This window comes from Cheilinus undulatus, linkage group 7 (genome assembly GCF_018320785.1).
Source record: "Cheilinus undulatus linkage group 7, ASM1832078v1, whole genome shotgun sequence".
NCBI classification, from domain to species: domain Eukaryota; kingdom Metazoa; phylum Chordata; class Actinopteri; order Labriformes; family Labridae; genus Cheilinus; species Cheilinus undulatus.
This window is the reverse complement of record NC_054871.1, coordinates 46,057,459-46,345,816: the sequence shown is the minus strand read 5'-3', so window position 1 is coordinate 46,345,816 and position 288,358 is coordinate 46,057,459. Positions and strand designations below refer to the sequence as shown.

Genomic DNA, 288,358 nt, shown 5'->3' with positions numbered 1-288,358 from the left:
TGGGGACCAAATTGAACATATTGACAGAAATGTGCCAGTCTCTGTGGAAGTGTACTTTCTGGATCAAATTCACCTTTCAGTCTTTCACTCTGAGACTCAGCAGTTAAAGGTTGTTGAAAAAATAACACTTGTGTCAACTTAAAAATCTAAATTGGCTATTTCGGCTTTTTTGTAATTTATTAAACACATTTTAATTCTTAAGCATTTTTTGTCATTTTACAATCATCCCTTAATCTGCAGTGTTTTCCCAGAATGCCCTAAGGCATTAGACACTTTTGCACCATGAATGAAGTTACACACTCAGTCAGAGAAGTCTCACCTGTGGGAAACACACCTGCATACAATAGATGGTGTACTCAACCTGATTTACTTGAGTTTGTGAGTATGGCTAAGTCTCTGCTACATGTCCTGGATTTTACGTGATATTTCCAAATAGCATAAAACTGTTTATATGTCATATTGTTCTTCATTAAATTTATCAGGTGTTAATTACAAAGAATCCTGTTACTTAAACAAGTACAAGTGCACACTAAAAAATGCTTTTGTAAATACAACACACTGAGTTTACTAAGGTCAAAAAGTTATTTTACATCTGTTTTTTTTTTTCAATGCCATCAGTTTGCATTAATTTTTAAAGTAAGGTTTACTGGATGGGCTTTACAATGTAACTTTTCCACCACTGGGTAATCTGAGAAGAGACTACGATATTGTACAAGGTCACTGCAACCTGACAATGTGTAAACTCGCAGTGACATCTGACCTTCAAAATCTGATCAATTCATCCACAAATCCACAAGCAAGTTTCTGCAAATTTTCTCAGAAATTCCTCTACATCAGTGATATTCAACATGAGGCTCTTTTGTGATAATTTATGGCTCTGTTATATCTTAATCTTAAATATTATTCCCCCAGAAAACCTTAATTAAGGGGAACTTTTTTCCCTTTTTACCATTTTTTTTTTTGCCACTTTTCACCCATTTAAGCTATCTTTTTGTCCTTAAATACCACGTTTCCTTTTTGTCCCCATTTTTGCCTCTTCTTTTTGCCACTTTTTCACCATTTGTTGCCACTTTTCACCCATTTAAGCTACCTTTTTGTCCTTAAATACCACGTTTCCCCATTTTGCCTCTTCTTTTTGCCACTTTTTCACCATTTGTTGCCACTTTTCACCCATTTAAACTACCTATTGCTTTTCAATACCCCTTCTTTTCAGTTTTTTGCCCAGTTTTGAAACTTTTTGCCACTTTTATCCCATTTTTGCCCCTTTTCACAATTTTTGCCACTTTTAGCCTATTGAAGATACATTTTGCCATTAAATACCACTTCTTTCCCTTCTCCCCCACCTTTACCTCCTCTTTTTGCCACTTTTATCCCACTTTTGCCCTTTTTCACATTTTTTTTTTGCCACTTTTTGCCCATTTAAGCTACCTATTTCCATTAAATATTACTTGTTTCCTATTTTTTGCCACTCTTGAGTGCCTTTGGTCCATTTTAGTCACTTTTCATTCTTTTTTTTGCCTTGTTTTTGCCACTTTTGGACCATTCTTTGCCACCTGTAACTAATTTTTTGTAACTTCTCACTCATTTTTGCTATTTTATGATTCTTTTCCACTTTTCTCCCCATTTTCGCCCATTTCCATCCATTTTTGCTGCTTTTTGCCATCTTCAACTTATTTTTATTGCTACTTCAATCCTTTTTTGCCACTTTTCACCGCTTAGATTGTGGCTCTTGCCAAGGTATTTTTCAACACTTTGGCTCTTTGGTAAAGCAGGATGAACACTGCTCTATACATTCAATCATTGCAGGGAAGATTAAAGATCACAGTGACCTTGACTTTAACCTCCAAAATCTACAAAGCTCCTGTTTAACTGAGGACAGACAAAAGTGCAAAGATTTAAGAAATTCTTTCAGAGCATTTGTAAGATATCCTGCTCATGAGAACCGCTCTTGCTTTTGCTGCCACTGAGGCATAAAAATAAACACTTCTGGAGGCTTTGTTTGGCTTTTAAGGTGAAATTATGAACAACACAATAATCTTTTTTGTAGGTTTATAAAAACAAAAAAGGAAATACACAACATCATAAACACATACTGTTTATCTGATGTGACATAATGGACAAGTGACGCTTTGCAACACATATTTTCAAGTACTTAAAGATGCAAGAAGAAGAAGAGGAGAGGGAAAACAACAGCACTTGGATCCTGTGTTGAGTATCATATGGCACAGAGTCTTTAAAATCAATGAAGGAATAACAAGAAAAGTTCTGATAAGTACATTATAAACAGTTTGCTACAAAAGCTTGTACTAACAAAGACCACAGAAACCTGAGAGATGTCGTAGGTAGAGCAAGGCAGAGTCTATTACTGGGAGTATTCAACTAAAAAGCGCTGCTGTGTTTAAGTATTAAAAAGCAGAATGAATCCACGTCCCCGTCCACCATTATCTTCACATTTCTAGCTTAATGTATATGATTTCCTTAAAATATTAAAGTTTCTACAAAATGTACATTCTGTTGCTGATTTTCATGGTTAAACCCATAAAACTGTACAAATCTGTTTTCATTCCTAACAGTGATCTGAACGGTCAGAAGAGACAACACTGAGGCGGTCGTGGGCAGGCGGGCTGGCAGACCGGCAAGCTTTGAGGCCGTGTCCACAGAGTGCTTTTATCAGCTGAGAGCTTCTTACAATTCTAGTCAATGAAGAGATGGTAAACGTTGCAGCATGCATCCCCAAGAGTCTGTTCAAGGCTCTTTTTTAGAGCTCTTTACCTTTTTGTGCAGAGGTTTTCTATACTTCTGGTTCAAAGTTTCTGAAGTTTTACAGACATACAGTAGCATCTGTAGCTTCTTTTAAAACCACAAAGCAAAGTGCAACAGAGCAAGATGACTGCCCTGGCTCTGATCATCTATGCTTAGTAGTGTCTGAAGTCTTACCTTTCACACACTGTCTAGCTTGCAAAACTAGTTGTTTTTGTGTGCAAAAGCTCAGTACAATAAAATGAAGTTCTAGTCCCAAATTGTTGACCATTAATATTTTTTTGCAGGTTTCACAGTTGGCAGGAGTTTGCTTCCAATTTTGGAAAGACACATGACTCTCCTGCCTGCTTGTCTTAAAAATAGATGCATTTTTCGACAATGCAAATTCAAACAAGTGTGATTATCATGGTTCAATTTCAAAAACATCTACATTTGTTTCAGCCAAATTCACCTGATTTATCATACATATAAAACTAAGGCTTGCTTTGCCTATGAGAAGCAGAAATGTTTTTACAAGGTTAGCTCATCTTTCCATCCATCCATTATCCATATTGATGATCTCGACAGAGGGGAATGGAGTCAATACCAGTTGTAATTGGGTGAGAGGCTGAGTACTCCCTGGACTAATCTATAGAGACCAACAGTCAGGCTCACACACACCTACAGGCAATTTAGAGTCCCCAATCAGCCAAATGAGCATGTCTTTGGTGTGTGGGAGGAAGCCTGAGTACTTAGAAAACCAAGACACGGATTAGGAGGACATGAAACTCCACAGAGTTGTGACCAGGGTTCAAACCAGGAACCTTCCTCCTGTGAGGCAACAGTTTGAAGCACTGAATCAGCCTGCTCTATAAACTGGTTATTATGTTTGATTTAATCAAACTTAAGATTTTTTTACCCCAATGACAGATATTTTTGCTAATTAGAGAAAGAAATAAGATATGAAGCATTTCCCACCAAATGACTGTACTTGGACATGGCCATTCCCTCGTACCTATTTTCTGTAAGTTAAAATGTTTAATTCTGCTATTTCAACTGTATTCATCAACAGTAGATTGTATAAAGATGCTCTAGTAACATCACTTGCATTTTGAAATGTTCGACTTGGAATAACTGCAGAAAAAAAACTCTTATGATGCTAAATATTTTCATGAGGCATGAGAAGCATTTGCAGGAGGGACTGGAAGTCTCTCTTGTGTGCTGATAGTGACTTTATTTTCTTTTCAGTGTTAAAAAAAAAAAAAAAAAAGATCAGCAAATACACTTTGGTGGCTCACCCAATTATAGTAATTGTGTGGGAAACACTGATGTTTACCTGGACTTTTTCAGCCAAGTGTGATGAGATGTTTTTGACTTGAAATGTGAGAAATACACTTTACTCGATCTAAATTTAATCAAATATTTTAATTTTTCTGAAAAAATACTTTCCACCTTAAATGAAAGAAAGACGGTAAAATGGAGTAGGGGACTGACAGACGGACTGGAGTGCTGGAATGTCGTGGGGAAGAGGGAGCTCAGCCAAAAAGCAAAGCTTTCAGTTTACTAGTCAATCTACATTCCTCACTGATGGTCATGACCTTTAGGTAATGGCCATGGATAATGGTCGAAGTAAGTTTCCTCTCAAGGGTATCTGGGTTCAGCCCAAGAGATAGGGGGAGGTGTTTGGACATCCAGAGGGAGATGGCATGAGAGCACTTCCCCAGGGAGAGGGATGTCTGGGACTTGCCTAGTCTGCTGCCATTGTTAAATGGTTCCTGATGAAGCTGCAGAAAGTAGATGCATGATTAAAGTTTTCTTAGTAAAAAAGATATGAGCATGAATGGAGCTATGGGATGAATTGGCAATATTCTTGAACTTTTCATGGACACCTTCTCTAGCTCTACAGCTGTGAATGCTTTTAGTCATCAGGAAACCTGAAAAGCACAACAGGCTGCATCTTTGTGTTCATGCTCACAGGGAAAACAGCCTCTGACAAAAAGATACTACAACAAATCTGCTGTACAACTGAAAGCATACCGCAGCCAAACCCTATCTTAGAAACAAACCAAATTACTCTTACTGCAGATGCTCTGCATACCTGAAAAAAAGCGCTCTGTGGATACAGGCCCTTACATGATTAAAAATATTACGTGAAACCCAAACAAAGAAAGCCCTTAGAAATGTCTGTTTGCATGTCTTTAACAATCTGTCTGTTGAAATGGACGAGCCTGGAACTTGGGAGTATGATGAGAGCCGTGTGTGGGCTGGTGGGAGGCAACGGAGCGTCCACTAAGACACAGTACTAAAACAACGTGCCACACAGCAGAGCATGATCCTGCAGGACACTGGTGGAGAATGTGAGCTTCAGTTAAAATGTCATGATTCAAGCGAATGAAAGCGTCTGTCGGATGCACCCACACTTGAGGCGTGCTTGAAGAGTGAAAACAGCTAAACAGAGAGAGCATCCAGATTCTCTTGGGGAAGAACATCTGACGGATTTGTCTTTTTCAGTATACCAACCATTCCTTGATAAGTGGAAATTGGACAATAATAAAAACATTATATAAGAAGAAACATTCTCCATCTTTGGGGGATCCAAAACCAGGATCAAGATTTCATCTCCGTAAAAAAAAAAGCGTGTCCACGTGTGCTATGCAATGTAAACACTGCAGGGATTCTTTCCTTTGGGATTTCAGAGAGTGTTTCACTGATGAGGGGATGAGGTAATGTGTCAGCACTGCACGGCACACTTTCTCCGCTCTGGAAGTCAGGAGGAAGTTGTAACATCAGTCAGAGTTAACATGTGGCCCCTGTGGCCCCATGAGTCCGGCTCTGTCGAGGTTTATTGCTCATGGGTCTGAACGGGACAGGAACACACGGGCTGCTCTTACAGTTTGCCTTGTTTAAGTCGATCTATGTGATGGCAGAGCTTCAGTGCTGGCCCCAGTTTCAGACCCATGTACTTCATGATCATGTCGCTCCGCAGCAGCATCAGAGCTTTCCCATCGATCTCCTGCAGGGACGACAAATCAACATGTACAGTGTGTAAATTTTACCCCTCTTAATCAAAATGACAACAAAAGATGGCATAGATAGCAGCAGTGAGTGATTACCTACAACTCCACTACAAAACCCTCAATGAAAACCAGCTCCAAATGGACCACTGTCTAGATAACCACACAGCTGAGGGCAGAGAATGATCACGGCCCACCATCAGTAAGCAGCATAAACATAATAATGTGTTTAAATTATCATGCAGATGATATTTTTTCTTTGATTTTCCTAGTCAATGCAAATGACAGTCAGTACAATTTTCAAGTCATCAGCCGTTAGAGCATTATCCAATTTTTATTGCACAAATCTCACAATAACTTTTTTTTTTTCAAAAAAAAACCCCCAAAAAACTCAAAATGCACTGCTCTACATTATTATGCACAGCAGAGTTACAAAACATTTTAAAGGTTGTAAAGAACTGAAAATAACTATTTGTTGAATTTGCAGCATTAGGAGGTCATATTTACTGAAATCAAGGCTATTTCAATTAAAAACATCTTAACAGGCCAAGTTCCATGTTAACATAGGAGCCCTTCTTTGATATCACCTTCACAATTCTTGCATCCATTGAACTTGTGGGTTTTTGGCGAGTTTCAGCTTTAACTTCTTTTTTGATGTGAACTGTCTCCCACCCTCATAGATCTTTAGCTTGAAGATGCTCCAAAGGTTCTCAACAGGGTTGAGGTCAGGAGAGGATGGGGGCCACACCATGAGTTTCTCTCCTTTTATCCCCATAGCAGCCAATGACACCGAGGTATTCTTAACAGCATGAGATGGTGCATTGTCATGCATGAAAATAATTTTTCTACAGAAGGCACAGTTCTTCTTTTTGTACCATGGAAGAAAGTGGTCAGTCAGAAACTCTATATACTTTGCCTTTGCCTATACTTTCTCACACCTTTGGGGATCCTAAAAGGGCCTACCAGCTCTCTCCCCATGATTCTGGCCCAAAACATGACTTCGCCCCCTCCTTGCTGACATCACAGCCTTGTTGAGACATGGTGGCCATCCACCAACCATCCATTACTCCTCCATCTGGACCATCCAGGGTTGCACAGCACTCACCAGTAAACAAGACTGTTTGAAAATGAGTCTTCATGTATTTCTGGGCCCACTGCAACCGTTTCTGCTTGTGAGCATTGGTTAGGGGTGGCTGAATAGCAGGTTTATGAACAACTGCAAGCCTCTGGAGGATCCTACATCTTGAGATTGTGAGACTCCAGAGGCACCAGCATCTGTTTGCTGCTTTGTAATGGCATTTAGCGGCTACTCTCTTAATCTGATGAATTTGTCTGGCAGAAACCTTCCTCATTATGCCTTTATCTGCACAAACCCATCTGTGCTCTGAATCAGCCACAAATTTCTTCACAGTACGATGAGCACACTTAAGTTTTAATGAAATATCTAATGTTTTCATACCTTGTCCAAGGCATTGCATTATTTGATGCTTTTCAGCAGCAGAGATCCTTTTTCCCATATTGCTGAAACCTGTGGCCTGCTTAATAATGTGGAACATCCTTCCGGAGTAGTTTTCCTTTAATTGGGCTCACCTGGCTAACTAATGATCACAGGTGTCTGAGATTGATTTCAGTGATCCAAAGAGCCCTGAGACACAATACCATCCATGAGTTTAACTGAAGAACAAAAAATCGAATGTGTATAACACTAAAATCCAATTTGCATAATAATTTGGAACATGGTGTAGTGTCTACATTTAATAACCAAAGTTCATTGTTGAAACTTTACTGAAGCTGGGTAGCTTTGTTACAACGTAGCTCCTATAAAATGCTTTAATTGTATGACACAACAAACACTCCTCATCTGGATGAAACAGGAAAAAGAATTCTGTGTAACGAGTACAGATGATGTTAAGAAGAGTGCACGACAGGGCGTCTGTAACAGATTGAAAGCTATTTAGCTCATGATGTTGGATGCGGGCCTGCAAATTTCCCTCCAAACACCATAAATTTCACTTTGACTTATCCCCACAATGTTCCCAAGTCTAAAGTGAAAACAGTCTCACACATTGACTGTGGTCTTACAGAGAAAAGGCAGAGCGTAGGGCTGAAGAATTTATAAGACTGTGTCTGTGGGCACAGATGGTAAAACAATGGTATGTTAATGCCTTTAAAACTGACAAATATTCTAAAAGAATGTAAAATATGCCAACTATCTGTGCTAGAGAATTCTCCAAACAGGTGGATCTGCACTTTTAAACTTTACTCAAAGTGAGACGCAATGATTTAATTGAAGGATGGTTTAGATTATTTTCCTGCTGTGTTCAGCTTTGGTTGAAATAATGAACATTCAGACTGACAGACCTTGTGTATTCTGGCTGTTTAACACAATCTGTCTGGTACTGGTTCCATAAACGTCAGTCCTCCATACTTGGTTTCTAAAATGCACTCACATGTTTTCTGAACAGTTCAGCGTGTGGAGCTAATGCTGTTGGGTCAGCATCCCTCACAAACTGCATCACCTCCTCGATGGACCAGGACGACGGGTTCTTACTGGGTAGCTGCAGACTCTCCCGCTCAGACCCCAAAGCCTCAGGACCGGTGGTGGAGCTGGCTGCTGACAGAGCCGAAAAATGTTAGAGGTGATTACTGTCTCAAAAAGAACTTCCTTGAAGAGAGACTTATGGATCTTTACATTTGATGCCCTGGCTTATCCAGGCCTCAATGAGGAGACTGATTTCAAACTATTTCTACAGATTAACTTATAGACTTATAACTTATAAAGCAAGATAAAATAGATGTAATTAGATCATTTATATATTATTTTTGTAAGACATGCCCTGAGCTAATAAAGGCTTTTTAACTTAATCATTGACTCGAGTGTGTGTGCCTAAAGACAGCCCTGGTGGCTTTTCCTTTTATTTCTAAGTAAGCACTTCACTCTTCTGGAGCACCTGCAGTTTACCACACAGTAACATCTCTCCTTTTTCAGAGCTGAAAACACGTAACATGTGACACAGAGTGTATAGAAACATCTACGGAGTTACTGCACCTTCTGCTCGTCTGAGAGGCGGTGTGGAGCTCAGCTCTCCGGGGTTGGAGGAGAGGCGGCGCATGGATGTGGCGTTGCCAGTGTGGTAGAGGCTGCTGGCCTGAGAGTGGTACTCTGAGGAGCTGCGAGCTGTTTGTGGCCGGGGGGTCATGGAGTTGGAGGCGGAGTCCATGTAACGCTGCTCTTTTATGTGACCATTCTCTTCATGAGGCAGAGTCTCTGCTGGAGAGGCAAAAACACAACTCACATCATAAATAAGTAAAGGAGGATAAAGCCATTTTAACACATAAGATGAAATTAACTAGAAAAGAAGAACTATTTATAACAAAGTCAAACTTTGTTAACAATGTCCTATGCGACCTATGTTATAATTTTGATGAGAAAAAGGGGCACGAAAAGCCGCACAGACTGTTAAAAAAGGGTAATTACGACCCTTAATTACAGAGATGCTGATCTGTATGGGATTAGAATTACCTGTGGACCTCTGTGTGTGCAGAAGTATGGTCGGTAATATTCTTTGGAACTTTTAATCTGCAAATTACAGGCATTGTCGATTCATACATGATTAAAAACACAGATGTACTGTGCGATCATTACCAGAGGTCCGTAGGTAATCCTAGTCCCATGCAAATAGTGTTTAAGACTATACAAAAATAAAATCATTGATGATAAAACCTCTGATGAGAATTACGTTAAATTTTTTTTCATGGAGACAAAAACAAGAATAAAATATTAGTGCTTCATAGTTGAACGTTCAAAACCATGGTATTTCCCCAATTTTCAAAAAAAGGCAGTTTTTTCATCAGTATATTTTAAATCAGTTCAGGTACTTTTGGTGCATTAATACGAGCATTTTACATTTATATTAATTTTACAATATGGGTGATTTAATTCATTCAGTGAGAATAAACATTGTAACTGAAAGTAAAGACCAAAAAGAAGGACTTTTATTTTACAAAAACTAGAAGGACTTTTATTTGAAATGTTTGATTTTTTTTTGTCGACTAAAACTAGACTAAAACTACAGAACTACTACTTACTCCAGTGTGACTAAAACTCAAGGATATTTTATTCCAAATACTAAAGACCAATACTAAATATACAAATATAATATACAATACAAATACTAAATACTAAAGACCAAAATTTAAAATAGCTACCAGAATTACCAGTGATAAAAACATCTCCAGCGTATGTATGCGTACCTTCTGAAGGATGAGCTTCAGTACGTAGATGTTTAGGTGACAGAGGGGCTGCGTAAGGTGGGGAGACACCAGACAGACTCCGTTTACTTCCACGAGCCAGAGACGGAGCATCCAACGCCTCTTCTTTCACTAAAACACACAAATTTAAAAAAAAGTTTAGAAATACTGCATGTACACACACTATGGAATACCATAAGAACAAGGATTAATTAGAGAACCTCTTTAGCTCCAGAGCTGCAAGGATACCCCCACCCCCCCCATATTCTCTCTGCAAACATGCTAAAAATAGTTGTCTGAATTTAATGGAATTATTTTATCTGCTTTTCTTGGAGGAGGGGAGGATTACTTGAAGTTGGATTGGTGATTCTATAAATCTAAAAAAAAATTGTTTTTTCTTTCTCTATTTAAACTGACATTTAAATGTGACTTATTTTAAGGGGATATCTACTGAAGCCCCTCGCTTGTGTAAATCCTAAATGATAAAGGCTTCATGGTGTCTTTTTTTTCCCAACAGAGCAGTGATGTGTCCTGAATTCATGCTGCAGACTTTACCAGACTTGGTCCTGTCGTACGCGGTGTAGTGGCTGAACGGCTGGCTGCTGAACAAGTTGTCACACTGCAGATGACGACACATCGTCTCCAAGAACCGCAGCACGAAGGAAGCACTGGAGGCTGATGGGAGTTTGACCATGCGGACTCCACCATCTGTCCTCACTGAGGAAAGATGTATGTCTTACTGGTCAGCCATCAAGCAAGGATAGTCAGACAAAACCTGCTCCACATCTGAGCTATAAGGATGGTATTTAGTGTGAGTGTACCTCTGACCACCTCTCCTCCTCCTGAGTGGGTCTGCAGAGCGCTGAGAAGGACTTTTGGCTGGTATGCGCAGTCTATACACGACTGCACCACCTGCTGGAGCACGGCATTCACTGGACCTGGGCCAAAGTGGTCTGGCAGACGCTGCATCTGCTTCCGGTCCAGGTGGGGACCGCAGTTCCCATGCTTGTTCACATACACACAAACTGATGCAACACAAACAAGAGGCATAGTGAAACCATGAGACTATCTAATGATGGCTTAAAGTCAACTAAAAACATATAAATGGAATTTTTTGCAAGTCGTTCTCATAAAACATTACTGATGCTGTACTGGTGACGTTTTGCAGCATAATGTTAGACTCCTGGATTATTGAGCAGGTAGGCATAGGTGGAGCCAGTCTGCAGTTTGGTGATATTTTAACAACTGTAAACTGTGTGGTTTTTTTTTTAGTTTCCTAAAGGGAAAACTGCATAAACCATCCTTCTGTCTGTCAATTTCCATTTGCTCAGCAAAGTCCACAATGTGCAGTTTCAGTGCAGTGGTGTCACTCTTTTAGTACCAGCTGTTTCTACCATAGGAAGCTTATACATCTAAACTCAGCCCTTAAGATTTATTGCTAAGACTTATACAGTAGACACTAGGGCTTTAATAAATCACAGTTCAGTCATTATCAAGGTATGAGCATTCACCATAAATGCAGAGCGAAAGTTGGATGTCATCTAAATGAACATGAAAAGTTATTTTGTAAGCAAAGGTTCATCATTCCATGCACATTATAGTGTATAATGACAATGTCTTCACTCAATTTAGGAACATTTAAAAAACCTAAATATGACTTATCAGCTACTCCATAGACTAATCTGTGCCAGTCTAGTGGTGAAAAAAATGGACTTGGAGTCAAACAGCAGATAGACATAAAAACTGAGTTCTGGTGTATGCATTCTTTCATTTTTGTTCATCAGACTTTCTATCTTTATTTTACATTTGAACCATACTGTCTCATATCATGCAGGCCTAGTGAACGTTTATAATTGCAGTTTGAGAATTTAAACCCAAGATGGCTTTGGATTAAAAATACCAGAACTGAACTTAAACACAGTATATAGTCCTCACCTGTTGAAACCACAGAGTTGTGGCTGGAGGGGCTTTCTTGAGGGACCTGGATGCTGGTCAGCTGCGCTGGGCCCGGGAGGATCTTGGGCTTTCTCTGGAACATTCAAATCAATTTGATGGTTAACAAAAACTTTTAAAAAATCATCTGTAGTCTATTGAACCAGCTATGTAAGTTCTGCCTCAAACTAAAGTGTAATGTTAACACTCAGCCTTTGGTTAAACTAGCTAGATTGTTACTTAAGTTGTGTCATGGTTTGGTGACTACAGAGAAGTAAGGTTCATCTTAACTAGATGAGCAGGTAGCCTGGTGGTTATGTCCAAACACCCTTTATGCACCAAGGGTGTTGTGGCTGAACTGACTGAACAAGCTTCAAATGTGGCTGTGGCTCCTTTCCCTCATTACTAACCACTCTGTATCTCCTGTTTCTGACTCTATCCACTGTCCAATCTCAATAAAGACAAAAAACAAAAAAAATTCCCACCAGGTTGCACATGCACTCTAGTGTCGCTTCAAGCACATGTGCACATTCTGGGATCACTTCCAGCACAACCATGAAGAGGTTTTTCAGCGCATTTATCCCTCATTATGAGAAATTTATGAATGAAAACAAACTGTTGGTTTTCTGTTAAGTAAGTACGCTTGTTGAGGTCATCGGGTTTAAATACACCATATGAGGTTATGTTTTTTATATTCCTCAATTCTAAACAAGAAGCAAACAGTGGGGATGGGTGGAGCTGGCCAGCACTGCTCTGAACTCATCGTGCTGTGTTTTGTTTTGGTTGAGAGCCCCCTGGTGGTGAGGTTTGACACATTATGCATTTTAGTTGTAACTTCTGCCTATGTTGGAACTAACTGCGCTGTTGAAACACCTTCAATGCTAGTCGTGTGCCACCATCATCCTAATTTTGTAGCTAGGTTATAGCTCGGCTAAGTTTTCACTTACACAAAGCTGGAGAAACCCAGTGCTGAAGCATAAAAACTTACAGGCTGGAGATTTTGCTCACCTTGCTCCCAGGTTTGGGCCCTCTCTTCTTGTGGGTCCGGGGGACCAACTGTGTGTTTTCAGGAACAGTCCCATTCTGGGCAGCAGCGGCCTCGGCCACAGCTTTGAGCAGAGCGATGGTCTCACTCTTTGGCCGACGGCCTCTCACCCCCTTTCTGACAGGCAGGGGCGGCAGAGGGTTGGGGAGTCTGTAGGGGGACTGCATGGAGCGCCTGTTGGGCTTGGAGGGGGATGCTGGGAGGATCTGTAGATTCTTTGGCAGCGTAACTGTAATAAGAGCAGAAAACAGGGCCAATATTAAAAAAACTGAGCTACCATGAGGGGAATCCTATTAAGAAGAAACTTGACTGTATAGCTGGAACAAATGGATTCAGCTGCTACTAAAAATGACTTAGAGAGATGCAGAAACCTACAACAGAATAAAGCTGAAATAATCTCAGGTTTTATTGCTTCTTATACATTTAAAAATGATGGAAATTTGCCATTACCTGTTTTCATACCATAGCAAAGAAAAAGAAGTCCTTGATCCCAGATTTTGTTTCTAACTTTTAATATCAAAAACTTCAAGCAAACTCCTACATGCTAAGTTGCTCACAAATATGGCTTGGAATGGTTTACATATTCCCCTCTGCTTCTGGCAGCTTTTGGTTAAAAATATAACTGAAGGTCAAAAGTACAGCAGCACCTTTAAATACCACAGATCAATAAAGTCATGTAGATTAGACCGATTACAAGAACGGGTTCCTTATAGAATTTGCATATATTAGATAGGGCATGAAAATTAGGGAAAAATATTAGGGACGGGAAGGCAGGCAGGTGATAAGGTACTAGGTTGATCCTGAAGGAACTGAAGTGTATTAGTTAAACATTTATACTTTGACTTATTTAGCTGCATTGCTTTAAATGCAGTAAGAGCAAAAGGGACGACCGACCATAATCTTCTTTAACTGAAACACTGACTGAGGTGTTGATGTAACATAAAAAAATTTAACAGCCATTAAAGAGTTTTTGGTGCCTTTTCAGAGACTCTGTGATTATCTTCTGCTCCAGTGACCTCTGCAGTACGCTGTGCTGTTGTAAGAACCTGGGATTAAATTCAAAGTAAAGAGATGTTCTCTGCCAACCTGGGATTGGTAGGGTGAATCTCATTACTGGAAACAACAAGGGACATGCTCCAGTTTATTTGTAGTGTTCTAATTAATATTTTCTGACTTAATATCTGGTTAAGTAAAGTGATTATACACACTGTACAGTAATCCAATTTGCACTTTAGCAATTTAAATTTCTTCTGCATAGATGTTTGAAACAGCTGAGCACACACATTCAACAACATGCCATCAAATGGCTTCATTACTTAGTGTGTGTTATATACACTGCCTGGCCAAAAAAAAAGTCCCCACCTGGATTTAACTAAGCAAATAGGTATGAGCCTCCTATTGGATAATTACTGCATGGGCGATTATCTTTCAGCTGGCAAAAAGTTATTTAACCCCAGCTAGTGCAATGAGTAACTTATCATTTCTTAAAAAAATGATTTTTACTTCCCTAATAGCATGAGCATATTCCAAGATGACAATGTCAGGATTCATCGGGCTCAAATTGTGAAAGAGTGGTTCAGGGAGCATAAGACATCATTTTCACACATGGATTGGCCACCACAGAGTCCAGACCTTAACCCCACTGAGAATCTTTGGGATGTGCTGGAGAAGGCTTTGCGCAGTGGTCAGACTCTCCCATCATCAATATTAAAATTAATGCAACACTGGATGGAAATAAATCTTGTGACACTGCAGAAGCTTATCGAAACAATGCCACAGCGAATGCGTGCTGTAATCAAAGCTAAAAGCAGTCCAATGAAATTTTAGAGTGTGTGACCTTTTTTTGGTGGCGACTTTTTTTTGGACCAGGCAGTGTATGTGTGAGTGTCAGAAAGGTAGTTACAGTGTTTACAGAGTTGAATCTGCTCATACAACAACGCTCAGCTTCAGCCATCCAAATAAAGCAAAAACAAATGTCATAAAAAATGATAAATGATTCACTAAGGGCAGCAAATTCTTGCACAACTGGGATTCACAAATTTCCTCAGACTGAATTAAGATCACGAGTATCCTGCACAATTAAGTATTTCTAAAACATATATATACTATTTTAATACACTCAACATGAATAAATCAAATGCTGAAGAAAGTCTAAAGTGAAGTTTAGAATAACAAATATAATAAAATCTAAACCTAGGACCTCTCCTTTAATGACTCCCAGACAGCTAATGTACTCAGAGGGTTTTAGCCAAGAACACTAACTTATCCAACATTTTGAGCTTTCACTAAGGAGTGCAGGCTTGTTATGACATATGATACATGTATAATGCGTTAATACTGTGCCTTGGGTGGCCTGGTGGCTGGAGTTTTTATGATGTGGTTCCCTTGTCCTTCTTATAACTCATACTGGGTTTTGTGGTGGTTATAGAGATTTGTGGTGTTGCAACAATGCCAAAGCATTGCTTGAAAAATATGACTCACTGGGCATCGTCATCAGGGTTGATCCTGAAAAACCTCCACAAACTAAAATGTGCCATTTTTCTAATAACAGTTTCACAGAGTCAAAGTGAGACATCATCTTTACCACTGTATTTGTTGTCAGTTTCACTTTTTTTTTCTTTCCTGTGAAAATCAATGTTATTTTTGGTAGTATCTTTAAATTTTGTCAATTTTTTTGGTCGTTCATGACAACACCATGTCAGACTATGCAAAAAAGGGAGCGCAGATGCTCGAGTGGTTTAAGGTGCTACCCATGTATGCGGGCAGCCTGGGTTCGAATCCGGCCTGTGTCTCTCCCCACTCTCTTCCCTGTTTCCAAGTCTATCCACTGTCCTTCCTCTATCAAATAAAGGCATGAAAAAGCCTCAAAATAAATCTTAAAAAAATAAAAAAAATAAATAAAAAAAAGACTATGCAAAAAAAAAATCTTGTCCCCTCTTGGCTGACAACCTGGCCACACGACAAGAGTGATCCTGCCGGTCGTATGCTGATGTCACCACCGTTATGAATGCTTTATGAATGCTTTAAGAATACACCCATACTGGAATACAACTCTGACACTCCAGCCTGAATTAAACATGTTTGAAATAAATATTTCAGAATCACAAATAAATCTTGAATAAAAAACAGATGAAAAAAAAGTGTGAGGAGTGAACTTTGTTTTATACGTTGTATTAAAACGATCTTGTTCAATGTTTACTAATTACATAGTTTCACTCATAAAACAACAGCAGAAGTTGATATTTAACTGAACAGATCCAAAAACAACCCGTGAGTTTACAAGAGGGACAGAATCAATATACTCCACAGCACAGTGTGTGCGTCTGTCTGTCAAAGTGTGTGTGTCACAGCAAGCGGAGAGTGCAGAGTGTGCGTTCATTAATTGTTCACAGATCGCGTTATTCTCCAATAATTCATCAATTAATCGAGTGTGCATAGCCTTCTTGGGAGTGACGCTTCAAAAAAAAAAAACAGAGACATCTGACTCTCTGGAAAGGTCAGAGCTATGACAGTATGAGCATGTCAGCACCATGGAGAGTATGTGTGTGCGTCTGTCATTGTGTGTGTGTCAAAGGGAGAAAGGGGCCTAAAAGTAAACAAACATGAATCCTAAAGTAACATTTATGCGTTTGAAATGATTCATGTCCATTACCTTTGTAACATTTCTCACAGATACAGCAGTCCGATGAGAGGAAAAAAAAAACTGCCTCTCGATTTTTCTTGAAGCTTCTTCAGGTCTGTTTGTGGGTTTCAATAAATACAGTATTTCTGTGGCTACGGTAGTCTAGGTTGGTTTGTGTTCTCACCACAAAAAACCACACCTGAGTGTGACGGTGGACCGAGACCCACCTTTTCAGGCGGTCTCAGTCCGGTTATTTGGTCCGCACCAGAGTTTGGTGGTCAGCTTTCATACCAGCACAAATGAAGCAAACTAAAGTTACAAATAAACTGAGTTTGTTTCAATTAAACCAAACAGGTTTGGTGTGAATGCACCTGAAAGTCTGTTGATGAATATAAAATCTGTTTTAGCTATTTTTATTGCACATGTACTCTTGATATTTTAAATTCTGGTTTTCTTTACAAATAACAAAGCTGCCTATAGCCAAAACCTCTTTTCTGTGGCTCCTCTACAAAGAGGAGCAAAGAAGTAGCCGACTGTTGCTTGTGTGGGTGTAGGTCTAAATGTTTTTTTTCTCTCAGCACAAACAGCCCACTGACTCAGCGAGTAAAACTCTCTGCTTCTTTTTGAACTCAATGATTCCCACGCATACAGTCAAACAATAAATTGTCCTCCACAACTAAACACCCCCTCAAAACAATGCCCACACAGACAGAGGAGGCTTAGGAGGCTGATCGACTTTAGATCGAGTGGAAAGAGAGAGAAAGGATTTACTCCAAATGTGTGTGAGTTCTTTGTGTCTCCTTTAAATAATGTATTACAGCTCATAACTCATCAGGTCAGAGTTATTTAAGGAAGTATGTGTGTAGCTAGTTGTAAATTTTAAAATGCTTTGTCAATGATAAGCCTCTCTTGTATACAGAGACTGTTCTGAGCTGCTTTTGTGTAAATACGTTGATGTAAAGAACATAAATCCTCCTTCAGTCCTAAAACAATGATACAAAAAACAAGGACAGGACTCCACGGTGCATCTGCAGAGTCTCACTCACAATTTACAGCATGTCCTCTACAACTGTGTGACTTTAGCCCCTGTTTATTCAGTAGTGCATTGCTGAAAATCCTGTGTTGATTCTTTCACTTAGCAACCTTCAAAGTAGAGCCACTGCTGTGACTCAGGAGCATTGTTAGGAAGAAACCTCGTCTAACCAAAACACAGAACATGAAAGTCTAGAAAAGATACACATTACCAAGATAATGCCAATGAAGTTTCACATACTGTTTACTGACTTCATACTGATACAAAATAAATAAATAAATAAAACCTAGTAAATCTAGCTTAGTTAACTGACTTCATAATGGCAGTAAAATTTTTGTGAAGATGACAATGTTCTAACCCTCATTTTATGTACTGACACTGTTAAACCTTTTAAATTTACCAGAGAAATGACATATCCTAGAGTAACTCCAATTATTTTATATCCCTACTATATGAAAAATTAAAAACAAAATGTTATTGAAATTGATAAACCAGAGTAACTGATGAAACTATTGATGTTTCAGGTCAAAGTCCACTGTATCATCATGTTGGTCTATTTTGATTAAACTACCTCCTGTGTGGCCAATATTTAAGGCTAACATGTAATTGATCCTGCTGAGGCATACGGCAGCATATGTTAGCTGTAGATATCAGCAGAAGTTTTCCTAACTCCAGATACTTGCATGATACTTTGAACAAGAGGATTTATCAGGAAAACAATATATTTTTGTTTTCTTTGTTTATATCTCGAATGAACTTATACAAGAAAGAAAACATTCTCCAGTCCGGTTTGTGTTCCTTTTTTTTTACCACAAACCCCTGTCCTATTTTTAAACTAAAACCCTCACTATATAAATGTACAATTATATCATCAATTTCAAGTTTTATACCCTTATGGGGATTTTTCATTACATGGTGCGGCTTGGTTCTCTACTTTGGCTGGCTTGGCATGGCATCCCAGCACGGCAGGGGATTTGCTTTTCCTCCACAACCGAGTGTTATTTTAGTCGCCTAAAAATGTTCATTGACAGCCTTTTCTCATGACAAAAACTAGACTAAGACTAACAAAATTAGATCTGTGATGACTGACACTGACAAAAAGTAAGATTAGTTTTCGTCAAGATGACTAAAACTAGACTAAAAATGTAATGTACTTTTGTCAGACATTTGAAATCCGTGATATTTCTCCATTGTGGGTAAATCTGTCAAAAACGATGCATCTGTAGCTCTTCTGCCACTATGCTGTAGAAAGCAGGGACCCCAGGTTTAGCAGGGTTAGCAGAGTTGTAGTCAGTCCGAAACACACTACCATGATTTAGTACCAGATTCAGGCAAGAGAATAAATGCTTGGACTAAAAGTAAGGACTAAAATGTGAGGACTTTATATGGACCAAGACGAGACTAAAATGTTTTGGAGGTTTTGTCGACTAAAACTAGACTAAAACTAAAAAGGGTAGCAATGACTAAAATTAAAAGACGTTTCATCTAAAGACCAAGACTAAGACCAAAATTAAAAATAGCTGACAAAATTAACACTGCAACCGAGCTACCCATTTGAGAGCAAGTCTAAAGCTGATGACGCTGCATTTTGAGCCCTCCTTGATCTCATTCAGTCTGATCTGATTAACTTGACATCAGTTAAATGCAAAAATCAAACTGTAGACTGACAGCGCCACACGCCGCTCTTTTTCCCTTCTCTCTCACTCTCTCTGCAATCAACAAACAATAATTCATGTATATCATCAAAAAGAGAGACTTTTCCTGCATAGAGGATAAAGAACAGTCCTCTGATCACTGATTTATGGGTCTCTAGATAGCAGAAAATGAACATAATCATATTTTTTGGATTAGGCAATAAGAATGGCATGCTTTACTAGCGCCAGATAATAAATTAAAGACTGTCTCTATCATGGGCTAAATGTTTTAAACATTTTCAGCATTTTATCTTTAAAAAGTCTTCAGTGTATGTGTCTATAAGAATGGGAAAGGGTGAAACTTTTGTTATTAGTAGGTACATAAAAAGTTGTAATCCTCTGCACCTCCTCAGTATGAGAACTCAGGCCGTGCGCGACTATCAGACCATAGAATGAGCACATTAATCTCGATTTTGGTATCGTTTTATAAAAGTTTCAGTTGCACAGCTAATGTTGACATTAGCCCACCACTGTTACAGAGTTGTAGTCAGTCCGAGCAGAGGCAGAGATAACACACATCTCCCCATGGGCTGAAAATGAATCATCACAGGGTGGGATATCAGTAGCAGAAGGGATAAACCCTACGAACCGCTCTGACGTCAGCGGAGCACGCTTGGAGATTGAGCTGGCCTGCTTTGGCCCTGCTCTAACGCAGGACCATTCTGGGATGGCCTGGCGCAGCCAAACTGTTGATGGAAAAGTAAATCAGCACGGCTTGGTTTGGTTCGGTGTGGCCAAAAATCAAAGCCCCATACCTAACACAAGAACATATCTATTCAGACCAGTAACAAGATCACAAGTGGATAGAGATAAAAATTCCTTTCTTTCTCTTGTAGTTTGTTTGGCCTTTGTTAGAGATCAGCTTGTCTTAAAAGGTTGGAAGCAAACTCCCACACACCCTGCAACTCGCAGAAATCCAATGAATGGCAGTGTTTTGGTAGCTAAACTTTAGATGAACCTGGACAGTTTGCAGGAGTTGCTTTCACATCTTTGATGGCCTTATTCCTCTCCATGCACTTGTCTTTGGTGAACATGTGCAAAGTATTTTTTGATAAGAACCCTGTCAGTCTTATAAACTCGGATAAATAATGTTTAAAAATTAAAGTGTTTGTGTTTTTCCCACTGTGGGTGCAGGTTCCTGGATAATGAAGTACCAGGGACGAATGACACAGTAGGGGTTGATGCTCCTACTGTACACACAGACCTGTGCTGCCCCCTACAGGTCAACACTCACCACTGTTGCCAGGAGGCTGCAGGCTGTGTTTGGTGAGGGAGCACCAGCCCACAGGGAAGATGTCCCTGGAGTCGTACTTGCACCAGTAATCAAAGGCCCCCCGCCATCCATCAAACATGATAAAGACCTCGTCGCCCTTCACTTCTCCAATGGTGGCCGGACAGATCAGGTACGGGTTCTTCTTGTCCACAGCCTCCAGCTTCATGCCTGGCTTGAAAAAGTTCTGTGTGGGCCTCAGAGGTTCCTGAAAACAAGAGAAACATAACCTATTTGAGGCACAAATTGCATTTGTACATTTTTAAACTTGAGAAGCAATTCATACCTTTTTAAAGGCGGTCCCTGGTGCCATCTCTGCTCCATTTAATGTTCTCAACAGAAACATGGGCCATGAGGAGGCATTCATCCGAAATCCTGAAGGAACGAAGATGAACTTTCTGTAAAATGTTGACTCAACCATGCTGAAGTACAGTGTCAGATTTCAATCAGTGGATATTTATGCTCACACACAAACTTTCTGTAATGAACAGGACATTAATCCTAACAACTAGTCATGGTCTTTATCTCAAAAATGTAAACTAATTTACACCAACTGCTTCAACTTTATCTGCTTAATCTTCTTTATTGTCAAATATGTTTTGTCAGGGTTCAGCAAACGGACACAAAGAGAGAATGGAGTTATTCAATTTCTATGAATAGAAATCTATACAGAAATCAGTGGAGGAGCAGGAGCAATTTCTCTGAAGTTTTCTGTTTGTTGTTATATTTACCAGACATGTTTGAAGGGGCTGTGGTTGTTTGTCAGGACGCAGCAAAAATCATCTGACAGTCATTCAACTTCTTAAATAACTTTATGCTTGAATTCTGCACACATAAGTACAAGACATAAAACTTAGGATTCTTTTCTTAACTCCATCTCTGTTCCTGCATCTCTGAACCAGAGCCAATACCGGGTTGCACCTGTCTTGTGAAAGTTGAAACATAGCCTAGTTTGAAAGAAACTCTTACTTACAATCAAATGTATGCTCTACTAACATGTGAGATGTCTCACCTGCAGACTGGGCCTTTATGCACAGGTTTTTTCTTTATGCAACACTGCTTTAATGCAGCTCAGCCTGCAGGGACACTTTCAACATAGGTAGAAGTTACAAATTCAATCTTATTGTGATTGTCTCTATGATAGTTTTAAAAGGTTGGATGACTGAGGATGAGGAGGTGCAGGAGGTTTTACAGGCTGTTTGCTGTCAGCAGCCTATTTATGTGATAGATCACATCTCTAAGATATATAGATGACTTTTTTTTAATTCCTTCTTCAGCTTGCCTTTATTCAACAATCTCACCACTTGATGTCTCTTCTGCGATGGAACATTGGCTGCACATTAAGGCTGTATGCTTTAGTTACCACCTTATCAGTATGCTTTGTCATATTTTGAATACACTTCTTGGCTGTTTGAGCATTACCATCAGTTAATAGAGACCATTTTCATCAGTTAGCCCCTTCAGAAACAATTAGACATGAGAGGCAGAACTGTAACAAACACCAGATTTACAGTGTGTTGCAAGCATCAGCGACAAAATCCTCTTTATTCTTATTGCAGTATCCTGACAGACTGTGTACAGTGCGAAGCAGCACAATGTTTTAGCACCATCACATGTCCCTTTTTTTCTTTTGGTCACTCACACTGATGAGATGGGCGAGGGTCGGGAAAGAGGGGAATGAAAAGGCATCAGGTCAGTGTCAGAGTTAGATGTAATGGTATCATAATTTTATATCACAATAATGACATTAAATATCACTTCATCAGTATTATCATCATACCTATGGTATTTGCTGAAATCTAAAAAGGTACCAATCATATCATTTCAAATCATTTCATCAAGTTTGATATTTAAAATACTCTATATATCAAATTAGCAGCACAGGGACAAGACTGTACACTTTAGTTTGTTTGAATATTAAAAGTAAACAAGGCAACTTTATTAAATGGGCATTAACAGAAGTACTTAGTTGATAAGACTGTCAAAGTGTTTGATACTTTTTTACACCTTTTTGATACACTGTGTTTTAACAACAAATCATTCACCATTTTTTATGTTCGATTGGACAGAAAAGAGCCAAAGTTACCAAAGAAAAACAGATATATAAATCACATTTCAATCCAAAGCTCATCATCATTCTGAGTCCTTATTAATACCACCATTGATACTTTTCTGTTGTTTGAATGAAATACAAATGGTATTCTGTCTCAACAGAAGTTCTATGAGTAGATTTTGACTATAAAAAATGTAAAGTCATAATTCCATCTATTGGATCTATTCTGATTGCAGGAAAAGCAAACATTTGTTGTCCTTGAGACTGTGATTGTTTAATTTTGCTGATCAAAAACTGAATTTACATTTTATTGATGATACATATGAACATATCACAACATTTTTGCGCAGTCCTACTGTCCTAAAAACACATCATATCATAAACATTGGTAGGCTTGCTAAGTGAGCTAACTGACTTCTATTCTGTCGATTTCAACATTAGATCAATATTTTAACTCACCGGAGCTGCTCCAAAGTTTGGGAGTGCTCTTCATGGACTTTCTGAACAGATGAGGAGCAGCTAAAGTCAGTGAGTGAATACTACTCCAGCAGTCTGTTATTTTTTTTGTCAAGCCAGCAGTCTAAGAAAGGCTACTACATTTTGGTTTCATTTGATTCATAATGCAGATGTGTTTTGAACTGATTAGCCTAAGGCTAATGTGCTCTTCAGGCCTTCTTATTTTATCAGTGTCTCTGCACTCTGACAGTCTCAGATGCAGGCAAGAGAGCAGAGGAGAGACAGGGATGCCTCCTCCTCTCTGATGTAGAGCTGGGCAATTAATCGGAAAATAATCGAAACCAACATTTAGAGCCTCTAACAACATCAACCTGCCGTGTCAATTATTTCCCCTTGTAACTCTTTATTAATGTACCACAACAAAACAAACTACTGGCTGTATGGTCATGTGATAGGAAGCCAGGTGTCGCAGGGCACATATTCTGCTGGAAACCCAAGAGAAGAAGTACTAGTCATGTGACACCGTCCCATCCGGTCCGCCAAAACTCAAACACGGGCACGATTGTGCAGCAATGTTATTTTCTACATTTATAGAATAGTATAAAAATAATTTATGTTGTTAGTAAGAAATACAAGTTGTTTATTTTGTACTTTTCTTGGAAGACTTTATGAAAAGAAAAATAATTTCAGCTGATGTGTGTTTTGATGTCAAATATTCTGATAAATAACCATAAACTGTTTATCTGTGCATGTTCCTTTCAATTATTTGTTAAAAAATAAAAAAATATTTACAGAACAGAGTCGGAAGTTGGCAGTGGAATAATTGTTCATTAATCCTAATCCAGGTTAAAAAGTTAAATCAATCGTAATTTTAGGTTTTGCTATAAGGCCCTACTCTGATGTGTTTTACATCTCTTCCTTATCTACATGTCATGCTGTCTGGACATTAATTACCGTGATATTAAAGCCCTGTTATCACTAACGATTATCATGATAATTAAAATGTGAACAGTATAATATCAGTGGGGAAATTTCATTACAGATCATTAATAACAAAAACATTTAATCTCTGGTCAGATTATGATTTTCTCAATTTCCTCACTAAACAGAGCTTTATAGTTTATTTTACGAAGTGCAGAAAGTTGTGCATTAATTATATCAATATCCATGTTTAAAATATTGTGGTCTGACCATGTTAGGCAAACATTAGGCTTACAGATATCAAAGGTTTGTCAATACAGAGCATGACACTTCTGTTTTGTTGGTTTCAAAATCAAAGTGCTTGATTTCATACTATTTACAAGGGGAACCTGAAATCTGCACTGCTGCGTGATGCCTTTTAGTTGGGACAGTGTTAGGAAAAGCTTTTCATTGATTCATTGGCACAGTATTTTGGTTACTTGGACTTTAAACTCTACCAGTTAAGACGAACTTTCATCTTGTAAATGTCAGCAAAAATCCAATATCATGCATCCCTAAAAAATGTTCACAGTATGCCTGCTATCAAGAAACGTATCCAAACAAATTCAAACACAAAAGTCTCTCTGAGTTTTTAAGAATATAAAAGAGTAATTAAAGGTTAACATTGACTTTGCAGGAGTAGCTGGTTGTAGCCAGTGCACTTAAGAGGACATCTTAGCCCTCAGATCTGTACATTGACTGAGTAAAGCTGAATGCCATCAATATTATCCATCACTAAAAACAATAAAAAGAAAATGAAAAATAAAAATTCCATAGGAATCTCAGCTAGTAAATAAAGATAAGACAAAAGATTTTTCTCTACTGTCAGTGTCCTCCCTCCCTCCTCCTCTGACGTTCTTACCCAGCGGCGGCTGCAGCATGTCTCCGTTCTTCTCACAGGTGCCAATGGGCTGGATATCAGACGAGTCAACCAGCCTCCAGAAGTCATTGCTGTTATCACTTCCATCCAGACGGAGACGCAGACGCACTCCGGTTAAACCCATCACTGTGGCAATGCAGACGGAGGTGGAATTTCGCGGGTCATGAGCTTCAAGCTTCATTCCCACCTTGAAGTCATTGGAGGGAGGAACTCTGGCCTGCAGATGTTAGGAAGATACCATGAATAGAGATACTTTGAGCACTGCTCCATATGCTGCATACCCTTTAAATCATGATGTACCTTCAAAAGGGTTTAATAATAACATCCAACTGTGCTTCACAACTACCAGATTTTTCTAAGATGCAAAAATAACCTCAGAGTGATGATCCAATTTGTATTGCTATTCATGAGAATGTGATTTTCAAAGTGCTGTCAGTAATTTCAGGATGCACTCAAAGGCAAAACTTAAAGCAAGATGTCATCTTAACTGTTTTGATTTATGAATTGTAAAAAGAGACAAAAAGGGCTGTTTGATTTAGGACTTTAACTACTTGCAAAACAGACTTAGAGGAGAATCAGGAAAATAAACACAGTATTTAGCATTATAAATTAATCTATAAATCCATCTACTTCATAGCTCAGTGTCAGACTGTGTCTGTCTTAAAGAAAATGGCCTTAGAGAAATAAAAAAAAGTATAAAATCTAGGAGGACATACCTGACGGAAACAGCTTGGTGGAGCCGGTATGGCTGACGTTTCTTTCAGATATTCCTCCCAGCTGAAAGCATCTAAAGAAGAATAGTACAACAGTTAATGTTTGATTACAAAAGCTGCAGTAAAATGCAAAAAGGTCGATATTTTGCCTAAAGAAAGGTACATGAAACGCAGGTGTTGAGTCAAGGTGTATGCTACAACTACACGCTTAATGTAGCTGAAGTTTAAAAGTTGGAACAAAAAAAAGAGAGACAATTACACATGTCCATACTCTTCACAAGGGTTGAAAATATATGATCTGGAAACGTGGAAAATAGCTTTCCAGTGTCTTTCAATAGCAATATAGTAGAGTGACTGTTATTAGCTCTGTATTGCTCTCCCTCCACTGGCTTCCTTTTCACAACATATTAAATACACAGTGCCTATATAAAGTATTCACCATCTTGGATGTTTAACCCCTTTCTTGATTTTATATATTAATCATGGTCAGTATAATTTGGCTTTTTTTCACCTAAAAAAATACAAAAAAATTATTAATGTCAAAGTGAAAACAGATTTCTACAAAGTAATGTAAATTAAACAGAAGTACATGACTTAAAATAACTGACTGCATAAATATTCAGCCCCTTTAAAGTGACTGACCTAATTTAACAGTGGTCTTCCTGGCTACCATTATACCATGAAGACAAGAGAACACCCCAGGCAACTCAAAGAAAAGGTTGTTGAAAGGTATACATCAGGGGATGGATACAAAAAAGAGTCCAAGGCTCTGAACATTCCCCAGAGTTCAGTTAAATCCATCCTCAAGAAATGGAAGGAATATGACACATGTGTATATCTACCTAGATCAGGCTGTCCTCTCAAACTGAGTGGCCGTGCAAGGACACTAATGAGAGAGGCCACCAAGACACCTATGACTATGAAGGAGTTACAAGCTTCAGCAGCTGAGATGGGAGAGACTCTGCATACCACAGCTGTTGCTGGGGTTCTTCATCAGTCAAAGCTTTAGGGCAAAGAGAAAGCCACTGTTGAAGAAAGCTCAGATTAAATCTGGACCAGAGTTCAACAAAAGGCATGTTAAAACTTCATGGTCAAGTGGAAGAAAGTTCTTTGGTCTGATGAGACCAAAATAGGGCTTTAAGGCCATCAGAAAAAAACGCCACTAACACACCATCCCCACTGGGAAGCACAGTGGTGGCAGCATTATGCGATGGGGATGCTTCTCAGCAACCAGCCCTGGAAGGCTTGTAAAGGAAGAGGGTCAAAGGAATGTGTCCAAATCTGGGAAGTCCAAAAGGACAATCTTGTTCAGTCTGCAAGAGTACTGCAGATTAGGAGAAGATTTATTTTCCAGTAAAACAATGACCCAAAGCATACAGTGAGAGCTCCACAGAAATGGTTTAAAGACAACAAGGTGAATGTTCTGGAGCGGCCGAGTCAAAGTCCAGACCTTAATCCAACAGAGAATTTGGGGATGGACTTGAAAAGGGCTTTTCACGTCTGATCACAGAGCTTGAGCAGTTTTGCAGACTGAGACCTATCCACACAGACTCAGTGCTATGATTGCAGCCAAAGGTGACTCTACTACTAATACTGACTTAAAGGGGGTGAATATTTATGTAGTCACTTGTCTTACATTACATATTTTTATTTAAATGGAACTCTGTTTCCACCTTAATGTTAAACAGTTTTTTTTTGTTATCAAAAAAGCCAAATCATATTGACTATGTCTGATTTATTTATTTTCGTTGTTTTAGTAAAATGCTTTATGTTTACACTCCTACCAGAGCACTAAAGTCTACCAACCAGCTGCTCCTGGATATGTGCGAAAAAAGCATGAATCTAACTTTTGTGTTCCAATCCTGTGAAAATGATTATCTCTCCATATAGGTTCTGTCCACACTTCTGACCATTTTGAATAATTGCTGGAAACACAACTCTTCTTTTTGGCCTTTGTTTCAAGACAAGGCTGTTTTATCCCAAGAGATTTTACTTTCACCATTATGTTATCTTAATAGTGGTTTCTACTTATCTATTCTCAGGACCAACCTCCACCTCTTTAATAAAAAATGAGCCCCAATTTTCAAAGAACTTAGGAAAAAAACATGTACAGAGTTTTTAGTAACTCATTCTTGATCCACTGAAAACACCTCCTGATCCACTCTTAGATTCCAACCCACAAGTCAAGAACCACCACTCAACCTCAGATGCTTAAAATGTGTTAAATAAATTAAATTTACTGGACTGGAATGGTCATGTAAAATAACTAAGTGCTGAAGAAGATCTGCTAACCTAAACTACAAAGCCCATCTTGTATTTAACCCAGGTTATCTAAGTAAACAAAATCAATGCAAACTACACCACAGTTACTGGAATTTAAAGGTCACCTTTTGTTGCTGCAGGAGTTGTACCTGTTGGTGGAACTGTCCTTCCCAGTTTCTCTTTTTTACCATCTTTCTGATCTGTTAAAACATAAAGGAGGCAGGAAAAATGAATAAGAAATGTATGAACTCACCCTGTCAGAAAGGTCAAATCTATCAAAAGAAAGTTAATTGCCTAATTTAACATGAGTCAGATATGTGCAAATGTAAAAGAAAATACAAGAATGAATGCATCTAATGTAGCTTTGAAGCCTTGAATATCATGATGAAATCAGATGAGATCTAAAGAAAATCATGAGAAACTTTGAACTGAAGCTGCATGGAGTCAAAGCTGAAAATATGAGGGTCCCACTGTGTATCCACCAAGGTGTTTTCATTTCAGATACCTGATGAGAGCTCATTCTTAAGACTACCAAATCCTTAAATATAGTATATCTACTGGAAGATACATATACAGTATATCCTTAAACTGAAATGAATGCTTTTTTTTTTTTGGTTTCAACAAACAACAGACTTTTTATGACAAGAACATCTTACAACTTACTTAAAGATGGATATTAAAAAAAAAATGTGTGGAGATGTAGAATGGTACACATCCACTTCCATGTAGGGATGCACAATATTGGATTTTTGGTGATATCCGATATGTATGAAAATATTTAGCCCATACCGATATAGATACTGATATTTAAATGTAGTTCAGGTCTAAAAACTTCTGTCCTTAAAACACACAATTTAAAGCTTATGGATGAACAAATTAACAAATTTCAGGCAACTAAACAAACTTCACAGTCTAAGGAATGACAATGAAACAAGAAAAGTCTTCAGCTGAAGTAGTAGTAGTACAGCTGTTTTAGGTAGACTTTTCTAGCTAAAATATCAGTTGAAAATATCAGCAGAAATTTTCATATCTGCAGATACCCGTAACTCACTTTTGAGCTAACATCTGTTGATAGTGCGATCATACAGATAATACCATGCATCCCTACTTTAATGCTACGTTTTTTATGTCTATAACTTAAAGTTACACTTCCAAATCACTGCCAGTTCAGTTTTAAAGAAAACCCCTGGTCTTTCTTTTTTACACTGCTTCTAAATTTTCAGATTATTTACAATTTAGCAAACAACTACAGAGTGAGGGATATGTCCAGTGTATGTGAAAAAGTCCAGTTAATGCACTGGCTTCAAAACTTTTTGTCCTGGGCCCCTTGGTAGCTGAAAATTTTTACCTCAAACAAAGTAGAGAACAGCAACTGTAACACTTAACTTCCAACTTGAGAAAGACACTATAAGCTCATTTTTATGCCCAGCTCTATCTAAATTTTGTCACAATCGAGGTAACAAAAGAAAAAACCTCCCTCAAGCTAGAAAAAGGCAAAAGAAAGGAACTGGTTGTCCTTTTAATCCAGTGTTGTACAGGTGAAGTGGAAGGCAAGATACAACTCATCACATCTTCCTGTCTTTGTTTAAGTAATCGTGAAATCACATACAATACTTTAATGAATCATATCGAAACACGCCTTCTCACCCTTTATCGGAGTCTTTCCCATCGTGCCTGATGACCAATGGTGACACTACTATGACGACGACCACTGGTGACCGTTTCCTCGATGTCCGGGTTCCTTTTATCTGAAATTTAAAAGATGAGAATAAGCAATAGGAAATTCAGAAAACACACATAAACTTACTCCAAAGAGATTTATCACAGTAATTGGAAAACAAGAAGATTTGATCTCTCAAAATAGCCTGTTAAAAACAATGGTCCTGTTGACATGTGTTCCAAATAAATATATCACTTACGCAAAAAAGGATTTGTAGGCCAAGTTACCCGTGCACTGCTAGATACTTCATCTTATACTATCATGTAAAGTAGTGATGCCCCTCAATGAGCACTACACTGTACAGGTTGCTTGATCAACATCATTTGTATATCATTTATTTATATCATTATCATATCATATTACATTTTGACTAATTGTGCAGTGTGAAATTAATTGTTGTGTTAAACAAGAAACATCAATACCTCCTCCTAATTGGTTTGGCTTTTCTGAACAACATTAAAGGTTTTGTGTTTTTATCTTCACATAAAAAAGCATTCCAGCACTTCTACACATCAAAAGGTGGACAACAAACATCTTCAATGCAATTTTTCAAGTAACAAATAAGGCTGGCCAAATTTCCAATACTTCTTTTACTACATGTTTTTACATGTTAAAACGTACAGGTCTATTTTCCATCATTTTAATAATCTCCAGTTTCACTAAGCACCAAAGCTTTTGGAAAACAGCTTCTATTTAATTTTAAAAAAAAAAGTGCACTGGAAAGAATAAATACATCCTTCATCAAAAGGTTAAAGGCAACCTTCTAAATTTCACAATATAAATTAGGGCTGAACAATTTGGTAAAAATAATCTAGCTAACTGTGATTCTTTTACCCAATATTGCAATTTGAAATGCGATTATTTCTTAAGTTCCTAATCTTGTGTATTTTCCAACAAACACAAGCAATAAATGATTCTATGTTACAACCAACCCAACATTAGACTAAACAAGGGCTGAACAATCTTGAAAAAATACCTATTTGTCATGATTTTGACTCGTATTGCAAACTTGATATGAATTAAGTATTGCCATTCTCATATTTAATAAGAAAAAAGTATAAATGAAGAAAGTAGGATTTTTTTGTAGACTATTCTAAAAAAAAGGCACTTGAATGATTACATAATTATGTAATGAATAACATCTCTGCTGTAAAAAAACAAACAAACAAAAAAAAAAACGTTTTAAAGTGGTATTTTGATATAAATTTCAGGTTAAAGAAATACTGCACCTTTTGCAATTTGAAAATTGCAGCAGGCTGTATTGCGATTTAATCTAATTTTCAATTAATTGCCCAGCCCTAATTATAATATCAATCTTTACTGAAACTTAACCATTTTCCTGGTTTCCCTACATTTCTGGATAACTGAAAATAAGAAATAAGCCATTATTGGGCACCTAGTCCTTCTAGTATTTATGTGGCTGTAATTTTGAAACAGATATCCAAATTGGTATTACAAAAAAGTTGGGCTGCTTGGTGGTGCATTGTTGCCAGTTCTCCCCTGCCTGGGTTCTTTCCACGTACTCTGGTGTCTTCCTCCACTTAAGTTAAATGGTGACTTTAAATGGCCCATTGTGAATGTGTGCTTGACTAATTGTTTGTCTTTGTATGTCAGCCCTGTGCCTGCCTGGCAACCAGTCCAGGATGCACCAACCAATCAGGGTAACTGCTGACTTTTAAATCAAGACCTTTGAAGACCAGACAGATCAAGGTAAAATAAAACAATTTTGGATAGCATTGGTCTTTCTTTGATTTCATGCGGGACAAAGCAGCTTTAGTTCCCTTTGCCCTAGGTTTATATTTGTTTTGTGTATCTTGCAAGTTGACAGAAAATTGTTGTTTTCCCTTACCATGCATCTCCTGTATCTTGAAGCCAAATTTGCCTAAACTTGTATTTCCCCAACTTCCTTTCTTTCAAAGTAATACCCAGGGATAAATGCTGTTTACTGTCACATGAAGTAAATCCTCAAAATAGAATGATATAACCTCATGAGATGAAGTATTCACAAACCAAGTCAAATTTAAGAACTTTCAAAAGTAAAAGTCAGACAATTGAAAAAAATGTATAATATTCAAGTTCAAAACACTGGTATTATGACTGCCTAAGTAACAATAAAGTTACTGTTACAGTTGCAATTGACAGTTCTGTAGTTGTAATTGACTGATTGTACTAAAAATTGCCTTCTGATGTTATTTATATGCTGCTGATTCCAGCAAAAGGAAAACAGAGAGCATTATCTGTTTATACCTCTTTGATGTACAGTAATGTGGTTTTCCTGTAATGGACATTTCTACAGAGACATGCAGCATGTAACATGACTGAAACAACAAGCCTTTGGTGCACTAGTGGGACAGCACATGTGACTGTGTCAGACTTACTGTACATTCACCCTACATTTATAAAATTCACTGAAATGCTTTAATGTTACATTATGCAGAACTACTTTTCCTCTACAATCTGATTCTGCTTTTGGTACTATCTTGCTTACTTTAATATACCTTTTATAAATATCTAAATAAACTCAGATGCGTAGTGTGAAATAGAAGTTCTATGCTGCCAGTATTAGGTAATTGTTTGTTTTAATTTTTAAAAAACGCCAGCAGACTTCTCGTATACCTTCAAATTTGCACAAAAATGTTCAAACATTTGGAAAAGTGGGTTAAACTGGCAAGAAGTGCACTCCTCAATTATGTTACCAACAGCGCGATTTAAACAGAGCTCTCTTTGTCTCTTTTGATCAAAAATATTACTGAAGACTAGAGATGCACTGATTGTGAAAATTAAGGCAGACTTGCTGAGCAGGGTGATCTTGATTGGACCAAAGCTTTTCGACCAAACAACCAACAAATCGAATGGAAGCTGTCAGCCCCACTTCTTTTAGAGCAGCGTTACTCAACCCTGCTCAGCCAAAAAGCCAAATTGTTGAAAAATACCTTTGCAAGAGCCACAATCTAAGTGGTGAAAAGTGGCAATAAAAATAAGTTAAAAATGGCAAAATAGGTGAAAAAGCTGCAAAAAAGTGGTGAAAAATGGGTGAGCAGGGGTAAAATAGGCAGAAAATGGCAGAAACTGGGTGAAAATTGACAAAGAAAATGTGGAGGAAAAGTGGCAGAAATAGAGGTGAGACGTGACAAAAGAAGGGCTTACAGGTGGCAATCGTATAAAAGCATCAAAAGTACGGTAAAAAAAGAGTGAATAGTGACTAAAATTGGCAAAAAGCAGCAAAAAGGTGGAGGGAAATGAGTGAAAAATAACTAAAATTGTTAAAATGCAGCAAAAAGGTGGAGGAAAATGAGTGAAAAATAACTAAAATTGGCAAAAAGCAGCAAAAAGGTGTAGGAAAATGGGAAAAGTGACATGTAATGGCAAGAAGCACCTTAAATGGGCAAAAAGTGGCAAAAAAAGGTAAAAGATGGGCAAAAAATTGCAAATAAGGGCAATGAAAATATACAGACAAAAAATATAAAGGTTGACAATTGAATTTGACAGCCTGCTGTTTAAGTGTGGGAAACAAATTGCAATGGATACTTCTGAGGTCAAAGTTTCCCTTTATAATGGTTTTCTGGGGTAATCATATTTCAGTTTTAGACATAAAAGAGCCACAAATCTTCACAAAAGAGCCACATTTGGCTCTGGAGCCACGCGTTGAGTATCACTGTTTTAGAGTTACACTCCTGATATGTCAAAATTTTCTCTCACATTTGCCCATGAAATTACATCAGAGTTTGTCCAACAGGTTAATTTTCTGCCCTGTAAAAAAATATTGCATCTGATTCAGCAGCTGCCATACCAGATGCCAGCATAAAATCAATTGGACATAAGAAATAAACTCTCATATCTGTTACTGCCAACTAATTCACCCAATGACTGATGCCTGTAAACAGTGGGATGGAGATGGAAACACGGGTCTGTAAAGGCCTGGTTTTATATTTTTCAAAATCCAAACATCAAAATTGTTTTATCTTACTGATTGTGCTTTCAAGTCTAAAAGGCTCTGATCGAACAACATTTTATAAAGTGACCGGTGTAAAATCATACATCAGTTCCTGTAAGGGGAACATAAACTCAAAACACATCATCAAATTAGACCAAAATGTGGTATTTTTAAATGTCAGCTTGAAGAAAAAAAAAAAAAATACTCTGGCTGCACCTGGAGTAGCATGCAATCACGTCTCTGGCTTCAGCTGCTACAGGACTATTTTCTTCTTCATCTGCTCTGATCAGCACTGGAAAGTGCTCCCAAATTTTGTAGCAAGTCACGTTAATTAAAAATATTAATCCAGTGCAGAAATCCGTGCTGGGATCAGCAGAATAAAAGTTAAAGGATTTAATGCTGAAAAACAGCTATATTATCATGTTTTCAGGGGCTAAGTATTTTAGATGACTATAGCTGTATAAACTGAAACTTCATTACAGTTGTGAAGATGAGAAATGTGTTCGTATCAGCGATTATGTCCCTTCTGTTCTATATTTGTTGTCATCGTTTTGTCTTTCCAACAAACAATAGAAAGGGATCAAGAGTAGTGTTGATAAGAACTTCGATCAATAAGAAGTATCCATAAGGGTGTCAATATCAATAAAATTAACAATCTCCATCCCCAGTAAACACGGCCAATATCAGCAGATACCTATGTTATGTTGATGCATCAGTGTATCCCAACTAAATAATTTACTGATTTTGTACATTTTGATACGATGGATCAATAACATAATGGAAATTTATTGTCAGAAGTACTTAGCAGTGTTAATTTTGGCAGCTATTTTTAGTTTTAGTTTTGGTCTTTAAATGAAATGCATTTTAGTTTTAGTCCCATTTTAGTCATTGCTACCCTTTTTAGTTTTAGTCTAGTTTTAGTCAACGAAAACTCAAAACATTTTAACCTAGTTTTAGTCCATATAAAGTCCTCACATTTTGGTCTGAAGTTTTAGTCCAAGCATTATTTTCTTGCCTAAATTTGGTACCAAATCATGGTATTGTGTTCTCTGCACTCTGCTAAACCTGGGGTCCCTGGTTTCTACAGCTGAGAGGCTACAGATGCATTGTATTTTGACAGATTTACCCACAGTGGAGAAATATCAGATTTTGAATGTCCCACAAAAACTTAATTACATTTAGGTCCAGTTTTAGTCATTTTGACAAAAACTAAATTTAGTTTTTGTTAGTTTTAGTCATCACAGATCTATTTTTTTGGTTTTAGTCTAGTTTTTTAATGGAAAAAAAAGGCTGTCAACAAATAGTTTTAGTCATAGTTATAGTCGACAAAATTAACACTAGTACTTGAGAGTATGGAGAAAAATAAAATCCTCAGTATTCAATACTAGCAATGTTTTTTTGTACATCTTTGATAGTGTTTCACCCTGTGTCTGCAGTTTTGGTTGGTAAAACAAAGCAACTGGACAATACTGGGTGCTTTAAGGACTTCTATTTTCATTGCCATGGTATCAAACAGGTTTCAGTATTATTTATTAGAATCATAATCAAAGTTTAAATTTTGGTTTAGTGGCGATCATTCCTTATTTCTTTACAATGTGATGTAACGGACCCATTTTCTGTATCACAACTCAGCTATAAAGCTGAATATGATGTTTGGTCCTTAACGCACAGCTCTAGTCAGAAGCTGCTATTCCAGTCCACTTTCCCCTTGGGGATTAATAAAGTACCCCACTCTATTATACTCATGTCGTAAAGCAACTTTACCAACCCACTGACATTTATGCTAATGAAACAGCACTACAGCGATCACTTACAATGAACATAATAAAAACAGAAAGAGCTAGGAGTAGTAGGGGCTTCGTGTTTTCGACGTCACTCGACCGTTTACAGTAAAAACATGAGCTAACTCATTAATGGGAAATTAGCCGTTATGGTAAACTGCAGTAATAAAGCTATCATAACCGCTTTATGAGCCACTTTACCGTTATATTTACGACGCAGTAGTTAGCTACTAACCACGCCTTTCATTACAACTTAATAAAAATTTTAGGAGGCGGCATTTGCTCACTTTCCATTATTATTCTCCCTCCTGTGAACGTTAACTGTTAGCTGACTGGTTATGTCATCTCCCATTAGCCTTCTAATGTAAACTTAGCTGGTAACCGCTAGCTAAATACCGATGGAGGTGTAACGGAAATTACTTTCAAGCAGTTTTCCGTGAGATATCGTGTTTTGCATAGCCAAGATGAACCATAAAAGCCATAGGCTTCCAGGTAATAGTCTGTACCCAGTGTTGACAACTGGGACTGCTTCATTTGCTAGCTTCCACTGCTGGCTAATAACTAGGTTGGCTAACCTTAGCGTTAACCCTCTGAGAACAGTTTCTTCCTTATTACCGAGAAAAATCTCTCATAATCCAGGTGATGTAGCTTCATCTGACATTCTCCTGAAACTCTGTTTTATTTAGGTGAAGGAAAAACTTACAAGTACCGTCTTTTTTCGAGTGAAGATCCACACACTTTTCTCTAATCGTCAGCTGCCATTTTTTCACGAATGTAGTGTATGCTTACACGCATGTAATTTATGCCGAAGATGGTATCGTAAGAAGAGGGCGCACAAGTGAAACAGAAGCGCAGGGCTGGGGGTGCGGAGCAATAGGCCAATTAATGCGCATGATACTCAAAGACGTAGCCAATCAGAGAAACGCTCACTTATTTTGTCCAATCAGCGGCTTGATTTCGCTGTCAGCAACTCTGGCTTCAGAAAGCAAACCTAGTGATTCATCTTCACTTTCACTCATCTTTGCAAGGGCTTTCTCATTGCGTCTCTTGCTGGGGTTCAAAAATGATCAGAAATTCACATTAAATGTCAGGAATTAAACATGTAATTCATTATTCCATCAAGACTAAACGGATAAGCCAAATATATCAGTATATTTGATGGAAAATAATTACTAAAGTAACAAAAGAATATAAAGGAAAACAGTTTTTGGGGGCAAACGCCACTTGGGACAAACGATTAGATTGATTTGATTTGTTTTGGAGGGAAAAATAAACTAATTTAGAACAATACTACACAAATCTATAGGTGAAACCTATCTTACTGAACCAAAATTCTTTTGAAAGAACAATTAAAAATATTATGTAAAGGGTTATACTAAAACAAGTGTGAACAAATATTGTATGATGACTTGATCAACATATAAAATTTATACAATGTTACAAGTAGAACTGTATCATAAATAGTTAGGATAATATACAGAATAAAGGGCAAAAATGAAAAACAAAATAGTATTATTGTTGTCAGGATTTAGATTTCCTGATTTCAAAATTGGTATTAATATATGAAAATATAGCCTCAGATGGTCCAAAATCATACTGGAAGGTAAAAATAAATACCAAAGCCTAGTACACAATACATTTCAAGAAAGGTTGATGACTTCACTTTCATGTTTGTCTGTTAAATTTTGTCATCATCACTTTATGATAATTAGCAGAAGGTGACTCAGAGCAATTTTCCCATGACGCTGTGAACCTCCTGTACTTTCCCCCACCCACAGATTTCCTATCAAGTATGTCAACCATGGCAGGAGAGGTGTTAAATATAAAGTAGATTTTATTTACACTGAGGAAATACTACAAGGTGCTTCCAAAATGCATTCAGTAATCATTAGATATTGATCTTAAGCTCTATCAATGCTTGGTTCACAAATAGCAAGAATTGTGGATAATAAAGAAATATTTTCAACCATCTGTTTTCAGGAAAAAAGGCCAAAGAACAACAGGACATACCCCCGAAATACTTCCCAAAAAAAGCATCATAATTCAAAATCACAAAATCCAGATATTTTTACATGTCTGTAGGTCAGGTCCTTGCATAAAAATAAAAAAAATTGTAACGTAACACAGAATCATTCAATATGTGTTCAGTAGGGGTGTAGTGTCTGTTCTTCTGCGACATATCCTGTTTTTAATAACCGCTGTAAACCATTTTACCACACAGCAATCCGCTATTCTATATTTTCATATTTCTGTGAATGATATGATGACATAGTGGGGATTTTTATGGGTCTTGAACTCAGTAGGGGGAACAGGCATCCTCCCTAGGGAATTTCTGGTTGATCAAATTCTATCTTGATGCTATTTAATGCACTCTTTGCACTTTTTTATTCATTCACAATACTCAGCTTGATTATTAAAGTATTATTTGGTGTATACCTCATGTTTGGCACATTTTCCTGTGCCTCAAGACCCCTTGGAGCATAAGACCTCTGGCTATTTATCTTTTCCTAATTGTAAATTTTAAAAAGTGAGTATGTTTTACCAGTATTTGCCCTCTGGGGATCAATAAAATATGATCTTATCTTACATATCTTCCTCATAGGGGGCATGTTCATACATGTATCACCCCAACTTCAGATGTGTTAATTTCATTTTGCTGATTCCTTCTGTAACCATGATAAAATGATTGTTATTTCATTTGTAAGGTGTCATTAGAAGAGTGAAATAATTCCAAAAATAAGATTAAAACCTCTGTTTGCATTTCTGTGACAGTCTCTAAGCTAATTTTCTTGTTCCACTGATGCATTGACTTTTTCTTTTTAAACGTGTTCATCATTAAGATGTTTTTATTTATACAGCATCGACTTTTGTTACTTCTTCATTTTGTTTAGTTAATTTTTGTACTTCTCTCTTTTTAACATTTAAACTCTATGTACCTTTTAACTCAATTTTCTCTATTGGGTCTCTTTAAATGTTGAACAGAGTAAACAGAACTGTGTATACGTGGGTGGAGGGGTTTTCTCTACCTGGCTCAGGTTGTGGCTGTCAGTACCTTCACTTTGTCCAGCTTTTGTGTAGCTTCTGTGTCTGTTTTTACAGCTGGACTCACACAATGTTAATGTGTGTGTGTGTGTGTGTGTGTGTGTGTGTGTGTTTGTGTGTAAAGATACCACTGACCTGTTCGTTTTTGAAGAGAGGTTGCTATGTCAGTTGTATTTTCATGCAAATCAGCTAGTGGGGGGGGGGGGGGGGGGACATTTTTGCTCCTAATATATAAAAAATATTATTTTACAAACTTGGTAACCAGACCAATGAAACCGTGTTTTATCTAAGACAGACTGGGGGAAGTGGTTTGAAAAGCAACTCTCTACAGGAGCTAAGTATACCTAAGTATTTACCCCCCTGGATGTTTCACTCTTTTATTGACTTTATAAACTAATCAAGGTCATATCATTTTACTTTATTGACAAAAAAGTACAAAAAAACTTTAATGCCAAAGTGAAAACAGACTTCTACAAAGTACTGTCAGACAAAAATATGTCATGTAAAATAGGTGACTGTATGAATATTCACCTTTAAAGTGACTGACCTAATTCAACAGAGGTCCAGCCAGTTAGCAGTCTCACAATTAGTGAATCTGGGATCACCAGATAGCAGTGAATGTGTCACAAGTGATGTAGTATAAAAATGCCTGTGTTTGGAAGGTCCATTCACTGGTTATTCAGAATTCCTGGCCACCATCACACTGTGAAGACAAAAGAACTCCCCAAGCAACTCAAAGGAAATGTTACTGAAAAGTCAGGGGATGAATACAAAACATTTCTAAGACACTGAACATCCCCCAGAGTTCAGTTAAATCCAACATCAAGCTATGGATGGAATATGGCACATGTGTAAATCTGCCTAGATCAGGCCATCCTCACAAACTGAGTGACCATGCAAGAAGAAGACTAGTGAAAGCTTTATGGGAGAGTGGCAAAAAGAAAGCCACTGTTGAAGAAAACTCAGATTAAATCTCCACTACAGTTTACCAAAATGCATGTGGGAGTCTCTATGGACAAGTTAATGAAAGTCCTTTGGTCCAATGAGACCAAAATGGTGCTTTTTGGCAATCAGACTAGACACTATGTTTGTCAGACACCAAACATTGCACATCACCACAAACACACCATCCCCACTGTGAAGCATGGTGGTGGCAGCATCATGCTGTGGGGATGCTTGTCAGCAGCCAGCCCTGGAAGGCTTGGAAAGTTAGAGGGTAAAATGATTGCCGCAAAATGAAGGAATTTCTTTGAGGACAATCTTATTCAGTCTAAAGGAGAACTACGGCTTTGGAGAAGATTTAATTTCCAGTACGACAATGACCAGAAGCATACAGGGAAAGCTACACAGAAATGGTTTACAGACAACAAGGTGAATGTTCTGGAGTAGCCGAGTCAAAGCCCAGACCTCAGTCCAGTAGGGAATTTGTGGCTGGACTTGAAAAGAGCTGTTTGCACTAGACTGCCATGCAACCTGACAGAGCTTGAGCAGTTTTGTATAGAAGAATGGAGTAAAATTGCAGTGTCCAGATGTGCAAGCCTCCATACAAATTCAGTGCTGTGATTCCATCAAAGGTGCAACTACTAACTATTGACTTGAAGGGGGTGAATATACATGCAGTCACTTATTTGCCTAAGATATTTTCATTTAATTTACACTAATTTGTAGAAATCTGTTTTAACTTTGACATTAAACTTTTTTTGTCAAAAAAGCCAAAGTATTTTGACCATGAGTGATTTATAACATCAATCAAAGGGTAAAACATCCAAGGGGGTGAATACTTTTTGATAGACACTGTATGTCCCATTGACAACAGCACTGTGCAAAGATGGTCTAAGGCAGGGGTGTCAAACTCAATCATAGCAGGGGCCGGATTCTGGATTTAGGTCTAACCTGAAGGCCTAACAGGGTCAACATTTAACCATAACTGTCAACCTCATTTTCACCAGCAATAAAATATGGAAAAAAAGCACTGATGATAAATCATTTGAAAATTCAAAAAGCAAAAATTATAACTTTAAAGGCTCAAATCTGAGATAAAAATTCCAATTTACTAGTTCAAAAGATCAGAACATGATATTAAAAATTGAAAAATAATGTTTTTATAGAGCAAATACAGTTGAAAATATGATTTAAATTCAAATTGGGAGTGTAAAAGGTGAAAATATGATACAAAAAGTAACATTTATTATTTTAAAATGTCAAAATATGAGAAAAAAATTTGAAATCATGTGTTTAAAAGTCAACATATGCGAATAAAAAGCAAAAGTAAGGAGTTGAAAAGGTTAAAATATGACTTAAAATTTAAAATTAGGAATCTTAAAGATAAAAATGTAACATAAAGTCCAAATTTTGAGTTGAAAAGATCAAAGCATGAAATGAAAAGTCAAAATCATAAGTTTGAGTCGTATCAAATTTTTCTTACTCTTTACTTTTTCAGATTTTGATGGCTTAACAAGGATATTTTAAATAATCAAGCTGAAGTTTAAATTATTATATCGGAGGAAATCTGCAGACCTCATACTGGTGGGCCAGTTATAACACAAATATCATGATCTCGCAGGCCAGATATAATCCTTCCATGGGCCGGATTTTGCCCCGGGCCTTGAGTTTGACACCTGTGGTCTAAGGCTTGTAGTATATTATATGCTGCAGGTTTCAGTCACTGTGCTAAAGAAACTTCTGATGTTTCATGAGTGTCCACTAGAGGCTGCCTGCAAAAGCAGCTGAAGTCACAGACAAGCCCCTGATTAAAGTCTATTTTTAAAGTAGAAACAAACATGTTTACAGCCGGGTTCAAAAACAGTTTGGCCTGCATAGTTTAACGTTTTATGGGTACATTGTAGGGGAGGGAATTTTTACCTCCGCTGAGGAGGTTGTGTGATCGGCAGGGTTTGTTAGTTAGTTTGTTTGTTTGTTAGCAACATAGCTCAAAAAGTCATGAATGGATTTTAAGGAAATTTTCAGGAAATGTCAGAAATGGCATGAGGAAGAACTGATTAAATTTTGGGACTGATCCTGATCACCATCTGGATCCAGGAATTTTTTAAAGGCTTCTGTACTATTGGGAGATAGGGCTAATGGCGGAGGTCTGCGCTCTCCGAGTACTTTTCTAGCTCTGATATTGTATGTTTTGGTTCCAGGAATGATATGAGTTATCCATAATAAGGGGCATGGCTGATATGACAGCAAGCCGGCACTATGTCACTGTTCATCACAAGCGTTATGCTCCACGCCAGCTCCACCTCCTTGTTTTTCTCTGTGCTGTGGACTGGCCTTAAAATATGACATCAAAAACAAAATAAGTGATGTCACTCAGACTTAGTCTGATACTTCTATTGTCTATAGTTGGGATGGGTTCATGTATATGCTTTTGTGCTGTTATAATTGTTTTCTCCATTCATCTATTTCTTATTCTGCTTGACCCATTCTGGAGCTGGAGCTGATCCCTGTTGTCTTTGGACAAGCAACAATGTATTGTACTGATTTTATTTAAAAGAAAAGACAGCATTATGATTATATTTCATAAAGGTTACAGGTTTATTGTGGCTGTGATCAGAATAACTGTTTATAGCTCCTGACTGCTGAGAAGTGCAGAGTTATATTCAGCTCCTTCTGCAAGAAAGGGCAGAGCTGCTCCTTTGACTGTGGAGGCCGAGGAAACAATACTGAGGATGTTTTACGAGTCTGCGCTGGACAGAGTTGTCCTTTTCTGTGGTCGTGGTTTGTTGGTTTGAAAGAAGCTGGCGCCAACAGACAAACCTGACCCACAAAGGTTGTAGGGGTCAAGCTGGACTCTGGTGGAGGGGTTAGGGAGGATGATGCTTTCAAAGCTGTATGTGAGTGGGAACAGTTTCTCTTACTGACATGTCGGTCGAGTAGAGAAGAACATTCAGCTAACAGCTGCTGCCATTTTTAAGCTGATGATCAGTGATGGTCATGTCTTATATATGCATGCATCTTCTTAGTACCATTAATCTCTGGATGTTGTATGTCAGGGAGTATTGAGGTTCAACAACGTAGGACCCTGACTCATTGTCGTATTTTTGTATGTTACACTGGTTTAAAAATTAAAACAATCTTTTACATGGGAAGTAATTTTCGTCCGTGGTCATCAGACTTCACCATCAGAGGGCCAGAAACTTTGAGTCATTATATCACCAGCAGCTACCACAAATAAATAATTTATAGCTAATGATTTGTGCATACTGAATTATCAGTAGATAAGCCTGTGAAAATCTAAATTATGCTTATGCTTATTAACATTTCAATTTCTATTGGCATTAGCACTGCTTACATACTATTGAATAATGTTTGTAATGGAACATGTTTATATTTCTATGTCATTTTTTTCTATGTAACGATATGTGTGGAATATTACAGTGATGCACATACAGTGTCTATAAGAATTATTCACCCCCTTGGATGTTTTACCCTTTGATCGATTTTATAAATAAAAAATCATGGTCAATATAACTTGTCCTTTTTTTTGACAATAAAATTATAAAAATACGTCTTCAATATCAACGTAAAAAACAGATTCCTACAAAGTAATGTCATTCAAATAACAATAAATGTAACGTATGCATGAATTTTTTACCCTGTACCTTTACAAGACCAGGGCTGGTTGCCAAGAAGCATCCCCACAGCATGATGCTGCCACTACCATGCTCCACAGTGGAGATGGTGTGTTTGTTGTGATGTGCAGAATTTAGGTGGTGTCTGCCAACCGTAGCGTCTGGTCTGATGGCCAAAAAAGCACCACTGAAAAGAGAAGAAATCTGCATCAACCTTTCTTTGGAAAAGGCTTCAGTAAATTTTCTTATTTATAGGGGCATGCAGATGGTTGAGTGGTTTAAGGTGCGCCCCATATACGTGGGTGGCCTGGGTTTGAATCTGGTCTGTGGCCCTTTGCCGCATGTCTCTTCCCACTCTCGTCCCTGTTTCCAAATCTATCCACTTCCCTCCTCTATCAAATAAAGGCACTCACAACAGTCAATCACTACAGACCTCCAAACTTCATGTAACCTTCAGCTTAAATCAAGAACAGTGTGTAGAGAGCTTCATGGAATGGGTTTCCATGGCCGAGCAGCTGCATCCAAGCCATACATCACCAAGTGCAGTGCAAAGCGTCAAATGCAGTGGTGTAAAGCACGCCACCACTGGACTCTGGAGCAGTGGAGACACGTTCTCTGAAGTGATGAATCACGCTTCTCCATCTGGCAATCTGATGGTCGAGTCTGGGTTTGGTGGTTGCCAGGAGAACAGTACTTGTCTGACTGCATTGTGCCAAGTGTAAAGTTTGGTGGAGGGGGGATTATGGTGTGGGCTTGTTTTTCAGGAGCTGGGCTTGGCCCCTTAGTTCTAGTGAAAGGAACTCTGAATGCTTCAGCACACCAAGAGATTTTGGACAATTCAATGCTCTCAAGTTTGTGGGAACAGTTTGGGGATGGCCCCTTCCTGTTCCAACATGACTGTGCACGAGTGCACAAAGCAAGGTCCATAAAGACATGGATGAGAGAGTTTGGTGTGGATGAACTTGACTGGCCTGCACAGAGTCCTGACCTCAATCTCAACCTGATAGAACACCTTTGGGATGAATTAGAGAGGAGACTGAGAGCCAGGCCTTCTCGTCCAACATCAGTGTGTGACCTCACAAATACACTTCTGGAAGAATGGTCAAAAATTCCCATAAACACACTCTTAAACCTTGTGGAAAGCCTTCCCAGAAGAGTTGAAGCTGTTATAGGCTGCAAAGGGTGGACCGATGTCACATTAAACCCTATGGATTAAGAATGGGCTGTCACTTAAGATCATATGTGAGTCAGGGCAGGTGAGCGAATACTTTTGGCAATATAGAGTATATGAAAAGTGCATGTCTGATCATATTTAAGGAGACAATCCCAATCAATGATGGCGGAAACTATTTGAACTGGAGAGTAGGTGAACAAGTAAAAATGTTTCAACTGGGAGGATTTAATGAGTTAACAACAATTTATTTTACAAATTTTGATAAAAGAACATGGCCAATGTCTTTGGCACTAAAACTCCATTGGGATGTATTCATGTGCTCTAAGGGGTAGTGAGGCTGGTGGTTGGGCTAAGCTTCTTAGAGTTTAGACACTTGTGGTGGTGGTTATGAGGGATGCAGGATCAGATGAGTAGACTTCTAAAGAGCTGAACCGGGACACCACTGAGATGGTTTGGTGGTGGAGACAAAGGTTTGCAGGATGATATAACCAGAAGAGCTGTGAGGGTCTGGACCAAATACTGATGAGATGGAATGCAGATGGCAAGGGCAGAGGAAAGTCACCCTGCATTCACCCTGAAACAGATTTTTAATAAATATGACTGCTGCTTGATGATTAGTGAAACAAGGTTGTGGCAGAATCTGATTAGTTTGGTACTTAAGAGACCATCTCTCTGTCATCAGCTCAGAGAGCAGAGAAAGACATAGAATAGAAGGAAGGAGAAACATGGATCAGAGATGACTTAAATGAATAAGTACAGTCTTCCTACTCAAACTACCACTGAGCGTTATTGGAGAAATTACGTTGAGTTTCTTTTCTGTTGTTACTTTTGGACTGGGCAACCTTAATGCACAGCCAGAGGAACGGGCCAAGTGTCCCACAAAACACAAGGTGTTTAAATTCCATGACCAAGGTTAGCTATATTCAGATGCAATATTAGAGCTTTCAACAATTTAATCAGCTGGTTTCATGGACATATTTTTCACTTTTTCCACAATAAATTACATTTTATTCATACTTACTTGTCATCTTTTCTAATCCAGTATTAGCTGATGAGCATCAGCCATTCAACAGTACATTCAGCTTCATTCATAGATCATAGAATTAAATGATTTTCAGATGCAGCATTAGGAGCAGGGCACCTGCCATCCTTCATCTATTCAGCATCTTTCAGAGAGAAATATTCAGTGTTTTTAAACCCAGCATTAGCTGTTCAGCATCAGCCATTCAATGAAGCATTCAGCTACTTTCAAATATTAGTTATAAAAAAATGTAAAGCAGAACTGAACGTTCAGTGTCAGCAGTTCTACAGTATATTCTGCATCTTTCATAGGTATGATTGAATTTTTTCAGTTGCAGAACACACTGTTCCTTCAGAAATTGCATTTTCTAGCTTTATTTTGCTACTTTATTTTTCTGCAACAATCTATTTACGTTTAGCACCTTTATTTGTTTTTTGCCTCTTAATATTCTCTTTTTATTCTTTTTCTTTATTATTTGTTTTGCGTCAAACACAAAGTCAGATTCCTTGTATGTGAAAATGTACTTGGCAATAAAATCCAATTCTGATTCTGATTCAGGACGTCCCAGATGGACATTCTGAAACATGAGACATCTTCCTTGGTTATTGTTGGCATGAAGTCACTGAAGCAGCACAATGGCAACAGCAGAACATTAGAAACAGGAACACTGATTCTGAACATCACTGTCGATATGAAAACAAAAATAATAGTTGTAGAATACTTAAATAAACTCACTCATTCAAATTCAAAACTTTATTACAGACTCTAGGTCCAGAGAATATATTTAAAAAAAAAACAATACATAAAAAGGACAGAACAATATATACATGTTTCCATAACAGCACAATAAAAGTAACAAATCAGATTCAGTATAAAGCACAAAAAATAAAATGACACTAAAAACAGGCATCTGTACCAGTGTTTCCATAGTGGTGACAAGTATTTAACAGCACTATATTTGATGTTAGTCAAGGCTAAAATGATTTCATTCCTAGTGGTACCAAGTCGACACATAGATTTATACACAAGATTCCTTAATACAGCATAACATCTCACTTGCACTGCACCACCTTGGTCTTTTCAGTAGTAATCGCAGAGCATCATTATAGGCTACTTGTAGCCTCTGCATACTTGATTTCTTATAGTTTGTCCACAAGTGTGCAGTATACAAAGGTGTACAATATGCTTTAGATAAAGACAACTTAACAGTATCTGAACAAAAACCAAACCTGTGACCAAGAATGTTTGATTGTGCATAAATCTTTCAGCATTGTCTGTAGACATCATCATCATCCATCATTTTATCTGTGATAAAATGTCCAAGATATCTAACTCTACTACAGACCTCAAGATCACTGTTAGACAGTTTAAAGACAGGAAAGTTCAACACCTGATCCTCTTTTGTGCGGAAGATCATCATTGAACTCTTCTTAGCGTTATATTTAATATCATGTTCAACACCATATACAGAGCAAACAGACAGCAACTGCTGAAGACCAGCACTACTGGGACTACAATGCTAGGACTAAATCATTATGCTGTATCAAGCTGGAATAAATCTACTGGGTAAAGATGCACAGACTTGATAGAAAATCCAGCTGCTCTTGCTTTACTGATTCATTATCAAATAAAACTGCAGAGTGTCTTTGGTCAGAACATCAGACCACAACAGAATCTGCAACAAAACATTGAAATAACTTGTATGTTGATTTGTCCAATTCTCAGTTTATCCTGTGGGTGGCAGCATCATTTCATTTGCTGGTAAAAAATAGAGGGAGTTGTTAAGATCTGTCAGTTATTTAAATATCAGACATAGTTTTGACTTTTTATGCTTATGACCATTGAAAGCATTAACCACAGGGGGCTTGGCTCCTCTTCACTTTTCATTCTGTAATAAATGAAAATATTTGTCAGTAAAGCTCAGTGAAATTGTAAAAACTTCTCATCATAGTTTGAAACTATGAATCTGGACAGCTGATTGACTGGGGAATAAAATAAAATAAAATTAATTAAGCTGAGGAAAAATATGCAAAATAATGAAATAGTTTGAATTTTAGTGCTGTATTGATCGTATTTTCTTTATTTATACTTAAATAAGTTTTTATGATATGATGGTCTTTATTCTTCTTTTACTAGTATTTTCATTGTGTCTGTTCTTTTTGAGGCACTTTGAACATCAGTTTAAAGCATGAAAACTTCTATACTCATAAAGCTGAGTTGAGTTGGGTGGAGTATATTTTGTATGTATAACAGTGCATTTTAAAAATCTAAGATGGACATGACGACAGCACGTAAAACTATTGCCCTCCTCACAGAGCACAATATTTGGGCCTCTTATCATGGGATGTTACCAGAAAGTGGTTCAGCTAAATCTAGTCAGCCATTCATACAGAAAGAATTTCAAAATGTTTGAGAAAGTTAAAAACAGAACATTTATAAGATTATACGCATTAATGGACAACAAAAATACATTACACTTAAATACTCAAAATATAACATAAAAAAATCACATTAAGCCACAAAAAAAATTGAAAGTGCAATAGATATTAGAATATCCTCATATTGTCTGCTCTGCAGCAGTGTTAAAAATGTGTTATAGTGCTTTTAATTCTTTTTTATTTTAATTCACCCAATTTCAGAGGATTTGGTGGGCACAGCCCTAAGCTGCCCCGAAAACCCTGTGCTGTGTGTGTACATGAGGACATTACATCATGGCATTATTACCACATAGTAATGTCTTCAGCTTCTATAATTTTTGAGATAATTGGAAATTTTCACCAACTTTCATAGAAATTCCCAAATCCGATACGATATGATATGATATGATATGATACAATACGATACGGCACGATACGATATGGTACGATATGATACAATAAGATGCGATAGGATACGGTGTGGTACGATCGATACGGCACGATACGATATGGTACGATATGATACAATAAGATGCGATAGGATACGGTGTGGTACGATCGATACAGCATGATACGATATGGTACGATACAATATGATATGATATGGTATGATATGATATGATGCAGTACGATACGATGCAATAGGATACGATGCAATAGGATACGGTACGGTACAGTATGGTACAGTACGGTACAGTACGATATGATACGGTATGATACGATGCGATACGACACGACACGACACAATACGATACGATACGATATGATGCACTGTATTGTTCCCTTAGGGAATCATGACTCCAAGTGCTGCACACATTAAGCTGCCAGATGATAACATGTAAGTAATAAATTAGAGTGATAACAACAATGACCTGATGAAAAGACTTGCACACATCATTAAAAAATGCAACCACATAACCCATGGCCTATTGTATGGCTTCATACTGCAAGCTGAAAAGATGGAAATTTAAGAGAATTTGCTTGAAAATTTTCAAGTATTTTCATTGACATTTTGGGGTTATGTTTGTATATTTTGGAGAATTTCATTGTAAGGTTTTTTTTTGGAAATACTTTCTATTTTTTCAGCATTTTATATGGAATTTGGGAAATGTATTTGTAATTTTTATGAATTTTAATTTTTGCTTTGATATTGCTTGCAAATTTAATTGTATTTTTGGGGAAATGCTCTATTAATTTGGTTCATACTTGGCCACAACTATTTCATGTGGTCAACCTTCAAAATAACAGAAAAACGACTCCTCCATAGCTCTCTCAGTGACCTACATGATTTCATACACACTGAAGACCCCCAACAACTGCAGACACAGCCTAAACATCTGCTCTAAAACTGGTCCAGGGCTGTATTCTCTGCAGAAACATTTAAGAGATTTGCAGACATCATTTTCGGTTAAAAATAACAACAACAACAAACTAATCTTTGTTCAAAGACAAGGCTGACCTTTTAAATTTCTAAGGTCTGACTAATCCAAAATAATGGGAGGAACTAAAAATACTTTCTAAACAAAACTTCAGGTCTCAGGATGTTAAACCTTGTTTGTATTTTGAATTAAGATCCATTTTGAACATTTAGATACCAGGATGACTGAGGTGATGTGTCCACACTAATACACCACTTCCATTGTGCCTGATATTGCTGAATGCTGTGTGCAGTGAAGCTGTTATTGTACATAATACATGAAAGGAGGGAATAAGCCACAAGCTAAGAGACTAGCAGGGCCTCTTTAACAGCCTTTCTCCATCATTTGTTGTTTTTAATCTCTGTTTTCATGCACAAGCTGCTCTGAACCTATTGCCTCTTGAGGAATTGATAAAGTTGTTGAATTAAAGTGAATTTTTTTCTGACACTCTGACTGTTGAGTGGTCATTGGAGTAACCTTGAGCTATATTTGATTCAGTTGTAATAGAATAAATTCACTAAATATATCATCAAATACATCCTCCTTATCTTTTCTCTTGTATCTTGCTCTGGCTTTCTCTAATAATATGACCTGCTTGGACCTTTAGGAGCATAACATACATTCTTTCAATCCATATATTTTACTCAGGGAGACAGAGAGAGACAGAGTACCACACTATTAAAAAAAGTTTACTCTAATGAAGGTTTATAAATGTTATAAAACTCCCCCTACACACAGCAACCACAGAATAGGGAGCTGTGAATGGCTGCAGGGCAGTTTCACTTTATTCTCAACATGCTCCATCCATCGCTTCTAACACAAAGTTTCTGCTGCTGTTTACACTTTGATATGCCCTTAGATAAATAATGCTATATACAGAATACAGGGTGTGTGAGCTCGTGAATTATGTAATTGAGAAATTAGAACAATAATATCCCACCTCGTACGAAACACCCTCAGACCGCAGCACAGTTTTTGCCGCAGTTCCGCTCTCTGATTGGTCCAAAAGAAGGAGGCGTTGGAATAAACAACGTTCCAAGCGATCTGATTGGTCGTCGACACGCCGCTCAAACTGTTGCCTGGTGATCTGCTCGCAGCTTGTCAACCGCACGATCCAGTTACTGTAGCTGCCTGCTGCAATGAAAATATCTCCGTTTGTGGGTGGATTTATGGGCCGAGGTCCATCATTTTTTACCAAACACTGACTGAGTGAGTACTTTATTTTATCTTTACACATTAAACCTCTGTCTGTGGCGTGACTTTCCTCTGCTGGGGCTAACGAGAGAGGCAACGTTATCAAGCTTCAGGTTTGTTTTAAGCTAATTTGCGGTTTTGTGTGTTTTTTGGTGAAACAGGAGAGCGGCACGAGAGAAACTAGCATAATTTAATAATAACTATCAACGCTTCAGGCTTCAAAAACGCTGTTTACGTTACGCAGTTTTACACCAAGTTGTCCTGAGTGTTGCCATTTGTTTGACTTGTTGGATTTATTGCTGCTCCGCATTGAAAATGTGGGAGCTAGTTTCATTAAATCTGTGGGCAGTGGTAGCTAACACATACACAGTTATGATACAGTATAGGGCTGGGCGATACCGACCCAAAATGATACCGAGATATTTCTAAGCTTAGTGACCATACAAGGTATAACCTGATACATAGCTGTAAAAATAACCAACGGTCATCACTGTATTAGATTTGTAAACTTGAATATGATTCTAGTAAATGGTACTGTACCTTTTTGACACCACAGCAACAAAAATAGGACCCCTAGACATCTAATGTTGAGCAATTTTTCATTTTAAATGAGCAAAAATTGCAGACAGATACCTTAATACTGTCTAAACTGTACAAAAAGATTGGCAGCATTCCCATAAATAAAGGTGCCAAAATCTTCTATACTATTATGTGATTCAAAATGATAAAAGTTCCATTATTATTATTAGGAGTGCACTGTGTTGGATATTTGCTGTTAATTAAAGATTCATTCCAGCTGACACTAAAACTAATACCAATGTTTAAATGTTTTTCAGACCTAAATTTCAGTCCTTTGAATACACTTTAAGGTTTTAGGATGGAAAAAGAAACAAACCTTAGTCCTCAAACAGTACTTTAAAGTTAAAAAAGGAGGACAAATACAGAAAAAGATCTAAACTGAAGTGGGTCTGTTGGTCCAGCTTTAAACTCCAATAAATTATTTGTGTATATGGCCATTTTACAGTCGATACGTGCTGTTATTCACAGTTAAAATATCGGATGTAAATATCTGCAGAAATTTTTATATCTGCCAATACCAGAATTTGCCCTTTTAAGCTAATATCTGAAATCAAATTGCATCTCTAATTATTTTAACATTTAGCGGTATTTAAAGTACAGAAGATTAATGGTATTTGGTCATGATTTTGAGCTAGATCTATATAAAGTTGGCAACATGTGGAATGCCACCCACTTTGGAATTTCCCCTTGTGGGACTGATAATGAAACATCTTTTTAAATGTTACCAGTGTTTAGCAACATTTGGCAACAAATACATCAGCAACATTTGGAAAAGTGGATAAGATTCATACCACTTCTCCAAATGTTGCCAAAGTATTCGAGCAGTTTGGACACTGCAGGAGTTTGCTTGTGACTTTTGATGAATTTACCCCAAACTGGGTATTTAGGACTTTTATTTTGATCTGCAGTATCGACCAATGAGTATCTATTTGTGCCAATAAAGGCCCAAAAATCACACACATTTAATGAAATAATTATTACCCATTTAGATGTAACATTTTAAAGCTTGTGGCCAATAATAGGGCTAGGAAATTAATTGAAATTTTATATTACAAATCAATAGGGATGCACGATATTGGATTTTTGCTGATATCCAATATGCCGATATTTACAGATTCATTTTAGCCAATAATGATATCAGTATTTAAGCTTAAATATGTTTTACATAACTAAAGATTCAGTCCTTTGAACACAATTTTAGGTTTGAGGATGAAAAAAGAAACAAATCTTTTATTAAAACGCACTTTAAAGTTTAAAGAATGAGAATGAATAAAGAAAAAGATCTCAACCTACATAGTTCTGTTGGTCCAGCCTAAAACTCCACTATTTTATTAGTATATAGTCAAATCTTACAGTTGATATATGCTGATATGCACGGCCAAAATATCGGAGGTAAATAAAGGGAAAAAATTTGATACCTGCCGATACTGATAATTGGCTTTTTTTGCTAATATCTGGCCAATGATATTGTGCATCCCTACAAATCAATAAAGCCCAATACAATTTTCAAAGTGTAAAAGGCTCAGCATTTCTTTGAGCTAAAATTTACATTAAAATACCAGGTTAAAACTTGTATTTCAGCAGAGATGTTGTGCCCCACACATCATGCATTCATCCAAGTGTCATGGTTTTTAGAATAGTGTACTAAAGATCCTACTTTCCTCAATTGTGAATTTTTTTTTCAGTCAAAATGAGAATGCCATATAAATAACTCTCATCAATTTAACACTTCATATCAAATTAGCTGTATGAGTCAAAATAATCACAATTATATTTTTTAAAAATGTACAGCCCTAGTTTAATCTAGAATGTTTTATTGCCTGTGTGTTGAAAAAAAAAAGCACTGGCAATGCGCAACTTAAAAAAAATTATTGCATATTAAATTGCAATTGCAATAGAAAAAAAATCACAATTAGAATATTTTCCCAAACCACAGCCCTAGTTCCAACCACTTCTCCAAATGTTGCCAATGTATTTAAGCAATGTAGACACTGTGCAGGAGTTTGCTTGCAAATTTGATAACTGAAAACAAAAAATAATTACCCCAAAGTGGGTATTTAGGACTTTAATTTTTGATGCAGTATCAACCAGCTCTCAGCATCAAGTGATTTTTACCAATAAGGGCTGATTATTAGGTGAGGCATCTGTTTTTAAATCAACATCTACTGTATCAATAAAGATATTGTCCCACCCTATATTTCACGTTAAATTTTATTGATAATATATTTAAAACTCAGTATATTACCCATTATTTTTACATGTATTTCTAATATGGTACAATTTAACAATAAATGCAAATGTGTGCTATTTCTTGCTGCTGTAATTAAATTTTCTGTGCAGAAAAAAGTGTTGCTAAGTTACCTCAAATTGCTGCCACTTAAGCTGTAGCTGCTGCTTTTTGCAGAATCTTAACCAGCATGTAAAAATGAAATGATTGTATATGGATTCCAGGCATAGATTATGTGTTAATAGTGCATCGACAATGTGAGGTTTAAATGTCCTGCATTTTGAATTCCACAGATTCACTCCATTACCACGCATGAGTCATTCTTCTGTTGATAGAGCAGAAATATATGATCCACATAGCAATGCCCAGTGCATTCCTGATCATATTAGCCTTCTAGGTCTGGGCCTGGGAGAGCAGTTGGCTAAAATCTGCTCTGAAAAACAATAGGCTGCATGCCACTGCATGGAGGAAGCACACTGACGCACTCGTGTTTGAAAAGCACAGATGACCAAAGGCATTTTCTCTGCAGCCTTCAGCGTTTTAACTCCAGGCTTGTATCATCCTCCTCCAGTTTACCTGTGTTGATGGTGTGCGGCTGAGTAAGATAAGGGAGTAATAGACCACACAGCGATGTTTAGTGTTCAGGGAGACAGAGTTTATTTTGGTGCCGAGGTTTTGCATACTGATGAGCAGCTCCTGTGCCCACAGCACCGTAGGAGACTGGGAGAGTGAGTAGGCTACACGAGTCCTTGAGCTTTTCCCAGAAAGGAGAGGATGAAATGGAGAAAGTGGTATCTGGAGTCTTATCTGATTCAATAAAAGTAAAGAGTGCACGGATACTAGAGAAGGTGCTTTAATCGCATTAACACATGCTGGGTACTGTTTCATTCTGCTGAATATGGAGGGACATCCACGAAATTAATTAATGGCATCTTTTCATTTTCTTTTCTTGAGTCCAATTTTAAACACCTCAAGACATTTCCATAACAGGTGTTTTAAAATGGTTCCAATCACTGTTTTTAATGATTGATCATAACAAAAGCACTGAAGCCTTTAAAGAAGCGTTGCATTTTCAGTTTTTAAATAAAGCTGCCATGATAGAAAAATAGAGATGGAGCACTATCTAAACTGCACAAATACTTAGCCAGTGTTATTGTGTAATTCAGATTGCCTTCACAGTGCAGCAGGAGGTGTGATGGTTTTGGGTTGGCATCCACCTGTAGGTCTGCCTGGCCTGACTTTTGAACATCATATCCCAGGTATACTTTGTGTGATTTAATTCAAACTTTTGGCTGTGTTCATGCTGCAGTTAAAGGTGACCCAAAGCAGATTTTTGTGCTCATGTGTGACTCGTATCTTTTTTTTTTTTTTCCCAGACAGTGTAACATTGAATGTCACATCAAATGAGAGAAACATTTTTGTATCAGATTCAGGTCACATTTTGTACTAAATAGGGGCAGTTAATCGCAATTTAGATTAAATCGCAGTATGGCCTGCTGCAATTTTCAAATTGCAGAAGTTGCAATATTTCTTTAATTTGAAATTTGTCAAAATACCAGTTTAATATATATATATATATATATATATATATATATATATTTTTTTTTGCAGCAGAGATTTTATGCACATTATGCAAACGTGCAAGTGTCACCTTTTATAATGGTTTACAAAAATCCCTCTTTTTGTGTTTGATGTATGTTTTCCTTGTTCAAAATGAGTGACATAAAAATATAATGTCCTTAAATGAAGCAAATGACAACACATTTGCAATACGAGCAAAAATAGTTAGCTCATTCTGTCTAAAACTGATGAAGCCCAGCGTTACTTTACAAAAGTCATACCCCAGCTTCAACCAGCCTGTAGCCAGCTACACCTCCTCCACCCCAGCTGCCTCCTTTACAGCTTAAAGCTTGTTGCACCCCCATATTCAGAGTCATACTACTATGGATTCATTGCTTCTGAAATAAATTAATTGTTTTCAATGCACATGGTCTTATTTATGGAATTATTTGTTGCTTGAATTTATTGAAAAATACTCAAGATTGACCCAAGAATAATCACTTATTAAATCCCAGTATTAGGGGAAAAAAAATCACAATTACATTATTTTTACAAATCATTCAGCCCTAACTAGCACCAAATCTAAACAATGAAATTTACTGTCAAACTTATAATTCATATGAAAAGGAAATAAGGATGAACAGAGTAATATTACAGACATGACAGCTAGATGATCCCACATATGATAACTATCCTGTTTCTTGTCATTTCTTTTTTTTATTCAAACTGTAAATCAGTCAGTTAGTATTTCAGACTGCTTTTGCTTTGCTATTTTGAAATGTTAAAGTTAGCGTGATTACAGTCTATAAATCACTGCCATTTAAAGCAAAAGCTGTTATGTTTATTTTATTTCATAATCGCGAAAGCAAGATGAGGAAAATCTGCAGTTTATAGAGCTTCTCATATAAAGAGATGAGAGACAGACAGAACCAGAGTTGACTTCTATAATTAACATAAATGAGAATTAAAGAAAGAATGTATGGGTAGAGAATAAAACAAAACGATCTAATGCTGTTGCAAAATCAAAGGACTTGAATATCATTCATCTAGTCATACGGACTATGAAGAGAAACCTTTTTTCTGTTCTAGTTCACCGTCACAGTTCCTCGTCCTGAAGAGACATCAGGCCATAAACATCTTAATGAGCTCATATTTATCACAGAGGTGTTCATGTTGCATTCGTTGCACTTAACAACACAGAGAAAGGGCCGAGTAATTGATGCATATTTTGTAGTCCGTCAACGTTAAATTGTCCTTTTCACACAAATAACACGTCACGTCCGTGACATACGCCTAGCGAAGTGCAGTCAGATTCCCTAATCACTGCTGGCCTTCCATCCTTGTTTCAAGTGTGAGGAAATCCCTCAAAGCATTTTTAAGATATTGTGTGAACAAGAATGGCCTGGAAAGCAAGAAATAAACCTATAATACATATAACATGACCTTGACCTTTGACCTGGTGCAGAGTAGGGCTGTCGCAGTATACTGGTATTGACAATAACTGCGGTATTAAAAAATAAAATTTCATATTGTGTTAAAAATTTGCATATGATAATATCATGTACATGATCCAGTGCCACTCCAGCACCATCACAAGTCCTGAACATTTTTAATAAGCCCATCAGTGTAACAGATCATCAACTCCTGCTCTCCTCTAGCCTCTGCGCCCCTTGTTCTGAAACGTACAGCCTCACTTCGCTGCTCGCTTTCTCTCTCTCTCTCTCTCTCTCTCTCTCTCTCTCTCTCTCTGTCTCTCTCTCTCTCCATGCGCACCCCCGGCATACGCACACTGTGAGCCCAGCAAGACGTTTAGAGAAAACAAGTTTTCTTATTCCTCGTTCACACAGCTCTTAACGGGCAGGATGTAGAGATAGAGTCCTGCGTCGGACAGCTAACACTCTACCTGCCCATTCCCCCTGATCTCCTAATCATTAACACCTGCTGGTGCGTGTGTGTCAGCCCTCTCTCTCACCTGCATGCACAACATGTGTGTCCAGTTCCTCCTAAAGTCTGACCATCTAGAAGCTGCGTTCAGTTTAAGAAATTATAATACTGCGTTCACTTAAGCACTGCCCTTGACAAATAAAGTTTTTTCACTGTTCTAAACCAAGTCTTCTCACTGAATGAAGCACGAAATAAAGTCTCACATCCTCGTCAGCTATAACGCTCCAAAAACATCGCAGCTGACAGCCTGGACTAATTAACTGGGCAATATTGATAAGAGTAACATCAGGGTGATATTTATAGACTGCATCCTTTGTTTTTTAAGCCGTAGGTAGAATTATTTTCCTGATCATTGTTCGCGAGTGCCAAAAAGCACAGCGCTCCGTCAGCTCTCTCTGAGAGTTTGTTTTTACTCTGTCCCTGTAAGTTCCTGTCTTTGTCCGTAAATTAAACGCTTTATGAAAAGAGGCCAGTTTTTATGGATAGAAGGAATTTCCCCTCAAATAACAGAATGTTGGCTCAGTATCTCTGTGCCAGTGTCCCTTCCTGTGCATCATGACGCGCATCAGAGCAGTGGAGACGCTCATACTGTCTGCAGCGCTATGAGGAGCGTTAAAGCTTCTGTGCGCATTTAAAGAAATTTGATTGATCCCAGCGCAGCCCTCTAACTCAGCTCTTTTAGTAGAGCTAACAGGAAAAGTCTCATTAAAAAACTGCTGCAGGTGCTCTTGAAATATGTCTGTAATTAATTATTTCCTAATGTGTGTATAACCCTATGTTTCTGACACTGTTTTGGCATTATGATAATGTAAATCCTGTGTGGTGGATAAGTTTATCAGTCAGAGGTGGAGCCATGGGGTGGCTTGCAGGGTCTGTGCCCCTAATGTTTACTCAGAAGCTCAGAATCTTTACCTCTGGTGAAAGTGCGTTATGTCTGATAACTGATGAATGTAAAAAGAATTATCTTGGATTTTGATAAACAGATTGACCCGGCTGATCACAGCATGGAAATTTCATTCTTGTTGCCAAACTGAAAAAACCCAAATCAGATGTTTTTTTTTTTTTTTACTTTGAAAAGCTTAAAAGCACATGCTACAGACTAAATAAAAACCTTACTATTAATATTTCTGCATTTTTTAAGAAATATGACCCTCCTCAATGACACGACAGCTGCAGTACCTCCTTAGACAGGTATTTTGAGTGTAATTCATCTGCCAAAAGAGGGAACACAACATAAATAAAGTTAAAGACAAATTTGATTAATTGTCCCATTATTATTTACATTTTTATCGATATCATGATAATATCGTTATCGTGACATTTTTTGCCCACAATAATCGTGAAGTGAAAATCTGATATCGTGACGGCCCTAGTGCAGAGGCTTTTAAATTCTTGTTTTATTAGAGCCCAAGTAGCATGCTGTTTCAGTTTTTTCTTAAAGAGCCATCTACTGATTCTTCAGACCATTTACACGCTTCTGTGAGTGACCCAGGCTTAGAGAGCGGTTTTATCATGTCTTTTGTGGCTGTAGATGGAGTTTTCTTAGGTGTTGAAGTTTATCCTCATCATGTCTTCACAGGGTTATCTGATGATGTCCGTAGGGTTATCTTGAGAGGCAAGACTAGAGAGGTAAAATATTTGAAGGCTTAGCTGTGCTATCAGCTTTTAGCATCAAGACTGGTGCTTAAATTTCCTTTGGATCAACAAAGTATCTAATCTAATCTTATCTAGCCTAGAGTGTCTTGAAGAGCAAGTTTGCATGTTTTTCCCGGCTTTCTCTGGTATTTTTAAGTAATCTCCCGCCCACTTCATCATTTCAGGAAACTCCCAGAGTTTTCATAGCTCTACTACAAAGATACTAATTTATAAACACAAAATCACACATTTTGTATTTTTCTGAGGATACTAAAGTTGCCAGATTGTGTATGAATAATGTAACATACTCACAATCCACATCGACAGACAATCCAGCCCCTCTGTCTCTGTGACTTGGCACCCCGACCTGAATCATGGAGTGAGTTGAACTCTTTATGAGCAAAAAGTCGATGAGAGCTGCATGAAGGAGTGAGGCAGCTGAAAATGACAGGACAGTTTGTTCTTCTGTCTTTATCTCCTCTCTGAATTATCATAATACGTTATTTTATTGTCCATATAATATTTTTGCTGCCACGTCTTGATAACCTCATATTAGCATGTGATTAAAAATGACTAACAATGAAAGTGACAGGCAAAGCTCACACTTCTGTGTATTTGAAGCCACACAGATAACCAGAACTGGAGATATTTAGATTATTTTCTGCTCACATGAAGCTCATATTCAGGCTGTATTTTAGCTCACATGAAAAATATGACTTCATTTAGCTACTCTTATGTTGAATTTTTCATATTTTAAATTTAACCCTCCTATTATATTATAAACCTGGAGTAAGGTAGAGGACTTGTTAGCAACATAACTCAAAAAGTTGTGGGCTGATTTTGATGAAACTTTCAGGAAATGTCAGAAATGACATAAGGAAGAACTGATTAGATTTTGGGACTCATCCAGATCACCGTCTGGATCCAGGATTTTTTAAAGGATTCTGTACTTTTGGGAGATAGGGCTAATGGCGGAGGTCTGTGCTCTCCGAGTGCTTTTCTAGTTACAGATATTATTAGACTGTGAATGATGACACTAGTGTTGAAATCCATGTGGGAGGGGAAACCGGGCATTTAGGCCGATATTTAAATGAGATAGGCCTACATGTTATTTTCTTGTCCTGCACCGTAAGATACACAATTTCATGACAAATAAGTCCACTGAAATACACCTGCACAAAAAAGGAAATAAGGTGTTAAACTCTAAAAGACCCCCTTCTCAAAGACATATCTATCCCTGCTATTGAAAATGTTGGCAGGTATGAGATTGGGCTTTGAGAACACCAGATTGTTTAACTTTGATACAATTCTAGTCAAAAACTAGAAAATGCCAATACCTGTTTCTATATTAGGGCCATTAAGATAAAATACTAAGAGATCCCAAATTGGGTAATGTTTTTCCTGTTGGCAATGACAGAGAAGTGCAAACTCCTGCACACTGTCTTTATTCTGCAGATATGTTAGTCACAGTTTGGTATCAAAACCTGCCAATGTATTTGTGCAATATAGACGGTGTGCACTGAAATTTGTATATCAAAAAAGGCAAGCAGTCACCTGCAGTTCATCACAAATATTTCTTCATTTTTGATACTGAAATATATTTTCAGTATTTGTTTTTATATTTCTTACATCAAGTCTGAAAGAAAGACGTTCATTCATTGTTACAGTGAGCTTGCCATTAAAGTAGGGATAGAGATTGTTATTATTGATGTTGATACCCTTATCAATACTCCTTATTAATCTGAATATTTATCAATACTGTTCTATTGTATAGTTTTAATTTTGTCGACTAAAACTATGACTAAAAGTATTTGTTGACAGCCTTTTTTTCCATTAAAAAACTAGACTAAGACTAACAAAAATAGATCTGTGACGACTAAAACTGACAAAAAGTGACAAATTAGACTAAAATTTAGTTTAATTTTCGTTGGACATTCAAAATCTGTGATATTTCTCCTCTGTGGGTAAATCTGTCAAAATACAATGCATCTGTATCTATTCTGCCTCTCAGCTGTAGAAAGCAGGGACCCCAGGTTTGGCAGAGTGCAGAGAACACACTACCATGGTCTGGTACCAGATTTAGACAAGAGAATAAATGCTTGGAATAAAAGTACAGACTAAAATGTGAGGACTTTATATGGACTAAGACTAGACTAAAATGTTTTTGAGTGTTCGTCGACTAAAAACTAGACTAAAACTGAAAATGGTAGCAATGACTAAAATGTGACTAAAACTAAAGACATTTCAACAACTACGACTGAGACTGAAATTAAAATAGCTGCTAAAATTAACACTTTAATTGTATTGTAGAAAGACAAAATGATAAAACTTTACAACAGAAGTGGTCTAAACTAAGTTGTGTTAGAGTTAAAAAGTTAGGATTCAATCTGTTACATTGATTTTATAACCCTGAAACAAACACACCTTCGTAATCTTTACATCTGTTTTTACTGAAGTTTTTTGTGACATTTGAAAATATGACTTATAGGTTACATTACATAGACCAATTTTATCTGATTCACTGAAGTCACCTGAACCATTAATCATCTTTAGCTTGTTAAGCACACTGAGTAATAGAGATGGTCCAATACCATTTTTCCTTCCTGATACTGATTCAAATACCAAAACACTGGGTATCAGCAGATACTGAGTACCAATCTGATACCGATGTAAACTTTGTGGAGTGACTTTGCTTTGAAAAACACACATATTTCAGCCCTACAGTGAGTTCAGAACATGGCTAAACAATTAGAATGGAAATGTACATCCTCTACGTGACATGTTTTTTTTTCTACTAGTTATTATGAGTTTTACTACTAAATATGAAAATAAGAATGACAGAGGGCCACGTCACAGACTCTCTCATCTCTCGTTTTCTCCATTATGAGCTATTCAGACCATCTCCATAAAGATCGGTGTGTTCAAGTATCAGTTTGACTGATTCAGCATGACATGATAACCAAACAGCCTACCATTGGTTGACAGACCCTCACAAAGCATTCAGGAAAAAATGATGGTTAGCATTCAAGCCAGCAGCAATATGATCAAAATTTGATTTTAAAAAACTGACAAAAAGATGTTCAATATGGAATCTCCCAGTGTGAATTTACTGTTAAAAGTCACCCGAGTTTCAGGCTCACTAGAAACACTTCACTAACGACTATGAGGGCGTAGGCAGCGTCACTGGAACAGCGATTCAAGAGGAAAAAACATAAGAGGCTATAATTTATGGTTCAAAAGTTATTTCAATTATTTTTTCAGCCTTTTTTTAGATTACCTTTTGGCCTTTTTGCCTTCATCAGATGGGACAGCTGAAGATAGACTGAAAACACCGGGAGAGAGAGGGAGAGACTGCCATTCACCTATCATACACTGAGACCAGGAATTGATCCTGAAACAGTGAGTTGAAGACTACAGCCTCTGTTTGTGGATGCCTGCTCTACCCACTGAGCAAAAGCAGCGCCAAACTTATTTAACAGATTTTCAACAAATAACTACATAATAAATGTCAAGCTGTTGCAGTGGGTCCTTTTTTCCTGCTTCGATTGGTTCTTCTTGCACCCTTTTTATCACATATTAAAATTTCCATTATATTGAATTTAATTTTATTGTCACTTTGGATTTTTCTACTGTCTTACACTAGGGGTTACTGACTTACTGCTTGTATGCAAACCTGATGAAAGATTTAAACATGAACATAACCATAGAGAAAGGAAGTTTTTATGGATTGAAAATGAAATTAGAGATCATTTAAAAGGTGCAGGTGACTTTTGACATGCTCACTGATCTGCCTGGGAGTTTTTTAGAGTGAGATGAGTCATTAAGGAGCAATGGTGGATTTGTTTCACATCACTGGGGCTTCAGAGATATGCTTTCAGAGGTCATGGGTGTTCCAGTAGGACAATGACCGGAAAGATAACCCCAGAAAGCTCCAAGAAATGGTTGGAGACTAAGTACAGGAGAGTTCTGAAGTGACCAGTAATGAGTCTGGATCTAAATCCCATTGAACACCTATGGAGAGATCTCAAATTTGCTGTTGAAGGGGGCAAGCCGGTAGTCGAGTGGTTAAGGCGCACGCCATGTATGCAGGCAACCCGGGCTCAAATCCAGCCTGTGGCACTATTTCCTGTGTGTCTCTCCCTGTTTCCAACTCCATCCACTGTCCTATCAAATAAAGGCAAAAAATAAATCTTTAAAAAATAAATAAAATGCTGTTGCAAGAAGGCACCCTTCAAATCTGAGAGACCTGGAGCAGTTTGCAAAAGAAGAGTGGTCCAAAATTCCAGTCAAGAGGTGTAAGAAGCTTGTTGATGTTTATAGGAAGCGTGGGCAACCAAATATTAAGTTGAGGGTGCCAACAATGTTGTCTGGCCCATTTTTGAGTTTTGTGTAATTATGTCAATTTTGGCGTTTTTGTGTTGTTCCAATGCACATGAAGGAAATAAACGTGTATACCTAAAACATTTGTAATTGCAACAATTTCTGGGAGAAATGGTGTATTTTCTGGACAAATTCTAGGGGGGCCAATACTTTTGTCCATGACTGTAAGTCCAGAAGATAATGGTAATATGATTTTTCTGCTTTAAATTCAAAATAAGTTCCTAATTAATCAGTCCAAGTCAAAAGTAAAATTTTACTAGGCTCTCATCTAGGGTTGGGCAATTAATCGCAAATTAGATTAAATCGCAATATGGCCTGCTGCAATTTTCAAATCACAGAAGGTGCAATATTTCTTGAACCTGAAATTTGTGTCAAAATACCAGTTTAGAACTTTATTTTTGCAGCAGTGACATTATGCATTATGTTTCATGCAATCATTCTAGTGGCATATTTTGAGAATAGTGTGCAAAAAATATATTTTCTTCATTTTTGAATGTTTTTCTCATTAAATATTAGAATTATACAAAAATTATCATTCCCTTTAATACAACAGTTCGAATCCGATTTGCAAAATAAGTCAAAATCATCACAATAAGATATATTTTTAAAATTGTTCAGCCCTAGTTTTATCAAATGACGTGTTGGCTATAGTATAGGATGAATTATTGCTTATTTTTGTTGGAAATTACATGAAATGAGGAACTCAAGAAATAATCGCATAAATCGCAATCACAATATTGAGTAAAAATATCACAATTAGATTATTTTCCCAAATCGTTCAGCCCTACTCTCAACTGCAAAAGTTGTGCAACTGTGAAATTTGGGTTCAGATAAATTCATGACTTCTAAAGTCAAAAACTGCAAAAAAAAAAAAAAAAAAAAAATCGTGAAAATGTTGTGTTTTCAATTTGAAAATTTTGCTTTTTCTCTGGAAAAGTAATAGATCCTCTTCAATTTTCTATTTTATAAAGTGGCCCTAGTACTCTGTAGTAATAATGGATAGGCTCCTGGGGGGGTTTAGCTTTTCTTAGGTACACGAGGGCGGCCTGAGGCCAGAAAAGTAGTGATACACTGCTCTAGTGATATGCTCTGTAGGAGCTGGGGATTAAACTTATGACCTTCTGGGTGTGAGACGATTGACTCAAAGCTTCTGAGCCACAGTTTCCCCACAGTCAAAGTAGCGAGCACTTCTTAACTGACTAATTTTTTCATCAGTTGTTAAAATAAAATTCCAGATCACTCAAATGCCAAATATTAGCCCCAGTAGTGGACCATGCAACTATTTGGTCTACCCCACTCATGAATTTTAGCAGCAGCTCTTTTAGATAAAATGTTTCAAAATTAAACAGTCTTCAAAATTTGAGTGATCAGTAGTTTTTAAAAGTACTAAAGCTTCAAAACACTATAGAATGAAAATGAAAGCATGTTCAGAATTGTACAGATGCATTGGCTTTTGGAACTTAAATTCTGCCAATGTACAGTATTTGTGTAGGGGTTTGAATACAATTTGTGGTAGTAAAAAAGAATAACTCACCCAGTACTGGGAACCTACCTCTATTTTATTTTATCTTTTATTTCATAAGCAGTTAATGATAGCATTTGATTGTTAAATACCATACAAAATTGCGGTATTGTGAGTCGTGACAAGCCTAGATCTAAGAATAGCAAATTGAAGTACATTTGAGCTCATAGGAATTGAGACAGCACAAACCTCTCCTACTTCAATTGTTACTCCTCTCTTTGACTCTTGCAAGTCCCCCAGCTGAATGAAAGTACAACACTGAATCACTAAAGTGCCCCTTTAACTCGAGGAGACAGAGCTGTGGAGGAGCAGTTATTTGCCAGCGATGTACTACTGTCCAACTCAGCTCAAAGAGCTTACTGAGATCTCTTTTCAAGCTTTAATGCAAACATCCATCCATTTGACTATCCATTTCTCTAAAATTTTCAGTTTGCTGATGTATTTTTAAAGGTAGATTAGCACTTTATTTGTAGAAACACAATGATACGCAGTAAGAACTGGAGTGTTGATATCTCAGTGTCACATTGATTAAACTCCTCAAGTGTAATATTAACTCTATTCTGAGGTAAATGTCCTTCAGCGTTGGAGTCATTTGACAGTGTTGATCTATTCAACTCTGCAGAGAGTCAATGCATAAGAGCAGTGCAACATCACTTGCTGGGTACCAATGTGACCCCGCCTCCATTTGGGGGAAAACAAGCCCTCAGATTGAATGGCGGTAGGTTAGAAAACATCGGTAACAACACTATAAAAGCCATTTTGTTGTGTTTTGTGCCTTGAACAATTAACAAGCCGTGATTTAAGGCATGTTTTGTTATTCTCAAATGATTAAAGACTAAAGTGGGCAAATGTTGGACTGGTGCTGAGGTCTTAATGACTTTAGGCTAGTGATCACTCTTTGACAGCAGGAGCTGTAGTCTGTCTGCCTGTTAACAGCTGTCTCACACATTAACTAACTTATTAACCACATTCAACACACATAAGGTATGTGATGTTGGTTTATGACACCTCCAGTCACAAGATGGGACTGGTTGTCCAGTTTGATGTTCAAGTACATCTGCAATTTCATATTGTCATGATGCATGTATTCTTTCATAAATGGACTATTTTATATTTTTATCTCACTGGTCAATAGATTTTGCCTCTCATTAACCGTTTAATCGTAGGTTTGTCATATTAAGTTTTTAAATCCCTACAATGACCCAATCTTTCCAATTGACTGCCATTACTTTTCACAGAATATTTTGTCCCAGAGGGGGGAGGGGCTTGACCTTGCAAAGCAGATGGATTCGCCCGTTTCCATGTTTCTCACTGGCAAATCCATCTTGCAAAGCTCCTATCTGAACCCTTTGGCCCGGTGAGAAAGTGACAGGACCAATAGGCGTCGAGCGGCAGTACTTTCGGGTGCGCCGGAGTTGTGACACATGCAAGCAACAGGAGGCTGGGTGCAATTACGGCAGAAGAGATTAGCGTGGATGCTGCTAAAGTGCCAGTTTTATCAGAGCTTGACCACATTTCTTCATTGAAAGAAGGAAAAAGAACAGCAATGAGTTGTTATCTTTTCAATAATGACAAAAGTCATGTACTGACGTGTCTGCAGTCGCCATGGTGTGCGTTATGCTGTCTTCTATGGAGGTTACTCTACAAGCGCATCTCAGTTGCGGCTGCATCACGTATTTTGTTGTTCTGATTTGCCCGTAAAGATGTGACAGACAGAACGTTTATCCAGTCACCCTCCAAGTTTTTTCAAAGGCTCTGCCCTTTCCCAAACACTGTCTATGAGTGGTTTACTAGATGAATGTGCAAAACAAATCCATCTGGTGTGACAGGTTAAGAGGGGCTGGCATCGTTTAGGCAAAGGACTAAGTACTAAACTTCGCCTACTGCAAATCTGCATAATTTTCCCGTGATGCCCTTTGACAGAGTGTTTATGTGTGTTTTAGATGTTTTGAATTGTGTTTAGACGATGTCTGTTGAACAGTAATCAATTATGGAATTCCTTTGCTCATGTTTCTGGTGGATTGTTGTAGTTTTTTAAATTTATAACTTTTGCACCATGAGTGAAGTTGTTTTCTGAGTTAGTGACTTCCTGCCTGAGCAGTACAACCAGGCAAATTGTAAATGCAATTGTATATGCATGGGTGATTGCTCTGCAGTGAAGGGTTTGACTTTTACTTTTAAGGGTTTAACTTTAGGAGATGATTAATGTTGCAAACAAATGATTTTAGTCTTAGGTAAACAATTGAGTCACTCAATCACCTCTTGAGAGATTAATTCTAATGCAATAGTAGAAACACACCTTAATATGTTAGAAAATAACGCTTAGAAGATTACTATTTATCACTTTAACTCTGCGTTTTTTTCTGAGTATAATTTTTTGTTTTTTTGTGCAGGTGAGAGTGAGCCACTGAAGAAGGCATGTGGCGGGTATTATGGCCAACATCCAGCACACGCCCCTTGGGAGACAACAGCTGGCCACCTCATGCAGTCCTGTAGCTGGGCCTCCTCCTCCTGAGCTCCATGCCCCTCACACATCACACCTTTTGACTTCATGAAGATCCCTGACATCGGTGATGTGATGAATAAATTTGAGGTCCTTGGGATTGTGGGTGAAGGTAAGAGCTCTGTTTGTCTGCACTTTATGAAGCATATTTATGTTCTGTCTGCAGCGGTGAGTCCAGCTGAGTCTTTAAACACAGCGGATTTTGTGCAGTCAAACATGCACTCACAGATTTGTTGTAGGGCTTTTCACTCAGCAATCATTTGGTTGTTTTTATCCAATTTGCCTGTGGAACAAGGCTGTTAAAAGCCTAATGTGTTGTTCATGACTGTGCAACTCAATAAGGTCAAGGACAATTTTTCAAACGTTTATTCATGATGGATTTTAACATTAACAAATGAAGCCAGGTGATCTGGATTTATCCTTTTTTGTTCTTGTTAAAGGTGTATTTTCAGATTCAGTTTCCTTGCTGTAAACATCAGCAGGGCAGGGTGATTTATGTGTTAAATCCCCTCTAAAAATGCTCCTCAGCTTTCCTCTCCCCTCCCGAGCCTCCTGGTTGATATAAAGTGGCAGAAGCCCTGAGGTGAAGCCACCCACTTGTCCCAGTTTTTAACACCCATACTCCCACATCTAGAAGTTTTATAATGTGCATATAATGTGTCCCTAGAAGACACAGGGAAACTTCGAGTCGGAATTTGAAGGCTGAGTGGCCAACCAAAGATGAGTCTTTCTAGAAGGAAGTCAGCACTTTTTGTGCCACATTAAACTGTAAAGTTGTAGAAGTTTTTCTCTGCAGCGATACTCTCTGCCTCTGCACTCATGGCACAGTGCGCTCCACTTGATCCAGCAGCATAGATTTTTCCTCAGTGATCTTGAGGTCACTCAATTTTGTTAATCATTTAGGACTGAGTGCAGCGTGTCGGCTCGCTCCAGCTATTACAAATGCAGAGGGTCTTATGTAATAATATCGAATTTCTTTACCAAGTACGGATATTAATTGGCAGGGCTGTTTTGTTTACAAATGTTTTATTGTGAGGGGTTTGTCTTTATGTACAGTTCAGCGCAGTATTGCATCTCAAATGGCGTTAAGCGGTGCAACATTAGTTATGTTAAAAGTTACATCAAATTTATTTGATCCTTTCATTTTAATGTTTTCAGCACAAGTAAATAACCAGCATCAAGATTTCTATTTCTTAAATATTCAAAAATCAATTCATTTATTTTTGCTGATATCCAATATGCCAGATTCATTTTAGCCAATACTGACATTGTTACCGATACTTAAATATGTTTTACATAACTAAATATTCAGTCCTTTGAACACAGTTTAAGGTTTGAGGATGAAAAAAGAATCAAACTCTTTTTCTTAAAACACACTTTAAAATTTAAAGAATTAGGATGAATAAAGAAAAAAGATTTCAACTAACATAAATCTGTTGGTCCATCCTAAAACTCCACTTATGTATTTGTATATATGGCCAAATTTTACAGTCAATATATGCTGATATTCACCACCAACATATTTATTGTAAATATCAGCAAAAATGTTGATATCTGCCAATACCGATATCAGGCAGATAATATCGTGCATCCCTAAAAAAAAATCCTACTTTCCTTTTTTGTAAAATTTTCTTCAGATTTTTTCAGAATTATTCAGCCCTGATTTAACCCTTAGAGCTCAAAGCTATTATTTTCACCATCAGGTCTCGTCTGGACTTTTTGTGTTTTAAAGCTTTTAAAACATCGACCCTGTGGTGCACAGTCAAGCTCTATACATCTGCTTTTTCAGGACAACCTGGGCTTTAAGAAAATGTCTAGTACGGTAATGTCACTTGAATTTTGAAAAAGTTATTGGACTCTAAAGACAAAAGAAAAACAAGTTGGAATGTAAGACTCAGAGATTTTTATTTATAACACACAGCAAACATTAGTGACTAAGCCTTTTCTTTTCACAGACTTGTTCTCTCATCTCTTGGGGACACAACAGTGAAAAACATAAACATTCTATGACTAGCGGTTTTTAAATATCTACATATATACAAAGAAAAGTCCATGCGCTGTTTTATGCTGCATGCACAGCAGCACAGTTAGATTCATTTGTGCCATTCCTCAAAGCAGTAGAGACGCAACGGGTCGACCGCAACTCCCACAATGCATTGCGGTTAACAACATGGCGATGCCCTGGGCAAAAAGCTGAAGTAAATGATCAAAAATGAATTAAAAATGGATGAAAAGGTGTGGATTACTGGATCTAACAATGTGGATTCAATCTTTAAAGACCCTGAAAAGCTACCAAAGTTCCAAGCTCGCTAGAAAGGCGTCCTTTAGGGCTACGGAGACATGAGGGTAGCAAAGGAGCATAAAGAAAGTCAGCTCTCAGAGGAAAGAGAGTAGGTCTGTGACTTATGGTTCAAAAGTTATCAAGGTTTTTATAAACGTGTCACTTCTTGTTATTTATGACAACACCGTCCTCAGAGACCCCGGAAAGTCAGCCAAGTTCAGGACTCACTAGAAAATGTTCTGTAAGAGCTTCGAATGCATAAAGGACATAATCAAAAAGGCACAACGGACAGCTTTCAGATAAAAAAACGATTAAGTGTCTACAACCTACGGTTTAAATGTTACCAAGTGATTTGTAAAGGGATGTGCCTGCAGCACGGATCTGTGCCGCATGAGCTCTAAGTGTTAATCCATCTAATATTGTGTTGGATATAATCAAAGATGGAAAAAGTACCAGACTATTATACTCAAGTAAAAGTAGTTACTCTGGTTAGAATTTACTTAGGGATGGGGATCGTTAATTCTTATTGATATTGATACCCTTATCGATACTCCTTGTGGATACTACTATTGATACTTGTCTATAGTTTGATGGAAAGATAAAGTGAAGACAAATATTTACACTTGAAGTGGTCTATTCTGAGTAGTGCTTGAGTTAAAAAAAACATCTATTTTATATCCCTCAAATACAAACACATTCTTCATTTTTACAACTATATTTATTGAAGTTTCTCGTCAAAAACAACATTTTCCCATTTTTATTTGACATTTAAACATATCATAACATACAGTTTAGTCAGTTCCACCACAGCTTTCTTCACTGGATTAATACTTTTAACAAACAAACCCTGCTACAAAGTTTTGGAGCACTTTTCAGAATTTATCTGAGCAGCTAAAGAAGGAAACTGTCTTGAATCAGCTGAAGAGAGTGAAATGAGTGTCTTTTACTCCCAGTGCAGGAGGATATGATTGCATGCGACCCGCAGGCGGAGTCTTTTTCTTCCTTAAGCCAACAGTTGAAGATACCACACTCTGTTGATGGACAATACTGATGTGCTTTTAGTTTATGTTCCCCTTGAGAGAACTGATGTATTTTTTTTAACTCCAGTTGCATCTTAAAATGAAGTTACATCACAGAGCCTGTGAGACTCGACTGCAGTATCGATAAGCTAAAACGTTATTGATGTTCAGGTATTAGAAAAACACAGAACCGGGTGAACCCCATCCCTAGTCCTGATTGGTGGAAAACCCATGCAAGAAACAGGTTAGTTTCTTTAGTTTTGATTCTCAGGCAGGAAATCATCTGAGGGTGAAAGAAAACTACAGTTTTAATCAAGAATACACTGATAACTTTGTATTTATCATGCTGCATATTTGCTAATAATGACTGACAGGTGGATTTCTGTAAAACTGATCAAACATTTAAAATTTCAAAATAAAAAAAAAAAAATTTAGACATTTTTTTCTACCTCAATTGTTTTAAAAAGGTACCTGACATACATCAACATTTTCTTCCCCTGAATATTTCTGAATGTGATTTTGTTATGGGGGCCAAATGGGAAGATGCAGGGGGCCTGATATGGCCCTTGGGCCGACAGTTGCTAAACACTGACCTAGAGTCACAGGCGGAAAGTCTAACTCAATGAATAACTTCACTCATGGTGCAGATGTGTAACACATTAAAAATGACAACAATCCATCAGTGCAAATGTTAAACCTTCAGATATCAACACTCCAGTTTTTCAACAGCTGTTTTGGGATGTGATATGGAATCATTCTCTCACTACCGTGTAGTCAACAGAGGTGGAAAAAGTTTTATACTCCAGTAAAAGTACAGTTACTCTGGTTAGAATTTACTTAAATAGAAGTAAAAGTAATGAATTTCAATGTACTAGAAAAAGTAAAAGTACCCCAAAACACTACTTAATTACATTTATTTGAGTACATGTATAATTAGTAACTTTCCACCCTCTGTTATGATAGAACGATTTATTGCTTGTTTGTTGAGAAATACAGATGTTGGAGAACTTAAATAATCATATATTAAATCGCAATAGCTGGGAAAAAAAAAATCACCAATCATTCAGCCCTACTACTGAAGCTCTGAGGACAGAGACATGCATGTGCCGTAGTTGCAGGATGGCATGGGACTGATCTGTATAGATCAAAGGCCTCTAAAGGATTGACCCCGGGGATCAGCGCTTTGTCAGTCTAGCCATTTGTGTTGGTATTGGACTGATACAGAGCTGGGGAAAGGTATTTTCCCTCTTCCTGACTTCTTTTTTTTCATATTTGCCACTCTTAAATGTTTCAGATCATCAAACAAATTCTTAATATTAGACAAAGCTAACCCAAGTTAATATAAAATGCAGCTTTTAAATGATGACTGTATTCTTTAAGGGAAAAAAGACATCCAAATCTACCTGTGAAAAAGTAATCAGCTCTGAACCCTAATAACTGCTTGCTCTACTCTTGGCAGCAAAAACTGCAAGCAAGCGTTTGTGATAAATGGCAGTGGGTCTTTCACATCGCTGTAGAGGAATTTCAACTCTTCTTTGCTGAACTGCTTTACTTCAGGTTTTTGAACAGTAACAGTCATGCTGGAGCATCTCTATCAGATTTATGTCTGGACTCTGACAAGGCCACGCCAAAGCCTTCAAAAGTGCAAAAAATGCTGTTAGAAGACAGAAGCCATTTTAATAAAACTCTTTGGGAAACTTGGTGAACTTGGTGAAATAAAAACAAACACCTAATTACCTAAACATGTGAGTCATATCTGTATAATAATAAAAAATACATTTTATGGTAAAAATGCAAGCTTGCATTATCACCAGTTCGGAGTCTAAACTTTGCACAACCTCCTGCAGGGCAATGACATGGTTTGCAAGTTTCTGACTCACATGTGTTGAAGCGTCAAACCCTGTCAGTGAGACTGTAAGTAAATGTAAGTGTCCTCTTGTAGAGCCTGTCGTCCTGCAGCTCTGATGCGGTGCTGAAGGAGCACGGAGCAGTTTGTCATATGCCTGCTCGGTCCCTGAATTCCTCTTGAACCCTCGGGGGATTTGTGTGTGACTGCCAGGGTCGATAACATCAGAACTACTGTAGCTTGCCAACACTTGTGTCCTACTTTCTGAGCCACCTGTCCTTTTATAGTGGGGGATGTTTGTCTTTAATTCATGTGAACATATGAGGAGCATTGACAAAGAGGATTGTAAGCCTTTTTCACTTTCACTGCAGCAAAATGTTATAGTTAAAAGAACTTAATAGCTTCTGTACTTAGAATCAACCGCTGAATTTGTCAAGTCTTTGTTATCTGTGATTAAAGGTTGTGCTGCAATCAAACCAGCCCTGTAAACCAAATGTATTTTGTCATTTCTATGATTATTTCATGTGCGTCTGCTTTTAAGTGAAGTAGCTCTGATTAAAAATGCAGAAAGTATTGTGTGGAATATCTAAACATTTTGAATAGTCCTTTAAAAACATAAGTGTGATTAAGTTCAATGTGTGGTTTGATTTTCTTTAGGTGCCTATGGTGTTGTTCTGAAGTGCCGACACAAGGTAAGAGCTTAAACATGTCTTTTCAAACCATGCCATCCATCGCTCATTAAGTAAAACACTGTTACATGGATTAAAAACAACATTTAAGACTGAAGTGTGTGCCCATGACGGGATGTAGCAGTATCTTGTGAGAGAGTTGAAAATGGAGACACATAAATGACGATATAAATCAAGAAACTTTAAAAAGATTTGAGTGAACTTTTGATTTCTCTTTTTGAGGTCCTAACGTCCCACACTTGAATATTTCCATATTGATGGCCCATCAGAGCTGACCATTCAAGCATTTTCATCCTTTTTTAAAGGTGTTTTTGTTTGCCTTTATTCTGCTTGGACAGCTCAAGAGAGACAGGAAATATTGGGAGAGAGAGTGGGGGACCAAATAGTCTTGGGAGCGGTGCATCAAGACTCTAGCCACTCTAGTAGAGGGATCTAGGGCCTTGTCCACACAGAGACGAAAACAATATAGCCTATTTCCTTTTCATTTTGAAAAAGTTTTCTGTAAACACAGGATCGTTTCAGAAAATGTCCGCGTCAGCATGGAACCACTGAAAACGAATGCTGTAGTATATACACCAAGCCTGTAAGTGGCGCTGTATTGCTGCCACGGAAATGCACCAAAAGAGAGAAGATTATGGAAAACTGCCCCAAACATTCTCCTGGTTGCCCTTCTGATTGTTCTCCATGGTGGATTTAGGAACACCTGGAGTAGCCTGTGTTGTTCTCAGTGGTGGGAAAGGAGCATCAGATTTTAAAAAGCCTGTAAAAGCCATAATAAGCTCAGTAGCTTCTGCACACAAACACACTCCTGTTATCCGCCATTGTTGTTTTGGATTGACACGTGCATGCGGCTTAAGTGGGCTATGCTATGTATGACGTAATCGTTTCAAGAAAGATGCGGTTGGCTGTCCACATGGAGACGAAACGGTAAGCATTTTCAGATTTGTTCACTCTGGGACCCGGTTTCAAAAAGCAGTTTACAGCCTCCCAAAATGCCATTTGGCAAAAAAATTTGGCATATAATCCCGAATTCATCTCCATGAGGACAAGGCCTAGGAATGGGTGGTAATGCCGTATCCAGGGGTATTAAAAAATAGCCACTGTGTTGCTTCAATTGCCATGATGAGGGCGGTGCTGTGCACATTAATAGTGAATGCTTTGAGCCTATGTGTCCATTCCCACCAGCAGCACCGCTGTCTCTGTGTGAAGGTGCTTTAAAAGTGAACCCCTGGTAATGAAGTTGGGCTAATTTGGCAAACAATGAACGCACACATATCAGCCCATAGAAACTCGTGCGTCATGGCCTGGCACAGCTCGTAACCTCCCCATCTTGTGGTGGTACCTGCTGTCTGCTGACTGTGACAGCAGCAGAGATTGTTGAATTAAAAACGTTAGACAGCTGCTTTTATCTTAATAAGATGTTATTTAGATTTTCTCAAATAGAAATTACAGATATAAGACGTCTGGGGAACAGGGAAAAAAGTGCTGTCTTATGTAGTTTTCACTCAGTACTACTATTACCTGTGGACCTCTGATAATTTGTGAACTACCCCGTGCGTCAGTGTTTGGTGTGGTGCATTCATATGGGGTAAGTGAAGACTGTAGTGTCCTCAGATTTACAGACTTTTCTGAAAGAAAACATGAAGGTGCTGCATGGCTGCAGCAATGAAAACAGTGAATTTTTATTTCTAAAGTTCATACAAAAATGCAATTTTGTGCACATTACATTCTACGGGTTATTATAGAAGCCAGGTTGAGTGCCTCTGAAATGACTCTACTAGCATCCCAAGCTTTCCAAGCTTTCCCAGACTATCACTGGTTTTGTTTTGCTTGCTTTCATTATAAACATTTGTGGTTAAATCCCCACCTCTTAAAACATAAGCTGTGCATAAACAGCATGTAGTTGTAGTAGCTTTTGGTACAAAAATGTGTCAGCATTATAGCACTTTGCTGATAGGGACATGCACCTGCTTGCTGTAAACACCATACCAAGTTGTGTAGATCAACCTCAAGCTTTGATAAATGTCACAGTACCCGATATTTGATTTGTGTTTCTGGACTGGACTAATGTCTGATATCAGGACTGGTTTGATCTTTTACTGATGTACCTGGTCTGTAATGATTACAAATATGACTATGACTTTATTTTGTTCAAATATTTGTAGAAGAACATTGTGCAAGATTGTTTTATTAATCATACTGAGATAAACAACAAAATGCCATCTACAAATCACTCAGAGAAGCAAAATTAACATTATATTCTTCAGAGGAACATCTTAATCCTCTGTGTGCTTTCTGAATCTATGCACAGTGCCCACTCTCATTTAGGAGGACTATTTGTTTAGTAAAAGCGTGTGTACTTTGTGAACTTCTTATCTATTATTCCTTTGTAAAAGTTTGTCATGACTGTTAGAGCAGCAAAGAACTTCACATGTTGTACAAAATATAAGAGAAGAGAAGATGATAATATAAGATATAATAAGATAAGATAAGATGAGCCTATATTGATCCAACAGCTCGACAGGAGAGGGACAAGTAATTAGCAATATATAACAAAAGTTGTAATATGTGCAAACAGTACTTAATAATACAATAAATAAGATAATACAACATAACAACAGATACCAATAATAATAGCAATAACAGTGTTATTTACATATTTGCATGTGCAAATCTTTGCTTGTGGAAGGACCAAGACTAGGATATGATGTGAAATAGGGACAATACTACACATTTGAAAAACAAAAACATTAGTTATTTAACATACAGGTAAAGAGTAAATAAAATTTGCATACTTTGGAAAATCTTTGGAACTGTGTGAGTACACACAAGTGTTCATATTTGTACGTTTCTTTATATGTAACATCATATACACGTATATCTGAGTACCCACATGCTTATGGGGTGTAGTGGAATTTTAACTGGTGGTGTTAAAAACTCTGATAGCAGCAGAGTCTAAAGGTCTTTGGCTGAAGGAGCTGCTCAGGGCCCCCCCACAGTGTCATGCAGAGGGTGAGAGGGGTTGTCCATGATGGATGCTAGCTTGGCCAACATCCTCCTTTAGCAATTTTCTCCTCAGAGTCCAGGGGACAGTCAGGATAGGATGTGTCATGTTCTTTACATTGTGGTAAATGAAATTACTTATAAAGCCTTGTGAAAAGAAGAAAATGTTGACCTCTTTGGTAACCTTTCATCCATATACATGAGATTCCACCTCATTAAATGGCAGCTTTAAATGATTAAAGTGGAGGTAGTAAAAACTTGTGTGTATAGAAAAATGGGGACACATTATGAAATGATTTGATTAATTTGCATTTGATTTGATGAAAAATGTTGCAGTTTGATGAAAACATAGGCACATTCAATAATTGATTTTTTCATTCATTATTTATCATTAAAAGCCCGACCAGTTTCATTTATCATTCTAGGAAAGAGACCCCAAGAGTGACAGGAACAAAACTACTGAGAAAATGTACAGTGATGAAAATGTATGCGATTTAAGATAAAAAGCATTTGAAGATACCATATGTAGGATCTGTACACTGAAATATCTATGTTAATCTAAAACTGATCGATCCTATGTTGTATTTTGCAGAATCAGCTGCAATGGTGTGCCCTCCTCAAATTTACTAGCCTCGGTACACCTTCGAGGCAAAAATGTACACGTACAGAAAAATTGCCATTATATCACCATACCTCAATATTTTTTTCTACTTTTTTTTCATAAATCTCTTTAACAACTTTAGACCTGCTCAAATCTACCAAACATTAAATAATTTTCAAGATTTTAACCCTTTTAATGCCACTTTTATTATTTGAAATATTTCATTTTTTACTGCAAAAATTGCAAAAAAGTTAATTATTTTCCATATAATAGATAGTAGAAAGATGGGGCTTTGGCATTGATACGAGTCTTGGATGGGTCAAAGATTAGCAATAAAATTGATTTGATTGCATTAATATTTTTTACGTAATGTCAGAAATACCCTCCTGACATCTTTGAGGCAAAAATGCCCCCATTGACTTCCATTAAAACCACGTTTTTTAATCTCACTGTCATTGCGGTATAAAATCATACATTCTTTAATGTCAGCATTTCAATGTGAAGAAGTCTAGTGAAATTTGACATTTTTACCGTATTCCACCAGATTCAACCATTTACTCATTGTAGGACCATGCACAAAGTTCTTGTATTTTTGCCTGTTATATTATGGAGAGTTTTGGTGTAAGTTTAAAAGGGTTAAAATTCTGAGAATTATTGAATGTTTGGTAGTTTTGAGCAAGTCTGAAGTTGTTAAAGAGATTTATGAAAATAAAGTAGAAAAATATAATCATGTATGGTGATTTTAAATTTTGTTGCTAATCTTTGACCCATCCAAGACTCTTATCAGCACCAAAGCCCCTTCTTTCCAGTAATAATTTTATGGAAAATAATTCACTTTTTGTGTTTTTTTGTAGTAAAAAATGAAATATTTAAAATAATCAAACTGGCATTTAAAGGGTTAAAATCTTGAAAATTATGTAATGTTTGGTAGATTTGAGCAGGTCTGAAGTTGTTAAAGAGATTTATGAAAAAAAGTAGAAAAAAATATTGATGTATGGTGATTTAATAGCAGTTTATTTGTACATGTACATTTTTGCCTGGAAGGTGTCCAGAGGGTACAAAATTCATTGAGAGAGGATGAATGACATGTAAGAATAAAACATGTTGGTTTTAAAAAACATTTAACTAGAAAGAAAAGATCCTTTAGAAGTTCATGCCACAAGCTGTAAAATTGACAAAATGATCACCAAAAAAAAAAAAAAAAAAGAGAAAAATGGCCAAAAATGCCCGAGGAGTGGGGGGCAGGTGGCCTAGTGGTTAAAGTGGTTTGAATCTGGCCTGAGGCCCTTTACCGCATGTCTCTCCCCCACTCTTGACCCTGTTTCCGACTCTATCCACTGTCCACCTCTATCTAATGAAGGCACAAAAATAAATCTAAAAAAAAAAAAAAAATGCCAGAGGAGGGTGCAAGGCTTAAGTCCATACAGCCAACATTTTCAGATAATATAGATAAATTTTTTTAACCAATATCAGGTTGCAGGCAAGACACAGACATCAAGTACCATAAAAAACAATAAGAACCAGGAACCCAGCTACACAGGCTGAGACCGAGAGGACCAAAATTTAAGATGTGAGAAATTAAAAGAGAAACAAAGAGGGGTAAAAACCAAACAAGAGATAAATAAAAAAACAGTAAAATGTAAATATTGGCTGTAAATATTAGCAGACATTTTTATATCTGCCAATACCAATTTTTTGCCGATTATGTTATGCATACCTAATGTGAATTTAAAATGCATGTTACAATGGAGTGACAAGGAAATGACTATTGATCATTCACAGCATGCAGTTTTTCCCATCATTTTCTGTTACTTTCACTGCCGTGAGGAGTAAGGGATGAACATTTATAAACCACAGCCCTATAAAGGTCAAGTCAAGTGCAGCTGTCAGCATTCAGCATCCTGATAGCTGAAGGAACAAAAGAGATTTGAATATCATTTTGTTTTCCTTCAAGGAGCAAGATAGCAACGTCCTGACAGTATTAAAGAGGATTCAGGACAAGGGATCAGTCAGACGGGCTGGACCACATGTTTAACCAGAGTGTGAGCCTTACTGTGTTTTTAAAGAGCCTTTTTTGGAAGTGACTGTTTGAATGCACCTTGTTTCTCCATGTTAGTTTACAGCAGTTGTCATGTTTTTAGAATCACAGTGATGCTTTAAGTGGCTGCCATGGACAGCTGGATAATTAGTTGTAGTCCTTTTCTCTCTGCTTGGATTAATCGCTGAAAAGGATCTGCTTTGAATGGCAACACGTTTGTCAACTTAAATTCTTCCACTCCTCTGCCACTTCACTTTTTTCCCATTCATGTAAAAGCTGCTCAGATTGGCCATTTTGCATTAAAGCTATTAATTTTTTTAAACAGAAGAATGAGGAAAAAGACAGCACAGAAACTAAACAATAAAACAGCAGGGCTATGAAAAGCAGGCGACCCACACTGCCGTTATAGCTTTGTCATCTCAGCCCATTTAAGGAAGACGCTGTGCCACGATTTGACGACAATCCAGCATGAATAAGAGAGACTAACTACCTCCTACTTACAGAGATCTGCAGGAAACAAAACACTTTCCGAGCCATCCTCATCAAAATCCTTTATGCTGCTCCTGCTCTGTAATATGCAATCTGCTGCCTTCATTTCAGTGTTTATTGCAGCAATGACCTTAAGCTGTGTCTCCATTAGCACAGGTTTCTGATGTGAGCATGTTAGCTGAAGTGTCAGGAATGAAAAAGATGGCAGCAGACTTGATGTTGAGCGAGAGGAGAGACAGAAGAAAAGCCCCGCTGTAAGCCGGAATCACAGCCTATAATTACTGAGCTTCATTGTTCAGACTGATTGATCCGGGGCCTAGGCAGCTGCAAATGCCAATGTTTCCATTTTATACAAGAGAACCTCCATCAATAGACCTCAGTTTGGTCCACACAACAGACGGAGGCTGCTTCTTTGTCTGTAACACATCTTCACTGTGCGAAAATCTGTCATCGGCAGCATCATCGCAAATATTTATCATCCTGAGCGAATAATGACTTTGTTTTTGACAAACACTTATTCAGTGAAAGCTTCATCTGAACATTTTATATAAAAGCCACAGACATCAGCATCGGCTGTTCCTGTATTCTTAAAGGGTAAAAAAATGGAAATAAGCTAATGTATATTATCATCTGTTAAACATGCAAATACTGACTTTAATGTTGGCCTCTTTAATCCAGCTTTGAGCCACTGGCACGACTTTAAATGCATGTAACTATACATAAGATAGAGCTGCATGTTCTTTGCATGTCCACAGAGCTTTTTTTCTGATGCTGCATGGTGCTTAAATTATGAATGGTGCATTTAAATGTTGTGTGAGAGACAGGGTGGGATAGCACCCGCCACCCACCATATGCGGATATTTTTGGGCAGTGTCAAATTAATTGACTAGACCAACCTGCCACTGGGGCAAAGGAATAAAATCAACCTTACCTAACAGAGATTTTGTGACAGTAAATGGCATAAATTAAATCCTTTTTTTCTGCTTGTTCTTCAAGAGCGGGGCTCTTATGCTCACTGACCAAGAACCCCACCCCCTCCTCCCTGTGTCAGAGCTGCTGTCAAGCATCTACAGCGGTGTGTTGGGATGCTTTGACTCAGTATCATATGAGGGTTGTTCTTCATTGCAACTGGTTAATCTACAAAAAGGGTGTTTGAACCAATCCCTTGGTTGTCTTAAGACCAAGATAGTTAAACAAGGCCTTTCTCAGTGAGACTGCAAGAATCTAGTGATGCACCAATACATCGGTGGAACATAAGCATCATCCAGTGGTGGCCTTATGAACCCTCATCGGCACAAAATCTGACATGCAGATAACAGTTGCCAACGTTTGTGAAATGTAGAAAACAGACAAATCTGAAGTGCATGCTGATGTGAGAGAAAATGCTAAAATATGGCAAAAGCAATGAAAGACAGCAACTGACAAGCTTTTGCTCAGCGCACCCTCCCCCTGACCATTCAAACCAGCTGAGACAGCAGTGCGTGGGGTCTCTGATGAGGTGAAATTAGCCAAAAAATAGAGGGACACTTCAAATATTCTCCCTCTAATGACGCTAGCAGGTAGTGCAGATGCAGTCGGGAATAAGGCTGCAGCAACTAAAGACTACTTTATTAGATTCTGTTTGCAAAACATTTGAAGAAAAACAGTCTGATCTACTTTTCTACAGCAGGACATATCAACACAGTGGAATAATAACATGATGCAAAAACCTCTTGGTACAAAAACACACTCTCTACATATGTGCCACAGACTGTGGTCTCCTTCAACTTTAACTGCACAGCAGGTAGTTTAAAAACTTTATCACACTTCTCTCTTCATTTAGACAGCTGACAAAAGAAGTCAGCGTGTCAAATTCATCATCTGCTAATGTGATCCACTCGGTAAGAGCCTTGAAACGTCTTTTGACACACTAGTTGCAATGTTAAAACTACACTAAACTACTGCTAAAGACTACTTTAGTCAGTTCGCAAAAGATTTGAACAGGTAGAGGCTAGACCACATTTCTGTTTTATCAGATCCCAGTATAAGGACTGCTATTTCGATGAGGATGTTGAACAAAGCGCACCAGGGCAGCTTTATGCACAATTTGGCATCACCCCACTGCTGCTTCTCAAATCCTGGTTGAGAAACAGACTGAGCTGCAACAGGCAGAGAGGATAGTTGCTCATGGCACCAGTTCCAGACATGGTGTGGTGTGCAAATCTAGACAAAGAGACAGACATGCTGCCAATTTTTGTCGTAAGATTTCTACTCTCCACACAATTATTAAATCTTAACTGATTTTAAAAACATGGGAGACCACAGACAGGAGCACAGCTGATTTTTAATATCATAATTTTCCAAATGCACACACTAGACAAATTGGTCATACCAAGAGACCACATACTTGCCCTATGAGATCTCATAAACTTGTGTGATCAAATGTGACGTAAGAAAGAAAAAAACAAAGCATCATCGGCTTAAAACATCCACATAATTTATACTTGATAGTGACAAGATAGTCATTTTTTTACATCTCATGAGGCAAAAGCTGTGATACATCGAGTATACTCAATATGTCACCCACCCCGACACAGAACAAGAGTTACAGTTAACCTTGCAAAGCAGATGGATTCGCCCATTTCCATGTTTCTAACTGGCGAAAGCCAGCTTCCATATGAACAGTTTGGGCCCAGTTAGAAAGTGACAGGACCAATCAGCGTAGAGGGGCAGTACTTTTGGGCGCAGCAGAGTCTTGACGTAAGCAAGCAGCGAGAAGAGGCCAGTGCAATTATGGCAGAAGTGATTAGCGTTGATACTGCTATAGCATCAGTTTTATCAGAACTTGACAACATTTCTTCTTTAAAAACACTCCAAATTAGGAGAATTAATGCCTTGGTTGCCCTTGGTAGGGCTGGAAAATTAATTAAATTTTAGGTTTAATTGGTGCAGTGTAAATTTATAAACTGCAATTTTCAAATTGCACATGTTGCAATATTTCTTTGATCTGAAATGTATGTCAAAATACTAGTTTAATGAATGTTTTGCAGCAGAACTGCAACACTACACATCATGAAACACTTTGCAAAAATTCCTGCTTTCCCTCTTCTGTACATTTGTCTGATTCAAAATGAGAAAGACATAAAATAGTTATTCCCGTCAATACACCGGTGACTTAAAATGATCACAATTTAATTGTTTAGTCTTTGTTTAATCTACCAAATATTGTGTATGTTACAATATACAATAATTTGTTTCATGTATGTTTAGAAACACAAGACGAGGAACTTAAAAAGTAATTGTACTTTGAATCAGAATTGCAATATTGGGGAAAAGTATCGTGATTCGATTATTTTCCCAAATTGTTCAGCCCAGTCCTTGGTGACTTCAGTTCTACCACTGTCACACATGGGAAGTCAAGGGACCCAAAGAGTTGGACCAGGCCTTGGGGGTGGCTGTGTACAATGTAGATGGGCTAGCTTTAAGGAGGAAACCTGGAGAGGTAAATGGTAAATGCGCTTGAGCTTGTATTGCACTTTTTCTAGTCATCTGAGTACTCAAGGAACTTTTACACCACAGATCATACCCACCCATTCACACACATTTTCACACACTGATGGCAGAGGTTGCTATGGAGAATTGGCCATTGTACGCTTCCACACCAGTGTTAATTTCATCGACTAAAACTATGACTAAAAATGTTCGTCAACAGCCGTTTTTTTTATGATGACAACTAGACTAAGACTGGCCAAAGATAGATCTGTAATGACTGAAGCTGACAAAAAGTAAGATTAGTTTTCGTCAAGATGACTACAACTAGACTAAAATGTAATGTAGTTTTCACTGGACATTCAAAGTTAAGTGTCTTGCCCAAGGACACGTCGACATGTAACTACAGGAGCTGGGGATCGAACCAACATCCTTCCGATTGCAAGATGACTGACTCTTCCCACTAAACCACAATCGCTCAATATGAGAGGTGGGCTCCGGTCTACCACAGATCTGGATTATGGTCATTAGGAGGCCAAACCAGTTTTGGAGTGGCCTAGTCATAGTCCAGACTTTAATCTGATTGACATGCGGTGGCCAGACCATAAAACGGGCAAGTACTTTTTCACATCAGGGCGTGTAGGTTTGGAGGAAATCATCCTACTGAAAATTGCATTTTGTATTTACCTGGCTTATCTTTGTTTGATATTGAAATTTGTCTGGAACATTTCTGTTAAAAATGGAAAATTTAAGAAGTCAGGAAGGGGGCAAATACTTTTTCACAGTCGTTTAAATGATATACAGATGATTGGAAGGAATTGTCCAAAAGTTGTGTTTAATGGTCAAGATGTAAAGAGTCATGTTGATCTTCAGTATAGGAGCTGTGAACCTCCTGCTGGCTCCTTCAGATCAGACTTTATCAGTGCTGAAATTGTTAACTGTATTGGTTAGAGCTTGCTGTATGTATTTTCAACATGGACTTAATTGGGAATACCTATTTAATTAGCTGATTCTAATTTCTCCATTTGTCAGGAATATAACAAAGGAGTAACAATCCCCAGGAAGTCTGGCATTTTGCTCGATACGTGGGCTTGTTTTGTGCCGGAGATTCCATTATATATGCAGCTCTGATAGAATATGTGTTGGTAAGTTTACTGCTGGACGTGTGAAAGCACAGAGGGATGAGTTCTTTGGATGCAGATCAATGTGGACCTGTGCCATCTGGAAAATATCGTATTGTTGATGTGAATGGACCGACGTGTTTTTTTTTTCAAGCCCTAACTCGCCGCTCCATGCTGCATAATTATGCGTGCATACATGCAGACGTGGGCGCTCAGTCAAACACACACACTCACACATGCTGACACTTACAAAGCAGAATAATACACAAGCTTATCGAGAGTTTGGTGCTGCTGTGACTGAGAGCACTGGCCAGAGAAAATGGCTGTGTCTGACTGTAACAACTGCTGCTGAGCCGCAGCTGCTCAGGCTTTTAGAGCATACTTATCACCCAGAGACACGCCCCTCAAATTTGGTCTCTACATTGTGTGTATTTAACAGGAATAATTAGATCCAAGAAAGATCCGGGGACAGATATAGAACGGATGTAATGTGTAGAGTGTGTATCCAGTGACGCTCACACAGACTTGTGAATCTGTTTAAGAGGCTGCAGGATTGTAGAGAGCCTACCCTCCATATGCTCTATAACATCACAGCACAAGAGTCAGCTGGGTTTGGTGTCACACTGAGAGAGAAAAGGTGTCAAAAGTCTGATTTTTTTATAAGTTAGGACTCTTTCTGTGCTCATCATTTTCAAGGTTTCAAGTTGTCTGCAGAGGTCTCACCATCTCAAAAATAAACCAACCCTCTAGTATAATTAGAAAATGTAATAATGCAGTTCCATATTAGATAGAATCTCACTTTCTGCAATCCTTAAGACACTTTTTAGGGGATACAATAAGTCAAAAAGGGTCTGTAAGCAGAGCTGCTGCAAAATTGCATCACAACGTTTTCACCTCATAATACCATGCAAAGGTATTTCATCCAGTGAAACACATAGTTATTAACACCAATTCCAAGGTGGTCTCAATGAAAACAGTAACAAACGCGGACATAGAGGGTAGTGGGGAAACATTTGAGGGATTCCTCTACTCCAGTCCACCTAACCTTGCAAAGCAGATTAGATTGCTAGACTCCATCTGTCATCAGGCAAATCCATTTTGAAAATCTCCAATCCACAACATTCGTGCCAAACTGAACACTGCTCGGAGCAGTCGGCATCATTTGAAGAGAATGAGGTGGTAGCTATGGGTGGATGGTACTGGTAGCAGATAGCTGGACCATGTTCCTGTATGAAATAAAAATTAAAAACAACACCAAAAGCTTTTCATGATGAGAAAGATGTTTTTGCTTTTCTCCAGGTCTGCCTTGCCATGGATTTGCAACTGTTACTGGTGGGGTTTGCTAGTGAATCCAAGAGGGTCTGGCTGCAGCCCTTGAGCAAACCTCTACACTGGGGCGTTCGGCTGGAGACCTCTACGGCGGGGCGAAACCTCTTCGCTGGGGCGTGACGTGCATTGCCCAAGCCTACGCTGGGGCGTGCAGCATGTTAGCTGTTGTTAGCATGACCTAGCTGTTGTTAGCATGACTACACTGCTGTGCTTATGACACATTAGCATAGCCCCGTACGCTGGGGCGTACGGGGCTATGCTAATGTGCTAATGTGTAACGGGGCTATGCTAACGGGGCTATATTTGGGCGTGCAGCAGCACACTCCAACCCCTACGCTGGGGCATGCAGATGCCGACCTTACGCTGGGGCAAAGCCCCAGCCCCAGCGTAAGGTCTGCGCTTGACCGTGCAGTAGCAGACACCGACCCATACACTGGGGCTTCGGTTTAGGCGTTTAAATCCGACTGGTTAGATTTAGGCATTAGATTTAGGCATTAAAATCCGACTGGTTAGATTTAGGCATTAAAACCGGACTGGTTAGATTTAGGGTCAGCCTGTCAGCAAGCGGATAGAGCTGAAATTTTGTTGCAGGTAATATAAGTCACGCCCCAGCGTAGAGGTCCGCCGGCTCGGGCAATACACATCACGCCCCAGCGTAGAGGTCCATTGCTTGGGCAATGTACGTCATGCCCCAGCGGAGAGGTCTCCAGCCAATCGCTCCAGCGTAGAGGTTTGCCCGAGGGCTGCAGCCAGATGCCTCTCAGTGAATCTAATGGCTGCTGCTGCGGTAGCTCTTAGCTTGGAGGTACATTACCGCTTAAAAGTTTTGAATTACTGGCAAATATCTTTGTTTTCCAAAGAAAAACATTTTCATGCAGTTCACAAACAGTTATCACTGTCAGTCCTCTGCATCAATCTTCTGGCATGGCTGCTAATCCAAGTTAATTTTACTCATAAGGGAGCAAAAAGACTGGACACTGGAAGACCGGAAGAAGGGGTTGTGCACGGTTGAGTCCAAGTTTGAGGTCTTTGGATCAAACAGAAGAACATTTGTGAAAAGCAGAACAAATGAGAAGATGCAAGAACAGTGCTTAAAACCATCAGTGAAGCGAGGTGGAGGCAGCGTGATGGTCTGGGGGACTTTGGAGGAGGTAGAATAGGAGATTTGTAAAGAGTGGAAGGGACCTTGGGGAAGGAAAGCTATTACAAGATTTTGCCCTGCTTTACCCTGTGGACAGCACTTGCTTGTGGCCAATTTCATCCTACAGCAGGATAATGACTCAAAACACACCTCCAAAATGTCTACGAAATATTTAAAGAATAAGCAGTCAGCCAGAACTCTGACTGTAACAGAGTGGCCAGCACAGTCTTCAGATCTGAACTCTGTTGAGCTGTTGTGGGAGCAGCTTAACCCATAGTACGAAGGAAGACTCCATCAAGCCAATCCATCTTGTGGGAGATTCTCCAGGAAGCATAGAGTGAAATCTCATCAGATTACCTTGAAAAAATGACAGCCAGAATGCCTAAGGCCTGCACAGCTGTAATTGCTGCAAAAGGTGTTTTTTTTTTCTACGAAGGCAAAGTTTAAAGAACATTTTTCATTAAAATCATTATTTTTAACTCTGACAGTGTCAGCATGTCCAGTTCATTTGCTGTGTTTCCTATTCAGACTAATTTCATGAGTTTTTCCATGGAAAACAAGAAAAATTCCAAGTGATCCTAAACTTTTGAGCAGTAGTGCATCTGAAGGAAAGCGGCCGTTTAATCAGAACTGGACCACATTTGTTTCTAAATCTAGAGCAAAGAGCCACACCAAAAGCTTGTCTTTGCAGAGGAGATGTTTCTGCATGTCTACCAACCCGCCTTTGCGATAGTTTTAGGCACTGAGAAGCTCAACCATTTACAGTCTATGGCAGCACTAGCCTGTCAGCCCAACAGAAACGCATACATGCAGCCTTAATTTTGTCATGTCACTCTGATTGGTCCATTATGAATGTGACAGACAGAGCATTCCTCCAGTCACCTTCTGAGAACTCCCTTCTCAAACACTTTCTATGGGAGCTTTCCCAGATGAATGTGAACTATATCCATGCTATGGATATTTAAAACCATGGAGCTGGCGTGTCAGGTTAGAGTCCACCACCCCCCCTAATAAAAACAAACTCCTAATAGACTTCAGACATGAGGAATATGGGGAGCTTGAGGGACAGCACCAGTAGCTGATTACAAAAACGGTGTTCCATCACAAGTAAGCAGCACAAAACATGAATGAGATAAAGCAACAGAATGGCCTCTTCCAGTAGATATTCCCATTTCCTTCTGTAGCAGTCTTGGAGGTCATTGATAAACTATGTCAATTACAAGACATTTCCTGTTTCTGGTTTTTCAAAATGCTGCAAATATTTCAGGAAGTATAAGAAGAATTCAACTAAAGAAATGTAGGTTTAGGTCAGGGTTACACTTTGTCCTAACTGCATGCAAGCATCAGATATTGCATTGCATGCTTGCTATCCACTCTACATCAGATAAGTCATGAATATTCTGCTCTGTGAATTTGTACACATTCCTCGTACACAGGTGTGGACATTATTAATGCACAGCTATCTAAAATAAGCTGGTGGGCCACACACTACATTATAATCATGCTGATTATCAGGCCCTCATTTAGACCAAAGTCAGCAAGGACCAGATTTTCAGATGGTTCTTAAGATCATCTTGCCAAATTATCCTATGGTGTGTTGTGATACGAGTGACTTTTTCTGTCTCCGACCTGACACTCTACTCATGTTGAATATTTATGACTAAAAAGTCTGTGAGTGGGAAGCACTGAGGACTGCCTAGCAGAATGGAGTATGGAATGGAGCAGTAGCCAACCAGGAAGCAAGCTGGGGTGAAGTAGGAAACAAAATGAAAACAGCTATGGCAACGATGGTAAACAGGAGGCTAAAGTTATATGGGCATCAGAAATGGAGGGACAACTTGTTGACTTACGGCAACAAACGAGTGTTTAACAACACTGTAAAACATACCACAGACGAACTGGACTGGACAATGGACTTAGTTGGTCAACAGAGTCTCTTACTGGTAAACACCATTCAACTACAGCTGGAAAACCAGTGATTATTTGTGGCCATGTGCGGGTCTCTGTCATTGAAAAATCTTTTTAAGATATTGAAAAGTTACCTGCTAGTGCCTTTCCTGAACTCAGTGTTTTCTCTTTTTCTGGTGAAGTGAATATTTTTGGGTTACCTTTGGTGTTAGCTCTGAATGACTGCTCATCTGTAGGTTGTGTTTATATCTACTTAGTTGCTAAAAAAGAATTCAAACCTAGATTAAAACAGATGTTTTTGCTTTCCTTGTTTTTGGTTGCAGTTTCTAGAAAACACAGTCATCCTTCACCAAATGCTCAAACAGAGCTTTGCTGTTTGAAATGTGTGTGTGTTGTGAGATAAACCAAGAGTATTTCAGGTTTGCTTTGGTAAAAGCTTTTGGATAAATCCTTCCTTATAAATAAAAAGAATCCTAACTTTATCACCACCTGTGCCTACATAAATGTTCTCACATTCACAACCGTGTCAGATGACTTTCTGCCCAGCATTAATTATTTATTTTTTACAAGCCAAGCATTTATCCAAGCAAGAGTATGTCTCTTTAAATCTTTACAGCCAGGTTATAGCCCACAGATGGTGTTTTAAAGGTCAGACTTTAATCTTTGAAATTACGCTGTTATTATAGAGCGTATATACTGTGTGCTAGTGTGAGTAATGGCTGTTTGTTGGTTGTTCTGCTGTTATTTCTGTTGCACCATAATAACAGGCATTTATGAGAAAGGGATGTTGAAAGGTGCGTACTGACTTCTATCTGTGGCTATTGTTGATCTCTGAGGGACCTGTTTCCCGGGTAAATAATCATTTATACTGAAATGATTATACAACCACCTAAAACTGAACAGTGCTCATACAACAGGAGGTAAGAATTTCATATAGTTAAAATCCAGACTGAATGAAAACATGAAGTTGGCATATAAAGTCTGGTTATAGTGCATATAGGGTGTCAAACTCTATCACAGCAGGGGCCGGATTCTGGATTCAGGTCTTACCTGAGGGCCTAACAGGGTCACCTTTTTAACCAGAAACAAATTTTAAATTGTGAGTCTAAAAGGTCAAACTATGGGATTATGAAGTCAGAGTTTGGAGGTGAAAATATGAGATAAAATATAAAATAATTGGTGAAAAAGATTAAATCTGAATTAAAAAAATCAGAATCACAAATCTCAAAGCTCAAAATATTATATGAGAAGTCAAAATCATGAGTTGAAATGTTCAAAGGAAGAAATAAAGTCAAAATCCTAAGTTTGAGTCCTAATTGTGAGATACAAAATTGAATATGTGAAATTAAAACACAAATTAATTTATTTTCCCACATTCTTGACTTTTTTTCTAAATATTTTTACTCCTTCATTTTTCAGATTTTATGACTTAACAAGGATATCTTAAATCATCAAGGATAAGTTCACATTTTTATTCTTGAGGGAATCTGCAGACCTCAGACTGATGGGCCAGTTATAACAGAAATATGAGATCATCATGCAGGCTGGATTTAACTGATCTAGAGTCGCTTTTTTATTAAACTCCAGGAAAGTTGTAGTCTCAGCAATAATTTGGTAAATTCAGTCTACAGCCTTTGTTAAAGAGAAACTAAAGCTATGTATGAAACCTATATATTTATATGGATATTGGTAGTATTGATCAGTCAGGGTCCAAGTCTTTGAAATTAGGGTAAAAAGTGTTAAAAGTCCATTATTTTATTGGATAAATGCATAGCAACTTCCCGCTAAAGGTTGGAACTGGGCTACTACAATCGAATTATCCTATTGGCTGATGGAGGCAGGTGACGTTTGGAGTCACAATAGAGCATAGCAATAACAGCATTAGATAACTGAAACTCACTGGTAATACTTCACTGTGACACTGGGATTGTTGGTAGTGTAATTGTTTGGCCTGAGATGGAATAAGGGTAAAGTTATGAAGTTCAGTGTTCAAAGCAAACTTTCACTCAGTATGCTTCTTTGTAAATAATTTTAGATTGTAAATTCTAACTGTGTTTAAGTTCACTTAAGTTAAGAAATCATTCAGGAAACAGTCAAAAATGACAACTATATATTTCTGACAGGTTGCATAAGCGTTGGTAAACATTGTGAAGTTGGTTTACAGAATGGAGCTATAGGTTAACGATGCTAGCCTTCCTTCAACCCTTTATAAAGGTTAACTCCCACATACTTGTGCTTAATTTTGTTGCTCAATGCTTCGATTATATGCGAGTATAACCTAACACAGCATACATACAATCTATCCCCATTTTACAGATCAAAATAGTGCTAAACAGTGCTGCTTTGAGATCCTATCAGTGCTATCAGTTCGCTGTTGTTTACATCAGTTTAAAGAGCATTATGGGACTAATACAGCAGCCTTCAGCCAGAACTACAGTGACTACTAGTGGCAGGCATCAGTGTTACAGTTTAGACCGAGTATTTGACTGGAATTATGAGTCTGAAGTGGACAAAATATTGAGAAATACAGTAAATCTGGAAAGTATTTACAGCACTCGACTTTTTACACATTTTATTATGTTACAGCTCAGGATGGGGATTGTTAATTTTTATTGATATTGACCCCTTTATCGATAATCCTTATTGATCTGAGTCCTTATTGATACCACTATTGATACTTTCTATAGTTTGGTGACAAGACAAAATCAGGGCAAATATTTCAACTATGAGTGTTCTTACCTGAGTAGTGCTTGAGTTAAGAAGCTAGGATTCAGTCTGCCACATCTGTTTGATATTCCTCAAATATAAACACATTCTTCATATTCACAACTGTATTAAATGAAGATCCTCGGCAAAAACTAAATTTCCCATTTTATGTGACACTTGAACACATCATAACATATACAATACAGTCATCTAATTTTCTGAGGTTACTTGAACGTATCATATTTTCTGTCTTTCAGCTGTTAAGTTCACTAATATACTTCAGTTTTTCCAAATTCCACCACAGATTTCTACACTGGATTGATTGGATCTACACTGGACTATAAAATGAAATAGTGGTATGAGAGCATGTTAATCCCAGCGCAGGCAGATATGATTGCATGTGACTCACAGGTGGAGTCTTTTCTCCTCAAGCCAACAGTTAAAAGGATCACATTCTGGTGATGCACAATACCGATGTGCTGTTAGTTTATGTTCCCCTTGAAAGAACTGATGTATTTTTGACACCAGTTATATCTTGAGAGGACGTTACGTCACAGAGCCTGTGAGACTTGACAGCAGTATCGATAAGCTGAAATGTTATTGATTTTCGGGTATTTGAAAAACACAGAACTGTGTCTGTACGGACCCAGGTTTTGATCTCCATCCCTAGTTACAGCCTTATTCCAAATAGGATTAAATTCATTTTTACTTCACACACAATAACCCATAATGACAAAGTGAAAAAGTTTGTTTGAAATGTTTGCAAATTTATTAAAAACAAAAACACAAAACAAAAAAGAAATCCCATGTACACAAGTCTTCACAGCCCTCGGCATGACACTTAAAATTGGCTTCAGAATAACTTTGTCAATGTCCTTGAGATGCCCAGCCAGAGCCCAGACTTGAACCGCATCCACCATCTCTGGAGAGATCTGAAAATGGCTGCACCGACGCTCCCCATCCAACCTGATGGAGCCTGGGAGGTTCTGCAAAGAATAAAAGGAGAAACTGGCCAAAAATAGGTGAGCCAAGCTTGTAGCATCATACTCAAAAAGACTTGAGGCTGTAAATGCTGCCAGAGGTGCTTCAACAAAGTATTGAGCAAAGACTTATGCACATTTTTTTTTTTTTTTTTTTTTGGCTTTTTAGTTTTAATACAGTTTCAAACAAGCTTTTTCACTTTGCCATTGTGGGGTATTGTGTGTAGAATTCTCTTGGAATTTTGAGGTAAAAAATGAATTTAATCTGCTTTGGAATAAAGCTGTAACATAACAAAATATGGAAAAGTGGGGCGCGGTGAATACTTTCCAGATGATGCACTGTAGATGAGTCTGGTGCCAACTACCAAGGAATCAGGTGTAAGCTGGTGAGTCCCTAGTTTTCACATATGAAATGTTTGATCATGTAGATGTGTATGATATGTCATCGTTCAGATTCAGGTGAAATATTTTAATGGCTTGTGAATGCATTTTAACACAGTTTGGCCACAGAAAGAACAATTTTTTCAGACTTTAATGGCCTGTGTCTCTTCCTGTAGCATCATCATGAGGTTGCCTAACCCTCTGTTTTTTTACAACTCAAATGTGCATATTGTTTATTCCATAGATCTGACGGTTCCCTGAGAGGATTCTGTGGAGGAAGCTTATGAAAGGAAAAAGCCTCGATATGCACATTTAGGAGCAGAAGCTGAACAGTGAGGATGCAATGTTAGGGTTTGTCCAGTAGAAGTGGGGGGTAGGGGGTTTGTAGCAAGGTCAGCTGTTTCAATGCATAGAGATCTGGGAGTGAAGGGAAAGACTGTTAAGGAGGTGCCTGATGAAGCAGTTCAGGCAGGTCAGTGGATTTGGATGAAGAGGAATAACACCAGCTGGGGGCCAAATAATGGTTGATATTTGTAATTGTGAATCGTGCAAGGTAAGCGTCAGCCCAGTCTGACAGGGGCGAGTCCTAGCCCCAGTCAGGGCACTTCACCCTAGCTCTGCTTCCCCCAACCTTTTGCTAAGTTTGGGTCTGCTGAAGGTGGAAATGCTGCTGATGGCCATGTGCTAGGGCAAGAAAGAGAATGTCTTCATGTTGGCGTGGTGGGCAGTGAGAGCTAGCACGAAGGGGGTTGGCTCCGAGACGTTGAAGATGCGGCTCTCTGGAGGGACTAACTGGGCGAGGTTCCTACATGACAACCCTGGTGAAGGGCTGGCTTCTTGCTGCCCATTGGTCAGCACGGTCGAGGTAAATTGTAAGGATTTAACCAGGGTTAGGGACGTCTTTGCTGAGCTCTTATCCTTTCTGTAGAGCAGAAGTGTCTCATATTTGCTTCAAAAAGTGGGTGTTGAAAGGTGACTAATTTAAAAGTTGTATGAGAGTTTAACCTCCAACAGCCTACGTACAACTTTTACCACTTTGTACATCAAATTTCTGCCAAACTGCTCTGCACTTTAAGATGCTATCCATGCTGGTTTATATGCCAGTACTGAAGCATCATGGCAGAGGGAATATTTCTCAAAATAGCAATTTTTTTACAGGGGAAATCATTCAAAACAATCCTTCCAGTTTTCCATCATGCTAACATATTCTTTTATTCACCCTGCTGACGTAATGTTGCCGGAGTTTTCTATGTTTATTCTCTCTGTTGACAAAACTGTGAATACGCTGAGGTTGGAAACCACCCATCTGCTTTCTCCAGTTTGACCCTGAGTTCATTGACATGTTACAAAGAGTGTTTGCTCAGTGTAGATTAGAAAGCAGGCTGACCTTGCATCTGACCTGGAGAATATTTGAACAATAAGAGTGTAAAAAGAAGCACATGCAGCAATTTAAATGTAGGTTTGAAAGAAATAGGTTCTGATTGTCAGTAGAGATGCGTCATAGTTCAGGAGTTGATGATGTAAATCACTTAACTTTCATTTTTTTTAATGAATAATTAAAAAAGTCCAGCTTTCACCCACAAGTTTCTTTTCTCATTTAGCTGCAGTATTGTGCTTAAACAGTACAGTAAAAACACTTTAAAAGATACCATTTTTGCAGCTGAAAATCATGTGGTTTTTTAGCAGTGTTCTCGATCAATTTGACCAAATACTATACTTTTGAGTATAAACTATTTAAATTCTATATATTGCATTAGAAGTCTGCTCATTGGGGCTGAGACGATTCACTTTTCTCCCGATTCGATTTTTTACGTTTTTTTTAGGTGCCGATTCAATTTAAATTGCGATTCTACGATATTGCCGATTTTTGCAATCTTTAGTTAGCTTTTTAAACACCAGTGAAAAAGATGAATAATAATGATGCCTACAGACTATATCAGGAAAAATTACACCACAAACTACTGCACCAACAAAGTGAATAATTAGCTAATTAATTAAATATCGATACTGCATTTTAAAAAATCGATACACTGAAATATCGCGCCAGGAAGTATCGCGATATTTCAGTGTATCGATTTTTTGTCCCACCCCTACTGCTCATTGACTGTTCTCTGCAGGTTGAAACTAGCTACTGAAATTAAAAGTTTCTGTTGGCTGATCTGAAGGAAGGTGACATTTGCCACAGACATCAACCACCACTGTGTCTTATCCAACCATCTTCACCCAGCCCAAAGATGCCCAAGGTTAAAATAAATATCCGATTAATTAAGCACACTTTTTTTAATTTTGAGAAAGACTTCACTCATAAACTTTTAGAATAAAAAATTGCAAAATACCTTTGTTGCAAATGGAAGGTTATAAAATAGTTTCTGTGTTGTGTTTACTATTGTTGATTTAAAAAACTAGACCGGTTCCTAAACCTCTCACTTTCACTACATCTAAAATCTTGGTGGTTTACCTTTAAGATCTTTAAGATCTTACCTTTAATAACCTTTAAGATCTACTGTAACTGTGAAATGCCCTCCTTGTGATCATAATGTATCCACAGCCTGTGTCTACTTCAAATGTTACATTTTTCCCATTTAACTCCCATTTGTTTTTCTCTAGCAGTGACTGTCTCCTTATCCAGGCTGTCATCCTCTTTAGGCCTTTGCAGACTGTGTCTGTCTTTTTCGTCGGATTTTTGGCTATTAATTAGGGCTGGGAAATTAATCGCAGATTAGATTAAATCGCAATATGGCCTAATGCAATAAAAAACAAACCGCTGAAGCTGCAATTTTTCTTTGACTTGAAATTCCTCAAAATACCAGTTTGGTATATTCATGTTTTTGCAGCATAGATTTTATGCACATTATGCAAACATTTAATTGTCAACACAGCGGTATGTTTAAATTAGGGGTGTAAAGGTACGTATATTCGTACTGTACCGAGTCGGTACGGCCTCTTGGTATGGTACAGACGTGTACTGAACAAATATATGTGGAGCCAAGCTCACATACAGACAGAAAAGCAGAGGGCAACTCACACTGTCCACAACAAACAACAGCAAAAGCCTGAGTATTCCCGGGTAAAAGTGTCCTGTTTAGGAACACTTTGTTGCCCAGTAAAATACAACAGTGGACAAGTACAACAACATTAGCGCTGACATTTTTCAGCAGCTGTGTCGCTAAAAGCACATCTTCCAGTGGACCAATCAAAGCATTTGAAAACGCTCCACTCAAGAACGCCACTGTTAGGAGGAGGAACAACAAAAAATCTCACCAGCCAGTTATGAATTTTCTATTCTTTAAGATCGTTTTTTTTATGACAATTGTGCTCTGGGTCTGTGAATCAAATTAACTTTACCTTCAGCTGTCAGCCTCGGAGGAGGGGGGAGAGAAGACTCCTTCATGTCTGCAGCTGTGTCATAGGTAAAGTTATCCTCAGATTTCACAAGGCTCTAACGTCTTCATCCACCAAGATAGGCTGTGAAAAGTCCTCCAAAAATTTGTAGTAGGTCCCATTATTTAAAAAGGTAATCCAGTGCTGAAGTACATGTTGAAATCGGCAGGAAAGATGCTAATTTACATTTTTAACAAGCTAACTAACGGTTGTATAATGATGCGTTCAAGTTGGCTGGGAAATTTTAGTGTTTAAAGAATGGGTATAAATATGTCAATATATCAATTTTAAAAACCTAGTAAATTTTTAAAATATATTTATTTATTAATATTTTTAATCATTGAAGAACTTTTGGAAGGAGGTTGCTGCAATATTAATAATTTAAATGTAATTTAGACAGTCTATTACCGTACCGAAAACGTACTGAACTTAGTGGAAGGTCAAAGCATGCTGCTTGACTAACCCAGGGAGCATCTTTTAAACAGATTCTTCTCCGCCAAGTAAAACTGCATATCCATTGTGCAATAAAATGGTTAAATGTATGATGGGAGTGTTCCTGACTGAATATAGGTTAGAATATAGAGTGATTTATTGCTTGAATTTATTAGATAATAAAAAAGATGAGGAACCTAAAAATAATTGCGTGTGAAATTGCAATCACAATATTGGGAGAAAAAATTGCAATTTAATTTTTTTTTGAACATTTTTCATTTAAATGGGTGATAGATGATTCCTGCTGCTTCCTTCTCTGTCAATCGCTTGCTTCCATCCCCTCCCTTGCATGGTGTTTTTTTTTTTAACTGGCTAACAGAGCTAAAACCCCCTTAAACTGTGCAGTATTTTCTTTACCCCTTTCCACAGTTGTGACATTTTTTTAGTGGCAAACCTGCAGTCCTTGGCCAGGTGGTTTTCCTCCATCGCATCTGTAGCATTTTCTAATGTCCGGCTGGGGCTTTGGTCCTGTGTTGCTGACGTTTTTCACCGACGCTGCCGCTCTTTTTCATTTGCCAGTTTCTTTTATGCCACATAAATCCACAGTGTATTTGTTTGCCGCCTCCATTGCTTATGCAAACCTGAGCTCTTTTCAGGAGTCAGTCCATCCTTTGACAGCAGCCTCCGCTGTATCCTGTCTTCATTTACAGATCGAACAATCTCTCAACATCATTGTTAATGAATCACCAAAGTTACAGTCCTGCGCCAACTTTTTCACCTCTGCCACCTATCACCACATTTGGCATATTACTCTGGTGTCCTCTGTTGGCACTAAGATGCAAAAACATTCCACAGTTACTTCATAACACAAGGGAAGTCCCCGAATGATGACATTTTAGGATTTAATTGCAAATCTGTTCATATGTATGATTTTGTTATAGCACCGGTTCAGATCTAGTACACCTTAGAAGTCTTCTGAGAGGTGTCAATGCAATTGGAGTGGCGGTGTGGTGTGCCAGTCAACACAGACAGACAGACACACTGCCAATTATACAGTAGTTTTAGAATTATTCTTAAACCTTCACAAAACTCACCAATCCTAAAATGCAGCTGATGGCAAAAATGGTGCAGTCCTGTCCACCCATTCAGGCTCACAGCCAGAGTTGACTGACATGACAGAATCTCTCAGACCTTGTGCAAGGGCCACTTTTTCTCTTACTTACATGAACAACTCTAACTGGAAATTTGAAGCTTTGCAACAACATTTACTTGGGCCATGTGTTTGGGGATGTGCTGTGTTACTGCCACCATAATCTTGCAGGATATTTCATCTCACCTGACAGAAGCCATGATACATTGAGTATGCTCGATGTTGCCCAGCCCTAGTGTGAGGTAAACAAAGGTGTCTTTTTGGCGTCCTTGAAAGTGTGCAAACTTTCTGTTCCTCGCCAGTTTCACTGGTTGACTCACGCACCTGGAGCACTTTGTGTTAAGTTTAAAACATTCCCCTGAAGTGACTCTAACACAAAAGGTGTCTCTCTCTAGCAGCTAATCTAAATCCTGGATTAGGCTTGTACACAGCCATAGGCGCTTCATTAACATTGCATGGCTGTATGGGAACTGCAGCAGAGAGAGGTAAACATAGCTGTGGTGAGTGTTTATTTAAGCGTGGAACACCTCTCAGGAATGCACACTACACACAGCCAGCGTCGCCCTGAATGTGCTTATCATCCCGTGAACTCGTTTCCCCAGCCACTCTGACTACACAGAGGTAAAACATTGACAGCGTCAGGGCTCCCTCCGTCTTCTCAGGCAGCCTGTTAAATGATTCAGATTAGACCGTTTGAAGCAATCATCTTTAATATGTTTAAATGAATCGGAGATTTTCAGAATTACGAAAAGCCCTGGCACTTACTGCGGAGGTGTTCTAGCTACTTTATGGCTGGACCGGGGCCAGACTCAGAGAAGTGTAAATGCAGCCCTGAAAGTACTTTGACTCATTGAGAAGGTATCAGCACATGGAGAGGAGAAGTCATGAATCTCCAGGACGACAGGAAAGGACAGTTTATGCCCTTTAAATCACTGGTAGAATCTGTGTTTAGAAAATATCTAATGTGAGGAGTCATTTAAAAGAGTCTGAAGAAAACACTCAGCATGGACTGTTGACTAAACCACTCAAGGTAAATGTACACCTGCTATGTTTGTATTTGTTGACACTGTACATGCCTATAACCTCTTACCTAATTGCTGTTTGGCACTTTGCACATAAAGAATTAAATCCTAGCGTAGCGTTTACATAGAAACAGCAGGTGTGTGCATGTTTATCATTTAGACGTCACATCTGCATTCAGGCTGCATTTCAACCCTGTGAATTTGCCTCTTTTTGCCAATATGCTGTGCTGAATTCAAACATGCAAAATGCAGAAATCTCAGAGAACTCTCTAGATCATGAGTGGATGCATTATGTATAATGCATGCTACATTTTCCGATATAAATAGCAACAAGAGAAGGACTTTCCACCCACAGCACACAGAAGTAAGTATTGAAATGATGCCAACTTTATGCTTGCAATAATATTTGGATTCAGCAAACTTAATAGACGAAAAAACTGTAAAAAATAGATCCCTTAGACTAGGGTTACAATCATGGACCAAAGTATTGGCACCCCTGAAATTTTTCCAGAAAATACACCATTTCTCCCAGAAATTGCTTCAATTACAAATGTTTTTGGTATACACATATTTATTTCATTTATGTGCATTGGAACAACACAAAAAACATGCTCATTTAAACTCACCTGTGGCAGTAACAGGTGCTGGTAATATAGAAATCCCACCTGAAGCCAGTTAGAATGTCTAAGAGTTGACTCAACATTTGTGTTGTATGCCCGTGTGTGTCACACCAAGCATGGAGAAGAGAAAGAAGAGCCCAGAATTGTCTGAGGACTTAAGAAGCAAAATTGTGGGAAAATATGAACAATCTCAAGGTTACAAGACCATCTCCAGAGATCTTGAAATTCCTTTGTCCACTGTGCGTAATATAATCAAGAAGTTTATAACCCATGGAACTGTGGCTAATCTCCCTGGACGTGGATGAAAGAGAAAAATTGACAAAAGAATGCAACGCAGGATAATTGGAATGGTGGATAAACTTCCTCAGTTAACTTCCACACAAATTCAGGCTTAGTTCTGCAGACTCGTGGTGCAAAAGTGTCGGCTTGGACCATACGGCGTCATCTGAATGAGATGAAGCACTATGGCAGGAGACAGAGGAGAACCCCACTGCTCACAAAGAGACAAAAAAAAGACAGACTGGAGTTTGCAAAAATGTACCCGAGTAAGCCTCAATCCTTCTGGGAGAACATTTTGTGGACAGATGAGACTAAGGTAGAGCTTTTTGGAAAAACATGTTATTCTACCGTTTACAGGAAATGAAATGAGGCCTACAAAGAAAGGAGCACAGTACCTACAGTCAAACATGGTGGAGGTTCAAAGATGTTTTGGGGTTGTTTTGCTGCCTCTGGCACTGGGTGCCTTGACTGTGTGCAAGGAATCATGAAATCTGACACTATCAAAAGATTTTGGTGTAGGGCCTAGTGTCAGAAAGCTGGATCTGCGTCAGAGGTCATGGGTGTTCCAGTAGGACAACGACCCGAAACGTACCTCAAAAATCTGAGAGACCTGGAGCAGTTTGCAAAAAAAGAGTGGTCCACAATTCCAGTTGAGAGATGAAAGAAGCTTGTTGATGGTTATAGAAAGCGATTGGTTTCAGTTATTTTTTCCCAAGGGTGTGCAACCAGATATTAAGTTGAGGGTGCCAACAATTTTGTCCATCCCATTTTTTTGAGTTTTGTGTAAAATTATGTCAATATTGTCTTTTTTATTCTGCTTTTTGTGTTGTTCCAAGGGACATAAATGAAATAAACATGTGTATACAAAACATTTGTAAGTGAAACAATTTCTGGGTGTATTTTCTGGAAGAATTCCAGGGGTGCCAATACTTTCGTCCATGACATGTAATGATATCAAAGTTTCCTATCATGATAATAATGACCTAAAAATCATCGTTATCAGTATTATCACAGTACTGTTGTCATTTGCTGAAAATCTAAAAAGGTGTTTGTTTCAAATTATTTCATCAAGTTTGATATGAAAAAAACCCTGTAAAACAAATGAACAGCACAGGAGACGCGCCTATACACTTTGAGTTTGTGTAAACGTTAAATGTAAATGTGGAAACCTTAGCAAATGTGCATCAACAACGGATGGGTCATTAAGTGAGCGGATTAAGGCAGGCGGATTAGCTGCTATAAAGTTTGAGAGTGCTTTTTATGGACTCTGAGCAGAAAAAGTCCATACTAGATCCCTTAGGTCCTCAAATGCTTCCTTTTTAAATGTCCCACGTGTGACCCACACAGGCACCAGCAAGAGAGCTTTCTGTTTTATGCCCCAAAACTTTGAAATTCAATCCTGGACATGAGACCAGCTGTGACTCAAAAGTGGAAACTCTTTCTAGTGGGTCACGAATGTATGCCAGTGAAAAAAATGTGTCAAAACTCTATGAAGTGGACACACAGTAATTCCATACATGCATTTTTAGATTTCCCTATGATTAAGAGTAAATTTCATTTTTTTCTCTCAAGATTTCTACCTATTTATCTCCCTTTTGTTGGGAACTAAAACTAGTTTACTCTCACTTGACACTCCAGATGGATTTGTTTCCCACATCCATCTGGTAAACCATTCATAGACAGTGTTTGGGAATGGGCAGGGCCTTTGAAAAAAAAACTCAGAGGGGGCTTGGATGAACGACTGTAGTCAGAATGTGACTTTTGTGGTGAAACAACTCAATGCTGTTCTTTGTTCTTCTTTAAATGAAGAAATGTCGTCAGAACATTAAAAATGCATTCATAATAGGTCAAAGTTTAAACGCAGAAGTTTAATTGTAGGATTCTGGCACTATCAGTGCTCTCTGTTATTCACATTCATGCTGTTTTCAATGTTATGACAGAGGTCAGATGATAACTCTGACCTGGCTTATAGGCTGCCTAATGTGGCTCACCAATACAGACAGTAAGGTCTGACCTTGCTAAAGTAAATTCGGCATGTAATACCAAGTAAAATATTTTTATTCAAACTTGCTGGGATGACTTATATGAGCTGATTTGGAGCTATATCAAGTTTTTAAAATATATTGATGTATTTTAAAATGAGATTTTTATGTTGATTCAGAAATAAGATAGATGCCTAACACTCAGTAAAAAGATTGTTTACACTAAGAACCACTAACTGTAATATTCTTATTGACCCTAAGGTAATCTATTTGAAATGTTATATATATTTCATGTATCACCATTCAGCTAAACCGTATTTAGTCATTGGTCCATGTTCTAGAAACCTAAGATGCATATAATCCAAATTTGATTCATGGTTCAGCTGCTTTATTTGTGATCATTTCAATTAAAACTAAGCAAATGAGCAGTTTTGTACAATTAAATTGCTGAATTGTCAGCATAACTGTACTGTAATACTGGGTACAGGAAAAGAGAAGCTGACTGGTGCAGGAAGAGAGGCCGCTGACCCTAATGCGTCTTGAGAGCAGAGGGGAATGTGAAGCAGGCATGATAATGTAAAGGGAAAGACATCGGCTTGAGTTGATTGTTGATTAGAATAACCTCTGACAGAAATGTGCACGCCGCTGTTGACATGCGTGACTAAACAGACAGCTAAGTAAACAAGCAAATCAATTTCCCTCAAACAATACATGGCACATTCATGAGCTGCCTCTTTTCCAGTAAACACACATGATTTGCCTCCTCAGTGCTTTTATTTAACAAAAAAGTAAATAAAAAAGGAGTGCAAACACAGCGAGACATCTCCTGAGTGGCATCATGTGATCACGAGTCATCCTATTATTAGCATGTGAGTAAGAACATATGTGGCACATGCCAAGAGAAGTCTACAGGCAGGGAGCCCGCTGATCATGGTGAACGCTGCTGGCAGCTCCAGGATGGCAGGAAGTTGTATTTTCCTGGCAGGGTTTAGTTCACAGAAGCCCTGAGGGCGACTGATTGATGCCAACATAGAGACATCCTCATGAACATGTTTGTGGTGAGGCAACATGCAATCCAGCCAGTGTTATTTTAGACATGAAACCATATGTTATTATGCAACAACTGAAAACACTCTAAACAGGTGGTGGAATCACACTAATGTTTCTATACTTATTTTTATCCAGTGAGTCTTTATTTATCCAATGAGTGGCACTCCCATTTACAATTCAGCTGCTTTTTTAAAATCTCAATGGATATTTTTTTTTATCTTCTTTCCATCTTTAAGGGCCTGCGTCTGCTGTTATCACAATAGAACATAACATATCAGATGTTGAAACTGAGACATGAAAAATGATTGGCTTATTTTCTAATTTGACGGCAGCAATACTTCTCAAAATAGTAGGGACTAGGCAACAGATGGTTGGAAAAGTAAGTAGTACTACTGAAAAACAGTTGGAGGAGCATTTTGTAGCTAATTAGGTTAAGTGGCAACAGGTCAGTAACAAGATTGGGTGTAAAAGGAGCATTTTAGAAAGGAAGAGTCTCTCAAAAGTAAAGATGGGCAGAGATTCACCAATTTGTGAAAGATGGCATCTAAAAATTGTGCTAACAATTTCAGAAAAAATGTGAAATTTTGAAGACTTTGAATATCCCTCTGTCTACAGTGCATAATTTCATCAAAAGATGCAGAGAATCTGGAGAAATCTCTGTGAGCAAAGGACAAGGCTCAAGGTTGATATTGGATGCTGGTGGTCTGCGGACCCTTGAGCAAGACTACATTAAAAACAGGGATGATTCTGTACTGGAAATCACTGCATGGGCTCAGGAACACTTCCAGAAATCAATGTCTGCCAATACAATTTGTCATGCCATCCACAAATACAAGTTCAATGTGTTTCATGCAAAGAAGAAGCCCTTTGTGAACAGGATCTTGGGCCAAAGCTTGTTTAAAATGGATTTGGGTGAAATGGAAAACTGTTCTGTGATTGGGTTAATCACAATTTCAAATTATTTTTGGAAACTGCAGACACAGTTTCCTGTGGACTAAAGAGGAGAGGGACCAGCTTGTTATTAATGTTAGTTCTTAAGTCTGCATTTCTGATGGTATGGGGTAACATTAGTGCCTATGGTGTGGGCAGCCTACACATCTGGAAAGGAACTATGAATGCTGAAAAGTAGGTAGAGGTTTATAAACAACACATGTTCCTATCCAGACAATGTGTCTTTCAGAGAAGGCCTTGACAATTTCAATAAGACTTTTCTAAACCACATACCGCATCCATCACAACATAGTGGCTTCACAGTAGAAGAGTCCAGGTGCTAAACTGGGAAAGAAAACATTTGATGCATCATAAAAGGAAAAATCTGTCAAAGAGGACCCAGGACTGTTTAGGAGGTAGAATGCTACATCAGACAAGAATGGGACAGCATTCCTCTCCCAAAACTCCAGCAACTGGTCCTACTTCCCAAGCATTTGCAGACTGTTGACAATGGTAAACATGGCCCTGTCCCTACTTTTTTGAAATGGCTTGCAGCCTTTAAATTCAAAATGAGTTTATGTTTTTCATGAAATGGTAAAACGTCTCAGTTGAAACATCCGATATGTTGTTTATGACGTTTGACAATTATTGCACAGTTTTTATTTACATTTTACACAGCGCCCCAACTTTTTTGGAACTTGGGTTTTAACAGTGTAGAATATTAGCATACACTTAAGGGACTACCACCAACTACTGTACTGAATATCAAATACTGTATGAGCAAGTGTGCTCAGGCATTGAACAGTGTTACAGTGTGAGCACAGACCAGCGGGGGAGTGGAGAGGGCGGAGCCTAATGTGATTTTGGCTTATGTGTCATTGATCCTTGTTAGTAAGACTGTCATGGCTTCATCTGTTTGCTATCCAATGCTCATGTGTCGCTTCTGAAGATTTTTTGGTGTTATTGTTCCTTTCCTTTTCATATAGGAGGCTCTATTATTCTGAGGGGAAAAAGAGACTATAAGGCCGGGGTCATTATGCTCAGTTGGGAATGTGAGGATCATTCAAAAGGATCATTTCACGTCTAATTCTGCAACATGCTTATTATCAAAGCCACAGCAGGTGTTTCTAATCAACAAACAAAGAAGCTACACCTGCTGTGATGTCACTAATGAGCATGTGCAAAGGTATGGTACAGTATTACAATTTCACACTAGGAGAAGACATCTAATCTACTGTGTTTTTGATGCTTTTGACTTTGAGTTATCACCACAGGATGATCCAAACTGGAGTAATTAGTATGTTGACTGGATCTATTTAGCCCATCACTGCTTTATGGGCAGCCATGTAACACCCAGTGAGTCACAGGCCTCTGTAGTCATCTGTTGTTTGTCCTATCTTGATCATAAATTTTCCTTTTTTAAACAATGCTTCATTTTATTTTTTCATTTTCTAGGTTGCGTAACTGTTATTTTTCCTCTCCACAGATTAACAGAAGTGATGCAGCTGCCTTAAATTGTTTTCATCCTAAATAAGCTGAGTAGCTGTCAGAAACATCCAGATTTATTTAGAGTTAAAAAAAAAAGTGTACCCGCCCCCCCTTGAAGGGAACAGTTATTTTTGCACCCAGTGAACAGAAACTGGGACAGGAGAGGAAAAAAGGACGTTCACATCTAACATTAAATGGGTCACCTTGAGTGGAGCGCTCGTCTATGTGGTCCTATCAGGAGACGGGGGGACACACATTTCCTGTCTGAAAGTTAAAGTTGTCATCATCCCCCTGATAGTTGATTTCTATTTTAAGACTAATTCTGAAACGTTGTGAAACCGACATCAGCTGTGGCCCACCTGTTGATGGCCTTTTTGTGGCTGTTGTCCTGCTCTTTTCAGAAAACTGCCTCAGCTGGCATAAACTGGTACAACTTTTTATTTCAATTAGGGCTTCAAATAATGATTATTTTAATAGTTATAGTCATCAGGCTGTTATTTTTTAAATTAATCTTTAACTGTGAGATCAGTCTATATAGAGTATGCTGCAGCCAGCCACAAGGGGGTGTTTGAGATATTTACCTCCACCAAGGAGGTTATGTGATCGGATGGGTTTGTTCGTTTGTTAGCAACATGACTCAAAAATTGTGGATGGATTTTGATGAAATTTTCAGGAAATGTCAGAAATGGCATAGGGAGGAACTGATTAGATTTTGAGAGTGATCCGGATCACTGTCTGGATCCAGGAATTTTTCTCAAAGGATTCTGTACTTTTGGGAAATAGGGCTAATGGCGGAGGTTTGCGCTGTTCTCAAATGGCTGACTTGAGTAACTTCAATCCCAGCAGCATTTTGGGAGTGTTTCTATTCAAAGTTTTGGAGTTTATAGAGATTGAAAGACGCACGGCTGGTTGAGGAGACGAGTCGGAGCGTAACAGAGAGACTGACAGCGAATTGTAGCGAGAATACTCACAATGCTGGGAGGAATAGAGGAATTTTCACCCTCTGCCATGACTTCCAGTCGTCCGGTGAGACCATGGGTGCATCTGTTGGCACCCATAGTGAAGCCAATGCTTTGCCTCACCCTGTTTCCCCCCCACCGGGTAGGGAGTAATTGGCGAATGCCGTGGTGGGGGGCACATGGGGACGGATCCAGGAGTTTTTTAAAGGATTCTTCACTATTGGGAGATAGGGCTAATGGTGGAGATCTGCGCTCTCCAAATGGTTTTCTAGTTAAGCTAGAGGTTTCTGGGGCTGCCATGTTGTGTTCTGATTGGTGCAAAGAACATGCAGGAAGCTGAACTTTTGTTTAGATTTGAAGGCAGGGAAACCTGCTCCATCAAAACACCTGAAGTGGAGAGTTGATTTGGAAACTAACATTTCTAGATTTAGACAAGCTAGAGCAAAAGCAGCAGTTCAGCTATAAAAGCAAAGGATCAGTTTCACCTGCACTGAACTTTGGCTTCTGCTATTCAGTGCACAACAAGCCTAGTTATTTTGGTATACTTTTAGTATTTGCTAATAATAGCAGAATGGTGGATTTCTCCTGATAAACACGTTTCAGTCTCCCCGTTGTCTTGGGGGTTGTTTTAATAACTATAGGGCTTTAAAAAAGGAGGGGTTCTGGCTGCAGACCGTACATTTCTGACAGCCACTCTCACAGACTGTTCATCTAAGACGCCATATATCTCAGAACCAAAGTCCCACAAATTTACGGTATAACTTATTTCCAGTTTGAAGTGTTTTTTATTCATGGACAAATCTGGCAGGTACATTCGTGAAATAACCATATTGAAAACATTACGGATTAAAAATCATTTTCTAAAAAACAAATAGCAACAAGATCAGAGGTCCAATCTGGGAGTAAATTATGGACGGATCTGTTTTAGAAGTAGTTACATGAACGGAAGCTTGCTTTAGCTACAGACAACAGCTATGCTAGTTATGTAATCAAAGTTACTACATGTATCTGTGTAGCTTTTAAAGCTGTGTAGTAAGCTTAGCTTAATAATGTGACTCCATTAGATAAGTTAGCTTTAGCAATGTTAGCTTCACCAAGAATAGCTTAAGCTAATGTATTTACGTAGATAATGTATCTGTGTAGATTTCAAAGCTGTGTTGTAAGCTTAGTTTAATCACTTGGCTCCATTAGCTCCATTATCTATAGCTAAGGTAGCTTTAGCAAAAGTGGCTAAAGCTAATGTATCTACGTAGATAATTTATCTGTGTAGCTTTTAAAGCTGTGCAGTAAGCTTACCTTAATAATGTGACTCCATTAGCTCCATTATCTATAGCTAAGTTAGCTTTTGCAATGTTAGCTTTAGCAAGAATACTTCAAGCTAATGTAGCTACGTAGATAATGTATCTGTGTAGCTCCCAAAGCTGTGTTGTAAGCTTAGCTTAATTACGTGGCTCCATTAGCTCCATTATCTAAAGCTAATGTAGTGACGCACATAATGTATCTATGTAGCTTTCAAAGTTGCATTGTCAGCTTAGCTTAAGCTACGTAGTTACGTTAGCTTCATTACCTACAGCTAAGTCAGCTTTAGCAATGTGAGCTTTAGCAAATGAAGATAAAGCTAACTTAGCTACCATATAACATAGATACGTAGCTTTCCTAGCTACTTTGTGAGCTTAGCTTTAGCTCCATCAGCTACATAGCTCTGTTCACTACATATCTTATCCAGCTTACAGAGCTACAGTGAGCTACACTGGCTGTATTGGAATTTTTTCATAGGGGACGAGCTTTTCCTGTTTTAGACTGTTGACACATTGATTAGTGATTATTGATTTTGTAATCAGGATTTGCAGGTCAGGCTCTTTGACTTTAAACTTTTGGCATCCTAACCTTTACCTTTACCTTAACCCTTAATGGAAGTCTAATTTGATTTTATTCTGAAAGTTTTACTGGTCTGCAGCCAGACTCTCTTAAAAGAACGCCTAGATACCACAACAAAATTTCAGGCAGGACCACTTTGTTAAGAAATGCACATGATTTGTGGGTGTAAATATTTCTCTTTAACAGCAGTAATTAATTTGGCACTTACTGCAGTTATTTATATTTGGCTTGTTCTGGGAACCCCCCCTGCCCTTTAACTAGCCTAGGTTGAAGTATCAAGCAGAAACTGCACACTTTCCTGCCGTTCCTGTGTCTACAAGGAAATCCTGAGGAAGTGAGAGAGCAGACATCATTGACAACAGAAAGATATGATCAGGTCAGATGCAGAATAAAGGAGGAGCTGGGGTGGAGGAGGCAAAAAAGTGGCTTGCAGCAAAGAGTAGACAGGATAGAGCAGCTTAAATAAGGTGGCATTAGCACGATTAGCTAATAGCGTATTTAGAAATGAATCAGCTGGCTGTCAGCTAATGAGGGCTTGCATGAGATCAGCTGATCTCAATTATAGGGCAGTACTTGACTCTGTCGCCTCTGATTGGAGTTACAGGTGTAAGGTGTCCTTTGGTTATAATCTTGTAATAAAGACAAATTGGAAGTTATGAAAATAATTTTCTTACAGTTCCTTTATCACACAAAAATGACAAGAGGCAACCAAAAGTAAGCTGATAATAAGATAAATGTTCATCAGGATGTTGTGTTATGCTGCAAAGCATGAATAAAGAAATGAACCTTTTTTGGCTTTGTTTGTTGAAGATGGCACACTGCAGCAGGTCCGAAGATCATTCCTGATCCCTCTGTGTCTAATGACGCAGCTTTTTATGAACCTGCTTATAAGAGCAATTCTCAGCTTATTTCTTATATCAGTATGTTTCTGTGCTTAGGCATCACGATTCATATATCCTTGAAAAAAATCACAAAAACTTTATAACAAGTTTCAGTTTTACAGTGAATGAACATTTCTGCTTGCACCACTCAGTCATTAATGTCCACAGGGGTTTCCTCCCGTGACTTTAGGGGTCTTTTTGTTGCAGTCACATTGAGCACCACCTCAGCCTCACTGAAGTATCTAAACTGCTGGTTCAGCATCCAGCTGTTAGGAGATGCTCTGTGGGCCATTAAAGAGAGTGCTAGATTATGTTTTTAGAAATCTTCTGAGGAAAAGTTTTAGCTGAAATGAGAAAAGTGCTGTCTCTTTTGGAGGTAATTTCCCCACCGCTCACCCTGACTGAACTCTTTGTTGTCTTAGCGCTCTCAGCGATCATCATCCTGCAGATCCACCAGGCTGTTATTAACAGCCCTCACAGCCAAGCAGCTCGTGTCTGATCTCCTTATTTGGACGGGGAGAGACATAACTGAAGAGCTTGGTAATTTGATCAGGTTGTGCTCCGTGCAAATGTTGAGTCTTTGACACTTCATTGATGCCCTTAAAGCAGAGTTCAGTGTTTAAAGTTTGGCAGCATTCACGTCAAAGCGGATGAAAAGTTTTGAGAGCGTGATGCACGACAGGGAATGTTACACAGCAGTGGTATGACTGCATCCTCCTCTGACTAATTGTCTCTTGGAAAACACTTGTGATGACTCCTTAATCAAGATTGTGAACAATGAATAACTTAGAATGGCATGCCTTTATTATTTCAAGTGGGTTAGATTTACATAGTTACAAAACACTTAGATTAATGTCTCCACTCTGAACATTTAAATGAGACTTAATCGACATCACAGCAGGACTTCTCTCTGATGTTTCCAAATGATAAACACCTATGTGGGTTTTAACCTTGTAAAACAGATGGATTGGATGAGTTCTCTGTCTGTTATTAGGCAGATCCATCTTGCAAAGCCTAGCCAGGGAATGACTAGTCCAATCAGCATCACTCGAGGCAAAAGAAGCTGCAACTACAGATGTCATTTATTTAAAGTGGTTGCAAGCCTGTAAACAACAGTGGCCAATGTAGAGATTTGCTTGTATGTAGCTATAGCTACATCCAGCTTCATTAGATGATAGCTGTTTTAAACAGCAGCTTACTTAAAATTGACTTACTTTGCTATGATCATTCTCATGAAACTGAACATTTCTCTTCATGACAGAGTGAGACAAGAGTAATAGTGTCGCCTGGTTAAGGCCATAGCTCACAGCTTATACTGTGTTCAGTTTAAGACCATGATTTTCTTTGTTCTCCAGCTCTTTTGACCTCAGAGTATTGGCTTTTTTCTCTTTGTAGCCTGGTGATTTAGGTATAGATACTGTACCTTATAGGAACCTGACTTTAAGGGTTATCTTAAGGTGGTCTTGTTTGACCCCAGGTCTTAACCTGTGCTCTGTAAGACGTGGGAAAATGACGGTACGTTCATAGTAAATAATGATTTACCCAGCTCAGTTTCTCTCCCACACAAATGAACCTCACAGTCCATCGCCACATGGGAATTCCTAAAGAGCTTAAAATAAAACGTTACACAAAAGGTTGTGAGCAGCTGCTGTTCTGCACTGATCCCTCCAACATGAACATGCACACAAAACTGCTAAAGCTATTCGAACAAACGAGGGATCAGTGGGAAGTGTGGTTTTGTTGGTTTTATACTCTTATGTTTTCATCCAGACTTAAACTCCTCCTGTGGTTTGTTCTTGAAGCAGAAATAAGCTGAGCTGACTAACATGTTTGATAAAACGTTTGGGGAATTGGAGCAAATAATTGGAACAGGTTCACTTGAGTCTTTAAAGTTGTGAAGTTTCTAGTTTGGTAGTTTAGTTAGTTGTCTGTGAAGTTGGGGATTAAGCTGGTCATGGTTGCTAGGCTAAGTTGGTTAGCTCAGATAAGCTTTGCTACAACATTTCTTCTATTATCTGGGACAATGAAATCATAAGATTACTCTTAAGGGTCACCTCAGACATGCCAAACAAACATGCTTTAATTACAAGTGAAAACCATATGAATGCAACTTCTGCTGTACATTGTTTAAAATAAAACATTATGCTGCTTTTACTTTATCAATAAAGAAAAAAAAAGTATAAGCAGTCAGGGTGTATGTGATAAATCAAGAGCATTGGATCTGCACTGAAATGTACCATAGAGCTGGAAGGTGGTATTAATATGACTAACAGGAGGTATGTGGTGCTGGCCACCTTTGTTGTATTCTTTCAACCATGGAAAAAGACTGCTGAAGTAATGGCATATATGCCACTGTGATGGTACAACCCACGGATGTATTAACATTTCACTGAAGTAATGGCATATATGCCACTGTGATGGCTAGGGGTGCACCGATTGCAATTTTCTGGCCGATCGCCCATCACCGATCTTTAAAAAGTCTGACCTGCCGATTCCGATTTTGGCCAATACCGTTTTTTTCATAACTGACAGCATACACCTTCAATGTTCCAATCTTATTTTATTGAATAACATTGAACAATACCTGTGAAACCATACAAACTTGTTGTTTTAACTACACATGAGGTAGTTCTCTCCAATATAAATGAAAAGTTTAAAGCATTGCTGTCCAAACTACTAAATTATATCAGTTCCTTTCGTCTTTCATTTTTCACATTTTAGTAGGTAGCGGCATATGAAACCAATCTTATCCGCCAATCTTATTTACAAGGATCGGCCGATCGCCGATCTCCTAAAATTAAGGAAATCGGCGCTGATACCAATTTTGGCCGATCGATCGGTGCACCCCTAGTGATGGCCCATCCCGCCAAAGTATTAATTTCATTTAAGTTATTGCATATACGCCACTTAACCCACTTACCACTGAGGAACGGCATATTCCACTGATGTAATGGCACATGTACCTCTGAGATGGCACATTGTGCTGAAGTAATTGCATATGTCTATTTGAAACTCCAGTGGTATATGTTGCTGAGTTACTGGCACACGTTACTGCCCACTCAGGTGTTTGTCAGATGCCGCCTTTCCACGGATGCACTTGTGATATTTAGTGTGTTATACCCGAGTATGCATCCATTGCTTACAGCACTCATCCTGCTAGCGTTTGCAGAGGTAGCCATTTAATTTCATTAGAGGCAAGTAAAGATCAGAGAGGTCAATGGCCGGTATTTGCTGACATATAAAGACAAATAACCAGTCACATTTACCCTTGAGGACATTTTAAGGTGACCAATTAACGCCAAAATTGAACCAGGAGTTCTCTCTTTATATTCAGGGTTTATCCTTGCATGATTTTTCATTTGGTTTGGATTCTGTAAGGTGCAGCAGGAACAGATATAATTCTGTTGTTTTTACCATAATATGCAAAAGCCAAACCACCACATTGCACAAAGTACTGTATTTGATGAATGTAACCCTGGTGAATCTATACAGCAATCAAAATCCACACAGAAACCTTCTCTGACCTCACAATATCTAACTTTAAAGATCAATAAATGTGATCAATACAGTCCTTGTGGAGTATGTGTAGGCCAAAATTTCTTAACCTGGAGGAAATCTCACCTGAAGAATGAGTCAGTTTTACATACAGACTGGTGAATATGTACCAAGGCTGTTGTTTAGTTCCCTTAGTTAATGAGACATATTACATCTTATTTAATTTAATCCCTGCAGCAGAGTATCGCCTCCCTTAACTCACTCTGCTGCGTATGTGTGCACAGTACAGTGATGCTCATGTAGCTGACCCCGCTGTGAGTCATCTTGTGTTTCTCGGCGCTGGGAGGAGGCCTCACTGTTCGCTGCCATCCATGTTGGAGTGGTGCGATGCCGCCTTTGGCTTTCTGAGGGGGGTGGGAAACTGGAGCACAGCTCTGAGCCATAGGCAGAAATACCAGGCCTAAGTAGGACATGTCGAGAAACGGGGCTAGTGCCGGGGCGTCGTCTCTCTCTCTCTCAGAGAACTTCATGATATAAAGAGATAATGTAAAGTGTCTGAAACAGTGACTCAGTGCTGATTAGGGATGAGTTTCTTTGTTTGCTTCTGCAGTCTTCATTTCTGCAGGACACAAGCGAGGGATCCTTGGCCAAAATCACATTCACAATTATTTTGACTGATATGGAGATCATGATTATCAATCACTGATCACTGATTAACTTTCCAACCTTAGCTTCACGTGCAGTACTTGAACATTAATACTCTTAATAAGATTATATTTTTTCAACTTAGTGCATTCTTGTGGTGTCCTTGACCTTTTTTTTTTGTTTTGTTTTTTTACATCTATTGGCTTGTGGCCATTTTCCTAACCTTTTTTGTCAGATGAGGCTGTAGCTTTGTATTTTTTATTTGCAAATGAAATTGAATAACTTAAAAGCCCAATATGTGTGGTTTTTTTTTTTTTTTTTTTTGCACTGTTATGTGTGTGTTTTTAAAGAATAACTGCACCTTTGTTGCATGTATTTTCTGTTGAGTTTCTGCAGTACCTCAAATATTTCAAGGTTTTTTAAAACCAGAGAAATTTTAGATTTGATGAAAAATGTCTATCATTGCCACTGGATGTTGTGTCTATTACTGCTACATAAGGAAGCTTCTGGAAGCTGCAGTTCTCATTCATCTTTTCTGCTGCTTACCTGTGAGGGACCAAAATCACTTAATGCCATCAGCTGAGTGTTCTGTCATCCAGGCACCCCCCCTAAAGCCACCCTCCCTCCCATAAATTTGTTACTCTCCTAGATGTTTCCAGGTCAGGGAGAAACTTGCTATGGGTTGCACCAGCTGTGCATAACTTCTAGAGGTGTAATGGTACACAGAAATTTTGGTTTGGTACATGCCTCACTTTTTATTTATTTTTTTTTTCCTTGATGTACAGCAATTGAAGTCAATGCAAAAAATAAATAAATAATATATATAATAAAATCTATTAATTAATTACATTTAAATTAAGAATGCTACAACCTCCTATCAGAAGCGTCTTTAATATATAAAGATTAATGCTGTCAATTTATTAAAAATTAATCAAGTTAGTCACATACCTATGCTGTGATTAATCATGATTAATCACAGCATTTCTTTAGTTTTAGTAATTTTTAGATTTTTAAACGTTCTTATTATCAAGTTTCTATTTTCATAATTTTAACTTTATGTACAGCATTTTGAAAGCTTTTTTTAATAAAAAATGTATTATTATTATTATTATCTATAAATTAACATTTAGAATAATACTGTTTACTTGCATTTCAGTTTGAGATAAATTAGTACAAGTATTTTGTTTAAATAAAGAGATATTAAACAAACTAGAGTTTTTACTTATTTGTGGTTTATAAATCAGAGTGTCTTATTTCACTGAGCAATAATATTTATGAACTGGAAAGAGCCCAGCAGACACACATCAGGGAGAAAATAACTTGTTACCTCCGCCAAGGAGGTTATGTGATCGGTTGGGTTTGTTCGTTTGTTCGTTTGTTAGCAACATAACTCAAAAAGTTGTGGATGGATTTTGATGAAATTTTTAGGAAATGTCAGAAATGACATAGGGAAGAATGGATCAGATTTTGAGAGTGATCCGGATCACCGTCTGGATTCAGGAATTTTTTAAGGATTCTGTACTATTGGGAGATAGGGCTAATGGTGGAGGTCTGCACTGTTACCACTTTACACCAGGAGATGGCGGACATGAGTAACTTCAATCCCAGCAGCATTTTGGGTGTCTTTCTATTCAAAGTTTTGGAGTTTATAGAGTTTGAAAGACACACAGCCAGTCGAGGAGATGAGTCAGAGCATAACAGAGAGAAAGACCCCACCGGGGCGGGAGTAATTGGCAAGTGCCGTGCTGGGGGGCACATGGGGACGGATCCAGGAATCTTTTATGATTCTTCATTATTGGGAGATATGGCTAATGGTGGTGGTCTGCGCCCCGAGTGCTTTTCTAGTGCTGTAAAGTGAATGATCAGGTTTGCTGTTACCCCGAGGTAGCCGAAGTCTCTGACTGATGTCCAGTGGTCTCTCGTCAGTGTAATAAACGTAGCTCAGGCTAACTGCTCCATTTTAGTTGTCTTTTTAGCTGTCATACAGTTCACAGATTCTTGTGACGGTAGTTCTGGTAGGTTTTCTATGGTACGGGTCATCAGGTGATGTCTTGAAGCCCCTTGTCATCAATGATGTTGATGGTCTGCAGTCTCTGGCGACCCATTAGCTTAGATGTTGTCATTCTGGGGACAATCCCAGGTCTGCTTGACTGCGCCAGTGTAGCTTGGCATTATGGCTTGGTCCTGTGTTGTTGTTAGCATCTTTGCTAACATTAGCAACATTAGCTATCATTGCTTGATCCCGTGTTGTTGTTAGCGTCTTTGCTAACATTAGCAACATTAGCTATCATTGCTTGATCCCGTGTTGTTGTTAGCGTCTTTGCTAGCATTAGCAGCGTTAACTATCATTGCTTGATCCCGTGTTGTTAGCGTCTTTGCTAACAGTAGCAGCATTAGCTATCATTGCTTGATCCTGTGTTGTTGTTAGCGTCTTTGCTAACAGTAGCAGCATTAGCTATCATTGCTTGATCCTGTGTTGTTGTTAGCGTCTTTGCTAGCATTAGCAGCGTTAGCTATCATTGCTTGATCCTGTGTTGTTGTTAGCGTCTTTGCTAACAGTAGCAGCGTTAGCTATCATTGCTTGATCCCGCGTTGTTGTTAGCATCTTTGCTAGCATTAGCAGCGTTAGCTATCATTGCTTGATCCTGTGTTGTTGTTAGCGTCTTTGCTAACATTAGCAGCGTTAGCTATCATTGCTTGATCCTGTGTTGTTGTTAGCGTCTTTGCTAGCATTAGCAGTGTTAGCTATCATTGCTTGATCCCGTGTTGTTGTTAGCGTCTTTGCTAACATTAGCAAAGATGCATTTAGCCCCTTGGTGGTACTTCAGACTCATGCTTAGGAGTAAAGACAGGTCATCACCGCAGTATGTACACACAACTTTTGTTTCATCCAGACTTCCATTAGGCAGCTTTTTAAATTGAAATTTGCCGTGAAGCAGACCTGGGTCGGTCGCCTCACTCATCACTGCTGGCTGCGTTTGACCTGCCTTTAACCTTTTCACCCCAGGGAGATAAACATCCATGCAGCAGGACTACGGGAGGAAGTTGTGGTCAAACTTAGTCAGATGATTAAATTGCATTTTTTTTTCTTTTAAGGCGTTAAGCTTTCTAGATTAATCATGAGCGTTAATGCGTTTATTAACAGGCCTGATAAAGATAATTAAATAAATTTAGGAAATAATAGTTAGATAGCTGGTAGACCTTGAACATATAATATAGCTGTTAGTGCGCTGATTAACCGCTATCCTGCTGATTTTAACACAGACTTCAGCACTGGATGACTTTTTTAACCGATGGGGCCAACTACAAAGTTTAGGAGAACTTTTTACAGCCTGTCTAAGCTGATGAGGAGGTTAGAGTCCCCCTCTCCTGCTCCCTCTGGGCTGTTATTTGAAGGTACCACATTTAGGATTAATATGATTTACCAAACCAGTGCACCAGTGTTGTAAGAAAGAGATGCCAAGTCATAGACAGAGGAGATGAATTTCTTTATTCTGTCTCTGTTAAACTTAACAGGTGTTTAAATCTTGTGTTTTAAAAACATATACAGTTGCAGATTCGCTTAAAAGCAGTCATTTAGGCCTCATTGATTTTGTCCTCTCAGAAATGAGCAGAAAGAGTGTGTAAAACCTCCAAACAGAGCTGTGTTTGCTCTCATTTTTACTCCTAGCCGCAGTGAGGCTTATGTTTGCGTGGGGCTGTTTCAAATGCTTTAATTGATCTGATGGATCTGCTGTCAGCAAAGCAGCCGCTGAATAATGTCCACACTACTTCTGTCTCGTCCTTGTCTTTGTCCACTGTTGTATTTCGCTTCTCAAACAGGAGACGTTTCAGCTGGGAATATTCAGGCGCGTGCTATCCTTTGCTCTGGTACAGCAGTACAGTAAAGATAAGCATACGTTAAAGACCACATATCGTGCCAAATACACTTTTCAGGCTTTTTGGACAAAAATTTGTGTTCTTGGCCTGTGCAAAATCCCCCCAAGAATCAGAACCCCCCCCCCCTTTCAGAAAATGTGTGCCGAAACACGCTGTTCTCAGATTTGCAGTTCTCAGTTAGCTCCGACCTAAGGTTTGGTTCTGCACAGAGCTGAAACTGAGGGGTTTTTAGACATGCAAAAAGCCAATACTGGAGTGTTTTTTCAGCAACAAACGTCACAGGCATGTTATGGGGACCTCTGAGACCAACTTGTCTTAAAAGGGTAAAATATGTGACCTTTAGCACAGCCTAGTTTGAATGTCAGTTCTAACAGAGTTAATGCTCTACCATCAGTGAAAGTGTTGCACAAGCTGAGAGAATTTCAACATGGGCTCAAGTTCTAACTTAAATATTACACCTACCTCCTAGTAGCTGCAAAGTCCTCTGTAAAACATGATGATAGGATGAAAGGTGGGATAACTCAGAGGATGATGAAGAGAGGAGGATTTTACTGGCTGTTTGGATTCAGCAGTACATCATGACCAGTTAACATTGTTGTTTTCCATGAGCGGAGGTAATTTCCATCAGCTAGCATTGAATTATCTTGTTTTTTTTAGTGATTTCACCACTGTGGTAGTATCGTTATTTCATACTGGCTCTAGGTTTAGGCTGTAGGCTTAAGTAATCCATCCATCCATCCATTTTCTATACTGACTATCCCGTTGGGGCTTGCGGGGGCCTGGAGCCTTTCCCAGCTGTCATTGGGTGAGAGGCGCTTGTGTAATCACCTATAGAAATACTTCGTCATATCACACTTCAGCGCTGTTTTAGCATTAACAGCAGTAAGCATAAGATTTTTTGTCATTAGCCTGTTCAGAGACAGACAGGAGAGACAGCGCTGTGACAAACAGTGAGTTTAAAAATGCTTTTCATTGATTGGTTAAATTAAGAGAAAACATCATATCTTCCACAGTATTTTGGTTATTTTGAAAATAAAGCTCTACTAGTTAAGATGAACCCGACACAATAAATTTAATATTAAATGCACCAGAAAACAATGTTTAGCAGTGAGAAAGGCCATGGTAACCGTGGTTAAAGGCGTACCATGATATGATAAGGTCACTGTTGCTTTAGCATTTTATAATGATTCAAACTTTACATAAATGAATGCACAAGTAAGATTATAAGAGGTGTTCTCACTAATAAACGTTTTCCTCTTTTGCTAAAAAAAAAAAAAAGAAGTCTTTTACAACATTTCTCTGAGGATCAAATTAGAAGTATTCACCTAAAGCTAAAGAAACTCATTTTAAGACAATAGATGATGTTTACCCCTGCAGTGAATTTCTCTGGAGACAGAGATTCAGTAAAGAAAAAATAAGCATCTGTTTTGTGAATCTCAAATTGAAGCTTTAGAACATCTGTATTTTGTTTTTGTTTGTTTGTTTTAAATTGGATCTCTGAAAGAGACTCAGATTCATTAAAACTAACATAAGATTAGGGCTGAACCATTTTTTTTTTTTTTACCCAATATTGCGATCGCTATATAATATGTGATTATGCTCGTCTCATGTATTTTCCAACAAAAAAGAAATAATTAATTCTATACTAACCAACACGATTAAACTAGGGCTGGAAATAATAAAAAAAAAAAAAATCTAATTGTGATGATTTTGACCTTTTTTGCAAATTGGATATGAACTATTGTATTAAAGGGAATGATGATTTTTATATAATTCTAATATTTAATGAGAAAAGCATACAAAAATGAAGAAAATAGGATTTTTTTGTACACTATTCTAAAAATATGCCATTAGAAAGATTGCATGATATGTAAGGCAAAACGACTCTGCAGCAAAACAAGTTTTAAACTGGTATTTTGACTCAAATTACAGGTTTAAGAAATATATATTAAACATATATAAATATATTAAATATATTGTATATATTCAAATTAAATAAGCCTTGTATGTGAACAGTTATATACATGTTTTTTTCTTCTTTTCTTCCCTGTTTTCTGTTCCTTGTATTAAATGTTACTTAGTCTCAAATGTATACAGTGTTTTTCCATGAATGTAAATGTCAGACTTTGTCAATAATGTTAGAAAAAAGATAAACCCTACATCTTCACAGTGCAAGCAAATAATGACACAGCTTAAGTTATGCCTGTTGCCTTTTCTTCTTATTAACAATTTAAGCTCTATGGAAATTAAATGAACAAATAAGATTATAAGAGGCGCTCTCACTAATGAACTTTCTCCTCTTTTCTCACATTTCTCTGAGGATCAAATTAGAAGAACTAGAACTGGATACCTCTCTCCCAATTTCACCTAAAGCTAAAGAAACAATTTTAAGACAATGAATATTTACTAGTTTCAGTGCAGGGTTTCATGTGAACTTTACACCACAACTTAAGACAGAGCATGCCCATAGCTGGTGTGACAGCTGAGGCCTCGCTTAATGCAGTGGTGTGTTTACCAAACAGTAAACCACTGTTTTGGTTTCATGGATGAATTTCACATATTGAGGGAGAAAAGCTGTTAAAGTAAGCTGTTCTTCCTTATAGTGTAAAATTCATTCATGAAACAAAATAGTGGTTTACCATTTAGTAAATGTATCTTATGGAGTGCCATTGTTGAATGAGTCGCCAGTTTAAAACTGAAGTAAGCACTAAAGGTGGGCGTTGTTGAGCAGGGCATCTGCAGCCTATTGCCCCAGCTATGTGTAAGTTTTGTATTAAATTATGCTGTTAAGTCCACACTAAACTCTTTGTAAACTGTTGATTCATTGATCAGTTGCACCACAGACTCTTAAGTTGATCTTAACTAGTTGAGCTTTACAACTAAACAACTAGGGGTGCACAGGAACTAATGACATTGACTCCGATTACTGTAACTGAGACTTTTTGAGTTGATTTTGAAATCAGTACTTCTAATTCTACTAAGTTTTATCCAGAGTAACTGTACTTTTACTTGAGTACAATACTAAACTGGAGGGTACCATGAGTGAAGTTATCTGCAAAGTTAGTATTCCTGCCTGTGACTTTAGCTGCTTCTTAAGGACATATACCGTATTTTCTGGACCATAAGTCGCTCCAGAGTATAAGTAGCATCAGTCAAAAAATGCGTCATGAAGAGGAAAAAAGTATATATAAGTTGCACTGGACTATAAGTTGCATTTATTTAGAAACTGACACACCGTTGTCTGTGCTCTGATAGAGCGGCGGTTGCGTTGCATAACACCAAGAAGGCCTGCCGGCAAAGTCATTTATATTCCTCTCCTTGGCAACTACCAGGGCGTGGAGACGTAACTGCACCATTGACAAACCTCTCCTGGCAGCACTTTGTTCAAGCACCCGTCGGTGGACTCATTCCTCCAGCTCTGGCCGTCCTCCTTACAGCCTGCGATTAGCTTTCTTTGATTTCTTCACTGCAGTAAGAGTAACCTCTGCCTTTTGCCAGTCCCTCACAAGTTTCTCACTCACTCCCAACTTTCTTTCTGCTGCTCGATTACTGTTTTCGTTCATTTTTTCAGTGGTACAGGAGCAGCATATAGTTGTCACCATGGTTGTCACAAGCCTAGAGCGCCCTCTCGCGGCTGTAGACGGTAATGTTTACTCCTTGTACATGTCAGTCATTATGAATTAACATTTAAAAACATGTTAAATTATATACAGTCATGGACGAAGATATTGGCACCCCTGGAATTTTCCCAGAAAATACACCATTTCTCCCAGAAATTGTTGCAGTTACAAATGTTTTTGGTATACACATGTTTATTTCCTTTATGTGCATTAGAGCAATAGAAAAAAATACGAAGAAAAAAGACAAAATTTACATAATTTTACACAAAACTCAAAAAATGGGCCGTGCAAAGTTGTTGGCACCCTTTTAAAAAAGTGGGTAAATCATTTTATTTCAAGCATGTGATGCTCATTTAAACTCACCTGTGGCAGTAACAGGTGCTGGCAATCTAGAAATCACACCTGAAGCCAGTTAGAATGTCTAAAAGTTGACTCAACCTTTGTGTTGTGTGCCTGTGTGTGTCACACCAGTATGGAGAAGAGAAAGAAGAGCCAAGAACTGTCCAAGGACTTAAGAAGCAAAACTGTGGAAAAATATGAACAATCTCAAGGTTACAAGACCATCTCCAGAGATCTAGAAATTCCTTTGTCCACTGTGTGTAATATAATCAAGAAGTTTACAACCATGGAACTGTGGCTAATCTCCCTCGATGTGGACGGAAGAGAAAAACTGACACAAGAGTACCATTCTTTTGTCAATTTTCGTCCAGGGAGATTAGCCACAGTTCCATGGTTGTAAACTTCTTGATTATATTACGCGCAGTGGACAAAGGAATTTCTAGATCTCTGGAGATGGTCTTGTAACCTTGAGATTGTTCATATTTTTCCACAGTTTTGCTTCAGATTTTTCTATTGCTCTAATGCGCATAAAGGAAATAAACATGTTTATACCAAAAACATTTGTAACTGCAACAATTTCTGGGAGAAATGGTGTATTTTCTGGAAAAATTCCAGGGGTGCCAATATTTTCGTCCGTGACTGTATGTATTTTTCATCAGCATGCATCGCCTTGCAATAAGGTTGGCTCTCTGATTTGTTCTTGCCAGAGGAGACCCACCCCACAGATTTTCAAGAGTTGCTGCAGCTCTGTCAGCTTGTAAAATATTCAACAATTTAAAATATGTAGTTAGCGGGCGCTGCTATAGCTCAGTGGATAGAGCAGGCGCTCATTTAAGAGGCGATAGGCTTGATTCCCAGTCTTGGCGCTGTTTGGTGCATGTCTGGCCCCCACTCTCTTTCCCCATATTTCCTGTCTCTCTCCAGCTGTCCTGTCTAAATAAAGGCAAAAAGACAAAAAAAAAATCTAAAAAACATGAAGTTTAACTAAATCTGGTGTGAAAAAATACAGACACGTGTTAACACGTGTTCATTTTAACTAGGGCTGAACAATGTGCAAAAATAATCTAATTGGGATTTTTTTCCCCAGTATTGCAGTTTGATATCCGATCATTATTAGGTTCCTCATCTTGTGTATTTTTCAACAAGTTCAAGCAACAAATCATTCTACATTTAACCTACATTTAGTCAGGAACTCTCTCATCATACATTGAACCATTTTCTTGCTAAATGGATCTACACAGTTTTACTTGGCAGAGAAAGCTCTGCTCTAGAAATGCTTCCTGGGTTAGTCAAGCAGCATGCTTTGACTTTCCAGAGAGTGTGTAGCTACACACCTCCATATGGATAGATGTAATTATGACAGTGTGCATTGAAAACAGTGAAATTATTTAGAAGCAATTAATCCACAGTAACATGCATTTGAATTGGAGGGAGAAACAAGCTTTAAGCTGTAAAGGAGGAGCTGGGGTGGAGGAGGTGAAGCTTTGCCAGCAGCAGTGTGATGCATGAGCATTGATGCTAGCAGGGGTTAGTGAGCAGTATGTCATCTTTAAATGGGCCGTTGTGTTGAGAGGAAGAGCTGTGATTGGCTGAGGCAATAAGTAGAGTCAGCTGCTATCAGCCAATCGCGGCTCGGAGGTTTAACTTACATGAACTAAAGCTAATCTTCATCAGTATTAGATAGAATGAACGAGGGCAGAATGATTAATAAAGAAAATAACTAATTGCAGTTATAGTTGCTCATATTACAATCTGACATCAATGCTTTATTAAATGGGGATTACTGTTTTGTGTCAGCTGTTGTAATAAAGGGAAACTCACATTTAGCATGAAAAGGACCATTTTGTAAAACATCCTACAGAATGACACCTGGAATGTTTTTAAAATATGCGTAAAATCTCTGCTGCACAAATGAAGGTATTAAATTTGTATTTTGATCAAATTTAAATAAAGCAATATTGTAACATCTGCAATTTGTAAATTGCAGCATGCCACATTGCAATTTAATCCCATTTGTGAGTTTAATTAACACTGTTGATTTTCTTAAAATAAGACTTACAATGAATGGGTTTTCAAAATAGATGCAGCTCTGTCCTTAGCCTGACATTAAACTATTGTTGTTACTAAATGCTTGCCATCCATCCATTTTCTTCCACTCATCCGGGGCCAGGTTGCCGTGGTGACATTTGTCACATACAGGATTAAAATGTGTCCTTGGAGATTCAGTTAACAATGAAGAGCTCTAACCTCAGGTGTAAATGAAACAAAGTCCCATTGAGGATGCATTGATATCCCATACTCTGACGTCCTTCAGATTTGTATATAGCCCCTGTCTGTCAGTGTTGTGTTTGTGAATGTGCCCCAGGACACAATGACGTCCTCTGTGTAAGCAGATGGTAAAGAATGGAGAGTCAAAAACCTTCATGTCAGCATTAAACTGTCCATCTGTTGTTGTTCATCATATCTCAGGCTTGTTTCCATTGTATATTATAAATTCATTCTCTTGCATGGTTTATATTCAGTCATTGGTGGATTTTCTGTATGAAAGCTGCTTTAAAACAATGAAAAAAAAAGATGGAAATAATAGTGGGAAATCATTTTTAAAAAATGACATTTTCATAGGGGAGCAAATAGTTTCGTCCTAATCCATACATATTTTAGGTGACAAATTGTCTAGTTTTAAAACACGTGGAGATCAGTGTGAGCTCATTCTGTGCTGTACACTTGTGGCCCAGGATGCTTATTGCTACAGTCCTAAACGGTCCAAGGGAATTGCATCTCTAACAGAAGTTGTGTCATTTTCACTGTTATTAAAATACAACGGATCTTTGCAGCCATGGTTAGTTGAAATGTTAATTGTTGATTTTTCATTTTATATTTTTGTTTTTGTTGCAGGATACAAATGAAATTGTGGCCATTAAGAAATTCAAGGACAGTGAAGGTAAAAAGGCGTTTATCTTTACCCGTATTAAACCCACCACTTTAGCCCAAACGTGATCACAATGACACCCTGGTCTTTACCTCTTTGCAGAAAATGAGGAGGTCAAAGAAACAACGCTACGGGAGCTTAAAATGCTCCGAACCCTCAAACAGGAGAACATCGTCGAGTTAAAGGAAGCCTTCCGCCGAAGAGGAAAGCTTTACCTGGTGTTTGAGTATGTGGAGAAGGTATGTTTCTTCAGCACGCTGTTGCTTGATAAGGTATAAAATGAGACTTATGTTCTTTAGAAATTTTCTAACAGAAGACTGCATCAGATCCATGACTTTTCCTTTCCTGTGTTCTTAAATTGATGAATGCCATGAGCTCTAAACTGGAAGCATGTTTTTTTCCTAATTAGCACAGAAAAATCCCCTTTTATGCCCACATAAAGGCAAGAGACTGCAGGGCTGTGTGCAAACACAGAAGGCACACAGAAGAGAGAAAAGAAGTAGTGAGAGGTCTAAATTGAAATAAACCTGAAACAAAACAAAATGAAAAAAAAAAAAAAATAAATAACAGGCTGATTTAAATTTAGATCCAGCATCAGTGGTAGATATTATGGTACAAACACATCAATTGGATATCACTTGTTAAGATAGTCCTGCTATTAACAAGCGTGTATCAGCATGCATTATGCTGCTCAAACAGCATAAAAAGTGCAAGTAATTAATTAAAAGTAGACCATATTTAAGTTGTGTGTTCGTGCATGTTATTGATAAGGTAAAAGTGCTAACTGTAAAAGTGCTAACTGTGCATTAAACTGCTCTCTAGTAGAGATGAACTGCTTGGAAAAATAATCTATTTGCAATTTTTTCCCAAACATTCAATTATTTCTAAAGTTCTGCCTCTCATGTACTTTTCAACAAACACAAGAAATAAATAAATTATTCCAACCAGCACAGTATTAGATAGATTTAGTATTATATTGATTTAAACTAGGGCTGAACAATTAAAAGAAAATATTAGGAATTATGAAGAATTGAGTTCATATTTCAAATTTGATATGAATTGTAGAGAAATGAGCCATCATTTTTATGTCATTATCATTTTGATTCAGACAAAAACAAAAATGAGTAAAGAAGGATCTGTGTAAACTATTCTAAAAAAAAAATGACACTTAAATGTCTGCATGATGTGTGGAGCATAATATCTCTGCTGCAAAACAAAATTTAGTAGCACTCTATTTTAGTGGGCCCTAATTGTCAAGAATGTTTTTTTTTGTAGTATTGTGGTAATTTTCAATTAATTTGTCAAGAATAAGGTGGTAATTACCTTGAAATAAGTTGGCATTTTACCAAGTAATATCTCAGAAATATGGTGATATTAAGGAAGCATTTACCTTGTAATAATGTGTTCATTGTCAAGTAATTCTTTGTAATATTATGGCAGTTTTTTGGTAATTAGCTGGCATTTACTATACTGAAAGTGCACACACTATACTTAAGTGTCATATGTTACCAGCTGATCTGTTCCTGCAGAATTTTTTTTTGTTTTTTTTTTTTTTTTTTTTTTTTTTACTTCTGTATAGTCATAGTCATATTTTTAAGTATAGTTATATTTTCGGTATGGTCATATTTTAAGTTTTTTTAATAGTTTTATTAGTCTGATTGCAAATAAGTGCTTCAAAATTTTATTCTAAATGTGCACTAGCAGGTGTACATTTTTGAATGAGTATAAGGAATTGATCCATTTAGTTTTACCCTAACTTGAAAAAAAAAACACTCCATAATTATTCAGGAGGGATTCCCTTTGATTTAGTGTGCAAAAATAAAGAAATTAAAAGAGGATGATCAAACATCTCATATAGAAAATTATCACCTTTCTTTTAAATCAATTTCCTGGTAATATACCACCTAATTGGCAGAGAATTTCCACAGTGTTAGAAGGAATTACTTGACAATTAATGCATTATTACAAGGTAAATACTTCCTTAATATTGTCATATTTCTTAGTTATTGCTTGGTAAAAGGACAGTGTATTTCAAGAAAATTACATTCTAGACAATTACCACTTTCTACTATAGAATTACCAGGTAACTGGGAAAAAGTGACAACTGAAATAAAGTGTTATTAAAAGTACTGAAATGATATTTTGACACACTAAAGACACATGCTTCCTCTGCCATTTGAAAATGGCTGCAGGTCTTATTACAGATTATTCTAACCATGATTAACTGCACAGCCCTTCTTTCTAGTGTTCTTAGAGTTTGTTTTAAGAACAAATGAGGATTAGAAAACTTTGGTAAATAGAAGAATCTTATTAAAAATTGGGGTTTTAAGAACAAATTTCTTTTTGAGAACAGTTGAAGAATGAGGGCTAATAACTTTTGAATGCTATTCTCATTCAGTGTGGCTGCCATCTTGTATTCTTTCATGGTGTTTTTCTCTCCCTTAGAATATGCTCGAGCTGCTCGAGGAGTTACCCAACGGAGTGCCGACTGACAAAGCTCGTAGCTACATCTTTCAGTTAATCAAAGCCATTCACTGGTGCCATAAGCATGACATAGTTCACAGGGGTGAGCTCTCTTTCCTTCTTCTCTTTACTTTGTCAGGCCAGAATGAAAAAGTGTGACTAATATTGTTTAGGTGGGGAAAGGACAGTTTGGGTTCTCTGTTTACCCCAGGTGCAAACCTCTTTGAGTGGAATAGGTTCTTCTAGGTTCTAGACAGTGTCACGCAGCAGCCAAGAACTACCCTTGGGGGGCGATTAGTGATTTCTGCATGGAGAAACACTATCAAAAGGCCATGTTTTGAGCTTTTTACCATGCCATGTTTAAAGTACAAAACTTAAAAACATTTTTAATTTTATGCTACTTTTATGTCCAAAAAGTAGTGAAATATCCAGGCAACAAAAGTATAAAAAACCCCATGGAGAAACAGCAGCAGGCAGGAAGTAATACGCCCCGATCTACAGACTAGATGAGCTGAGTCACACAACACTCCCTTAGTGGTGTATGGTCCATTTCACAGAAAGCGGTCCGGTTTAGTTCAGTGCAGTTTATGTATAGTTTAGCTCAGTGGTTCTCAACTGGTCTAGCCTCAGGACCCACTACCAGTATTAATGAATTTCTGATTGATTTTGTTTTTTGTCAGATTTATTCGTTAAATCACAGAGCTGTTTTGGACCTCAGACAGTAAGAACATTTAAAAAAGCCTGGAGAAAACACCTCAAATTTTCTGGGAAAAGCATCATAGAAGATTCCTGAAAGTGTCTGAGACACATTCCAGATCAAATTCAAAGAAGTTTCTAGAGAGGTCCCAAAGAATTCCCTCATGTTTCCAGAAATATTTCTGGAAATTTCCTGGAGAAGACTGCTGAAAGGTTCTGTAAAAAGTCCAAGTAACTACTGTTGAAAGTTCCAAAAAAGGTTTAAGTTTCTCATGAAATTATTTTGCATACAGGGAAAGTGCCAAATAATATTACCAAAAGTTTTCTGCAAAAATGCAGTGAGAAAACCCCCAAAATTTGAGGCAAAAGTCTTAAAGTCAATTGAGAAATTTCCTCCAAAGTTTTCAGGTAAATTTACAGGGAAAATTGCTGAATAATCCAGCACGTTTGTGAGCCGACCCACCATGACAGTAAATCCAACTCTTTTAGAGCTCCAGATCAATTGGCTCAGCTCAGTAGAGCTGGTTTTTTTAAGCTCCCAAACCGCTCCTCGTTTTGGAGTACTTTGGCTTTTTCCATGATGGATTAAATAACAACAAAAGGAGGAGGGGAAAATGGCCCTGAAACGGGAGCTAGCTACAGTGACAGTTCTAACTTTCCTCTGTTCCCATTCATTCCTAATGTGTTCGCCCCACTTCCTGCCCCAAGTTTGGGATCATGTGATTGCAAACAACCTTTTTGTCATTGCTGGTTTAGACTGACACAGCAATATTTTTGAGTCTAGCACCCATGTTTTTAAGCAGCAAAAGTAGTTGTGCCCATATGTGTGCCCATGGGCATGCTGGGACTCAAATGAGGTGTGATCAGACACATCTGTGGCAGAGTGCTCTCCTGAGTAAGGCAGAGCAAAAACCTAGTTAAAGACAATGATGCAGTATTCCCAGCCTTTGAAAGAAAGTTTTGTTCTGATAGTAACATGGAGAAAAAATTCAGAAGGGAGTCAAACTGTACATTGGTGCAATTAAAAATCAATACAAGTATGGACAATTTGAATCAGTTTGGCAAAAAAACGTGTAATGCTCATTTTAAGTCCAATAAGGGGCAGCTTTTTAGGACAGCTAAAGAGTAGAAAACCAAGGTTTGTGTCAGACTTGAACCTGTGCCGTCCTTCTAAAGGACCACAGCCTCTGTCCATGGGGCATGACCCAACATGTTGGCCAACCGTCCTTCTCAGTGTTACTTTTGAAAATGAAAACATATGAATTGTTTTATTAGTGACTATACATCCCAAAATTTAAAGTACTTTGCATATTTATAAAGATGAATTGTATCAGGGGGTCAAATGAAACAGCCATTTATTCTTGAATCCCCTCTTGTCCTTAAAGACTTTTATACTTGGGCTTTTTATTGATAGACGAGGATAGAGTCAGAAACAGGAATGATGGCTGGTGGCCCATAACCATGGGGCATGACCTAACTTCTCAACTGTTTGCATCCCTTTTTTAAATGTCTTCATAAAATTTGGATAACCCTAACAAAATATTACAAAATCATCAAGTTGAGTTTAGTACACATCTTTATCATTTATAACAATGTCCTGACTCATTCTCTCAGCATAGTTTGATATTTAAATAATTAAAGAATTTATCCATAGATGCATACAACTTCCCCCCCATAAGGGCCTTCAATCACGACTGCTGTTTTTTTCACCTCAGCTTTAGAGTGCTTCTCACCTGCCTCTTTGAAAAGATTAGTCAGGTCAGTGTTTCCTCGTCCCAGCCCTCAAAAGTCCCAGCCCTTTTTAGATTCTGATCAGTCAGTGAGGGAGAAGTGACATTGAGGAGAATAGCACTGTTCCAAAAGTAGAACTACTTTCAGCACAGAAAAGAGGTGCAAGGTTAATTTTGTCAACAAAACTATGACTTTGACAACATGTTAGCTGACTACCTTTTTCCATGAGGGGAACAAGAGTAAGAATAGATAAAAATAGATATTTGGTGCTAAAACATCATGGAGACTAAAATGTTAGAGCTGGACTGTTGGACATTCAAAATCCATATTTCTACACTGTGCATATATATAAGGTATGTCAGTATTTTTTATCAGATATTTCAAACTGATTGAAGTGTTCATAGTGCATTAATAAGAGTGTATTCCATTTTTTTGTTTTACATTTTGGCTGATTGAATCAGTTCCAAGAGAATAAACACAATGACTAAATGTAAAGACTAAAATGTAAGTGCTGTTATTGACTAAAACCAGACTTAAATGTTTTTGTGGTTTTGTTGACTGAAATCAATTGATCTGACTTTGTTTATAAAGTGCCAATTCATAATCAAAGTGATCTCAAATTTTCCAAGAGGGCAGGTCTAGACAGTAACAAGAAAACAAGTAAACAAACAAAACAACAAGCAAATAAATAAATGAATAAATAATATTAATAGTAACATTATTTCTATTATTAATATTGTTATTACTGTTATTATTATTATTGTTATAGTAATACTGATAATAATAAAAGATGGTCTGTCAAGATCAATCGAGTTAATAACGATTAATTAAGGTCCACAATCAATGCACCATTTTTTTCAATTTTGATAAATTGCATGCTTTATTGTTCCTTTCTGCAAACTTTTTTCTTTTTTTACTTAAAGTTTTTATTAATTTGTTCATGACATAATTGACAGTATTATGTAAATAAAAGATCTTACTGTTTTACAAGTAGGTTAAGAAGAAAAAGAAAAGGAGACAAGCTAACAGACAGCTCAAAAGAAAAGGGCTGAACAGCCATGGTTACATGAGTCCATTATCTTTAAGGGGAGCATACATATCCAGTATCTTCAAGTTAATGTCAGTTCATAAGTTCCTCGCAATGATTCATAAATTGTCCATTTCCCCCATTTTCTTTCAAAGACAGATTCTTTCACTTGTAGATGATAGGTCATTTTTTTCATTGCATATACTTCTTTTACAATCTCTAACCAATGTTGTACAGTAGTTGCTTCAGATTTGCACCAATTTCTTGTTATTGCCTTCTTACTTGTTACCAATTTTATCTTAGTTAAATATTTATCTCTGCAAGCTTTGTATAAGCCGTGTCAGCTTTCCCTGCAGCCACAGTGATGTAAAACTAGTCCACCACTGCTCCTCAATGTCTCATTTCACTTTAAATAAACTCCCAGAAAGCTCAGTGGACAAGTCAAAAGACATCTGAATCTTTTTAAAATTCTCTTATTTAATTTCCAATGCACAACATATTCCTTTTTCTGTGGTTAAGGTCATGTAATAATCTTCAATCTAACTATTAAAGCATGTCTGAATCCAAACAGGAAGTCAATTATCCTTAGTGCTAAGACAACAGGTAAATCCAAGATGACATGAAAACAGTTTGAAGTGCAAAAAAGTTACATTTATAACATGTTGTGATTAATTGCAACAGAAATTTGGAGATTAATCATGTTTTTTTTTTTTTTTTATTTGCATCACAATATTTTATAGAGTGGAGTATGAGTTCTCTGGCTTAAATAGACTATTGAAAGATTTTAACGGGTCTGAGTTAGTTCCAAGTCTGTTTAAAGCATAGCATAAGGTTGTAGTATGAAGAGCAAGGCTTCCTTGTTTGCAAAGAGAATATAAGATGACCCAAAAGTTACCCGGTTTGGCTTGTCTGAAAGTACAAACATGCTAATTTGACAATGCTTCATAGACAGTTTTAAGGGCCCTTTTTAATCATTCATGCCCTCAGATCACAGTACTTAACACCTGCTCCATCACTTAGCTTTGATTCTGATAAACAAATAGAGCTTATTTTCCTTTTAAAGCAGTATAACCGTGCGTGCCTTTCTTTTCTTAACTAATGAAGCAGTGGCTTTAAATTTTCTCCTCCATTGTTCACAAGATTTGAGCTTTGGGGCAGATCAGTGGCAGCAGAGCAGGAAACCAGATGGTCCATGTGAGCTTCTGGCAAACTGATGCAACAGAGCGGGCATCCAAATGGCCTGTGGTAAACCCGGGCTCGCATATGGGTTAGGGGATGTAATGTATAAAATATGTCTGTTATTCGCAATCTTTGGATTCTTCATTCTGCCCTTCTTCTTTGTGTGCTGCTTTTTATGAAATTAAAGGAAATGTAGAACATTTAATCTCGCAATTGAGGCAGATGACAGTTTGATGGTAGTGATGATGTAACTGTGATGCCCCCTCATCAGCTTATGTGGTGTCTTACTCCCCATCTGTCTTCTTCCTCCTCAGATATAAAGCCAGAAAACCTTCTCATCAGCTCCGATGACGTCCTCAAGTTATGTGACTTTGGTGAGCAGATCTATCAAACGCTTGCACTCTAAGAGCTGCAAGGAAGGTGGCCAAGCAGTCAAAGCTGTGATGTAAAAGGAGTATTTTCATCTGAGACTATATTTGGCTGGAACCAGCGCTACAGAGGGGCAGCAGGCAGGCTTTATCCGGTTCTCTAAAGCTGTGTGCAGCCCTCCTCTCTCGTTCTCAGCAGGCGGATGCTGCACATTCTTTCCCTCATCTCAATTAATGAAACGTGTTGGAAAACAAGGGGCCAATCACGCTTTGATTCAATCTGGTAGCACCACAACAAAACGGGAAACATGGCATAGCCAGCGTCATGTAGGCAATCTGGAGTGAGAGACTGGAGACGTGCTGTTTGCTTGGTGTCAGCCAAAGGCACCGAGAGGACAAACAGGCACAACACACTTCGCTGCCAACGTTTACATTGGAGACTACGTCATACTGCACATTTATTGTCATTGTGTGCTGTTTTCATTCTGCATGGCAGTTTGAGAAATTCCCAAAATAAGGATAAAAGAGCTAAAAGCTCTGTCAAAGCATCAGAGGCTGAGAATCCTTTTGTTAAATGAAGAGAATGCTTTGCGTTCATTGTTTGCTCAGATTTTACAGTTGAATAATAATCTTGACTTTAGGTGTATTTAGGAGCCATAGAATTAAGAGAAAGTAACAGAAGAAATAGTCTACCTGAAGGAGCTTACCATTGGAGATCCTTGTCAACACCAGAGGTGTTTCTCTATATAAAGGTAGTGAATGCAATTAGGCATCTGCAAGGACTCTCTTGTAAATAGGGTCACATTTTAAACTGTAATACTGGCCCATTCAGTTCCTTCATCGAACGGCAAAAATCACATCAATCACTTTTTGTCATCTGCTGTCATATGACTTCCCCAGTTGCCTCCCTCATCTCCCCTCAAAAGAAAAAAAAATGAGAGCAGTTCTATTTCACCGGTGACTGAGGCCTCCCTCTTATTCTACACCTCCAGTGGAAGATGCCACTAAATTCCCTCTTCTGTGCTCTCAGAGTTGCTACTACAGCAGCCGAGAAAAAGATGTACGAAACAGCTGTTCTCAGGAAAACGCTTGGTCAACCGCACTGGGACTAGAGCAGTGGTGTAACGTCCTGCTACACATCTAGGCTGCCACCAGTGTGGGTTTGTTCCAGGGATGCGCATGGTTAATGCCATTAAACCATTAAATAAATATATCAAATAGCCGGCACAGGATTTAAGAATTGCTTAAACTAAGGCCCATTAGGAGACTTGTCATTTAACACAGGAGCACTGGAGGTGATTTACTTTTGCAGTGTTATTCACACACTTCACCAGTAAACACTGGGACAGTTGATCAAATTAGGTTACATTTCCTCTACCTTCATGGGACATGTCTCATTTCTGTCCACCCAGGGCCTATGGTTTATGAACAACAAACCTAAGATGATATCTCATCACTGATTTATTCCCAGAAAGAAAAATTTAAGCACATTAAAACCGTAAATTCTGTAGTTTGCATTTACAACAAGTAGTACATGTGATGGGTTTATTGTTTTCTAATAACAGTTAGGTCGGCTACTTTCCAGTTGTTCCAGTCTCAATGCTGAGATAAGCTAACTGTACATTAGTTTGGGCCTCATATTCAGCATTTCAACATTAAAGCTGCATTAAATTCCTCATCTAACTCACAAAGATAAAGAAAATGAGGTTGAACTTTTCCTTGAAAGCACTAAGATAATAGGAAACTGTTAATTACCCACATTTTTTCAGTCTGTATGTGAGGTTAAGATGACCTGTGCCCTCAAAGGAAGAATTAATTTGACATTTTAGGTAATATCTGTTTTTTTGGTGAAGAGAATATCATACCCACCCTTACATCTTAGTGCTAAATACAAAGCCACAGCCAGCAGCTGCTTAGCTGAGACTTTAAATAAGTGCAGGCAGTTAGCTTGGCTCTGTCCCAAAGTAAAAAACCTGCCACTTCTTTAATCTCACTAAATTACAGATAAATATGAAGAGGCATAAAGCAACAAAAACATCCATATGGAAAAACCCTCTGTCTCTCCCTCTGCTACTTTAAGCCCCTCTGACTAAACAACACATCAAACATGCAGACCAACTATTGTCGCTATTGTCCACTCTACTCAGAGGACTGAAACACTGATGGCTGATCAACATAAGGATATGACTATTAAATAATTAGACTGTGCTTATGAGGATGAAACCAGGTGGTTCACAGTCACACTGAGTGTTAAAAATTAAAGGCTTGGTATTCACACAAAAGTGCTGTAAGTTTCCAATCAGTGACGTTTTTAGTTCACTGCTAGCTACTGATTGAAGTGCACATGTTTTTGCTAAGTTTTTAGAAAATATTTAGTTAAGAGGTTTGAGCAGTGCATTATCTTGAAATTTTTGGTGAAACTGAACAAAACAGCATCTGAATCTTTTGAAACACTGCGTTACACGTGCACGAGTGTTTGAATGGCACCAAAGAGGATGTCTAAGATCACGGATACTCTGGGTGCCCGTGCACATCAAACACTTCTGAAAACATTCAACAAATTGAACAAATCGTTGGATATTCAATGACTAAGTATAAGAATTATGGCAGAAATGGTCTCCATTGATAAAGAGACAGTTCAGCAAATTTTGCATTTAAATTTTAACATGACAAAAGTGTGTGCTAAAGATGACCCAAAACTTCTGACTGCTAAACAAAAGGAAGAACACGAGCAAATTTGTGGGGACATTTTAGAACAAACTGAAGGAAACCTACTTTTTTAGAAGGAGTGATTATATGTGATGAAACCTGCATCTTCCAACACAATCCTGAGACGAAATGGCATTCAGTGCATTGGAAAACACCACAAAGGATGAAGCGTGACAAAGCAAGTCCAAATTCAAGGCCATGTTGATTGTTTTTTTTTTTTTACATTAAGGGTATTATTTTGAAGGAGTGGGTTCCAGAAGGGTCAACGGTTAACCAACACCATAACAAACAGGTTCTAGAAAAATTGTGACAAAGAGTCTTAAGAAAGGGGCCACAGCTGTGAAAAAAATGGTTTCATTCTTCATGAAGACAACGTCCAATCTCACACTGCGCTCTTGGTAAAGCAATTTCTGACCCCCCAAAAAATCACAGTGCTTGATCACCCTCCCTGTTCACCTGATTTAGCACCATGTGACTTTATCCTTTTTCCTAAGATCAGATCTGAGCTCAAGGCACACGTTTAGAGTCTGTGTCAGAAGTTAAAAAAACAGAAAGGTTTTGATAAAACTGCCTGAGGAAGACCTACTGCACTGCTTTGATCAGTGGAAGACCTGAATTCAGTGGTGTGTTGATGCAGAAAGGGAGGAGATTGAAGTTGAAAGACACTGAAAAATGTTTGCTCAGTAAAATTGTGTTACAGCATTGGTGTCATTTTTTTAATAGTCATACCTTATGTACTTTTCAGCTCATATATAAATTAGCTGGATGCCTGATTTCCTTTCAAAACAACCCCCATTGGCACAAAATCACCCTAGTAGCTATTGGAAGAAACTACTCTATTACCAGTGCTTCACCAGCAGTTCCACCCACACTCGTAGCTACAGTAGACCTTCCAGGAATGAGGTGGCTAAACATCATTACATTCTTAGAGTTCCACTGTTAAAATGCAAAGAAAAATCTCAGTCTTGTGCCAATCCTGCCTTATTTGCCACTTTAAAAGAGCTTTATCGACGCAGGAATACATGAATTTTTATGTCTCTTCTGTACGGCTGGGAAGCTTGATTAGAGGGCAGCAGTTCATACTCCATATGTAAAACATGAGATTGATCATTTACATTCTCAGTGGCCTGCCTGAGAGCAGTCTGGTCTGCAGGGATGTGTGAGTTTTACCTCCTATTATTTCCCTTGCAGTCTGAATGAGTGGCATCAGTTTGAATTTAAATAGACAGATTGACAGACTCTGCTGTGATACCTTTCCTAATTAGGCTATCAAGAACAGCCTGGTGGAAAATCAACAGAAACTCCTGGTCATCACCATGAACTCTCTTCCATTGTTGCTTTAGATTTATAGCATGAAAATCAAAACAATAAGAAGGACTACATGTACACAGGTCCACCCACCTCTGCTGCTTACTTTTGAATTGAGGAGTTTATTCAACAAAAATCTACTCAATAAAGTTTATTTACTAAACAGAAAACATCCCTTTAATTTTGTGGATAATTTCACATAATGCAGGAGAAAAGCGGTTAAAGTGGCATATCTGGATCTTGCAAGGAGTTACTCACAAAGCATTCTGGGATTGCTTGCAGTGACGTAACAAAATACAAGATGCATTTCTACAAGACATTACAAAGGCATGAAAAAACAACATTAATCTCTACAAGTGTGTCGTATACTTGTATTTGGTATATATTTAATCAGTGTTTAGCGTCCACGTACCTTTAAAAGTGTCTGAGCCACCGTAGGCCCCATTATCTCTCCTTTCTATGTGGAACTTCTCCCAAACACCACTTATAACTTGCTCCTCTGGTTCATAACGAGTGTCCACAGAGGAGCACGGCTAAAATCATTTTTAGGTGTCTCAGCATGTGGAGCACATCAAAAATCTTCTCATTATAACGTTATTGCTTCCTCCTCCTTTCTTCCCAGGCTTTGCACGCAATCTCTCTGAGGGGACCGATGCCAATTACACAGAGTATGTGGCCACTAGATGGTATCGCTCTCCGGAGCTCCTGCTCGGGTTGGTCTGCTATTTTTTACCTTCGTCCAGGAGCTCATTTACTACACTGACATGTCCTTTTGTCACCTTTTCTCACACCTGGCCCTAAACGACCCCTTACTTTTGTGTTCCCAGGGCTCCTTACGGGAAGGCGGTGGACATGTGGTCAGTCGGCTGCATCTTGGGTGAACTGAGTGACGGTCAGCCTCTGTTTCCAGGAGAGAGTGAGATCGATCAGCTCTTTACCATCCAGAAAGTGTTGGGACCCCTCCCACCTGAGCAGATGAAGCTCTTCTACAACAACCCACGATTCCACGGGCTGCGGGTAAGAAGAGAGGGTTTGCCAACCGGGAAATTCTGTTGCATTTTTCACATGGAACAGTTGTGGGAGCTGCCAGGATCTGGACAGAGTCAGGGTGAAAACATCGCCTGTGTGCATTCATGTATGCAGCTTACCTGGAAAGTTTCATGAATTTTCAGACCTTTTTTGTACTTTTGAGAACACCATATGACAACACACTCATTCTTTAGGGAAAAAAAATCACAGTTTCCTTAGCTTTCTGTGATGTTTTTGAAGTAAAACTGCGAAAAGTTCAAATTTCAGCCATCACCAAAAAGGCATTCACAACGGACACTAATTACATACATAAAGACTACATAAATACATAAAGACTGCACTTTAGCATTGGTCCACACCATGGCAATCTGCAGGCTAGTGAGCTAAAACTGCAAGAAAATGGTTTGCTGTTGTGCAAAAAGAGCTCCAACCAAGCACTGAGTGCATAAATGAACATAATGTATGAGAATGCAGACGTTTCTTTATTATAATTGCTTTTTTGTGTGTTTTAAATATTTTAATATTTTAAGAAGGTGGATTTGAGATTTATGTGCACTTGAAGCTGTCGTCATCAATATTAAAACCATTTTAAAAAAAATTATTTACCTTGTATGAGAGGAGTCTAGAACAGTGCTTCTCAGCTGGTTAGTTAGGACCCAAAAATGGGTCACACCGCTAATTCCAGTGGGTCCCGAATGTTTGCCAGGAGAAAAAAATGCAGATGCCTTTGTAGATATACAGTTAAAATGTACATGTTTTTTATTTAATCAATCAATCAATCAATCAAACTTTATTTATATAGCACTTTTCATACAAGAAAATGTAGCACAAAGTGCTTTACACACAGGTTTTCCTACTATTTCAGTATTTATCTTGAGAATTGTACTTATATATTGTTACATGAAACCAAACAAAGGACTCAAATGCAAGACTTGGAGATAAAGGCAAAATTCAAAGTCCGTTTGATCAGGCAAGGTCGCTACACAAAAAATCCAGCAGAGCGGGCAGAGGTATGCAAATCAGCGGGCTAAGACTAAAGCAGAAAAAACACAAACTAGGTCAGGATCTAACTGGACAACATGAGGAAATGAGAGTAAACTTAATTTTTTCAGCTATTTTTAATTTTAGTCTTAGTTTTAGTCTTTAAATGGAATGCACTTTAGTTTTAGTCACCTTTTAGTCATTTCTATCCTTCTTAGTTCTTGTCTAGTTTTAGTCCATAAAAAGTCCTCACGTTTTAGTCTTTACTTTTAGTCCAAGCATTTATTCTCTTGCCTAAATCTGGTACCAAGTCATGGTAGTGTGATTTTTGAATGTCTGACAAAAACTACATTACATTTTAGTTTTAGTCATCTTGATGTAAACTAAACTTACTTTTAGTCCCTTTTAGTCATCACAGATCTATTTTTGTTAGTCTTAGTCTAGTTTTTGTCATGGAAAAAAAAAAGGCCGTCGACGAATATTTTTAGTCATCATTTTAGTCGACAAAATTAACACTGGCTTACACAGAGGAAAAGACAAACCGGCAGGGAAGGACAGGATTGGTGAAGACTAAATACTCTGGGGGAAGGGAGACAGTTACACACAGGTGAAACACATGAGGTAATCACAGACGTGGGAGACAGGTAGGGATGGGCAGGAAGTGGCAAACTTAAAAGAGACACAAGGTAAGTATGACAAAATAAAACAGGAAGCACGAGACAAGAGGATAAATGAATTATAAAATAATATACTAAATAAAACCTGTAGACATGATATACAGTATATAACCTTTTCTTTAGATAACACAGCTGGTTTCCCAAGACAACAAGGAAACTCTTCCAGAAATAACTAGATTTCCATGCTGTCTCTGACAAAATGTAGTCATCTTGCATGTCCCTCTGTAATAATGGTCTTTTTAAATATTTGTTTTGTCCTGGCTCTTAGCTTTATGTTTTTTTTTTTTTTAATTTCATTTAGGACCCAAACATTTTCATTAAACACATTTGAGTGGATGAACCTTTTGAAAAATTAGATCGCACGTTCTCCTAAGGAAGTCGTGGTGAGTCCTGGTGTCCAGCCAGCTGAGGATTACTCTTCTAGTATATATGAAACTTTCAATTCTTAATTTATATCACAGGAAAAAAAACGAAACTTTTGCATGGCATTCAACTTTTTTTAGATGCACCTGTATAGCTGCTATTTTACATAATTTTTATGCTTTCTTTGTACATTTTTTGTACAATTAAAATACATTCTAAGCATAAATGGTGATCTAAAACTGACTGTATGAGTAATATTGAGAAAAGATGAAGTGCTGCAAGCCAACCTTCAAAACCGAGCAACAGGTGAAACATGCCTGAAAAAACAACCTTGTGAGTGCTGCCAGTCCAGAAAAGCTGTATGAGGACACAGGCCCTTATTTTGTCAATAAAACATCTAGTTACAGAATTTTAAATCTGCATAAAACATTGAAGGTTATAAGCAATGTATAAACATTTAATTGCTCCTACTGACATCACACATGCCCTGCAGTGTCATATTTGTGATATTTTTATCAACCACAGTGAATATGCCTAAGTAATTAACTGAAAGTCTGGATTTAGCTATGTCTTGAAAAAATAACCTTGGAGAAATGTCATCAAGACAATAAATGTCTTTTTTCATCATTAAAATGAAAATGATTAGACCTAAGCTCAGCCCATTTTTGACTGAATATCAGCAGTAAAATCTCACTTTTTGCTCTTATCCTCCGATCGCTACGATTCTCTCTGTTGACCCCTACCGTCCATCGTACTCTTCATACAGCTCCTTCATTTTCTTTCTCTCGTCTTCATCTCCTCTCCTCCCTCTCTTCATTTATTCTCTCCCTCTGCTCTGTCTCTGCAGTTTTTTTTTTCTCCTGGTTGAGTTTGCTTTGCCGTGACTGATTGGATCACAATGAGTCATCGTGTATCATGGATGCTGTATGCTGTGTGAAGGGAGGCTGTGATAAGTCTGCTGTGGCAGGCTGCTGGTACAACAGAGCCGGGTCGTCCTCCCTTCACCCTCTCAGCCCACGCCTCGAGATGTAGATACTACTTTGTTAATTGCTCCTTTTGTTAGTACAGACAGTAGGGCTGGGCAATATGTCAAATCTTTGAAACACAGCGATTTATTTTTATATTCAGTATAACAGTATAGTTTATGTTGATTTTAAAAAATGGCAGGCCTAAAACTGTTACACTTACAACAAATAACAGTAAAATGATCACTGACCACAAGATAATCTATTTGAAATGTTTAGGCTAAATAAGGAATTATCATTTTATTTATTTTGTTTAATTTAGAGGATTTTTATTATTAGAAAAAAATGAATTGTATTAATACTAAAGCAACAAAGTTCAAGTAATGCAACATTGGGCAATTTATTGTTCTCAGTCACCAAGAGCTGTTGGGAAACGATCTAATGTCTAAATTGTACAAAAATCTTGCAGCTTTCCTAACAGATGTCGCTGGAAAACCAAACTTCAGTAATTTCTTGTTTCAGGGCCTGTGTCCACAGCCAGCTCTGTCAGCACTGGTAGTGCTTATTTTCAATACAAAACCAGAGTAGTCCAGTGTCTCCAGCACTTCAGTTGTTTCATAGCTGCACTCACAGCAACCTCAGGTGAAAACAGTTCAATCAGGAGAGAGGTCATACAAGTTTTAACAAAAAATTATTATACAAATTTTAATAAAAGTGTGCAAAGTCTTTGGCAATTGATGAATGTGTGTTTAATCAACTGAAATTGTTCATTGTGATAAAACCAAACCATATACGTTGGCTCCCATATTAGAATAGAAAGCAGGCTCTTAAAACAAACTCATCTGCAAATGGTACATCATTACTGCCAAGTGGCGGCTACAGATACTGTACTTCCTGCTCCTTCTTCACATCAGACAGGCCTTTCTGCTGTGGTCACTGTGATTTCAGACACTGTACTAAAGTTTACCTGGGACAAAAGCCCTGACATTTGAAGATCTGTTCGTGGCTCTGCTCTCACTGTGCGAGTATATGCAGGAGTAGCTAATTAAGCTGAAGCTGGCCGTCGTGTCCCCAGAAATGATGCACAGCCAGGGCCGCCCTGGCCAAAGTGAGGCCCTAAGCAGACTCTGATATGAGGCCCCCCCAACACTGCAACCACCACCGCCCCATCATACTAATTTAACAATATTTATGCAAAAGGATCTCAATATAACTATAAGAAATATTATTACATTAATAATTAATACAACGTCTTTGCAATTTAGCCTGAGTCAGATGAATATTAAAGACACTTCTTAGTTGTAACTGAGTCATCATCAAGGATAACATACCAAAAATTACCACAGACCTGCAAACAGACAGAAAAGCTCATTTTTATCATTTTTTGTTGCAATAATAAAAAAAATGTTGATTTCCTATCTTTCCTTTTTTTAAGGTAATCACTGTGGGTTCATTATTTTCGTCATAATATCAACCCCATTTTATTAGATAGCTGTTTTATTGGGGTCTTCTCCTCATCCCCCCTCAAACACACTCCTGCGACCCCCCCCCCACACACACACACACAGCAGCTCATCCATTTTGCTTCTTTCTCTTCCTCACGGGTTTTCTTCTTCAGTGTTATCATCAGTAGCCTTTCTTTTATTAAATCACCATAAAATATATGTTGTCTTTATTCATTTATACCCACAATCTCATTTTAAAACAGCTGATCTGTCAGTAAATTCCTGATCAGAACCAGCGTGGGAGCTCTGTGAAGTTTTATCATAAACTAAACGCAGGTAGAAGTCAACGTTTGACAAGAGAGGTTGCAGAATAACGGGTGATAGACGCGATGAGAGCTTCTGTGCTGCAAATAGGAGCGAGAGAGAGAAGGAGAGCAAGAGCAAGCGCACAGATAATTGATCATGGATGCACCAGTCTCCAAAAAGAGATATCTTTAGGGTTAATTTAGAAATGTGTGACAGCCAGGTAAAGTTTATGTTTGGCCAACGTTGTATATGCATTACCTGGATCATATTTATTATGCCAACACCGGACTGATGCTCAGACAGAGCGAGAAGAAGAAACGCTCAAAGTGACCCCCCACAGTGATGAGGCCCTACGTGCTATGTGTAGTTTGTGTATAGGCAGGGGCGGGCCTGTGCACAGCAAACAAGTTGCACGATGTGGCCTTTTTTTGGTTTGGTTTTTCAACAATTCACACCCTGTTCAGAACCCTTTCAAAACTCCAATATACCGAATTGTTGACAGTATTTTTCAGAGGTGGAAAAAGTACAGGACTACTGTTCTCAAGTAAAAGTAAAAGTACTGGTATGTAAATCTACTCAAATAGTCGAAAGTATTTAATTTAAAGCTGTACAGTTAAATGTGATCATCATTGTTGGCAATCACAACAAAAAGACAGATCTCCAATCTGGTTGTTCAGGCAAAGTCACACGTCTGTAATAAAGTCAAATCCACAGCAAAGTTAAAATGTTACCTGACCTCATATAGAGTCAAGTTTGACACTTTTAGAGCTTCTATATTGATGGACACTATATATTGTTAAACCGGTAGTTCTCAATCGGTCTACCCTTAGGACCTACCAATTTCTTCATTGACAAATCATGACCCAAAATTTAAAAAAAAAAAAAAATGCAAATTTACTTTTTGATAGATAATTTTGCAGTTTGAATATTGGATGGAACAAAAGAGACATAGAAAACATGTTTTACACTCCATTTCCCCAAGAATACATGCATTTTTTTTTCCAATTTCCAAAGATTTTGAGAAATTACCTCATCACCATGGGAAAAGCAAAGTTGTTTTTGCAAGAACAGAAGAGAAATTAGTTAAAATATTTATTTTTATTTTTATCATTATAATGATAAAACTGAGTGAAATTACATGTATGAATGCATGTCCACTAAAGACTGCAGTACTTCTCAGACCTTTCAACACTATTTTGAAAACTGCTTCGTGACCCACATAACTTCACCCATGGTGCACATGTCTTAAAAGCAACAACAATCCACCAAAAACATGAGCAAACTGACCCCAGCAGGGATTAGCTGTGCAACAGGCAACATCAAAACATATAAAACACATAGAAATACTCAAGGGCATGATGGGAAACTCTGCCCTCACATACCCCAAGATTTGAAATCACAGTGGTCAGAGCATAGATTAATTGACTCTTTACAGAGTTTAGCTGACACTGGTGGATCAATAGTGTCAAATAACTCCAACACTGAAGACCATTTCACTCACAAAATTACACTTTGGAAGTTAAAATCAACCCGGAAATGTTTGGGGAATGAAAAATGAAAAGTTGTCACTAGGTGTTGAAAAATTGGCTTCCATGAACACTTAAGCCCTGTCCTTGTGAATAGATTACAGCTATTTTTCCTCTTGTGAAGGGCCTATCCTCTCAGATTTTTCTATTTCTGCAGTTATTAAAATGCTCAGAGAGCACAACCCTGCCATCAAACCTCACTAATCACTGGACGTTTGTGTCTGAGCCCCTCTCTCACAGTCAAGTTGTTTTAATTATAGCTGCGGCGTCCATAAGAGTGGAGATTGGTGTCTGACAGATCCACACAGACTGTATTTTTTACTGAAATATTAATGCATGAGAGCAGCAAGAAAACCACACAACACTTGTGAGTGAGCACAGGATGTTTGATGGTTGTTTTATCACATTGGCCACCTACGGTGTGCTTTCTGCAACGCTTGGAAATGTGTGATGGAAAAAGAACAGCTTCTGGACATTTTTTTCTCTCTTGGCAAACAGCAGATTCACAACAGTCAGGAGGAAAAAATTCTGTCAGAACGAGAGGTTGACACAAGAAGATTGAATGTGAAATAAAGCACGTACAACAGTGCTCCTGTGAGATGGAAATGTGTTGGGACAATGTGATTTTAGAAGCAGCATTTGCAGGACATTGTCAGAACAAACAATGGTGTTTAAAACACATAATATCTACTAAGAAGGCCATTTTTATCCTCCTGTGTATAAATATGAAATCTGTTGGTCAGATTATTGGTTCATCTCTGCTTTTTGGCACCTGATAGTCATCTCATTGACTTTCTGTCCTGTTCTCTTCAGATGAAAAAAAAAATGCATCAAAAATAGATTCATCTGGTCTTATTCCACCAAGTAGTCATTGGCTTATTCTTCCATTTTCTTTGCTCTGATTATTATAATTCCCTCTACATTTGCTTTAGTCAAGCTGCTTATCATTTACAGTCAGTTTAAAATGTAACAGCCTTCTTAACGCTGCGGTCTGTCCAGTACTTTATGTGGGTTTGTTTCAGACACTGGATAACTGCAAAACTCAGAACAAACTACTCAAGCAGATTAATTTCATTTAGCCAGGAACACTCATCATACATTTAACCATTTTATTGCAAAACTGACATACAGTTTTACTTGGCAGAGAAAGCTCTGCTCAATAGATGCTCCCTGGGTTAATCAAGGAGCATGCTTTGACTTTCCAAGTAGTGCATGATTAGAAACCTCCCCAGTTATGACAATCCGCATTGAATACAATAAAAGTAATTTATAAGCAATTAATCCATAGCGTTAATCTGTATATGAGGGTGCAGCAAGCTTTATGCTATAAAGGAGGAGGCTGGGGTGGAGGAGGTTAAGCTTTGCCAGCAGCAGCAGCGTGATGCATCAGCATTAATGCAAGCAGGGATTAGTGAGAAGTATGTCGTATATGAATACACCGCTGTGTTGAGAGGAAGAGCTGTGATTGGCTGAGGGAGCTGGGAGGTGATTATTAGGATCAGCTGGCTGTCAGCTGATCATGGCTGGGTGTTTGACTACCATGTCCTGCATGAACTAACGCTAGGCTTCATGACATCTGCTGTTAGGAGGAAGATGAAGTTGTTTTGTTTTAATACAGTGTGATTCAGAACAATACATTCATTGGTATTTTATAATCAATAGAATAAAAGAGTGGCAAACCTTCTAAAAAGCTTCAAATATTTGGTAATATTTTTAAACAAAAGCTTCTGCAGGCCAAACAGTGAGAGAGAGAGCAGTTTCTTTGCACAGATACATTGGCAGCATTTCAGTTCATGTATTTGTGCAGTCAGACAGAATAAAAGACTTTTGATCATTAAAAATAAGACATTACTAAATTTGGGGTGTCTAGGACTTCTTTATTTGTAGCCTTGGCATTCAAACAGGTATCAATATTATTTACTGACCCCAAATTTCAAAAATGTTGGGACATTGTAAAAAAAGATGTGAATAAAGCAGATTAGTAATTTTTTGAACCTATATGCAATTGAATGCTGCACAAAGAAATGTTCAAACTTGGGTTAGGCAATTTTGGCAAAAATCTAAATCACATCAATGATTAATTAGTGATTACCCTACTCTTTCTTCAGTTTGTTCTGTAAATATTTGTTAACTTTGAGAATGAAATTATGTGGCTAAATCTATATAACCATCTTTCTCTTTCAACAATTTTCTGCCCTTGTAGTAATTTCCCCAAAGGTGTACTGGGAAATGTCTGTTTATCTAAAATGTTTTTTCTCCTATGCTAAAGAGCAGTGTGTGTAATGCCACTCTGTGTGTCCCAGAGCGTTTTTTTTTTGTTGTTTTTTGTGCTCTATGAGAAGCATGAAACGGTTCATGAAGGTGCAACTGCCAACCAGGCGACTGGCAATATCAGAAAGTTATATGGCCAGCTGTCGACTTTAGGGGACAAATTCTATGGATAGATAGACTAGGTAATCAATGGGAAACACTGAGCTAATCGGATGGGGTGGTGTCACATGACTTCTTCCTGTTTTGGGTCTCAGGCAGGCTTAGGCCTTGCGACACATGGCTGCCTGTCACGTGACTGCACAGCCAGTGGTGTGTTTTTAAGAGGATGGTGAATTATTAGAGAGAGAATTAAAAGAGAAAACAAAAAAATAACTGGCATGGCAGGTTTACGTCAGTTAGAAGCTCTAAATGTTGGTTTTGATTGTTTTTATAATTTATCGCCCAGCATAAGTTCAAACTGATTAAGTTTGTTGTTTTATTGGAAATACATACACATTATTAATTGTATGCCAGCAACACTTTCCAAATAAAGTTAGGAAAGGGACAAGACAAAACCGGGAAAGTTGTGGAATGCTCAAAAAACACCCGGAATATCCTCCAGGTAAGTAGGTGACATGGTAACAGGTAAGAGTACCATGATTGGATATAAAAGCTTTTCTCCTGGAAGGATCAGTCTTTCACAATCAAGGATTGTGTGAAGTTCTCCACTTTGTGAAAGACTGCATGAGCAAATAATCCAACAGTTTATGAACAACATTCCTCAACATACAACTACAAGGAATTTAGAGATTTCACTGTCTATAGTGCATAATATCCTCAAAACATTCAGCAAATCTGGAAAAATCTCTGCACACAAGGGGCAAGGTTGAAAAACCAGCAATAAATGCCTGTGACCTTTGAACCCCCAAGCTCTGCTATCTGTGATGGATATTGCGACATGTGCTCAGGAACACCTCAGAAAACTATAGTCAGTTAACGCAGTATGTCACTGTGTTACAAATGGAAGTTAAACCTCTACCATACAAAGACAAAACCACATATCAACATTATACAGAAGCCACGGTCACTTCTCTGGAGCTCAGATCATCTGGCATGGACTTGCCTAAATAACCATTCCACATTTCAGACTGTTTTGGGAAATAATGGCTAACAAGCCCTCTGGACTTAAGAGGAAATGGACCATCTAGACTGCTATCAACAAAAAGTTCAAAAGCCAACATCTGTGATGGAGTCAAGGTGTATTAGTGCCAATGGCATGGGTCACTTGCACATCTGTGAAGGCAGCATTAATACCAAGAGGTTCATACAGGTATGAACATATATATGTCCATGCAGATTATGTCTTTTTCAGAGATGCTCCCTTTTATCTCAGTGAGACGATACCAAGACACACTGCATGAGTTACAACAATATGGCTTCACAGTAAAAAAGGGTGGGCCTAGACTGACCTGCATGCTGTCCAGATCTATCCCCCACTGAAAATTTACCAAGAATTACGAAGCACCAAATATGGAAATGAAAACCCCACACTGTTGAGCAACCTAAAACGTATTTCAAGCAAGAATGGGAAAGAGTTCCACTCACAGTACTTCGTCAGTTACACAGAGGAACTCTTTCTCATAGTCATGCCTTTTCATTAATCAAAACAAGATGTATTGATTTTTGATCTTCAAGAGATTTGTGTTTTTACATTAAGTCTTAAGTTTTATGTTCACTGTAAATTTAATTAGGTCTGACTTTTTAAATGATCACCTGCTCCATCCTAGGTGTAAAAGTAATACCCAAGGGTAACTCAAACAGGGCTTAAGTCCAGCTGGTGCACTGGGTATACATTTTAATTTTTCAAAACTCTCAGTTCTAAGTTAGGCATAACATTAGGGGTACAACCAGCCGGTGCATTTGACTCTAGAACTACAAACGAAACATGAAAAACAAGCTGAAATTAATACAGGTCACTGCTGAAAGCATAAAACCTCAACATGCAAAGTCACAGTGTTAATGTTGTCGACTTAAACTATGACTAAAAATGTTCACAGCCTTTTTTTCTATGACAAAAACTAGACAAAGCCCAAAATAGATCTGTGATGAATAAAATTGACAAAAAGTAAGTTCAGTTTTTGTCAAGATGACTAAAACTAGACTAAAAAGGAACTTAGTTTTTGTCTGACATTAAAAATCCATAATATTTCTCCACTGTGGGTAAATCTGTCAAAAACAATGCATCTGTATCTCTTCTGATTCTCTGCAGTAGAACGCAGGGACCCAGGTTTGGCAGAGTGCAGAGAACACACTACCATGATTTGGTACCAAATTTAGGCAACAGAATAAATGCTTGGACTAAAAGTAAAGACAAAAATGTGAGGACTTTTTATGGACTAAAACTAGACTAAAATATTTTTGAGTTTTTGTCATCTAAAACTAAGATGTGACTAAAAATAAGATGTGATCAAAAGACTAAGACTGAAATTAAAAACACTGCAAAGTCAATGGTACTCCAGAAGGAGAATATCTGGTATTAGATAATTTAATTCAGTGTGTTAAAATTGCTAATAGTTTACAAATACCCGTTTAATCAGCAGTAAAAGTGCTGTTTTTTTTATTCATTTGTGATTATTCAATCATTTGTCACTTGGGCATTTGTCACAGCATCAGTTTTGGCTGTACTCTAATCCTCTGGCTGTTTCTCTTTTTAGTTCCCTGCTGTGAACCACCCCCAAACTCTGGAGCGTAGATACCTGGGAATCATCGGCGGAGGCCTGCTGGACCTGCTGAAGGTACAGGATCATATGTCTGACAAATCTGCCAAAGCTCTACTGCTGCGTGGATGTTTTTTATCTCTGCCTTTTTATCAGGTTTGACTTCAGTCCTGCTTACACACAGCGATGAAAAGATACCCCGTCGCCACAAAAACGCCAACTTTCACAAACTTGACATGTGGTAATTGCATCATTATCGGCGTGTTTACGTCGTGACTGCACGGTGCCTCTTCACTGCTTCAGCATCTCTGGGCTCACATCCTGGTTCCAGCACTGCTGTTATTGCTGCGTCTGCACTGTAAACAGGAGCTCCATGTCAAGAATGTGGGCTGTGCTTGTGCACTTGTGCTTTTCCTAGCAGATAATGACTCACTGCTAACATAATGCCATCTCAGGGCTGAATTCTGCAAGGATGGCCATCTCTATTGGTACTAATCAGATTTTTTTTAGATGACTTTAACATTTTAATTAAAGAAACATGTCTGCTAAATTCTGATGCACTTGCTGATTCGGTAATAGTCTGTCTCAGTAGCTCTGCAGCAGCCATAGATATAAAAGTTACCTTTAGTCCACATGGTGCATCTTTTACTGGATTCAGAGCTCATTTAAGTCTGTGGAGACATGCTGAGACTCTTTTTAATTTATCCTGTAAGTTTTTACTTTTTTTTACACTTCATTTATAAATAAGTTTATGAATAAAGTTAACAAATTATTTCTTCACAAAGTTTCTTACTTGTAGATAGCAGAAATAATGTTTATGGAGATTTTCTTGAAAGTTGTTAGTGAAAGTGTTGTTCATATTGGTCCTCTACACCAGGATTCCCAAACTTTTTTCTGGCAACTAACTTTTTCAGAAGTAAAACCATTCTAACATCCTGAAATCCATCCTAATAAATATTGTTTTAGAGAAAAGGTCATGTTTTCCGTTTCCTACATTCCTGTTACTATTTCCATCCATTCCTTGAGGTTTGGGGGCTCAGGTTTTGACCATATCCATGTTTCTTTATGCTAAGTCTGTAAAAAAGAGGCAAGCTTTGAGGGATTTTCTTCAAATTTTGCACTAATGTCCATTCTGACTCAAGGGTGAACTAATTCCATTTTTTAGGTCAGAGGTCAAGGCCATTGGGACTCTTGTTTCTCCATTGCTCATAAGATTTCCACAACTCTCACTACCATAGAAATGACCCGTCTTCTGAGAGCCAAACAAATATTTCCTCAGAATCTTTGACTTTCGGAGAGGAAAAGATGATAGCTCTATAAGCATCAATGTAGCTTCACCATCTTCAATATTTTCATGTGACAGAGGTTGTTGGATTTTAATGTGTCCTCCAGCCATATTCTCTCTGCTTCTCAGGGCTTTTGGATGAGTTGTGTGCTTCACTTTGAACAGGAGTCCTCTGGTGTTTTTCTGTATAAGTTCTCTTTCTCATTGTGATTTGGTGTATTCAGTATTATCTCCTTTCTGCACGCTATATTTTTGAAAGTTATTACACATTTTTGTTTGAGCCAGAGAAAGGCGAATGTCACACATCATATTCCCCATCATTGTTTGACTTGTTCGGTGACAGTAGGACTCAATTAAATGAAGCAGCAGCCTGACTTTTATGTTAATGGCGATGACTCATGGTAGCATGACTGTTTCAGTTTGTTTGGATGTTCAGGGTTTCTCCAGGACTCACAGGCACCCTATGTGTGTTTTTTGTGTCATAGAACCTGCTGCTACTAGACCCGACAGAGCGTTTTCTTACCGAGCAGAGCCTGAACCACCACGCCTTCCAGACCCTGCGGCTGGTGGACCGGCCTGGCCCTCCCACACCTACACCTGTCCGCTCGTCCAAGAGAAAACCTCACCATGGAGACAACACCACCCCCAGCAGGTTAGAGCAGACACTAGAGCTAGCTGAAGCCAGTCACTATCTCCCTGTGATTCACATTCACTAGTTAATGTGTTTTTTATGCAAATGTGGCCGATGTTTTCCGTCAACAGCCCCCTTGAGGACTGTTATCTACATGATGTGCAGCAGTCAGTGTGGAGTGACATTTTTGCAGAATATATTACCCTTTATAAGAGAATACCGGCATTTTATCAAGCTTGGTTTCCTTTTATACCAAAACAAACTGACCCAAATATGACACATTTATCAACCAGAAGAGCACAAAAGACACAAACTTAGTCCAGCATGGCTAGTTGAAACATTCATACGAGTGCTAAATAACTGCACAATCAAAAAAGTTAAAATATCTAGTTTTTATTGTGGATCTTTGCTGGCACAATCATTGAAAATTGATTCAAAACCTCTACTTTTTCTAGTTAAAGGTACAAGGTTGAAAATTAAGAAAGTTGTTGGTAAAGTCACGGTGGCCTTCAGGCACAAAAAGAATATGCCAGTCATAACAGAATCGAGTATTTCAGTATTTTTGTCAATACAAACTCTTCAAAACATCACAACAAGCCTCTCATCCTTTCACCTGAGCATGTCCAGTGGTAACCATGGCTACCAGTGGAAAAGAGGTTATGCACTGACGTCATTTTCAGCAACCAGCATGCCTGCTCAATCGGGCTGGGTAGCAAAACATTCAGAAACACAGGAGGAAAACAGACTAATATAGTATCTGATCATAATAGGGAAACTTGATTGGTTCTGTTCTTACGCAAGCTAGACTGGTTACTAAGCCTTTCACTACCACTACAATATATTCCACTGTAACTTTAGCTGTTCTTAATACTGGGACTTTATGGCCACCGTATGTGCAAGTGTGAGATTTGGTTTTCACAGAACAACTTGTAAAATGCCTTCCGTAATATTTAGTGTATCCACAGCCTGTCTCCTTCAAATTTTACATTTTTCCCATTTATTTTCAGCTCTTTTCTGATTGGTTCTTCTCTAAGAATGACCATCTCCTCATCCAGACTGCACATTGTCACCCTCTTTAAGCCTTTGCACACTAGACCGTCTTGTTTGTCCAAAATTCTTGCATGTAAATAAATTAAATCGAGCTGATGTTGTGCTAATAATTATACGCAGAAACGTTCATCCATCATTCTGTTTTTGTCGACTGGTTCTTTTTTTTTGCGTTTTTTACCATCAGCCACAAAAATTTGACATTTTTCACTGCTAAACCTGCAGTCTTTAGCTCGGCAGTTTTCTCCACCACATCTGTAACATTTTCTAATGTCTGGCTGGGGCTTTGGACCAGTGTCGCTGACCTTCTTCTCCGACCCCAACACTCTGTTCCATTTACCAGGTTCTTTTACGTCATGTAAATCTACAGTGTCTCTGTTTGCTGCCTCTATTGCTTATGCAAACATGAGTGCTTTTGCAAAAGTCAGTCTGTCATCCTTTGACAGCAGCCTTTGCTATGTTCTGTCTTCATTTATGCCACGGATCACACAGTCTCTCAACATTATTGTCATCGAATCACCTAAGTTACAGTCCTGCGCCAGCTTTCCCAGTTCTGCTACATAATCACCCACACTTTGCATATTACTGTGGTGCCTTCTGTTGGAACTAAGATGCAATAATATCCCACAGTCGCTTCATAACACAGAGGGAGCCCTAAAATTATGACATTTTAGGATTTTATTGAAAACCTGTACATATTTATGATTGTTTTTTTATCATACCAGTCTCATACACCCAAGAAGTCCTCTGAGAGGTATCAAGGGCAATTAAAACAACAGTGTGGCAGACAGACATATACAGAAAGATAAGACAGAGTCACCACCAATAATCGTAATAAGAAATGTGTATAGGCATTTTATACACCTGTGGTCCATCACATTAATAAGACGGCCTTTTGTTGACCAATTATGGGGAAAATTTTAATGTAGAGCCAATGTACATGTTTTATTGCATTTTATCATGCCCATTTAAATTACTTAGCTGCATCTAAGTTAGGAGAAAAATTAAGTGCATTTGAATTTTTTTATGGCCCGCATAATTTTTTATTACTCAGAACTGTCACTCATATTTCAATTCTGTAGCCCTATTAGAGGTTACCTAGGCTTGATTTGTAGTGTCAGTCTTTTCCAAGTAACATCAGGCACTGCTGACAAATTAAGCTTACATTTTGAACAAGAAAATGTATTTAGTCTTGCTCACCAGCCATGTGCTTTCTTTTAATTTACCAAGCTTGTTTTCAAAGCCAAATAAACATTTTTAAAGAATTGTTTGGTGGCTTTTAATGGAGTATGAAATTGTTAAGAGCAAGTGGGAAATGATATTAGGCTTCCCATGCCTAAGCTATGTGGGAAAGGAGCTTCAGGTTGGTCTCAAACCTTGGTCCCCCACTTGGAGGTCTACAGCCTTCACCACTGGGTTCCACTTACCACTAACGCCCCAGTGAGTCATGAGAACCGAATCATCAGTGTAAAGAACAAGCTCAGGCAGACTACATATCATCTATATGTATTAGAAAGAGTAGGGGTCCCAAGATTGATCCCTGTGGAACACCTCTGAGCTTCCTTAATGCCTTAATATCTTAACATTGAATTTAATCATTGAGTTCTGATTTTACCTGACTGACTGCCAGTTAACATGCCAAAAAGCGTCTGATTTATTACATAAAGCCCAAAACATACCGGCAGCCGAGGCCTCCCACTTAGTCTTCACCTAGATGGCGCTAAATTTCTTCGTCTTTGCTACTTGGCAGCCAAGATGTACGGAGCCACTGTTTTCTCAGGAAAAACATTCTGCCAGCCATGGCCAGCTGTGCTGGGAATAGAGCAGTGGCGTAAAGTGTCATGGCGCAGCGCATCCAGGTGTGTCTCGCCACTGCAGGTGTGGGTTTGTTCATAGAAAATGATAGAAACGATGTGTTTTGACCTTAAGACTTAATGTTCCATGAGTAGATATGTAACCATCTCTGTGCTGTTTCTCAGGAGCCATGGAGGAAAGAGCTCAGGGAGCCACCGCTCCAGCAGCAGGGAGTGCTCCAGTTTGCCCCGGCATGATGACGTCAATGACGGCTTCCTCAACGGCAACATGCCCACGGCCATCAACCTCAGTCCCACGCTGCACCCGAAGAACTACCAGCAGCAGATCTACAACCACTCCACCTCCTGCAGCATGGACCTGGCCAGCAGCAACCTGCCTCATCTGCTCAGCCCGGGGGAAGCCAAGGGCAAGGGCGACTTTGAGATGAAGGTGTCTGACGGCCCCGGAGCAAAGTACCTCAAATCAAACTTTCGCTCACAGCAGAACCGCCATTCCTTTGTGGAGGGAAAGACCAACACACTTCAATCAGGGGACAAACACAGTCGGCACAGCTACATGGAGTCTCACACCTCCAACCCGTCTAAGTTTAGCTACCTGAACTTGTCCAAAAGCTACGGCACACTAAGCGATGCCAAATCAGTGGGGAACTTAAATGACGTGCATCTTTACGCGGATGAGCCGACGTCTCGCTATTTTCCCTCCAGCTGCCTTGATCTAACAGCTCCGGGCAGCCCAGCAGCACCTCGCAGGATGGACAGACTGGGACCTGGAGGGATTAGCAGAGGAAGCATGCGTTCAGACAGAGAGAGTAACACTCTGGACTCATCCTACAGGCGCTCCTCCACTCGCCACAAGTCCTCAGAGGAGGCCAAGTCACCTGACACTCTAGAGCCAGGGGAGGGTGGCATCGAAAGGAGCCACTCTCATTCTCTGTCTGCCCCACACGACCCTCTATCTTATGGCCAGGGCTACCAGAGCCCCTTCTCCTCCCAGCAGCGGCCACACCGCCACTCCATGTACGTACGGAGGGACCACCAGAGAACACACGGGGGAGACGAGGGGCTGATGGTGGGGCAGGGCGGGCCCACCAGAGCCAGCAGCCTTCAGCTCCTTTCTCCTCAATTGCAGCACCGCACGCTGCCTCGCCACTCTGGGGGCTCGTCCAGAGAAGAAGACATGAGTAGGGTCAGTCATCATCCCACATCAAACCTCTACTACTTTAAGAAAAGCCCACATGATCTAATCATATCAAATGCCTACACCAGTTTGAGTTGGATAACTGCTTCAGTCTCAGTTTCTACAACAGGATTTATTCTGATGGCAGCTGAAAATATCACGATGAGTGTGCCACTTTTTAGCCAGATCTTATTAGTTAGTTACGCTTAAATGTCAGGATTTACATAAATGAAGTTTATACCTTCTAATTAGGACATACAGGAAATGATCTCGGCTGTATAATAGGGCTGGGTGATATGGACAAAATTATACCTCAATATTATCTAGGTGAATGGTGATACATGATATGGATATTTTTGCTGTAAAGAAACAGTAGACGTCTAATTAAAAACTCTACTAGACATGATTCTAGTAAAAATCAAACAGTATTAATATCTGAGCAATACCACAACAACAGAAAAAGTCCTAGACAATCGTGTAAAAACGTAGGTAATATTTCCTTATACTGAGATTGTAAAACGTTGTGAGACTCTTGAAAAACTGTATGTCAAAAGGATAAATCTCCATGACTTTAACAGCTGGAAACCACAGATCTTCTGTCATATTTCATACCATAAAAAAGAGCACTGACTAAATGTCACAATAGCTTTCAGTCCTTAGAAAAGTGGGTAAAACTAGTGAGGAGTGAGGGAAACCTTTAGGAATGAGCGGAAATTTGCCAGCAATTTTTGATAAGTCCAATTTTTGGTGACTCAAGGCCCTCTTCTGACGATGTTCAGTGTACCGTCTACAGGGTTTGCCAAATTTTCTTCCAGTGACCCACTTTTTAGAAGTTAAAGCCATCATGACCCCAAACAACTTTGTTTTCCTTACATTATTTTTTATGAATCTGCCTTCAGTGCCGTCCTCAGCTGGTTGGTCCAGCTGATGGCCAGTGCTAGCTTGGATAATATTCATTCTGGACTCAGTCTGGTTGCTTGATTGATTGCTTGATTGATTGTACATTATTTATGTGTCATGCACAAGAAGTGCCCAACCCTCATGGGTTTATGAGACACCAGAAATAAAATTGATTTGTTTTACAAAAAGATAAATTTATAACAATTACAAGATTGCATGATCTTTTCCCAGCTCAGTAGTAAACAATGCACTCTGCCTTTTCTCCCAGGCTTTGCAGATGAAATCTGCTATAGCAAAGGTTCCTTTTATGAAACAGAATTCAAGTTTTTCATAGTCATCAAAGCAGAAAAAGTCTGCATTAATTAAGGACATTTTCCTAAAAAGTAAATCCCTTAAGTCATCATAAATTGGACAGTAAAACAGAAAATGAATCTCGTTCCCCAAAGTTGCACAACAAACACACTCTGTCCTCCTCTGGAATAGTATTAAACCTGCCAGTCTCTATGGCGCAACTGTGCACATAATGATCTCTGTCTGGTCCTGATCTGGCACTTTCCATTTTACGTGCCTTGAAAAATGCCATTTTACCTCCGTCACATCGGCTTTCTTTGAATGCTTGCGCCTTTAGTGGCTGGAACAGTGAGTTTTTATTTTTATTAGCCAGCATCCATAACTCTGACTGCAGCTCTGCTGGCGTTCAGTGGCTAGTAGAGCTTTGTTTTTGTTTTATTATGGTGGAGAGGGTGAGTGTTACAGGATGGAGCTCCCCAATGTTGCTGTGTACTGCAGACAGAAACGTCCCAATTAATAATGCGGCAAAGAAATTCTGACAACTCATTTGGCGACCCAAAAAAATCTCCTGCGACCCACCTTTGGGTCCTGACCCAGAACCATTGCCTGTGTGTGAAGATGCTTTAAAATTGATAAAAGAACTCATGTAATGAGGTTTGGCCAATTTGGCAAATAACCTGTGTGTATATACCGGGGCATAGATACTCGTGTTTATGGCCTCGCATGGCAGTGGCACAGGGCTGACACCGGGAGAATCTTCTCTTAAAGTCAAACTGTTAAAGGTGAACCACTGGCTGTACTGTGATCTACAACAGCATGAGTGTAAAAACACTTTAATTCTTCTTTCTGGATGTAGATGAGTGATTAGAAATGATAAAGTTTATAAATAATCCTTTGTGCAAAGGACAGTTAAAAACATTGAAGGTTTTAAAAATGTTTAAACTTTCTTTACGCTTTTTACGGGAAATCTAGATGAAGTTCATCTGTGCTTGCTAGTTATTTTGGCCCTGAAGGAGTCTGTAAGAGCTTGTAGAGGGAACTCACAGCTGGACTGAGCTCACTATTGGAAAACAGTGTGAAAAGGCAAGGAAAAGAGAGTATATCCTGGTTAATTATTCCTCCAGACACAACAACATCAGACAGGATCTATGGTAATCAATATTCTGTGAGCTCAACATTCAGTAAAGGTAGGCTGTAAACATTTATTGATCCTTTTTTCTGCTGGAAACCTGCTGTGTTTGTTTTTCAAGGGGGAAAACTGCAGAATACTGCTGAATGATGTTCATCAGATGGTTTTAGGAGGTGGATATGCACTAAGGCAGTAGTTCACCAGGGCCCCCTCTACTCATATCTAAGAAGAGCTAAGCCCCCAGGCACCTCTTAGAAAAAGTACATATCAGGGTTTGTTGTTGTCATTGAAAATATCCCAGCATAATAGGCCTACATACTCTTGTTTTTGACAAAAGATCTATAAATAAACTATCAATAATTATGACAGTGTGTTCAGGCCACTGTGGAAAAACAAGAAAACTCAAATTCTCAAGTTTAAAACTTTATTTATTAGAAAAAAAATGTTTAATTGTAAAAGTCATAGCCAAAACTGGGATTTTTTTTTTTTTTTTTGGATCATAAAGTCCAGAATCAAACAATTGTTTTCAGTTTGGTTCTTGTAAGCATTTGACTTCACACTGTTGTTAATTAACCATTTTAAAAACTTGACATTTATGAGTTTTAATATCAAAAGTTAAGACTTTGTAAACTTGAAAATTTTAAGTTTGTTGTTGTAATTGTCCAACTTTTTAAAATCTGAAAATCTGAGTTTATTTTCTTGTAAATATACAGCCTAATAATCCACATTTTTTATTTTGTCTTACCAAAATTTAGACTTTTTTGCAAAGAAAAAACAGACTCTCTTCCTTTTTTATCTTCTATGTTGGCTTTCAAAATATATGTATGTATGTACATCTAATTTTGACAGCATCAGAGCAGACAGGGTCCCGTGTTTTCACAACAGTTCATTTAAGTTGCACTCACAAATGGTCAAATGAGGAAACACACTATGCTCGACTTCCTGTCATCTAAGCTAGCACTAAAGCTAGCCTTTTGGTTGTAGCGTCTTCCTGTCAAGCTATCTGTCAATCAAATGAGACGTGCCAATCAGTGTGTAGTTAGGTTTTGCCTAAATTTAATTGAAACGATTGTGGTACTAAGGTGAAGACATTAGCTAATGAGACGTGTTTAGTTTTTTTGAACCAGGCTGTAAACCAGTTTATTTTTTGTGTAAAAAATGGCTTTTCAACACATGTTGTGTACGGGACTTCTGATGCTCCTGCAGCCAGCCTCAAGTGGACACTCGCTGTATTGCAATTTTTTGCACTTCCGCATTGGCTTCATTTTTCAGAACCGGCGGTTGCCGCTTGATTTGAAGACTGTTGCTACACACTACAGGCAACTGCAGGGTAGTGCTGTGCCTACAATTTCTAAAAATGCACTGAGAAACAGCAAAAGTTTCTGAAAACAGGTCAAAATCACAGGTTTTACTAGACTTCATTCTCTGCTGCCATGTTGTGTCATTGAATTCGGGGTGCTCTGTGAAAGAACGAGTTCACGAGTTGTAAATACGACCCAAGGAGACGTTCCATTTGCCACTTCCAGGCTGGAGATCAGAAAGATAAGTCGGAACACGAGTTACGACTACAAAAGGATGCATCGGTACATCAGTATCGCCTGATATCAGCCCTGTTGACGAACATTGTCCATCAGCATGAACTGATATCAGTAGCCAGCATTTGTCTGATGTGCCCAGTCAATTAATGCTGTCATCTGATATAGCTAACTGCTTTTTTGCTAGACATAAAAAGTTATTTATTGTACAAACTGCTTTGTTTTCATTGTCAAAGAGGAAAGAGAATGTTGGCACAGTGGGAGTCTGACAGCGAAAGAAGTGTCAGTTTCAGTCCAGATTTTCCAGTCAGTGCAATTTTAGCGCAACAATGATAAAAACCAAACTGCCTCACCATACAGTTTGATTAAAAATACGTTGATCTTTCTTAAGAACTCTTATGTTGTCCAGCCCTACTATCAGCTATAAGAAGCAACCAGCTAGGTTTGGCTAACATCAATTCTTGGTTATTTATCACACCTTATGTCAGTATCACAATATTGAAAAATAGGATTTCCTGCAGACCTTACATGAAGAGATTTAACTTTTGCCCATATTTAAGCCCAAAGAAAATGCATTCATTTGAAATAACCTCCTGTTTATCGCTTTTATGTCACAATTATGACAAAGAGGACTCCTATCACATGACTTTTTTCCAGCTTCGTTCAGTCTTGTACGTTATTTGCACATGTAGTTAATAAAGCCTGTGCTTGTATTTGTATGTGTGTGCTGCAAAGCTGAGCTCACATCATGCTTCGCTCATGTCTCCATCAACAGAGTGACCAGGCACCCACTGAGGTCACCCACAGCAGACCCCCAATAAGGGACTCAACAAGGGACAACACCGCATCTTTTCACTCACAGCGGAAAAAAAGCGAGGTCCGACATTCTGCCTGCACCCACCATTCCCCACCCACATCCGTACTCTCAGTAGACTGGATGTGGGTGGATGCTGCTGTCATGAACTGCTCTCTCTCTCTCTCTCTCTCTCTCTCTCTCTCTCTCTCTCTCTCTCTCTCTCTCTCTCTCTCTCTCTCCCCCTTCTTTCTGTCTCTGCGCATCAGATGCCTCTTCATTTTCTCTGTGCTTTGCTTGCCTTTAATGTGACTACCTATGAGAGCACAGTCAAGCTTGTCACCAGAGCAGTTTGAAATATATTTATCCAGCCTTTAAAGATGATGTATTACTGAAATGACAATTTTTAAAATCAGTACACCTGCCTCTCTCTTCTTCCAGGTTTATAAAAAAATCTCAGCTCAGAAAATACAGACATTCAAAGCTGCTCGTCTGTAGTTTTTATGTGACTAGGTCTTCTGTTGTAACTCAGGTCGGCTTATATCATGACCAGCAAGCAGAAGACGGGGGCTCGTCCAAAGAGAATCGCAACATCTACAGTGAATCCATGCCTCGGAGGGTGGGCAGCTTCTACAGAGGTTGGTTTAGTCACACTGAGGAGAGCAGCACCGTCTATTCATATTCACTTCACTGCTGTTTACTGCACTTCACAGAGCTATTTTACACAAAACTAGGGCTGTCAATGTTGATGCATTAATCACAACGCAAGTAGGGTTCAGAATGAACACATTTAATGTTTTTAATCGCAGAAATCATGTGCAATCAAGTTCTTTTAGATGCATCATAGTTTAGGTACCGTAGTGGGCAGCAGCTGGATTCTACTCACCATAGTGTCCTGCTTTTACTGTGATGTAAAATAACAACAACACTGCATTTTAATGTCTCTGTATACTTTGAAAAACTCACAGACAGCTCAGTGAGCAGGTCAAAACTCATCTGCACCTTATGATATCTAACACATTTTTACCACTCCCTTACTCTGTTTTTATTTACTTTTCTGTCCTTACTAAGTTATTTTTGGTTGGTTGAGCTTACAGTGCATATAAAAAGTATTCACTCCCTTGGATGTTTTACCCTATTATTGATTTAAAAAATCAATCATAGTCAATGTAATTTGGCATTTTTACCAAAAAATATGACTGCATAAATATTCACCCGCTTCAGGCCAGTATTCAGTAGAGTCTCCTTTGGCTGCAATCACAGCACCGAGTCTGTGTGGATAGGTGTCAATCATGATTGCACATCTGGACCCTGCAATTTTACTCCATTCTTCACGCAAAACTGCTAAAGCTCTGCCTGGTTGCACAGGGATCAGGTGTAAACAGACCTTTTCAAGTCCAGCCACAAATTCTCTATTGGACTGAGATCTGGGCTTTGACTCGGCCAACAAAAAGAAAATTCACCTTGTTGTTTTTCAACCATTTCTGTGTAGCTTTTACTGTATGCTTCATGTAGTTTTCAAATAGACTGATTGTCATCCAGGATTTTCCTATATTTTCCGCATTCATTTTACCCTCTACCTTTACAAGCCTTCCAGGGCAAGCTCCTGAGAAGCATTCCCACAGCATGATGCTGCCTCCACTGTGCCTCACAGTGGGGATGTTGTGTTTTCAGTGATGTGCAGTCTTTGGTCTCTGCCAACATAACATCTTGTCTGATGGCCATTAAAACACCATTTTTGCACTCATCCGACCAAAATGGCCATGGAGCCTTCCTCATGCCTTGTGGTGAACTCTAGTCCAGATTTAATGTTGTCTTCATGGTGTAATGGCAGCCAGAAATACTGATTCACCAGTGAATGGACCTTTCATCCTCAGGTGTCTTTATAGCACAATCACTTGAGACACATTCACTGCACTCAGGTGACCCCCATTTCACTAATTGTGAGACTACTAGCAGCAATCGGCTCGACCTCTGTTGAATAAGGTCAGTCACTTTAAAGGGGGGAAATGTTTATGGAGTCATTTATTTTACTTGTCACATATTTACATACTTAATCATGTTTTATGTAATTGACATTGCCCTGTAGAAATCTGTTTTCACTTTGACACTAAAGAGGGTTTTTTTGGTCATTTTTTTATCAAAAAGCCAAATTGTATTGACCATGATTGATTTATAAAATCAATTAAGGGGTAAAACATCCAAGGGGCTGAATACCTTTTATAGGTACTGTAAAAAAAACATCCTTTTAATAGTCATTATGCTTTTTACCTCTCCAGTACTGGACTGAAGAATCGATCATGAACATATTTGTTGTTTTTGTAAAACAGTTCCTTCTCCCCGGCCGGACAACTCCTTTCATGACAGCAGAGGTCAGAGCCGGGGCTCCAGCGATGGCTCGGGTTTGTCCAACCACTCCAAACGGCAGCCAGCGTTCGACCCCTGGTACATAATCTTTATTAACCAAAACAAAAATGATCAAAGATTATCTTCTGTACCTTATATTACCTTTAACGTCCACATTCTCATGACACAGCAGACTTACGATGTTTATAAAACTGTCTTACATTCTTGTTGCATATTCAGGACTGGCCCAGACACTGTGGTGTTGAACTCCTCTGAGCCGTCCAAAGAAAAGGAGAAGCAGGGTTTCTTCAGAGCAATAAAGAAGAAAAAGAAAAAATCTCAGATGGTAACTTGCATGTCATGAATATGTTTGATCATGTAGGCTATGTCTGTATGCACTTGCATATGTCTCCCTTCGTTCCCTTCCCCTCAATGCTTTTGCCTTATTGCTGTAGCACAAAGATGTAAAATCATATCTTCTTGTTGTCACATGCATCATGTCTCCCTGTGCCACCAGCCATGTTCCTCTTTATTCCAGATTCACGCTCCTGACGGACGGCCTCCTGTCATCAAGAAATGTCTTTTCCCTCTGTTTAGCCCAAAGAATAACATAAAGCATAGTTCCTCTGTGAGAGTCCTCCCTGTAGTGTCTTCTCCCATGGTACATTTGTTTTACACTATCCTACTCACCTCCTCACTCCATACCACTCGTCTGACACTGCATGCAAAAATAACACGACTGCTTAAATGTTTAAGTTTGAACTTGTCTTAAAGGGGAATTGTGGCGTTTTTTTACAGAACCTTGTTTTTACATATTTTGAGGTCCTGATGATGAATCCGTATTCAAAGTTTCAGATTTCTGCAGCTGTGAAACAAGCTGTTACAATCTTAAATATTTTAGGGCTAATGTGCTTCAAAAAAGTATGTCTTGATTTCTGTATGTCTTAAAGCTGAAAGCAGCCATGGCCTGAAAATTTAGTTTCTGGGCCGTTCATTCATCTGTCCCATTTTTTTAACAGTTTCTCAGGGAAGCCCCAAAGGAATATCCTCTAACTTGGCACAAACAGCTCCTTAAATGTAAAGGTCAACTGAAACATATTTGGTGGTCAGAGAGTCAGTGATGCCTACAAAATATTTTGATCATTACTGACAAATTTATTTATGCTTGTTTTGACACAACTTACTGAAAATGTCAAACAAAATGTAGTTGTTTCACTTACCTAAAAGGTCAAACATCAGCTTCACTGTGTCATCATTTATCCTGGATAAAATACTTTGCCTTATTCTCTGACATTGCTTTGAATGAGGTTGTCAAAATTATTAGTATACTTTTTTAACCATGCAATCAGCATTATTCCAAATGTGCTAAAGAAACGCAGATCGTCTGTCATATTTTTAGTTTGAGCTAAAAGTTGCTGCTAGCAACATTTTCCAAGATGCATGGATACCAAAGCATTGTCTATGTATTTTTTGCAATTAGAAAGTGTGCAGGAATTTGCTATTACATTTTATTGTCTAACAACAAGAAATTACTTAATATTTTGGTGTTAGGACTTATATTTTTGGTGCACTGGTATCAAAACACTTAATGATTAAAATTAATTTTGGTAGAATTGTATCAAAAATAAGAACGGTGGTTTTATGTAAACATTATTTCTGCAAATAACATTGAAAATAGAGATGTACAGTTGCATCAAATTTGGCCATCGTTTCCAAAGCAAGGATGATGTAAATAAATGACATAAAATTGCGAATAATGCTGAGGTGAATTTTGTTGCACCTTTCTATTCACAATTGGAGCAATGCATTCTCTCTCGGGTAAATAAAAAAAACAGACATCATAGTTTCCGTTCTTTAGAGTGTGTTTAAGAGCAAACACTATTTCCTCTTCAGCATTTTTGCGGAGTGAATAAAATGCACCATCATTGTACGTTCCATTTAATCTTGGAACTCGAAAATTCCTAGGCGTATGTCGGATACATCATCAAAAACGCACCCTAAACTCAGAAATCCAGCTCAGTACCCCCACTTACTAACTGCTAGCAAATGAAAGGAATTCATCACAGTTGCCACGTCGTTTACAGCTCCAACATCTGAATACCTATGTGCATGGAGCGCAGCATAAGTGTATGTGTTAGACAGGGGAAGTGATGTAATGGGGGACGGGGAGGGGGGCAAACTGAAGCAAAAGGCGCAACAATTTCAGATTTTGTAGAAAATCTGTGCATATTTATGATCTTATGTGGCACCAGTTTCGAACCAAGAAGTCTCCTGAGAGGGGCTTTTCCATAACACGAGGCGGCTCCTCTCAACTTGATTTGACTTGACATGGCAGCCCAGCATAATGGGGGATTTGCTTTTCCGACACAACCAAGCTACCTGTTATAGGGCACGTCTAGAGCTGATGAGGCAGCATTCTGAGCCCTCATCCAGCTCAAACACAGTCTCATCTTGACACTGTCTGATCGGATGGACTTTATGTTGTTTTAAGGCAAAAATCAAACTGTGACAGCACCACACGCTTCTCTTTTCCATATCTTTAATTCACGCTTGTCATAAAAAGAGACTACTTTCCTGCATATGAGTTAAAGAAAAGTCTTCTGGTGATTGATTTATGGATCTTTACGGAACAGATTTATGGATCTCTAGATAACAGAAATTGAGCACAATCATATTTTTGGATTTTGCAATAAGAATTGCTTGCTTTACTAGTGCCAGTTAATAAATTAAAGGCTGTCTATCACAGGCTAGAAGTTACTTGCCTATAAAAAAGGGAAAGGGCCAATAGAAGGGGTACCCCCCCCCCCCCAAGCTGGCTGGCTTTAGCCCTGCTCTAAAGCTGGACCATTCTCGGTGAATCCTGGCACAGCAAAACTGGTGATGGAAAAGTGTATCAGCATGGCTCAGTTTTTGCACGGTCAAAAGTCATAGTGGAAAAGCCCCAAAGGGCAATTGGAGCAATTGTATGGCATGCAAATCAATACAGACAAACAGGCTGCCAATTATAGTAGAAAGTTCAGGCTTCACTCAGTGAAGAGTCTCCTTATCCCTATGTGCTACTGAGAAGTTAGCTGTTGGGCTATGTGGTATGGGATCTTATTTTCCCACCTTCAGTAGACACAAACTTCATCTATACAAGCTTCAGGCGCTTCTCAAGCTGCTCATGTAGACTTTAGCACAGCAAAAGCCAGGACATCACAGTGGTTTTCAAATAGTAACCTCCTTTCACTGATATACTGTAAACTTGATGCCTCATTGGAGCTGGAATAATACTAAAATCAAGTCTGCCTGTTGCTCAAACATGTATGTAGTTTGATTTAATGTTTTTGTATCTAAAGATTATGCTGCAAGTTGGAGTTGACTTTAAGAGCCATTTCACAACTTAAAGACCCTGAAAATATAAAAAAAGGAAGAGCCTGTGTTTAGAAATAGCCCAATTCCCCTTTTAATGGTTGTGTCTGATAATTTTTAATTATTCATCTATGTGCAAATGAGTTATAAATCAGTCAGATCCATCTTTTAGGTGCATGATCATGCTAGGTTTTATTAGTGCTTTGTGACTGAGAAATTTTACTTAAACAGAAGAGAGAGTTGTTGGTGTTAACTAGATGGATCTGGTTGGTTGTTTTTGTGTTTGGTCCGTTTGATTCAGATCTGATTTTACCAGTGTGCCTCCTGTTTTGAGCCGAGGATGAACAGGAGAGCATTCGAGCTTTGATTTAGCACTTAAATTTGGTCTGTATTTAAAGACTTATTTCTATTGACAAACATCCATCAGAAGGGAGGAAAAAGAGGCTTTGTATCAAACATTTTTTAACATTTTGACCTGATAAACTGCCGACTATCTCAGCAGTAGTAATAGATCAGGATGAGACAGGTGTTCGAGATCTTTCTTCCCTTCACTTTTCTATTTTTATGTGACAGTCTGTTCACTTTCTGAGAGGGGGTTACAGCTGATGACAGAGCACAAATAAACACAATCTGGCCTCAAGAAATCAGGCAGTCAGAGTCGAGTTGGTGGAAAATCGCTGCCATTACTGCATAAAGAGTAAATCATTTAGAAAGACTAAAGCTTTAGATATTTAATGGATTGTGTAAATATTTAAAATTACCCACAGAACTGAATCAAACATGGATAAGAGGAGATTTTTCCTTATTTTACTCATGTCAATGAACATTCAGAGTGTCTGGATTCATGTGCATGTTATATTTTATCATTTTCTCTGACCAACCAGGAAAAGGTGTGTCTCCTAAACTTAGATTAAAGAGGAGAAAAAGAAACACTCAAATCTGTTTCAGACAGTGTATTTTTAGAAGTTTAAATAGACTTCTATATAAAGCCTTGTTTCTGATGAAAGACTTTAATAGTGAGTCAAGGAAGTGCCAAAAAAGAGTAAAGCTGTGAGGCCTATAAGGCATACGTGGTCTGCAATTTCAGCTCATTTTGACTTTATTTCAAGTTATATTGCTGCTTATGTAGTTCGGCCAAATATAGCCATATCGTTTGTCATGTAGTGTAGAGACGGACACAATGGGCACTTTTGGCCCAATCAGCTGTTCCTGACCTATTAGGTGGATTTCTGTGCGGCCATTTCCACTCACAGACTGGTATTTATCAACCTGGACGTGAGCACACTCACTTATACCCTTTGTTTGATGTTATAAATCAATCATGGTCATGTTAATTTGGCTTTTTTGACCAAAAAATACCAGAAAACCTCTTTAATGTCAAAGTGAAAACAGATTTTTATGAAGTAGTGTCAATCAAACAAAAATATGTTAGGTAAAATAAGTGATTGCATAAATATTCACCCCTTTTTAAAGTGACTGACCTAATTCAACTGAGGTTCAGCCAAGTGTGATGCTAGAAGTCTCACAATTAGTGAAATGTGGATCACCTGAGTGCAGTGAATGTGACTCAAGTGATTGTAGTATAAAGACTGGAAGGTCCAGTCACTGGTTATCAGTGTTCCTGGCTGCCATTACACCATGAAAAAAAGAACACTCCAAGCAGCTCAGAGAAAAGGTTACTGAAAATTTTAAGTCAGGGGATGGCACAAAACATTTCCAATGCACTGAACATCCCCCAGAGTTCAGTTAAATCCATCATCAAGAAATGGAAAGAATATGTGTAAATCTCCCAAAACACCAAGACACCTATGATTACTTAAAGGAGTTACAAGCTTCAGCAGCTGAGATGGGAGAGACTCTGCATACAACAACTGTTGTCCAGGATCCTTGCCAGTCAAAGCTTTATGGGAGAGTGGACAAGAGAAAGCCACTGCTGAAGAAAACTCAGATTAAGTCTGGACTTGAGTTCACCAAAAGGCAAGCTGGAGACTCCATGGTCAAGTGGAAGAAAGTTCTTTGGTCTGATGAGACCACAATGGTGCTTTTTGGCCATCAGACCAAATGCTACGTATTGCAGTCACCACACACTGCACATCACCACTAACACACCGTCCCCACTGTAGAGCCCTATAGTGGTAGCATGATGCTGTAGGGATGCTTCTCGGCAGGTGGTCCTGGAAGGCTTGTAAAGACGGAGGGTAAAATAAATGCAACAAAATAAGGGAAAATCCTATAGAAAATCCTGGAGGACAATCTTATTCAGTCTGCAAGATAACTACTGCTGTGGAGAAGATTTATTTTCCAGCAAGACAATGACCTAAAGCATACAGCAAAGCTACACAGAAATGGTTTAAAGACAACAAGGTGAATGATCTGGAGTGGCCAAGTCAAAGCCCAGACCTCAATCCAAGAGAATTTATGGCTGGACTCAAAAAGGGCTGTTTGCCCCTGATCCCCATGTGACAGAGCTTGAGCAGTTTTACAAAGAAGAATGGAGTAAAACTGCAGCATCCAGATGTACAAGTCTGATTGAGACCTATCCACACAGACTCAGCGCTGTGATTGCAGCAAAAGATGACTCTACTAAATACTTACTTGGAAGGGGGGAATATTTATGCACTTATTTTAAACTACATATTTTTATTCAATTGACATTACTTTGAAGAAATCTGTCACACTTTGATGTTAAGTTTTTTTTTTCTTTTTCTAAAAAGTCAAATTTATTAAAGAGTGAAGCATCCAAGGGGGTTGAATACTTTTGATAGGCACTTTATATGAAATAAGAAGAGGAATAAATAAAGCAGTACATAAGTAAAAAAAATACTATGAATATCGATATGCTCAAAGAACAGTAGTGTTTTTTATTGTACTAGAATCTTCTGGTTTATTTAGTATTTATATGCTTTTCTTTTATTCAAACATTCATCAAACCTTTATCAAAATCTTGATGATTCACTGAGTGCATGCTCTAATTGTTATTGATGGTAAAGGCACATTTAGATAAATACCACTAATTTCAAATGCATTAAGCAAACAAACAAAAATAAACACATCATAAGAAGTAACAATAAGTTAAAAACAGGCCAAACAGTTCAAAACTGTGACATTTATCACAGAAATTAATATAATTATTCAGTACAAATACAAACAAACTATTATTTCAAGCAACATTTTATTCATCACTTATTCAATTATTTATTTCTCTTTCTACATCAATCTGTTTTTAGGCACTCCTTTGACTCCATACTTTATTCCAGCTCAAAAGCAAACAAACATCATCTGAAGTGTTTCTTTTTGTCCCTAACATTGTGTGGGTGATGATGGTGTGAAATGATGAGTATTGATATGTTTATTGATATCTGTACCTGCTGTGTGAAGGTTTCTAACGAAGGTGTGGACGCAGTGATCCAGAAATCGTCCAGGTCATCGGGTCATCAGAGCAGCCGCCACAGATCCCGAGACAAGAGCAGAGACCGGGACAAAAGCAGAGACCGGGACCAAGACCGGGACAAGGACTGGCCTCCTGAGAAGCTCTCTGATTCACACTCTCCGGTAAATATAAGCAAGAATATATATTTGCATATATATATTTACATATGTATATATTTACATTACAACATCACACATTAAACCCACATATCAGCGGGCCAGCTCAGCCTTTGTGAATGCCAAAAAACAGTAGAAAAATACACGTAATTTCAAAATATTTTCCATCTTCAAAGTGACCTATAATGCATCCAGCTCAACTGAAAATCAACCAAAAATAAAAGAATGTAAAATAAATGGTTGCATAACATGTGCACACCCATAGTCTCCCTCAACTCAGCAAAATTTGCCCACTCTTCCTTGCAAAACAATCTGTCACACTGTGAGGGCATTTCCTGAACACAGCTCTCTTCAGGGCAGCCCACAGATTTTCAGCGGGATTTGGGTCTGGACTCTGCTGGCCCGTCCTAAAATTTTTATCTCCTTCTCTTGAAAATATTCTTTTAATCAGATTTTGATTTACTGTTAATCTAAATCTCTTACTAAATTCCAACAATCTTTCCAAGTACAACTCCAGTTCTTAAAAGTTGGGGTGTTGAGTTGTATATAAATGAAAAAAGAACACACTTTCAAATCTCACAAACCCAGATTTTATTAACAATACAACCTCAACAACATATTAGACGTTGAAGCTGAGACATTTTACCATTTCATGAAAAATATTACCTCAGTTTGAATGTGATGGCGGCAACACATCTCAAAAAAGTAGGGACAGGGCCATGGTTATCATTGTGTAGAATGCCTTCTTCCTTTAACAACAGTCTAAATGTCTGGGAGGTGAGGAGACAAGTTGCCAGAGCTTTGGGAGAGAGAAGTTGCCTTTATTTTTGTCTAATGTAGGATTCCAGCTGCTCAATAGTCCTGAGTCGTCTTTGCCAGTTTTTTCATTTAGGATGCTCCAAATTTTTTCCATTAGTAAAAGGTCTTGACTGCAGACAGGCCAGTTTAGGACCTGGACTCTTCTATTGTGAAGCCATGCTATGGTGAAGGATGTGGTATGTGGTTTAGCATTGCCTTGCTGAAATAATCGAGGCCCTCCCCCAAAAGAGGTGTTGTCTGGATGGGAGCACATGTTGCTCTAAAACCTCTGTATACTTTTCAGCCTTGATAGTGCCTTTGCAGATGCCTACGCTGTAGACACTAATGCAACTCCATACCATCAGAGATGCAGGCTTTTGAACAAGCTGGATGATCCCTCTTCCTTTTAGTCTACAGGACACAGCATCTTTGATTTTCCTCAGTCCATTTTAAATGAAATTTTGGCCCAGATAAGACGTCAGCATGTCTGGATCATGTTTACTTGTGGCTTCTTCTTTGCATGATACAGTTTTAACTGTCATTGGAGCAAGGCACCTTGAACTGTGTTGACAGACAGTGATTTCTGGAAGTGTTCCCGAGACCATGCAGTGGTTTCCAGTACAGAATCATGCCTGTTTTTAATGGTTAATGCTGTTTGGATTGGATTGTAGGTTCATATCATTTGCTTTTTAATCTTCCACAAATATGATTCAGATAGAACATAGAAAATAAAGAGTGCTCTTTGTTTTGAGCTGTTTTATTAACAGTTGTGTCTCCCTCCTCGCAGAGTCAGCCACTGAAGTCTCTGCGTAAACTCCTGCACCTTTCATCCTCGTCCTCCAATCAGACGGCTCCGTCTGATATGCGCTACCAGCCGCTGCCAAACCCAGAGAGCCGTGGTCACTCAGGGGTCAGCACACCCCAGCTGAAGAGCCGACAGACCGCCTACCCGCTGCCTGGACAGCTGGAGTCCAACTGGCACTCGACAGCCCTGGGCCGGCCCGAGGGAAACCCCTACCCCGAGCAAATGAGCATCAAGGGAGGGCAGAATGGGCACGGCTTCGGACGGCCCTCCAGGTCCCGTTTACCCAACCTGAACGACCTGAAAGAGACGGCTCTGTGATCTCTTTCAGATCCTCTACAGACTCCTTTTTCCCCTCTGTTGCTCCTCCTTGTGTAACAGTACACCTGCTTAACACACAAATACACAAAATACACACATAAAACACACATAATACAGACTAAACCCTCAGTTTTAACTCTGCTTGCAAACAGGCCAAAAGCCTTTTATGTCTTAATTTTTTTTAAAGCTTCCATGTTTGATAGACTTTATATTAATACTTCTGTAATTCTGATTATAATTTGTATTATAAAGTAAATATATTGCAAATTAAATCTATATAAATGGATAGATAAAGTGTAGATTTTAAGTGTAAGTATTTTTGTTTCTATTCAATATAGAAATCTAGTACATTTTACTGCGTAGTATTTCCTTAAGACTATCTAAGGCATTCTAAATAAACTTTTATCAGTTGTTACAGTAGAGGTCGCTAACTTTACATTGTGTTCATCTCACACGGGACTCAAACTCTTCATTTGAACTCCATCAGAACGCTCATGGACGCTCAAATGTGCAAAAACAAGTCAAAGCAGTTTTGTTCTTGGGGTTAAAGTTGTAGTGCAGTTTATTCTGAGTCGGCACTGATGATCTATGAAGCTTGAATCTATTTGTTATTTAAAGAGTATTTAGGTTCTTATGTCTTTCTGTAACGCAGCCATTTTAGACTCTATGGTGCCATAAACGGACAGAAATCCTAACCTGCATCGCCCCCTGTAGGCAAAAACAAAGCACTGCATCTACTGACTGAGATCACCATGCACTAACCGACATTTAGGCACTGACTTTTCATGCACAATAGGTGAAAATCATATATAAATATAAACAAATATAATGCAACTTAAGCTACAATAGCAGCTCAGTCATTTCAAGAAGAACAAACTTAACAACTATTCCTCTTCATGAAGACTAGAATGATTATCCTCATAGTAAAAATATAATCTACAGAAATGTTAACTTATATAAAAGTATTATGAAGCACCTTTAAGGATCAGCTATACTGTATAAACTTCAAGAGTTCATGTAATGGCAAAGGACAACCATATTATAACATTTCTCTCTAAGTCATTTTGTTTGTTGCTCATTTCTTTATTAAGAGTTTAACTTAAGCAACTCCCAGCTGGTTCTTCTTCTGCAATCAGTTAAATGAATGTACAAAAGCATCCATAATATTCAACTCAATCTAGCTGCTGTGGAAATTCGACTTATATACCATGTATTTTTTTTCTTATTGTTGTAATGAAGACATTTTTACAGCAGCTAGAGGAACATAAAAGCCATTCTGGGTGTTAAAGTGCAGTGATTCCCAACACAAACGCCCTCTTAAACAACAGAAGTATCACCATTTCAGCCTATAAATTTCCAAATATGTACATTTAAAATTACAATAACTTGGAGGTTGTTTTATACGTAACAAAGCTGTGGATTATTTCGCTTATTAAAAGAACACAGTTGATGTTTATCTCTAGCTTACACTGTAAGAGGCTCTGCTAAAGAATAGCAGAATCTTGGCATCTTACTACCTGTGAGCAGCATCGAGGGAATTTATATCTACTTGTCTTTAACTTACCTTTAGGCCTCTTTCTAACCATAAGAACAGTGCTGTTATACTGGTCATTTTCTCTTTTTTAGAATTATTTTTTTGAGTTTTCTATGACTTCATTTATAGAGAAGGACAGAGAATGGAGTTTGAAACAGGAATGAGAGAGTGGGGACTAACATGCCAACCTGGGACAGCAACATACATGGGGCGCGACCTAACCCCTAGCCCATCTGCGCCCTCATGCATACTATTTCTACTTTTTGCTTGCAGTCTAGTTCAGCAGGTTCTCCAGAAATCTTTGCCAAATTTTGCATCTTTTTGTCTAATATTTCAATAAACTTATCTCAGCCTGTAACCACAAAGGAATTATTTGAACTTAATAATTCAATACACTACTGTAGATATTTCTGCCAGGTTTAAAACCAGAGAAATCCTTAATTCTTGCAGTCATTACAGGATGTGTCCTGTCTGACATGACAGACACAGAATATTTATTATTGCCGTGGAAATAGCATGTACAGTGCCTGTAAAAAATATTCTCCACCTTGGTTGTTCTACTCTTTTGTTGTTTTATAAATCAATCCTGGTCAATATAATTTGGCTCCTTTGACACAAAAGAAAAATAAAAAAAAAAACTCCTTAATGTTAAATGAAAACAGATTTCTGCAAAGTAATGTTACTTAAATAAAATATGTCATGTAAAATAACCCCCTGCATAAGTATTCACCCACGTCAAGTCAGTATTTAGTAGAGTCACCTTTAGCTGCAATCACAGCACTGACTCTGTGTGGATCGCTCTCAATCAGGCTTGCACATCTGGACTCTGCAATCTTACAACAATCTTCTTTGCATAACTGCTCAAGCTCAGGTCAGGTTGCATGGGGACTGGGTGGGAACAGCCCTTTTCAAGTCCAGCCACAAAGTCTCTATTGGTTCAGTTCTCTTGCAGACTGAATAAGATTGTCTACAGGTTTCCCCTATAGTTTTCCACATTCATTTTACCCTCTACTTTCACAAGCCTTTCAAGGCCGGCTGCCAAGAAGCATCCCCACAGCATCATACTGCCACTGCCGTGGTCTAGAGTGGGGATGGTGTGTTTGTGGTGATGTGCAGTGTGTGGTGTCTGCCAAATGTAGCATCTTGTCTGATGGTCGAAAAGCAGTGTTTTGGTCTCATCCGACCAAAGAACTTTCTTCCACTTGACCATGGCGTCTCCAGCATGCCTTTTGGGGAACTCTAGTCCAGACTTAATCTGAGTTTTCTTCAACAGTGTCTTTCTCTTTGCCACTCTCTCATTAACCTTTGACTGGTGAAGAACCTGGGCAACTGTTGAATGCAGTCTCTCCCATCTCAGCTGCTGAAGCTTGTAACTCCTTCAGATTAGTCATAGGTGTCCTAGTGGACTCTCTAACTAGTCTCTTTCTTGCACAGTCACTCAGTTTGAGGACAGCCTGATGTAGGCAGATTTAAATACGTGCCATATTCTTATTTCTAGAACCAATTGGCTTGACCGTTGAATTATGCTGTCACTTATTTTAACGTGACTTTTTTGGCATTACTTTTTAGAAATCTTTCAGGCATGATTGATTTATAAAATCAATTCAAGGATGAAACATCAAAGGAGGTGAGGTGAGTGCTTTTTAAAGGCACCGTGTTATGTCGTAGGACGGCTACATAAGCAATGGTGGATTAGAGAGGTCATAAATACGTCTAAAAATGTCTAAAACTCTTTGCACAAGGGCCTGATGGGAAAAGCCTGCTCCCCGGGTCTGATGTGGCAGTGGGTGAAGCTTAGATCAGTTGACTGTAACTCCAACACTGAACACCATTTCACGCTGAATGGAGTTAAATTCATCCTTTAGGAGTTAAAATAAAATCTAAAATGTTTAACTCTGAGGATTGAGCACTCCAGCTTTTGCTTTTTATGATAACTTCTTGGGACTTGCACTTTCTATTTTCAGAAGCACAACAATAAAGTAGATCACCGACTTTTAAATATTCTCAATTACAAACACTTAAACGTCTTCAGGTATTAGGATACACAGCTGAACTTACTAAAGGCTAGATATTTCAGGATTCCAGCTGGGGAAAGAAAGTTCAACCCCTCTGAATGCTTTCATTATAGCCCTGATAATAGCAGAAATCTCTCCTGGGCTTCAGATACTCGTCGTTTGGAATCACTGCACTTGTGTATTGTAACTGATTGCACATTGAACCACCTAGGACTTTGCTTCTGAGGAATCTGAACATTGAACCACAGCGGGGATGAAGTTTTGTGCTGTAATATTGTTTTCTGTTTGGATTAAAGTGCCATGAAAGCAGCTTAGAAGAAATAATCCTAAGCCTTTTTAATGCTGCACTTTGAAGAGATGGTGTGGCTCAGCAATATTGCTCTGACTCTGTAAATTCTTCCTCACCTCATGCTCATCATGTTTACGGTGTGTGAGGACTGAGACGAACACGCACCGCGCCCATCATTACGGTATCGTATTGTGTATCGTGCATCTGTAAGGACTGTGCACACTCTGTACCCGACACAATACATCTCTCTCTTTGGGTTTTCGTTCTGCTGAAGGAGCACCGTGTATTATATTAATACTGATGTGTGACTACTTGTTTGGTAATATTTATAACAGAAGATGTTTATCAACTGTTTAAATGAAATCAAGTATTAAGTTTGTGCTTTTATTACACAAATTAGTAGCATAGTCAGTGTTTATCTGCTTTTTTCCAACAGAGCATTTACATGAGAACATAAAGACACACAAACGAATGCTTAACAGTTTTAGAAATATTCATGTTTACATATGTAACAGTAAATCTCCAATAAAACAACATTGATTTGACTCTTGTAACCTGCACAATCTCTTTATTATTGTTTGCTCTGACTCACAAAAATTTAAATTAATAACTGTTAACAAAAGTAATCATTTCTCTCTCTTACTCTGCTTTTTAAGGTGGAAAAACCCTGAATGCAATGTGAGCAATTTCACATTTACAGATTAAAATGAAGACAGATCGATGCTCCATCAGACAGCTTGAGTTTTTTCCACCTTGGTTAACATGATTTGAACATAAAAGTGTCATAACTGATCTTTCAGTGCTGCATCAGTGTCCTGATAAAGGAAGATGGATCATGAGGCTGTTTTTTCTTCACATGCACCTATTCATGCACATCAGCAACTCCATCCTGATGGCGATGCGAGTGTGCCAGCCCAGCGGCAGCAGGCGGATGTATCGAGCCACGATGGGCGGGCGCAGGAGGTTCTGGACCGTGGAGGAGCGGTCAGAGTTCCCGTAAAAGACCTGAGGAACAGAGTAAGAAAACTTCATATCAAGACACGCAAAATCACTCAGCCTTCATGTTTTTAACTTTTGATTTTTGTCCAGTAGATTCATCAGTGGGGAATATCTGCACTTGAGCTGGGCTTCAGATTTCTACAAGTAATGTCAATTAACTAAAGAGATTTAATGTAAAATAGGTGATGGCATAAATATTGACCCCTTTTAAAGGGACTGACCTAATTCAACAGAGGTCCAGCCATATTGTGCTAGTAGTCTCACAATTTGTGAAATGGGGATCACCTGAGTGCAGAGAATTCCTGGCTACCATTACACCATGAAGACAAGAGATCACTCCAAACAACTCAGAGAAAAGGTTATTGAAAAGTACAACATTTCACAAATATTTCCAACACATGTAACATCCCCCAGAGTTCAGTTAAATCCATCATCAAGAAATGGAAAGAAATGGCACATGTGTAAATCTGCCTACATCAGGCTGGCCTCAAACTGAGTGACCGTGCAAAAAGGAGACTGGTGATAGAGGCAGCCAAGTCATCCATGACTTCTCTGAAGGAGTTACAAGCATCAGCAGCTGAGATGGGAGAGACTCTGCATACAACAGCTGTTGTCCAGGATCCTCTCCAGTCAAAGCTTTATGGGAGAGTGGCAAAGAGAGAGCCACATCAAAGAAGCTCAGATTAAACTAGACTAGAGTTACCCAAAATGCATGTTGGAGACTCCATGGTCAAGTGGACCATGAAGTTATTTGGTCAGATGAGACTGAAAATGGAGCTTTTTGGCCATCAGACAAGATGCTATGCTGGGCAGACACCAAACACTGCACATCACCACAAACACACCATCCCTACTGTGAGGCGTGGTCGTGGAAGCGTGATGCTGTGGAGATTCTTCTTGGCAGCCAATCTTAGAAGGCTTGTAAAGATGTAGGGTAAAATGAATGCAGCAAAATATAGGAAAATCCTGATGGTCAATCTTATTTGGACTTTGGACTTGAAAAGGGCTGTTCTCACCAGATCCCTGTGTAACCTGACAGAGCCTGAGCAGTTTTGCAAAGAAGAATGGAGTAAAACTGCAGTGTCCAGATTTGCGAGCCTGATTGGGACCTATCCACACAGACTCAGTGCTGTGATTGCAGCCAAAAGCTTGAAAATGGGAATGAGCCTTGGAGAATAGAATATGCTACATAAAATTAATATTTGCTCCCATTACTCAGCCACTAACTGCCCCTTAGTTTTTAAAGGCATCAAAAAAACATGAACAATTAAGACTTTAAGTGCCTCCCACTCAAGTGTCCTTCCACCCGCCTGGCCAGGCTGCTAGTAGCATCTGTGACATTTCAATACTTGCTTTTGTGTGCTGCTACAGTGTTTGAACAAGAGAGAAAAGTGTATAAGAAATTAAACCTGAACCTGGGCTCAGTACCACCATAGCTCCAGCAACTCTGATGTTCTGTAAACTGGTAAGAATTTATTACAGGACATAAATCTTCATGGGTTTTTTCAAACTTTAAACTATCATTATTTGCTGCAAAACTCATCATGTTAGCATTCATGGTTAACATGAAGCATGAACAACAACGTAAAAAAGCCCAAAAAGATCAACTTTAGCAGTTCTGTGTCCTCACCCGGTTGTTTCCTGTCTGGTCTTTGTAGTAGACCCAGTTGAGCGTTTCCACAGAGCGATACTGGACGCTGTATTTTGTGATCCACTCATCAGCATCACAGCGACCCTGAGTCAGAATCCCAGACACCACGGCCACTTCCTTCAGGTCAATCTGGATCCACTGGTACTGGTCATTATACTTGGACAGCCACGCACACCTAATAGTTACCAGCATAAATGGTTTAGTTAAAGTATCACATCAATAATGACAATTACTTGAGTAGCAGGAATGATGGGTGGCATCAGATTAATCTTCACTTGGCAAGATTTTCTTATTTCCTTTCAAATTATTGATTAGGCTCATAACTTTTTAATCTTTAAATCCCTTAGAATTCCAGGTAAAATTAATTTTAAAAAATGGCGCATTAGAACCATTTAGAACAAATTGAAGGAACCCCAAATCTTCTTCAAAGCTTGGATCTTCCAATACAATCCTGAGACAAAGTGGCGGTCAGTGCATTGGAAAACACCATCGTCACAAAGCAGGACAAAGCAAATCCAAATTCGAGGCCATGTTGATTGTTTTCTTTGACATTAACACTTTGACACTCTTCATTTTGGAAGAGTGGGTCCCAGAAGAATCAAAGATGAATCAACACTATTACAAACAGTTTCTAGAAAAACTGAGAGGAAAAGTCTGAAGATAGAAACCACAATTGTGGAAAAATGTTCTCATCCTTCATCTAGACAGTGCTCCAGCTCACACTGCACTCTAAGTAAAGCAGTTTCCTGACCAAAAACAAATCCCAGTGCTTGATCACCCTCCCTATTCACCAGATCTAGCACTGTGGGACTTTTTCCTTTTTCCTAAATTCAAATCTGTGCTCTGAGGAACACGTTCAGAGTCTGTGTCAAAAGTTAAGAACCACAGAGGTTCTGAGACAACTGCCTGAAGAAGACCTACTGCACTTCTTTGATCAGTAGAAGACCTGAATGCAGTTCCAACGTCATGCTGGTCCAGCGGACAGAACCAGCTCATGCCAGGGCTTGCATGCTTACATTGGGGGTTGGGAATGTGCAAATAACCAGGAAGCACACCATTCATGAACAACGGGCAAAGAAGCACCACAAATGTCAGACCAGTGTAGTTTGTATTTCAAGGAAGGTTCCTAAGGACAGCAGCAGCACTTGTAGTTTGATGCTTGCCTATCTGGGGCCAGGTCGCAATGGTAGCAGGCTGAGCAAGTCAAACCAGACTTCCCTTCTGGGGGATCCTGAGGCATTCCCAGACCAGACAGAGTATATAATACCTCTGAAGACCACCACAGGGAGGTGCCCTAGATGCCTGAACCGCTTCAACTGGCTTCTGTCAATGCAAAGGAGCAGCGGCTCTACCCTTGTAGTTCCTTTCAGATGTCTGAACTCCTCACCCTATCTCCAAGGATGAGCCCAGCCACCCTCCAGAGAAAACTATTTTCAGTCCGTGATCATATTCTTTTGGTGAGTACCCAGAGTTCATGACCACAGGTGAGGGCTGGGAGGTGGATCAACTGGTAAATTGAGAGCTTTGCCTTTCGGCATAGATCCCTCTTCAGCACAATAGAATGCCACAACGCCAGCAGTACTGATGACGCTGCACCAACCCTCACTCATGAACAAGACCCCGAGATATTTGAACTCCTTCACCTGAGGCAAAGACACACTCCCCACCTGAAGGGAGCAATCCACTGTTTTCCAGCAGATTTAGACATGCTGATCCTCATCCCAACCCTTTGCTCCACACCATCCCACTGACTGCTAGAGGTCCACAGCTGAGGAAGCCAACAGAACCACATCATCTGCAAAAAGCAGAGATGGAATTCTGAGGTCTCCGGACTGGAAACCCTTCTCCCCCCTGGCTTCACCTTGAGATCCTGTCCATAAAAATCACAAACAGAATCAGAGACAAGGCAGAGGCTAACATGCACCAAGAACATGTTTGAATTTGTGCTGAGGACGTGAACACAACTCTCAATTTAATACAGGGACCTCATGGCTCACCGCAGCTGCCCCAGGACCCCTATTCCCACAGTTCCCCCCACACGGCACAATCATAAGCCTTTTCGAAGTCCACAAAACACATGTAGACTGGATGAGCAAATGCTCCTAGCAAGGGTGAAGAACTGGTCTGCTGTCCCACGGCCAGGACGAATCCAACATTGGCACTAGTCTTGCTGGAAAACCAGAGACATTTACAGTAGTGTAATGTGGCTCTCTTGCCCCCTCCAGTCCATGGAAAAGCAAACCAGTTCCCTGACAGTTCCTAGATTAAACCAACTCTGAACCAGCTAAAGCTCTAGCCCAGCACCAGCCCTGGAACTGGCATGGTAGTTTTTGCTGTACATCTCATTTTAACAAAGAAAAATATGCTAGGAGAATTTGGAAAATAAAATCAAAAAGTGCTCCAGCAGCAACATAAACCATTTTTTCCTGCTTGATTATTTGTTGTTGTGACGTACCCGAAGCCCTGGTTGTTGAGGCGAGCTTTGTTCGGAGTCCAGGATGAGTACCAGCCTGTGTGCTGGTCCTGGTTGGAGCAGGCGATCTGGTCCGATGTCACAGATCCAGATTCAAAGCCGAGAGCTCTGTGGTATGGGCATTCTGTGGAGAACCGATAAACACGCTTTACTGTGACTCTAAAACTACTATAACTGCAGAGATTTAGTGGTCAACGAATGTAAATGAATGAAGTGGTTCAGACACAAAATCTTCACACTTTCAGATACCCTGTGTTTGAAAATGAAGCAGTCTCTGTTATTTTAATGATCCGTAGTATAAAAAAAAAACGATCACTTCTTTCTCTAATTTGCCCTCTTGTTTGCAGTGATGGCAGTAACAGTAAGGGCAGATCCTCTGAGTCTTCCCTCACACAGCGGTAGTCGGTGATCATCAGATGCTTTTCTCAGTATCACACTGTTAAGAGAAGGGCATGTCTCTATTTTGAGCTCCCTAATCTGCTCATCACATTCCTGTGCAGGTAATGAGATTATCGTACGGCATTTGGCTTTCCACCTCTCTTTCTTAAAGATCATTCGACTGATCCACACCATTTTAAATGAAAGCGTGGAAAAAGTTGCTCATAAGTGTGAAGGTAACAGGATTGTGCAGGACGGCAGAGGTGAAGCTGATGAGGAAACAGCCAGGTACCATGAGGTGTGTGATCCATCAAACCAGCTGGAGATCTCTTTAAACAGTCACAGGAAACAATGCAATCATTAATCTTTATACAGTATGTGATGCTTCCTGCCACGCCTTTGCCCTTCACATTCATGCACTTCCTGTTAATCTGCAGGGAAATAACATTCAGAGGACGAGGTCATCAGAGTTTGGGACTTTTCAGTAAACAACTTCATTGTACTTACGCATTAAAGAAGGGAAGCAGCACCACATTTTTCAGGTGAAGTACAAATATTTATACTTGGGTACTTACTGACAGGGCCACCCATAAAGGGGGATAAAGGGGAAAGCTTTCTGGGGCACAGCCCATGGAAGTCAAGAAAATCACAGTACATTGTAAAATGAATCTGTGATAACCATAATTTATAAACATGAATAATAACCACTCTTATCAGAGCAACAAAAAAATAATTTTATTTATTTATGCTGTAGTACGATATAGCATTTTCAAAAAGTAAACCCCTTTTCTTAAAACAGAATTTCCTTTTCTTGTTAATGTAAATATTGTGGATGGGCTCATTGAACTAAACTATTAGGAAACTAATGTACTATATAGCTAAGCCATGATGTGCAAAAAAACAAAAAACAAAAAAATAGATGCCATGGAAGAAGGTAGAAGAAACTAAATATCTTTGAGGAATGATAATTGACCAGTTCCAAAGTAAAGGCTAACATTGGCAAAATGTGGGCAGAAGTTGAAAAAAAAGATAGGTTAAATGAGGCAAAAAACGCTGCAAATATGGGTTAAGAGATGGAAAAAGGGGCAAAATTGGCAGAAAAATTGTGAAAGGCGGTGTTAATTTTGGCATCTTTAATTTTAGTCTCAGTTGTAGTCTTAAGATTCAATACCTTTTAGTTTTAGTAATTTCTACCCTTTAGGGTTCTAGTCAATGTAAACTCAAAATCATTTTGGTCCAGTCTTAGTGCATAAAAAGTTCTCACATTTTAGTCTTTGCTTTTAGTCCAAGCATTTATTCCCTTGCATGAATTTGGCACCAAATCATGGTAGTGTGTTTTAATGCACTCTGCCAAACCTGGGGTTCCTGCTTTCTACAGCTCAGAGGAAGAATGATACAGATGCATTGTATTTTGACAGATTTACCCACAATGGAGAAATATAATGGATTTTAAAGGTCAGATGAAAACTGAATTACATTTTAGTCTAGTATTAGTCATCTTGAAGAACACTAAATGTACTTTTTAGTCATCACAGATCTATTTTTGGCTACTCTTAGTCTAGTCTTTCTCATGGAAAAAGGCTGTCAACAAAATTTGTAGTCATAGTTACAGTTGACGGAATCAACACTGGCTTACACAGAGGAAAAGACAAACTGGCAGGGAAGGACAGGACTCGTGAAGACTGAATACTCTGGGGAAAGGGAGACAATTACACGCAGGTGAAACATATGAGGTAATCACAGACGCGAGAAACAGGTAGGGATGGGCAGGAAGTAGATAACTTAAAAGAGACAATGTAAGTATGACAAATTAAACAGGAAGCACGAAAAAAAAGAGGATGAGATACTAAATAAAACCTGTAGACATGACATACAGTATATATCCTTTTCTTTAGATAAGACAGCTGGTTTTCCCAAGATAACAAGGAAACTCTTTAAGAAATAACCAGACTTCCATGCTGTTAAAAATGTCCATGCAGTTAAAAAGATGCAAATATGGGTTAAAAGTAGCAACACGAGACAAAATGGGTGAATAAAGTAATGAAAAGGGGTTTAAAATAGCAAAAATTGGCTTGAAGTGGCCAAAATGGGCCTGGAAACAAATGTGGCAAAATGGGGGGAGACTGTGATGAAAATGAGGTCAAGAAATCAACCAAAACTGTTATAGTATAGTGATGTTACAGTGTAACTTTGTCATTTAACAGACACTACATGACAATGTATAAAACCAGTGATGTGCTTTTAACTTTTTTTTTCCAGTCACAGGATTTGTCCAATCAAAGGTCCAAACTGCAACCCTTCTCGCTTTTTGTTTTATTTTGGGTCCTGAGTTCCCCTTAACCCTCTGAGACCGACGTTCTATGCGACAAGAAGAGATACAGGTTTAGTAAAGTTAAGTAACTTTTGGAAAGAATCATTCCCACTTGCTTTTTTCCGCTTGCATCCTGCCATTGTGTCTTTCTAATGATGCTATCTGTGCATTCGTAGGAGGCTTGTCTACTGAGTAGGGAACTTGTGTGACTTTCTGGGGTCCTTAAAGATTAAAACCGACACTTAACATTTTTTACATTCATTTTCAATCCATTTATTATTTTTTCTGCCAATAGTGGTTGATGCTGTCCACCATATTGTTTTGTCACATGGGCTGTGATAACCAATGGCAGGCTGCTCCATCGTCACGTCATGCTTTGCCAAACTGTCAAACTTTTTACCTTCAGATGGCCTGAACAGCTCGTAATGGAGAGAAAGAGAGACGGAGAGCCTGTGATGGGTCCATCTGTGTCACTGCAGACAGAAACTGCTTCGAATAAAGGCACAAATTCAGCCAATTCAAAAACGTGCAAGGACTTTATTTTTTTTATATATATTTATATGTTAAGGATATTTTGTCACAGTATGATTATTTTTTAACTTTTTACAAGATGAAGCTTGACTGTAATGTACTTCGTAGCTTTAACACTAGATGAAGCTTCTTTGCTCATTCTGTAAACAAACATACATTTATTTATTCATTCATTTATTTATTTGTGACATGGGACTATGCACATTAATGGACATAACATGTAAATGTGCCAGATTGTAGCCATAGGCTAATTTCCATCTGTAGTCCCCAGCAGGATGATGGTATATACAAGAAAAAAAGTACATTAAAAATCTACATAAGAGTCAGACAACACCAAAACAAGACAACATAGATGATACAATAAAATACAAAGACCCAAATAAAACAATACTTAGCTTAGGACAGGCCAGAGATAAACTGACCATTCTAGTTAAAGTGCATGAGGCATACGATAAAGTGCTGTAGTGCTAAAGTGTAAGTGTGCTAATATATTGCACATGGTCATGAGTGTGCTTGGAGAAGAAATTGCACATCGCCCTTGGCCTGGTTAAATAAAGTGCTAGTATTATTGCACATAGCTCTATTGCACATAGTTAGCATTAACAGATGTGTTTATGCATATATTATTGCACCAAGAAGAAAGCATAAATAAGTGTATCTATGTATGTATTATTACACAAAATATGCATACATAGCTGTATGTAAGTATGTATGCATAGAAATATTGAGATGGTTAAACATGGTCACAATTCTGGTTTGTCCTGAGCCATACTTTCAGATTGCCCTTGAAACTTGCAAAGCTGGAGCATTCCCTGACAGAAAAAAAAATTGATAAGGAGAATTTATCAACAGGAGTTTTTTCCTGACAAATTTAGTTTATTGTGCATATCTTAACCTACATTGGGCTGGTTTTACTAACTTCAACATAAAACTGCAATTCCATAAGAGTTGGGACGCTGTGTAAAAACTAAAAACAGAATGCAATGATTTTCAAAACTCTTAAACCCATATTTTATTCAAAATAGAACATAAACAACATATTAGATGTTAAACTGAGACATTAAACCATTTCATGAACAACATTAGCTTATTGTGAGGTTGACTGCAACAACACATCTGACGAAAAGAAGGGACGAGGCAACTAAAGCTGGGAAAAGTAAGTGGTGATAGTGAAAAACAGCTGGAGGAGCATTTTGCAACTAATTAGGTTAACTGGCAACAGGTCAGTAACATGACTGGGTATAAAAGAAGCCTTTTAGAGAAGCAAGAGGTTCACCAGTCTGAAAAAAAAAATGCATTTAAAATGATCAGAAAATGAAGAGTCACCTACGAGCTAGTTCAGCAGTCAATCTTGAGGCTTATGATTCACAACTGAGATGCATTATAATCAAATCATATGATTCGCATCCTCCTTTAACCTGCAAGATTTACTGTCTATTCCTCTGCAATTTCCAGCTGTGCCCTGACTCAGCAATGCGTTCTCAACCCACCTCCACCCCAGCATCCACCTGTAGGCTCAGACAGCAGGTTTCAGATGTTAACTTATCACTCCTGTACTCAAAGTGACATCACTAATTCATATAAACTTAGCACAAAAAGTAAGGAAACTTGTGATTGGTAGATTTTTTCTTTGTTGTAACAATGCTTCTCAGCAATAAATCTTATACTCTCAGAAAGCCTGTTTACTTCCCTTTGAAATGGTGCCACATTTGTAAGGAACATGCATTTGTGGGATGAGCAACAGAGCTGAGTATGTGGGTTGCACCCATGAAAAATTTGCCAAATCTTCTTGCCAATGTCAAACAGCTGATTCTGCCATTGAGTCCTGTTTGGTCAAATGGATGATTGAAGTCTGAAAAACCAAGACATATTGGAAATTTAACAATTTATTCATTTAACAAAAGGAGCCTCAGTAGCATGTGGAAGAACCATACACAGTCAAAACAGCCTGGGAACTCCTCCTCACGCTGGTCACCAGCCTGGTCACACACTGCTGTGGGATGGCATCCCATTCTTCAACCAGCATTTGTTGCAAGTCAGCTAGTGTGGTTGTGTTGGTCACTCTGGCACCAACAGCACAGCCAAGCTGATCCGCAAGTGTTCAGTGAGGTTGAAGTCAGGACTGCCGGCAGGCCATTCCATCCTCTCCACCCCTAAATTCTGGAGGTAGTCTCTGATAAACCCCGCTCTGCGGTGTCATCTTGGAGGATAGAGTTCAGTTCTAGACTGTGGAGATATGGGATTGCCACTGGTTGCAGAATCCCGTCTCAAATGTCTCTGCATTGAGATTGCCTCCAATGATGATAAGACCTAGTTTTTCCAGTGAGAGAGAGATGTCACAGCATCACACTGCCTCCAGCAAAAGATGTTCTATCAGTAACAATCAGCACAATTTTCTCTGTGTCTTCTCCGCACTTTGACCCTACGAACATAACAAGTACCATCAGGCACTTGATTGTCAGCACCTGGATGAACCAGAAGCTCAAAAACAAGAGTCAGTAGCAACAGCAGAATCAGCTGTTAGGCATTGGCAGAGAAGATCTGGCAAATGTTTCACTGGCCCAACCCACATACTCAGCTCTGCTGCTCATCGAGCAAATGCATATTCCTTACAAACGTGGAAGACGCACTGTCCTAAAAGGATAAGGACAAGAAAAATGTTTTTAGAAAAGTTTCTCAGGGAACCAAAAAATATCTCATATTCAAAAGAAAGTTTATTGAGCGCACTAGTGTCTCACTTTTTTATCCCTCCACCAAAGCTTCTTGAGAGGCTACATATTACACCAGCACAGTGGAGTAGAAAATAAAATTGGATGCCTGTGTGGACTTTTCCCTCCTAAGCAAATTTACCCACCAAAAACAGCTTTGTGACCTACTTTCAGGTCATAGCCCCGCAGGTGGGAACCACTGCCAAAACATAGTATGATAAAGGGACAAACATTTGAGCTCTGCAGTCATCAAGCTCATCAAAATCAAAATCAAAACTCATGAGGTCTGCCTGCAGAATTGTTTGGTCCCTGAAAAACCTAGAGAATGGGCCCTTCCCAGTCGTGATTTATTTATATCAGTGCATGTGTGTTGGATCAGTAGCATTGGTGCTAGCATCCTGGCTAATAGCTACTTCATTTTGGAGCTGAAAAGAGTGTCAAGCTATGATCAGGTTCTGATGTTGAAATTATTTATTTAAGCTACTTTTAAACTCCTTTTCACCTCTGTTTTGCTTGATTATGGCATGTTTTTCACTTTAAGCCCACTTTACAAGGTTTAAATCATTTGTTGCAACTCTTCAACCCCTGTGCAGTTCTTCATCTGGCCATTTTTTTTCCACTTTTAACCCATTTTTGCCCTATTTGACCAATTTGTGCAACTTTTCTCCCATGCTTGCCACTCTCTAACTTTTTTCACTACTTCATCTGGCCATTTTTGTGACATTTTTGGCACTTTTAACCCATTTTTTCCACTCTTTTGCCACATTTGACCCGTTTTTGCAAATTTTCCCCCATGCTTGCCACCCTTTAACCTTTTATTAATTTATCTGTCCATTTTTGCAACATTTCTGCCACTTTTAACCCTTTTTTGTCCAATTTTGTCAGTTTGACCCATTTTTGCGACTTTTCTCCGGTGCTTGCCTCTCTTTTAGCCCTTTTCACTACTTTTCCTGGCCATTTTTTCAACATTCCTGCCACATTTGACCAATTTTTGCAATTTTTTCTCATACTTGACACCCTTTAACCCTTTCCATTACTTTTTCTGGCCATTTTTGCAATATTTTTGCCAATTTTAAACCTTTTGCCACATTTGATCCGTTTTTGCAACTTTTCTCAGATGCTTGCCACTCTTTACCCCCTTTTCACTTCTTCATCTGGCCATTTTTGCAAAATCTTTGGCACTTTTATCTTATTTTTGCCCAATTTTTCCACATTTACCCCCATTTTTGCAACTTTACTCCAATGCTTGCCACTCTTTAACCCTTTTTCACTACTTCATCTTGCAATTTTTGTGACATTTTTGGCACTTTTAACCCATTTTTCCCCCTTTTTGCCACATTTGACCTAGTTTTGCAAATTTTCTTCCATGCCTGCCACTCTATAGCCCCCTTTCGCTACTTAACCTGCCATTTTTACAACATTTTTGCCACTTTTAACCCATTTTTGCTTCTGTATAACCCATTTTTATCTTTTGTTGCCAAATTTTGGCCTTCTTAACCCATTTAGGCCACTTTTGACCCATTTTTGCAATCATTCAATTATTTATCAAAGCTGTCTCAGTTTCTTTGACTTTTAATCTGGCATCTTTATATTTGTGCACATCATAGCTTAGCGATAAAATATTTTCTAATGGTTTAGATCAGTGTGCCCATCCACATTGTTGATATTACCATAAAAGGTCATTCTATTTTAAGAAAGGGGGTTTACATTTTGAAAAAAAAGCTGTAGTGTACTACTGCACAAGTAAATTAAACTGATTTTTTGCAGCCTTGATCATTTTTACTATTCCAGTTTAATATAAAATGTTTTTATCACAGATTAACTTTAAATTGATTTTAGAGACCTCCATGGGCCCCCCGTTTAGCTGGGCCCTAGAAAGCTCTACCCTTTATCCTTCTTATGGGCGGCCTTGGCCAGAGACAAAATGTAAGGATAGGCTGTATGTCACTCAGTATGTTCTAGTTTTATTATTATTGAGATTTTTTTATTAACAGTAATGACCTAGTCTTGGAATTGAACCGTGAGAAACACAGGAGGAAATCTCACCTGGCATACAGTCCATCGGGAATCCCTGCTGCGCAGGTGGTGACATTGAGGTTTGCAACACAGGAGGGACATTTGTCGAGGAATCCGGGGACTCACAGTCACAGGTGCAGGCTTTCACACTCCGGGTCCACGTCTCAATGACCTGCTGGTCCTCTTCCTGCAGCTCCTCCTCCTGGACGTCCTCCCCCTCCTCCTGAAGGACATACGGTGAGGAGTTAATGCAGAGTTTTGCTCCTGGAGTGAGTTAGAATCACATTTCAAACTTGTTTTAGACCGTCTTACCTCCTGAGAGTGAACAGTTATCAGAGCTGTGCCACATCAACAGATGCATGAAAAGTAGGAGCAGGTATTTCAAATTTAAGCTCAAAATAAAACAAAAAATTAACATCAAACAGTAAATAAAATGTAAAAGAACACAGAAAAAACTCCAAAGACTCTGCACCTTTTTGTGCATCTAGCCAGAAGACGGTCAGAAATACATAAAACTGAAGCTAATGACCATTTTTAACTATCATATCTAGTGTAAATGGAATATTCCATTCACTTGCAACCAATTTTCTGCAAACTGCTTGGAGCTGCATTGACAAAAGACCAAATAAACCGTGCAAAGCAGAAATATGAAGTTAAAATGCATTCTGAAATTCATGCTGTAGGTGTATAGGTGACTTACCCTGCGACAGAAGCAGGAGGAAGAGCACCGCGGCACACCGAGCAGTGACCTCCATCTTCCTCCTCTGCTGGAATGTGATGTTTGTGTGATACCCAACGCTAACAGATGGGATTACTGTAATCCACAGGCCTGTGATGTCCTTATCTAATAATGCTCTTTATTGGCCCTAAGTCACCTCCATATGGCTTGACTTTTGAACTCCGCCTGCAGGAGTACTATCATGTCAGAAATCAGAGGTTGGCACCAGTATTTCTCACACTAATAGATGAATGAATGGATCCAGTGTTTATATCTTCATTTTAAAAAATCAAGGTTGAATAAAAAAACATAAACAGTAACATGCAAGGCTGTGTCAATCTTTGCAGCTAGGTCTAAATGTAGAGTCTCTTGTGTTGTATATTTTCAAGTTTGCTCTATGAAAAGGGGCAGATAAGAAGATTAAGACTGAACTCACTGACCCCATCGCCTTAAGGAATATCTAAATGTTCAGTGGTTCATTGGTTGGTTGATGCACTGATAGTTTTATATAAGTGCTTATTCTATGGGCACGTGAAACTAAGCCATAAGACATTAATTTGCTCAACTGATCCAATATGCTAAATCCATTAAGATAAGAAGCACAAACACATTTGGATTTCTTGGGTGTTAAACCATATTTTAGTTAGAGTTACTGGTTATGATGCATCTGTTTAACTACACTTAACATTTACTTATTGGCATTAAAGTAATAATTCTACTTCTGTTGTTGCTCTAATTGTCATCATCTGACACTCTGACATTCTCTTACTTTCCTCTATTCAGCTTTGCAAAGACCAACACAGTGTTGGCTGATGGCTGTTAAAATGAGTCTGGTTCTCCTGTTAAAGTTTTGTGACTGTTACTGTGCTGGGGTCATGGTGAATGAATGTTGGGTCTAAACTTAGCACAAAAAATAAGGACATTTATGTTTGATAAATCATGTCTTCGTTGAAACAATGCTTATTGGCAATAAATCTTATATTAATGTAAGGAAAAGCCTTTTTTTATTCTTTTAAAAGGTGCCACATTTATAAAGGACATGGATCTGATTTTACCTGCCAATAATATATCTTAATTATGACTTTTTATTTCATTATTATTATGACCTGCTATTTCATAATTATGACTTTTAATCTCATAGATTTGACTTTTTATCTCAGTATCATGACTTTTTATTTCATTAATATTATGACCTGCTATTTCATAATTATGACTTTTTATCTCATAGTTTTAACTTTTATCTCAGTATCATGACTTTTTTCTCATTATTACTACGACCTGCTATCTCATAATTATGACTTTTTAATCTCATAGGTTTGACTTTTACTCTTTATAATGACTTTTTATCTCATAATTATGACTTTTTAATCTCATAGGTTTGACCTTTAATCTCTATCATGACTTTTTATCTCATAATTATGACTTTTTGACTCATAGGTTTGACTTTTACTCTTTATAATGACTTTTATCTCATAATTATGACTTTTTATCTCATACGTTTGACTTTTACTCCTTTTCATGGCTTTTTATCTCATTATCATGACTTTTAATCTCATAGATATGATTTTTTATCTCATTACCATGACTTTTTATCTCATAGATATGTCCTTTAAACTCATAGTTTTGGCTTTTTATCTAATTTTCATGACTTTTTATCTTATTCTTTTTATTTTTTATTTCATAATAGTGATTTTTTTTAATCTCATTATCATGATTTTTTATCTTATTTTTTGACTTTTTATGTCATTATCATGACTTTTTATCTTATTATTATTATGACCTGCTATCTCATAATTATGACTTAGAATTTTTCTTCTTCTTTTTAAGAATGGTATTACTTTCAATTTTTTTCATTTCCAAGTGGTGAAAATGAGCTTCATAGAAGACTTGTAAAACTACAGAAAAAATCTTGTAACTCTCTGAGACCTGTCTGTATAAAAATATATCAATAAACCCGTGGTTAGTCTTAATTATGAGTAGGAGAGTAGATTTAAATCAGTAGTAGTGCCAGGACCCAGGAGCATGCTCAGTGCAATTGTAAATAATACACAAAGCACTAATGAGCTGTTGTCTCAGCTGTTGTTTTACATTTGCTCATAATCAAATTGGTAATTAAAGAAACGTATAATATATTTTTTCTTTATAATGTGGGGTTTAGTATTTTAAGAGGCTTTAGTTGGCATATTTGTGCAGTTTGGTAAAAGTAAGGCATGCTATTTTCGTCTCTTCCAGTCTTTATGCTTAAAAGGATGATGGATGTTGTTTTGTATTTTAATAATAATATTTTGGGGAAAGATGGCAAAATGGCTTTTGTCTTACCCTTTGGAAAAGAGAGAGCAGGTAAATGTCAAACTTAAACTGTTTAATATGGGGTTTGTAAGTCTGTTGCTGAGCCTAGTTGAAACTAGTCAGTCAAGCCCTTTCTCCTTTGTAAATATTATGTGAGACACCTGTTGCTGTGATAAGCTTGTATCATTTCTCGTTGGTTATTCCGCCTCCTTTTAGATCCAGCCAGAGTTTCTCATAATGACGTTTGAGTGGGCTGATATAGCCCTTGCTGTATTTTATCTGACGTATACATTAGCCAATCATATGCACCATATCGAGTTAAAGCCATGGATAGGCGGAGACTACAATTTATCACTGGCCAATGAAAATCGTTCTCTTTGCTTCATTGACCAATCACGAACTAGAGGCTAACCGGTCGTGTATGTTTCAGGGTGGCGTTGGGAGGCTCGTTTCTTCAGAGGGGAATACAGTGTTTAATTGAAGGTAAGTAGTTCTGAGAGTGTTTTATTTCAGTTTTTATGTTAAAACGGGGTAACAGCTTCATTACATGTCGTGTGTAACACACAAGCTTGGCTGCGGCTGTTCGAGTTCAAGCTAACGGTTGAATAACGGTTTTAGATGATCGGTAGCGTTACTTCCGTTAGGCTGTGTTCATAAAGCACAGGAGGAGGGGATGGATGCAGTGATGTTTATGGTGTAACTTTTGAGAAATGGCTTAGAAATTAGCGGTAAAATATTTCTAAAGTTGAATGGAAACCATGGTGCTATGTTGTCTTTGGTTGAAAAGAACATTCAGTGTTCATAATAAATACAGGGCAACAGAACATGCACTAATATCTTAATTACCGGTAATTACCGGTCTCCTATTAGCTTATTGGATCTGTATCTTCGCATTGTTTTATTAGTATGATCAGTCATGGCTATTTCCTAAGCAGCTCTCACTTATTTTGAAATAATAACTTCCTGAATATGACTTTCAATGAGATATGAGGTAAGATAATATCGTTTATTTTGGTTATGTTGATGTTGAATTAAAAATAGTAAGCTTAATGCTACTTTCTTTACACTTTATTTGCTTTATTTTGATTTAGAAGCGTTTGCATTATTAGTAGTGTAAAAATGAGTATTAAGTAGTTAATATCAAATTATACTGATATGTGTTTAATGTTACTTTTTGCCTTAATATTTAATTTAATTGTCAAAAGTCCAATATCCTGCATCCCTAATATACACTGTATTGGAGACTCAATGCAATTTTTCCTAATGATTTTTTGCTGCCCTCATATCAAACGGTCCTAATATTTTTTATTTTTATTGCAGTCATATCAAAGTTTATGGTTTAATTTTTTTGACAACCGTTTGTTTTTTTCTTACAGGAAAAAATATTGTGATATATTTTGTATTTCACATTCAACAAAGAAAAAAATCAAGATTCTTGGTATATATTTTATCCAGCCTTATTCAACATGCAGTTTTTACATGTAAAAAGTGATTGCATGTGTGGTTTTGAACTTTTGTTGCCTCTCTACAGGTGTCTTTACCGCCACTCCCATCATCTCTTAGTGTGTTTCAAAGCTCCTTCTTTCTTCTCTTTATTTCAGATGCAGTTCATGCTCTTATTCAGTCGACAAGGAAAGCTCCGGCTTCAGAAATGGTACGTGCCATTGTCTGATAAAGAAAAGAAGAAAATCACCAGAGAGTTGGTGCAAACAGTCCTTGCTCGAAAACCCAAAATGTGCAGCTTCCTGGAGTGGAGGGACCTCAAGATTGTGTACAAGAGGTGGGTGGAGAAATGGGACGTGTTTATGGGCAAATGTGTTGTGGTTGAGTGCTCACAGAATAGAGTTTTTCACACTTCCACAGGCAATTCTGAGAGCTGTCATCCCTGTCATCCTGTCAAAGTGTTATCAAAGAGACGAGGGCATCATGGCTGCACGCAGAATTCAACAAGAGGCTATTAATTTTGCCTCATTATATCCTGTTGCTGTGCCAACAGACAGGCTGGCAGACTATTTGTGAACCCAAGTGACCCAGCTAGGCCAGACAAACACAGCACGCACCAGACAGTGACTTTGCACCAGTTCACAATCAAAGAGACTCTTGTTTACAACTTAAATCTACATGATTTAAAGTAGTTACTCATTTGCATCTTTAGATTGTCATTGATGTTCTGCCTTGGTAGTTCAAATGACTCTTATTGCATCTCAATTAGGTATAAGTGCTATTTAATTGGGAACTGCTATCAAATCCAGTTTATAATGCTTACTTTAATAACAATTTCACATTAAAAAAACTTGTGTCACCAATATACCGGTGTAAAGTGCTGAGACGTGCAATGACCATGAGTGCAGCTGCCATTATCACGCATTGCAAAAGACCTGATGTGATTGAAATGCCTCTCTTCACGGTGCGGAGGTGGGCAGAGTGACTTGGAGGCTGTGTATCTGTCAACTTCACAATGATTACTGCAGTCTGAGAGCTCATGTACCCTATTATAGCTAGCAGATGTACAAACTCCACATCAGAAACAATTGGTACTAAAAAAGCAACACAGCTGTGCAGAAACTGTACAATGTAGACTTTGCTGCATGAATGCAATAGAAGTTATCTCACAAGAAGACAGTGAAGCTTTTATTCTCCCCTAATAGAAGCCCGTAAACTGACTGTGGCTCTTATATCTGTGTGATCTACATCTGTATTTTTGGTAATGCAAGCACTTGATCTTGCGCTGCAGCAGTGGTCAGAACAGTTCTCTTCTCCTTCCTTCCTACTCTTTTGACAGAGGCTTAAAGTTTGGAAGTTAATATTTCTATGATTAATATGTTTCCTGATGGTAAAGGGGAGGAGGTCAGAGACTGGTTATTACTTTGAGAACAATTAATAAGAGACAAAGGGGGGTACAAACTTTGTCAAATCCTATTTCTTTAATTATAATTATAACTTTTAGTGAGAAGAAGTGAAAATGATAGGTTGTCAGGTCAGACCAAGCCAGTGGACGTCCAACAGCCGCTTACATTGGCAAAAATAAGTGAGACATTTTTATATTATGAAGAAAGGAATGACTTGTCATTATAACTATAAAGTTTGTCTCTGTGTCGCTCAGCTGTTTGGCATTTTTTTAAACAGTAAGCATGTTTGTTACATTCGATCTATTTTTAACACAAATCTATTTTAAATACAAAAAGTTCTGTTCTTTTACCCCTTAAGTTCTTTGTCAATCACATTTCCCCTGCCTTTTTTTACAAGCTTTCGTAACACCTGATATTGCAGTCTTAAACAGTTTGATGCAACCATTAGGAAAGAGGGTGTGTGAGTGTGTGGCCGCAGTAAATAAGAAATTGCATTCATCTGATTTCAAACTTCCTATGTGATGTGTTAACAAGGTCAGATCCTAATGCAATGCTACTTATTAAGCAGTATTAAACAACAACTTTCCCTGATTTTTGATGTTTATGCTGTTTATTATCATGCACAAGTACAGAGAAGGACATAAAATGAGAACCTGTGCAGACAATTATAAATAGGGCAGAAGGATGCTGGCGCTAAAGTGATATTGCAGTGTTTTTTCTTTCTGCGAATAAACTTAGCACAAAAAGCAAGGAAATTTGTGTTTGGTAGACTATTGCCTGTTTATATCCCTTTTAAATGGTGCCACATTTGAAAGGAACATGCGTTTGTAGGATGAGCAGCAGAGCTGAGTATGTGGGATGTGCCCAAGAAAACATTGTCAGATCCTCTTTGCCAACGCCCCTTTCACTTGTTTCAGTTTTCTCATGTTGCAGCCTGATGCTACGTTTGACAAAAATTCATTCCTGTTCTCATTAATCTATGATGAGGAAGTGAAAACAGAATTTCAGAATTTTTTGCGAATATATTTAAATAAAAAAACTTAAATATCACATTGACATAAGTATTCAGACCCTTTTCAACAATGCTTGAAATTTGGCTCAGATGCCTCTCATTTCTTTGGATAATTTCTGAGACGTTTCTGCACTTTGATTGGAGTCCACCCATGGCAAAATGAATTTATTGGACATGATTTGGGATGGCACACACCTCTCTATTGAAGGCCTCACAGCTGACAATGCATAACAGAGCAAAACCAGGGTCAAAGAGGTCAAAGCAACTGCCTTCAGAGCTCTTTGGAGAGCTCCTGTAGAGATGGGACAAAGTTCCAGAAGGACATCCATCACTGCAGCCCTTCACCAACTAGATAGAAGCCCCTCTTCAGTGCAAAACCCGTCAAAGCCCACTTGGAGCTGGCCAAAAACTCCAAATAAAAAGCATAGTGGTATATTTACAAGTATAATTGACTGATTACTTGACTAAAAATGTGCTGACTAATTGTTTCAACTTTATGAATGGCCTTATGAGCACATTCAGCTCAATTTGTCAGGTTTTGCATCTGCCCCTATTTTGTCATTAGCCATCTAAATGCAATGATTATAGGACAATAAGAACTTGCTCTTGTCATGTCTGCTAGCTTTAGCTATGACTCAGCTGCAGTAAAAGCGCTGTCTCACTTCTTTGTACCACAAATGGATACACGACTTGACAGAGGCCCTTGTCCCCCCCCTTGTATTCACTCAGAAAATGAGGATGTAGAAAACCATTAAACATCTCAGGGCGACAACGGAAATCAAATAACTTCAATTGATGATGGCAGAGTTCCTGTCCATGTTTGTTTCTACAAAATCTACAGCCATTTCCCTGCTGCCCCACTGGTTGTGAGGGATCAAGTGACCCGCTCCTTTATTAGCCAATCATCACATGCTTATAGAGTGCCTTGGGGATTACCAGGGATAAAGAAGCATGGCAGAATGAGGCTTAGCTCATACCCCCTCCTGCATGCTGCTGCTGGCTTTTAAATGAATACCCTGTGCACAGTAAACAGCCATTTTTAATTATAACAGAAGCGCTGTCTCAGCACTCCTGCTCTGAGCTCAGAGACACAATATATCACACTGAGATCCTGTCTTATTGATAAAAATGCAAAAAGTCAGCTCTTCCTCTGTTTACTTTGTTAGACTGAAGTTGCTGTGTCACTTTGTTTATCTTTGTTAAACGCTGATGTCGAGTTAAAGGCGGTTATCTTGTCACTGTGTTGCAGATATGCCAGTTTGTATTTCTGCTGTGCCATAGAAGACCAGGACAACGAGCTCATCACGCTGGAGATCATCCACAGATACGTGGAGCTGCTGGATAAATACTTTGGCAGTGTGAGTTTCTGCTCATTCTAGTACGCCAAAGTTGAAGTCAGTCGGATGAATACCCTAAGAGGAGTTCATCCAACTGTGACCTCTGGACCTCTGGGAATGGTCAAAATCCATTTTGCTTGTGTATTTTAAAATGAAGCCACATGTGCCTGGACAAGTAGCTGAACCTAACCTCTGTAGAGCTCAACAGTGCCCCCTGTTTTGACAAGTCTAATCTTAAAAATAAATTTCTTTAATCAAACCCTCCTTTGACATCTTGAATAATTCTCATATAATTCAAGCATACCATACTTGGAACCATAGAACATTTTACTTGGTACAAAAATAGCAGATTATAGCCTTCAGTCGGTGCTTTCACCAAGACCTGGAGGGCAAAAAGCAGCACAGAACAGTGGCAGCTACCACTGAACGCTACATGGTGCTGCAGTACCAGCATTTAATTCGCCATCTTAATGAAACAAAAGAGGCACTGAGATGTTAATTACAACTGTAAGTTTTTATCACTTTGGACTGTCATGCAGCACCGGGGACACTGTTTAAACCTGTAATTATCAAGTGGTTAGGTATCAGGACCCACCACCTCATCCTTAAAGGTCACATATTATGCAAATACACTTTTTCTAGCAAATATATATGCCCCTGGCCTGCACACGATCCCCCCCAAGAATAAGAAAAATTCATTCATCCCCCCTCACTCCACTTTTTTAGAAAATTTGTGCTGAAACAAGCCGTTATCAGATTTCCCCTTATGATGTCATGTGGGGAGTTAGCACCGCCCCCAGGTTTGGTTGGCCCTTCCTGCTTGGAAGAAAGCTCCGCCCAGGAAATCCACATCTATTTAGCCACATCAATTTCCTGAGAGGGGCAGAGTCAGACAGCTCATTAACATTTAAAGCCACAGACACAGAAACAGCTCGTTCTGTGCAGGTTTTTTTTTTTAGACATACAAAAATCCTATGTTGGGGTGTTTAATCAGCTACAAACTTCACAGACATGTTTTGGGGACCTCTGAGACCAATATTAACTTTTCTTAAAGGGGTAAAATATGTGACCTTTAAGAGAAATCATGACCAAATATTTTCTAAATCACCAAATTCTTTTAATGATTAATGTTGCAGTTTGAACCCTTAATAGAAAAAAAAATTGAACAAAGAGACAGGATGAAACAAAGACGTTAACGAAGGATTTGCATGCGTTGCATTTTATTTTAGCCCATTGTCCTGGATGGAAATTTGGTCATTTCTTTTTGAATTTCCTCATTATCTTAGAAAAACCAGCTTTATTACTCAACAAAAAAGGAGATAAGTAGGAAGAAATCATGCGAAAAACACTGAAATTTACTCGTTGTTGTAGGAAAACCTAAAAAGAATGCATGAATTTACTGTATGTCCATGTTGATAGACTTTAAGCCACATTTTTTCCTGGCACATATTCGTGACCCACTTTTGGGTCCAGACCAACTAGTTGAGAACCACTGGTTTAGACCAATTGAATCAGAAAAGTCTGAGCCAGACCTTAACTTCACTGATGTTTATATACCAGTAAGTCCACAGTAGTGGAGAGTCCTTCCATTAAACCACCACCAGGGTGAAAGTCTGCAAAATTCAAGGTGCCAGAATGTGATGTTTCGGGCAAAAGAAGATGAAGAAGAATTCCTTGCACTCTTATAAGCCAACTGAAAATATACCCAGAATTATATTAATTTCTAATTCAACAATTTGGACTTAATATTTTTAATCAATTATACTGTGTTGAATAAGCATATTACTGTTAGTTTTTTAGCGTAAACAATGTTTTGTTTAAGCATTAGACCTGGCATTCTTTTTCAGATGAGCATAAACGGTGTCAACATTAATTATATTATTCTACTCTATATGTTGTTGAAAATATGATAAACCTGATACTCTGCCATGCCTAATGTTAAGTTCTCTGATTGCTGACCAACAGGTGTGTGAGCTTGACATCATTTTCAACTTTGAGAAGGCTTATTTCATCCTGGATGAGTTCTTGTTGGGTGGAGAAGCTCAGGAAACGTCCAAAAAGAACGTATTAAAGGCCATCGAGCAGGCTGACTTACTGCAGGAGGTAAGGCTTTTAATGAAATCGATGTGGGAACAAAAGCTGCTTCATACTAATGAGTTTCTCCCTCCTGCGCATGCATCATTAGTAATCTGTCCTCACTCTCCACTGCAACACTGTCGACATTTGTGAAATTTCAGATCAAAGTCAGTTTGAATACACAGAGAGTGAGTGCAGGGGATCAGAGTCTGAGGGATGAATTCACAAAGAGCGGACAGCAACATGACCTGCATACGTTATCTGCCCCTTCTTTAGCTTCACTGAAAATAATGCATACTCATAAAGTCTAATATGTCCTTTTCAGGCTCCGATAACATTATCCAAGTAAGAGAGTGATAATGACTTTGAGCCAAGGTAAAAGTCAGCGTGACAACAGTAGTTACTATAAAATCTAGTGTAAAATATCTCATTCCAATACCTTTCATTACTGGAATAACAGTGTGACAAAAATACCAGTGTTAAATGCAGAGTCACATACTGTTACAACTGTAGGTTTAACCACCACCGTCATAAATTTCAGCTGTTGGTTTGCAAAGTGGTCCTTACTCCTTATTCATTGTATATTTTAAGCTGCTTTACTGTTCACAGTGGGCTGGTATACATAGTGGTGCAGCCCAAGTTGAGAGGGGGTAAGCAGGACTTGTACCATCTTTTCACTTTCATTAAGTCAAAATCCTGCATGTAAATAAACCAGTGGGGCAGTGTTAAGTAAAGAAACCTTGAGAAATTATTGAAAAGACTCCAACTGAAGACCATCATTGGCCAGTAGAGGTGAACTGTAGGTCTGTACTTCCCAACTATCACCACAGGCTTACTATAGCTAGCAGAGAAGCAAATTATACAGTAGTACTGCCCCCTCTTAAAAATTGTAGAAGACTAGAGACTAGATGAAAATAAATCTTTTGTAATTAGGACCTCTGAGAAAAAGTAAGTTTAGTTTTCATCAAGGAGACTAAAATGATAATGCTGCACTGTTGGATGTTCAAAATCCATCATATTTCTCCACTGTGCATATTAGGTATGTCAGTGTTTTATAGATGCATTTAAAACCAGTTAAAGTATTGAAAGTTGATACAAGTTTTTTGTATTTGTATTATTTAAAATATTAATTTTAATATTCGATAAGTTCAAAGAGAGTAAACTTTGTGTATATACAAACCTCAAGGATTTTTTATTGACTAAAACTGGACTTAAAATTATTAGTGTTTGTCATTGACTATAGCCATAGATTTTAAAAATTGTCTAAAATATGACTGAAGCTGAATAAAATTCAAATCAAAAGACTAAGACTAAGGGTGCAGGTGGCTGATTTTTTTGGTTGTGCTTACTGTCTAATTATAAATAATCAGCAGATGCGTTGAGACAACAACAACAATCACATTTTAAGTGCTTTGTAAAATGTCTGGTCTGTATTAGTAACAACTAAACTCATATCTGATTCACCCTTGAAACAGCGTAAAACAAAAGTCTTGGTAACATGCTCATGATCATTTGTGAATGCTTTGCTAGGTGTGATGGCCAGCTTAATCCAGTCAGGAAAGGCAGACTCTGCCACTTTCCAAATTCCCTGTTGCATGATTGTACTCAAGTCATTTTTGCATCCTTTCCTACAAATGTTGATTTAAATTTCTTGTAATTTTTTCTGCCTCTGGATGTTTGATGTCATCCTTTAAGTTCCTTTTTTTAATCTCTGCTGACATTTTTCTTTCTTTGCCTTGTTATTCTTCACTCTTGTGATTTTCAGAATATAGACTTTCAGATGCGCCTGTTCTCAGGTACAGTTTGTTAATATCAGACTAACTCTTGCTGTAGTGTTAGATCAGTAGATGTAGAGTAGATTCCCAAACATCCCACTAGAGTCAGCTGAAACAACAAAACAGTGACAGCAATATTCACAGTGTCATAAAAGAGCATGATAAATATCAATATGAGTGGTTTGTTCTGCATCCATTTGACCCTCAGATGTAAAAATAATCCCAAGCACTAACCAGTAAGTCTTCATCCACAGCTCATCTATATGATCATGGTTTATATTAGACATACATTCTGGAGTCTGTGTTACTTAAGAGAACTGGATCTACACGTGCTGAAAAATTGAAGAAATAGCATATGCTTTATTACCAGTTTCACTGAACTGAAACACTGATGGTTGTAGTGAGTGGAGCTCAGATTTCAGCTCACAAACAAAGCCTCATTGTCTGCTTTGCTGAGACCTCACAACCACGTCCAGTCCACATTAGCATTTCATAAGCGAGGAGTTTGATTACAGTAGCTTACAGTAGTGAAGCACAGTGTCATTGTTTATGATCATTCTGTCAGATAACAATAGAACAGCTGTTTCAGCTTCTGTGCAGAAAAAGTCCACAACACATGCCTCCTAACAAAACTAACAGCTTATATAAATTCATACTGCTGCTGTGCAGAAAGAGTCATAAAGGCTGATTCTGGTCATTAATCCAGGTTCATTTCAATATAATGGGGTTTAAATGTCCTGGTAGATTTCTTCAGTAAGCAGCAAGGCAGGCTGAATGTCCTAATAAAGTTTCTAAACTATCTGATCTAACCCTATACAAGCAATTTGGCATCACTGACATACAGCGAATTCAGAAATTAAGCAGACTCCCTTTAATTTTTTTTTTCATTGTTATGTTGCAGCCTGATGCTACAACCAATTATATTCATTTTGTCTCAGGACTCAACACTCAGTATCTTATCATGAAAAAAGAATTTTAAAATTTTTTCAAATGTATTAAACATAAAAAAACTGTTGATTGTTGAAGTTTGATATTATGTTGATGATTGTAATAGGGAAGGGTAACCTGTGGGATGGGATTCCATTGTTATGTTTTGTAGAACATTTATCCAAATATGTGGCAGATTGTATTTTGTTTGTTTTGTAAAATTAATAAAGTTACTTAGATTTTTTTTTTTACGAATTATCACATTGACATAAGTATTCAGACCATTTGCACTTCAAATTTAGCTCAGGTGCCGACCATTTCTCTCAATTGTTGCTGAGATGTTTCTACACCTTGACTGGAGTCCACCTGTGGTAAATTAAATTAATTGGACATGATTTGGAAAGGTGCACATCTCTCTATAGAAGGTCTCACAGCTGACAATGATATCAGAGCAAAAACCAAGCCATTAGGTCAGAGGAACTGCCTGCAGAGCTCAGAGATAGGATTGCTGACAGGCACAGATCTGGGGAAGGCTACAAAAAAATTCTGCTGCACTGAAGGTTCCCAAAAGCACAATGGCCTCCATAATTCTCACATGGAAGAAGAGCTGGTTACCCGGCCAATCTGAACGATCAGGGTAGAAGAGCCTTAGTGAGAAAGCTTACCAGCAACCCAATAGTCTCTCTGACTGAGCTCCAGAGATCCTGTGTAGGGATGGGACAAAGTTCTAGAAGGACAACCATCAATCTAGCCATCCACCGATCTGGGCTTATGGAAGAGTGCCTAGATGAAAGAGTCTCCCAGCAAATTGGCTTTTTGTCGTCTTCCCCAGATCTGTGCCTTGCAAGATTCCTCTCTGAGCTCTGCAGACACTTCCTTTGACCTCATGGCTTGGGTTTTGCTCGGATATGCATTGCCAGCAGTGAGGCCTTCTATCGGGTTGTATTTCCCTTCCAAATCATGAACAATCAATTCACTTTACCACAGCTAGACCTGAGCTAGATTTCAAGTATTTTTGCAAGGGGTCTTAATACTTATGTCAATGTGATATTTTTGATCAATTTACAAAAAAATTCAAAAATTCTGTTTTCACTTTGTCATTATGGGGTACTGAGTGTAGAGTAATTTGAATAAAAATGAATTTAAACAACTGTAGCATCCAGCTGTAACATAACAAAACTGGAAGAATTAAAGGGAGTCTGAATACTCTCTGATAGACTGTATATGGGAAATAATCCTGTATGAAGTTGGGTGATAGAGGTCTAAATCTACCGCAGTTGGTACATTTGTTCATGTTGTCAGTGTAACAACTGTTTGTAGTTTAAAAATGAGTAAAAATTCAAAAGAAGTTCATCCATGGGCAATGTTTCTGTCACGTTGTCACTCTTTATAGCTTGTTGTGTGACTACTGACTGAAGAAATGTACTAAATCTATTCTAAAATGTTTGTCCTTTTCAGTTATTTACAGCACAATATGTGTAAAATTGTCACAAGGCTTGGAATGTGGATAACTCATTTAAAAAAAGAAATGATCAGATGTGAATATGTTTGATATTGTATATTAAATTTCAATCTACTGTTTAAAAAAACAACACTGAAAGGAGATAAATCAGTGTTTTATGGGGGAATCTTAAATATCTAATATTCACTCTTTAGAAGCATGGAAACACACAGTATTTTTTTATCAAACAGTAGTGTGGTTTAGACCTCAGCATTGTTAGCAGGCCTTAGGTTTGTGAGATTTGTTTGTTCAACATTTAGTCAGTTATTGAGCCAAAAGAGCACTGCTAATGAGTTCCTGGAAGCAAAATGAGGCCACTGCTTACTAACCATTAACATCCCATGATAAAGTCATGTGAACTGTACAGATAGAGCAACATAAGGCGTCTAAATTAAAATGTTTAATGTTAATCTTGGCTCTTGTAAGAAACTCCTACTATGTCATAACTGTAAGTGCTGATAAAACAGATTTAGCAGATAGAAAATAACCAAATAGGACTTAAAAGAGGCAGGTCCTGTGTAGAACAAGCCAAAATAGGAAGCACTGGTTTAAATCTTCATGGAATGGTGGAAGAAATCATGTTTAAAGTCCAGTTTGCTTATTCTCCAGCATATGCACTAATAAAAAAAATCTGAAATGAGCCAAAAGTGACCGATATTATCAGCTGTGATTATGAGCCAACAGACCATCAGATATGTGGACTCTAGAGATCAGACTGTGTTGTGATCTGATATGAAACTCTAAATGTGTACTCTCTCATTATCGGTGGAGCTATTTAAAACAATTATTTTAGACTCTCACTTTAAAGAAATGGGTCAAAACTTAACAAGTAGCAGTTCCCTTTTCCCCTAAGAGAGAAGGAGAGAAGCTTTCTGATTGGCTTGATTCTGTATCCACTGAGCCAGAATGAAGACTGGGGGAGTCTGCCCAATGAGGAGATTTTATGAAAGGCGTCCATCCAGGTGACCGGTAACTACCAGACTGCTGCATTCAGTCAGTCAGTGTGGGGTTTCACTTCTGTGTGCAGTGGAGTTCTGCCTGCATGGACTTCTCACTGACTTCCTTTAAACATACACTTTTCCTTTTAGTCGATGCAACTAGCAGTTAAAAAAAAAGAAAATCTTGTTTTTAAATTTTGTACACATAATAAAAAATACATTTGAAATGAACATGGATGGAGAAGTAAATAAGTTGTGTTGCCTGTGAAGGTTCCCCTGCAGTTTTGCTGACATCACTCAGATTAATGCCTCGCTGTGATATTTTAAAGGGTCCTGTAGTTTTGCTGAATAGTACATTGCATTGTTTCTTGTCTCCTTTAATGTCTAGTGAGCTAAACCAGCCAGTGAGCAGATAAACATCTGTCAGTGATGTAGCTTAAAGGCCTTTGCAAACCAGATTCATTTAATTTGTTCTATTCATGAAAACATAATTTATTTTTCAAACATGTTGGCAGTCAATGCAAACTGTCACAGCAACATCATTTTTACAGATAAATTTAGTGTTTTATGATTTTACCACAGCTTGACTTCCGGCAGGCACATATCTGACTAATCAAAGTGCTTGTTGTAGCCTCCAATAGAAGATTTTTTTGGCATTTATAACAAGAGCTAAAACTTCATCCTCTCCAGAACACTTACTACAAAGATGTAGTTTTTTCCTTTTTATTTAATTATTTGCCTCTTGCCTTTGCTATGTTATTTGTCTTCCATGATGTTATGTCTTAGCCTTTTCTTTCTTTTCTTTGGTCTTTTTATTGGATTTGTTGACAAAACTTAAATCTGAAGCATTTCCACAAAACCAGTCTTATCAGTACATGTAAGTAGCCATTTTACTCATCATGTTAGTTTTATATTCAGGAGAGCAACCTGTCAGACTCAGACAAGCCTCTGTTTTAGAGAATTAACAGACTGGACTCTTCATCAGTGTCGTCATGATGTTTGATTTTGTGAAACATCCGAGTGCAAAACTTAAAAAAAAAAGACATTTCTGCTTTACGTCTGTGAAGACAACAGTTAAAAGTAGAGTTGAGTTGGGGGCACATTTGCCTGTGACTTTGAAGCATTAGTAAGCACACAGTGAAGTAATTACACAGAAAACATACCACAGGGGATTTAGCAGCAGCTTTTTTAATAAGCCCTTAATGAAACATTTCTCTGGAGCCGGACATTACTGCAGAGCCAGTAGGCAGATCTTCTTCTAGAATAATAATGCCTCCAAAGATTTCCTCACTCAGCTCGTCAGAGATAAACTGAACTCAGACGCCATCCTAAAGAGGCAGCTGATACTGTGATGGAGACTACTGAGCTCTAGAGTACTTGAGTAGATACTGCAGAGACCCTGGCAAACCAGTGCTGATGTTTGTTCATGTTTATGATGTTTACCTCACAGGTGTCATGGTCCCAAATATGGTCTCTGAGTCCTCTGGTCTTTTCCAGACCAGCTGAGGTGATTTCTCTGTTTCTGTGGATTTAGACTGTCTGTACTGTTAGAAAGCTGTAGTCACACCGAGTAGACTCTGTAGCTGCATCATTACTGCAGGTAAAGACTAGACTCCTGGTCTTGTGTCTCTAGTTAGCCTCTCCACAGCTGACAGTACATGTTTGTGTTAAAAACAAAGCTTGTCATTGAATGTTTGTCTTGGTTTTTCCGCTGTGTGCAACATGTCATTGTTTTAACCTTTCATTTATACTAGTGCTTTTTCTCATTACATTTCTGCAGGCTTGATAATAGGGATGGGTAAGGCTTTTTAGAATGTTAGTATAGGCCAGTGATTTTCAAACATTTTTTGCCCAATGCACACCTAAGGTCAAGTCAAAATTTCAAGGCACTCTATGCCTATAGCTGTCAGGAGACCTGCCTGGCCTTTCATAATAGCGACTGCAGCCGATTGGCTTCAGAAGATGGCTTCATTTACCAAATGGCTGATGTCACTTAGACTTAGCCTAATATCCCAAGTCTATGACCCTAACAGGCTGTAGCATGTCTTAACTTCAAAAATATTCTAAACTTAGCACAAAAATTAAGGAAATTTGTGTTTGGTATATTATTTATTTGTCATAACAGTGCTTCTTGTTCAATGCTTCAATGCCTGTTTATTTCCCTTTTAAATGGTGCCAACAAGAGTCAGTGGCAGAATAAGCTGTTTGGCATTGGCAGAGAAGGCAAATTAGCTCAGCTCTGCTGCTCATCCCACAAACACATGTTCCTTACAAATGTGGCACCATTTTAAGGGGAAGTAAACAGGACAAGATTTATTGTCAAGAAGCATTGTTACAACATAGAAACAATCTACCAGACACAAATTTCCTTACTTTTTCTGTTAAGTTTATCTTACTTAATATTATTAAGTTAATACTTAATTAAACAATCGGCTTTACAAAGTTTGGTTAGGTTAAACACACTGTTTAAGTTAAAATTACAGCTGTGCTGAGTTTCTTTACCCATTTGGAAAATGTTTCATTTTGTGGTAGCATCAAGCTAGCTAACTTATAATTTAGTATTTTCTTTGAATCATCAGCAATGACTTTATCCAGAGATTTCACAGGATGTCATACACTTAGGGAACAGACAAAAAAAGGGCTTCTTACTGCTTTCAAGTTGTGATTGTCTTGGGTGCATCCACATGTTTCACCCAGGTTTTATTATTTTTGATTAAATAACGTTGTTGTTAAACTGGATGCACTAACTGATGAGGAGACAAGCTTGGGTTATTCTTCTGCAGAACACCATCACAGAAGGAAAACCCAGAGCGGAGTAAATAGCTGACAGTGATGCTGATACAGCCACTAATATGAACTAGCTAATGTCAGCAAATAAAAATTCTTAAACAATGAAGAATTCCTCACTCTTCACCCCTCATACTGCAACAGTACTGACCCCAAACACTGAAAATGCCAAAAAATTATCCATAATTCACCCTGGTGGTGGTGTAAGGGAAAGGATTCCTCACTACTGTAGACAAACTGGTACAAAAACACCACTGAAGCTTAGTTTCTGTGGTTGTCAGGTGATGTAAACAGCGTTTAATGTTTCTTAAAGATGGAGAATAAAATGCAGGTGCCACAGCACCACATAGTGTTCAGTGGTAGCTGCCACTGTCCAAAGCTTTTTTAAATTCCTCCCAGGACTGTGCATGGTCACATGACTGAAAGCTATGACTTGAATGCATGACACACTTAGAATTTTCCCTCAGATGATTCAATATGCAGAGAAATAACATAATATTTTTCCTAGTGTGTTGTTGATGATATTCTGAAGTCTGTTTCAAACTATTTATTCCATCTAACTCAAAATATTTGATTACAGAAATCATGGAAATAGTGGGTAAAGGCTAACATGTAAAAAGAAGGTCTTATTATTTTCCACATCCTCTTAATTTAGATGTTTTAAAAAAATGGAGGTTAGGCTGCTATGTAGTGACTTTAGTTTGATTTTTGTTAAGATGGACATATCTGGTTTAATGGATAGGTCAAACACTAGACTATAAGCATTAATGCCGGTGTATGGCTTTTTAGACCAAAGGTCACAGTTATTCAGCGTATGTACATGACATAACAAAAACATTTGCCTCCTCCAGGCTGTGTCTAACTAAGCTAAAGTGGCCCTATAGGTTCATATTCATTGGTTAGCTATTTAGATATAAATATTCTTGATACTACACAGTTGTGTCCCTCTTCTTTCTTTATGAGATATAAAAGCAGCTCAGTGTTAAGAGTAGCATGTCTTCAGCGACCTCTTCAGTGTCCTGCATCGTCTCCTGCATGTCCTGTGAATGAAACACATTTATGAGGTGTCTGCTCTGACTGGATGTTGGTTTGTTTTCTAAGCTGTGTCTTTCTCTCCCTCAGCCCCGTCATGAGTACTTTAATGTGCCTGTGTACTGACTGGCTGCCATCACTGCTGCTGCTGCTGCTCTCCACCCTGCATGCTGAGCTCCTCCGTGCACCTTTCTGTCTGCACCTTCTTTACATATTATTGTTGTTGTTCTGATGTGAAAATGTCCTGAGCTCACTGTTCAACTTGATACATGACAGCCATGATACAGTATTATCACTGTACAAGAAGTAAGAAAGGTATTCTGAACAAGGCATTTCTTTGTTATCGAGTACAAGAGTTCGGTTCCTTTGTTCTGAGGATTATGATGTATTTAAGAGTTTGGTGTGATATATTTTAACATGACTGTCATTTATCCACTTATGGTTTGTTTCATTGCACCATTTCTACACCTTTCCTTTTATTTTCCTCTGTCAAAGCAGGTTTGTCCTGTCGTAACACAAAAGTATTTCTAAACAGTATTTTAGCACGTTACCTTTACAAAACCACAAATTTGCATTGAGGGTGCAAAGCCATGTGAGACACCAAAGTTAACTTTGGCTTCTTATTGTTGGCCGATGAAAATCTGTTCCTCAGCCTGAGTGACTTGGTGCCTAAAACTCCAAGTTTGCATCAGTTTAAAGAACAACTGTAGGAAGTGGTAAAATCAGTCCTTCTAACAAGTTGCAAATTCCATGCATTCTTGCACTTTTCATGACCTTGCAATTATAGCTGACCTCCACAGTTTTTCCTCTCATTTGACCTTTGAACCCTTGTCCCGTCTCAGGCGTCTATGTGAAGATCACCAAAGTCACTTCTTTCATATTCAGAATCCCACAATAACCCAAATAGCATTGTATAAGAAGCGTAAATCTAATACATTGTTTAGAATAGTTTTAATGCAGTTGGATAAAATTAAAATGAGCATGCAGTGCAAAACTTTTCATCATAATGATAAACTTTAATATCATTGTTGCAACATATTTACACAGAAACTGAGCAGAAGTGATTCAGAGGACAAACATCTTGATCTCCCTGCTGATGGCTTTTATTTGAGTGTTTGACCAGTTAATCAAAGTTGATGTGTCATGTAGGGTTGTAATTAGGGATGCACAATATTTAGGGATGCAAGATATTGTTGTCTTGATATCGGTATTGGCAGATATTAGCTATAAAAGGCAAATATTGGTATTGGAAGATTTCAAAACTCCTGCCTTTATTTACAACTGTTTCTTTGGCCATGAATATTGGCATTTATCGACCGTAAAATTTGGCCATATATCAGTAAATTAGTGGAGTTTTAGGCTGGGCCAACAGACCTATGTAAGTTGAGATCTTTTGCTTTATTCATCCTTATTATTTAAACTTTAAAGTGTTTTAAAAAAAAAAGTTAGTTTCTTTTTTCATCCTCAAACCCTGAATTATGTTCAATTGACTTATTTTTAAGTTATGTAAAACATATTTAAATATCGGTATAGGCTAAATTGAATCTGTAAATATCGGCATACTGGACATCGGCAAAAATCCAATATCGTGCATCCCTAACATTATTATTGGCCAGATATCTGTATGGGGAGTAAGTGGCTTAAAAAGGCAATTATCAGTACCTGCAGATATCAAAATTTCTGCAGATATTTAAAACCAATATTTTGTCTACGAATACCAGCATGTATCGACTTTACTTTTTTGTACTACAGTAATAAGTTTGTAAAGTTTTAGGCTGGACCAACAGACCTACGCTAGTTTAGGTCTTTTTCTCTGTTCATTCTCGAACTCTAAAGTTCAAAGTTTGTTTTTAATACTCAAGTTTGTGTCTTTGTTCGTCCTTATATATTAAAATGTGTTCAAAGGACTGAAGTTTTAGGTCTGAAATACATATTTTAATATTTCTTTTAAAATTAAACTGTAAATATCAGCATATCAGATATTGGCAAAAAATTCAATGTTGTGCATCCCTAGTTGTAATAATGCCAAATTTTACTGTTCAGTATTAAACTGATAAAACTAAATATAATAACTGTTCTTATACCACAGCAACAAATTCAGTCCTGGGTATTGGGTAATTTCTTGTTTTTAATCTAGAAAAAAAAAAAGCCACAACCTGAGCTGAATGAGCTGAAGCCACGCCCACCCATGAAAAATACAATCCTCTAAAATAAAAAAATGCCACAACCTGAGTTGAGGAATCGTCTAATCTGTTTCCCGTATTCCTAATATCTAATTATTGGAGTTATTTGAAGTTATGTCTCCCATTTATGAGATTTAATCTAGATAAAAATCCTTCTTTCATGATTTTATTTCCTTTTAAAATAAAAAAAACATTCCCTTCAATACAACACTCCATATCAAATTTGCATTGAGTCAAAATTATCACAATTACATGTCTTTCAGAACTGTTAAGCTTAAGTTTAATCTTCTAAATATTGTGTTGGTTATAATGTAGAATGATTTAGTGCGTATTTATTGAGAAATACATAAGATGAGGAACTATAATTTCTCCCTCCCCGGGAGGAAAGGCATGCAAATTTAGGGTCTCGATGTGCTCACAACAAAGATCCATGCTTTTTTGTTTGTTTATCCATACCACCCAGAGATCATGAAGGGAAAGGGGTCCCTTTGTGTGTGAGCAAATGTGTCCAACTGTAAAAGTTTACTGTGTAGCATAAAGGTATGAGTATTCATGTAAACACACAACACAAACCAAACAACATCGTCTAATTATCTCATTTTAATCTCTGCAGCAGTTAGGCTGCGTTTATCCTGCCAGTATTTTCATATTTTAATGTCACTTTTTTACCATGAAGCCATGAAGGATGGTGATTAAAATAAAAGTCCCATGTTAGGCTTCCCTTCATCATATTTGTTGTGTATTTAAAGTAGTAGTGATATCAGTCAGTTCCTGCTTCACTTCATATTTAAATTATTATAATCATAGATTGAAAATTGTTGTTTTATTTAATGATTAAAATCAGAACAAATCCTAGCTTAGACAACAGCTCAGATAAAAATACTTGATTACTTTTCTACATTTTTGGAGTCATTTAAAATCATTTATGAACCTTGGTTATCTCTTATTTTAATGGACTCTCCAGGTAAGCAGTAAGCATGCAATTAATGCTGAAAACTCCATTTGTTTTTGCACTAATTAAACTAAAGGCTCTTAGGTTTTTGACATGATAGTAATTGTGATGCACATTTAAAGACATCCTAAAGCAGTGGTTCTTATCTGCTCTAGCCTCATGACCCATCACCAACTCCTAACTCCTACTAATGAGATATCATGGCCTAAATTTATCACAAATTTCCACTTTTCAAATAAATGTGATGAAAATAGATATAGGGCAAGGAGTCCAAGCTTAGAGTAGAGCCACTGTTCCTTCATCTCTACATAGCCAGTTGTGGTGGTGGAGTATCTGATTAATATGTCTCATAGTCCCCTCTCTTTGGAGGTCTTCTGTAGCATGCTAAACTGGGAAGAAAACCTGGGATGGAACCAGAACTTACTGGGGGATTATATAGGCCCTCTGGCCTGGGAACATCCCATGAGGAGTTAGAAAAGTGTTGCTGGAGAGAGAGACGTCTGGGGTACCTTCCTTAGCATGCCAACACATCAACCCAGTCAGGGATGAGAAGAAGAGGGATGGAGGACTTGTGACCTTTGATGAAACGAGATATGATTGAACAAAGAGATGGGACAACACAAACATGTTTGAGAAGGACATCATTACAGATGCTCTGAAAGGCAGGCATGCAAGCTAGGAGGTCTAAGTCTCTCTTTTTGAAGACAATTTGATTTGAATCTCAATAACAGTCCACAATCACTGATGATTCATTGGCAAGATTGAAGGCAATGAGCCAAAGCATTTGGTTCATGCTACGGTAACAAACAACAAAGCCTCACTAAACAAAATTTTAAAGTCCTTGTTAAGTGATAAAGAAAATGTATTATATGTTTGTTGTATAACAGGCCACTGTGTTATGAACTACCAGGCCAAACTTCAGCCATGAAGAACATCTCTTAAGTTTATCAAATTAAGCTTCAAATCATGAAAAATGAGGCAGTAAAATCTGATCTAGGATGCTGTGGGTATGTAAGATTGAATGAGCAGAAGCCACGCCCACTCATGAGAAATATGGTCCTCTAAAATTGAAAAAGAAAAAAAGCCACAATTCCTAATATCTCATTTTCTGAGTTATATGAAGTTATGTCACAGATTTATGGGATGTGAGTAGCTGCTAAACACCCTCCATTTCCTGATTGTTATGTAAATGTAATGGTTGGACCCAGGATGCGGAGATGGAGGGCAGTTTTAAAAGTTTTATTGTGCAGGTAAGTGCAGAGGGGAGGGGGGGATTCCAAGAGTCCAAGAGGGAGTGAGAGTGTGCTGTAGCTGGCTGCAGTGATCTGGGCAGGAGGCACTGGAAGAGGAAGGAGAGGCACGTTAGAAGTAAGCACAGGTGAACACAAGCACTGGAGATTACTCAAAAAGTCATCAAATGAACACTGGAAAACTTCTCTGGAAAGTCTCGCGAGAGAAGGAGCCTGGAGCTGACGTTTACCGTGTGGTAAAGTTGGCAAGACTCAGGCGCTGTAGAGAGCTGCAGCAGGTCTTAAGTAGTCCTCTAAAATGAGTGATTCGCTGCAGGTGTGATCTCTCCACAGCACCAGGGGGGCGGGGTAGATACCTCAGAGAGAGCAGAGGAAGGTTAGCAGCCAGTCACAGCCTCCAGAAACCGGAAGTTCACCAAAATAAGACGAATAATACAAAGTAAAAACACCACAGTACCCCCCTCTCAATGGACGCCTGCCAGGCTTGTCCGGGTGCTCCCTGTAGAAGTCTCTCAGAAGATTGTCGTCCAAAATCAGCTTCCTGGAGATCCATGAGCGCTCCTCCGGGCCATACCCCTCCCAATCGACCAGGAATTGGTATCCACGGCCCCGTGGCCAAAGGTCCAGGATTTTGGAGACAGTGAAGGCGGGGTGGTCATTGATGATCCGGGGGGGTGGAGGGGTGACGGTCGGAGGGCTCAAATCACTGGAGGAGACAGGCTTTAATAATGACATGTGGAATGTGGGGTGGATCTTCATGGATTCCGGGAGTTTGAGCTGCACGGCAGAGGGATTGATGACCTTGGTGATTTCGAACGTTCCAACATAGCGTGGAGTCAGTTTTCTGGATTCAGTCTCAAGGGGTAGGTCTTTGGAGGAGAGCCAAACCTTCTGGCCAGGGCGGTACTCAGGTGCAGGGATGCGATGTGCGTCGGCCAATATCTTATTTCGCTCTGCCATGCGTGACAGCGCAGCCTTAGCCATCCGCCAAACCTCTCTGATGCGCTGTAGGTGTTGCTGCACCGAGGGCACTGACACTGAGGCTTCCTGCTCGGGAAACAGGGGGGGCTGATAACCAAAACAACACATGAACAGGGACATGCCGGTAGCAGAACAGGTGAGGGAGTTGTGGGCATATTCGACCCAAGGGAGATGAGAGCTCCAGGTGGTAGGATGGTGAGCAGCAACACAACTTAGTGCAGCTTCTAGACTTTGGTTGGCTCTTTCCGTCTGGCCGTTACTCTGCGGGTGGTACCCAGAGGACAGGCTGACAGTAGCGCCCATCTCTTTACAGAACTCCCTCCACACACGAGAAACAAACTGGGGTCCGCGGTCCAACACAATGTCGCTGGGGATGCCATGAAGCCTGAAGACATGAAGAACCAAGAGGTGAGCCGTCTCCAGGGCAGAGGGGAGCTTGGGGAGAGGGATGTAGTGAACGCCCTTGGAGAACCTATCTACAACGGTAAGGATGACAGTGTTTCCATCAGAGGGTGGCAGACCGGTGACGAAGTCCAGGGCTATGTGAGACCAGGGACGACCAGGAGTAGACAAGAGGCGCAGCAACCCAGCTGGAGGATGATGGGAGGACTTTCCTCGGGCGCAGATGGAGCAAGCAGCCACGAACTCGCGGGTGTCCTTCGTCATCCCAGGCCACCAGAAGCTTCGCTGGAGGAAGCTGAGGGTCCTCTGAAAACCGGGGTGACAAGTTAGTTTGGAACCATGGGCCCACTGGAGCACCGGAGAGCGAGCAGAATCGGGGACAAAGAGACGGTCTGGGGGTCCGGTACTGGGATCCGGCTGTAGCCTCTGGGCGTCTTTAACAGTTTGAGTGATATCCCAGGTGGCAGCTCCGACTATACAAGACGGGGGAAGAATCAGGTCTGGCTCAACATGTTCACGAGGAGGGGAGTCAACACGAGAAAGGGCGTCTGGCTTCGTGTTCCGGGAGCCTGGTCTGTAGGAGAGGGTGAAGTGAAAACGACTGAGGAATAGAGCCCACCGGGCTTGACGAGGGTTCAGTCTGCGCGCAGTGCGCAGGTAGGCGAGGTTCTTATGGTCCGTCCAAATGATGAAAGGGTGTTGCGTGCCTTCCAGCCAGTGCCTCCATTCCTGTAACGCCCACACCACAGCCAGCAACTCTCTATTTCCAACGTCGTAGTTTCTCTCAGATGGGGACAGCCGGCGAGAGAAGGCACATGGGTGAAGCTTTTGGGTCTTAGGGTCTCTTTGTGACAGCACCGCTCCAGCTCCGGTCTCAGAGGCGTCCACCTCAACCACGAATTGGAGGGATGAGTCAGGATGTTTTAGGACGGGGGCAGTGGTGAACAGAGTCTTAAGCCAGGAGAAAACCACAGCTGCCTCAGGGGACCACCGATAGGGGGAGCTGGAGGATGTGAGTCTAGTGAGGGGAGCAGCCAGCCTACTATAATCTCTAATAAACCTCCTATAAAAGTTTGCAAACCCAAGGAATCTCTGGAGTTCTTTACGGTTGCGAGGGATGGGCCACTCTGTCACAGCCTTAATCTTGGCTGGGTCTGGCTGTAACTGGCCTTGGGCGATAATAAACCCTAGGAAACTCACTGAAGGGGTGTGAAACTCACACTTCTCAGGCTTGACATAAAGTTTATTCTCTAGAAGTCTCTGAAGGACAAGCCTGACATGTTGCTGGTGCTCCTGGAGCGAACGAGAGAATATTAATATATCGTCCAGATATACAAACACGAATCGGTTTAACATGTCCCTGAGCACATCATTAATGAGAGCCTGAAAGACTGCGGGGGCGTTAGTGAGACCAAATGGCATGACTTGGTATTCAAAGTGGCCGATAGGGGTCTTAAAGGCTGTCTTCCACTCGTCCCCTTCCCTAATCCTGATGAGGTGGTAAGCATTTCTCAAATCTAATTTGGAGAAAACCTGGGCGTAGCAGAGAGGCTCAAAGGAGGGGTCAATCAAGGGAAGGGAGTATTTATTTTTGATCGTGATGTCATTAAGGCCTCTGAAGTCAATACAGGGACGGAGTGTGGAGTCCTTCTTTTTAACAAAAAAGAATCCTGCCCCTAGAGGAGACGAGGAGGGGCGAATGAGACCTGTGGCGAGAGAGTCAGGAATATAAGCCTCCATGGCGGCTTTCTCTGGGGCAGAGAGGTTATACAGGCGACTACTAGGTAGGGGCGCGCCGGGGAGTAAATCAATGGCACAGTCATAAGGGCGATGTGGAGGAAGGGACACAGCTAGCTCTTTGCTAAAGACCTGTGCTAAATCATGATACTCAGGAGGAACATTAGATAGATCGGGAGGAGTGGGAGTGACTGATGGGCGACTGACAGAGAGCTTGGCTGAACGCAGGCAGTGGGAGTGGCAATGGACGCTCCAGTTGGTAATGGTAGCGGTTTTCCAATTGATCTGAGGGTTATGTAACTGGAGCCAGGGGAGACCTAAAACTATGGGAGCATGAGGTGACGGGATAACAAAAAGTTGGATGTTTTCGCGATGATTGCTAGAGATAATGAGGGTTATGGGAACAGTCCGGTGAGTGACTTTAGCAATGAGTCTGCCGTCTAAAGCAGTGACGTTCTTGGGAGCAGACAAAAGTTCTAAAGGGATTTGGAGCTGTTGGGCTAAGCTGTCCTGAATGAAGTTGTCATCTGCTCCAGAATCAATGAGTGCTTGTATGGGGACTGAATCGCGCCCCCAGAGGATACTGGAGGGAATAGCTATGCGCAGGGGAGGGCTAGAGGAGGAGGTAGTCTGGCTCACACGCGTGCCCTCGTTCACGGGTGAGCCCTGTCTTTTGGCGTCTGGTGACAATTAGCAAGAAAGTGGCCCGCTTGACCACAATAAATACAAAGTCTAAGACTAAGCCTTCTTTGAAGTTCACTGGGGGTTAACCTGGCGTGACCTAGTTGCATGGGCTCGTCTACAGGGGTAGAGGAAGAATAACTGGAAGGTCTAGGTCTCACAGGAGAAGGAGGAGTGGGTTGGCCAGAGGGGGGAGCTAAAGGACGGGACCTGAACGACCTATTCTGACCCTTCTCCCTCTGTCTCTCCCTTAAACGATTGTCAATGCGAATAGCTAGAGAGATAAGGCTCTCAAGGGAATCGGGCTCGTCCCTGGAAGCTAACTCGTCCTTGAGTTCATCAGAAAGACTTCTAAGAAAAACACCTTTGAGTTCGGTTTCCCCCCACTCACTCTCAGAGGCTACAATGCGAAAATCAATGGAAAAGTCTGCTACAGACCTGGATCCCTGGGAGAGGGAAAATAAGCGTTTTGCTACTTCCTGACCCTGGAGGGGATGATCAAATATTCGACACAATTCACTAGAAAACTCTGAGTAAGACGCTAACACTGGGGATTCTCTTTGCCAAACGGATGTGGCCCAGCGGGAAGCCTTCCCGCGTAACAAGTTAATCACAAAAGCTATTTTAGCTCTGTCCGTAGGATAACTCAAGGGTTGCTGGTCAAACACTAAAGAACAACGTAGTAAAAACCCACTGGCATTACCTATCTCTCCTGAAAAGAAGTCAGGGTGAGGAACCTGAGGCTCTCTAAAGTGGGGGTGGGGAGGAGAAGATGAGGGATCTACCGAGGGTGGCTGATTGTTCACAGGTGGAGGCTCTGGAGAGGGGTGGTGAGGCTGAGTGACTGAGATTAATTGCTCTGAGATGTTGGAGACCTGAGTGTTGAGACTCTGTAGAGTTTGCATGATACCTTTGAGAGTGGATTCGTGCTGGCCGAGTCATTGTTCTTGGTGGGTGATTGCTGTCTTGAAGGATGTCCGAGTCAGCTGAGTCCATTTCTGGCCTGAGTCTTCTGTTATGTAAATGTAATGGTTGGACCCAGGATGCGGAGACGGAGGGCAGTTTTAACAGTTTTATTGTGCAGGTAAGTGCAGAGGAGAGGGGGGATTCCAAGAGTCCAAGAGAGAGTGAGAGTGTGCTGGAGCTGGCTGCAGTGATCTGGGCAGGAGACACTGGAAGAGGAAGGAGAGGCACGTTAGAAGTAAGCACAGGTGAACACAAGCACTGTGGAGATTACTCAAAAAGTCATCAAATGAACACTGGAAAACTTCTCTGGAAAGTCTCGCGAGAGAAGGAGCCTGGAGCTGACGTTTACCGTGTGGTAAAGTTGGCAAGACTCAGGCGCTGTAGAGAGCTGCAGCAGGTCTTAAGTAGTCCTCTAAAATGAGTGATTCGCTGCAGGTGTGATCTCTCCACAGCACCAGGGGGGCGGGGTAGATACCTCAGAGAGAGCAGAGGAAGGTTAGCAGCCAGTCACAGCCTCCAGAAACCGGAAGTTCACCAAAATAAGACGAATAATACAAAGTAAAAACACCACACTGATGATGCTCTTCAGAATCAGAGTATTTAATGATGATAAGTATTGGAGGCTTTTATTTTGATAGACATGGCACTAACAGAAGGGATTGAACTGTTGCTGCTTTAAGAGGGTTTTGTTTAACTTAGTTTTTAAAAAATCATTTAATTAGATCAAATCATTTTAATACAAATAATTTGTAACACAGGGTCATATCACAATATAAGTTAAGGGACATTAAAACATCTGCAAAAGTGATTTCAGATTCATTTAAGGAGAAAAGTATGCTTTTGTATCCCCATGTGTTTTTTGAAAGCAATGCAGGACTAAAAACAAGTAAATATGGATTAAAACACACCTTCAGCAGGTAAGATGTTTGTTTATGCTGCATCTGGTTCAGGTTAAAAAATAGACAAGCACTCCAGCAATTAGCCTTCCCCCTGGCCTTACTGTGAACTCTTGTCAGAGCGTAGCTGCCTGACTCCATGCCAGAGCATAGAGACAGAAGTCTGCAATTAAATTTATGGTTTTCTGGCACAAGTCTCAGTAGGCCACTGTTGCTGATAGGTCATTGTTCACAATGAACAAAAAAATATAGCTGGCTGTTAATGTTCAATGTAGGCAGTGGCATCAGCTTACAATAGACTGTACTGAGATGAACTGCTGGATGATTTTATATTGTAGCATCAGGGGGGCAAGGTATGAGTCTAAATCCAAAATTCAGTCACATGTAGATCTCAGTGTTTTCATGTATTTACAGCAGCCATATTCCAACATATCTAATTTGTTAAGACACAAATTTTGGCTTTCACTTTACAGGACCTTTAATGTTAAAGTCAGCTGATTCATGTGAGGTTTTTAACTGATCCAGGGCTCCACTCAGATCTTTGATGTAAACATTGGTTATCGATTCAGGTTAATTTATCATCAAACCACTTATGTCAGCATACATTTTATCTGATGCAGTTTTCCCATGGTAAGATGTAAATTTAATCTGACTTCAAAATATTTTAGGAATGGAACTTAACATAGGAAAACTAGTGTTATTTTTCAGAGAAAGAGGGATAAATAAGTCAAGATGTTGAGGAAACAACCAAGTTTTAACGAGTTAGTATCGCAGAAAAAACTCAAAACATGACACACATTTCGGACCCACAGAAAACATCTCTGCGTCCCACTTTTGGGTCCCGGCCCACCAGTTTAGAACCACTGCCTTAGATTAAAGACTAAACAGTTTTTCTGTAAATGCACTCTTATAAATGTTTGTATGATCTGTCATGCATTTCCTTTGAAAACGTTTATGATACGTCACAGATATTGCACTACTGTATTAAATAGTTCAATTAATAAATTGTTGATGATTCTTTGTGAATGAAGCAATCTGGTGTTTTCCTTTAATACAGCTGTTTTTTCTTTATTGTGCTATTTCCTCTACATCTGCTGAGTCATTTTAGTTCCTTACAGATAAAAACAAACAAACTCAATAACTTCTCCCCAGAGGGCTTTTGAGCTTCATTTCTTTGCAGGCAAAGATGTTTAGCCTACAGGATAAATAACAAGAGATCTGCCATTCCAGCAGAACTCACCCCTATGCTGAAAAAGGTCTATAATTGGTGAATAACTCAAAGTTTATGTTCTGGGCTGAACGTTTTGCTCTGAGGATGAAATGACACATTTCAGTGTGAGGAAGCGTGCTGTGTTTTCTTCCTCTTACATAAAGATGGTTTTCAGTCTGCTGCTCTGATGCGACTCCTCTCTTTACTTTGTGCTCAACCTTGTTATAGGATGCCAAAGTAAGTGCTTCTCTTTCTGCCTGCCACACGCTCTCAGATCTGATGTTCACCTCATAGTGTCTGTTGTTTTTATCATTTGTGACACGTTGGCTTCAGTGCAGCATCAACCAAAAAATATATACACTTTACATCTTTGTTGGAAAATAAACCCTTTCCAGCTCACATGGTGATGTAGTGAGCACGTAAATGATGGCTGTTTCATTTTAGTCTGACATGAGTCACTGAAACACTTAGAAGAAAGCAGCCATCATTTATTTTATCATTGACACCTGTCTTTGTCCTGCTTTGGCAATAAAAAAAACAGGATGTTTTTCTGCCAAGTGTATTGTACATTTATGTTGTCTGTCTCATGTTGCTCTGTTTTTATGTGTGCCTCAACACATTTATCAATGCAGCTCTGGCAAATAACTGCAGCTTTAAATCTACAACTATAAAGTTTGAAGATTTAACTTCCAGGATTTGCATGCAAAGCTCTTAGCTTTAAGGTGCAGTTGAATAAAACTAGGGGTTGACTGATATTCTTTTTATTTACCTCGATAACAAAGCTAGTCGACTCATGATACCATTTATGTTTTATATTGTAATTGCACTTGCAACATTGTCCAGTATAATAACAATTGCATCAAATCATACAGCACTAGTAGAAATTCTAATTGACTTATTTTACTGTACATGCTTTTCACATCCAAATATCGGTCATCTGCTTTAACCTACTAGGGGTTGCATTACTTGAGAATTTTTAAAGTCGATTTTCATGTGATTAAAGTCAAGTCGACTCCGACTAGTCAATGAAATCATTAATGAATCCACAGGAGAAGGGAATATAAACAACCAACAATATATGTATTTTGCAAATCCTAATTCATATTCACGTAACAGAAGACAGCTTGCAAACATTTGTTTGAACAAGTGCAAACAACAAAAGGTTAATATGGTACATTACAGCATTTACATAAAAGCCCTGATGCTCTGTCACCAGATTTCTAGTGTGGCACATTATATATCTTACCTGGCTTCTTCTTGGTGTCCATTGTTTTATGTTTATCTAGCCTTTATTTACCATTTAGACTTAAGGCCGTATTTGTCATGCTCACTAAGAAAACACAGATGTTTATAGTTTTAAGACTAGCTCAATAGGTCAGCCTCATGTAGTTAAAATTGATGGGATGTTCCCTGGTAACTCACTTGTATTAGAAAATACCATGAATTTGCTTTTATCAGCATTTACAACCAAGTTAAGTTTGTGCAGACAAGACTGAAAAACACTTAAAGCAGACTAAAAACTCAAAAGCCTGCAAAGTTGATTTACAAAAAAACATAATGGTGTCATCTGCATAAAATGAATACTAAGCACACAGATTGTAAGCATAAATGGAGAATAAAATAGGTCCTAAAACTGAATCTTAAGGTACACCTTCAGGACCTCCAGAAAAGAAGAGGTGGATCCTGCCATCTGAACACTCAGATAGTTGGCAAACCATGAAGCTGCTTGTATGAAGCTCATTTATCAGTTATCTGTGGTCAACAGTGCCAAACGCCTTGGATAAATAAATAAATGGAGCTACACATTAGGAATTGTAAATGCAAAAGGGTCATCACACAGCAGTAAAGTTGACTAGCCTATGCTGCCTCTATAACCTACTAGTAATTAGTATTGTGCCAGCCAAACCAGTATCAGTCAACCCCTAAGTAAAGCCGATCTCCACAAGCATAAGATTATAAGACACAAGGGGACCCCAAGCTTTTTTTGTGTCTTTCCGAGCATGCATGTGCTGCAGTACCCTCCTGCCATCAGTTTCAGTCAGTTACATAAGTAGCCATCATATAAAAAGAGATGTAATTTTTGAAAAACTACTTAAGGGATGCTTTTGTAGAGGAAAATGATTTTGAAACATCGGTGAGAGATCAGAAACACTCATGCACATTCAAACAAAACAGCTTTTGGAATACATTTCAAATTACAAATGTAAAAATTCAAGGGTTAACATAAAAGTTATAGCTCCATTTGATGCACATTTATTTATTCAAGTAGTAAAAGAAAATTTCAACCCATCAAATTTAGTACAAATCTAATTTAAATGTTGGATTTGGAGATTAAATAGAGTTGTTTGTTGTTGTTTTCACACATCCAACCATGAAATCTCAGGAAACTTTCAGGGAAATTTACCCCAAAATGTCCTGACTTCCTGTCCGTGCAGTTTGCCTGCCAGTCAGTGGAGAAATTCAGAGAGAGAAATGTTGCAGTTCACACATGCATGAGTTTTGTGCAGGTGTGAATGATTCTCTGGATTAAAGGTGAAACTTTGTGACTGTTTGCCATGAGATGCCACCGTGTGCAGCGTCGTCTCCTGGTGTTTCAGTGTTTGTTTTTCCATCGTGTGTGTTTTCGCTGCTGTGGTTGATGTTGAAACCTGCTGTTTACAGTGTGTGTTGTGTCACTGCCATTGTGATTCGTGTCTCCCTCCACAGGAAGCAGAGACCCCGCGCAGCGTGCTGGAGGAAATTGGACTGACATAAACACGGTTCTCCTCACCTTCATCCTCCATGGCACGCTCCTCCATCTGCTCCGCGAAAACAACTACAACTCACCTTTGAGCACTCACTCACTCAGTACCCAGCACTCCACGACTCTGCCTTTGTTTTCTACTTCTTCTTCTTTTCCAGAGACAATAATGTAGCACTGTTTCAGTATTTTCCTACTGAGTTTGGGATTTTTTCAGCCTAATGAGGTTTACAGTTAGAAATCAGCTCAGTCTAAAGTTTTCATGGTTTTGCTGCTTTCTAGTCTACAAAAAGATGTACTGAGTAGACTGCAATTTCAATATGATTACTTGATTCTATGAAGTATATTTATTAGATTTTCATCAACAGAAACTAAAATGTATTAGTTAGACTTGTGAAATAATATCTGTGTCGTAAAGGGAAGTCAAAGTATTACATTAGCTGAACCAAAGATTTGAATCACACCACTTTAGTGTTGTGTTTATCATTTAAAAAGTGCCCAGGTCACCAACACTGGCATCCATCACTGCAGTCTGAAGGGAAATGACTAATCATGGACTGATTTAAAGACAGATAATGTTATTTTAATAAAAATGAGTATTGCCTTAGTTTACAGGCCAGTGTTACTCTGATAGTCCAACCTAGATTATCAGGATCACAGTAATTGATTAATTTTAATTCAGTTATTCCACTTTATTCAATTATAAGAAATAAGATTAAAATGTGGGGAGGACAAAAACTAGAACTACTGCGTGGCAGTTATATGAGGTATGGCTATTAAACGAGACTGCACTTATGAGGATAAAACAGGGTGGTTCCCAGTCACCAAGGATGAAGAAAGCATGACAAAGCGAGTCCAAATTCAAGGCCATGTTGATCGTTTTCTTTAAGGCTGTGTCCGAAACCACTCACTCATTCCCTACTCCCTATCCACTATACAGTGAGCAGCATATAGTGGACTAAACTGCAAAACGCAAAAATAATTTTGAACACCACTCCGGCTGTGGGAAATGACCTCATCGCTGTCTTACAATTAAAATGTTTAGCAACAACGGCTTGTAAATTTCCATGACAACGGTAGAATAACACTGAAAACTGATACTAAACGTAACATATTTTCACAAAAAAATAAAATACTAATAGATAAAAAAGCTTGTGTCTTAATGGCAAAATAGTGTACATTTTTGTGTGTAATGTAACTTATTTTTGCATAAAGATAATGATCTTGTCTTTTAATCCTCAGAGTTACTCCGTTTTAAATCCTTAACATTTTCTTACAGATTTGGTTAAAACCAACAAACAAAAAAGTATTAAATAAAGTTTTCATATGTGTTCCTGTGCTTCTCTCGTTCGTCTGTCATGTTTGAGAGTAGCAACCGCGATGCATGATGTAAATATTGCTGGGCTAGTGAGCATCGGTTGTTCACTACTTTTCAAAATACATTGTGGGAAAGACTGAGTGCACTATATAGTGAATAACAATGCTCAGTCATAATTCCGACACAACTACAAAATGGCGTATTCACTATATAGTGCACTATATAGTGAATAGGGAGTGATTTCAGACACAGCTTAAGGGTATTATTTTGGAGGAGTGGGTCCCAGAAGGGTCAACGGTGAATCAACACTATGACAAACAGGTTCTAGAAAAACTGAGGGAAGAAAGAGACCACAGCTGTGGTAAAATGGTTTCATTCTTCATCAAGACAACGCCCCAGCTCATAGTGCGCTCTCAGTAAAGCATGGACTAAAACAAATCACAGTGTTTGATCACCCTCCCTATTCCCCTGATTTAGCACCGCATGACTTTCTCCTTTTTCCTAGGACCAAATCTGTGCTTAAAGGAACACGTTTGAGTCCGTGTCAGAAGTTAAGACAAGAACAAAAGAGATTCTGAGATAACTGATGACCGACTGCACTGCTTTGATCAGTGGAACTTGAATGCAGGGAAATATACGTATTCAAGGAGAAAGACACTGAAAAATGTTTATGTTCAGTAAAACTGTATGACAGAATCAGTTTTGTTTTTTAATTGTCATACCTATGCCACCATGAGGTTTAACGTTAGACAATAAAAGTTGAGGAGCGGATCAAGAAAAAGGGTTGCGGTGGTTTCTTTGGTAGTGTAGTAGTATTAGGTTTGTAAGCAAGGGATTTAAACAATATTGACCCATTACCTCTACAAACTAAATAGTTTAGCCCTGAGTCAGGGTAAAACATTTAAAGTCAATGTTAAGTTTAAAGAGAAAGAGGTTCTAGATCACATCAGCTTCATAAATGCAGCCCGATCTGAAAATGTAATTCCTCACAGAGCCATTAAGACTCAACATAACTGAAACTCACCTAATACCAGTGAGATGATGGTAATACTACTAAAATGTGGTTTGAGGGAGCAACGAGGGACTTCATGCATCTACCAGAGCAAATGAAACCTCATTTTGCAGATGTGGTTGCTCGCCAAGATCGGTTATATAAACTACAACATGTCCATCTACATCAGCTCAAACTATCCTCTTTCTTCAGTTTGTGCCTCTCTTCTCTTTTTTGTGTTACCTAAACTTCAATTAATCTACAAATACTTCAGCTATGGGCAAGAGGATCTGGCTGCATACTTCTAAGGTGGAGCGTTTTGGGCTCATCTGTTGCAGGCCGATACAAAGGGGCGACCTCAAACGTGGGGCAGGAAGTTACATACCTTATCCAAGCCAGAACCAGAATGATGCACGTTTTCCGCTCGCTGTCAAAGGTTACAGTAGGAGGCTATTTTTTCACAGCAGCAGATTTTAATGGATAAAAATCTAAATTCAAATTTAACACATCACAAACTAAGGAAAACCCAAGAAGGGTTAGGCCCCTGAGCACTTAAGATTAGGGTTAGGGTCAGAGTGGGGGTATAATAAAAAGTAACATACCACAAACTAAGGGAAAAACTCAACAAGTGTTGGTACATCACTTCCTGCCACATGATTGAGGTTGCCCCACCATAGAGGTCTGCAGCCAGATGCCTCTGACTCTAAAAATACTCCAACCTAATCAGTGTTAAAGCAAAGTTTTATGAATTCTATTAGCCCGTGTAAAACTACAACCTTAACTTCACCTCATGATGCATTCATCTGATGTAGAGTTCAAAGTTTTTAATAAGAGCAGCTTTAATATAGGATATGTGCTGCAGAATGTTTGATCTAAGAATGGGAGATGAGACCCCTCTTTGGTTACCTATCTTTTTCTCCTTACTTTTTATTGTCCTGTTGTTTTTATGTTGTCTTATCTTATGTATTTATGGTTCTAGTATTTGATTTTGTAGCACTTTTGGCAGCTTTTTCACGAGTAAATTTAGTTTGGATTTAAATATGAATAACTTTACAGATCATAAATCAGTTTTCTTCCCCACATTCCATTCATCAGTACTGATTAAACTACCATCACGGCCACATTCAACTATTACAGCATGTAAACTTCAGATAAACTACTGTGATATTACAAAAATAACAGTGCTAAAGGGACCATGCATGGAATAGCAATAGACACAAACCGTAGCAAACTGTTGAGACTTTTATTTATGCATTTATTTTTTATTCAAAATTAAAAGTAGTTTTTGAGTAATTTTATTAAAAATGAGGGGAAAGATTGACAAAACTGGATGTGGAATTGCAATTAATGTGTTTCTCTCTGTATCCTCTCTCGTTGCACTGTCATGAAGAAGCTGGCATTGTTCTCAAAATGTGTTTTTGAACTGCTCATTTTTCTTCTTTTGCAATCTGCAGCTTTTTCAATTAATCACAGCTGTTAAAAGTGACATATCATACCCCTTTTCCTTTTCTCCTTTTAGGAGAGGTTTTTGGCCCTGTATAAACCAGCTCCTAACAGGCTTCATCAGAACACTTGTGTATATCTCTTTTGTCTGTGTGACACACCGACACAGGCACAGTTGTGTGCTTTCACAGCTGTAGAAGGAGATTTATGAGTGGAGTTACCAGGTGAAGGGCAGGCATTAGTGAGATCAATCTTTTAAGGTTCTTTGACCAAACCATGCCAGACTCGCCCCTTTCTAGGCAAAAATATTTAATCCAAATTTATGACAGGAAATAGGAAAGACATGGAACTTAGCATTGACAGAAACAACACAGTTTAATGGTTCTTAAAAGCAAAAATCCAGAGCCCAGTGAGTCACAAATAAAAATGTGGACTTTTCTGAGTGAGGATTAGGATCATTACATTAAAAATTGAACAAAGTTAGAGATGTCTTCATCAGACTGGACAACCCCGTCCTATCAGAGATAGGTGCCCAGTGACAGCTGGGATAGGCTCCTCCCTTCTGCGACCTGAGTGGGATAAACAGTGTAGATGATGGATGGATGGATGGTTTTCAGATAGTTCGATTGCCACCAGTGTTTTCTAATCTACTGCTCCAGTCCCAGGGCTTATTTTCACCTAAATTAGGGCGTGGTCACTCTGAAGAGCAGGAGGTGACATGGGACTGCTCTCACCCATTAACATAGTGACGGGGGGATAAAGGGGAGGACTTTCTGGGGCCGGCAGAATGGGAGCCCATGAAATCCTGGTCCATTTGAAAGCTAATCTATGATAACCATATTTTATTTTTTTACCCTGAATAATAACTAGGTATGCACAATATTAGATTTTTGACAATATCCGTTATGCTAATATTTCCAAAATAATTTGGCTAATACTTATATCTAAATGTAGTTCAGACCTAAAACTTCAGTCTTTAGAACACACAATTTAAAGTTTGAGGATGCACAAATTAACACATTTCAGTCCTTAAAACAGACCTAAAAGCGTAAAGATTAGAATGAATAAGGATAAAGACTGCAGCTGACACAGGTCTTCTTATTCCTACTTATATCTGATTTGTTTGTACAGCCAATATTTACAGCTGATAAAGGCAGAATTTTATAGCCAAATTATTGGTTGTAACTATGTGCTAAAATTTGTACATCTACCGATAGGATAGTTCAGTTTTTAAGCTAATATCTGCTGATGTCTTGCCAATGATATCATGCATCCCTAAATTAATATTCTTATCACCAAAAGAAAAAAAATGATTTATGCTGTTGTAAAATAAAGCCTTTTCAAATTTACAACAAAGAGGCAAAAAATGACAAAAAAAAAAAAAAAAAGGTGAGAAGTGGTTACAGAGTGGCAGAAATAGGACAAAAGTGGTTAAAAAAATGTGGAAAAACTGTTAAAAAGTTGCAATAATTGGTTAGGTGTCAACAATGGGTAAAAGTGGCACAAAATTGCAAAAATTAGCAGTTCAATAGTGAAAGGGGATAAAAAGTAGCAAAAAAGTGACAAAACAGAAGCAGAACACTCACAAGGACTGGGTTGGCTTATTCCACATTATATGAGAAGGTACATCCTCCAGAAATATATTCTTTTTTTCCTATGATATGTCCCCTTTAACATTAACACCATTGTATACGTTTAAACAAAGTTTTTCATGTTGAACTCATTCTGTATCAGATGCTGTATCTCAGAAACGTGACTGATAAGATCTGTGGTGTTCCCTGTTGTATTGATAAGGCTGTATCTACGTGATAGTTACAGTAAAATGTGTGTTACACGACTGGACTTGTGTTTACATTTCGAGGATGCATTGTGGATTCATGTATTCCTGTCAAGTTCAGCAATAAAGAGAGTAGAAGCTTGTTTCCTCTGATTCATTCTGCATTCACACTGTGATTTTACACATATGTTCAGTTAGCTCATTATGGATGAGACCTTTTTAGAATGAACAGGTTGGGTTTCAAAGATCCCTTCCAAACATGTTATAGTCATTCAATTGCTTCGTCTTTTTTTTCTTTTCAAAATATTTCCTAAGCTTCTTTTAGTGATAACAACACAGACTCATACAAAAACTAGGGATGCACAATATTGTTGGCATGATATCTGCAACGGCAGATATTAGCTTAAGAAATTCTGATGTTTATTTCTGGCATTGGTTTAAAGGTGTCTACCTTTTTAAAGTGCCTGTAAAAAGTATTCACCCCCTTTTATTGGTTTTATTAATCAGTCATGATCAATATAATTTGCCTGTTTTGACAAAAGAAAGTACCCCCCCCCCAAAAAAAAAAGCATTTAATGGCAAAGTGAAAACATATTTCTACAAAGTAATGTCGATTAAATAAAAATATGTAATGTAAAATAACTGCATAAATATTCACCTCCTTTAAAGTGACTGACCTATTTCAACAGAGGTCCAGCCAACTGGTGCTAGTAGTCTAACAGTGAAATGGGGATCACCTGAGTTCAGTGAATGTGTCTCAGATAATTATAGTATAAAGACAACTGTGTCTGGAAGTTCCAGTCACTGGTTTAATCTGTATTCCTGGCTACCATTACACCATTCAGACAAAAGAACACTCCAAGCAACTTAGAGAAAAGGTTATTGGAATATATAAGTCATGGGATGGATACAAAAAAGAAAAAACAAGGTCCTGAACATCCCCTGGGGTTCAGTTAAATCTGTCATCAAGAAATGAAAGGAATATGGCATGTGCAAATCTGTCTAGATCAGGCCGTCCTCACAAACTGAGTGAGCGTGCAAGGAGACTAGTGAGAGAGGCCACCAAGACACCTATGACTACTCTGAAGGAGTTACAAGCTTCAGCAGCTGACATAGGAAAGACTCTGCATCCAACAACTATAGATTCTCTCCCATTGTGCTCACCATTTAGATTAATAAGCTAAAATGTAAATGAATCAATGACTGGCTCAATCAAAGCCCACTTATTCAACTGCAGGAGCAAAAAGAGAGACATATTCTTCTAGAAGGGTGTATTTAATGTTTTTATTTCTGCAGTTAAAATCAATCCATATACAACCATTAAGAACTGATTCAATAAGCATGAATAGGATAAAAGCAAGAAAGACAGTTAACTCTGTACTTATGATTTCATGATCAACAACAGTATGGAAACAAAGACATCCAGCACAATGACAACAAATAAAGACATAATGGATTTGGCTCGGTTTTCCTGGTTGAATGAAAGGCTTGTTTGGACGGACATGTCTGCACCGAGTACCAGCTTCTACAGTGAACAGCATGATTGTGCTTGTTTATGTTCATAGTCAGTCATGTATTTTATCATAAAAAGAGAAATTACTCTTGGTCTAAAGTGTAGCATACTCTGTGCACTATGACATCTACAGTAAGGCACTTTAACAGAAAACTAGAAATATCACATCTTTTTAGGGTGCACAACATAATGTTCGTTTATGAAAAAAATTGTCTCAGTCACTGAGACACTGGATGAACTTTGCTTAGTATATTTAACTGTTACTATGGAAATATCTTGAAAATATAAGATAGTAATTTCATGATATTTCTGTAACAAACTCCATGGTCATAATGAATCTTTGTAACCTGCATCTCTTCCTTCATTACGTGGATGTTTCAATTAGATAAAACCTTAAGTCATGATGAGTTAGAATTAACCCTAATAATGAAAGATTATGTAACTTATGAGATACAAATTTTCACTTTCTTTTTCCTAAAGTTGAACATTTTAATTTGATTTTTTAAAGGCCGCTTTAAAAAGAAGGAATGCATCCTTGCTCAATCTTAAACTCATAATTTGGTCTGATAAATCAGGTAATTTTTGGAGTTGAAGCTTGAGGCAGCAATCTTTGGTACTTTGTGACAGACGGCACAGTCAGTTTGCCGAACTTGTTTCTCTTCATCACAGCGTAGATTCAAAAAGTCTGGATGCTGGATCATTCGATCCCAATGAAACTAAAGGATTTCTTCTTTTATCATCATTCTGGCAAATAAATGGTTAATTTGGAGGCCATGACATGCCCCTGAACTCACCAAATTTCACAGATGCTTCAATCCTGTTGAATATTTAAGTATTCTAGTGTTTTGTGCATGTCTGTCACGAAGGCTATGTTCACACTACAGTTAAAAGTGACCTCAATCTCATTTTTTTGCTCACATGTGACGCATACATGATCTTTTTCTGACAGTGTGAACAGCACAAGTCACATTGAATCTGACCTTTTCGGATCAGATTCAAACCATGTTCATATGTGGTTCTAAATCAGATACATATCTGATCTTTCGAAAGTCAACTGCAGTGTGAACAGCAAAAACAAAACAGATCTGAGAACACCGCAGTGTAAACGTAGCCAAAATGGCCCAACAGAGGCCCCAAATGTCCTTTTTCAGGGTCCCCCAACATAGTTCAAGCTACATGCATAAAAGTTGGCACAAATATCTATCATGCCAAGACAAACAAAAAACTAATATAATGTCTTTTAAAAATATGTACAGGAAGTGAGATCATAAAGGGCATGGGGGAAATTTCACTGTTTTTTTTTGACCCCAGAATTTTTGGGGGGCTGATTCTAGACAAGCTGGAGGGCTATAAAGTTATCAAAAGCTAAAGTTTTCACCATAGGGCGGGGCCACTATCTGGTCCAAGTGTTTGAATTATGATTTTTTTTTTGCGTCATTTTAAACAATTAGCCCCTGTACATTATTCAGCATAGGCTTATGATTTTTGGTCTGCATATGGGTCATCATGAGACCTACAAAAAAGCCTCTTGGGCCCATGTCCAAATCCCAACAGGAAGTCCACCAGCTTTATGATATTTTTCAAAATCAGGCCTTTTTATAATGACTTTAACCTGTAATAACTTTCGTATGAATTATTCCTTCTTCTTCAAAGTTTTCTGGAAACGTACTCATAATCAGACTCTGTAATGTAGTCTGAGCTTGCCTTTACTCTGAACTGGTTTGGTAGTCTACATGCAACGAGTATTAACAGTAAAGCCCACTCCATTAACTGACCTACTGATTCTACATTGTAGAATCAATATTCACGTCTTAAAGAATAACAACAGCAGGCTTTCATAATGGTGTTCTTGCAGAAGTACACTGTGAAAAGGGCTAGTTTTAATGAGGAATAGCTAACAGCTTACAACTTACAGGTATTTTTTTTAATTTGTTAGCTACTGCATTTGGTGACAGCCTCCAAACCCTGTAGGATTCGTACTCCTGCTACTTTTATGCTTCATCAATCTTTTACCACTCACCATTTTTCAGATTTGGTCACCTGTGACTAAAATATTTAGTTTATTAAAAGTTATCCCAACTTAAATCCTGAACCAGAATCGGAGGTAAGCTGTTAGTTTGCTGGGTGTGAAGTTTGCAAACAATACCTTCTTTTATACTACCTAAATGAGACAATGCTAAATATTTATGCATTGAACCATTCGGGCCACAGAAATAGCACACTGAAATGTTAATGTGGCTCAGTGTTATTTCTCCCTCTGCAGTGTTCATAGAGGACTGATATTAAGATGAACGGGTCCCCTGGGAGAAGTAAGCTGCAGTCATTTTCTGACCTTGGAGGTGATTGTGAATCCGTTAAAGCTGACAGAGTGTCTACGTGTGCTCTAACTGTCCTCCTTTAGCATCTCTTCAATCTCTCTGTCCCAGTTTTCATCGTGGTTCTCGTTATCCGGCAGCACGTCGTACTCTTGCAGCTCCTCCTGTAGCTCTCGCTCCCAGTCTGGGGTCTCCTCTGAAAAAACCCCCGAGCAGAGTCACACATCAAACTCTGATAAACTCTCACATTACATCACAGAGTAGTTCAACAAAGAGCCTCACCCTGCTGTGAGTCTGGATGCTCCTTCTTGTCAAGAACCAGCTGTTCCATTTCTTTTCGCAGGTCGTCCTCATTTATGTTGCATGAGTCAAAAGCATCGCTCACAAACTCAGACACAGGCGGGCTGGTGGAGATCTCCACCTCCTTTTACAACAGAAACAAAAGGAGGTCACACTAGTTAAGGATGAATTCTCCTTCTTTTGGTGTTTTATATTTATGTTACATTCAAAAAATTAAGGCTTTGTCTCTGTGATTTCAACCTAGCGCAAAATGTAGGACAACTTGTGCTTGGTAGATTATTTCTTTGTTGTCATGATGCTTCTTAGCAATTAAGCTCATATTGTTCGAAAGCCTGTTTATTTCCCTTTTAAATGGTGCCACATTTGTAAGGAACATGCATTTGTGGGATGAGCAGCAGAGCTGAGTATATGGGTTGCCCCTGTGCAAAATTTGCCAAATCTTCTCTGCCAATGCCAAACAGCTTATTCTGCTGTTCCTACTGACTCAAGAGTCAATAGCATAACCCACATACTCAGCTCTGCTGCTCATCCCACAAATGCATGTCCATTACAAATGTGGCACCATTTTAAAGTGAAATAAACAGGCGGTGTAAGATTTATTGCCTAGAAGCATTTTTACAACAAAGAATGAAAAATCTACCAAACACAAATTGTCTTAATTTTGTGCTAAGTTTAGATGAGAACTTTAGTTTGTGAGAATGAAGTGTGTTTCCTGTACTGTCATACTGTTTAACAGGTCTCAATGTGTAAAGTTAAAAAGATATATATAAATAAGAAAGGTTGCTCACCTCACTGGACTTTGGTTTATTTCTATGGTTGGCAGCATGGGTTTTCTGTTTAACAGCTTCTGCAAAAAAAAAAAATCTGCCATCATATCTCTAGTGTTTTAAAATAAAATAAAATTACTATCTGCTGGTTATGTGCCTCTATAAGATGTACCACTGCCAGACTATGAAAGTACAGTGGTGGGTCAAGAAGAATGGCCTGGGCGATTTTTGACGTTTGACCTCCAAAATCTAATCAGATCATCAGCCATTCAGACATTTGTGCAAAGTCTGCGGAAAATCTCTCAAAGCGTGTTTTTAGATATCCCATTCAAAAGCAAAAATGAACAGGCCCAGTGACCTTGACAGTTGACCTATGACCTCCAGAATCTGATCAGTTCATCCCTGTGTCCATGAGGACATTTGAGTGAAGTCTGGAGAAAATCCGTCAAAGCATTCAGACGGACAACCTCAAAAAGCACAACCCCTCTGGCCCTGGCTATCACCAACAGGGAGGTATAAATAGGTGACATTCAGGAGCCGGGTTAAGCCAGCTGGCTAGAGCAGGGGCCCCCTACCATACGGAGGATTGATTCCCTTTCCTGGTGCTGTATGGTGCATGTCTTTCACACTCTCTCCAAATAGTACCTGCATCTCTTCAGCTGCCCAATCAAATTAGGCAAAAAATACATATAATAATCCATAAAAAATAATAGGTGATATCCATACTGTTATACTAAATTCTAGTCAAGATTAGGGTTATCATGGTACCAGATTTTAAGTTGCTTTAATGTTACTAGCAAGACGTTAACACTTTCAATACCTGTTCTGATAGCAGAACCCAATGTTGGCTTATTTCTCATTTCAGTGATCAAAATCTGCAATAAAACCCCTACACAGCGAAAAACATTATCTATATTTTGGTACCAAGGTTTCTTCCTATAGTTTCTCTTTGCAAGTGTCTGATCTTATATTGGTCTCATTTAGCCATACATTTCTAGGCATTTTAGATTAAAAAAAAAAGGATTTACAGGATTTTGTTAAAGCAATAGTATCACTATTGCATCAGACACAATTATGACATGTCAAACAGCTGCTGATTTTTTTTTAATGTCAGCAGGCAAATCTCTGGACTATGATGGACACAAAAAACACAAGAACTCTTTTCTTGAAAGTCGTCCCTGATATAAGAAGTTACACCAACTTCCATGGTTTAAAATGACTACATTAGTATTTGCATAACCTGCCTCCTATATATACTGCATAAATACAAATGTTTTGTGTTTCTGAGGCAGACAAAGAGATGAACTCGTTCTCATTTTGCAACGCTACAAAGTAATGATACCCTTTTGTTGAACCTCCTCAGGACTGGTGCCAGTTTTCTCCACGCCTCTCCGCTCAGCCGCCTGCTGTGCTGCGAGAGCTGTGAGCTGAGCCGACTGTTTTATTAAGGACACCCGGTAAAAGTAATTCTTCCAGAAGGCCTCCTCTTTCACCCTGAAATAAATGACACAGAGGAACATGCAGCCGGTTCAGAATAGAATAAAAAAAACATTTCTGTTCTTAATAAAGCCACTCCTGTGTGGGGATGCACATGATGAAAAGGGACCAGACAAAGTATTATGTGAGCGTCAAAACACTCTCACTGTTTGGGGACCAGATGGAAGCGCATCTTTTGAAGGAGCTCATCTTCCTCCAGCATCACCATGGCGACAGGATACATTTGCTCACAGTCAAAGTGAAATTGCACTCCAGCAGGAGGATCTCGCAAAAAATTCCTTTTGTCCTGTCAACAAATGAAGCAATAAGAAGAAATTGTTCTGTTTCACACTTTTATTTTTACTACTAGAACAACAGAAATGTTTCATTAGTTCTACTCACAGCTGAGAGAGCCAGAATCTGCTGCTGCATAGTTTCTTCTTCATTATAACCAACCCACGGCGGCACAGCAGCACCTATAAAAAATGAGCTGGTACTTTACCGTATTATAAATAGAAAAGAAAACATGCAGATTGACTGATTTAATTTATCATGGTGTTGTGCATAAATAGTTTTCCAAGACAACAGGCTGTATGTTGTTTGTGTTGTGTTCTGCTTTCTCTCCCTCTCCTGGGCTCTGCAAGTCGGTGCTCCATACTTGAGTGTGCTCAGGATGGAGTGAAGAAGTGTGCCTTCAGTGGAAGGAGACCCAGGCTCAGTGCCACAGTGTCTCTTTTATTTGTTTCTAACATTAGCAAGTAGTGCTAAATCTAGCAGTAATAGTGGCTTCATTTTTTTGTTATTTATTTAAGAAAGGCTGGTTTGCAGTTGTTGCCCACATTTGATTTCTTTTTGTTACAAATAGGGCTGTCAGCTTGAATGCACTGATTGTAATGTGATTAAGTGCCTATAGAAATTTTCATCTCCTTGGATGTTTTACCCTTTCATTGATCTGAAAAATTCAATCATGGTCAATAAAATTAGATTTTTATTTATTTATTTATTTTTTAATAATTATAAAAACCATTTCAATGTCAAAGTGAAAACAGATTTCTACAAAGTAATGCCAATTAAATAATAACATGTAAAATAAAATAAGTGACTGCATGAATATTCACCCCTTTCAAGTTAGTATCTAGTAGATGCACCTTTGGCTGCAATCACAGCACTGAGCCTGTGTGGATAGGTCTCAATCAGGCTTGCACATTCGGACACTGCAATTTTACTCCATTCTTCTTTACAAAACTGCCAATAAATCTTCTCCCAAGCCATAGCTCTCTTCCAGACTGAATAAGACTGTCCTCCAGGACTTCCCTATGTTCTTTGAATTCATTTTACCCTCTACCCTAACAAGCCTTCCAGGTCTGCAGAGAAGCATTCCCACAGCATGATGCTGCCACCACCGGGCTTCACAGTGGGGATGGTGTGTTTGTGGTGTCTGCCAAACATAGCGTCTTATCTGATGGTCAAAAAGCACCATTTTGGTCTCTGTTCTCATAGGCACCAATGGATATTCATGGAGCGTTTGCACAAGCAAAAAGGATGAGTTCAGCCTTCAGAGGATTGTCAAACAAAGCAGATTCAAAAACTTAGCGGAGATTAACAAGGGCTGAGACTGGAGTCAGTGTATGAAGAGCCATCACACACAGACGGGTCCAGGAAATGCCATAAGTCTCTCAGGAGTCAGAGAACCGGACCAATGTCCTAAAAGTGGTCCAATGTCCTGTTTTCAGATGAAAGTCAATTTTGATTTATTTTGGAAATCACGGTCCCAGAGTCCAAAGGAAAATCAGAGAGGTCCAGAATTCAAGGTTCTTAAGGTTCAGTGTTTTCGGTTTCCACAATCAGTGATGGTTTGTTGTGCCATTTCATCTGCTGCTGTTGGTCTACTGTGCTTTATCAAGTTCAGAGTCAACACTGTCAGCCGTCTACCGGGAGATTTTAGCACAATTCATACTTCCTTCTGCTGAGAAGCTTTACAGAGACACTGATTTCCTTTTCAGCTGTCCACAGTGAAACCAAAACTACCAGAAACTGGTTTGCTGACCATGGTGTTATTGTGTTTGACTGGCCAGTCATCTGGTGTGACCTGAACCCCTAGCTGAAGGCTATTACCAGGGCAACCTAAGCTTCAAAACACCTCAGCAATGCCACTGACTGATTGGCTCCATGCCATGTCACATACGTAGATGCAGTAATTCATGCAGAAGGAGCACCGACCAAGCACTAGGTCAACATTTCTGTATAATAATTCCTTTTGTTGGACTGATGTTTTGTGATATTCTTTTTTTTTTTTTTTAAGATTTATTTTTGGGTCTTTTCATGCCTTTATTTGGTAGAGGAAGGACAGTGGATAGACTTTGAGACAGGAAAGAGAGTAGGGAGTGACATGGGGCAAAGGGCCACAGGCCGGATTCGAACCTGGGCCACCCGCGTACATGGGTAATGCTTTAAACCACTCGACCATCTGCGTTCCCGTTTTGTGATATTCTAATATTTTAAAATTGTGGATTTTGTGAAATCATCAAAATTGGAAAAAAAAAATTTTCAAATCATTCACACTGTGAGTGACATATCTGAAACTTCAGGAAAATGTAACTATTAGCATTAAATTAAACTTGGGGAAAAAAGAAAAACTTTTTCTTGATATTCCATTTTTAGATGTACCTGTATGTGCGAGTAGCATGCCTCTCTATAAAATATTTAAAACTTGAATTTCCCTACCAAGATTTATAAATTGAATAACAAATAAAAATTGGCTGTAAAGATATTCTAATGATTTTATAAGAAATCCAGAGGGTAACGTTTCAAGAATGAGTCAAATTATTATCTTTCTGGCTGTATAGCCCATGGAAAATTGTCTAGTTGTTGTCAAACTGTGCATTTAAACACTTACCAGACTTTTTTGCCTTTTTCTCCTGCACAAATTTCTCTTGTTCTTTCTGGAAATCACCTAAAATGGTCTACAAGAAAAAAAACCATACATATTAAGTGGCAAACAAGAGCAGGAAAACTTTACATATGCTCAAACAACAGCTGACCTTACTTTATCAATAATTCCATTCATCTTGCCCTCCTCCACACTTTTCTTCAGTGTCTGAGCTGTTTCTACCATAGACTCCGACAGTTTCTTTGAGGCACTGCTGGCGACATTATAAATATAACCTGAGGGAACAAAGTGTGACAAATATGAGAGTTTAGGCCAAAAACATCGACATTTACTGTGGTTCTGACTGTTAAAAACTTACCGCTGAAGCCTTTGGCTTTCTGAAGAAGCGGAGTTGGTTGAACGTCTTTCTCAGCGCTGGTCTGCTCGCTTTCAGCAGCTGTAGTCGGTTTGTTTACGTCGAGATTTTGATCCTCTTTAACATCAACAGCAGGCTCGCTTTGTTGTTTAACGGGTCCATTTTCGCTTTCAATCCCGAGCCAGCTTCCCAAGTTCTTGAACATACTTGAATATTTTATCAATAAAACTACGAAACGTTCCTTACCATGCTCAAAAGCGGAGTTTTTAGGTGTTGTCTTAACTCTGGGATAGTTTGAAAGTGAAAACAGCAAAGGAAGTTGATGACGTTACACTGTTGGACCACTTCCGCGAATCGGTAAAGTTTGTCCTTCTTGGAGACCCTGCCTGCGCTCAGGCGTTGTCATGGAAACGTGAGCGTTTTTTTTCGACGGACAGTACCATTCATGGATGGATAATCTGCTCAAAACTAAAATTATGATTTTCCAAAAGAGAAACGAATCCCAGCTCCACCAGTATATTTTTTCTGTATTTATACAGTACAATTCTTGTTGTATTTACACAATTGAACACACTAAAAACTGCACTTACCTCGGCCTTAACATCAGCACTATAGGTAACTTAGCTGTGAACGACCTGAGAGACAAGGCAAGTTGAGCTATTTACCACCATCAAAAGGAGCATCAAATCAGAAATTCCTATTCAAATCTGACTCAAAATATTTGATTCAGTCAAAGAGCCCACTGCTCTCTATGGTTGCAAAGTCTGGTTTTCACTCACCAACCAAGACTTTAAAAAACATCAGATTGAGACTCTGCATGCAGAAATCTATAAAAGAAAAAAAATCCATCTATAGATCTATAAATCCATTCTTTGTGTCCAATGGAAAACACTAAATAATGCATGCAGAGCAGAACTAGGACAATATCCTTAAAATACAAAAAAGGAGCATTCAAATTTTACTCTCATCTAAAAGAAAGTGAGCCCTACACACTCCATAACAAAATCCTGACCTCCAGAGAGACTGCTGAGGGCTTCCCCTCCTCAGAGAGCTGATAGAGACTATAGTGACCTGCAGAGAACTCACACACAATACCAACCAGCTTAACCTGCATTTATCAACATCAAAAAGAAAATTATTCAATTCACTGGCGAGAATCAATGAAAAAACAAGGCAAACTGGAATGCTATTTGTCCAGTAAATTGGAATATGCAGTTGTAGACAACTTAAAGACCCTGTAAAGTGAAAATAAATCTGTATTTAGGTTTGTTGTATGACAGGTCACTGTATTGTGAACCTTCAGGTCAAATTTCAACCAAACAAAACATCTCTAAGTTTGTAAAATTAAGCTTAAAATCCATGAAAAATGAGGCAGTAAAATCTACGCCAGGATGGTGTGGGCGTGTCTGTGGAATGAGCTGAAGCCACGCCCACTGTACTGAGATGAACCGCTCTGTGATTTTATATTGCAGTGTTAGAGGGGCGGGGTCATTCCCACTGTGGGCCCATGACATCATGAGCCCACATATTGGCCCCGCCCACATGAAACCAAGCTAGTAAAGCGGTGAAAAATTTTCTAACAGTCTAAATCCAGAATTCAGTCACATGTAGATCTCAGTCTTTTCACGTTTACAGCAACCATATTCCAACATATCCAGAGTGTTAAGACCCAAATTATGGATTTCACTTTACAGGGTCTTTAAGTACCGTGACTGATCCACTGCTGAGGAAATGACTGACAATGTACAGACTCAGTCAACACAACCTTGCCATCGAGACAGGACGCCATAGACAAAGATCCCAGACAGCACACTAACGTCGTACCAAAGTCGGCCTGACATATAAAGTTTCATCGCCAAGACGTCGCATACAGAGCGTTTGCTAATTGCCAGTGTCGTCAAGCCGTCGGCATTTAATCAAAAATTACCACCACAAGACGTCTGAACGATTAAAGCTGTGGCGCCTGAGTACTCAGAAGATATAGCTTCAGTTATGTGACCTTTATTTAGGTTGGACCTTTGAGATTATACATTTTACTATCCAATGTGAAAAGCAATACTGACTTTTAAAAACAGCTACCCAATTTCATGTGTGTTTGTAATGAAGAGCCAGAATTCAAGTAAAAAAAAAACAACTTCATTTACAGATATCCAGCACAGACAATAAACCTCAATAAAACATCAACAACAATAAACAATAGCACTCAGTTCCTCCTCTGGCAACCTCCAAAAGGGAAACAAAGACTATGAGCACGTACACAGGAAAATCTGGGGAGTAATTTTTCCAGAGTAAAAAATGTTTTACTCAAAAGTAGTAAAATTTACTCTTTTTTGAGTGTATTTATTACCAGCCACTGCCAGAGTTGGAGTAAAAACACAGAGTAAATTCTGCTGGAGTAAAACTTTAACCACACCCACTTAAGTTTCAGCTCAGCTGGAGTCACTCATGTCGGGTCACAGCTGCAGCATGTTAGCTATCCCAGCTGCAATCAAGATCTACTCACCTGGTGATGAACTTTCAGACACCTGTGTACTACAGCTTCTAAACAGGTAACCTGGCTCCTCTTCAACCTTTGATAATCTAATGATTTTAGGTGAGTTTTTGTGTTGTCTTACTCCATTTTATCCTCCTTTTGTTGCAGTGTCTCCATCTCACTGCTAGTGGTCCTGCCAACCACCAGCCAGCTCACCATCATTTGCACTGTTGTTGTCAAATAAACTTATTTAACCTTGCTACCTCATCTCGTGCTCTGCTCCTGAGTTCTTGTCATATGTTTATCACAATTGTTTCTGTAATATTAGAGCACTATGTCTAATACGTATAAGCAAAAAAACCCACTTTCGTTGTCATGCCCTTTATAGGTGGAAAGCAGAATTATTTATTAAGAGGAAAATGTTTATAAAGAGGAAGATCAATCTGTTTAAAATAAGATACAGTCCTACATAAGCATTATCCAGTTGTAAGTGGAGGAGAAATTTTACTGTAAGGAGTGGAGAAAATTTCTAAAAGGAATGAAAAAAGCTCTAAAAGGACTAAATATCACTTTATATTGAGAAAAAAGCTCTATAATGAGTAAACTAAGGTCTGTTTTACTCTGTATTGAGTACAGTTGCTGTAGAGGTGTTTTTATTTTGTTCATTATGGAGCACATAATCATCATTTAGAGTCAGTGTTAATTTTGACAGCACTTTTCAATTTAGTTTTATAGTCTTTTGCCAAAAATATCTTTGAGTTTTAGTCATAATTTAGCCATCTAAATTGTTTTAGTTTTAGTCTAGTTTTAGTTGACAAAACTTCCCAACATTTTAGTCAAACAAAATTTACAGTAAATTTAGTCGACTGACTGGATCTCTCCCCAACTTACCCCGCCACCACGCAGCAAAAGCAGTTGTGATTGGATCTCCCTTGTATATTATCCCAACTTTCCACACAGCCAAAGTAGCTGTGATTGGATATATGCCTAACTTGCCCCTACTTTCTACATGACAAAATTAGGTCTGATTGGATAAAGTCTCTGTCAAACATTTTCGTCTAGTTTTTATTTGACCAAAATGTCAGTTAATTTAGTTTTAGTTTTTGTCATTGTGCACTTGTTTTTATTAGTTACCGTCTCATTTTCGTCATGGGAGAAAAGGCTATTTACAAAAACTATAACGAAAATAATTAGTCAACACAATTAACACTGTTTAGAGTTAAATAAAAATACTTTTTAGAGTAAAAACAACTCTAAAAACATTACTCTGCAAGCAGAGTAAATTTTTCTCCAAATAGATGGGGAACAATTGTTATATTTTTCAGAGTAAAATTTTATTCAATTTGCGTAGAACTTACTCAGGTAAATTTACTGTGTAACTTTAATAAACACATCTCACATCATCATGTAACTTGCATCATTTAATTGTTTTTTTTAGGTCAGAATACAGCACTGCCCACTATACATGATTGTGTAGCTTACTGACCCAGACCGAGAGACCATTTAAAGGCTCAGGAAACCTTTGCAGCTGTTTGGAGTTCATTAGCTGATTAGGGTGTGACACAATGACTTTCCAATATTGAACTTTTTCCACAATATTTTCACAATATTTCACAATTTTCTGAGACACTGAATTTTGGGATTTCATTATCTGTCAGCCATAATCATCAACATTTCAAGAAATAAAGGCTTGAAATATTTCACTCTATGTGTAATGAGTCTAAATAATATGTGGGTTTCACTTTCTGAAATGAGTAAAAAAAAAAAAATTTGAACTTTTTCATGATATTCTAATTTTTTGAGATGTAACCTGTATAGCTTGTCATCTTGCTACAAAACATGAATGCATGTTAGAAAAGCTTAAAGGCAAATAAAATATCATTTTTACTTGAAAAACAATTCAGCTTTAATGTGTGATTAACTTTAGTGCACACTGCTGAGCAGTAGTCAAAATTTGTGCTCTAAATCTGCCTACTTCATTGTGCTCTGTGGTTCTGTCTTCATGGTCTCTCCCTCCTCTGTTGTCCCACTCTATCTTGGCTCAGCCTGAGCCAATTCTGTAAGCAGCCTCCACCTCAGCCTCTGTAGTGTTGGTAAGCAGTCCATCTTTAAGACATGACGCTACAAGATAAAATACTAAATAAGTAAAAATAAATAAAATACAAAACTACACAAAACCTAACCTGTATTGGTTCAATGGCCAATTAATTTTTGGTGTCTTCAGTGTTACAGTTTAGTAGCCATAACAGACACACAACCAATGTCACCAGTCAACACATCAGCAACAATAGGGCAGGTGGGGAAGGGGTGACAGAGAGTGTATGTCATTTGCAACCAACGCAGCACCTCGTAGGACTTACACAGTAGAATTTCATGTACTCATGCTGGATTGATCCCAGTCTTCTGTCCACAGCCCCCCCCCCCCCCCCCCCCATATTTAGATGACAATAATCCATTGTAAACTTATTGTAGGGTATTACAGGACATACCAAGTGTTTCTTGAAATTGCTGTCCTGACAAAGTCTCTCATCAAAGTTGTTTAGCTCCTCTAATGTGGAAATGGGGAGGCTTTTGTCATAATCACTGCCCTGGGGTGTTTGATCAGAAGCTCTGTTTGCATTGAGTGACTGTAGAGTAGCTGTTCAATGGTCCACTTTATGGTGAAGTTCCCCAGATTCTGACATTCTGGCAGAAAATTAGGACCACCTCTCAGTGCAGTGCACTCCACACCAACACCCACTGACGGTGTCAACAAAAGTTCAGAAGTGATAAGTTTTGCTAAAGTAAGGTTCATTGCAAAGTCAGTGTATTGCTTTGCATTACACTCTCAGAAATACTCTAATGACCACTCAACAGCCACAGAGTCACTCTAATGACCACTCAACAGTCACAGAGTTAATCTGATAACCACTCAACAGTCATAGTCACTCTCATGTCCACTCAACAGTGACAGAGACACTCTGATGACCACTCAACAGTCACAAAGTCACTCTAATGTCCACTCAATAGTCACAGAGTCACTCTGATGTCCACTCAACAGTCACAGAGTTACTCTGATGAACACTCAACAGTCACAGAGTCCCTCTGATGGCCACTCAACAGTCACACAGTCACTCTGATAGCCACTCAACAGTCACAAAGTCACTCTGATGTCCACTCAACAGTCACAGAGTCACTCTGATGTCCACTCAACAGTCACAGAGTCACTCTGATGTCCACTCAACAGTCACAGAGTGAATCTGATTACCACTCAACAGTCACAGAGTCACTGTGTTGACCACTCAACAGTCAAGGAGTTACTCTGATGAACACTCAACAGTCACAGAGTCCCTCTGATGGCCACTCAACAGTCACACAGTCACTCTGATAGCCACTCAACAGTAACAAAGTCACTCTGATGTCCACTCAACAGTCACAAAGTCACTCTGATGTCCACTCAACAGTCACAGAGTCACTCTGATGTCAAGTCAACAGTCACAGAGTAACTCTGATGGCCACTCAACAGTCACAGAGTCACTCTGATGTCCACTCAACAGTCACAAAGTCACTCTGATGTCCACTCAACAGTAACAAAGTCACTCTGATGAACAGTCAACAGTCACACAGTCACTCTGATGTCCACTCAACAGTCACAAAGTCACTCTGATGTCCACTCAACAGTCACAAAGTCACTCTGATGTCCACTCAACAGTACCAGAGTCACTCTGATGTCCACTCAACAGTAACAGAGTCACTCTGATGTCCACTCAACAGTAACAGAGTCACTCTGATGTCCACTCAACAGTCACAGAGTTACTCTGATGACCACTGTCATCAAATTAACATTTTCTGGCACACAATAGTCATAGTGTGCCAGAAAACAACTTTCATGTAACCAGCACTATCAATCGATAGATGGACGGTTGAACGGACGGACGGACAGACAGACAGAAAGAAAGACAGACAGACAGATAGATCTTTTAGAGTCCTGGGTTTTGCTTCTGGAACCTTTGCTCTTTATAGAGTTCAGTGGCCCTGAAAAGGGCCTTTTGTTTGTGAAATAGTGTAGGGTTGGTCACAGCTAAAAGCCTCCAGGACCACTTGGCAGCCTCAGAGTTGGAATATGAGTGAACCTCTACTTTGGCTGCATCGGTAATCTGGTGGACTTGTTAGATCCAAGACACCCATGGGGACTAAGTCTGAGTCAAGGGATGGAGGTTGGGCTTCTGTTGACCTCAGAAAGCTCTTGAGGATGCGGGTTGCTTTCACACAGGCTTCTTCATGTGGGGGTGTTGCCTCATCACCTGTTGGAACAAGCAAAACCTGGAAACGAGGACCCAAATATGCACTCTGCCCCAGCAGAGCCCAAAGGAGATTACAGCTGAATTATATGATCATATATCTAAAATACATGCATGGGGTATCCTGTCATGTGGCTCAAATGGCAAGAACAACATCAATATATTATAATTTATATATTATAATATTATACAATATATTATTATTATTATTATTATTATTTGTTTTTAAGGAACTCTGCTTTGGCAACAAAGGTGTCAACGATTCATGCCATTAAAGCATATTTTGAACTTTTAACATCAAACTGTTCCTGGGACAGCCTGAGGAAGTTCCTTAACAAATCGCAACTCCTGAACCAGGCTCTGAAATGCAGCCAGCTCCTGGCGCTGGTGCAAGAGTGTTCTCATCCAACAGGAAGAGACTCCCTTCTGGCTCTGGCACCTCTGACAACACCACTTATGGAGAACTTGTGGTTAATTCATTAATGATATAAAGTTTGTGGGTACATTCCTTAATGTTTGTTCTATGAAAAATGTTAGTTTATTAAACATGGGAAAATCAAAACTGTTCCTTCATCACACCGTTGTTAATACTGTTGTCACAACCATCATGAGCTGACTTGAAGCATGTGATTTTTTAATTAAGGAACCCTGCATGATCAGACAAGTTCATCTTTTTGGCTAGATATTTGTGTCTCTTATATGTAGACTGAACTAAAAAAACTCACTAGATATTCTAGATATCTGCATTTTGAGTAAATTTGAGCTGATTTTGCTGCATTCCTCCTAAGTTTTACCCCCCTACAAGTGACTAGATTCAGTGTATAGTGGAAGTGTGCTGGTAAATGTTCAAAATAAAAGCATTGTGTAAAAACAAAGGGAGTTTCTCCCAAGAAATGCAAAAGTGGGCTTTTACTTTGAAAAGCATAAATCAGAAGTGTTTTCGTACTGTGTTTAACTTTACGTGCAGCATTTCAAACCGTGTGGAAACAGAAACCTTCATAAATAGTAGAAGTTCAGGGTAAACTTAATTAAACAGACACGTTTTAGCTCGGGGCCTTCATCTGGATTTCAAACATATTCTAACCATCTGGACGGACACATTTCTTATAACAGGGTATAAATGGCTCTGTATTTATCATTTTCCTGTCTTGTTTGCCTAATAACCACTTGTGGTTTAAGGAAAAACAGAAGAGCCCTCAAATCTTAAAATTTCACCATGTGTGAGACGCACAGTGTCTCTGAGATGCAGCCTTAACACTGGCTGCCAGTCTGAATGGTGAGGAGGAGCACTGCGGCATTGTGACGCAGAGGTTGCAATGGACTTTTTTGTTGTTCACCATTTTGATGGAAAGGGTCATAAAAATTCCGTCATACTATTTTACAATCCATCATTATAATCTTCTCTTTAGTATCTGTAATATATTTCAATATGACTTTATTAGTAGTGTTTAATTTATGATGCACTCTTTTTCAACTTAAAGAACAATATTTGAGGTTCTGCATTTTTAATTGCATTGAGAGAAAGATGAACACAGCAGCACATCATTTTCTCATCATCATTTTTCATGCAGTGACGGTGAAGCAACAATCCCTGTCTTCAAGCAAGCAACTATGAACTGACCCTTTTAAGATATCACGTACAGTTTTAAGGATATTTTTAATGCCAAGATGTTGTAGTTTGACGACTATAGCTGATAACAAGTTGTTCAAAGGCTGCACTGTGGAAAAAAATACAATACAAAAATACAATGATATAGGACTTTTAATGTTTAAAACTACTTTCATTCTATTTTGTAAATTGTTAAACTACACAAGTAGTGTGTTTAGTCATCTAAACCCGCCACCACAAGCCCTCATCGGAGGACAAATAACTTTAGACTAGTGAAAAAATCAATAATATATGTTTTTTAATTTTTAAAACTAACTGTATTCTATTTTTTTAATTTTTAACTAGACAATCATTATCTTTCATAATCTAAGCCCGCCACCACCTCCCCCCATTGGAGGATAAATTACTTCATTTTACTGAAAAAAATACATGAATATACATGTTTTCATTTTTTAAACTAATTTTATTTTATCTTTAAATTGTTGAACTAGACAAATATTGTGAGTTGTCATCTAAACCCGCCACCACCCTCCCTCATCAGAGGACAAATAACTTTATTTAAGTGAAAAAATACAATATTTTAAGGTTTTAATTTCTAAAACTACTTTTATTCCATTTTGTAAATTGTTAAACTACACAGTTAGTGGGTTTTGTCATCTAAACCCAACACCTTCCTTATTGGAGGTAAAATAACAATATGTTATAGAGAAAATCTAATAATATATGTTTTTTAATTTTTAAAACTAATTGTATTCTATTTTGTAAATTGTTAAACTACACAGTTAGTGTGTTTTTTCATCTAAACCCACCACCAGCTTCCTCATCAGAGGATAAATGGCTGTGTTTGAGTGAAAAAAATAACAATATACATTTTTTAGTTTTTAAAACTACTTTTATTCTTTTTTTTTTTACTGTTAAACTAAACAATTAGTTCGTGTTGCCATCTTAACCCGCAACCACCCCCTTCATCGGAGGACAGATAACTTTTTTAAGTAAAAATTCCATAATTTAAGCTTTTAATATCCAAAACTACTTTAATTTCATTTTGTAAATTGTTCAACTACTCAATTTGTGTGTTTTGTCATCTAAACCCACCACCACCTTCCTCATCAGAGGATAAATAGCTTTGTTTGAGTGAAAAAATATAACAATATAAATTTTTTAGTTTTTAAAACTAAATGTATTCTATTTTTTTTATTATTAAACTAGACAATTATTTTGTGTTGGTATTTAACCCACCACCACCACCCCTTATAAGAGGACAAACAACTTTATTCTCATGAAAAAATACAATATGTGCCAGATAGCGACTCCACCTCTGCAGAGTTGTCTGTGTCTCCATTGTAAACAAATGCAGCATGGCGAGGGGGGCAGCTCTCTGCATTAGCGGTGTGCATGGCCAGCGAGTGGTGCAGGCTATATAAGACTCTACGAACTTCCTGTAACTCCGTTCATGTTGAAAATAACTTCAGTCTTATCTGACATGATCTGAAAGCTGAACCTGTCATTCAAAAGTCTCTGGCCTTTATCCATTTCTGCTCGCTTGTGCTGTATCATGACGGCACCACTTCCTGGTCTGGCAAACAATGGGATGGGTTGAGGGTCATACAGAACGTGCATGCGTTAATCGTGCAACAAAAAAATTAGCGGCGTTAAAAGTAATTTGAGTTAACGCGATATTAACGTGTTAACTTTGACAGCCCTAGTTTTAATTTTTCAAAATACTTTTACTCTAAAACTATTTTAAATTTAAAAATGTCTTTAGATGACAACTCACAATTATTGTGCGTTGTCATCTAAACTCGCCACCACCACCCCTCATCGGAGGACAAATAACTTTATTCTGGTGAAAAACTATGATAATAAACATTTTTTAATGTTCAAAACTACTTTTATTCTAATTTTTTCAATGTTAAACGAGACAATTAGCCTGTGTTTCTATCTAAACCAGCCACCAACCTCCCCATCATCGGAGGACAAAGAACTCAATTCTATTGAACATATACAGTAATATATGTTTTTTTTAACTTTTAAAACTTCTTTCAATCTGTTTATTATTATTAATCTAGACAATCATTATCTTCTACAATCTAAACCCGCTACCACCACCCTCACTGGAGGACAAATATTTTTATTTTAGAGAAAAAATACATGAATATACACGTTTTAATTTTTTAGAACTACTTTAACTCCAAAAGTATTTTACTTTTTAAAATTTTTAAAACTACTTTTATTCTTTTTTTATTTTGAACTAGACAGTCATTATCTTTTATAATCCAAAAAAGATAATGTCCCTCCTCTTTTGCCTTCCCTCTGTCCACATTTCTTTTGCTCCTAACTCTCTATGTCTTCTTGTAAGATCTATATACTCCTCTGTCTCTATCTCCTCCCGCTCCAGTCTGTCCTTTCCCATGGCTCTCCTACCTCCCTCCAATTCTCTTCTTGTTTCTGCTGTTGCTCCCTCATCTTTCTCACTATCTGTATCTGTACTTACCTACATACTTCACTCTCTCTATCTCCACCCGCCATGCTACTTTCTTTTCTGCCGTTGCTCCCTCTTCTTTCCAACCAGAAGTATCGCCTTAGTGGTCTCCCACTCCGTCTGCTCCTCGCTCCTCCTCTCTATCTGCTCCTGTCTCTCCTTCTCCCTTCTCTTCTTTTGGTATTTGTACTGTCTCCTGTCTTTCCTTCTGCTCCTGTCTCTCTCTCTCCTCTCTTTCCCTTTGCTCCTGCTTGTGACTCTCCTCCTGCTCCTAACCATTGAAGACTTCCTGTAACATACTATCTATAAACTCATCTATCTCTTTATCCTCCCGCTCCTTTCTCAATCTCTCCTCTCTTTCCTTCTGATCATGTCTCTCTCTCTCCTCTCTTTCCCTTTGCTCTTGCTCGTGCCTCTCCTCCAGCTCCCAACCCTGGAAGTCTTCCTGTAACATACTATCTATATACTCCTCTATCTCTTTATCCTCCTGCTCTTTTCTCAGTCTCTCCTCTTTCCTTCTGCTCCAGTCCCTCTCTCTCCTTTCTTTCCCTTTGCTCCTGCTTGTGCCTCTCCTCCTGCTCCCAACCCTGAAAGTCTTCCTGTAACATACTATTTATATACTTCTCTATCTCTTTCTTCCCCCACTCATTTCTCAATCTCTCCTCTCTTCTTTTTGCTCCTGCTGTCTCCTCCTCTCCTCTCTTTCCCTCTACTTCTGTCTCATCCTCTCCTGTATGTCCCTTACCTCCTCTCTCCTCCTCATCTCTCTTTCATGCTTCTCCTGTAACACACTCTCTGTTCTTTCCCTCTGCTCGTGTCTCCACCTCTGCCATTCCCTCTGCTTCAGTATTACCCTTGCCTCTCTTTCCCACTTCTACTGTAACTCCCACTCTACTCTTTCTCTTATCTTCTGCTCCTGTCTCTCCTTCTGCTCCCAACTCTCTAAGTATCTTATATACTTATCTACATACTTCACTATTTCTATCCCCTCCCACCATGTCCCTCTTCTTTCCAACCATAAGTATTGACTTTGTGGTCTCCCACTCTGTTTGGTCCTCACTCTCCCTCTCTATCTGCACCTGTCTCCCACTCTCCCCTCTTTCCCTCTGCTCCTGTATCACCCCCTCCTGTCTGTCCCTCTGCTTCTGTCTCCTCCTCTCCTCTCTTTCCCTCTGCTCCAGTATCACCCCCTCCTGCCCATCCCTCTGCTTCTGTGTCCTCCTCTCCTCTCCTCTCTCACTTTGCTCCTGTATCACTCCCTCCTTTCTTTCCCTCTGCTCATGTCTCAACCTCTGCCGTTCCCCCTGCTCCTGTATCACTCCCTCCTGCCCATCTCTCTGCTTCTGTGTCCTCCTCTCCTCTCTCTTACTCTGCCCCTGTATCACTCCCTCCTCTCTTTCCCTCTGCTCATGTCTCCACCTTTGCCATTCCCTCTGCTCCTGTATCACCCTCTCCTGCCTTTCCATCTTCTCATGTATTACCCTCTCCTTTCTTTCCCTCTTCTTCTGTAACACCCTCTTCTCTCTTTCTCTCTGCTCCTGTCTCCCACTCTCCACCCTTTCCCTCTGCTCTCGCTTCCCCTCATTCTTCTGAGCGTCTCCTCCTGCTTCCCCCATGAAGTCCCTGCTCCTTCTTCTGTCTGATCTTTTCCTCTAAAGCTTCCTGTTTCCTTAGAAGCTTCTCACTCTTCCTCTCAGCCTTGGTTACAGCTTTTATGATCTTGTTTCTGCTGTGTTCCATGTAGCGGAGCTTCAGTGTGGAAACGATGCCCCTCTTGGGATGAGAGTCTTCTCTCATTACCTCCTGTCTCTCTCTCTCCTCTCTTTCTCCCTGCTTCCTAAATAGGAAAGGAGAGCAGCATGTTAACTTCATGCTATAGAACAGAGTTGTCAAACTCAATCACAGCAGGGGCCGGATTCTGAATTTAGGTCTGACCTGAAAACCTAACAGGGTCAACATTTAATTATAAACTGTCAACCTCTTTTTCATGAGTATTAATATGGGGGAAATCATGAGGGCTGCTTCTGAGATTTAAGTTACAATAAATTACAAGGCTAAAGAACTGCAATAAAAAGTCAGACTTACTAGTTCAAAAGGCCAAAACAAGAAATAACAAGTCAAACCAATGTTTTTAAAAGGTCAAGGAAGTCTTAATGTGAAATAATTGAAAAACTTAGGTTTAAAAGTAAAAAATATGAGATCCTGTTCAAAATCATGAGCTCTAAAGGTCATAATATGAGATTTTGAGTTTAAAAGTTCATAGTATGAGAAAAAAGTTAAAATCACGAGTCCAAAGGGTCAAAATATGACAAATGAACTAAAAATTGTGAGTTCTAAAGATGATGTGTGATAAATATATGTGAATAAAGTCAAAATCATGAGTTTTAAAAGTCACAATATGAGATAAATGTCAAAATTGTGCATCCAAAAGGTCAAAATAACTAATCGAATTTAAAGTTGTAGTTTTAAATTTCTGAGTATGAGATAAAAGTCAAAATTGTAAGTTATATGTGATAAAAGTCAAAATCACGAGTCTAAAAGGTCAAAATATGAGATGAATGTCAAAATTGTTTATCGCCAGGGTCAAAATATGTGATTAAATTCAAAGTTGTGAGGTTCAAACTTTAGAGTATGAGATAAAAGTTAAAATTGTGTGTCCTACAGGTCAAAATATGAGAAAAGAGTCAAAATCAAATGTTTTAAATGTCAAAATATGACATAGACTCCAAAATGTGTATGAGATTTAATTCAAAATCATGAGTCTAAATGGTCAAAATATAACAAATAAACCCAAAATTGTGAGTTTTAAAGGTCAAAATATTTGATAAAAGTCAAAATCATGAATTATAAAGGTCAAACAATTAGATAAAATTCAAAATCATGACTTTTAAAGATCAAACAATGAGTTAAAATTTAAAATCATGTGTCTATAAGGTCAAGATATGATCAAAATCATAGGTTTAAAAGGTCAAATATGAGATAAAATTTAAAATTGTGTCCAAAAGTTCAAAATAAGTGATCAAATACAAAATTGTGAGTTTAAAAGGTCATAATATGAGGTTAAAGTCAAAATCATGAGTCAAAACAAAACAAAACAAAACAAAAATATATATATATATATAAGGAATAGCTAAACATCAAAATGGTCAGGGCAAAAAGTCATATGATATCAATGTCAAAAACATGATTTTTGATGGTAATTATATCAGATTAGTGTCAAAATCATGGATCGAAAATGGTAATATTATAAGAGATAAGCATCAAAATCATGGGTCTAAAAGATAAAAACTTGATAAATGTCAAAATCCGTGATTAAATCCTAAGTTATGAGTTCAAAAGTTCAGTGTATGAGATTAAATTCAAAATCATGAGTCTAAAGGGTCAAGATATGAAAAATAATTGAAAATTCTGAATTTTATAAGGGTAAAAATATTTGATTGAATTTAAAATGATGAATTATAAAGGTCAAACAATGAGTTAAAACTCAAAATCATGAGTTTAAACATCAAACAATGAGATAAAATTCAAAATCCTGAGTTTTAAAAGTCAAACAATGAGATAAAATCCAAAATCATGAGTTTTAAAGGTCAAACAATGAGATAAAATTCAAAATCATGGGTTCCAAAGATCATAATGTGACAATTAAACTGAAAATTGTGAGTTTAAAAGGTTAAAATAAGAGATCAAAGTAAAATTCGTGAGTTTTAAAGGTCAAAATATAAGTTCAAATTCGAAATCATGAGTCTAAAAAGTCAAATCTAAGAGATTGAACTAAAAATAATACGTTTTCAATGTCAAAATATGCGATTTATTTCAAAGTTGTGACTTTAAAAGTTCAGAATGGGAGTTAAAAGTAAAAATCATGATTCTAAAAGTTCAAAAGGTCAAAATCGGATGTTTTCCTTACAATATTTCTGACAACAAAGGCACTCAAATCTTTTTCAAACCCAACATGATATATTTATTTACAAAAAGTAAGCATAAATAGAAATGACAAGTTTAGCTAGCTTAACTAACAGTTAGCCTAGCTTGCTAGCTCAGAATGATGGCGTACATTTCTCCAAATGTCTGGTGAAAAAGGACGAGCCTCGATCTCAGCTTGTATTTATACCCTCGGGATGGAACGAGCATTCCAGAATTACTTTCCACCAATCACCAGTATGAAGCCTTACGTTTACGTCCATTTCATGGTTACTATGGACGTCCTTATTTTACCAGTGTCGCTTGCATAATAAAGACTTAATATTTAGGCTCAATTTCTGGCAACTCTGTCTGATAGAATAAATTAACTTAAAGAAACAATAACAAAACATTAAAATCACGACTTGTTGATAAAATTTCAAATAAAAGTTAGATATATGAGACAGCTGACAAGTTATTAAACACGCCGTTTCAGAATTAATCATTATAGCCTAATTATCAGTGGTATAATTTTCTTGTTTATATTTATTTATTGTCACAGGTTCAAACCTGTTTTGTTATTTAAATATCTTGATGTTTTTCCATCCTGTAATCCCCAGTAAATTGACAAGGATAAAAAATCTAGCCAATTTCCACTCGTCAAAGACAGACCTAATGACTGCATAAAACAATATGATCTAAAGACATGTCAGACTATAGGCTACTCTTTGTGATAAGATTTGCATAGACCTTAAATTAATGGGGATTTTCAACATTTTCTGTTGAAGATCTGAGTGAGAATCAGTAATGTCCCTTGAGTTGTGGTTTCATTTCAGAATAAAGAGTTCACTAACAGTTAGTGTTTTACAGTATAAACTTACTACCATTAAAGTAGGAGTGTCAAACTCTGGATTCAGGACTAACCTGAGGGCCTAACAGGGTCACCTTTTTAACCAGAAACTGTCAAGCTTGTTTCACCAGTAATAAAATATGAAAAAAAAAAAAAAACTTAGCACTGATGATAAATGATTTTGACATTTAAAAATCTAAAAAACAAAAAAAAAAGTTTAAAGGCTCACAATCTAAGAAAAGAAAATGTATTAGTTCAAAAAGGTCAAAACATTAAATTGAAAAATAATGTTTTTTAATGGCAAATATATTACAAAGAAAGTCAAAATCATGAGTTTAAAAGGTCAAAATATGAAATAAAATTTGTAATCATGAAATTAAAGGTCAAAATGTGATTCAAAATTTTAAATTGTGAGTCTAAAAGGTCAAATTCTGGGATTATGAAGTCAAAGTTTGGAGTTGAAAATATGAGGTAAAATACAAATTAACAGGTTAAAAAGGTCAAAATATCACCTAGAATATTGAATTATGAATCTTAAAGCTCAAAATATTATATAAGAAGTCAAAATTATGAGTTGAAATGCTCAAAGAATGAAATTAAATTCCTGACTTCTTATCTAAATATTTTTACTCCTTACTTTTTCATTTTCATCATTTTTCTTTTATAATCAATTAAGCAAATCATGCTTCTTCCTCTTGTCAAGTCCATTAGGTGCTTGTTTTGTTAATTTTACAAAAAAATGCATCATCCTCTGTTCATTTTATTCTGTTTATTTGTAAAAATGCCAGTTAATTTCTATGCAGTTACTAAAGTATGTAAATAAATTGGTTTAACATGGTAAATATTAAAGATAAAGTTAGAAAATCGTAAAATTAAGACATGATATACTTCAGATGAGATGAAAAATTAAAGAATAACTAAAAAAAAATGCTTTTTATCATTTAACATCTTTTCTTAATACCAATATTAGATAACAGAAACTTGACATTTATCTTGAACTGATAAAATGGAAATTAATACATTAAAGTATATCTGAGTTGACAACATCAAGATATGTATGGAAAAGAACTTATTTGGGGAATATGTTGAATTAAAAAGATGTTCCTAAACACAACTTCTTCTTGAGACCTCAACCTGTACAAATATCCGCTTCAAATTATTGTAATAAAATAAAAGTACAAAGTCAAGTTCGGAATGTGTTTTGTCCTTTTTTCTCATGAATGAGTCATATTTATCTTGCATGTTCTTTCTTGCAGACAAGACACCCAATGTAAATAAAGACAAAATATAAAGGTAGACAAATAAATTAGAAGCCTACTATGTTCGTCTGTGAAACAAGTGGATTGATGTGACTTACAATGGCTCATTTCTGTGGGATTTTTTTTTTTTCCAAGTAATACCTAAAAGAGCCACAAGTCGTCACAAAAGAACCACATGAGTATCAGCTGTAGATGTAAAGAGGAGGGTGGAGAAAAGGAGACAAACGCTCACGTTTATTCATCTATATACTTATTAGGTTTATAACTACCTTTATTTTAATTATTTCAAGGGAAGGATGTATTTTTTATTAACTCCATCGTCAGAGCCAAAACTCCGTAAAGATAGGGGGCGGTAATGCTCCGGAGTGATAGATGCCAACCGCCGGAAAACTAGACGAAGAAGAAGACGCGCCAGCGGACTAATGGAGGACTGTCCTGTCTGCTCAGGCTGATGCTGTCTCTATTTCTACTTTAATAACTGTGACAAAGAGGGAAACCCACGATTAACAAACCCCTGATTGTCTGTAAGTTATTTTCAGTGTAGGTTTTGTTTTGTCAAGTTTGTTTCCAACAAACTAACGAAGAGAAACGAGCAACGGTCGCTTGTTTGTATAGCGGAGGTAGCTGTCATCGACACAGAATTAACGATAACGGTTGTTTTTCAATAATTATCCGATTGGACAAAGCTGTTTGAATTGTATGACTACGACTGTGATTTGTTTTAGTTTATAAGACTTGAAATGTCAAAAATATTCAACGCTGTAGAGGGCTTAGCTTGTTAGCTAAAGGACTAGCCAATGTTGTTGTTTTTTTTCCGAGGAGCTGCGCTGTCACCGGGCCACAGTATGTATAAGACATATTTTATACCCAATGACAGACCCCGTATCAGTTTATTTATAGACACTGCTACACGCTGAATCCCATTACAGGACGTGTAAAGCCCATAACACCAGCTTTTTGGGAATATTGCTGTATTCATAGCTTCAAGTTCCAAAACCTTAGCGTTTTGTTTACTGAACTCATTTCATGTTGGTCTTTGGTGTCACTTGAGGAACTCTGATGGCATTTTGGCGTTGGCATTTGTAGAAATAATATCAACTTTTGTGATGCTACGAAAAGATTTTAACACATCTGGAACCGGCTTATTAATTATCTTCTGGGTCTCTCTGTCATCAGTGGTCCACTTTGGTTAGGTCTTGTCTTGTAAAGCAGGGGTTCTCAACGTTGGGGTCGGGACCCCATTTGCGGTCACGAGACACTGAAAGGAGCTCCCCAGGTGCCTTAGAAATAAACTAAGAGCATTTTTGAATTACACTGTTGCCACTTTACACCAATTTTGCCTAATTGTAACCTATTTTTATCACTGTTTTCCCACCAATTTTGCCAACTTTAGCACATTTTTGCCCCTCAAAACTTGTTTTTTGTCAATTTTAAACCCTTGCAACCACTTTGTTCTGCCTGTGTTGGCACTTCTAAACCAAATCTTGCCGCTCTCTGCCTATTGTTGGCTCTGTTGACACATTATTGCCACTGTTAACCCCTTTTACCACTTTATACGCCATATTTCACAATTTGATATGCCCATTTTTGACAGTTACTGACTATTTCTGCCTCAGCTAACCCTTTATTGCAAATTTATATCAATTTTCATCCCATTTCACCACCTATTTTTGCCAGTCTAATGCCATCTCAGCCACTGTTGAATCCCCTTTTACCACTGAATATGCCCATTTTTGCCACTTTAACCAATTTATGCCATTTTTTGTTATTTATTGCCACTTTTATTCAGTTTTTCGCACTTCTAACCCACTTCTGCTACTTTTAAATTTTAATTTCACCACTTTTCTGACCTTTTTTTTTGCCATTATTAACCAATTTTAGCAATTTTTAACATATATTACTTCTGTTTTTAACAAAAGGATTTACATTTTTAAGAGAGCTTCTTACTAAACAACTGAATTAAAATTTGTTTTTGATAACAGTGGTTATTATTCAGATTAAATATAAAATATGACAGCTTAACTCTACAATGGACCATGATGCTGGCCCCCAGTTTGTCTGGGACCCAGGAAGCTCTCCCAGTTTCCCCCCCTTATGTGCGGCCTTGTCTGCACATGACTATTCTACAATGCACATGGCTATGTTCAGCCACCTTCAGCTACAGTTTTGGTCCCCGGTCACTGGCACCTTTATTTTAGGGGTCGCTGGCTGAAAAGGTTGAGAACCACTGGTGTAAAGTGATGTGGGTTCTTGTCTGTAATTAAGGATTACGAAATGTTTTTCAATCAGTACCATAGGTTTTTCAGGTAAGATATAAGTAAGTATTTTTAGACCTTTATCAATCACACTGTGTTTAGAGCAGACACTGGTAACACATAAGCTGCGCACATGGAGAGTGATCCCACATGACATCCCAAGACATCCAAGGGCATTTTATGTTATTACAGAGGTATAACTTTACCTGAAAAACATGGTTGGAGATCTAAATTGTCATGTTACTGCCAGTCAGAAAAGTTTATATTTCATTTTAAAACCCCTCAGTAGGGGTGCAGATGGCCTAGTGGTTAGACGGCGCGCCATGTACATGGGCGGTCCAGGTTCAGTTGTCTCTCTCCTACACTCTCATCACTGTTTTGAATTCTGTCCACCATCCTCCTCTGTCAATAAAGGCATAAACAGCCCCAAAATATATATTAAAAAACCCCAGACTAGCCACTAAGGCTTGGCCATTAATCTAAATTTAGATTAAATCATAATATGAAGTAGTAATAGAAGTTGCAATATTTCTTTGACCTGCAATGTGTGTCAAAAAATAGTTTCATACACTTTTTTGAAGCAGAGATGTTCTGCTCTCGACATTGTACAAGCACTAAAGCATTAATATTTTTCTGCAGTCATTTGATAAAAATCTTGGTTTCTTATTTTTGTAAACGTTTTTCTTATCTAAGATGAGACTGACATAAAATGTTAATTCCCTTCAATACAAAAATTCACACTTTATCTGCAATATAAGTCAAAATAATCATAGATATTTTTTCAAAATTGTTCAGTCCTAGTTTTAAGGATAATTACTTCAAGGCTCTAAATTAGACTAATCAGTGGACCACTTTGATTCAAAGTAGATAAATAACAATGTCAGTATGTGATCATGCGTCATGTTATACACTCTCACATTTAGGCCCGGCCTACAGGAAAGAACAGTTTATATTTGATCTGTTTACTATTGTGGTGGTCAAATATAAAATGATTTATTGCTTGTGTTTGTTGGAAAAAAAACAGAAAATGAATTTTTTAAAAAGAATTTCATGTCAAATTGCAAATGTAATATTAGGAAAAAATGCATAAATTATTTCCCCAAATCATTCAGCCCCAGAAGCTACTCAGTACTAAGTAAGTAAACTTTAGATTAGATACTTTTTATTTTTTCTTGAGTAAATGCATAGACCAGTACTTTTACTTAAGTAAATCTTAACCAAAGTAACTTTACTTTTACTTGAGTGCAATTGACAAGTACTTTTCCACCCCTGGATTAGAGAGAAGGTTTAGAGAGAAGGTAATTTTTCTCGTGCAGTTTGGCATATTTATAAATATTTAAAGATCTCGAATTCTTTTTACAGTCTACAGAAGTTGGCTGGGTCGGCCATGTTTTTAAGATTTTTTTTTTCATCAAGGCATGGTCTTGATTTAAAAAAAATACATTGACCTCATCCCTTTCTCTTTTCTTTTTCAGAAATGAAAATTGAATTTTCAGAATTCAACACTCAGGCTGTAACTGAGGCATTTAGTATTATTCCAGATATTTTAATTAAACAGCAGCCAGATAAAAGGTGAATAGGGTAAGATGTGTATGTAAAGTTTCTCTGAAAGTGCAGAAGCAGACAACAATAGCTGGGTCTTTAATGTGAAGTTGCACGACACAACTTATGCCAGCTTTGTCACAAGTTAAACTGTAAAGTTTCTTTGAAGTGGGATGGAAACTGTCCCATCTGTTAACTACATCTCTTTATGATCTCTCCATTAATCAGAGTGGAGGTCAATGTAACGGTCTCAAGATGTCCAACGACACGCTGGTCCAAGACATGGGACCCAGGTTAATGACTTTCACCCCCTCCAAAGAGGAGTTCAAGGACTTCAGCCGCTACATTGCTTATATGGAGTCACAAGGGGCGCATAAAGCTGGAATGGTGAAAGTAAGTAGGATCTGTTGTTTTCTGTCAAGTATTTATTATACTCTGTAATCATCTGTTTACACAGACTGTTTCTCCTTAACGCTCCATTAGTTATAACATACTTTATCTTCAGGTAATCTAAATTCAGGTAACACTGAAGACTAGATCATTTGCTTCTGAATAGAAATCACAGTGTGCACCTAGCTTAAGTAGATACAATAGCAAAATTGTGAAAAATACTTGTAACAGTATCTGAATCATTTTGCTTATCTCTGACTAATGGTTCCCTTCCTCTTACTGGAACATTGTTCCTTTTTGTTGAACCCCTATTTTTTGTTGTCCTTTTGCAGGTCATTCCACCTAAAGGCTGGAAACCAAGACGGTCATATGATGATATCGATGACCTGGTTATTCCCGCTCCAATTCAGCAGGTGGTGACTGGCCAATCAGGACTGTTCACACAGTACAACATCCAGAAGAAGCCAATGACTGTCCATGAGTTCCGTAAGACCTCCAACATGGACAAGTTAGTTATCGATCAAATATAAGCCACAGTTAACTAATAAAGAGATTAAGTGCCATGACTGTAAGAGTGTTAGGCAGACAACTTGGTACATTTGGTTATTTTCAGAGATGTTTCACTTAACTGCCAAACAAAAGATTTAAAGAGGACATATTTTACCCTTTTAAGACAAGTTAACATTGGTCTCGGAGGTTTCTAAAACATGCCTGTTAAGTCTGTTAGTGAAAAAAAACACGCCAGTGTTGGATTTTTGTATGTCTAAAAACCCCTCTGTTTCAGCCCTGCTCAGAACAAGCTGTTTCTGTGTCTGTGGCTTTAAATGTGACTGAGCTGTCTGACTCCGCCCCTGACCACGCCCCTCTCAGGAAATGGATGTGGCTAAATTGATGTGGCTCCATCTCAGCTGGCAGCTGAGAGGAGGATCAGGAGAAGAAGGTGGAACTTTCTTCTAAGTTGGGAGGACCAACTGAACCTGGGGGCGGGGCTAACTCCCCACATGACATCATGAGGGGGAAATCTGAGAACGACTTGTTTCAGCACATAGTTAATGAAAGGTGGAGGGGAGTGGGGGGGTGGGGGGGATTTTTCTTGTATCTGAGTGGATTGTGGACAGGCCAGTGGCACATATTTTTGTCAGAAAAGCCTGTTAAAGTGATTTTTGCATAATATGTCCCCTTTAACTTCGCATGGTTTTCATTAGTGTCTCAAACATTGCACACTATAGGTTCTGCAGTCCAAGATATGTGGATTTTGATGAGCTAGAGAGAAAGTTTTGGAAGAACCTGACCTTTAACCCACCTCTCTATGGGGCTGATGTCAATGGAACGCTGTATGATTCAGTAAGTATTACGGATGTTTGATGGTTCCTCAAAGCAGCATTTAGATCACCTCACTGTACTCAAACAAACCTTCTAATTCTAGTCATATAGCCATTTATTCTTTTGCCTTATCTGCAATGCTGCAATTTTAAATCATTTTTATTATGACTTACAACGTTTTGTGAATGTCTCCTTTGCAGGATGTGACTGAGTGGAACATAGGTCATCTCAATACCATTCTTGACACTGTTGAAAATGAGAGCGGGATCAAGATCAAAGGAGTTAACACACCATACCTGTATTTTGGGATGTGGAAGAGTGCTTTTGCATGGCACACGGAGGACATGGATCTGTACAGCATCAACTACCTTCACTTTGGAGAGCCAAAGACTTGGTAAAGTTTAACATTTTTACACCCCTCAGAGGCAATACTTGTTCTTTTTTTAAAGCCTGTACATGTAATTGAAGCAGATCAGGAAATGTATTCAGGGTTTCTACACATTCTTGAAAAGTGTAAAATTCTTGAATTGGGCATTTAAAATTTAAGGCCTTAAAAGGCCATTAAAGTCTTATTTTTACCAGTAAGAGGTCCTAAACCACATCATATGATTCTGATCAGTCTATTTTGCGCCACTTAACAGCATTTACAGCATTGCAGCCTGTACATGACCCCACAGTGTGAGTGGGGCTTATAGAGGAGCCTTAAGTGTTACACAGATATTAGCAAAATAGTTTAAGAAAAGAAGAAGGCATTAAATCTGCCACAAAGAAAGGACTGATCATTGTTTAGGGCTGTCCTAGAAACAGCTGAAAAACTATTGTGACAACATGACAGCTATAAAGTAAATATCGAGAGGTCTCTGTCCATATGTTTGTCGTCAGTCCTTCATGTCTGCATCTTCTCCCCTCTCTCTGAGGGATATTGAGCCACATCAAATTTGAACTTCAAATGTAGTACTATGGTGAAATCTGTCATTTGTACTGTTTCATATTTGGTTTTATGTAAGGTTAGCTTCAGATAGTCCTTTTAGGTGTTAAAGCATTAAACAGACCTTTGATGTGATTTGTGTTTTTATACAAAACTAATCAGTTTTAAAATGTTAAAAATCACACATTCAAGCTAACTACAACATAAGTTTTATAACAGAAAAAGTGTTGTTTTTTGATTACTTACTGATAATTTTGTAGTTTTAACTGAATTTTCTCCTCAAACCATGATATAAATATTTTTTAGAATTCAGTGTTGAATATCAAAATTTAAAGGAACTACTGGAAACAGCTCTGTCAGCAGTGGTTTATGGCATTGGAACTCTCCCATGGATGCCATTGTTGCCCAGTCTCTTTCCTTGCGTTGAATCAGAGAAATTGACTTTAACTGAGTCAAGTGAGGCCAGCAGGTCTTTAGCTGTTGTTCCAGGTTCTTTTGTGACCTCTCGGATGAGTAGTTAATGCTCTCTTGGATTAATTTTGGTAGGCCGGCCACTCCTGGGAAGGTTCACCATTGTTCCAAGCTTTCCCCATTTGTGGATAACGGCTCTCACCATGGTTCACTGGAGTCCCAAAGACTTGGAATGGCTTTGTATCCCTTTACAATGTGATAGCTGTCAATGACTTTGTTTCTCATCTGTTCTTGAAGGTAGATTGCAACATGATGTGTTGCTTTTTGAGATCTTTTTTGTCAGATAGGTTCTATTTGAGTGGTTTCCTAAATCAATATGTCTAATAGGTCAACTCATGATTTAACAAGGGGGAGGCGGGTGGTCCCTTAATAAATTACGTCATCATTTACTTTTTTACAGCACTGTACTTTGCCAAAATTTTTACAAAACGGCCCTCATTCTTACACTTGATGTTTTTGTGTGTCTTGCCTGTCAGGTACATTGTTCCTCCAGAGCATGGGAAAAGACTGGAACGACTTGCAAAGGGTATTTGATTGATTGATTCTTATCAAACTTCAAAGATGGATATGAATGTGTTTTCAACAGGCATTAGTAGAAATAGACCATTGATACAAAATAAATGAATTTTAACCATGGGTGTCCTACACAGAATTGGCCTGCAGAACTTTTAGTCTTGTTAATCATGGAGTCTTTCACTGTATTGAAATCTTCTGCAAATATGATATTAGCCCCACCGCCTTATAGATTCTTAATAATCTCTTGTATACATTAAAAAAATAAAGCATTGTCCTTATTTGGTGCATTTAAATTTACTAAACAGAATCAAGCAAGTAAATTGTGATGTCTACAACAAGCCATCTTCCCTCTGAATCTTTTAGAGTTGCATGAATTATAGATTCAGTATTTTTCCAAAGAAGAATTGAGCCCCCCTTTATTTCTGTATTCATGAAAGAAAGAACTATGTCCTTCCTATTCCTCCAACCATTTTGTTTCCTTATTTGGCACAGAGTGTGTATTTGCTTTTACTTTAGTCTTTACTTTTTTTTAGTTTTGAATAAAGTTCATGTTAAAATTCAAGCTTTTAAGCTGAATGATTTACTTAATTGCTGCATGCGCATCTCTCTCTTTCTCTCATCAGCAATAACTAGATTCATGTCCCATGAATTTACACATCCACTTACCCTCACACATTTTCCTGTATTTCCAGGTTTCTTTCCAGGGAATGCTCAAAGCTGTGAAGCCTTCTTACGTCACAAGATGACTTTGATTTCGCCCTCAATTCTGAAAAAATATGGCATACCATTTGAGAAGGTAACATTCATTACTTTTTAATATTGCTGGGCCGTTAACGGCATTAACATGCCACGTTAACGCGAGACTCTTATCGCGCGATAAAAAAAATTATCGCACGTTAATCTATTCGCTAAAGGGGCTTACAGACACACCGCCGAGCATATGTAGTGGACTACCAACACGCCTCCAGTCATTTCCAGTGGGAGGGCGGAGGTTTGGGTCTGCTGTGAGCAGGCTTACGCTCCACTGAACTGGACAATGTCTGTTTTTAATGAAAGAGTGGATGCTTGGGTGTGTGATTACAACCAGTAGTTGATATTACATGTTGTTTGCACATAAGCACAAATCAGAGGTTGCGCTGGGACAGAGCGCCGTATCAGCTTTATGACATCGTAAAAACTAAACTTCTTTAAACAGTGCAGCAGTTTGTTCACATTTTTCCTCAATAAAAGGACAGAAATCATCAGAATCCAGTCAATAAATGGTGTGCTGTGACTCACCTTACAGATGAACACAGGTTGGAGTCAGTGAGAGGAGATGCAAAGGCAATAAAGGTCTCCTGTCACCTCAAAAACCGCTGTATTTTTGCAGCTCGAGCCCATTTAATCCTCTGAGCTGTACATAGATGTGCAGATATGAAGAGCAAAATTGCTGGCATCTTAAAAGTGATTTTAATCGTCCATGGATGCATGATGGACTTTTTGCCGGGTCAAAACAAAAACAATCTTCTTCTTCTTTCTCCTCCTTTGTGGGGTTGTAAACCAGCTACGTGCATACCGCCACCTGCTGTTTCAGACCGAGTAAATACGCAAGTGCGCCAGGGCATGGTTCGATATTGCTAGTGTGAAAGCATGCCTGTGGGGGAGGGGGAGGAATTGCGCTTTGGTGCGGTTCAAATCAACTGGGCCTAATGTGAAAGCACCCTAAAATCCCGCTGGATCCATCCTGACAGAGAGCTTCATACAGCACATGCTCATGCATCACAGCGCTGAGACAAGTTGTAGAGATGGAGAACAACTTTTTAATTCTGTCTCTGTTATGACCTGTGAGTAGGCTACAAACGCATGCCTTTTTCTGTTAGATTTTCATGACTGATATCATGGAAACTACGGTGTTAAAGTGAGGTTCAGAGAGAGAGAGGGAGAGAGAGGAGAGTCGGGCGGTGGTGAGCGAGCAAGAGAGAACAGGCGCTTATCTGAATCATCCTTCACCCATCTCTCTGTTATATTTCCATGGTTGATATCCACATGATAAATGAGCGAACTTTCGTGTTTAAAGTGAGGTTTCAGTGGTGAGCAAGCGAGGAGTTCTCAAGCAGTCTGTGATGCATTTTCCTTAATATTTAGATAGGTCAACCATTTTTTTATATGTCTTTGGCAAAATTCAAATCTAGCATTTTAATCTAGATTAATCTAGATTAACTACAGGATTGCAGTAAAATTAATCTAGATTTAAAAAGTTAATTTATGCCCAGCATTACTTTTTGATGACCATAACATTTGCAAACATATCGCCCCTTACCTTTTTTCCTTGGAGCACCCCTTCTTGTTTCTGTGGGCAGGTTTTTTCTTGTAGTTCTGCTGATCTGGTCCAAATCATGAACCAGTTTGTTACATTGTTGCATAATTACATCAAGTTTGGTCTGGGTACAGATAGGAGCATTTACAAGTGCAACTAACAAACTTGCATAGAAACCAACACAGATTTTGGTGTAGAATTTATTTTGTATTAGATTGTCTTGGTCCATGTGTGATTCAAAACAATCATCATTTAAATAACACGCCCCAGCCTCACCCTCAGATTTTAGGACATGGAGGTGCGTAATGAACCCTTGATTCATTCATAGCGGAGAAATATATCCCCTATTTTAAAAGCCGAAGGTTTCATTTGTTTCCTCTTGAGTTTCAGCTCTTTTCTATCCCAAATAACTACATTTTTTCCAGCTTAAATCTACCATGATATTGTGATATTACAGTGTACAGTAAAACTTTAATAATTACCGAAGGCAGCCTTATTTTTAAAAAATAAATCACTAAAGAAACATTTGTTCATCAAATTTAATAAAGAACGAGGACATCGTCTGAAAGCTCAGGCTTCTCAACTTCATTTAAAAGCAACATTGGTCACAGGGAATGTCAACGCTTCCATTTAATGTTAAATAATACATTTTTAAATTCATATCTAATCTAACACCATCAGATCCATGCTTCAAAGCGAGTCAACACCAAGTTGAAAACATATATACAAAATCTCAGACCTGGCATGGGCATAATTGGTAAATGCAGATCTGTGCATGGGAATGACTGTACACCCAAATTTCTGGTGTATGTACATTTGATAAACAAGGACCACTGTGTCTGTCTGTTACAGAGAGGAGCACAGGTACGTAGTAGAGAGTGTAGCTTATTTATCAATTTTATTTATCAATCTGTTGCTAAAAAATAAGTTAATAGTTTGACCGACATAGCCTACATGGGATTGATGTGTAGGAAAAGTCTTTGTGAGAAACTTGTTACCCTTTAATTTTTCCCATACACAAAGCAGCCTGATTAGTGGAAGAAAAAAGACACTTGTGCACTTGTCTCTGAAGCTCCTTCAGCTCCACTCAGCTTGGACCATACCAGAAGTGCTATGGTAGCTGGATTAATCCCAAAAGGACAAAGCTTCATGTTAGGACAGATCTAGGACGGTTTGTGTTCTCGCTAAACAAACCGTACCAGAGTCAGAGTAAATCAGACCGACACCAACCGTTTCAAGTGGTCCCAGTCCAGTTATTGAGTCTGCACCAGAGTTTGGTGGACAGCTTCTTGAACCAAACCAACTGGGCAAACAAACTTGAGTAGTTGCAACTGAACTAAACAAGTCAGGAGTGGAAGTACCCTAAGACAAGCTGAACCCACCCCGTACCCCAACCAACCCAGGGAAGCACAAGAAAAAGTGAAAGTGAAACCATGTATTTTCAATGAAATAATTTCGCGTTCTGAACCGTTAAGAATGCTGCATGATAAAAGTAAAATAATAATTAATAAATATCTTGTGGTTTCATATGCATGGATGTAAAAGTTCTTATGATTTTGTGTTGTCTTCATATTTAGGTAACTCAGGAGGCTGGGCAGTTCATAGTGACATTCCCCTTTGGCTACCATGCTGGCTTCAACCATGGATTTAACTGTGCCGAGTCAACCAACTTCGCCACTCAGCGTTGGATTGATTATGGCAAACAGGCAACACTGGTAAACAAAAAAACTATCTCTTAATCCATCTAACCAATCTACCATTATGTGACTGCATACTGCCTTTTGGAGTAAGGGCCACATTTTTGGGGGCTCTTGGTGTAGTTGGATAATTGATAACAGAAATCAAAGGGCAGATATTTGAACAACGTAGGTTACTGTTAATCCCAATGATGCCAACCCTTATAACTAAAGCAACTATTCTTTCAAATTGTTCTGTGATCTTTTCACATGCTAGGAGTAGTTCAAACCTGGACATAAATGTTGGTTTGTGTTTTTTCTTAGTGTTCATGCCGCCAGGACATGGTTAAGATCTCCATGGATGTCTTTGTACGCAAATTTCAACCAGACCGTTACAAACTGTGGAAAACAGGAAAAGACAACTCTCCCATCGACCACTCCAAACCCACACCGGAGGCTTCTCAGTTTCTAAAAATCAAGAACAAGCCTTCAAAGACTATTTCTAGTGAAGCTGTATCTGAGAAGCTAATTACTCCAGTCCAGGAGGAAAAAAGGTCTGGTATTACTTTCACTTCTAACATAACTTTTTCAACATTAAACTGTAATTTATCTGTCAGTCTGAACTTGTAATTGGTTAACCACTGAATTCTTATGAAATCAGTAATGCCGGAAATTTTCACTATAAATGTAAGCACCAGAAGTACCAGCTATTTCCTGTAAGCAGGTCAGGTTTTTGACTCTTAACTTTTGGAATCCAAACTCATAACTGAAAGTTCTGAAAGTTTTAGCATGTATTTCTATCCTGACAAAAGTGTCATCTCACTGTAGTTATCTGCAAGACGGAGTATGTAAGAGCTGCGGTCTGCAGCCAGACTATCTTGATGTTTAAGGCTTTCTGAATTTATGCCATAGAGCTACCAAGCTCAGAACTGTAGCTTTACTGTCAAAATGTTTCCCTCTCAGTATTGCTTGACCAGAAATGTCTCCCATGCATTAGTTCAAAGCCTCAAATTGGGACAAAACGTGTGCTTGAAGCATCTGAAGACCCTGAGGACTTAAAACCTGAGCAAACCATAAAGGAAACTGTGAAGGTGGAGCCAAAGACAGCCAAGCTGATTGATAAGAACACTCCAACCCAAGACCAAGACCACCCAGATAAAGGTACCCCAGTGTGATAAGATCTTCTAGGATGCTTTTGGTTTGGGGGACAGAATGTGGAACACCTTATCTCTACACAGCAAGATACTCCTGCTCTTCATATCCTAATCACCAATCAGCCTACTGTTGTGTCCTTTGAAAGAACTGAAGGCATGATTGAATCAGCTGGACTCTTTCCTTCTTATTGTGGATCCTTGCATGCCATGTTTTTTATTGCTTAGAACAGTGTCCCTGATTCAGCCAATATAGTAATGTCCAAAAAGGTATTTTCTTATAAAATTATAGCAGGTAAAAAATTAGATTTATTAATGGGGAAAGTTTACTATAAAGATTTAAAATCTGATGACCTTCTTATTGTGTACAAGATCAGTGGCTCTCAACTGGTCAGGAATCGGGACCCACCACCACCTCCCTAAGGGAAATCACAGCCCATTTTTTTGAAAATGGACAACTACTCAAATTTGTTTAAGGATATATGTTGCAGTCTGCTCCCTAAATGAAAGAAAAAACATACTAAACAAATAGGCGGGACCAACCACCTGTTTTAAATACATCCTTACAGAAAGACGTGCATGCATATCTTTTATTTTGCTCCATTTTCCAGAAGCAGCATTGATTTGGTAATATTTTTTAGGAATTTTCTCTTGATCTTGGCGAAACTGTGACAGCTGTGACATCACAAGAAAAAGAGATAAATCTCGAGACAAATAGCGACATTTTTGGAGATCATAGGAAAACCTAAAAATACATGTTTGAATTTACTGTATGTCCACTTAGGACTTACGATATGTTGTACTATAGGCAAACATCCTACAGTTGCTAGGTTGATCCATAATAGATGCCATAATGCAGATTGTTGCTGTTCTTTTCTTTCAGATACAATAAGAGACATACTGAAGTCAAAGATTGACAAAGAAAAGAGACTGCAGACTAAATCTCAGTTAAAAGCCAGCACAAACAAAAGTTTAAACAGACGGAGTCCTTCAAAAAAAGAGAAGAACGGTCTGTCGACTTTACATGTCTGCCCTTCAAAGACTTCTAAGAATGCAGATGTGGCTCCATCTTCTGATAAGCCCATTGAGGAGCCCAAGCTTAGCAGCAGCAGCCAGACACAGACCTTGTTTCAGAGGACGATGAGTCCTGCAGATGTGCTGCATGTTCACAGCTATGCCAAAGGAGACTATGGAGAAGGCGAAGCCCCAACCAAGGAAGAGAGGAATGAGGGCGGTGATTGTGAGGTGGAGAAAGACAACAAACACACTGGCAAAACAGTAAGTTTAACCACTTTAAATATGGTACTTCATATGCTAATGGTTCATGCCAGTGTCTCTCAATCGTGATAACAGCTGTCTTTCAAGTATTACTTTTCTATCCTTGTATCTAGCAGCTTTTAAAAAGTTAGCACCAAATATCATTGATAATACAATACAGCTAAGATATGCAGTAGATTTTCAAAATGATAGTAAGACTAGTAAGACATCATAAAAAAGGCTGGATGTGTTTGCAAAGAAAAAACTGTTACATTCAGCTTCTGAGGTCATTATTTATTGAAGACAATTTAATTGATGAGGATGATGAAAGGTCTCACATTAGTGATTTGTCACTGCTGATGTCTGTCGTTAAAATTTTTATATCACTAAAATACATTAAACTAGAGCCCTGTGCAGGACCATATTCCTAATCCCGCTCCCACATTGCATGCTATCCAGTCCCACCCACATTCTGCACAGATACTGACAATCCAAAATATTCTGAATAACAGACACTGCATTTTATTAAAGGAATTATTATGTTCACTTATGCACAGCCTTGATTAAGTTTCCTCTCTGAATGATAGAAACCCTCAGAAAATAACCACATCCTTGTCATGCCTAACATGGATGAAAGAGCAGCTGAGACAGAGACTCAGATTTAACTCCTGGTTGTGGCTTAGTAAAAGCAAAGTCAAAGTAATATTTGCCAACCTTATTTACATATCATTCATCATCATTTATTTTAAAGTCATACAGAGGTGGAATTGTTGCCTGATCTTTGGAAAGTTTGTGCATCATAAAAGTTGTAGCGCACTTCCATCAGCTCTCACAGACAGTGGACTAATCTTTATTAACGCTGTGCCATTACCAACATTATCATTAGCTCATTGCAATAAGGCCAATTTGCAAGGAAAGGGGTGTTTTACCCCAAATTACTACGTAATGGCTCAGCATCTCTGCATGCTGGTGCATATTTGCAGTGATTGGCCTACATCCTAATAAGGGGAGCGTTAAAGCTGTGCCATTTGATTTAAAGTGAAGTTTTAGAGTGTACACTTTATGGTGGAGCTTTGACGAAGCCTTTGCGGAGATAGACACATATTTAAATAGCACCGGCTACTGCAACCAACAAATAACAGCAAGTAAACCACGATTTCGAACTCCAAAGTGTGACACATCTCCTGAACTACCTTGTTTAATATGAGCATGGAGAGGTGCTTTAAAGACAGACAACTTTAATCAGGGATCGCAGAGCAGGTGTATCATCACATCCAGGCATGCCAAGTACGTTTCCTTGTTTCATCAAAGTCCAGTTTTACAGCACTGTCACTTTCTCTCTTAGTTAAAAGGAAGAACCAGAGTCATGACCCCGGTGTACTTCCCGTCTTTTAGTGTGTGTTTAAGAGTGAAGGCCATTTCCTCTTTGGTATTGTTGCAGGCTGAGTTATGTGTTACACAGGGGAAGCAACGAAGCAGGGAATGGGGACTGAGAGGGGGGCAAACTGAAGCGAAAGTCACAACAATTTTGGATCTTATAGAAAATCTGTACACGTTTATGATTTTTGTATGGCACCGGTTTCAAACCAGAGCACCCAAGAAGTCTTCTGAGAGGTATCAAGGACAATTGGAGCTACGGTGTGGCATGCAAATAGAGACGGACAGACACACCGCCAATTATAGTAGTAAGATTAGCAGCAAGTACCTCATCAGACCTTACTTCAAAAAGATCAAATTATCTTTTATCCTGTTCAGGTACATTGTAGGAAAATGATTTACAAAGTTAGGTTGGGCAAAAATAGGCCCAAGTGTCAGGATGCCCAGAGGGAAAGAGAATAATGTTGATAATCGTATAAAATGTGTCTCTCCAGCAGGTAATAGAAGAGGTAGCTGGTAAGAGAGAGCTGAAACCCGATCTTGGGCAGCTCCCAGGCCACCATCCTCTCATAAAGGACAGCATGAGCGATGAAGGTCTGTCCCATCTACTATAGTCCATAACTACTGCCTTAAAATTTTGGTTTACAGTAGAAATGTGGTTCTGGTTTCTAAAATACTCCCTTATGTAAAGGTTTAACCGAAATGTGTTTTTCCACTTTGATTCATATACCAGAAGCTCCACAAGAGACCATACCAGTAGATGATGGTGGCATGGAAGGGGAAAGCTGGGCTAAACCTCTGGCTCACTTATGGCAAAGTGGACCTCCCAATTTGAAGAAAGAGAGGGAATACAACCAACGCATGGGCTCTAAACCTCCATACTGCTCCATCTGCATGCTGTTCTACACATACCAGCAGGTAATCTGCACCAGGGCTATCTCCACACCACAGTCATAACCACATAATTTTTTGGTGTTGTCACATGTCACAAAACATGATAATTAGCAGGGTCAGCTAGGTTGTGATTAAAATTTGTATTTATTTCAAGCCAGAAATTCAAACAGAAAGTGTAGGGTTGAAAAAATGCCATTTTAGAGCGATGTAATGTTTGAAAGGCCCTGCTGGTATGTAATTAAGATCTGTGTACATTTGGACAATTTCAATTTCAACACAATTGTTTTTCATCAACAACTTTATTATAGTAATAGTCACAGTGATATTTGGGGTTGGAGAGGTGATGCCATGTGGACGTAGCATAAGGTCGCTGACAGTTGCTGAAGTAGGTGCTCAGTAAATCAGAAGAAACATCAGAAATATGATCTGTTTCTTTAAGGCCCTGTTTACACAACGTTTTGCATCGTTTTCCATTTTTGTTTCCCAAAAGTTCCACGTTCAGACGGCAACACTTTCAAAATGATCTCCGTTCACACGAGACTGCAGGAAACACCAAAAACGATGTAGTGTACATGCAGGCCATTAGATGGCGGTGTAATTTTGCAATGAACCAAAATAAGCGCATGTGCACAGACACTTCCTTCCCATAACAATAAGTAGGAGTGCAGCGCTATCCACCTACGGTGTAAACATCCAAGATGGCGAGCAGAATTTTTGTTTGGACCAACAACAAGTGGAACTGCTGCTTCGAATGACCCTAAACTACAAGGCGGACATAGACCAAGAAAAGTGAGTGAGGAGCATGAACAGTACACTGGTGTCGCCATCTTTGTTTTGTTTTGGGCTTCCCATCCGCGCATGCGTTATAAGCCTACTCGGATGGATATTTATTACAGCTGCAGTGCACATGTCCGTTTTCAGAAAGTGCTGATTTCCCTGTTTACGCAGAGACAGGGGCGTTTTTTTTAAGATTTATTTTTGGGCTTTTTTGTGCCTTTATTAGAGAGAGAGGACAGTGGATAGAGTTGGAAACAGGGAAGAGAGCGGGGAGCGACATGCAGGAAATAGTGCCACGGGCCGGATTCGAACCCGGGTCGCCTGCGTACATGGTGCGCGCCTTAATCACTCGACTACTGGCGCGCCCAGAGACGGGGGTGTTTTGAAAAACTTCTACTCTGGAGCCCGTTTCCAAAAAGTTAAGTTTTCAGGCACCAAAACGCCGTTGCCGTGTAAATGGCCAGCCAAAACGCTACAAAACTTTTAACCTTGCCAAGCAGATGGATACGCCCGTTTCCTTGTTTTTCACTGGCGAATCCATCTTGCAAAGCTCCCATCTGAAACGTTTGGGCCCAGTTAGACAGTGACAGGACCAATCAGTGACTAGGGGCAGTACTTTCAGGTGCAGCAGAGTCCTGACATAAATAAGCAGCAGCAAGAGCTGGTGCAGTATTGGTGGAAGAGATTAGCATGGATGCTGCAAAAGCGCCAGTTTTATCAGAACTTGACAACATTTGTTTGTTAAAAGAAGAACAAAGAACAGCAGTGAGTTGTTTTCTTTTCAAAAACAACAAAAGTCAAGTACTTACATGTCTATAGTCGCCATATTTCGCATTATTCCTTAATAGCTGTGCCCGTGCAGCTCGATAACTGCTACGTCACATGTTTTGTTGCTCTTATTGGCCCGTAGAGATGTCATAGACAGAACGTTCATCCAATCACACTCCGAGTTTTTTCAAATCCTCTGCCTTTTCTCAAACCTTTCCTATTGAAGCTTTCCCAGATGGATGTGTGAAACAAATCCATCTGGCGTGTCAGGTTACAAAACTTTTGCGTTTTCACTTGAAAGCGTTGTAGTGTAAACGGGGCCTAAGGGTGTTTACACTTAAGTTGATCCACAATACAAGTATGACTTTTTTCAGGGTCACATAATTTAACCCTTAAAGACAAGTTTACATTGGTCTCAGTGATCCCCAAAACATGCCTGTGAAGTTTGTTGCTGAAAAAACACTCCGGTACTGGACTTTTGCATGTCTACCCCTCTGTTTCAGCCCTGCTCAGAACGAACGTTTCTGTAGCTTTTTAATGTTAATTAGCTGTCTGACCCCGTCCCTGACTATGCCCCTCTTGGGAAATGGTTATGGCTTAATGGATGTGGCTCCAGCTCAGCTGGCAGCTGAGAGGAGGATCAGGAGAAGAAGGTGGAACTTTCTTCCAAGCAGGAAGGGCCAACTGAACTTGGGGAGAGGGTAACTCCCCACATGACAATCTGAGAAAATCCGGGAAAATCTGAGAATGGCTTGTTTCAGCACACATTTTCTTAAAGGTGGTGGTGGTGGGGGTCTGGTACTTGGGAGGATTGTGTCACTACAATATGTAGTCTTCTTCAATGCTCCAGTATGCCGAAGCCTCTTTAAAAACATGCTATCACCAAGACATGAGGGCGCTGCATTTTAATTAAATGATAAATTCACATACCATCTGACATGCACACACAGAATGGGAAGAGAGACACAACAGATAACACCAAACAGAACTGTAATTGGGAAGCCTATCAATGCCCTGGACAACTCTCGGGTCAATCATTGAAGTTTATGAAATCCTTTCCAGTCTGTAGACTCAAACTCACCACTGTCTCATATGAGCAGGTCCTCCATAGTCAAGGTGGCCGTGCAGCACTATGAAACGATAGACTTGATTGTCCTGTGAACCAGTAGTTGTGAATGGGGAAAAATAATTGGTAAAGAAAGTCAAAATTCATTGAAGAACATTTCTTGTTGCCACGTGATCTAAACTCCATGCATTCTTGCTTTTCAGACTGAATGTGCAAACAGTCAAGATAGTCCTGTTAAAGTGGCTGGGGGGAGGATATGGACCAAACCACTGATACCGGAGTTTTGTTTCACCACCACCACAGAAGAGGACTCTGAGCGTGAGGAGCAACCTGTCACACCTCATTTAGAGGAAGATGGAACCAGTCTTCTCATCAGCTGCTCTCAGTGCAGTGTCCGGGTCCACACCAGTCAGTACACATGCACTCTTGAGTTTACTCACTCACAGTTTATGTCAGAAATATGTCATAGTCTGTTTGTACCTTATCAGGAGGTTCCTAACCAAACACGTGTAGCCTTAAATTTCTTAAAGTCAGATTGTCCTGAAATGTTAACTTTACATTTAGACATAAATATTATATGGCTCTCAATCAATTCTAGTTTTACAGCACCAAAATAAAACAGTAAAACCAAAAAGGATCTAAGGAGTCTTTGCATTAAGGTCAGGTTTAGCTTGACTTTTTGATTATATTTAGGGTGACCTTGTATAATTTCTCCATGTGTAGTCTCTTTTGACAGGCAGAAACTTTAGGCAAAAATCACTACAGCCCTTACTTAAAGAGATAGAGGAAGAGGCAGAGAAAGAGAGATGAACAGATGGATTTACAACCACATTTTCTCCTTACCATAGTAGTAGGTCAGGCCAATTCGCCACTTTACTGTGTTAGCCTTGGTCCTGTGCTGCTCTGGCCTCCTGATGGCTGTCCTCCAGGCTTGCACTGTGACACAGAGAGCACAAGCTGTGAGGGAGGTTGAATCTGTAGCTCCTGGTATCAGATTAAACCAAAACATGATACCTGGATGAAAAATCTCAGCTCTGCCTGCATTGTGTTAACAACATTCAGCTTCATAATTCTGGTTGCAGCTGCAGGACAGTCCTCATCCTTTGCTCAAACACTCAGACTTTGTAGTAAGTCCTGTAAGTAGAAAGTATTAATCTACTATTGTAACAAGTGATGAAACCAGCAGCATAAAACTTAAATATGTTGGTATTTGCAATGCTAGATTTTGGTAATTATTACAATTTGAAGTATTATTATATTGATTATTATTATGTCATTATTATATTATATTATATTGAATTTCCCTTCGGGGATGAATAAAGTTCTTGTATTGTATCACTCTAATAATGCTTCAAATTGTAATAATTACCAAATTACAGCAAATTATTTATCAAGACTAATAAATAATCGGACACCAACCCCAAGTGCCTAACCCTGTAAGAGCTTAAAGTAAGGAGAAAGATGTTGAATTCTGTTTTTTAGGGAGACAGTGAACAGAAACTTGCACAGGGCTTGTGTGGCCTGTTTTTCTTGTTCTCAGCAAGTATGCTGCTGTATTTTGAACCAGTGGAGAAGTCCTTTGATAATTAATAAAGCAGCCTAGTAATAAGACATTGAAACTTGATGGGAAATCCAGTCTAGACTGGAATAGTTTTTTGGCTGTGTTTTCAGGAAGATACTGTTTAGGAAAAGCCTGTTCTTGAAATTTGTTTTACATGGAATCAAAAAAGGTTCATTATGGTGATGCTGGATGCCAGGATGATGCCAACTAGAGCAGAGGTTTCATAACTTTTCAGCCAATGATGCCTAAAATTATAGTGGTGGAGACCAGGGACCCCCATCATTCCTGGAAGTAGTTAAAGCATACGATGTTACACAAAGCATAATGTTGAAATTTACATTTTATGGAGTTTTTGTGCTCACTTTAATTTTAATTTAAGCACAAATCTCACTCAATAACTATGATTTTATTTTAAATTAAACTAATTTTAAGGATATATTTTAAAATAATGGATAAAATATACCACTTTAAATTATTTAAAAATGTGTCTGTTTTCTTGGAAAGCATCCCACGACCCCCCATCAGAGTTTAGCAACCCCACCAGGGGTCCTGACCCCCACTTTTGAAACCACTGATCTAGCACACTAAATCATTAGAAAAAATTCTCTTTGTTTTTGGGAACAAGTCCATTAACTCAAGTTGTTGGTTAAATTACAAAGATTGCTTGTCACCCAGGCCATTCTGTCCTCAAGGCTTGCTTTAAGATTAGAGAACTTAACATTTACATGTACAAACTGAGATCAATATGATCATTGAATTTAAACTAGCCTAATGCATTTCCTTTGGTAAAATTAATTATTCCTGTGTCTAACAGATGTGGTGGTCAGATTTTCCAAAGGATCACACAGTAAAATTAGAGATAATTTCTAACTGTATAAATGAAAGGACCCCCATTACTGATAGGCGTTTTTTTTTTTTTTTAAATCTTAGCAATGACTAGAAAGTTTAATAGATATCAACAAAGATCATGAATCTAGAACTGGCATATAAAGAATTAGTTAAGTCCCTTGGACTTTAAACTTTGATATGTGGTTGGTAGATGAAGACATGTTGTTTACATCCTATAGATAAGGGATGTTTAAGGATATGATTTACATAAGAAGCCTTGTTGAAATCAGGTCTACAGGTAGATGAAGCAGAATTTAATTCAGGGAGGATTATTCAGGATCAAAAGTTTGGTTATATTTCAGACTTTAGTGCTGTTTTCAGGGTTTGAAGGTAAATCTGTAACAATTACTTGCAGGAGGTCATAAATTTTGTCTGGAATGTTTAGAGTTCTATCAGTAGAGAAGGTCATGGATCCAGCATGTCTTTGTACTTCTGTGTGTATTCTAGGCTGCTATGGGGTGGATCCAGCTAGTGTGAAGGAGGACTGGAAATGTGCTCGTTGCAAAGCTGGTGCAATGACTGAGGTCAGTGACCTTTATTATAATGATTGTCATGGCCTTAAAAGTAAAGCCATATAACAAACTGGGCAAAAGTGTGGTCTGTAATGCTGAACGACATTTACAAAATTTCCTCAAATTGTTCTTTGTTCAGAACTGCTGTTTGTGTCCTCTGAGAGGTGGAGCCCTGCAGAAAGCCAATAACAGCAAGTAAGTTGGTCCAGTGTGTGTAGCAGTTTAGATGCCATGCCCTGATAAAGGCGTTCTGGTGTAAAACTGCATAAATGTTTAGTAAAATCTCAAAACCGTGAACGTGTCCAAGAATGTATCCTTAAAGTTAAAACCAGATCCTTATAAAGGTTACAGAGTCATGTAGCTATTAAGAGAGCTTTTACACTGTCCATTGTTGACTTTCTTCAGAGCGAAGTAGGGCATGACACCCTCTCTCTAGATGTGTGGAAGAATGTTATGCACTGATTTAGGGCTCCTACATGCTTTTACAGTACCTATAAGAAAGTACCCACCCCCTTGGATGTATTACCCTTCTATTGACTTTATAAATCAATTATGGTCAAAATAATTGGGCTTTTTGACCAGAAAAATAGAGAATAAACTCTTACATGTCAAAATGGAAACAGATTTCTACAAAGTAATCACAGTAATGTTAATTAAAACATGTAAGGTAAAATGAGTTGCTGCATAAAATGTTCACCTCCTTTTAAGTGGCTGACCTAATAAAACAAAGGCCCAACCAAATGTTACTGGTAGCATGAATTAGTGAACTGTGGATCACCTGAATGCAGTTAAGTGTCTCAAGTGATTGTAGTATAAAGAAACGTGTATCTGGAAGGTCCAATCACTGGTTAATCAGTATTCCTGGCTACCATTACAAATGAAGACAAAAGAACACAGGTTATTGAAAAGTGTAAGTTGCAGGATTGATAAAAAAAATCCAAGGCACCAAACTAATATCCCCCAGAGTTCATTTAAATCCGTCATCAAGAAATGAAAGGAATATGGCACATGTTTAAATCTGCCTAGATCAGGCCATCCTAACAAAAAGAGGGATTGTGCAAGAAGGAGACCAATGAGAGAAGCCACCCAGACACCTATGTTACCAGCTTGACCACCTGAGAATGTTTGCCTGGGTTCTTCACCAGTCAAAGCTTTATGGGAGGGTGACAAAGAGAAAGCCACTGTTGAAAAAAAACTCTGATTACATCTGGACTAGAGATCACCAAAAGGTATGTGGGAGACTCCATGGTCAAGTAGGAGAAAGTTCTTTGGTTTTATGAGACCAAAATGGAGCTTTTTGGCCATCAGGCAAGACGCTATGTTTAGTAGACACCAAACAATGCACCTCACCACAAACCCACCATCCCCACTGAAGCACTGTGGTGGCAGCATCATGCTGTGGGGATGCTTCACACAACCTCAGAGTTTCTGAGGTTTTCAAACTTGAAAGTGCATTAATAAAATAACCCATATTAAAAGTTAACTTTGCTAAATTCAGAAGAAAATCCCCTTATAGTGGTAAAATCTGTGAAATATACCTTTTAATGTTTGACTTTATGTCAGGTTAGCTTTAGATGGTCTTTATTTTATAGGTTTTCAAGCAGTAAAGAGGTTTCTCTAATGTGATTTTTGTTTTATAGGAAAGTACTCATTTTAAAATAAACATAGGAAAAACAACAAATTCAATCTAACTAGAATTTAAGCTTTATAAAAGAAATACCTATCTTTTATTATTTATCCATAATCTTAGATTTCTAACTGCATTTCTACCTGAAATTGTTCCATAAATTTGTCCAGAATGAGTGTTGTTCACACCTCAGCACACCTGCTAAAATACTTTATGATTAATGTCAGTTTATGGTTTATTGATTGATTGTTTATTGGTTGTGTTAGAAATACAGCGTTTACAAGTGAGTTATAAAGTAAGGAAAACACAGGCAGAGAGTGTCAATTATGTGTATATGAGGGTGCTATGCCATTTGAAAACAGTGTTTACATGTGTGTGTTGCAGGTGGGTCCATGTACTGTGTGCTTTGGCTGTGCTGGAGGCACGCTTTGTCAACATCAGTGAAAGAAGTCCTGTGGATTTAAGTGCTATCCCTTTGCAGAGGTTTAAACTGGTGGGTTTAAAAAAGGCCAAATCATATTTCTCTAGCAGCAGTATTCCATTTAAGTAAATTCAGTGTCTCTTTTAAAAAGAAATTATGTTTATCTCACATATTCCCTGAATATTTGATACTGTATGTGTACTCTCCACTCCATTCTAGAGATAATTTCTGATAAACCTTGCTCTGCATTGGCAGAGAAGATTTAGCACATTTTTCATGGGTGCAACCCACATACTCAGCTTTGCTGCTCATCCCACAAATGCATATTCCTTACAAATGTGGCACCATCTAAAAGGAAAATAAACAGGCCTTGTAGTGGTTTAAGATTTATTGCCAAGAAGTAACATTGTAATAGCCATTGTAACAGCAAAGAAATAATCTACCAAACACAAATTTCTTAATATTTGTGCCAAGTTTCGAAAGGGGCTTGGAGGAAAAAAGGTTAGGAACCACTGCACGGTAGTATGTTGTTAGCATGCTAAAGACAACACATTATAAAGTTAGGTGACTCTCAGAGGGGCAGACTGAGTCAACACAGCAGTTTTGGTGCATTTGTGTGTTTTTATAGAATGGTCTGAAATGTATTTAGTCATAAAATATGAAAACCATCCCACTTCAACCAAGTATCAGAAGAGTTTGAAAAACTTAATTGATCCTTTTAAAAATAGTTCATAATTCAATTCTTATATTTTTAGATAGTTAATAGTGTGAAAATATAAAGAACTATCACAGATAGTTTACACTGATGTTGTTTAAATGAGGCTCCAAGCACCACTTTGTTCTTTACTGTAGCTATATAATAGCATACCTTTAGTTCCTTAAGTTCCTGACCAGGACCACCTACTGTGGTCCTGGTCAGGAACTAAAGTGAGGAAAACTGGAAATTAAAGAAACATCCAATCATCTGTAAAGTGAAATCTTAAAAGCTATTAGAATTCACAGGATGTGACGTTATAAAGTGTTGTTCTCACCTTTAGTAAGTGTTTTTAACTGTGCAGTTTCCTGAACCCTGCCTGTGTTTGCATCTTCGACAGAAATGTTACTTCTGTAAGAAGAGGATAAAGAAAGCATCAGGCTGCTGTGTGCAGTGCTCTCATGGCCGCTGTCCAACCGCCTACCATCCCACGTGTGCCCAGGCTGCCAGAGTACTCATGCAGCCAGATGAATGGCCCTTTGTGGTCCATGTTACCTGCTGTAGACACAAAGGCCCCATTCAGATTGAAGTAAGGATACTTAGGATCTGTTGGCTCCAAATAACCGATGCACCACACACATTTTCACCACCTGTACAGTTTAGAACATTTTTCTCCAACTGAAATATCACAGTATATAGATGCTGATTTTCGTTTTCACTAATAAAAAATGTGTTTGAAATCTCTCCTGACAGCGCAATAAAGCAGCCATGCACGAATTAACCGTAGGACAGAAGGTGATATGCAAGCACAAGAATGGTCGCTACTACCAGTGTGATGTGGTGCAGCTGTCTAAAGAGACGTTCTACGAGGTCAACTTTGACGATGGTTCCTTCAGCGACAATCTCTTCCCTGAAGACATCGTGGTACTGACAATTTATCACACTTTTGACAATAATAGAGAACACAGGTAGATCTCATACTACCTCATATTTTGGAGTCTTATCTGTTATCTACAATAACAGATTGTGCATTTGCATTTACCAGCCCAAGCAGTGTTGCTTACTGCTTGATCCCACTTGTTTTTTCATTCTTATACATCTTCTTTTAAGGGCTCAAACGCCATCTGAGGGCCCTATTGAAACAGAGTTTGCTTTTTTAAACTATTTTTTGGCACCAAAACGTCATTTCATGTTTTGGCATTTTTACACTCTGGGCCCAAAAATAATAAATGTGTAAAAGGTAACGTGTTTTTGCATGCTTTTAATTATGTAGGTCTAAAGAAGAGAGCAGCCAGGTTCATTGGGAGAGTGGTCTAAATTAAATGAGGAAGTATTTTCCTGCTATTTAAGGGGTATATTATTCAGGTCAAAGGTCATCATCTACATTTTTATATGGGCCGGACTTTCAAATAAACTAGAACAAAGAGACATTTTGGTCTATTTAACATATTTTTAAAAATATCTTTAGTTTCTTTTAACTGTATGCAATTTTTACGCTCTAAAAATGAGATCAGTCCATGTACCGTAGCCAGCAACAAGGGGCAATCAAGATATTTTGCTTGTTATTTCTGGGGCTGTTGTTCTGCTAATGTGCTGTGCCCTGATTGGAGAAAAAAACATGAAAGATTTGGGTCTTTAGTTTTGATTCTCAGAGGAACTCACCTAAATTTGAAAGAAAACCACAGTTATAATTAAGAATGAATTGATAAGTATGTGTTTATCATACATCGTGTTTGCCAATAATGGCTGACAGGCAGGTTTCTGTAAAATGGATCAAATTTTAAACCAATCTGGGCATTTTTTTCAATCTCAATTTTTTTGACGGGTTTATATAGCTGTGGGGATTAAAAAGAAAGATGCCTGATAAACATCCACATATTTTTCCCCTGAATATTTCTGAATTTGATAATGATCTGGGGGCCAGATTGGAAGATGTGGGAAGCCTGATGTGGCCCTTGGGCCACCAGTTGAATATCACTGATTTAAATAATAAGACGTGCATACATAGGCGGTCAGCAACATATTTTTACACTGCTTTTTGGACTTGCAGAAATGCACACCACTCTAGCTTCACAGTAAAATATCACCACATTTTTTTCATTGTCCAATTTATGGAGATGTTGATGGGATGTGGGATAATTGGATGGCGAGTTCCCCTTCTCCTAAAGTGATTTGAGTCCTTTCAACATTGTGAAGCTGTTCTGGTGATACAGAGGGAGGATGTGCTTACTGCTTCACACCTTAGATATGCTTGCTTTGGCAGAGCTGGACTAGGAAGAGAATTTGGCCCTGGCATTTTTTTGCTGGTCCCTTAAAGCTGGTCAATTATGACATAACTATACACCATCCTTGTTTCCTTTCCTTTCGTAGGTGTACCAAATTATATTCACAAACCATAGCGTAGAAATAGAGTGTTCACTCTGTTGTAGTAAGATTATATAAATATACATATAAGTGCATATAATGCCCATTCTCCTTTCTGTTGCTATGCTTGAAACTTTTTTCTGTAAATTCATTAGCTATCATCTGTGAAACTCCATGTTTCCTTTTTACAGTATGCATTTGATAAAAAAAGAGCAGAGAAACGAACGGCATAATCGTGTTACTCCGCAGTCCTCATGATATTTCTATGATTAGTGCTGTATGATCTTTTTCATCTGCTCTTTGTTAGAGCCGGGACTGCAGTCAGCTCGGACCACCACCACAGGGTGAAGTGGTTCAGGTGAGATGGACAGACGGCCTGGTGTATGGAGCCAAATTTGTGGCAACTCATGCAGTTCACATGTACCTGGTAAGAATTCTTTTTATTTGGTGGTCTTAATGGAGTGTTTGAAAAATATAAACAAGTCCGTGTCTAGAGTTAAAGTACTGATCAGCTGTAATTTTTAGTTTATGAATTGTAATTTGCATGGGTTTGATGTAGGTGGAATTTGAGGATGGTTCCCAGCTAACTGCTAAGAGAGATGATGTTTACACTCTGGATGAGGAACTCCCCAAAAGAGTCAAATCTCGACTGGTAAGAGCAACTAACTAACTAACACATGAACTACAATTCTACTAACCTGAAATGCTAGATAGAACGTTTCATAAAGACAGTATATTGCATGGATATATTTAACATTCATCTGGGAAAGCTCCCATACAAAGCCTTTGAAAGGGGAAGGACTTTTCATAAAAAAACTTTGAAGGTGATTGGATGAATGCTCTGTCTGTCACATTCACAACAAGCCAGTAAGAGCCACAAGACAAAATTTGGTAGTGGACATGTGCAGCTCCAGTGCTAATCTGACCTATACAGGCTAGTGCTGCTTGTCGGTGGCTAAATTCATGCCAAAGCCTATCGGAAGACATGCAAAAAACATCTCCTCTGTTAAGAGAAGCCTGCAGTGTGGCTCTTTGCTCTAGTTTTAATAAGGAGATGTCGTTGAGGTCTGATTAAATTGCCACCTATTACAGCTACATTTAAAGGGATACTTCAACATTTTGGCAAATTCGCCCATTGCCATAATTCCTATAGTCTTAGTGATAGGTTTGTTTCCTTTAGTTGTCGGTGCAAGCTATTTCTAGATCTGGGGGGACCGTTAAACCAGCTGCACCGTTAACACTATCTTAGCAGACGGAATTTTTGCTTTCCCTCATCAAACTTATCAAATACACAATCCAACAACTCCAAAACACTCTCGTGGACAAATTGTGACCTGTACATTCACCACGCTATGAAACGAACATATTACTAAGACTGCAGGAATTATGGCAAGGGGCGAATTTGCCAAAATGTTGAAGTGTCCCTTTAAGCTAATCGCTACCCTGGCAGCAGCCATTGTATACACCAGCCTATACTACAATTAAACCCTACCTGTAATGTTCACAAACTGATGCAGGCTGGCAGAAGAGCGAGAAACGTCTTCTCCATCATGAAAAGCCTTCAGTGCCTGCTGCTCTTTGATCTGTATTCCATAAAAAATGTGGTCTGGTTCCGATAAAACTGCTGCTACACTATAGCTACATCCAAGCTTGTTGCTGCACCAGTGGCAGCCATTGTTATCGGCTTACCGTACAACTTAACCCCGCCCATTGCTCCTGCCTTGTTCTCCTCAAACGACACTGGGAGCTGCACAGACGTTCTAGATTTGACCTTTGCAAGATGGATTTGCCTGATGGCAGACATGGAGTCAGGCAAATCCATCTGCTTTGCAAGGTTGTAATTCCACAACATACTGTATGTAGAAAATCAGATTTAATTCTAAACAGAGAAGTGAGAATGTTGTCATACATTCTTGTGTTTGTCTCTACAGTCGAAAGCCTCAGACATGAGATTTGATGGGATCTTTGAGGAGGAAAAGATCATCAAAGAGTCAAAGAGACAGAGAGTGATCAACTCACGCTACAGAGGGGACTACATAGAGCCTGTGATTTACAGAGCAATCATGGAGTAACCCTTGCCCTCTGACCCACACACCGCCAGCACTGACTGATGGACTACTGGACTGGAATAAATTAAATTCTAGGAAGCAGCTTTCCATAGAGAAAGCTAGAGGACTACCTTCAGGGACCCACTTTTGACTTTTCTTTCTGTCCTTTTTTGGTACATCTGAGTTGTCTGTCCTTGTTAAAGAGAACTGTGTGGATTAAATGTATACAAAGTTATATAATTTTTCAAAAGGGCTCAAAATAGAGAATTAGAATCTGCACCCTCAAGTAGCATCCTGATGTTTAACTAGCATACTGGCAGTAAGGCGCCTTGGAAAACAGTTAGGTTTCGATGGACTTCAAAAATATTTATTTTAAGTAGGATTATCATTCATGGTTGGCCTTATTTAAAATACATTTCCCCATCCTATTTCCATCCTCAGATGGCTGTCAACATCAGTCTGGTTCTGCTCAAGGTTCCTGCCGAGAAAGGCTGGCCACACAATACACAACTTTAAACCCAATTTACGAACATTTACTGCAATTATAATGCATGCCAGGACAGCCTGTGGCAAAAGGACAGCAAACCATGGATATCAGTAGTCATCCATGTTTATTTTTACTAGTGATGCACGACAATTATCAACACCGATGAATTATCAGCCGATATTGCAAATATTTTATAGCATTTCATTATTCTGATAACAAAATATTATCAGATAAAATCCACAGATAATTAAGGCATTTGTTGAATTGTACATGATCTGTCATTAAGACCCAGACAAGATGAAGCCTCTGCTGCACTGAGACCACAGCGTACACTAAACATACCTTTACCAGTCTTACCTATGCTCTACTTGACTAGTGTGGAAGTTTTTCAGTGTTTCAGAGGAGGATAATCTGATTGTGTTAGTAAAACATGTACCACAACAATCCCAAAGATTGTTTTTCAGAGAGCAAAAAGGCAAATCTATTAATGAGAAAATCAGTCTCTCGGTCTCCCAGTCTGCTGCTACTTTAAGATGTGATCTGCCTGGTCTGTTTGATGCGGTTTCAGTCTGATCAACAACATCAGTAACATCAGTTTAACCTCGACAACAACAACATTTTTAATTAATGTCTAATTCTATATTTTTCCCTCCCTTTTTTAACTTACATTATTACATATCTTGACTAAGTTCTGACTAAAAATAACAGCTGTCCACTAAACCTCTCAGTATGTTAAGTATGACTGTGTGTTATCATTTACCTAGATGTGTTAAATCTCCAAACAAATAAGCAACAGGATTTTAGTTCCAAAATTTTTATCTGAGGAATGCACTGTTTGTTTTATTTTTACATGTTTTTAATAGGGAAACATTTCTGATTTGCCCTATGTCGCCTGAATTTTTGTTTAGTTGATTGAAATGTCAGAACAGTGCACCACTAAAGTATGTGGTTTCATAGTTTATTATACACTTGGTTTTTCAGAAATGTTCTAGTTAGAGGTCACATATTATGCAAAATACACTTTTCCTGGCTTTTCTAACAAAAATATGTGCCACTGGCGTGTCCACAATCCCCTCAAGAATCAGAAAAATCCATTCCTTCTTCCCCTCTCTTTTGCCACCTTTCAGAAAATATATGCTGAAACAAGCCATTCTCAGATTTTCCCCTCATGATGTCATGTGGGGAGTTAGCCCCGCCCCCAGCTTTGGTTGGCCCTCCTCGCTTGGAAGAAAGCCCCACCCTACTCTCCTGATCCTCCTCTCAGCTGAGGATCAGGAGACACATACATTAAGCCACATCATTGTCTGAGAGGGGCGTGGTCAGGGGCGGAGTCAGACAGCTCATTAGAATTTAAAGCCACAGACAGAGAAACAGCTCGTTCTGAGCAGGGCTGAAACAGACATACAAAAATCCAATACTGGAGTGAAACAAACTTCACAGGCATGTTTTGGGGACCTCTGAGACAAATATAAACTTGACTTAAAGGGTAACCTTATTTTTAAAGGCAACTATTGGTTATTTGCCATCGGAACAAGGAAGTTATCAGTTCAAAGAAATACTTGTCCTGCATCACTAGTTTTTATTCTAAAGTCACGTTTGATCATGCGAGATTCTGTGAAATCCTGTGTTTGAGGAGTCGTCACTCTGAGGTCGTCGGCAGGTGTGTGCTCACCAGTGTTTTGACAGTCAGGCTGAGTCGTCCAGTGTGTGCCCTCACATGATTACAACATGAACAATCATTTGAAACTGTCCTTATGTCTGTACTCTCCCATGTTTAAAAAATCATTTAAGGTCTAGTATGTGTGGCCAGCCTAAAGGGAAGGTTTTCCTCGCCCTGTCACAATGCTAAATACCGGTAGTGCTGAACTCATGGTGATTAATGCTGGGTCTTTATAATAATATATTGATATAAAGATTGATTAATTTATACATTCATATTTAGAATTGTAAATGACTTAATTGTTTCTTTATATTACTGGATTATTTCTAAAATAATTCCCATTTGGAAATTATTTGTTTCACTCCTGTTCCATCCATATTCTTATCTAATTACTTGTAAAAACAGATTGTTACTTTAATCATACATCTGTCAATAACCCTCCCAAACAATACTTTCATTGTTTTTTCTTAACATATCAGAATGAATAAATAATGCTCTGGATTTCCCTGTGCTAGTATTGATTTGCTTAGGTTGGACTAGGGCCCGTTAAACAAACACAAGGTGGACAGGAAATGTCTTTGAACCCATTAATTTCATTGACAACTTTTCAACAGAACTCTAGTCTTTCCATTCTTGGTATTCTGGTCTAATATTGCATCTGTACTTTGCATCATAATCAGAGACAAGCAAATTCCTCACAAATGCCACATAGAAAAAAATCCTGAAAAAATGCTGAAATGTAGTTATGCAAGGATCTTAGTAGCCATCAGCTCAGTTTACTTGTTAAGTTCAAGTTTCGCTTAGCAAACCACTCAAAATAGATAAACACTTTTTAACAGGGCTGTAACATGACAACATAGAGCCACTGCATTTTCATTCCATTAGCATTGCATCAGTTGGAAATCAGAAATAATCATCACTAGTATTTATCAAAGCAATACATTGATGTGAAGTTTTTATGATTTAGCTGCTTGCCTGTGGCAGCCATGATAAACCAATAGGAAATGAGCTGTTATTTTTGTCATTCACATTAATGAAGTAATCCAGAAATGTAATTGGAATAAAACAGGCACTGAGGAATGATCTTTTCAAAAAGAAAGATAATAATATTTCTGACAATTCTTGTGATGATGTGTGATTTTAAAGATTTTTATGAAGAAACTGCAAATTGATTTAAAAAGATTATATGTGTAAAAATATTTCTTAAAGTGTGAGGGGGGAAAAAGATCCTAGCAAACTGTAACTGATCTTTAACTGAAATGTTGAGCTGAATTTCTGTACTCTCAGTACAGCTTTTACATAACTGTCTCTTTTTTAACCAGCCTATTCTTGTACTTTTATAGTGATTTTTGCATTAATGGCATGAGCCTTCATTCACTCAGATGCTGAAGTGGACGTGCATTTTCTATCCTTTTTTTTTTACCGTGTGCACTTGTAGATTTATATCATTTTTTTAAATGACCTTTAGGTCTTTTCATTCTTTCCTCACTTGAAGTGTGAACAGATTTCAAATGTTGATCTTTGTACATTTGTTGAGAAAATGTATTGTTTATTTTAAGGTCTCTTATGGAGTGGGCTTGCTCTCCTTCAAGCCAGCTCATCATAATGCACCTGTCAACAGTTAAACCTGGCTTATGATGTCAATAACTGCCTGTATGTTTGTCGTTACAAGAATGTAGAGAAGGGAACATTTTTTTTTAGTTTGTGGGAGTAAAGAGGTCCTCCTAAGTGAGTCAGTGGAGAAAGGTTTTATGTAAGCAATTTTCAGTTGTAAAAAAATGTGTACATTTTGAGGTAGGGTTTTATATCCTGATGTATTTAACTGTTTAGAAAAACACATGATTTTTACTGAAGCCCCTTTAATCTGTATGTTAAAGTATAAAATTTATCCTGTTGTCCTGTTGGAAAAACTCGCGCCTTGTGTCATCATCCTGAAAAATCGAAACTCAGCTTCCAGCTAACTATCATTCAAGATTTTTTTTTCCATGCATTTCATGTTTGTTTCAGTAAAGAAATTTGTCTCAGTGCTGTTTGTGCCTTCTTTATACATAAAATGAAAACAACCTGATGCTGTGGATCCTTCAAGTCTGAAATGTACGGCCATAAAAGTCTTATTTATACTAGAGAGAGGTCTTAAATTATTATTGGCTCTGTGACTGAGATGTGTCTTTAGACATGTCAGTAGACATTAAATTTCTACATGGCAAATAATTCACTAGTAGGTGAGGTAGAGTAATACAAAACCAGCAGACCCAACAGTCATGACATGCATGCTGCTGATTCTGTCTAAATGAATCATTAATAATACCAGTGTGGAGATCAATAAGTGAGGTCATTCATCCTGTGAATAAACAGGTCCCTTATTTAAAGGTCACATTATACAAAATACACCATTTCAGGCTTTTCTAACAAAAATATGTGCCCCTGATCTGTCCACAGTCCCCCCAAGAATCAGACCCTCTCCACCTTTCAGAAAATGTGTTGCTGAAACAAGCTGTTCTCAGATTTTCCCCTCATGATGTTGTGGGGAGTTAGCCCCATCCCCAGGTTCGGTTGGCCCTCCCTACTTGGGAAAAGGTTACAAGCAAAAACAGCAACCAAAACCAGAAAGATGTTGAACTAACAGGAAAGCTACCACTGGAATGGATCGCAGTATTAATTTTGGCAGCTTTTTTAATTTTAGTTTTAGTCTTTAAATGAAATGCATTTAAGGTTTAGTCCCGTTTCAGTCATTTCTACCCTTTTTAGTTTTAATCTAGTTTCAGTCGACGCAAACTCAGAACATCTAGTCTAGTTTTAGTCCATATAAAGTCCTCACATTTTAGTCGTTACTTTTAGTCCAAGCATTTATTTTCTTGCCTAAATTTGGTGCCAAATCATGGTAGTGTGTTCTCTGCACCCTGCCAAACCAGGGTCCCTGCTTTCTACAGCTGAGAGGCAGAAGAGATACAGATGCATTGCATTTTGACAGATTTACCCACAGTGGAGAAATATCACAGATTTTGAATGTCTGACCAAAACTAAATTACATTTTAGTCTTTTTGACAAAATCTAAACTCAGTTTTTGTCAGTTTTAGTCATCACAGGTCTATTTTTGTTGGTTTTAGTCTAGTTTTTGTCATGGAAAAAAAGGCTGTCGACAAATAGTTTTAGTCTGCGAAATTAACACTGATGGATCGAAGAAGAGCCTAAATGGCAAAGACTCAGCCCATGATCAGCTCCAGGATGATCACAAAAGGTCCAGATTGTTCTCTTTTGGTTTAGGGGCCACAGACAGTTGGTCAGATGACCCCCAAACACTGAATTCAAGCCACAGTGCACTGTGAAGCATCTTCAAATAGGAATGTTTCTCATAGTGTACTGTAAGTGCATGAACAGTTGGCAATAATTACATTCAGAGTTTCTATCACAACTACGCCCCCTTCTGTCTTCACTCTGCATTACACCCCGCATCCAGTTCACCAAGAAACACAACGCAGAGCTTTGTGGAGAGGCGCCCCACATACAGCAGACTCTCAGAGCCCTTTGGGTTATAAGAACATTAACAGGCTTTATAGTTAGGCCTGGCTTAGACTTGGACCAGCTCTAAGTTCAATGTTTATTTTAGGGTGATTCTGGATATTTGACACATGAAAAGAACAAGACTTCTCAGGTCCAGCAATGTGCAATAAAAGACAATTTAAGTTTCTACAACCCATACAAATAAAATAAAAACAGGATTAAATCTGTTTAAAAACTATCTTAAAGTTAAGTTTTGGATAGTTGTGCTGCTATAGGCTTAGAGTGCCAAGAGAGCTGGCACTAAGATGGCTGGCTTAACCCTCAGATACCCTAAAAAAAGATTGTTATACAGCCTCTTTGTGTCCAAAAATGGACACCATACTTGAAAAGCAGTAAAAATATTATACATGAATATTTTCCCACTTTGTATTAACTTTCCCATCAACATGAGACCTAATGAAATATACATTTTGATTAATTTTAAGGAATTTAACCCTTAAAATGCCAATTTAAGAGCAAAATGCCTTTTTTAATTTGGAAAAAAAGAACAAAAAATGAGATCATTTTCATAAACTAAATGCAAATTGGAATTCCTTGAAAGGGGTTATCATAGCCTTGGATATGTCAGTGATGAGTAGCAACATTGACATTATGCATTATTTTTTCACACTGTAAGATTTTAAGGAAATTGTGACACTCGTGTCACTCAAACCCGTCATGTCCAAAAATGGACACCATACTTAAAACAGTAAAACCCAAAAAATTATAAAGTAATAATAATAATTTGCTGTAATTTTCTCAGCAACATGAGAAAAATAACATTTCTGATTAATTTTCAGGAATTTCTTTTGAGTCAATATGTCAGTAAACCTGTGCTACTTTATTACACTTGTCCAGGAAAAGAAAAAAAGGTTTGTTCAAAAGAATATGAATGCAATATATATATATATATATATATATATATTGTTTTTAAGAATTTAGTCAAGGACAACTTGAGTAATTACACACCAGCTAACCACAAGAATGAGGCAATTATAAATACACAGTTCATAATACAGAACACGGCTCCAGCAAAATAGATACATTTTCACTCACTGACAGTCTTTTAACCAATCGAAACATTTCCACAAGCCAAAATCCAGCCCGGGACATGAGTTATACCTTACTTTCAACAACTACCTGCACATCAAACCCAGTATCCCCAGAGAAACACATTGACTGCCAGCAGTAGCAGGGCATTTAAATTGCAGACATTGCACCAGAAGGGATTCTCATGCAGGGAGTTCAGTTCATTGTTCTCTGTCACTGCAGACACAGGACCATTATTCCTGTCTGTCAGACAGCAGATCCACAGAACCGCCCTAGACCACCGTGATGTATTTGGTTGGCAACTGCAATTGCAACGGTTTGAGTCGGAGCTCGATTCAGAGGTTGTTGCTTCCGGGATGTCCAGGGGACCTGAGAGGTCAATACGCTGCTCTTGGCTGTGTCTAGACCACCAGGTTAGCCTGTAAAGCTAGACAGAACAACACATTTTCAGCAATGAATTCAGTACACTACTTATACTTCAAACTCTGCAAAGCTAGCGTCAGCCTCAATCAGTACTAGCAGTCAGGTTGGGCTGTAATGCAGAAACACCCAGTTCAGAGGTATTGTAAAATAGCCATGGCATCCCTTTAATTACCACCATTAAAATGTCTGCTGTGTTGTTAATTACTCATGTTTATACATACTCCAATAGTAATGCTGTTTTTGATATACATAGCTTTAGATGTAGCTAGAGTATAGGTGTGGTTTTATCAGAACTGGACCACATTTCTCTTCAGAAGGGCAAAGAACTGCACTGAAAGCATTTCTTGGTGGAAAAGGTTTTTCATGCTCATCTTTGGAATAAGTTTATGATATTTATGGATGGAATTTAGATGTACTGTAAACCAGTAGCAATGACAGCCTGGACTAGCTCAAATAAAATGTCAAATTTGTTCTTGCCTAAAAGATAAATATATTTTAATTGTGAATAATCTTGTTATGGCTGTGATGCTATATCTTAAAAGTGTAATGGAAACATGATCACATGCCTACTCAACTTCAAGTTTAAATTTATTGTAAAAATGACTGCTTACTAGGGCTGGGCAGTTCATCGCAAATTAGATTAAATCGCAGTATGGCCTGCTGCAATATTCTAATCGCAGAAGTTGCACTGTTTCTTTAACTTGAAATTTGTGACGCAAATTTGAGTCAGGATACCAGTTTAAAACTTTTTCCAGCAGAGATGTTATGCATTACATAAGCAGTCATTCATGCAGCCTTGCAGTCAATTTTTTGGAACAGTCTTTCAAAATATCCTATTTTCTTCATTTTTGCACATTTTCTTATGAAACATGAGGAATGCATTAAAATTATCACCCTCCCTTCAACACAAATCCATGTTCTTGCATTATGAGTCAAAATCATCACAATTAGATATTTATCAAACTTGTTCAGCCCTTACTTAATCTAATATTGTGTTGTTATAATACAAAATGATTTATTACTTGTGTTTTTCAGAAAATACATGAGATGAAGAAGTTAACAAATTATCGCATATAAAATCACAATTGCAATACTGGGGGGAAAAATTGCAATTTGATTATTTTCCCAAATTGTTCAGCCCTAGTCTCAGTTTTGTGGTAGAGGATCAAAAAGTGCCATGCACCATGCACCTCACTTTCTTATTCTAAAATTTGAAAACAATATCAAACTGATATTGTGACATGTTCTTACATGTTCTTCAGATATTGGAGCGGTGGCCAAGCTGACAGCAACAATAACCAGGCATGTGAGTGCCAGCAGGATGAGTGCAAAGTACAGGTAGTGGACATCAGCCAGGATACCAGGACGATCATCTTTCTGACCACAGGAAGGAGCCGTATAGGAAAACTCCAGAACCATACGAACCCCACCCACCACTAGTCCAGCCATCAGACCCCAGAAAGCACCCTGAGACACAAAAGCACACAAAAGCACAGTATTAGTGAAGTATTTGCTGCAGAGACCAAAAAAAAGAAAAAACAACTGGGCCAAGACAAAAATAAAAAGGGCCCATAAAGATGTGCACTCTAAACTTGGAGCCTTTTCTTTTGAAGGGTCCCATATCAAATTTTACTAAATGTACATTTATTATTACATTGCTTGCTCCCATCAAATGGATATACAGTTTATTCAGAAGGTATTCAGACCCCGTCACTGTTTTCATTTTTGTTATGTTGCAGCCTGATGCCAACCCCACACACCCGATGGATTTGTTTCACCCATCCATCTGGTAAACCTCCAATGTTTGGAGCCAACAAAAAGAATGAAAGACGAAAGTTCTGTCTGTCACATCTTTACGGGCCAATCAGAGCAACAGCATCGCTTGTTTTTTGCTTCTGAAAAAAAACCCTCAGTGTTGTTCTTTGTTCTACTTTTAATGAAGAAACATTGTCAAGTTCTGATAAAACTGATGCTATAGCAGCATCCATGCTAATCTCTTCCGCCATAACTGCACTGGCCTCTTGTTGCTGCTTTCTTATGTCACGACTCTGCCGTCCCCAAAAGTACTGTCTCTTACTCCTGATTGGTCCTGTCACTTTCTAACAGGGTCCAATCCGTTCAGACGGGAGCTTTGCTAGATGGATTCACCAGTGAGTAATACAGAAATTGGTGAATCCATCTGCTTTGCAAGGTTAGCCTAATTCTAAAGTCAAAAAAATATGTTTTTCATTCCTTAT

The 288,358-nt window shown here is 38.4% G+C and overlaps 7 protein-coding genes across 21 annotated transcripts in view; 3 read left to right on the top strand and 4 right to left on the bottom strand.

The window, feature by feature from the left end:
- Positions 1-3,980: 3,980 nt before the first annotated feature.
- LOC121512127 (sex comb on midleg-like protein 2) lies at positions 3,981-36,159 on the bottom strand. 4 transcript variants are annotated; one of them, XM_041791208.1, is made up of 15 exons: positions 36,063-36,159; positions 29,572-29,672; positions 28,050-28,124; positions 25,666-25,736; positions 24,932-25,166; positions 20,887-20,975; positions 20,565-20,808; positions 12,945-13,210; positions 11,940-12,033; positions 10,826-11,029; positions 10,560-10,721; positions 10,008-10,136; positions 8,803-9,024; positions 8,204-8,367; positions 3,981-5,752 (listed from the first exon to the last, which is right to left on the bottom strand). In XM_041791208.1, the coding sequence occupies exons 2-15, from the start codon at positions 29,591-29,593 to the stop codon at positions 5,627-5,629; spliced, it is 2,103 nt and encodes a 700-aa protein (XP_041647142.1). In that variant the 5' UTR covers positions 29,594-29,672; positions 36,063-36,159; the 3' UTR covers positions 3,981-5,626. The 4 variants fall into 4 exon arrangements, with proteins under 4 accessions (XP_041647142.1, XP_041647144.1, XP_041647145.1 ...); XM_041791210.1 differs by having other exon boundaries at positions 8,204-8,364; XM_041791211.1 differs by having other exon boundaries at positions 8,803-9,021.
- A 13,931-nt stretch (positions 36,160-50,090) lies between these two features.
- LOC121512288 (cyclin-dependent kinase-like 5) lies at positions 50,091-172,400 on the top strand. 4 transcript variants are annotated; one of them, XM_041791469.1, is made up of 19 exons: positions 50,091-50,217; positions 66,443-66,664; positions 72,356-72,390; positions 122,478-122,523; positions 122,614-122,750; positions 124,957-125,077; positions 129,922-129,981; positions 134,615-134,705; positions 134,820-135,009; positions 146,249-146,329; positions 148,022-148,188; positions 151,194-152,214; positions 156,836-156,937; positions 157,386-157,491; positions 159,184-159,298; positions 159,440-159,545; positions 159,738-159,860; positions 165,929-166,102; positions 167,682-172,400. In XM_041791469.1, the coding sequence occupies exons 2-19, from the start codon at positions 66,601-66,603 to the stop codon at positions 168,015-168,017; spliced, it is 3,075 nt and encodes a 1,024-aa protein (XP_041647403.1). In that variant the 5' UTR covers positions 50,091-50,217; positions 66,443-66,600; the 3' UTR covers positions 168,018-172,400. The 4 variants fall into 4 exon arrangements, with proteins under 4 accessions (XP_041647403.1, XP_041647405.1, XP_041647406.1 ...); XM_041791470.1 differs by having other exon boundaries at positions 50,217-50,315; XM_041791471.1 differs by lacking the exon at positions 156,836-156,937.
- An 81-nt stretch (positions 172,401-172,481) lies between these two features.
- Positions 172,482-185,677, bottom strand: LOC121512290 (retinoschisin-like). The gene is made up of 6 exons (XM_041791473.1): positions 185,623-185,677; positions 185,235-185,260; positions 184,953-185,145; positions 176,961-177,102; positions 174,485-174,680; positions 172,482-172,860 (listed from the first exon to the last, which is right to left on the bottom strand). Exons 1-6 carry the CDS (start codon positions 185,675-185,677, stop codon positions 172,708-172,710), a joined length of 765 nt encoding a protein of 254 aa, XP_041647407.1. The 3' UTR covers positions 172,482-172,707.
- A 2,669-nt stretch (positions 185,678-188,346) lies between these two features.
- LOC121512177 (AP-1 complex subunit sigma-2) lies at positions 188,347-223,257 on the top strand. Of its 3 annotated transcripts, none has more exons than XM_041791321.1 (5): positions 188,347-188,412; positions 189,531-189,709; positions 193,040-193,148; positions 195,093-195,230; positions 218,128-223,257. In XM_041791321.1, the coding sequence occupies exons 2-5, from the start codon at positions 189,531-189,533 to the stop codon at positions 218,173-218,175; spliced, it is 474 nt and encodes a 157-aa protein (XP_041647255.1). In that variant the 5' UTR covers positions 188,347-188,412; the 3' UTR covers positions 218,176-223,257. The 3 variants fall into 3 exon arrangements, with proteins under 3 accessions (XP_041647255.1, XP_041647257.1, XP_041647256.1); XM_041791323.1 differs by lacking the exon at positions 218,128-223,257 and adding an exon at positions 204,254-205,954; XM_041791322.1 differs by lacking the exon at positions 218,128-223,257 and adding an exon at positions 200,312-200,383.
- Positions 223,258-224,963: 1,706 nt separating this feature from the next.
- Positions 224,964-233,619, bottom strand: LOC121512569 (synapse-associated protein 1-like). Of its 2 annotated transcripts, none has more exons than XM_041791893.1 (9): positions 233,310-233,619; positions 233,108-233,226; positions 232,958-233,024; positions 230,464-230,537; positions 230,229-230,368; positions 229,928-230,079; positions 228,607-228,665; positions 227,801-227,942; positions 224,964-227,714 (listed from the first exon to the last, which is right to left on the bottom strand). In XM_041791893.1, the coding sequence occupies exons 1-9, from the start codon at positions 233,509-233,511 to the stop codon at positions 227,587-227,589; spliced, it is 1,083 nt and encodes a 360-aa protein (XP_041647827.1). In that variant the 5' UTR covers positions 233,512-233,619; the 3' UTR covers positions 224,964-227,586. The 2 variants fall into 2 exon arrangements, with proteins under 2 accessions (XP_041647827.1, XP_041647828.1); XM_041791894.1 differs by having other exon boundaries at positions 228,607-228,662.
- Positions 233,620-250,554: 16,935 nt separating this feature from the next.
- Positions 250,555-280,548, top strand: LOC121512130 (lysine-specific demethylase 4A-like). 2 transcript variants are annotated; one of them, XM_041791215.1, is made up of 22 exons: positions 250,555-250,683; positions 254,185-254,349; positions 254,679-254,854; positions 255,576-255,690; positions 255,870-256,063; positions 257,545-257,594; positions 258,277-258,380; positions 261,458-261,595; positions 261,881-262,110; positions 262,554-262,717; positions 263,591-263,985; positions 265,839-265,935; positions 266,075-266,259; positions 269,050-269,254; positions 271,743-271,819; positions 271,947-272,002; positions 273,819-273,927; positions 274,950-275,138; positions 275,303-275,473; positions 277,221-277,340; positions 277,473-277,565; positions 278,845-280,548. In XM_041791215.1, the coding sequence occupies exons 2-22, from the start codon at positions 254,212-254,214 to the stop codon at positions 278,983-278,985; spliced, it is 3,147 nt and encodes a 1,048-aa protein (XP_041647149.1). In that variant the 5' UTR covers positions 250,555-250,683; positions 254,185-254,211; the 3' UTR covers positions 278,986-280,548. The 2 variants fall into 2 exon arrangements, with proteins under 2 accessions (XP_041647149.1, XP_041647148.1); XM_041791214.1 differs by having other exon boundaries at positions 265,836-265,935.
- Positions 280,549-285,546: 4,998 nt separating this feature from the next.
- Positions 285,547-288,358, bottom strand: part of slc5a9 (solute carrier family 5 member 9) — a 25,105-nt gene continuing 22,293 nt past the window's right edge. For 2 of the 5 annotated variants that reach the window (XM_041791330.1, XM_041791333.1), the window contains 2 exons: positions 287,373-287,588; positions 285,548-286,125 (listed from right to left, as the gene is read on the bottom strand). In XM_041791330.1, the coding sequence (XP_041647264.1) occupies positions 285,796-286,125; positions 287,373-287,588 (546 nt within the window). In that variant the 3' untranslated portion in view covers positions 285,548-285,795. Of the gene's footprint in view, positions 286,126-287,372; positions 287,589-288,358 lie in introns of all 5 variants that reach the window. The other 3 variants (XM_041791331.1, XM_041791332.1, XM_041791329.1) reach the window with 2 other exon arrangements.

Excerpts from the sequence above, each read along its gene's own strand:
- LOC121512127 (XM_041791208.1), bottom strand. The coding sequence starts at position 29,593 with ATGGGAAAGACTCCGATAAAGG. Across the intron at positions 20,976-24,931 it reads CATGCTGCAGCCGCCGCTGG|GATTTCGGATGAATGCCTCC; the intron begins GTAAGAACGTCA and ends TCGTTCCTTCAG. Across the intron at positions 13,211-20,564 it reads GCAGCCTCCTGGCAACAGTG|TTACGCTGCCAAAGAATCTA; the intron begins GTGAGTGTTGAC and ends CTCTTATTACAG.
- LOC121512288 (XM_041791469.1), top strand. The coding sequence starts at position 66,601 with ATGAAGATCCCTGACATCGGTGATGTGATGAATAAATTTGAGGTCCTT. Across the intron at positions 122,751-124,956 it reads TGTTTGAGTATGTGGAGAAG|AATATGCTCGAGCTGCTCGA; the intron begins GTATGTTTCTTC and ends TCTCTCCCTTAG. Across the intron at positions 134,706-134,819 it reads TCTCCGGAGCTCCTGCTCGG|GGCTCCTTACGGGAAGGCGG; the intron begins GTTGGTCTGCTA and ends TTGTGTTCCCAG.
- LOC121512290 (XM_041791473.1), bottom strand. The coding sequence starts at position 185,677 with ATGGAGGTCACTGCTCGGTGTGCCGCGGTGCTCTTCCTCCTGCTTCTG. Across the intron at positions 185,261-185,622 it reads CCTCCTGCTTCTGTCGCAGG|CTCTGATAACTGTTCACTCT; the intron begins GTAAGTCACCTA and ends GATGTGGCACAG. Across the intron at positions 172,861-174,484 it reads ACCAGACAGGAAACAACCGG|GTCTTTTACGGGAACTCTGA; the intron begins GTGAGGACACAG and ends TCTGTTCCTCAG.
- LOC121512177 (XM_041791321.1), top strand. The coding sequence starts at position 189,531 with ATGCAGTTCATGCTCTTATTCAGTCGACAAGGAAAGCTCCGGCTTCAG. Across the intron at positions 189,710-193,039 it reads CTCAAGATTGTGTACAAGAG|ATATGCCAGTTTGTATTTCT; the intron begins GTGGGTGGAGAA and ends ACTGTGTTGCAG. Across the intron at positions 193,149-195,092 it reads TGGATAAATACTTTGGCAGT|GTGTGTGAGCTTGACATCAT; the intron begins GTGAGTTTCTGC and ends GCTGACCAACAG.
- LOC121512569 (XM_041791893.1), bottom strand. The coding sequence starts at position 233,511 with ATGTTCAAGAACTTGGGAAGCTGGCTCGGGATTGAAAGCGAAAATGGA. Across the intron at positions 228,666-229,927 it reads TGAGGAGGTTCAACAAAAGG|AAGCTGTTAAACAGAAAACC; the intron begins GTATCATTACTT and ends TTTTTTTTGCAG. Across the intron at positions 227,943-228,606 it reads ATAAACCAAAGTCCAGTGAG|GAGGTGGAGATCTCCACCAG; the intron begins GTGAGCAACCTT and ends CTGTTGTAAAAG.
- LOC121512130 (XM_041791214.1), top strand. The coding sequence starts at position 254,212 with ATGTCCAACGACACGCTGGTCCAAGACATGGGACCCAGGTTAATGACT. Across the intron at positions 271,820-271,946 it reads AAGCTGGTGCAATGACTGAG|AACTGCTGTTTGTGTCCTCT; the intron begins GTCAGTGACCTT and ends TTCTTTGTTCAG. Across the intron at positions 277,341-277,472 it reads ATGCAGTTCACATGTACCTG|GTGGAATTTGAGGATGGTTC; the intron begins GTAAGAATTCTT and ends GGTTTGATGTAG.